At 38.2% G+C, this 284,851-nt stretch overlaps 7 protein-coding genes and 1 pseudogene across 14 annotated transcripts; 6 read left to right on the forward strand and 2 right to left on the reverse strand.

Annotated features, from left to right (window-relative positions):
* Positions 1-792: 792 nt before the first annotated feature.
* Positions 793-26,466, reverse strand: LOC115422579 (glutathione synthetase-like). 2 transcript variants are annotated; one of them, XM_030138957.1, is made up of 13 exons: positions 26,447-26,466; positions 23,244-23,385; positions 17,402-17,547; positions 17,232-17,307; positions 13,593-13,732; positions 12,461-12,577; positions 10,650-10,727; positions 10,490-10,567; positions 10,156-10,225; positions 6,793-6,987; positions 6,597-6,678; positions 2,002-2,191; positions 793-1,745 (listed from the first exon to the last, which is right to left on the reverse strand). In XM_030138957.1, exons 2-13 carry the CDS (start codon positions 23,373-23,375, stop codon positions 1,622-1,624), a joined length of 1,428 nt encoding a protein of 475 aa, XP_029994817.1. In that variant the 5' UTR covers positions 23,376-23,385; positions 26,447-26,466; the 3' UTR covers positions 793-1,621. The 2 variants fall into 2 exon arrangements, with proteins under 2 accessions (XP_029994817.1, XP_029994816.1); XM_030138956.1 differs by lacking the exon at positions 26,447-26,466 and having other exon boundaries at positions 23,244-24,938.
* Positions 26,467-54,099: 27,633 nt separating this feature from the next.
* On the forward strand, positions 54,100-71,098 carry LOC115422482 (angiopoietin-related protein 1-like; annotated as a pseudogene).
* Positions 71,099-73,574: 2,476 nt separating this feature from the next.
* On the forward strand, positions 73,575-75,967 carry LOC115422581 (microfibril-associated glycoprotein 4-like). Its single transcript, XM_030138961.1, has 6 exons — positions 73,575-73,623; positions 74,145-74,300; positions 74,647-74,685; positions 74,759-74,855; positions 75,007-75,174; positions 75,329-75,967. The coding sequence occupies exons 1-6, from the start codon at positions 73,618-73,620 to the stop codon at positions 75,577-75,579; spliced, it is 717 nt and encodes a 238-aa protein (XP_029994821.1). The 5' UTR covers positions 73,575-73,617; the 3' UTR covers positions 75,580-75,967.
* Positions 75,968-91,734: 15,767 nt separating this feature from the next.
* On the reverse strand, positions 91,735-119,511 carry LOC115422580 (glutathione synthetase-like). 2 transcript variants are annotated; one of them, XM_030138958.1, is made up of 13 exons: positions 119,292-119,511; positions 110,421-110,562; positions 106,121-106,266; positions 105,951-106,026; positions 101,928-102,067; positions 100,969-101,085; positions 98,014-98,094; positions 97,854-97,931; positions 97,520-97,589; positions 95,880-96,074; positions 95,684-95,765; positions 92,614-92,803; positions 91,735-92,357 (listed from the first exon to the last, which is right to left on the reverse strand). In XM_030138958.1, the coding sequence occupies exons 2-13, from the start codon at positions 110,550-110,552 to the stop codon at positions 92,234-92,236; spliced, it is 1,431 nt and encodes a 476-aa protein (XP_029994818.1). In that variant the 5' UTR covers positions 110,553-110,562; positions 119,292-119,511; the 3' UTR covers positions 91,735-92,233. The 2 variants fall into 2 exon arrangements, with proteins under 2 accessions (XP_029994818.1, XP_029994819.1); XM_030138959.1 differs by having other exon boundaries at positions 110,421-110,579.
* Positions 119,512-119,639: 128 nt separating this feature from the next.
* LOC115422582 (U8 snoRNA-decapping enzyme) lies at positions 119,640-150,747 on the forward strand. 2 transcript variants are annotated; one of them, XM_030138962.1, is made up of 5 exons: positions 119,640-119,739; positions 137,622-137,753; positions 137,978-138,018; positions 146,607-146,844; positions 150,277-150,747. In XM_030138962.1, the coding sequence occupies exons 2-5, from the start codon at positions 137,622-137,624 to the stop codon at positions 150,520-150,522; spliced, it is 657 nt and encodes a 218-aa protein (XP_029994822.1). In that variant the 5' UTR covers positions 119,640-119,739; the 3' UTR covers positions 150,523-150,747. The 2 variants fall into 2 exon arrangements, with proteins under 2 accessions (XP_029994822.1, XP_029994823.1); XM_030138963.1 differs by lacking the exon at positions 119,640-119,739 and adding an exon at positions 121,132-121,162.
* Positions 150,748-152,339: 1,592 nt separating this feature from the next.
* arhgap4b (Rho GTPase activating protein 4b) lies at positions 152,340-217,946 on the forward strand. 3 transcript variants are annotated; one of them, XM_030139338.1, is made up of 24 exons: positions 152,341-152,487; positions 165,899-166,247; positions 168,774-168,945; positions 169,082-169,244; positions 176,252-176,314; positions 176,432-176,605; positions 176,806-176,934; positions 179,769-179,990; positions 183,234-183,335; positions 183,553-183,738; positions 184,444-184,528; positions 185,798-185,825; positions 186,079-186,175; positions 189,610-189,670; positions 189,836-189,913; positions 194,982-195,110; positions 195,704-195,809; positions 195,925-196,152; positions 201,015-201,070; positions 202,488-202,659; positions 204,233-204,328; positions 204,526-204,633; positions 209,225-209,327; positions 217,607-217,946. In XM_030139338.1, exons 2-24 carry the CDS (start codon positions 166,178-166,180, stop codon positions 217,811-217,813), a joined length of 2,835 nt encoding a protein of 944 aa, XP_029995198.1. In that variant the 5' UTR covers positions 152,341-152,487; positions 165,899-166,177; the 3' UTR covers positions 217,814-217,946. The 3 variants fall into 3 exon arrangements, with proteins under 3 accessions (XP_029995200.1, XP_029995198.1, XP_029995199.1); XM_030139339.1 differs by lacking the exon at positions 186,079-186,175 and adding an exon at positions 186,708-186,735; XM_030139340.1 differs by lacking the exon at positions 204,526-204,633 and having other exon boundaries at positions 152,340-152,487.
* Positions 217,947-228,365: 10,419 nt separating this feature from the next.
* On the forward strand, positions 228,366-243,041 carry LOC115423000 (protein NLRC3-like). 2 transcript variants are annotated; one of them, XM_030139672.1, is made up of 8 exons: positions 228,366-228,874; positions 229,075-229,179; positions 235,660-235,779; positions 237,518-237,741; positions 238,220-240,020; positions 240,170-240,340; positions 242,433-242,526; positions 242,987-243,029. In XM_030139672.1, exons 1-6 carry the CDS (start codon positions 228,756-228,758, stop codon positions 240,276-240,278), a joined length of 2,478 nt encoding a protein of 825 aa, XP_029995532.1. In that variant the 5' UTR covers positions 228,366-228,755; the 3' UTR covers positions 240,279-240,340; positions 242,433-242,526; positions 242,987-243,029. The 2 variants fall into 2 exon arrangements, with proteins under 2 accessions (XP_029995532.1, XP_029995531.1); XM_030139671.1 differs by having other exon boundaries at positions 228,367-228,874; positions 242,353-242,526; positions 242,987-243,041.
* Positions 243,042-252,903: 9,862 nt separating this feature from the next.
* LOC115422999 (NLR family CARD domain-containing protein 3-like) lies at positions 252,904-270,918 on the forward strand. Of its 2 annotated transcripts, none has more exons than XM_030139669.1 (12): positions 252,904-252,932; positions 253,160-253,297; positions 253,501-253,620; positions 254,246-254,365; positions 257,583-257,702; positions 259,443-259,666; positions 260,073-261,873; positions 262,023-262,187; positions 265,731-265,904; positions 267,324-267,497; positions 270,237-270,410; positions 270,567-270,918. In XM_030139669.1, exons 1-12 carry the CDS (start codon positions 252,904-252,906, stop codon positions 270,574-270,576), a joined length of 3,249 nt encoding a protein of 1,082 aa, XP_029995529.1. In that variant the 3' UTR covers positions 270,577-270,918. The 2 variants fall into 2 exon arrangements, with proteins under 2 accessions (XP_029995529.1, XP_029995530.1); XM_030139670.1 differs by having other exon boundaries at positions 253,516-253,620.
* Positions 270,919-284,851: the final 13,933 nt, after the last annotated feature.

Below are 284,851 nucleotides of genomic sequence, written 5' to 3' on the forward strand. Positions count from 1 at the left end.
AATTTGGATGTAATTTCATAAAATGTTTTCTAATGTTCATAAGTGCACATACATAAAGTATTATAGAGTCTCTTGCTGAACTGAATTTCTAAGGCTGCGATCACACGTGCTCTGTTCAGATGATTTATTTGACATGTTTGTGCTATTCACACTGAGCCTGTTTACATGCACACCAATACTGCGATTATTATCCATTTTCTGGAGTAATCAGATTAGTCAACTGACCATGAAACCAGGATAATCTGAAATGTTTTATCAGAAAACGGCAGTAATCTGATTATGAGAAATCCGATGTTTTCCTGCATGTGTACAGGTTAATCTGATTTATTTTGTTCTTTTACGTCTGAGCATGTGTAAACACTTTTAAAACTGTAGAGAACAGAAGTTATGAAGTCAAATGAGAGTGGAAGACAATAACAGGAAGTTTGGGTCTACCATCGTTACATACGTACGTACGTACTTCAAAAGAAATCCAATTATGGACTGGAGTGTCTAAACAAGGGTTTTTCAATTATCGCATTTCTTAAAGGAGTGATATTTAGCTTTTTTTAAATGGAATTATTCATTTTAAAACATTTCCCTGTGGTCTACATAAACTGTAAATGCTCTGCTTGGGTCTGAATTCTTCATTAATTCAACTCCACAGGTCCATCTTCAACCCTATTTCTGAGTAATGACACCAGAAAGGTTGTTTTGAGCGCTGGCCCTTTAAATGCACATGACCCCGCCCCCTCCAGGTTGTTGACTGTGCTTTCTGTTCCATTCAACCACTTGTGTTCGTTAATACAACCAGCAACCGAACATTTTAGGTAATCAGCTCAAAGTTTGGACATATTTTCAGTATGGACTACAACCGCTGCTGCTGACAAACAGTTATGTCGTACAGGAGAAATGTTCATCAGAAGTCTTAACCTCTAATGTGTGAATGGCGAGACGTAACAAATTAAGCAGGAATTAAAACAGGTTGTAGAAACCCACTGAATTTTTGCCAAAATGAATATAAAGATCGCTTTGCAGCACATGGAGGGTTCAAATTCAGACTTTATGAACTATTCGGGTCCAAATACACAAATAAATGAACCAAAGACTAATTAAAGTGGGTTTAGCAAAATATGACCCTTTTAAGTGCATGTAAACGCGTTAGATTTGATTCTTACAACTATCTGATTATTCCCAGTTATTGGATTTTTATTGGTCATGTGAACAGACCCACTGTCACGACACATGAGCAAAAGGATCAGATTTGGTCTCCTTTTGCTCAGTGTGAAAGAAACCTCAGAGAACTGCAGCCTTTCTGAACAGACATGAAGTCAACAGCTGATGACAGACGTGACCCTCAAAGACAATAACAGGAAGTCGACCGTTACTACTCACTTAGTACTCTGAAAGAAACCTGATAATAAACACGTCAGATCCCATTATTACATTTATCCGACTGCTCCCAGTTAATGGAGTTTGATGGTCAGTAAGCAGACTCACTAACAGCTTCAGTCTTGACATGTGAGACCCACATTCTGTTAGTGTGGATTTGTCTGCAGCATCAGATGTTACATGGAATAAAATGCAGATTTCATTTCACATTTCTTCGCAGTTGAACAGTATGGAGTGGGAGTTAAAGTTCTCAGATGAGGAGAGGATTGTCCAGCACGGCCACTCCTGCCGCTACGCCTCCGTCTGAGTGTTCTGAACTTTTGGTCCTCAGCAGGTGACCCACACATTCATTCATCACCATGTCTTCACCCCGTCTACAAGGAAACAAAGAACAAGGTCACTTAAGGCTTAATCCCAGTCTAATCCCAAAGAGGAGCCTTCATAGTAAAAAAAAGCATCTGGAATTAAATGAACAGATCAGTCAAGCAAAACATCAGCTTTATCTGAACTTTACAGTCAGCCTCTCTGTGTGTTTCATTTATCATGTCTTACAGGATTAGTGAAACCAAAAACCCTCTAAGTATTTGGTGGCAGTAGAAAGTCTAGATAAGACTCCAGAATCCTGCGTACCTGACATATGCTCCGAACACTCCCAGCTCACTGAGGCAGGTGCTCATTTTGAGGGGAGCGTCTCGTCTCAGCAGGTAGTTGTGAACGGGGGCAGGGTGGATTTTATCCATCAGAATGTAGGCTGTCCTCTCTGTGCTGTCCTTCACTGCCTCCAGAACCTGGCAGATCTCTGACCCGTAGATGTTGTTACCTGAAAATATGTCAGTGTAAGGAATGAAATATGAGATTAGGAGAAAAACTTTATTTATTCTTAGTTTACTGCTGTCTGACTTTTCTTATACTAACATGTCTACCAGTAGATGTAAAAGAGACATCAAGAATCTTCACTATGTGTACGAAAGGGAAACGGTTAACTGGTTACAATTAATTCACTGATACATGGTTTAATTCAGCAAGTTATAACTTGGCAAATATGTTAAATATGTTCTCTGATTTAAATAGTTTTTTCATTATTCTTTTACTCTTTATACCCGTCTGCTTTTAATTAGGGGTGGGCAATATTGCAGGATTTGGTTTCAATTCGATACCAAGTAAATACAGGGCCAGTATCGCCAATACGATACAATACTGACACTTCTATATTATAAAAGCTAAGTGGCCTCTGTGTGTGCGTGCATGTATGTGTGTCTGCTTTATAACTGATAAACCAGACAGATCTAACCTTTGCATTTTGCAGTACTTCTGTATTTTAGGTCAAGGATCAGACAGGCCAAAATTTTATTCATATGACCAATACTTTTTGAGTTATTAGTTGTTTTTAGCTTACCAGCCGACAGGCCGTAAGCTATTGTCGTCATGCAGCGTCCGGCATCTTCGTCGTCTGTCGTCGTCGTCTGTCGTCCGTTACAAAAATTTCAATCGTCTTCTTCTCCGAAACCACAATTCCGATTGACTTCAAACTTGGTATACAGCTTCTGTATGATGATGTCAACACAAGGTATTGAAATTATTTCGATCTGGATCTGATTCTGGATTTGGTGCGACTTCGAAAAATTTCCCCATTATAACAGATAGGAAGTGGATTGATCCAATAAATCAGTAAATATAAATGATATCAAGTTGGAATTTGAACTTTTTACAAATCTCATTGGAATATGACCAAAACATGGGCTATTTCTGTAATATAATAAATACACATAACTTGGTGATAAAAAATGGCATCCGGATACATTTCCCAAAGCTTTTAATTTGGCCGGTAAGCTACAGGGCCATTGGTCCTATTTTTAATCTTACTGGCCAACAGGCCATAAGCTATTGTCGTCATGCGGCATCCGGCGGCGGCGTCTGTCGTCTGTTACAAAAATTTCAATTGTCTTCTTCTCCGAAACTACAATTTCCGATTGACTTCAAACTTGGTATACAGCTTCTTCATGATGATGTCAACAAACGTTAGTGAAATTATTTGGATCCGGATCTGATTCTGGATTTGGTGCGACTTTGAAAAATGTCCCCATTATAAGAGGTAGGAAGTGGATCGATGCAATAACTCAGTAAATATAAATGATATCCAGTGTAAATTTCTACACTCCAGCCCCGATGGGGAGATGACCAAAACATAATGTCCACATGCTGATGAGGATCTTCTTCTGGATCTGGAACTGACGCAAAATTTAACATGGGCTGTTATGGGGAAAAATTTTCAATCGTCTTTTTCTCCCAAACTCCAGTTCTGATTGACTTCAAACTTGGTATACAGCTTCTGTATGATGATGCCAACACAAGGTATTGAAATTATTTCAGTCCAGATCTGATTCTGGATTTGGTGCGACTTTGAAACATTTTCCCATTATAACAGATAGGAAGTGGATTGATCCAATAAATCAGTAAGTATCAATGATATCAAGTTGGAATTTGAATTTTTTTACAGATCTGATTGGAATATGACCAAAACATGGGCTATTTCTGTAATATAATAAATATACAGAACTGGGTGATAATAAATGGCATCCGGATACATTTCCCAAAGCTTTTAATTTGGCTGGTAAGCTACAGGGCCATTGGTCCTATTTTTAAAATTGCAGTGGGTTTACAGGCAGCCTGCAGACAAGTCCATTGCCAGCCACAAATGAGGGTCAGGGGGACCGCGTCAGATTGTGATCACACACTAACAAGGTCAGTGTGGTTCTTACTGTGGCCCGGTTCCACTCCGCCAGTCCCCAGTCAGACCTGGCCTGTCAACGCCCTCCTCTGGACGCCCCCCCCCCTCCCATGCCCCGTGACAGACTGTTAAAAGTCTCTGGTCCACGTCCATGTCAGTGCAAAACTAAATGAAGACCATTCTATTTCTTCCTAATCTGTGTGTTACACCACTAAGTTTAGTCAAGTCACGTGAATGTGATTAAGTCGAACAGTAATGATGTAAAGCCCTTTAAACACATATATAAGGGAACTATGAATGCATTCTGTCCTGTTACTTTTGATTTCAATACAAAACAAAATAAAGGCCATTCTATTTATTCCTAATCTGTGAATTACACCAGTAAGTTTAGCTCATCTCCCCATTTCATCAACTCCATTGCTTCTACAACCCATTCCCACAGGTCATTGCACTGGTTTTAATTAAGATGGATGCATTGTGACATTGCTACAACTATTATAACAAATAAAACATTTAAAACTATTTTTTTCAAGTAAAATGTGTGTAAAAGAAAACACAATACAGAAACTAAATATAATTTTCTCTCTAGTGCAAGAGTAATTATAGTCAATTAAATCTGAGACATTTTTGATTCAGTTTTGTTTGAATTAGTTTCAATTCCAGTAAATGTATTCATTGAAATAACTAAGAAGGAGATAAATATTATTTTGAGGTCTTGCCAGAATTTATACCTTTTGAGTTGGTTAAAGTAACAAATGACCAGTTGCACTTTGTAACTAATGCTGAATATGACTAGAATATGACTTTGGCCTCGTTCTATCTGGATACTGTGTGCCAGTGTCAGACTGGAAGGGTTCAACCACAGACCTCTGCCTCTGGGTGGGTCTACAGGTACCGGGGGGGGGGGGCACTTCTCGCCTCTCTCCATCTCTAAAGTGCCCCCTTTTATTTGCTATGGCCCCTCATGTGTTTCCAAAGATTTGTGGTGTAGCTGCTGTATTTAATAACCTTATTATAAATAGTGCAGGTTGCACTGTTGTCATTTTCTGACTGAAAATACAACCAAACGACACTTCTCTTTCTGCCATTTCTGTATCTCTGTGTAAATAATACTGGCTGAGTCGCCGTGGGCTCGTGGCCGGACCTTAGTGGTTACACATCGTTTGTTTGCCTTCCTGGGACCGCTGAGTCACCAGGCAGTACAATATTAAGTCTAAAAGAGAGGGAGGAGCCAGGTGCACCTGCCTGACTGGAACAGAAACTATTAAACAGGTTAGACCCAGCACTTACACAGACACAGACAGCGGAGAAACTAAAACTGAACTATTGATCTCATTACACTGGTATCGATCAATATTAAAACCAACATTGATATTGGCTAAAATTTGCTCAGAGGTCTTATTTATGTCTTTGCACATAAGAAATCAATATAAGTGAATCCCCAAAGGAACTTTGTGTTGGTAAATGCAAGTTATGCAAATTTACAGGATTTCAGTTATGTGGCAACATGTTGATGGTCACATGAACTATGTTTTCAGCTCAAAAATGTCCAATTTCATCACAATTAATGCTATATTTTCATGTCACAAATGGCCAAGTTATATTTTAACTCAATTTACCTGAAAAACAAATATTCTATTCTTTTAGATTCCCCAATTTTTCTTACAAGATTCTATCCTACATATCACATGTTTTATTTTTACAGGTTCAATATGGAGTATGGTGCTGATCCATCCTGCTTATGTTACACCAATACATGCGTTAAGAATGTCACACGTCACTTTTTAAGTCAACAGTTTTCTAATAATTAGAATTTTTATAAAGAAATAACAATTCTATATTGTTATTTACTCTTTAGTCTGATGATAAACTATACAGTAAATAATTATGATACTAGTTTTTGCACAGGGATCATTTGTGGAAACGGTGACATGGCTGCAGAGCATCAGTATGATGGGATCCGTAACCGTGTCACATCCGTCCACTGCCATATTTTGTGTTTTTGTGTCAGCTGTTTTTGTTTTAGATCCACAATACTAACATTTATGAATAAGAGGAGAATTAGCAATAGTAAGTCTATAAGTTTATTCCTAATAAAGTACTGGTACTGACCAGATTATCATGGGTAATGTCACGTCCGTCCACCAGCAAAAGTTTTCACATACACGTGCTATTCAAAATCCAATATTTCTGAAAATATAGCTTCCAGTGTCAAATAATATCAGTAGTCTGTGCACAAATGTGTTAGCATTATTTCAACACAGTTCTATGCATTTCTTACAACTTTTTTTTTGACAAGAATGGCCACTCATTTGACCCCCAAAGTAAATTTTAGCCGATATCAATATTTGGACCGACCCGCCCACCACTACTTTTGAAACATAACTGTGTATTTAATTGTTTTGTTTTTAAGCACACTGTAACACTGTTGATCAGTGCTATGAAAAATGTACATAATTATTGTAAGAACTATTCATCCTCATCATCATCATCATACCTCCTCCTTCTCGTTGAGGCTTCAGGACAAATCGGTCTGGTTCTGCTAATGCCATTGCCACCGTCTTGTCTCCTTCTGGACCCTGGACAGAGAGCAGAAGCAACTGAAACACAACTTTGTTCACTAAAATATGTGTACCTTCCAGTGCCTCCACAGTGACACTGACCCACTGGTGCAGAGTGTGGGCTGAACTCACCATGTCTAAAGTGTAGAGGCCTGCGAATGTTGCTCGGATCAGCTCCACTGCCTGAGGCTGGTCAGGGAAGAACTTCTCCAGAACACCAGGCCTGGCCAGGACCTGCTGGACTTTCTTGGTTCCTGCCAGATGAGTGCTGATATCTGGACATTTCACAGCCCGAGAGCACTCCATCATCAGGCGAACGTCCCAGCTCTACAGGTTAAAATGTAAAAACATGAAACACTGAACTGATACACCCCAGACAGGTTATATTTAGAATGAGCTGAAACAAAAGGACTCAGATTTGACAAAGTATACAGGTTATTCTTGTTATTTACTTTATGTACCTCTCATTAATTCAGTATCAGTTCTGTTTTACTTTTATTGGCCACTATCTGGAAACTCATACACATTAAGACAGAAGTCATTGTTGGTCATTCACCAAATTCACTGGAACCACTTATACATAGATGGTTTGAGGTTTGTATGTTTGTTCTGATGTTGTGAGGACTGTCATCAGGTTGTGATGTCAGCTTGGAGGTGTGTCTCTAACTGGTGGCTGTGAGTTGCAGCTCATCAGAGTGATGCTGCACACCTGGGCCTGGTGTGCACAGATTACATAAGATCCTCCAGTGAGTCCCACTTTCTCTCTGACTCTCCCTGACCTAACCTTCTCTCCTCAGGTATCCACGGTTGTTGTTTCATTAGGTTAATTCATTTCTGCTTCAAACTTCCAACACTTTCACACACACTATTTCCACTCATGCATATCCTACGCCACTGACTTAACGGACTCCCACATTTCATATAATTAAATCTTTAATTTGGTCCAATTTTACTTATTTAATTAACATGCTATTGTCTCCCTTTTTGTTGTGACCTTTTGAGCTGGGTCATGTTGGAACATGTGACCTGGTGTAACAGGCTAAAGTACACCTCCGACTGCAATATACCCAGAGTTAAAGCAGCCTAAGACAGATTATACCCCCATGATATCAGCAGTGTTGAATGATATAAACAAGAATTACTGGACCTGCTCATCCTTTTATGCACTGCTGCACAAGTTTTAGGTTTTAGGAGTTTAAGGCTCATAAAAGCTTTGATTTACAGGTGTGGGTGATCGTTCAGGTTAAACATTGGTCCAAAAATCTATGGGTGAGGTCACAGAAAAAGTGAATAAGACCAGGGCCCATATTCCTAAATATTCTGAGAATCCTCTCAGAGAGCTCCTAACTTAACCTAAAAATTCCTAGCAAGGAGTCTTGGCTTAGGAGTGATTCCAGAACCCTCTCAGAGAACTCTGAGCAAGGAATGGACAGAAATTCCTATCTTAGTGAGGAGGTGTGGTTGACCCCGTTGTTAGGTATGAGTCATCATTTCAAAAGCTGTGATTGGTTGATCCTAAAAGCTAGAAAAATATATACTTTTGGTGATAATGGGCAAGGGATAGACCCTCAAATTGATAGACTTAATCATAGAATCTAATCTTATGAAGACTGTGTAATTGTAAATAATATTTCACATAAAAGAAAATATCTGTTAAATGAATAGTAAGCTATACTTTAAAATTATCCTACAAAATGTGTCAAAAAACTCAGGCCCACTTGCACAGTATTCACATAGTGATTGTTATATTTATTTGTTCATATTAAGTGGCATGCTGTTTTTTTTTTTTTTTTTTGCACTTTCAACTTTCTATTTGGATGTATCTCAATATTGCCCAATATTATTTTTTTTTTATTTTTTCTTTTGTTTTGGCAAATCTGTTCTTGTATTTTGGTTAATAAGGACTGTGCACACATGCTGTGGTGTTTGTCACCACATTCAGATGGACAGTATAACTACATGGACATGTAGAAATTTGATTAATATCTGTTTACAAATATGAGTGCAAAGCAGTTTGATCACTAAAAATTATGTATATTTGTAGACATTTGGAACACTTTATGATTTATGATTGACTGTACGTATGATAAGGTTTAATAAGTTATTTTCTGCTCTTCTAAGATGACGTATATTGCATGTCACGTGCTATTGTGGTCGGATACTGCATATGAACACCTGTGTATTTTGTATTTGTGGATACTTGGAAATGTTTGACTCTTGATCATTTATAATTGATCATATGTTTGAAAAGTTTTAATAGACTGTTATTCCAAAATGACGAACAACGCGGGTCACGTGTTGTGATTAGACGCTACATATAAAACACCTGTGTAAGTTTCTGTCCTCAGTCTGATGAAGGGCCTCGGCCCAAAACGTCACTAAATAAATGGTTTGGGAGCTCACAGGTTGTGCGGACCTTCCTTTATTTTTTCATGCACTTTCAACTTTCAACATTTCAACTCAGTTTGGTATTAACGAGGGTAAAATGGCTCAGCTTTCATCAATGCCTGTGATTGCTGACTAGCCTCAGGAGGTTGTGATAATGCTGTCAGTGTTTGACTGATGACCCTGCTGATGGAGGGTTGTGACAGACCCAAGTCATCACAGCTGCATTGTTGCATTTTCCCTGTTGCCAAATACCTCAGTGTTGTACTGGCTTTCATTTGGGGTGGTATTGCATTATGGCGTTGGGTTGGAGAAGTAAGTGCATCTCTAATGAGATCAACCATAAACATGATTCCTGCACAATCCAATCTGTAGCGTTTAATTAATTCACTGTCATCCAGTGTTTGAAGAATATCCCTCCTGCCTCTTCTGTCGGCCATTTTGTCCTCTGCTTAGGGAACTCCTAAGCCGCTTAAAAGTCCTCTTCCCTGCTCTTAACAGATCTCACCTTAGGAGCTCTCTTAAGGGCTAGGATTCTTTAGGAATAGCTTTTATCTTTACTAGGATCTACTCTTCATTTTTAGGGGAACTTCTAAGAAAGCATCATGATTCTAAGAATTTTCTTAGAATTTGGCCACTGGGAGCAACTCTTTGAACTAAGAATCTTTAGGAATACGGGCCCAGGAGTTGTTTATTAAAAGCAACTGAGTCTACTAAGAGAATTAAATATTCTGCATATTTGAGCCCATAGTAGGAGAACAGGTGCAAATAAACTGTGCCAGTGTCTAGAAAGACAATTAAATGTGTAACAGGTTGATCAACTGACTACAAAATAATTTAATGACTAAACTTATAATCATTAAAATCCATTGTATGCAGAATGGCCTTATTTCAGTAGATTCTCAAAAAATGAGAACTTATGTATTTACCTTGTAGTATATAATATTTATGCTTTTTTTTTTAATTAAGTGAATATATAAGGACAAGTTGAATGAATCATGTAGTTTTTGGTAATAAAATACATGTTTGTTCACAAAGTATAAAAATCTATTTAATACAGCATGTCTTTACAGAGTCAACATATTACGGAATAAAGCAGTACGTAATGACCTGTTCAGTCGTGTAGTTCTGAGGCATGAACCCAGTCCGGAAGTAAACCACTGCAACCTCCAGGCCATCACTGAAAAACACAGCCACAAATGCACTTTCAACAGAAATTGGAAACCATTGATGATTAATCTCTTACAACTCTGTCAAATAATCAAATATCAGTCCATAAGTCATAGATGACCAAGTTTTGATTCGATCTTTCTCCACCCAAGAACTTAGATCATCTGAAGGACTAAAGTAAAAAGTTTAGTCAGGGTCAGTCCTAGAGTCAAAACATGGACAACACATTATTTTTTACAATAAGTGACATTAAACTCAAAGAAAACTGGCTTACATAAAGAGCCTCTTGTCCTGATCGAGTGACCCAGTTCTAGAAACGTCATCAAAGCGTCTTCGTATTGAGCGGATATTCCTGAAACACATTGATAAAGATATCAACCTCCCCTGTTACATTTTATAAAACCTAATGTTATTAATGCAAAAGGAGCTCTTACCTCTTCCACAGTTCTTTCTCGACGTATCTGTGATCAAAGATCTCTGGGTTCTCTTCCACCAAGAATACGATCACTGCTCTGTACAGAGACAAAACTGTCCAATTAATCAGAATACTTTATTAATCCAAGAGGGAAATTATTGGGTGTTACAGTTACTCCATTCAAGTATAATAACTATACAAACACATGTACAGCTCTGAATATATATATATATATATATATATATATATATATATATATATACACACTATAAGAACATTATACAACTGTTTCAGCTAAATAACATAACGTGCTGTGCACTTTTTATCCCCCTCGGCCAAATACAGTGTAAGATTCTGTTGAAAGTTACTGCCCTATTATTTAGATCAGACTGTCTTTGTGTAAAACTTATTACATACATATTTATATTTGAAAGTACTCAGATATTATAACTGCACAAGGCCATTTAATCTTGAAAAAGTAGGTCATGGTCACCTATTTTCAATAGGTTTCTGCTCCATACCAAGATGCATCCACAGTATACATGTGATGCAGATATGTCAGTGCATTCTTCAGATAATGCAGTTATGTTGTTGAATGAACACATGGACGGACGGACAGATGACAAAACAATTACAATACCCCTCTGATAAGGGGTAACAACAGGTACATATATTTAAAATTAAACTAAAAGTCTGACCATCAGGCAAAAGCTTTCAAGTTTTTAAAAAAGAACACAAACAAAACAGACCATCTTCATGAAACAGTGCCAGGGTATATATGTGGGGGTGTGTTCCTACGCCATAACAGGCGTAAACCACAAATGAAACTTAACATGTCTTGAACCACTCCCAGCTTCTATGCCACACCCTACTTTTCAGTAACCCGGTCACCTGACTTCTCCGTCACGTTTTCTCCCAAGGGAACACTCATCACCTCCCGCTGCAGTTCAAACATTAGCATGTGTGCTGCGGCTGCTGTGTGCGTCAACCTAACTTGCCGTGGCTCTAGGGTGATTGGTTCGGTGCGGCGCTACTTAATTATGATTGACTGTTCTTATGTTTGTGAAAACATGGACAAATGAATTCTATCGCAATTGTATCACGCATGTCTCATATTTCTATCAAGGAGAAGTTATATTGTGATATATATCATTAGCGTTATCGCCCAGCCCTAGTACTCTGGTGGATGTTAAGTGACTTGACTATTTTTTGTATCCTTCCCCTGCTTTATTGATTTTTGTTCCCTTTTCTCTGAGCTGCTGGAGTGTTCTTTTTGCTACAGTGTGTAACAGAACAGGAGACAGATTAATGACTGGACCTTAGCTGAACCACTGTTGAGGGCTGTCACTTCCAACCATTTATGCAATAATTTATTTTATTTTACATTGAATATTTTGAATGAGTTGTCATTACTTTGCAGAAATTTGTTTCACTTTGATATTAAAAAATATATTTTTACAGTTTTTTGGTAAAACAGCCAAATTATATTGACCATGATTCCATTTATAAAAGCAATAAAAGTGAAAAACATCCAAGGGGATGAAAACTGTTTATATGCACTGTAAATGACATCTACGCTCTAACAGTGTGAACCTGATGAACTTCAGTGTGTTTGGTTCATCAGGAAAATTAACTGAGTTAAACCAGTTTTTCTTGAAGCTGAGTTTGTGCCAAGCAAATGATTACAGGTAAATAAACATTTCTGTCATCTGTTGACTTTCTGTGAACTGTAGCCAGCATTTGGTATAAAACTAAGCCTATTTTTTGGTAGTGTATGTGTGATATGTATTTTACATATAGATTCCTTTGATGAATGTAATGAAATCTAACCTCTCTGATCCATAAAGCTCCCAGGCTTTGGCGATACCCTGGGCCAGACCAGCTGCAGGGTTGTTGTCTAGAATGTGCTGGCTCTCCTCCAATCGACCAGCCACCTTTAGAACGTGTCTGTCAAGCAAGACAAAGAAGACATCACAGCAGAAACTGTCAGTCCCAACTGTCACATTAAAATCCATACGTCTTCTACATCAATCTATATCTACAGTGTCAACGATTCTGTGCCAGTTGGGAATAAAAACACTGAAAGAAGCTGTGATGGTAAATGTTACAGTAAAATTATACAAATGAAACCTTATAATGAAACCATAAATGCACGCCTCAGTGATCTCCACGTTCACTTCTATTATGATGTGTGACATTGGTTATTGGTCTAAAAAATCCTTTTCCAGCAGTGACACAACAGCCCCTTTTCCACCAACATTTCCAGGAAGGTATTTACCTGGGTAAAATATTTCCTTGTAATCAGCATGTTTTAAATTTCCTGAAGTTCTAAAACATTTATTAAAATCAGGTTTGGTCCTTTTGAATCACTGATTCAAAGTCCTGCTTAATCCTCTGAGTTTCCTCTGCGAATAGGTTCATATGAGCCTGGACCTTGTCCACCAGCTTCTCTTCTTTTTACTCCATTTTCAAATGATCAAAACACAAAGTAAAGCTAGTAGAAATTATATAAACATGTTTGCAGCTGCACACTGGCTTAAACATGAGTGAACACAAGTGTGGAACGATGCAAGTGTGCTCCTCCAATCAGCACGCAGCCCCGCCCCTTCAGAATTCTGGGGAATCTGAAAAGTTCTATCCCCCCTACTAGGAACTTTTTTCACGGAAAGTTTAGGGTTGAGGGAAAGTTTTTTTTTTCCTGGTAATTCTGGTGGAAACGAGCTGAGGTTTTTCAGAATCTCAAGTAAATGATAAAAGTTTTGGAAATTAAAAAAAATATTACATCAAGTAATGACACAACTACCACTGACTGATTTGCATCAAATTCCTCTCTGGACTTCATGTTCTCCTGGAAAATCTAAATATTGAAACTAAATGTCACTGGATTTGTTTATTTTCATCTCAATTTTAAACCCAAACTAAGTACCACAGCCTGTGGGTGGTACAGTGTTTTTGGACTTACCGGTGTACATCAGGCGTACGTGAGGATAGACCCCCAAAACAAGCAGCGATGGTGTTGATCTCAATCTGTTTCAGTGAGGATGTCCCATCATCTCTCTGATCCAGCATGTAATCAGACCGATTAAGACCCAACACAATGGACTGCAGAAAAAGTGAAGATTCACAGTTAGTTTTATGGTAAATTCTATCACTGGCGTATGGACTTGGTGTGGTTCTCCAGCTGCACCAAAGCTGAACAGCAGGTGCTCCAGAGAGTGGTGATATCAGTCAGATCAGCCTCCCAGAGATCACGTCTGTGTTCATCCAACTCTGTGAACAACATTCTGCCAGACCCAGCACACCCTACATACCACCCCTTTCATCTGCTGCCTTCGGGTAAAAGATACAGATCCATCCAGACCAGAACTAGTAGAATGAGTCACAGCCTGTACCCCCAGGCAGTGAGGCTGCTGAATGAACACTGTACCCCAGCCAGCCCCCCCACACTACATCTCCTGCATAACTACAATAACAGTGAAAAGGACCTGCTTCCATTAGAACTGTTGCACTGTTACATTTACTGTCCTTATATATACTGCACTTTAATTTTGCTTTTCTTTCATGCCTGCTTGAAAGTGCTGCTTGAAAATGGTTGTACCACTATTTTGTAGTTTGTGTTTATACAGTGACAAGGACTGAATTGAATTCCACTCCACACCTTTATTTTAAAAGCCGTAACTGCAATAAGTGAACAGAAGGCCAATGCAAAACTGTAGCTGCTTAATGTTCAGTTTGCACAAATGTTCTCTCCTGCCTCCATCGTCATTATTCATTTATCCATATAGTTGTGATAGTGTTTATTATATACAGTCGCGGAAAAAATTATCGACCACCCTTGTTTTCTTCAATTTCTTGTTCATTTCAATGCCAGGTACAACTAAAGGAATATTTGTTTGGACAAATATAATGATAACAACAAAAAAAGCTCATAAGAGTTTAATTTCAGAGCTGATATCTATCCATTGTCTAAAGTTTTCTTGATAATAACCAAAATCACTTCAGTTCTTACATCAATAGCTATGACATTGTACTGACAAAAACAGTGCTTTTCGGCATTCCATATTTTCTTTTCTGTCTTTTTTAATCACATGATACACACAGGAGTTAGTACTTGATTGCATAACCACTGTTTTTGATGACTTTTGATGGTCTAATAATTTTTTCCGCAACTGTAGTTTCATAGATGCTAGAAGTTTCTGGTACTGGTACTAACAGCTGCAGTAGGGTCCGATCAAGCTGTAACACATGGACACATTTGGGGTTCAACAGTGTCTGTCATGTAAGCAGAGTAACTTATATGCATATATTATACATATTTGAGTACGTATTTATAAGCACTTTAACATTATGTATAACACAATTTGAAGAGATAAAGTTTTTGGGTGAAAAATGTCAAATTATTCCTCAGTGACACGTGGACTTGAAACCAAATCAAAACATTTGGTTCTCGACAGAAATTGATATCAAGTAGTACAAAACTTTTTACATATTATGTTCAACTATGCTGAAAATACATTTTGGAGTAAAATATTGAAAAGTCTCTGCTTTATTGACATGAGAAAGTGGTAACACGTGGACAGGTTGCCATAGTAACACGTGGACAACTCTTTACCATTGCATCACCCAAAATGTTGAGTTATTTTTTAAAACAACAAGCCGGATCTAATCACAATGTTTTATCTAATGTATTTAATACTAACACAGTGTTATTTACAACTTGTGGTGGTCCATACTGATATAGGAAAATTACAAATAAAGAATCATTTCTTGATAACAGTTCACAGATAGTCTTTTTAAATGTGACCAGTGTATGAATTCCAAACTTTATCATTCAGAATTTGAATTCCTCACAGTAATAGACAGTCTTTTGCATGTCTTTCTGTTAATTTAATGCAGCCTAGCAGAAGGATAAGGATAACAGTTCCATAAAATAGAGATCTATAGCTAAAAAATGAGCCCACTTGATAAATGATGTGTGCAAATTTACTTTTTCATGTTGATGTTCTCTTTCGTTTGATCAGACCCAGTAGTAGTAGTACATCCACTGTTAGTACTTGTATTTGGAAGAGTAGTATTAACATTTATGGATATTTGTACTAGTTATTGGTAGTTATAATAGAAACAGCAGTTGTAGGTTTCAACAGGTATAGTTCAGTTAGCTATGTATCCATGCATCCCCCCCTCAATCTCTCTCTTTCTCCCCCTCCACCCTTCTCTCTTTAACCCCAACTGGTGGAGGCCGACATCCATCCTCCAGAGCCAGGGTCTGCTCCAGGTTTCTTCCTGTTAAAGGTAGTTTTTTCTCATCACTAGTCACTTTTCCATTGACCCTCAAATTGCACAAATACAGGGTGACACAAAAAAACGGGAACTTTTTAACAATCCAATAAAACCAAGAGTGATGGAAGAAAAATACTTTATTACCATTTACTTTATTACTAAAATGGGGGTGTGTTTACTTGCTCAAGGTCACTGTCTCGGAGTGCTGCCACTTGCTCATGTCTGCCAATACGCACTTCAAAAATTCCCGTTTTTTTTCTGAAAGAGGCTCACCCTGTACAAGTACAGGGTGACCATAGTAACCATTGGCGGCTGTGCGAGAATTGTTTGGTAACCGTATGATCTCAAGATTCGGTAACGTTCCCTGGCCCCCTAGATTGCCAGATTTGTGCGTTTGTGATTTTTTTCTTGTGGGGCTATCTCAAGAGTAAAGTGTACACGACTCGACCAAGAACTCTGGATGAGTTAAAACAGAGAATTCAGGATGAAATTCACAGTATCCCAGCTGAGATGTTGCAGCGGTCAATGAGGAATCTCAACAGCAGATTTCAAGAATGCATTCGTACAGGAGGACGCCATCTACAGGAAGTAATTTAAAAAAAATGAAAATTCCATCATTGTTTCTTAAATGGCATGGTTTAAGGTTTCAATTACTATGAATAAAATATTTTTCTTCCATCACTCTTGGTTTTACTGGATTGTTAAAAAGTTCCCGTTTTTTTGTGTTACCCTGTATAACTTACACATACAAATTTACCAAATGGAAAAATGACAATTTCGCCAAAAGTCTCATTTTTCGATTAAAAGTTTTTGCACTGGCAAGAGGTGGTTTTTCAGGCATAGCGCAAATGGTATATCATGCAAAAACTGCAATGGATATACTTTTTTTCACAACTAGTCAGGTGAATTAAAAAAACGGATGTTGACATACGTTACAACAAGCGAAGAAGAAACATGTCGCGGTATGTGTGGACACACCAGGAAATGAATCACTTTTTAATTTAGTACGAGATAGAAGGGTAATACAGAATAATAATGAATATATCTGTAAATCAACATCATATTTACGTTTGTCCCCACGTTTATGAAATGACTTCTTGTGTCATCTCGCAATAATAAAACATATCATCACATTTGTGATTTAATGGAAAAACCGACATTACACACTTCTGTTTGTTCGACATTTAATAAATATCGGTAAAGTTTTGCGCAGATGTCCATTGGAAAAGCGACTACTATCACCAAGTGTTTGCACCTGGAGGATTCTGTTGGCGTCTGTGAAATGGCTTAAAATTTGACTGACTGAAATGAGCTGACATACCTGAGACCGTCCTTCTTTCAGGATCTGTTGGTAGATCCTGAACAACCTTGCAGTGAAGTCATCCACTTCGATAGTGCTACAAACCATAAAATACCACTCTGTTAAAATCCTGCTTCTTTCATGAATGTAGTTACAATTCAGGTCAGTGTTACAGTTAGCTCATATGGTACCTCGCAAGAGCCTCTTTCAGAAAGTCTGAATCCTGGCTGATTCTATCCACCAGTGTATTATAGTGGGTCTGCACTGCCAGAGCCTGGAGGAACACAGCTTTAGGAACCGATGTGGGGAACAGTGTGAGTGGAGTGTAGGTCACCAGCTGGAAAACAAGCAGAAAAGAAAAGAATGCTGATGTCACATACCTATTCATCATCCAAAAACCACTGGACATGGCATGTGAGGAATGAAAACATGCATTTGGGAATAAAATCCCTCTAACTACAGCCTCAGGAAAGATTTGTCACAAATCCTATGCAATAAAAGCAGAACAGATTCCTAGCATGACTTCATATTAAACACGCTTGTTTTAGCAGCAACAGCTCCATGACCACGGAGGAGGACAACCGCTGTTCTGTAACACCGGCTGTGACTCACAAAACATATACCGATATATTTGTTTGGAAATGTTACACAAAAATAAATGCATTTTGGAATCTGCAGAGATAAAAAAAAAAGAGAGTGAATACTCAGTGTACTAATTCTTCTTGACAAACTGTACCCACCTTTCTGCCGGAGTGAAGCCCACCACTCAGGTTTCAAAGTGTGTGGTACAACAGGTTTAAAGGTGTTAGCAGGCAATTCAGGTCACTGCCACGGTTTCACAATTTGTGCAGGGGGAACAACTGGATTGGGCTTCAAGGTTTTTCCAGGGTTCCTACAGGTTTCTACAAGTTAAATTTAAGACTTTTTAAGACTATTTAGTGCCCAATTTAATGCCCATTTCATGGTCATACTGGCAAAAATTTGTGACTCCTACAATTTAGGAAAATGTATTTATTTACTCCAATTCTTTTGATTCCCACTGTTCCAAGTCATTTCTCATCAGGGGCTGCAGTTAGCGATAACTGGATCCTCATTTCAATTTAAATTGTCGAGTGGAACTGAGTAGTTACTTTCTTGGCAGCTTGGACTTTTCCCAGATATATTTAAACACAACACAGCAAACAAGTTTATGGCACCATAACTTAAGATTTAACCCATACAGACCCAAACATCCACCAGTGTTCTAAACCATTTACTGATCTAAACTGTTTAATACCTGTTGATCCACTAATCCTAATAATACATGTAAATATTTGATGTAAAATACAGTTTGTCATCTTTTCATGGTCATCAGATATGACCCAGTTGGATGTTCAGAGGCTCCGTAGTTACTGTGGAAACACTGTCATCATCTACAACATTGATTCACCAGTAAAACCCATGGAGTTTAATCAAGAATCAAATGGATGGACACACTGGGTTCATGTTCAGTTAATGATAGATTTGACTAAAAAGTCACTTCTTCAGTTTTCTCTGTTTTTGATATAATAACCCTCAACTTTAACCTGAGCTTTTATAAACATCTACATGAGGACTGAATTAAATATAGGAAAATACATGATTTACACTGAAAAAAAACACAAAATACAGAAGATGATAATATAATAAATGGTGATAAATCACTTAAGAAAAGTCAAATACAGAGAAAAAAACTATTTTGGAAGTGCTACAAAAGTAGCACTGGGTCTTTATGGGTTAATACCTTTTAAAGACTTTTTAAGGTATTTCGTGCAGATTTGTAATTCAAGACTTTTAAGACCCTGCAGGAACCCTGTTTGTCAGACCCGGGACAGCAGGGTTAACCCACCGTTAGCAGAGAAGCTGTTAACAACCGGTTGAGCTTCTGGGATTCTTTGAGTCCCCAGGGGTGCAAGTAGTAAATTGCACTCATGACGAGGAAGATAACCCAAGGGGCAGTGGTTTCTGCCAGAGTCGAGTATCTTTTCTGCACTTTCCTTTTGTTTAATGTTTTATTCTGCTGTTGTCCTCTGTAAGTTTAAGTGTTCCTATGCCTTTTTAAAGCACTTTGAATTGCCTTGTGTATGAATGGGGCCATACAAATTAATCTGCCTTGCCTTACAGCAGGGGTCAGCAACCCTGGTCCTCGAGATCTACTATCCTGCATGTTTTAGATGTTTCCCTCTTCCAGCACACCTGACGGTTGTTATCAGGCTTCTGCAGAGCTTGATGATAGGCTTATTATATGAATCAGGTGTACTGGAAGACGGATACATCTAAAACATGCAGGATAGTGGCTCTCGAGGACCAGGGTTGCTGACCCCTGCCTTACAGGTTCAAATGGTGAATTTTTTTTAATTCTTTTCTGTAATATGTGTGAAAAAAAAAATTAATTCTTTTAATTCTCAATCAAGGTTCCCACCGGTAAAATTTAATACTTTTTAAGAACTTTTTAAGACTACTTAGAAGAGAATTTAATGTCCATTTTGCAGCCTATTTCACAGCCATTCTAGCAAAAATTTGTGACTCATAGAATTTAGAAAAATGTATTGATTTACTCCAACACTTTGACTCAGTCATTTCAGTGGGGGCTGCAAAGTTAGTGATAACTGGTTCCTAATTTCAACATAAATTGTCGGGTTGGAACGGGTGGAACTGAATAGAGTAAACGTTACTGTCTTTGCAGACTGGACATTTAACAGATACATTTAAATACAACACAGCCAGCACGTGTATGGCAACATAACTGACGATCTACCATTTCAAACTGAATAACTTTTAAAGACTTTTTTAAATGCAGATTTGTAAATTCAAGTCTTTTAAGACTTTTTAAGACCCTGCAGGAACCCTGTTCAGTGTTTATATTTGAGGTCATCCATTTTTAAAGCATGATATGATAGTGACAGTCAAAAGCTGACACCAAGGTTATAATAGTTTTGGATTTTTAGTTATAGTTTAATTTTAATTAGTTTTGACTTTTTTTTTCTCTAATTCAGTTAGTTTTAATTAGTTTTTAGAGCAGGTTTGTTAGTTTTATGAGTTATTGTTTTTTTCTGAATGCTTAGTTTTAGTTTAGTTTAGTTTAGTTTCGTTTTAGTATTAGTTTTAGTTATTTCATGTATTTTATCTTCCTCACCATCCTATTCAAAGAAATTAGTGAGATGTGAATCAGAGGGTTACTCTGGACACTTTATTTGGGGGTCGGGTTAGGGCGGCTCATTGACTGAGCACAGACACAAACACATGTACAGTACAATGTATAAATTCCCTATAGCAGGTTGTTGGGGGGGGGGGGGGGGGGGGGGGGGGGGGGGTGTTCCATACACAACGTCACTTATGTGAAAACAATGATGAACAATGAAGATGTGCAAAGCGTGAGAGGAGATGCACAGAGCAGCCAGCAGTAAACCAGATAGAAACATATATAAACCAACTAATCAGCAGTGAACCGCACAGAAACATATATAAACCATATAGAAACATATATAAACCACTTATAAACATATATAACCCAGTCCATCATCGGTAAACCACACCTTAGCAGATATCTCATCTCTTAATCATCTCCAGTTCCATTATTCGCCAGCTTTGCTTCAGTTCAGTTCAGCTAGCTGTAGCTAGTAACATCAAACGTTTTTTAACATTCTAACAGGTTCCATACCTCTGTAACTGGACTAGTTTTCCTCCTCTTTTCTCCTCTTCTAAACTGTGCAGTTCAGGCCTTGGAAGGCCTTTTCATGGTGATAAACTCTCCAGTCTTTACCTGGATGCTAGTTCAACACTGACGCTGTCCTTTAGCTCCACTCTGTCTCTGTCACTCGGGCACACACGGGGTGCACAAAAAAAAACACCCCACTCATCACTAAAGTCAATCCCAGACAGGACTGTGCTGCTTTGTCCCAGCTTTAGTCTGTATGTTCCAGGTAGAGTGGGGACCAGAAGATGACTGGAAACCACCAGTGACTACACATGACAGACTGTGTAGTGTCGTATGGTGCTGCTAGCTAAAACTGCTGGAGTGAAATAAATCAGTTTGATATCAATTGACATTGACAAAGACGAAAACGAAGGGAATTTTATCCATAAGTTATCAAGTTACCAAGTTATCATTTTTTTCTTTTAATTATAGTTTTTGTTTATTTCAGTTTACAAAAATGTTTTTACAATTTTAGTTTTCATCATTTTGTTCGTTGTCGTTAATGATTATAACCTTGGCTGACACTACCCTTTAACAGAAATTAACCTTTATTCTTTAACATGAGAAGCTGAATAACTGTAGAATTAACTATCTATGTACTAGAGCTGGGCCAAAAAATTAAATCTTTTTTTTTTTTTTTTTTTAACTGTTATGGATGATTTATAATTGTTTTCTGGCTCTAGTAACTGAACACTGAATATGACTAAAGAATTTTGTTTCTTGAGTAATAATTCACTGGACCACTTTTAGCACTCATTTGCTGTGGTATTGTTTTGATAAAATTATGCAATGTCACAGCATTTATTTCTGTCATATTTTGACACATAACGTTGCTGAACCTTGACTACCATCGACTACTATCGACGACCACACCTGACTCACTGCTCAGCCTGATGGCACAGGGAACAAATGGGTTTGAATATCTGTTTGTTTTCTTCTGAGGTGCATAATACTATTGTCCTTACGGCATTAATGTAAATCTATCACTGAGGACACAGTCTGCTTGGCTTAGGATTCTCCTGGATTTTTGCACCGCCTGTTTCTTCCACAGAGAATTCAGGTCATCTAGTTGAACTCTTAGAATTTTGGAGCCAATCCTAATGATGCTAGTGAGACTGTTTTTGTCTTTCACAGACAGCCCATTAGAAAAGAAAAGAAAAGAAAATGTTAAAAGACTCAATAAAAGAACAATAAAGACTACATGAAACAGGTTTAGAAATGTTAAAAGAGTTCAGCTTCCAGAGCAGGTGTTCTCTGTTATTTTTGTCAAACCTGTGTGCTAGGCATGATGGGTAATCACTTCATTCTCGGAAAAAGGTAAACGACACACACATCCAAAATAGGAGGTGTGCAGGATCCCAAAAAATTTAACCATGAAAAAATAAAGGAAGGTCCACACAACCTGTGAGCTCCCAAACCATTTATTCAGTGATGTTTCGGGCCAAGGCCCTTCATCAGACTGAGGACAGACAAACTTACACAGGTGTTTTATATGCAGTATCTAATCACAACACATGACCTGCGATATACATCATTTTGGAGTAACAGAAAAAAAAAAAAAATCTTTTAAAACTTAAACATATGATCAATTATAAATGATCAAGAGTCAAACATTTCAAGTGTCCACAAATAATGACGTATATTGCAGGTCACATGTTGTGATTAGATGCTGCATATAAAACACCTGTGTAACTTTGTCTGTCCTCAGTCTGATGAGGGGCCTTGGCCCGAAACGTCACTGAATAAATGGTTTGGGAGCTCACAGGTTGTGCGGACCTTCCTTTATTTTTTCATAATCACTTCATTCTCCCCTTTTCTAACCTTGATGTATCTTTCTCTCCGGAACAGGGTCAACCTGGACTCATATAATGTTTTTTCACTGAAACACAGTCTAATCTTCATGCTCTCTATCAAACTGATCATTGTTTATGAAATGGTTCAGAATAATAAATTACAAGAAGCAAACAGGTTTCATTCTGAAATGTTGTCCTCCCAGTATTTTACCAAATTAGCTAAAATACTAAATGTCCCAGAAGCAGCTACTTGTACATTGGTGGACAGAACATACAAATGCCAACAGTCTTTACACTTTCTAGTTGACATGCCACCATCAGACCAATCTTCCACTCTTAATTTGTAAAAACTCCTTACCATGTAAAATTTTATTGCTTCAATCACAAATAAAAATTATAATTGTTTCTTTCAAAACTTTACTTGTGGTATTCTATGCATGTCAAAACTCTTCAAAAGAGAAACAGCTGCACATTTGAATCAACCGCAGAGTTTCTCATCTACATCTGTTTGTGTTCATTACTCACCTCTGATGAGTTAGGGGTCTCTCGAGTTCTCATTACGACACCCTGCAAAAGTGCTTCATCTTTTGCAACCTCTGCCAAGTCCTCTACCAGTGCGGTGTTCATCAGAACCTCTTCAAGAATCCCCTGAGCCATTTTGGTTAACCTGTAATGCAAAAAAGCCTGAAAAATGTGGACAAACAATTCAGTGAATGGTGGAGACACAGCTGAGGAGTAATTCATCAGGGTTTACAAGTTCTAAATTTTCATATAGGGAGTATGTTCTGTGTATTGTTTCTTGTTCCTACTAGTTTAACTTAGCCTGGCTGATTTTTTGGCATCATCAGGCATCCTTATACTGGTGTTTAATGCAGAATTTTAACATGAGTTTCATACTTGTAACACACTTAAAGAGCATAAATTCTCATGTCACAGAGAGTGAATGCACACTAAAAGGTTTTCTTCACTTTTATCAATGATATTAACAAACAACTTTAAATTGTGGACATGTTTTAAACCGTAAATCTGGTTTGTCTGGTTTGAGGCTGTAGCGTTAAAGACTGAAACCAGTCAACTTCAGCATAAACCACACTATGGACAATAGGTTCATGTTAAGAATTTGCTTTGAGTGTATAAAAATTCTACAAAAAATAGCAGATTTGTAAAAGCAGATAAAATAATAATAGTTCAGACTATATCTTTAATACAAATGTTGATAACCTGAAAATTAGAGCTTAACCTTTGTATTGTACTCTGTAACGTTGTTGATGAATGATGAAAACGACACATTAGGAGGAGCTAGCTTTCCTTTTTCTATTCAGTCTTTAAGATGATAGAAGATGCCTGATCATCTCTATTGTTACTTCTGATTTCTAAACACACAGAACTGGAACCTGAGTTTACTAATGGGCCTGGTCAAGCAAAAGTGAACATCAGGGTCAACTAATTTTTTCTCTAAAACAATATGTTTGATTTCTCAGCATGCAAGACATATGGCTCATTTCAGAATTGTGGGTACATTTCACATGGAGACAGAAAATAAAAATTTGGATTTTTTTTTTTTTTTTTTTTTCATGAAACTTTTGTATTTCATAGAACACACTTTAAATTTACCTTTTCTAGTATTTGCTGAGCTTAAACCTGTAACATTTAAAATTTTCAATATGAAAAACAATGTAGTTGCAGAAAAATCTGTCAAAGCTGTTGCAGACAGATTGGGTAGAATACATAAAATTAACAAATGTCACACAATTTAAAACACTGTTTTTCCTTAGAGATACTGTGTCTCTAAATCCATTAAGTAAATTTTTGGTCTGATAAAAACTTTGTTTTGGAGTAAAAATATCAACACATTTAACTGACATGTTGCCGTGAGGGTGTGCATTTTCTGTAAACATACCTGTAAAAATGAATTAAATACTTTGAAATTTCATTTAGGAAGAATGGTAGTTAGGACACAGCTTCTAATAAGTTCGTTAATAATAAAACATATTTGATAATCATTTTTCAAAGCAAAACCTTAAACAAACAGAGTTGACATTGATGTTAACAGAGTTGACATGAATAACAGAGTTGACCACCCATAGTTAAAACCAACAACAATAGGCCCTTTCCCACCAAAAGGCCCAGGAACTTTATTACCAGGAACTTTTTGGGGTAAAAAAGTTCCTGGTAACTGCGTTTCCACCGCAACCCAAAGTTCAGGGTAATTTACTCAAATCAGGTTGATGATGTATGAGGAGCAGTAACAGAAACTGAAGTCCAGTTCATGTCCATTCACAAACTAACCTCTAGCACAATAAAATTACACAGTACTGTAAGTGGACAATTTGGGTTTAACATTTTACTGGTTGTTGAATCACTTAATCCATCTGGAATACATTTTAAATTAAGTTAATCATCATACCTTAATTTGTATTTAAAAATGGTACATGTATTTTCAACTTCTCATTCCTTAAACTAAATCACATCTAACTTTAAGTGTGATGGATGGTTCTGTTTCATTTCTATTGTTTTACAGATATAGTCCAGGCTCAGTCCTAAAGTCAGACAGATTTACTCAAATGCCTGCATGTAATTCAACTGCATATTACTTATAAAAGTACTAATGCTCTACTCATATTTTGATGCCTTGTAAATGAACAGACAGTATTAGGTTAGATTTTTTTTTTTTTTATTAAAAATTTAAACAAGCAGATCACATACTTGCTCAGACTTCAGAAAACCATATTTACTAAAAGATGGGAACCTATGGTACCTTTACTGCTGGAGTATTTATTGATGATGCAATAATACTCCATGTTACCAAGGTGCTGTCATTCTGCCTCTGACGAAGATTTACATCTACAGCCTTTTTTTTTTTTTTTTTTTTTGGAGTGAACATTGATTGTTTGCTATAATTGTTACTGTTTTCTCAAATTTCATCATATGTGCTTGTGGAGGTGTGTGGGAATACATTTGCAGCTGTGTAGGGGGAAAAGAAACTAGTTGAACTGTACTTGAATGCATGATTGTACTGTATTGAAAAAGAGAAAATCTAATAAAAATTAAGTTAAAAATTTTTTTTTAAATAAAACAAAGGTGTCTTGAGATTAAAAGGGAAATAAACACGTGTGAAAGGTTCACGGTTTTGAACCAGTGTGTGGTCCAGGACAGCCGGTCTGGAACTCCATGGTCCCGGTCCCTTTTTCGCTTTCCTACAGGAGAAGTAATAAAAATGCATAAATGAATAACAGAACACATGATGACAGATTCCTACCAGTGTGATGTGACATGTCAGATGTCTGACCTGGGCCGTTGTAAACAGCAGGAGATGATGGACTTGCGCACAAATGAGCAGTGATGGGACTTTTGACTCTTTGAAGGGAGCCGTTCAATCAGGAGTCGTTCACTGAAAAGAGCCGTTCGAAAGACTGGCTCTTTTATGGTTTTTACATTACTTTGAAACACGGATGTTTTAATGACTAAATAGGCTACATGTGATGATTGACATTACATTTTAAAGGTGTTTAATTGGCGCGGCAGTAAATATTATCTTACCGTAAAAAAGAATAGTTAGTTCAAATGTGTGGGCTAAATACATGACATGAGAGGGGACATTAGGCAAATGCTGGAATTTGACCACAAACATCACGGTACATTATGTGGACTAGTCTGTAGCCTAAAATAGAAGAAGAAAATACAACATTTTCTTATGAAATAACATTTTTCTTTGGTTCATTACTCACAGGTGGTCACTCTCTCATTCTCAAACTTTTCTCTGGTTTCCTCCAGTCTTCCGCCTCCTCCAGTATGCTCACCTCACACTTCAAACTGTTGTTTTTTGCTAACTTCTTGCCATGAGACATGCGCAGTGCACAAGCACTATTTTTTTTCTGCTCGAACATTCTCCTCCTGCCCAATGCCTTCCCAGTGACGCTAAATTGACAGACAATTGGACACTCCCTCCTTAAAAATAAATAAATAAATAAATACAAATAAATGAAAGGCTCTTTACAAAGACTCGGCTCCCATCGTTCATTTCAAAGAGCCGTTCAAAAGATTTGATTTGTTCGTGAACGTCACATCACTACTAATGAGCCGCAGGTTCAGAAAAAGAGGCGAGTCCGTCCGGTCCGTTTCAGGTGGAAATCACAAAACATACAGAAAAAATCAGGACAGTCAGATCCACTGCGACCGTTGTGGTCCTTTAGTTTCTTTTAATCCTGCAGAAGTTTCTTCTTCTTTCTCGTATTTCTTTAGGCTTGTGTCTTATATTTGGCTCCGACAGCTTTTACTCGCTTGTTTCGTGTCGGCGATTCAAAGTCTGTCTGAATTTCCTCGTCGTCCGTCCACTTGTCGTAGCTTCTTTTTTGGTCCATTTTCCGGATTATCAAAATACAAAGCTTGTGGAAATTAAATGAGTTCAGTATTGGCGGTGAACAGAATGCGGAAATGCTGGGAGTCTAGTCCACCAATCAGCCTTCTCCAGCACATAGCCCCGCCCCTTAAAGTTCCAGGTCATCTGAACAGTTCGACCTCCTACCAGGAACTTCTTGGGGGTAAATTTGGGGTCTACTCGTGGCTTCTCTATCAGTGTACTGGGATCGTGCACGTTGGCGTATCGATACATATCGGATAACCTTTCCATCCCTAGTGTCCACGCATACTGACACGTTTGTCTTAAACCAGGGGTGTCAAACATGTGGCCCGGGGGCCAAATGTGGCTCGCCCGGCCCTTGGGATCAGGCCCATGCACACATAGGGCCCAAAGGGGGCTTGAGCTCCTGCCTTCTTTGCCTCGTAGAAAAAGTGCCTTTTTTAACTTTTAAAAAATAAATAAATTCCTGTTCTGCATAGGAAGGTAAAAGAAAACGGCTGTATAAAAACGCCACGGTTATCTACCGTGCGCATTTCCTTGTAATAGCGCGTCATGGTATTGTATGTGTGTGGAGTCTGATGTCGCTTCTCTGTCCGCTGTCTGTCACTGAGGGGCGGGGCTTCCCCATGCTGCACGCTCACACGCTTGTCCAGAGAGAGAGAGAGAGAGAGAGAGAGAGAGAGAGAGAGAGCAGGAGTAGTACAAGCCATGGTCACATCTCCACTGTGTAGTTCCTGCACAGATGAGACGTCACAGTGGATTGACTCCAACCTTCGTGGCTTATTAAGCCAACCCCCCCCCCAACATTACTTCTTGAATGTATTGAATCACAGCAGAAACAGGAGGAATCATTCACTCCACTTTTACTGACAATTTACATTTGTTTCCAGATTTTGAGTTTGTTGTGCTTTTGCTGCTGTGAATGTTTCTCCAGTAGGAACAGGAAACTCAAACAGCAGACACAGTAGGACTGGTTTATGTGTAGCCTGGACTATTTTTTTTTTTTTTTAATGAAAGCTGTGTTAATGTTCACCTCGGGAAAAATATCATATTAGCCTTAGCTTACCAGTTTGGAAGTTATGGCTTGGTTTTGGGAGTCGGGAAATTGTTCTAGTTTATTGTGTAGCTAATCTCAGGTCTCAGACTGTGTTAGCCATGCTATAGCAACAACAAATTATTGAGATCAACATGTTGACTGCAGTCCTGTGGGCATGCAGGCTGAACTACAGACTAAACAGGACTGTTTTTCTAGAATTTATTTCTATATTTTTATCAATGTTCAATGTTTCATAGTCGAATGTTCATGTGTTACAATCTTTATCTTCAATAATATATAGCCTGATAATAAGCCAGTGTTTTATTGCTTTTTAGAATTGCAGCTGAATTGTGTGTCCTCCAAACCTCAGTATTATGATACATTTTGACAATAATTTGATGACACAAGAGAAGCAGCAATTGCATCCCTCACAGCTACACAATACACACAGCTATGTTGTTGTTGTTATCTGTGGCTACTTTATTAATTTTACATTAAGGCACATATTGTGTTATTAGGGCCTGAAAAAAATTTGGTGCACACATACTGCCTTTTTGTGACTTTGAGCCCCTGCCCCTCTATAATCCTGTGCACGTCCCTACTTGGGATGCTTTTGCAAAGTCAAAAATTCCAGTCTTGAATTGAATAAAGCAAAAAAAAAAAATTAGCTTGAATTTTGGAAAAAATGTTGAATTAAGCAAAAAAAAAAATTAAGTAAAAAAACAAAATCTTAAATTTAGCAAAAAATCTTGAATTAACAACTTCAAATTTGTTTCTTTGTTTTAGTGCAAAAACTAACTTTAAATTATGAAAATATTTACATTTACAAAGTATCCTGTATCAATAAAATGTGAATAACCAGAACAAATATGAACAACCTGAAATGTCTAAAGAAAATTAATCGCAATTTTAACTATTTTCTGCCTGTTACTCAGTGTTTAGTGTCTTTGTAGATCTGATCCATAATGCACATGTAGAAATAAGTTGAGGCAGAATATTGTTAAAATTGCACTTATTTTTCTCAAGAAATTTCATTTTTTTCAGGTTATTCACATCTTTTTTGTTTGGATAGTTTATAAAAGTAAGTATTTTCATAATTTAATGTTTTTTTTCTTTACCCTAAAACAAAGACAAAAAATTTGGAGTTGTCATTATTTATATATTATTATGTTATTTTTTTTACTGGTCCGGCCCACTGCAAATCAAATTTAGCTGAATGTGGCCCCTGAACTAAAATGAGTTTGACACCCCTGGTTTAAACTCTTCTTCTTCTCTTTTTGTAACATCCATCAACATCTGTTGTTTTTTTTTTTTTTTTTTTTTTTGTTCCTGTGACTCTAGCTGTGTAAAAAGGTCTTTCCATTACAGTTTTGAGTGATATAACAATTTTGCTACACCCGAAAAACCACCACTGACAATCAGAATTTTGTTGTTTGTCCATTAGACAAATTTTTATTTGCAAGTTACATTTATGTAATTTGAGGGTCAATGGAAAAGCAACTACCGATAGGTTTTAGAAGTTTAGTTGAGTTTGTAAAAAGCATCGACTGATTAAAACCAAACAGACGGTAAAAGATCACAGATGTGATCATGTGATGTTTCCTGTGTGGAGACGTACCTGTCTGGACTCACCTGGACTCCACCTGAAGACGCTTCACAACCTCAAAACATCACCACTTATATCTGCAGAACCACTGGTGATGCAACACTGGTCCAACCAATCAGAATCCAGTACATTCACGTGGACATTTCCAAGAAGCAGGTGCAGCTTTATTGGAACAAACACTGAAACTCAGTAACAACAGATCATTGATCCCATCTGATATGATCTAATCTGACATCGTACCAATATAAAACTGATCTGATGTGACTTTACTGATCAATATCACCAACAAATGGATCAAAGAGCACGTTGTTCTTTCTTTAAACTGGGATATTCATCCTACTAGGGTTTACATTTGGACTGGTACTGTGGACATCTGATGCCGTCTCAGCTGTCTGTCCCCTCACAGTAAGACAGGAGGGACCTGCAGAGGACAGGAAGGACCTGCAGAGGACAGGAAGGACCAGCAGAGGACAGGAAGGACCTGCAGAGGACAGGAAGGACCAGCAGAGGACAGGAAGGACCAGCAGAGGACAGGAAGGATCTGCAGAGGACAGGAAGGACCAACAGAGGACAGGAAGGACCTGCAGAGGACAGGAAGGATCTGCAGAGGACAGGAGGGACCTGCAGAGGACAGGAGGGATCTGCAGAGGACAGGAAGGACCTGCAGAGGACAGGAGGGACCTGCAGAGGACAGGAGGGATCTGCAGAGGACAGGAAGGACCTGCAGAGGACAGGAGGGACCTGTAGAGGACAGGAAGGACCTGTAGAGGACAGGAAGGACCTGCAGAGGACAGGAGGGACCTGCAGAGGACAGGAAAGACCTGCAGAGGACAGGAAAGACCTGCAGAGGACAGGAAGGACCTGTAGAGGACAGGAAAGACCTGCAGAGGACAGGAGGGACCTGTAGAGGACCATAGCGCACATGATTCCATTGAAGTTAAAGCATGAGTAAAAAGGTGATGTTTAGCAAATACTCACCATTTCATATGTGTTCATGTGACCTACTGATTGACCACATGGCCTACAAATTCTATTTGAAAAGAAACCATAACAGCTGAGTCGTCTTAAATACAACAAGGTTTTAGACAGACAGACAGACAGAGGGCCTCACCTTCACATGGATGAGGGTAAGAGCAGGAAATTAAAAACAAAAAGCACATTGATAAAATCAAAACATTATCTTTTTTTCCTCCATCAGAGTTCAATAAAAAAAGTGCCATCAGAAGTAGGGATGGGAAGATTATCCGATACATATCAATACGCCGACACGCAGGTGCACAATCCGCATGCACCGGTAGAGAAGCTGCAAGTGAATGAAAAGTTTGGAATGATAATGTGATGCATTGGTTATTGAATGTTTGCATTGCTAAAATTTGATCTGTTTAATAGAATGTATTTTTTACTTGCATTAAAAGTGTTACTCTTTATTTCGGTAAAGTTTTTCTTTTCTTCAGACCCACGTTAACGTGCACCGTGGATTCGTGGATGTGTACACTGTACATGACAGTAAGAGCTCTGTGGATGCGCTGTGGCACGAGCACCACCGATGAATACTGTAACGTCTGTATGTGAATGTGACAGACTTAGAAGGAGGTGACCACATGTGGTTTCTGAATGTGTACTTTTTACTAGAACAACTGTATTGAATACTGCCATATATACCGGAGATACTTCCTTGACATACATATCTAACAGAACATCCCAGAATACCTTGCACAGGTGTCTCTTAAAGTGACAGAACCTTTTTCTGTTTTACCTACGTACATTACAAATACATTTCATTACAAATGGATTCAGCAAGGGAGCAAGAAGTTGAGTTAGAAACAGAGAAAATACTTTGGAAACAAAGTCCTAACTTTTTCACTGACTGAATGTGAGGTACGGGTTCTGAAATTGAACAAAAGCCACTTTGTAAAAAATCATGGTCTTATTTGATAAATAAATAATCAAGCTCATTGAATTGCACTGCATATTTTCTTTTTACCAGAATGAATGTGTTGAATCAGAATGTGCTTAATCGCTCTGTATTGTGATTTGGGTGTGAATCATATCGCATCACAAGGTGGTAGACACATATCTTTAAAATATCGGATCGGAGATGCTGTATCGAGATGTGTATCGTACCGGCCTTACAACTAAGATTCCCAACCCTATAACAACAACAACAACAACAATAATAATAATAATATTAATAATAATAACTTTATTTATATAGCACCTTTAAAAACTGAGTTTACAAAGTGCTTTGACAGACAAAACAAAAGTGCACAACAGCAGAATAAAAACATAGAAAACAGCACAGCGCAATAAAAGAGATAAGTACAGCACGCACAAAAACATGACTAACTTTGAATGTATCGTAGTGGAGAGGGCAGAAATAACATAACCTGATGCTTTCAGATCAATGCAAAATGAAGGAATGGAATAAAACAACATGTATGTCAATATAAATGAATAACCAAAACAGGTTAAAATTAAATATTCAAAATTAAAAACATTAAAAAGAGACAACATCACATTAAGACAAGTCTATAAAAATGCGTTATAAGAAGATGACACTGATTCTGCAAGCCTTATCTCCTTGGGTAGGCCGTTCCCTATAGTCAGGGAGCCAAAGTATCAAAAGCTCAGTAAAATGGTTTGAACCTCACATGGTCTGTCATACTTTTTATTTGTGTTTTCTTTGTTAATTTTGATCCTAAGGACCAATAATTGGGGGGTCTGCTCTGCTGGAAATATCGCAAAAAAAAAAAAATCGTGGCCTTGTTACGTATGTACCCCTCATTTTTTTATATAAAATTTTGAAAAATGAAAATTTTCCTTCGATCCTCAGTGGGCTGGGTAAGCTGTCAATGAATGCATTCCAAATGCAAAAACACATGTGGTGACAACCTTCAATGAAAAAATAATCCTTAAAACACATTTCTGTATGATTTTGCCTTAATTTAATGAAAAAAATTTAGCCGTTTTCTCACTTTTTTCCAATATTTTCAACTTTACTTCATTGTCAATCAACTATTCCCCCAAGTTATGACATCAGCCAATATGCCATTCTTCTCACCAAACAATATACTCATTCCACAGAAAAAAATTATAAAAATCCAACTAAAATCAGTGGATCTGTGATGATTTCTCTACTAGTTGGCAATACAGGCCCAGAACCTCAATAGAATTTTAAGCTACTCTCAAAATTCCGAAAGACATACTGGATATTTAACATGGTTGTTAATGTCCACATTATTAAAAATCATGGCCTAGGCATCTTTGTATTTTCAAAATAACTCTGAGAAATCACTTGAGGTCTATGTACCCTGAGATGTCAATCACTGATAAAAAAAAACAAAAAAAAAACACCCACAGCTCAAATTTACAAAAGCAGCGGCCGTTTAGGAAATAAAAGTCAGCTGATATAATGACAGGTGGAGGCAGAAATTAAAGAACCGGTGAAACTGGAGAAACAGAACAGAACATATAGAACACCAATAGTAATAGTAATACACACTAATGCTGTGAATGTACAATTATTTCTGAAGTCTTTGAGTCCCTTATGAACCAGCTAAAGCCAGTGTCATGGTTAAGGCCTGAGGTCGGAGTATCCATATCAAGCCGCTCAGATTTGAGCAGATAACAGTCTGAACCCTGATCCTTTTGGTCTGCAGATATTTACCAACTGCAGGGTCATGAAAAACCATCATCCTAGTGAATTAGAACTCAGGTTGACTGATGAGGTTTGTGATCTGTGCTTTGACCACCAGGTTGATACTATCTGTAAGAAAGCACATCAGCACATGTATATTTACCAGAAACACCAGAGTTTTAACCCCCAAGTGCCTAAATGTGTTTATAATTACAGAAAAAAATGTATTTGTGTTGTTGCTGTGACACAGATCCTACACATGTGAATTATGTGCAATAAGTATAACCGTGCAATAATCTTCTGTCCTGTGATAAAAACGTATTTATTCAATATTTATTAAAAATAAATGCACTCTTTTTATATAGACATTGGTATACATACAGTTTTACATAGATATACATACTGTTTTTTATAGGAAATACATATTGTTGATACTGTTAATAGAGATGCATACTGTTTCATATATATATATATATATATATATATATATATATATATATATATACACACACACAGTGTTAATGTTGTTCATAGATATACATACTGTCACATACTGTTAATACTGTAAATTGTGTCTATTCATATTTTATCCAGTTTTATTTTTTATTCTACTAATCTCTATTCTGATGTTACTTTGTTAAATTGTACATTTTTTGTACATTTTTATTAACTTTTCTTATCTTATTTTTAGTTTTTGAAATTTTATATTTGCCCTATTCTTTTTTCTGTAGCACTGGTGTTTGTTAATATTACTATTCTATTCTATTCTATTCTATTCTATTCTATTCTATTCTATTCTATTCTATTCTATTCTATTCTATTCTGTTCTGTTCTATTCTATTAAATGTAGATAATTTGAATTTGAATTAATTTGAATATAGTGTCTACATTAGGTATAATTGCCATAATTGTCATAATAGTAACTAAACAAATGTTCCAATCTCAGGTACAGTACAGGCCAAAAGTTTGGACACACTTTCTCATTCTTTGCATTTTCTTTATTTTCATGACTATTTACATTGTAGATTCTCACTGAAGGCATCAAAACTATGAATGAACACATGTGGAATTATGTACTTAACAAAAAAGTGTGAAATAACTGAAAACATCTCTTATATTCTAGTTTCTTCAAAGTAGCCACCCTTAGCTCTGATGACTGCCTTGCACACCCTTGGCATTCTCTTGATGAGCATCAAGAGGTAGTCACCTGAAATGGTTTTCACTTCATAGCTGTGCCTTGTCAGGGTTACTTAGTGGAATTTCTTGCCTTATTGATGGGGTTGGGACCATCAGTTGTGTTGTGCAGAAGTCAGGTTGATGCACAGCTGACAGCCCTACTGGACAACTGTTAGAATGCATATTATGGCGAGAACCAATCAGCTAAATAAAGACAAACGAGTGGCCATCATTACTTTAAGAAATGAAGGTCAGACAGTCTAGAAAATTTCAAAAACTTTGAATATGTCCCCAAGTGCAGTCGCAAAAACCATCAAGTGCTCCAACGAAACTGGCTCACATGAGGACCGCCCCAGGAAAGGAAGACCAAGAGTCACCTCTGATGCTGAAGATAAGTTCATCTGAGTCATCAGCCTCAGAAATCGCAAATTAACAGCAGCTCAGATTAGAGACCAGATGAATACCACACAGAGCTCTAGCAGCAGACACATCTGTACAACAACTGTTAAGAGGAGACTGCGTGAATCAGGCCTTCATGGTCAAATAGCTGCTAGGAAACCACTGCTCAGGAGAGGCAACAAACACAAGAGATTTATTTGGGCCAAGAAACCCAAGGAATGGACATTAGACCAGTGGAAATCTGTGCTTTGGTCTGATGAGTCCAAATTTGAGATCTTTGGATCCAACCGCCGTGTCTTTGTGCGACGCAGAAAAGGTGAACGGATGGATGCTACATGCCTGGTTCCCACCGTGAAGCATGGAGGGGGAGGTGTGATGGTGTGGGGGTGCTTTGCTGGTGACACTGTTGGGGATTTATTCAAGATTGAAGGCAACCTGAATCAGCATGGCTACCACAGCATCCTGAAGTGACATGCCATTCCATCCGGTTTGCGTTTAGTTGGACCATCATTTATGTTTCAACAGGACAATGACCCCAAACACACCTCCAGGCTGTGTGAGGGATATTTGACCAAGAAGGAGAGTGATGGAGTGCTGCGCCAGATGACCTGGCCTCCACAGTCACCGGACCTGAACCCAATCGAGATGGTTTGGGGTGAGCTGGACCGCAGAGTGAAGGCAAAAGGGCCAACAAGTGCTAAGCATCTCTGGGAACTTCTTCAAGACTGTTAGGAAACCATTTCAGGTGACTACCTCTTGAAGCTCATCAAGAGAATGCCAAGGGTGTGCAAAGCAGTCATCAGAGCTAAGGGTGGCTACTTTGAAGAAACTAGAATATAAGAGATGTTTTCAGTTATTTCACACTTTTTTGTTAAGTACATAATTCCACATGTGTTCATTCATAGTTTTGATGCCTTCAGTGAGAATCTACAATGTAAATAGTCATGAAAATAAAGAAAATGCAAAGAATGAGAAGGTGTGTCCAAACTTTTGGCCTGTACTGTATGTCAGTTATTTTACTGATGCTGCTGTTAATCAGTTCTTCCAGTCAACATTCCAGAGAAAACAGAAATGATTAAACAAAAACAAAACACCAGAATGTCATGAAATTCATCACACTGTTATAGTCTTGGCAAATATGTAACTGTGGATGTTCTTTTATAGAAGTTGAAGATATCTTGTACCTTTGATCACCTCCTGAAAATGTCATGCATCTATCATTACTTTTCAACTATCAGAGTAGTTGAAAAGTAATGATTTATTAACTTAGCGTCTTTTTTTCATCCATCATTTATATAGCGCAATAACAAAATATCAAGAACTAATAAGTTATCAGTTACGTGACTAAAGTTTATATGGTGTTTACTAGGACTGATAACATTTTATGAAAGTATGAAGCAAATCAGAGATGGAGGCCTCCAAAGATTTCACCTGGACTGACCCTGAACAGGGCACGAACATTCAATCAGACAGATCAATCACATGAACCATTATTGTAAAGTGACTCCATTGTTTTATGGTCAGTTACAACACCTGTGTCTATTTTTTGCCCTTCATCCTCAATAAAATCTTAACTAAAACTAAAAAAAACAACAAAATTCCCCACTGTTATAGAAGGAGATTGTTGAAATTGATCGGTGAACATCAGGGATCACAGATAACCAGCTCATAAATACAAGTGTTGAACAGCAGCTCATAAACATTTACTGAAGCCACACAACAATAGTCTACAAGGAGTTAATGCTGACACTGTATTTATGGAAATGTATTCTTATTTTCACCGAATTTGTTCTTCTCTTTTCTTTTGCCTTCTGGCACTGGTCACTTTCTGTTTAATAGTACAATGTGTTTTTCAACCTTGGGGTTGCGACCCCATGTGGGGTTGCCTGAAATTCAAATGAGGTCGCCTGAAATTTCTAGTAGTTGATTAAAAAAAAATTACTAATAAAAATATTATTAAATGATTCAATATATATTTCATTATAATTAAATTACACTGGGTTACAAAAAAATGTTTTTTTGCAAGTTGTCTAGGTTTTTTCAACTGAATTAGGACCATTTTGCACCGCTAAATCCAAAAATGACATCTGTTTTTCTCAGTCAGATCAGGTTTTTTTGCCAATTTGATTTTGAAAAATTTGATCTTCTCACAAAATTGATAACATTTTTGTGACTTTATCAGTTGATTTTTTATATAGTTCTCACCCTAAATAGGTTATAAGAGAAAAAAAAAAAATTTGATCACTTGATTCCTGTTAGGTACAATGGTGTATTCACCGCAGATGTAGCAGAATACGTCAGGCTTATTTTTGCAAGATCTTCTAGTCGAAGCCATTTCATTCACCTGTAATATTAAAAAAAACATTAATCATAAATTGGCTAAAGTAAAATCTTCAGAACTTGTTTATTGCAAGAAATATGAAAGAATTTTGTATCATATGATGTGAAAATGCCCATAAATGTAAGCAAAAATGTTAAAAAGCCAATATGTAGCATAGTTCAGAAAGTTGACCTGATTGAGCAAAATTAATGTGATTTTTGGATTCAGCACACCAAAATTATCCTAAATCAGCTCAAAAAACTTAAACAATAAATTTGTTGTTGACCAGTGTTATCACACATTTTTCCCGGTAAAAATTAAGTTCAAATAAAATGCAGGATTTAATATCTGAGAGGGCATATATTGATTGACCCAATCATGTGACCATGTGCGTCACCGCCGCTTCAACACAGTTGCAGTCACAAGTCGCAGCTAAGATATCTCCAAGAGAAACTGGGAAGCAGTTACCAAAAAGGCGCATTATACATATTATATAGCCTAAATATCATCTAAAATTAACATTTATTTGCAACATAGTATAGCAAACTATTACATGATCAAAAACAAATCAATTTTGGCAAAAAAAAAAAAAAAAGTCTCTGGGGTCGCCAGAAATTTGTGCTGTTAAAATGAGGTCACGAGCCTAAAAAGGTTGAAAACCACTGCATTATGGTATGATTTTTTGTTATCATTAGGGCACAAAAAAAGTCTACCATGAAGCGGAACAAACAGGATCCGAGAGTCACTTATTCCTTTTGCGATGAGCCTTGTTAATGACGCAGTGGAATTCACTCAGAATTGTGTCTGTATTTGCTGCTGTTGAATGACTGATGTTGGTTACTGTCAATACTGGATTATTTTTTGAATTTACTGACAAATACTGGGACTATTTACTGGGACGATTTATGAGTAAAGATACCTTGACGCTTAGAAGAATGGAAATAGTTGATATAAATCCACTGAAACTCTACTAAACACTGATGCAACATCCTTTTGTCACTGCTATACACACTTTTCTAAAGAAAGAGGCTAATATTGTAGAACTGCGCTGAATAAAGAGAGAAAAGACAGAAACCAGCGGTGAGGGCAGATGCACACACATAGAACTATAAATCTTTTTAATTAATCCGTCTCTTTTTACTGAACTACTACTTGGGTTTCAGTGGCAGTCTATGGAAATCTTCATCAATGCAAAACCAGTATTATATGTGTGTGAAAGTCAAACATCTCCAAAGGTTTATCGAGAAAACAGTAAAGTTAAAGTCAAAGTCCAGCTCTATAAAAGTTGTATTTGGGTTTATATTTATTATGCACCAACAATAGAACTCCGTGTGCTGGCATGTTTTTTTATTATTATTATTTTATTATCTTATTTAGATATCTGATTTTACATCTTCTTCAAGCGCGGTCAAAAATGTGCTTCTTTATTTTAGTTTGAAGCATGAAATCTTAGTGTTTCTTGGACTGCATATTGTGTTTACAGATTTAAACCTTTTCACAGTAAGGTTTTGTCTGGTTTGTACGTTAGTGGATCAAACAGCTTGTTGTTATTTGCTCAGTGTGTATTTCTCACATTAGTGTGGCGTGAGGATCTCTTTTGTTGGACATGGATAAACTACACTGACAATCCGATCTCAGTGAAATTCATTTTTCAGTGCCGTTGAGCTGAAACTTACCCCCACCCCAACAGGTGCAGCAAAACTAACAGGAGATTCGACTGGATGTCAGTGAAGCACAACTATTCATGCCCACACAGTAAAACTTCAGATAAATAGGACACGACAGCAGGTTACATGTCAATGCAAAACAAAATACAGGGTGACACAAAAAAACGGGAACTTTTTAACAATCCAATAAAACCAAGAGTGATGGAAGAAAAATATTTTATTCATAGTAATTGAAACCTTAAAACATGCCATTTAAGAAACAATGATGGAATTTTCATTTTTTTAAAATTAAAACGGGAATTTTTGAACGCCGTGGGCTCCATAAGACAGACTCGTGTACAACATCAATGTTTTGTGGAGTACGAGCACTTCTTGGTCGTCCTGTTGGTTTCTTCTTCAGGGCAGATCCAGTCTCTTCAAAGTTATTAATCCAACATTTTATCGCGTGTTTTGATGGAACAGCACCATGACGTCCTAAGCTGTAAAAACATCGGAACTCCCTCTGCGCAGCTGTCAAACTATCACCGTTTTTACAAAACATTTTTATGGCTAACGCACGCTGTTGCCTGTTCCACTGATCCATGGTTACTAAAATGGGGGTGTGTTTACTTGCTCGAGGTCACTGTCTCGCGGTGCTGCCACTTGCTCATGTCTGCCAATACGCACTTCAAAAATTCTCGTTTTTTTGGGTCACCCTGTATAAAACAAAGACATGCCATAGTATTGCTAAATTGTGATAGGATAAAGTAATAAAGTAATAAAAATAAAGTAAAAAAAAAAAAAAAGGCAACTAGACCATACCAAAGAAATCCATAACTCATCTATAGTAAATCAGCAACAGATTTCATTCATAATAGCTTGTTATCCTTAAATCTTAAAAGCTTTTGAAAGAAGGAGGAGTTTCAAATGTCATGTTGTTTTGCAGCTCATTTAATACACATGGTGCATGGAAAGAAAAAGCAGATTTACCAAGTCTGCCCTTAGGCTAGTCTGTAAATGTAAACATTTGTGTAATTTTACTGTTTTTAACAAAGGGAAAAAATGGTTTTCTTTATTTATAGTTTATTATGATAGTATTTTACTGGTCTGACCCACTTTAGATTGAATTGACCTAAAATTAATTTAACATGAATGAATGAATGAACATCCTTGATTGTTAATATTTTCAGTGTAATTTTTGCATTTCACAAATTCATTCCATGGGCCGGACTGGAGCCTTTGGCGGGCTGGATTTGACCCCGGGCTGCATGTTTGACACCTGTGATGTAGCCTATATCAATTATTTTATAGTATTTTGTCATGCAAGATACATTCATACAGACATATTAAACACACTAAGACCATGAAAGCACTTACAAAAAGTTGGTAAAATAAAGTAAAAAAAAAAAAAAAAAAAAAAGGCAAGTAGACCATACCAAAGAAATCCATAACTCATCTATAGTAAATCAGCAACAGATTTCATTCATAATAGCTTGTTATCCTTACATCTTAAAAGCTTTTGAAAGAAGGAGGAGTTTCAGATGTCATGTTGCTTTGCAGCTCATTTAATACACATGGTGCATGGAAGGAAAAAGCAGATTTACCAAGTCTGCCCTTAAGACATTCAGTAGAATTTGGACAGTTGATTAAGTGCTGTTGCTACTAGTACAATAGGATAAGAGACTGGAAATGTACGTAGGGATTTTAAATAATAATGTCTTTGAAGTAAAAAGCAACATATGAAATGTTTTCCTCTTAATTGAAGAGGACCATTATAGAAATTAGTATAAAATACAGGGTTGAGTTCATGAACCAACATTAGGGCCTGGCCAAGTGAGTAACGGAGAGACAAAGCACTGTACAGTAATACTAATCATTCCATAACTGTTTTTACAAATTAATTTAGCAGCAACCATAATAGCTCAAATTGTAGGTCTAAGCAACTACTTTAACATGCCATTAAGGAACAACAACCAAATATTTAATAAAAACATGAATTTATCAGCAAATTTGACAAAGTAACGAATTAAGAAAAAATATACAGCAGTTATTCAAGGTTTGAAAAAACTACCAAAAAGTGCTATTCCTCAAGGGAAGTGCAAATATTTAGCATACAACATTTTTCTTAATACATGAGAGTACTTTATATCCAAAAATGAAACTGTTATCATTTTTATTTTAGTTTTAAAAGACATTATTTCATGGTAACGGAGTGAGAATCCAAAAAAGTAATGGAGTGAGGTGTTTGTTCAGTGTGATGGACCAGAATAATAATCAAAGATTTTATTAAGATACTGATAAAATGATCAGTCTTTAGCAACATATGTTTCATTACTATATTTAATACACATCTTTCTAATCTTTTTAATAATAAATAACATTCAAAATCGTTATAGTTTTTGATTATTATGAAATATAAGATTAGACACAGGCATATATTTTGAACACATTTATTTACACATTGCTATTTACATTCTGAATTTGTGCTGTATACATTAATTTACAACCTTTACTGTTCTTAATTTACACTTTATTCTCATATATTTTCTTATATATCAGTTGTAATTCAGGTACAAATTAACTAAAGACAGTTTTAGAAACTACAGATATATGGGTCATTTCAGAATTGGGGTACAATTCGTGTCTCCCAGATACACCCTTTGTTTTTTCTCCCCAGACAAATCTTTATTGAATCAGTTTTTAATAATACTACTGATTGAATTGAACTTTAACAAATAATAATGCTTTTTGTTTATTTTTGACAAAATGTATACAGAAAATATTAGCCTAAGAAGTCCCACCCCATCCAAAACTGACTGTCTTCGGCTTAGGATTCATACATTGAACTTGAATTAAAATTAAATAATTTAATATAATTTTCATTTTTTTGTGTTCACTCTAATAGCATCAATAAAATCAATTGCACAGAATATCTATTTTCTGTATTATATGAAATATCAGTATTAAATAAATATGTTTTTTGTTTGTCTATACGTTCTGGTCAACTCTGTTATCTCTGTTATAAAACTCCATAAAAATTTCCAAGGCATTCATATAAAAACATGAGACGTGCGTATTGTGATGTCACTTCCTCTGGCAGAAAACATGTTGCGGGCAGTAAGATATATCATTTTTCTTCTCCCATTATTTTGTACAAAATGTTTAGGATACACCACTTGTTAACTCTGTTATTGTTAAATCATAGGGAATCAATCATGTGAAACTTTTAAAAACCAATAATATGATAAAATCTATAAAAATTCTATTTTTAGACATGCCATGTGATATCTCACTTTCATCTAGCACATGGAGTTAAGGTAAAAAATGGAAGAAAATGTCAACTCTGTTAATGGTTTAATGATAACAGAGTTGACAGTGACTTACAGATTCAAATACTCCTAATCTTATTTGAGTATTTTGAGGTATTTTACTTTTTTAATATACACACATATATACACTTTTATTATGGATGCTGAATCATATTACTGTACACTGTAAGCCCGGAATTTGTATTTTCTAAAATGCTTTAATTACAATGCACTTAAATTGTTTAAGTTTTATGAAGTTACTATAAAATGTTAAGTATATTCTACTAATTTGTAGACATAGTTGAAAGTACGAAAAAGTTTAAGTTGAATGGAATTAAATCACTAAGTTTTAGTCATGACCACACCTTTTTATCTTCGCATTGCATTGTGGGTATTGGGCATGTTGTTGAAAATGTGTTATTTTTCTGTGCAGGGGTTCAGCGGGGTTGTAGTGTTAGTGTTAATTTGGATTTAATGTGTGTATGGCAGTGTTTATTGGCCTTTTTTTGGTTGTTTTTGTATTTTTGTAGAGCTGTACCATGAGTCAGAGCCATAGGAAGAACAGTGGCTTTCCTGTTCATCTAAGTCTTAGATGCTTAGATTATTGTTGTACAATAGGTTTCTCAATGTCTTATCAAATTGGGAGCACTTCTAGTACTTGTAAATTATATTGAGGTAACTTCCATTCATGCTGCAATATATTAAGTTGAATAATTTCATAAGTATTTTGGTCAGGAATAGGATTTTGAGTTTGATTATCTTGAAAAAAACTTGTTTGATCAATGATAAATTAATCTGGCTGCAATTGAGAAAATTAGTCAGTGTAACCCAAAATGCTGAGTTGAATGGTTGGTTAGTGGGGTTGATTTTACAACAGATTTGAAGTACAAATAACTTGTCTTTCAGTGTCTTCTACTTAATAGTTTAAGTTCAATACTTTTAGCATTAAAGTTGAACCTACTTAAACCAACTGATTAGTTGATTACTCAAATCATTTAAGTGCAATCACTTGCCTCAGATTTTTTGAGTAAACTCTACTTATCTGGGCTTACAGTGTAAAGGGAACATCAGTGCTTTAACTTTCCAGTTTAAGGAAACTGAATATGTTGTAGGTAGATTTTATTTATTATTTATTTGGTTTATTTGATAGGGTCAGATACAAAAGACATAGACCAACTGTAACACAGCAATCCCATGCATGCATCATAGCGCTTATAGCAAAAGCTAATTTGCAGCACCGGTCCCTAGATGGGCTTTTATGAAAAGTTAAAATACAGAAAGGAATGGAGAGACAATGACCTTTTACATACAAAACTGAGGTATAGGAAAGAAAATAATCAGGTTAAAGCAAAGAAACAGATAAACATTATACAAGCATTAAACATGAGTACACTGCTGTTTCTGGTGCATCCATTTTTTTGTAAGTTTTTTGAATGAACTTAAGCTTGTCAAAGATTTCATTTCAATGGAAAGTAGGTTCCACAGATCAGCTCCTTTCACAGAGAATGCAAACCGAGCAAAGGCAGTTTTTCTGTAGGGCACCTTGCAGTCTCCATTTGAGGCTGCTGTGGTGACCCTGCCACAGTTCTGCAGCCGACGCACACAGGCACGCAGAGGCTTCGGGGCCAGTCCATTAAGGCATCTAAAAAGCAGTTTCACTATGTTAAAATTAATAAAACTGGTAAATGATAAAAAAAAAAAAAAAAAGAATTTAGATAAAAGGCTACAGTGATGAAATCTAATCGGCTTTTGTAGAGGTGTTCGACTGGTTCAAGTATTTCCTGACCACACAGTGGCTCCGTAGAGCAGGTGAGAGAATCATTGAGTTGAGGAAGATTTGTGCAAACTCAAGAGTTAAACATTTCCTTATGAGCTTAAAGCAGTTTATGTTTGATCTGACAGTTTTACACATTCTCTTGACATGGCTTTTAAAATTTTATTGCGAATCTAAATTAATTCCTAAATATTTCTCCTCTGACACCTGTGATGAAGACAAAGCTGTCAGAGGCAGAAAGGCAACGGCAGTACAGGAAAAGCGAGATGCCGACCCTGTAAGGAGAGCAGAAAATGCACAAAAAGACAGAGGTAGATGAAACAACAGAAGAAATGCATGGCAGACGAACAGAGTGGCTGATTTGAGTCAAAGGGAGTAAAGACAAAAACACAGGTATTGGAGAGAGGTTCAGCAGAGGTGCAGAGCAGGAAGGCAGAGAATTTCAGAGATGACACCACCACCAAGTCCAGAACCAGACCCTGAACCACAGCTATGCAGGTTAGATTAGTACATGATTAGATGGCCACATAGGTCCATGAGTTTATAATTATATTCTATAACGTAACTGCACAGTAAGTCACAGATTGAGACAAGTGTTTCTTATAAGGGTTGTCAGTGTGATAGAATGTAACTGAACTGTCCAGTGTGTTGTGTCTTAAAGGTCCCGTATTATGCTATTTTTCAGTCACGTCATATAGGTCTCAGAAGCCCAAAAACATAGTATTTAAGTTTGTTCGCCCCAGAATCATCCTTTTTTCGGAGTTTCAGCGGTCGAAAAAGTCTCTCTCACCAGCCCTCCTAAGAACAGGCCGTTTCTGGGCCTGCTTCCGGGTACGCAAATGAACGCATCTGTCCACGCCCACTCCCCCCCCCATCTCTGGGAGAGGACGCGGCTTCCGCTAGCGGTACTACGCGCTAATGTTGACTGTGAAGCCATGGCTCTCTCGTCTACAATACACATGTCTCAGACAGAACGTCTTTCCAAACACTGGCTTTCTTTGCCTTGAGGCGTGATTGAGCCCCGACGGAAAACGGCGGTGTTGTGTCGGGTTCGTGGACCTGACACGGAAAGACGCCTGCCACCACTAATGCAGGCAGCTGCTAACAAGCTTGATGCTAACTATACTGATGCCAACCACAAAAGGCCTGTGTTCACAGTAGTTCTGTTGAATGTCTCTGGATATTATCAGCTCTTGCATGTTAACGGGGACGCAAACGTTAGCAGCAGTAACCGAGCTATGTTAGCTGCCATGCTAACGTTAGACGTACACATCAACAACCACCAGCTTATCCGTAATGTAGGGTTATGCAGTAAAGATACAAAAAAATGATAAGAACTTACATCTCCCACGCTTGTACTTGGGTCACGAAGCGTTGGTACTGCGTCCTTCTGGATTCGGAGTCTTTGTGCTAAGCCGGAGCTGTATGGGCCCATGTTAAAAAACACTCGTCCGTGAAATGCCGGGGACACACATACAAGCGTTTGGGAATGTTGTTTGGTACATGACCATCACAGATAGAATCCAGACACTTTTTACGGAGAGGCTCGGAAGTGGGGAGCAAAAATAAACTATGGTGTTGGTGTGTGCAGCCAACAACACCACAACTTGCGTGTCTCGCCTTCGCCATGTTTGTTGTCCAAGAGGTACTTTGCCAGGGCGGGGCTCGCTTTGCGAGGGTGGGGGCACAGTCAGGGGGAGGAGTTAAATCCGCTTATGTCGTCATAAACGGAGCCAACTCAAACTCGGCCGTTTGAGCAGGCATTTTCACGAACTGTGGTGTAGCAAGGCAGGGAGGAAACCGACAGTTTTCAAATTCTAACCTCATAATGTGGCTACTGCAACACACACTACTATAAGAAAACTGTCACAAAGTCAGATTTGCATAATACGGGACCTTTAAAGGCACATTCTTTCATTTATGCATGGCTTTAAATAAAGGTGCACTTTTTAGCAACAGATTTTGTTAAAAATTTTGGGCTTCTACATGGGCAATGTTATCTTTTTGTTCTCACCATAATTGATATGATGCCCACCATAACTCTAAAGACAAGCCTGTTTTGCTATTTCTTCTATCAAAACCTCTATCTTCTTTGTTTGATGATATGATTTCAAAGTAGCTGTATAGTGCACCTTTAATAATAAATAGGCCTGTAACGGTACACAAAATTTTTGGTTCAGTACATTTTCGGTTTTGAAAGCCACGGTTCGTTTTTTTTTTTTCGGTTCGGTACAGGAAGAAAGAAAACCCCTCAAAATGTCTTTAATACATTTATGAATTTTTGAACATTTTTCCCCCAATTTTTGGACACAATAGAATATAGAAAAACAGGAGTAATATAATTCTGCTGCTATTAAATCAAATAGAAAATAAAATAAATTATTAATATTACTAAATGTATTTTGAACATTAGTATTGCACTTTTCCCTGAAAGGCAGTTTCGAACAAACAAAAAAAATCTAATCACAGTTCTGTCAGTTCACATTCTGCAGAAAAATAACAAAAAAATTCCACATGAAGTGCAACATTAACAAGAGGGTAAACTGGTATTCTGTTGAAACAAACTGAAGAGAAACACTGACAACAAACTTAACCAAATTATTTATTTTAGGACAGAGAACAAACTGTTCAGGACACTTTGTGTACTTGTGTGTGTGTGTGTGTGTGTGTGTGTGTGTGTGTGTGTGTGTGTGTGTGTGTGTGTGTGTGTGTGTGTGTGTGTGTGTGTGCGTGCGTGCAAGGTGCGATTTGTCTGGGGGATGGTTTGTTTGTTGTTTTTTGTTTTGTTTTTTTTGGTTGGTTTGTTTGGTTGTTTTTTGGTGGTGCGGTCCAGTCCATAACTAACGTAACTAACACTGGCCTGAAACAAAAGTGAAACTTTATTTTTATACACGTTCAACGTCCAACTCCGAGTTCTGTTCCTCTGTTATACAGTGTGCGTGAGAGAGACAGACAGAGCTAGTGTGTTTTAGAACTACCGTAGTTCATAGGCGGTAAACAACGTCCGTCTTATTGTTGCGCTCTCCGCCCGGACGTTCAAGGGAGATGACTGCGTTGAATGTGGTGTGAAATAACAACGATCACGCTGCGTTTTTCTCACTCGTACGCTGTTTATTTAACAGCCGCCATTACAACACTCACCTTCACTGTGCACATGCGCACAACAACTTCCTTCCAGACAGTATAAATCAAACAGATATGAAACATCAAACAAACTGTATTTTACTTGTTTTAAATAAAACCTTTTCTAAATGCATTTAATTTTTAAACAAAATATGTAACGATTTTAATTACTATTTTTTAAATGTAAAATTAAATTATATAAACCTATATTTTCCCTTATTAATTAAATATAAATGTAATTATACACTACCTGTGCAGTTCAGTAACAACACATATAAATCTATAATAATAACTGAAAACAAATAAATGTATTAATGACCTATGAAGAACATTTCAAAAAAATAATGCGCCAAGGCATTTTAACCTGTCACATACTCCCCCTCAAAATAGATGTTGTCCCCAACATCTGTACTGTTTACACATAAAAAATGCTGGGCAACATGACCAAAACCATTATACAGTACTATAAACTGGAATAAAGTATTAATTATAATAATCAACAGTTTACAGACTGGAACTCTTTTCATACATTCGGTTTGAGTAACACTCATCAGGAGTCATTTTGTGCACATTTCACTGTACCATCTTATCAAACCTGTGTATCTTGTATTAAACACCAACACATTCTATTGTCTTATATGTGTAACTGTTGTTGCATTGTCAATAACAGTGACATAAAACTCAATATCACAATCTTTCAAAGCATGAATCTCTTAACTCAAGCTCAGTTATGTAAAGTGTCTATTAACCCTGTGCATAAGACTCTGGAGCATAATAAAGGTGTGCATTTTACATCCAACACATGCTCTGTCCAACATAATATGGCAACATCCTTACACTGTAACAAGATGGTGAACCAAGTCTGTCATAAGTGAATACCTTAGGTCTCCTGTGTTCTCGTTGTGGTCGCTGATTCTCTCCATCACCAAGATGACTATAGGCAGGAGAAAGAGGTGGAGGAAGTGAAGGGAGACGTACCTCCACAGGTAAGTCCTGTTCCTGACTAATGTCGCCCTCTGGAGGATGGTCAGTCTCTGTGGTGTCAGGCTCTGTCTCGGGCAGTTCATCCTCAGGTTGGTCATGATGGGGTGTTTCTGTGAAGCTCACATCCTGCGGTTCCGGTGAATCTGGTCGGGCGCTCTGGTGATGCAGCACTGGATAATACCCATCCTCATCATCGTCCTCTTCTGAATCCATTTCTGGTGTCTTGTCTGAATGTTGTGTCGTGATCTTTTTCCTTGAGCGGGGCTGTAGAGAAGCCTCTAATGGCAAGTGGTCACATGGCAGTAAGAGATTACGGTGTAATATTCTAGATCTGCCCTTACCCCTCTCAGGCTTCAGTTCATAAACAGGAATGTCTTTGCTCACTTGACGGACCACTGTATGAACAACATCCTCCCAGTAGTTTCTCAGTTTGCCTGGACCTCCACGTGGAGTCAAGTTCCTCACTAAAACACGATCACCAGGCAACAGAGCTGAGTACTTTAGTCTACTGTCATACAGTCTCTTACTCCGGACAGCAGCTTTACTTGCATTTTCCCGCGTAATCACATACGCTTCCTCCATACCTTGTTTCCACTTCTTCACATAGTCTTTCTGGTTAGTGTCACTCTGGTGAGAGTTTGGAGCCAAACTAAACAACATGTCAACTGGTAAACGTGGTGAGCGTCCATAAAGTAAGTAAAAAGGAGAAAACCCTGTCACCTCACTTTTAGTACAGTTGTATGCATAAATCAGTTTGTTTAGTGAGTCCTTCCAGTTACTCTTTTGTTTCTCTGTCAATGTCTTTAACATCTGGATCAGTGTTCGATTGAATCGCTCAACTTGCCCATTTCCCTGTGGGTGGTAAGGAGTTGTTCTTGAGCCTGCGACCCCACAGTATTCCTTTAGTTGAGCAAACAACTGATTTTCAAATTCACCACCCTGGTCGTGGTGAAGCCTTTGTGGGAACCCAAACTTTAAAGCATAGTCATTAAAGATTTTGTCTGCAGCTGTTTTGCCAGATTTGGATGTTGTGGCGTAAGCCTGGGCGAAACGTGTAAAATGGTCAACTAACACAAGCACATATTCATAACCACCCTTGCATTTGTCTAGATGTAAAAAGTCAACAGAGACAAGTTCAAAAGGCTGAGTGGTCACAATATTAGTGAGGGGCGCTCTGGTCTCATGGTTTGGCCTCTTGTGTTTCAGACACACACACTCTCTCAGTATATAGTCCTCTATTTGTTTTTGCATAAAGGGCCAGTAAAAACGGTCCCTTATAAGAGAAAGAGTCCTTTCTACACCATGATGACCCATTTCATCATGCAGTTCTTTTAACACTGTAACCCTGTGCTTTTCAGGAAGCAGTAGTTGAATCCTGTTTGTTGTTTTCCTATATAAAACACCTCTGTCATTAAAGTGTAGCTTGTCCCATTCCCTCACAAGACAAACAACTTGTGGACAAAGTTTTTTTAGTTCAACACCTGATGGTTTTGTCTCTGCCAGTTTGTATCTGATAATCTGTCCAATAATGGGATCAGTCTCTTGGTCTAACTTGATCTGTCCTACAGTTAAAGGAGCTATTGGGGTGCTCAATGACACTGTGGCACACTTAGCTGAGATACCCATAGACCAAGCTACACTGGACTCATTCTGTTGTTCAACTGCTTGTGCTGCTGCACTCACTGCATCATATGACATCTCCTTTGAACATTCTTCCATATAGGTTTCCATATCTAGGGGCATCCTAGACAAACTGTCTGCATCCACATTTTCTTTACCAGGGCGATACTTTACAGTAAAATGAAAATCTGCAAGTTCTGCAACCCATCTGCACCCTGTTGCATTTAACTTAGCAGTAGACAGTACATAAGTAAGTGGATTATTGTCGCTAAACACAGTGAAGAATGGTGCATAGTACAAATAATCGCGAAACTTCTCTGTAATTGCCCACTTAAGCGCTAAGAATTCTAACTTGCCCGAGTGTAAGTTATAATTTTTCTCAGCTGCAGTTAAAGTCCGAGAACCATAGGCTATCACACAGAGTTTGCCATTTTGTCTCTGATATAACACGGCACCTAAACCCTGGTTAGAAGCATCTGTGTGTAAAATAAAAGGCTGTGCAAAGTCAGGGAAACCTAGAACAGGAGGTTGAACTAAACAGTCTATTAACTGCTCTAATACTGACTGATGCTCATCACTCCACTGAATAGGTGTATTGGAAGGCACACTGTTATTTTGTTTCACTGTCCATTTTTTTCCTTGGTGCTGCCAGGTGTCAACATTTAAAGGGGCTTTAAGTAAGTCATACAAGGGGCTAGCAATACGAGAGAAATCTTTGATGTACTGTCTATAATAGCTCAGTAGTCCCAGTATGGCTCTAAGCTCACCAACTGTACCTGGCTGCTTGTTCTTCAGGGCACGCACTGCCACTGTGTCTGCCGGATCCATCCTACTCCCCTCAGCAGAAACAATCCTGCCGAGGTATCTCACTTCCGGTTTGAAGAGGTCACATTTTCGGGGTTTGAGTTTTACTCCATTTTCTCTGAGGCGTCGCAGCACTCTCCTGACGTCCTCAACATGGCTGTCAAATGTTCTGCTGAAAACAAGAATGTCATCAAGATAGGGGACACATACCTCATCCCGTAGTCCCTCCAGACATTGTTCCATACACCGCTGGAACGCTGCTGGTGCATTCATGAGCCCAAAAGGGATTCTGATCCACTCATAAAGGCCCCAGGGGGTCACAAAGGCGGTCAGGTGTCGGCTCTCCTTGGACATGAACCCCTGGTGGTACGCTTTACCTTGGTCCAGAAGCGAGAAGATGGTGTTACCCCCCAGGCTGTCCATCACGTCCTGTACCCGGGGGATGGGGTGTCGGTCAGGGTGTGTCTTCCGATTCAGCTCTCTGTAGTCAATACATAAGCGTAGTGTACCATCTTTTTTTCTGACACAGACTACAGGGGAGGAATAGGAGGAAGTCGACTTTTCCACCCACCCCTGCGCTATCAGGTCCTGTAAATAGTCTTTCATCTCTCTGTACAGTGGCTTCGATACAGAGAGGTATGTCTTTGAAACTGGCTCTGTGTCTTTTAACAAAATGTCCATCTGCAGATTTGTCACACATCCTATGTCATCATCTGTCTTTGAAAATGATGCTGATTCCTCTTTTAACATCTGCTGAACAGTCTTTCTTTTGTCTTCATCCAGATGAGACAGGTCAACGGGAGGGTCCCATTGCTCGCTGGTGGGGGTGCAGCCTGTCGCATCCTGGACGCGAACCTCATTGATAACGGCAGAAGGAAGGTCTCTTTTGAAGATGTTAGCTGGATAGATAGACCCTACAGACTGCACTGTACCAATAAGAGTCTTTGCTGATAGTGTGATGTCATGGTTGGTGGGGTTCTGGACACTAACAACTATCTTTGGGCTAGAACCTGCCTTAACTGAGACCAATGTGTCACAAAACTCTAAGCCGTCCGGCCACTGTGGATTTTCACTCGGTTCAAAAATCAATGAGACATCTTCTCTAAAGGGCTTAGCCTGCACCTTACAATCAATAAAAAGTGAGCTATGGCTAGGTATAGTGACTCTCTCATTTGTTGTTTTTACACTGTATTCATGCACTTGTCCCGCACTAACTGCTTTTATGAAGGTGGCTGCTTTGTTATTCTGAAGGTGGGGGAATGCTACTTTAACCGATTTTAAAAGCTTCTCTGTTTCCCCTATGTCAGTCTTATCTGAGAGGCTGTCTAACACAAGACGCTCAATCACATTGAATCCTATAATAGGACACTGCTGCTGGTTACCTTTTAGTACTAAAACTGGTATAAGTAGCTCAGAGTCATTGGCAGTAAGTTTAAATGGTACCTCAAGCCATCCTACATAAGGCATATCTGTCCCATTAGCTGCCACAATATTAAGAGTATCATTGGGGTCAATAAGCTCATTCACACTCTTCAGTGGTACCTCAGGTAACTTAGTTCTTTTCCATAACTCATCTACAGCACACACCTGTGACCCTGAGTCCCAAAGTGCCTCAACCCTTTTGTTACCCAAAAAGCATCGAATAAGACATTTCTTCCCAACTAACTCCCTGACTGAAGGTAGATTGCCTTTATTACACTGTCTCTTATTTGTGTGTTTAACAGATGACTGTTTATATCTCTTATGAGAACTACCATATTTGTGGAGCTTACATTCAGTTTTGTGTATGGGCCAGTGCTGTGCTTGGCATTCTTTGGAGCAGTAAAGGGCACTTTTACATACTGAACAACACTTTAAACTCAGAGTCTCACTTTTCATAGCACAACCGTAACACTGGGACCTATCTGTGTCTGTGGTCACACCACGTCCCGCTGAGGTGACCCCTTTTAGTTTAAAGAACTACCCCTCGCTGGTCTTACTGGGTTCTGTGCTCTACAGCCTGCTCTAAAATGCTCACTACTCCCACATTTAAAACAATGCTGACAATACTCTTCACCTGCCTGAATACAAGAATAACACCTGGGCTGTGGGCGGGGCATGTAGTACCGCTGAGGAGCAAACCGCTGTTGGAACTGAGCTGTCCCCCTCCTTGGTCCAGGGCCTGGTGCTGGATGGTACTGCTGAAGAGCTGCTGGGGAGCGCTGAGTATAGTAGTGTCTGGCTGGTGGATCCATCTGGTACGATGGACGTGGAGTGAAAACCTGTCCAGAATAGTGGTCGGGTAGATGTTCAGGTTCTCCGCTGGTGGGTTGTGAAGCGGCCATGGGTTTCTGCATAGTCTCTCTGATTTGGGACATTTCAGCCCGCAGGTCCTTTAAAAGCACCATTTCTGACCGCATCTCTTTAATCTCTGACAGGAGCTCAGGGGGCAGAGTAACAGTGCTTTGTTTCGAGACGGTCTTCTTCTCTGTAGTAGTTGGTGTGTCACCTGACTGGACAGTGTTAACTGTGGTCACTCGTGGAGCAGCATTTTTCTTTTTGTCCTGTCGTTCTTTTTCATTTGCACATGCTGTATTTAATTTTTCTAACAATACTTCATCTGATGTGGTAGTCTGAAGGAGGAAAGGCTGCATGTCACTCTTTACATTGTCACTCTGTAACCCTGTTAGAACTGTATGCAGGAATAAACTTTGGACCAAAGCAGGATCATATTTCAAACCTGACTCCGCTTCCTGAGATGCAAAGAGAATCTTTTGGCGAAGGTCCATAGCTCTCAGAAGAAAGTTATGTGGAGTCTCTTTACTATTTTGTACTTCAGATGAGAGCTGCTTGTACAATTCAGTAGCTCCTCTCTCCTGGTAGTGGGACCTGAGGATTCTCCGCAGAGCAGGTAGAGTGAGGTCTCCTTTCCCTTCGAGGTAGCTCCTCAACTGCAGACCTGGTGTGATGGCGCGAATCACAGCATCGATGATCTCATCCTCATGGTAGCCTTTACTGAGTCCACATTCAATTTGTCTGGCCAAACTAGAAAATGTGAGCTTATCTTTTTGTCCAGGCTCACCTATTTGTCCAGATATCTTAAAGTCTTTACGCCATGCAGCACTGTCTGGGAGCGCTGTGATTTTTTCCTGTATCGGTGCGTTAGGTAGACTTAGCTTTCTACTCAGTAGCTGTTGCATAGCATCTTCTTTTTCTTGGAGTGTTGTTCGTAATGCATTTACCTCTTTTTGAAGCTCTTCTCTGTGTTTATCTTCACCTTTGTCACTTGGTTCAGCTAATTCTAGCTCGGCCACTTTTATATTTTCAATCAGGTCCTTAATATTCAACAAATCAGACATTCCTTCATCTTCTAGCTCAGCTAATTCATCTCTTTCGATGTAGCTTGTGACCATGCTAATTAGCTGGCTTCGAGTCTTGCCTTTAAGCTGTTCTATTCCCAGTCCAGGTATTTGTATTTCAGTACATAACTTCAATAACTGTCCAACATTCAGTTCAAACAGCGCACCTTTGACTTCCAACTGTAAAGTCTCCAGCTCCGACTCCATTACGATGTAGGCATTAACAGTTCAACGTGAGCTCATTAATTTCATGGACTTACGGCGCTCTCTAGTGGTGGTTGTGCGCACCGAGATACAACCGGAGCACATGAAGAAAAAGCCACGAGGACCGACGACGCCACTCTGTCTGACGCTGGGTTTGTTGGGGGATATTCGGCGCTAGCTTCCACTTACTGCTGGCGGATAATACTCAGGCCAAACATCCCAGCGGTGCCTCCAAAATGTTGCGCTCTCCGCCCGGACGTTCGAGGGAGATGACTGCGTTGAATGTGGTGTTGAAATAACAACGATCACGCTGCGTTTTTCTCACTCGTACGCTGTTTATTTAACAGCCGCCATTACAACACTCACCTTCACTGTGCACATGCGCACAACAACTTCCTTCCAGACAGTATAAATCAAACAGATATGAAACATCAAACAAACTGTATTTTACTTGTTTTAAATAAAACCTTTTCTAAATGCATTTAATTTTTAAACAAAATATGTAACGATTTTAATTACTATTTTTTAAATGTAAAATTAAATTATATAAACCTATATTTTCCCTTATTAATTAAATATAAATGTAATTATACACTACCTGTGCAGTTCAGTAACAACACATATAAATCTATAATAATAACTGAAAACAAATAAATGTATTAATGACCTATGAAGAACATTTCAAAAAAATAATGCGCCAAGGCATTTTAACCTGTCACATTATCACCATCTCTTTCCTCGTTGTTGTCTTTCACCTGAACCTGAACTGATCCAAACTAGACTGTACTGATGGTGGAGGGTCTTCAGTCTCTTCCTTCCAGGTTCACATCATATTTTTTGTTTTTTTTTAACCTTATATCAGCTGCTATTTCATATTTTGGGTCAATGTGTGCGTCCTTCAATATGTCTGTGTGAAACTTGCGCGGATTTAAAGTTCCGCATCGAACAATGTCTTTCGTTCCTTTTTCTTTTTCTCATCATACTGTGTCGTTTTGGTACAGCTGTGTACCAAACCGAACAGGTGTGTACCGAAACGGTTCGGTACGTGTACCGTTACAGGACTAATAATAAATACTCATTTCTTGAAAAATATAACTCATTGATGAAGAAGTGTGACTAAGCTTTTTAGACCATGTTCTGATAAGGTGAAAAATAGTCATAGGTTACTTTAAATGTAATTAGAATGTCATTTGTTATTATCGTTTCAGACAAATGTTTCAGGACAAAGAAAACTAAAATGGGAGAACTCCAAATTAAATCGAGAAATTCAAAAATTAAAGATTTTGCTGACAAAGAAAACAACCACTGTCAGAAAATACCAAAAACGCCTCCAGAGACTGTCACGTGTGTCTGATTCCCCTTGATCAAAAATGCAGAAGCAAATAGGAAGACATGAACTTCCTGCAGAGGTTCAAAGAATTGTCTTTTTTCAAAATGTGCTGATAAAGAATATTACAAAAATACCAAGAAACTAAAGAAGAGTGAATGTGTCATATGACATCATGAATTGTGTCAGGAAAGATACTAAAAATCATTTCTACATTTTTAAATGTTTTTAAAAGTTTCAGAGTCAGACAGAAATGTTATGTTAACCTGAATGAAAAGTTTGGAACGATGTCGCGATACTCAGAGGTTTTATGAACATCTACACGATCAGTGAATTAAACCTAGAAAAAAAGATGATTTTCAAATGCAAAATTCAGAGGATAATATTAGAATAAATGGTGATACCTGTTGTTGTACGATACTTGTTATTGATTTGTTGAATCCTTCTTTATAAATCTCTTAGATTTCAGTCGTCCAGACTCAGTGGTACGTTTGTGTCAATTCCAAAATGAATTTGTCTCTCTATTTAACCTTTCTTAAGTGACTTATCACCATTTACCTTAATCTTATTGTCTCCATTTTGCATTTTTTCAGTGAAAATGAGGTCTTTTCCTCTTTTTATTGGACTGTTTGTGTACTTCACTCAACCTGCTCAGATTCCATTTGAGGGTTCTTCCACCAAAAACAGAAGGTTTGAACCAGTCTGTGTTCCATTGTGTTACTGCAGCACAATGGAAGGAAAGAGTACGAAGGAACTGACAACAGGCCAACCAGGTGTGTTTTTTATTTATTTCCAGCATGTTTGGTTTAGGGCGACACGGTGGTGCAGTGGTTAGCACTCATTCCTCACAGCAAGAAGGTCCTGGGTTCAATTCCAACACCAGTCGACGGGGGGTGGGACCTTTCTGTGTGGAGTTTGCATGTTCTCCCCGTGTCTGCGTGGGTTCTCTCTGGGTACTCTGGCTCCTCCCACCATCCAAAGACATGCACTGATAGGTTAATGGGTTAATCTAAATTGCCCATAGGTGTGAATGTGAGAGCGATTGTTTGTCTCTATATGTTGAACTGGTGAAATGTCCAGGGTGTACCCCACCTTCACCCATAAGTAGCTGGGATAGGCTCCAAGTGACCCCCATGACCCTAGTGAGGATAAAGCGGGTTCAGAAAATGAATGAATAAATATTTGGTTTATATTCACACATTCATGCTTTCAGCTGTTCCGTGTATATTATTAATTTAAGCATATGTATATATATGTTTGTGCTCTGTAGAAGAATAAATGCCAGTTTTAAAGGAAGCGTGTCTGTTGTGACCAGAGCTACACACAGGATGTGGAACAGAATCCCAGAGCAGCTTCTGTTCACCTTCATTTATGGTAAATACAGTTGTTTCTGTGTTGGCGGTGAGTCTTGACAGTGCAGACTAACTGGTGTGGTGAACATTCTGACCTCATTAAAGGACGGTTTCCTGCACAAACATTCACATGTAATCTGTGTCTGAGACAAAACTATGTTTGGAAAATACAAACTGAGCATGTATTTCATTGACAGTTTGAACCAAGGTTATTATCGTTAATGAAAACTAACGAAATGACAAAAACTAGAATTGAAAAAACTTTTTCCTTAACTGAAATAAATAAAAACTATAATTGAAAGAAAAAAATGATAACTAACTGAAACTGTATTGTGTGTTTACAAACTTAACTAAAACAGATAAAAACTATGAATAAAATTCCCTTAATTTTTTTCTTTTTTAATGTTGGATTGATACAAAATTGATATATTTTGCTCTAGCAATTTTAGCTAGTGGCACCGTACAACACTTCTCATCACTTGTCGTTTACAGTCATCTTCTGGTCCAAACTCCACCTGGAAACATGGAAAGTAAAGCAGCAGAGTCCTGTATGAGATTTATGTGAATACGACAGCGAGGAAAACAAAAGATATGACAAAGTAAAATTATTACTAAAACTAAACTAAAACTAAGCATTTAGAAAAAAATGAAAACTAATATAAACTATCAAACCTGCGCTAAAAATGAATTAAAACTAACTGAATTAGAGAAAAAAAAGTCAAATCTAAATAAAACTAAACTATAATGAAAAATCCAAAACTATTTGAACACTGGTTTGAACACAAACAGCTTCATTTCATCTGTACAGATACGTCCAATGATAACAGAGAAAAAGTTGTGCAGTTGGACCCGTTTGTGATGTGGTTTGTGTTCCCAGCACTGAGCCCACGTTCACGGACTGAAACATGAAGTGATCCAGTGTTTCAGGTCCAGTTTGTCACGTGGTCTGAAGGTGTTCCACACTGCAGGGCCTTCGTTCCTGATGCTTCCCAGTCTGTGGATCCCTGTGGACCACATCAGACCAGTCCACATCAGGCCAGTCCACATCAGGCCAGTCCAGGACCAGCTTCCTCCTCCTCCTCACCAGGCCTTTGGAATGTGAGTACGGTTTGACCTGGTCCTGAATCTGCATGGACGCTGTCCTGTTTTTTTTTTTTTTTTTTTTTTTTTTTTTTTTTAAGATTAGAAAAAGTATTTTATTGTCACTGTCACACGAAAAATGAAAACCAGTTCAACAGCTGTTTAAAAAAAACTATCAGACAAAAATTGTACCGAAAATACGCACTGAAAAATATTGATAACATGCAAAATTACAAAGAAACACTAGAATATTGAACAGGAAAACTGTAGCAGAGATGGAAGAAACATCTACAGCATCTGCAGGATCTAGAATAAAGGAAATATACAGATGGGAATATGAGAAACAAGGAGCAGGAGTTCAGAGGGTTTGACTGATGGAGGGTGTGGTGGACTGTCCACTGGGGGGGCATTTAACTGAGGGGTCCTTCCTGTCCTTTACAGGTCCCTCCTGTCCTCTATAGGTCCTTCCTGTCCTCTATAGGTCCCTCCTGTCCTCTACAGGTCCCTCCTGTCCTCTACAGGTCCCTCCTGTCCTCTACAGGTCCCTCCTGTCCTCTATCGGTCCTTCCTGTCCTCTACAGGTCCCTCCTGTCCTCTATAGGTCCTTCCTGTCCTCTATAGGTCCTTCCTGTCCTCTACAGGTCCCTCCTGTCCTCTACAGGTCCTTCCTATCCTCTACAGGTCCCTCCTGTCCTCTACAGGTCCCTCCTGTCCTCTACAGGTCCCTCCTGTCCTCTACAGGTCCCTCCTGTCCTCTACAGGTCCCTCCTATCCTCTGCAGGTCCTTCCTGTCCTCTACAGGTCCCTCCTGTCCTCTACAGGTCCCTCCTGTCCTCTACAGGTCCCTCCTATCCTCTGCAGGTCCTTCCTGTCCTCTACAGGTCCCTCCTGTCCTCTACAGGTCCCTCCTGTCCTCTGCAGGTCCTTCCTGTCCTCTACAGGTCCCTCCTGTCCTCTACAGGTCCCTCCTGTCTTACTGTGAGGGGACAGACAGCTGAGACGGCATCAGATGACCTCAGTACCAGTCCAAATGTAAACCCTATGAATATGCCATATCAAGGAAAGAACAACATGCTCTCTGTTGGTGATATTGATCAGTAAAGTCACATCCGATTAGTTTCATATTAGTATGATGTCAGATTAGATCATATCAGATGGGATCAGTTTTTCATATCATTTCATTTCATTTTATTTATTTATTTAGACAGGGACAATGCACAATATACATTAACCTTAAAAAGGACAGATGTAGTGTAGGGATGTAACGATATGAAAATTTCATATCACGGTTATTGTGACCAAAATGATCACGGTTATCATTATTATCATGGTATTGTTGAAATGTGTTCAAAATGTTCAAAAAGTACTGATACACACACTGAAATAATTTAACCAAGTTGTATTTTGAAAAAAAAAACAAAAACAATAAAGGAACGTGCACAATGTACTTTCTGTTGCAGAAACATTCAAGTAATAACATGTAAACAACAAACATACAAATGTGATTTATGATGACACCTTATGGACACGAGAGACATCTGCACCTGGGGTGGAACTGATAGTGATAGGATTTGATCAATATCAATGCCATTATCAGTTCTGCTTATCAATCCAATTCCTTATCAGTTCTCCTTTTGATTCCTGAGGTGTTTTTGAGTGTGGAAAAAAAGTAGTTGGACAGGTCAGAGTGGAGTTTGTTTGAACATTTTCCAGATCAAATCATTCCCAGTGTCACACATATCCACTATTGTACACACAAACAGAAAGTGAAACACAGTCTGAACTATTTAATGAACAAATGTAAATATTCTGAAAGAATGAGGATTTTAAAACATGTAAGGCTGATCTGATCCAGACTGGAGTGGTTCACTCCTGGTTCGTGTCCTGTGGTCCAGTTCCTCTGAATCATTGGGGGCCGGGGAGGGGTTAACACCAGCGCGGACCGGGTCTGTGTGCTCACTTGCTAGGACGAACCGGGTCCGTGCACGTGCTTGTACGGACCGACCCGCAGTCGGACTGACTGTGACCGGGTCTGTGTGCGCACTCCGATGGACCGGGTCCGTGCGGGAGCCCCTATCCCCGAATCTCTGGAGCTCTGTCCGTGCAGGTTCCTTCTGCCATGTTTTCAGAGGCCAAACATTACAAACTGCACACACACACCTGGAGTGCCGCTGCTTCTTCAGAAAATGAACAGTACCGTGAGTTTTCTAGATGCGGTAATCGAACATGGTTATCGAAATAATTAGAATTCAAACGGTAATACTAACTGTCGGAAATTTTACCGTGGTTTATCATTATACCAGTTATCGTTACATCCCTAATGTAGTGTTCCAGGTTCTAGCACTAGTGCTAATTTCCACCTGTAGTCCCTGTTCAGGCTGATGTTAGCATTCAAAAAACAGACATTAATTAAAACTAAAACATAAAAAAACAGTAACACAAGGGAAATTTTATGTTCTTATCCTTGTTTTTATCCCAGACTGTTTTTATCTTCTTGAGGTTTTTTTGTTGTGTTTTATCGCATCTTGTTTTTATTTATTTGATCTTCTTTATTTATTTTAGTCTTTTACTTATCCATGCTGCTATCCTGATGAGTGATGGAACACTGAGCACTTTTTGTCTTGACACTCGATCCAGTACCTGCTGAACAGGTTTAATGTGTGTTTTGTTGTTGTAATGCCAAAAGCAATCACTCTGTCTGCAAAACAAATTTACCCACGGGTAGAAATAAAGGAACCTTGAACCTTATCCTGAGGGTGATATTTGAAAATAGAAAGGCTGTAAACCCCAGAATATTACTCTGATAGTTTCCCCTTTGTGTCAGGATACACCCTGCAAAATTTCAGACTTATCTGACCATTTATGCAGTTGCAATTCCCTAATATATGTAACTGTAACATAGTCGTTATAGTAGTTTTAAATTCTGATAAACTGGGAAGTAGTGGCCCCTTGTGGTGCAAGATATTTACAAACTATACATTCATTAATTCGAATAATAATACTGTTTTTGTAATTATTCTTGATTATTCTTTTAAACTAGTTGTTACCTGGTATTGTTTTAGTCGTAGTCCTGTGTTTTCTTTGGTCCTCCACCCTCTTCTTCGTTGGTTTATGTCTGGTCTTCTTCGTGTATCTCCAGGGGTACCCCAATTTAAATTCGGGTTCCTCCCCTTCCCCATGATTTTATTTTCCTTTTTGGCATCTAATTTTATCTATTGATGCTTTGCACGTCACGCTCTGTTCACGCCGCAAACGAGCGCCATGACAGACGGTGGAAGTGTCGGACTGCACACTGGACGGCAAACCGGCTAATATAGAATTTGATCTGAACGTTCTCGTTTTTGTTTGTTTTTAACCCTGCTTGGCCTGATCACAATCAAGGTGAACAAGTGTATTTGCAGAAGTTATTAATCAGTATTGCAAAAAGATCCCCCAACACCATTCCCAAAATGTTTCTTTGTCCATCTTATTACTAGATCTTGCAGTCCTCCAAATTTGAAGAAAATCAGATAAAAACTGATAAAATGGCGACCCAATGAGCGTGAAAACGTGCACAATTTTATTGTTGTAAGAGAGCAAAGTTATTGTACATAATGTTTTATAACACAATAAATAATTACTACTCAACTCCTGTGTCTTTTTTATTCCAAAATACACACATCACATTGCTTTTCATTTATTGATCATTTTTGTTGAACAGCTGTTTGATTATCAATTCTTATTTTCAGTATTAAGACAATCAACCATTTTGTTCTGAAAACCCTTCTTTTACAGCCCTTTAATTGTAATAACAGAATGGGAACCTGTTATTTCAGTATTATTAGGACTAAATATGCACAACTAGACAGATTTTGGTCTGCTCCCTGGCTGCAGAAAATTTGGTAACAATGTGTCAAACGGATGTTTATGTTGAACCGAATGTTTTCAATGGTGCGTTGTTCACCAAAATTCATGTAGTGTCCGTACACCAATATACTTCCATCAATAATATCGCATATATGCCTTATAGATATATTGTTATAACTTGTTCACAAATGTTTATTTCCTCCTGTACCAGGAAGACTTAGTTACAGATCTAACAGAGATGTGACCATGTGGTCAGACAGATTTCCATTCCAATCTTGTAGAGTCCCTACACCAAGTAGTGTCCGTACACCATATTCAAAATATGTGGGTCTAATTTTATTGTTTCTGTCAATATATGGAATTTTTCAGCACGCATGCTTTGGACACGACATTTATGCAAGAAACAATGCATGATTATCCTGAGTGCTGAAACATTTGTATATCTTTGTAGACATTAAATATGGAGGCTATTAGGCTGGAGTGTCTGTACACCCAATAATTTCTGATTTGACAGGGGCACAAGCCTGCCAAATTTTTAGTACACACCATAATACAAAAATATTTTGGACTTTAAAAGAGAAATATCAGACAAATAAAATGGCCTGTCTGATTTTTTGATTGAGCATTATTATTTTTTATTTATATGTGCACCCTTTCTGGTACCCTGGATTGTGATCAGGCCATGCTTTACACGTCCAGTGGTTGCACACAACAGTTCCATCCATGGTTTCAGCTGGACTCCAGACAGAGCCTGGATCTGATGGACCTGATATTACAGATAGAACAGGCTCTGTTTTTGTCCATAGCATATTAGCTACACTGAATGCTAGCTAGGTGGTAGACTGGGTTAACTACTATGAGCCACTCTGTTCCAGTGGCTGTCATCGGTACCTTCAACATTAGCTCTGCTGTTGTAGTGTCTGCCTTTGGACCAGCTCCACTATGTTCTATGTCCTACTGTTATTGCCCTGATGTTGTTCCATATGTTCTAGTGGTGGAACTGTACATATGACTGTGTGTAGATAGTAGAAAGGCAGACACTTCAACAACAGAGCTAATACTGTAGGCTACTGATGACACACACTAACATTATTACACAGTGTTAGTTCAGTAGAGCTGCTTTTGGTTCCAGTCTATTTGAGTTTAGATGGCATGCTGGGGGAAACACGTTAAAAACATACACAGCTAGCTAGCTAACGTTAGCTGTATCTCTCCTTTACCATTATGAGATACATTCCTCTGCTGTGAGCGCAGTACAGCAACTGGGTAATCTAACCTGAGACTAAGAACTGGTAACATCCAGACTTTTGTATGCTTTTAGATCAGCACCTGTGTATGGGGACACTCCATTTAAAACAGAATGGTACATATCGTGTGCTTTAAACTCCGGTAGACTGGAGGATTTTGCCAGATTCGTAAACACATCAGGAGGGAGACGGGTTGGTAGCTAGCCCTGCTATCGCTAGCTGCTCCAAATAGCGTTATTTCTGCCGTCCAGTAAGGTGAGTCACTTCGCAGGACAACTCCAAAACTTTATTTTCAGCGCTGGTAGCCATAATCCGTCACTCATTCATTTGTTTGTTGTGTTGCTTTTGCCGTCCACCATGGGCTGAACCCCTAGTCACATGATAACTGTGACATCAGTGCAAAGGGTCAATATTGTTGTCTACACAGTAATCGAGTAGATTGAGTATCAGCACTAATTGACTGTATATATGTCAGGGTAGAGACTGCGATCTGGTAGGATCGGCGATTCTACCAGTAGAGACTCCGATCGGAGTCTCTACCGGTAGAAACTCCGATCCTGCCAGATCGCAGTCTCTACCCTTACATATACATTTGACTGGTAAACTAAGTGTGTGTGTGAGAGCATGCTAACCGCTGTCTGTTTCATTATAGTTTGGGGCTGGACCACAGTCAGGACTAATTGTGTTTTAATTTGCATATTGCCAGAATAAACTGAGTGTGAGTACTATTTCCTCCTCCAATCACAACATTGTGTCCTGTGGGCCCATTCTACATCACACCAGTAAGAAACACAATGCAGAGACGATACCACCGGTCACACAATTATATCATTTCACAAGAAGCTTTTCCCAAAAAGGTTTTTTTTGGCCCCTGAGGCCAAATGGCCCCTAGTTGGAAGTGGAGGTTATCAACTTGTGACAGCTCAATGTATGAGATGAATGGAAAGAATAGTGAAAAACAGGCAGCAAAAAACATCCTGAGTTTACCCAGCAGCTTCTTACTGGAAGAACAGATTCCTTTCATGTAAATAACTTTGTAACAGTGCAGACCAACTGGTCTGATCTACATTCTGATGTCAATAAAACAGGAGGAAGATTTCCAACACAAACACTGCAACCTAATGTGTGTCTTCCGTAAACCGACGGATTCGACTGTTCCAGGTCAGTGATGAATGTTTACAGAATTAGAAAAGACGACTGTGCACACTGCAGCTCATGACAGTAACTGAATGTGGTCCACAGAGAGCTGATAAAGACCCAAAAACCATCCAGTCCACCTCTGATGTATGCATCCGAAATCCAGACATTTGAAGATTCAATAGGAAGGGAATGAAGAGAACGGAAAAGGGACTAAAGCCACCAGTCCTGATCCCAGTTTGGGGACAGTTCAGTTGTCAAGACAAGATTTTGGCGACTTCTAAATTGTTAAGGTGGTGAATGATGAAACAAACGGAAGCAACATCCAGTGTGGATGAATTTTGTCTGGCGACCTCAGGGGATGCCATGAGGCCATAAATGGTATTTACTGTGAGGGGACAGACAGCTGAGACGGCATCAGATGACCAAAGTACAAGTACAAATGTAAACTGTAGTAGGATGAATATCCCAGTTTAAAGAAAAAACAACATTCGCTTTTTTGTCCGTTTGTTGGTGATATTGATCAGTAAAGTCACATCAGATCAGTTTTATATTGGTACGATGTCAGATTAGATCATATCAGATGGGATCAATGATCTGTTGTTACTGAGTTTCAGTGTTTGTTCCAATAAAGCTGCACCTGCTTCTTGGAAATGTCCACGTGAATGTACTGGATTCTTTCTTTTTCCTAAACCCACCACCACCCCTCTTTGGAGGACAACTTTATTTTTAATTACAGCTCATGTTTAAGTAATAATCTCCAACTTTACATTCACATGTTCATTGATTCCTTGCTTGTATACATATACACTGAGGGAGGGGTCATATAGCCCCAAGTGTACAGAGACAGGACTTGATTGTGATTGGTTGGACCAGTGTTACATCACCAGTGGTTCTGCAGATACACTCTAAAAAATGATTCAGGAGGGAAGCACAGAAAAAAAGGGAGAAACATGATTTTGCACAGAACTTTACCAAACTTTAAGGCTTTATAGAATTTAGCTTTGTTTCTGCAACAGTAGTTTTAATTATTCAAGGACTGAATAATACACATTTTACGCCTTTCTAATTTAAAATTGTAGTATATATTGTCGTGTATTTGCTGCATTGCATTGTGGGTATTGTGTATATTGTTGAAAACGTGTTCTTTTATGTGCAGGGGTTCAGCAGGGTTGTGATGTTGGTGTTAATTTTGAGTTAATGTGTGCAGTCTAATGTTTATTGGCCTTTTTGTGTTTTTTTTTTTTTATTTTTATAGAACTGCACCATGAGTCAGAGCCATAGGCCAAACAGTGCCTGTCCTGTTTATTGTTAATTGCAGTCATATTGCTTAATGTAACTTCCCACTGCTTAAGAAATATAAATTAATATCTGCAAGAACATGAGAATAATAGTACTGTGTACATTTGAGATATTAACATATAGACAAATTTAGTAAGTTAGTTGCACAGAGAATTAAACGGGTCAGTCATATAAGTGGAATTTCCATGTGGAATTTCTTCTGATGTACAGAAATAAGTTAGACCAACTCAAAAAATTAAAGAAACTACTTGTATGAACATTTTTGAGTAGAATAAAAGTAAAACAATAAGTCAATATTACTAAATGGAGTAGTTTTTACACAATTAAAATTAAGTTGGTTCAACTTTATTAAGCTCGTAGAGTAAAAGGCAAATCATGTTGTTTGTACTAAAGTAATAGAGTTTACTTAACTAGAGAAGTCTTGTCGCATTTAAGCAATTTGCCAAGTTGAAATAACTTAAAAAGATTAATGGAAATTGTTACCTCAATTTTTTTATGTTGAGCCTATTAATCATTTTTTAGAGTGTATAAGTGGTGACGTTTTGAGGTTGTGAAGCGTCTTCAGGTGGAGTCCAGGTGAGTCCAGACAGGTACGTCTCCACACAGGAAACATCACATGATCACATCTGTGATCTTTTACTTCCTGTTTGGTTTTAATCGGTTGATGCTTTTTACAAACTCAACTAAACTTCTAAAACCGATTAGTAGTCTCTTTTCCATTGACCTTCAAATTACACAAATGTAACTTGTAAATAAAAATTTTCCTAATGGACAAACAACAATTTTGCCAAAACTCGTTTTTCGATGAAAAGATTTCCGATAGCAAGAAATGTTTTTTCGGGTGTAGCGAAATTAGTATATCACACAAAACTGTAATGGAAAGACCTTTTTACGCAACTAGAGTCACATGAAGAAGAAAAAAACGGATGTTGACAGATGTTACAACAAGAGAAGAAGAAGAGTTTAAACCAAACGTGTCAGTATGTGTGGACACTAGGGATGGAAAGATTATCCAATACGTATTGATATGCCAACACACACGTGCTTGATCCCAGTGCACTAGTAGAGAAGCTGCGAGTGAATGAAAAGTTTGGAATGATATTACGATGTATTGGTTACTGAATGTTTGTATCGATAAAATTCAATCCGTTCAATAGAATATATTTTTACTTGCATTTAAGAGTTACTCTTTATTTGGGTGAAGTTTTTCTTTGCTTCAGACCCACATTAACGTGCACCGCAGATTTGTGGATGTGTACACTGTACACTAACAGTCTGAGCTCCGCCAATGCACTGGGCACATGCTCCGCCCCTGAATACTGTATGTGTATGTGACAGACATAGAAGGAGGTGACCACATGTGCTTTCTGAATGTGTACTTTTTACTATATCAGCTGTACTGAATACTGCAGTACATACCACAGATACTTCCCTAAACAGTCACATACATATCTAACAGTACATCCCAGAATACCTTGTGCAGGTGTCTCTTAAAGTGACAGAACCTTTTTCTGTTTTACCTTCATTACAAATACATTACATTACAAATGGATTCATCGAGGGAGTAAGAAGTTGAGTGTTAGAAACAGAGAAACAACTTTGGAAACAAAGTCCGAACTTTTTCACTGACTGTATGTGAGGCACGTGTTCTGAAACTGAACTAAAGACGCTTACGGAAAAGTAATGGTTTTATTAGATAAATAATTAGTTCATTGAATTCCACTGCATATTTTTTACCAGAATGAATGTGTTCAATCAGAATGTGCTTAATCACTCTGTATCGTGATTTGGGTGTGAATCATATCGTATCGTGAGATGCCACACATGTATCTTTAATATATCGGATCGGAGACGCTGTATTGAGATGTGTATCATATCGGCCTTACAAATAAGATTCCCAAACCTAGGGGACACATGAGGAAACCCAATCATTTTAGAATTTCGTACGAGATAGAGGGGTAATGAGCATTCTAGATTCTAAACAACACAGATTTCTGTTCATGTTTAAGGAAGGACTTCTACTGACATCTACCAGAAGAAAGACACTAATCAGCACATTTGGGATTGAATGGAAAAACCAACATTACGCACTTCTGTTTTTTTTTTTTTGACATTTAGTAAATATCAGTAAAGTTCTGTGCAGATGTCCAATGGAAAAGTGACTGCTGATGTTTGTGAACATTTAGTTTGTCCTAATGTCCAGACTGTGTTAGTGCTGGACTGTGTCGGATTCTATAACTCACTAATGTCATATTTACAGGTTCAGCTCTGATTCAAAGTCTGGACATTATATGTTCTGAACATTTAGTTCCACTAGTCGACCAACTGAACCATGTCTGTGTTGACAAGAGTTCCATCTATAGGCAACATCTAGAAACTATAGTGAATTATTGTTAAAGACATAATGAACCTGGACTGAACCATTAATGACTAATGATGAACATGAATTCAGGACTCTGAACCTCAGCGCTGAATGTCATTCACATCATCAGCTGGTTCCTGTTGGTTCTCCACATGAGTTGACTGGATTTCTAAATGTGTTTTTGTGTTTTCAGAGCTTCGCACACGTCGGGATTTGCATCAGAAATCTGAGAAATGAAGGTGGGTTTCAGAGTCCCAGTTTCACAGATCCTAAAGTTCTTTGACTCTTTATCAGTGAGTGACATGATGACTAATTGGACTTTGGACTGGCCTTTGAAACATCCAAATGGGTTTCCAAACAGCGCTGAGGTGGCTGCTGGTTTAGGATTCATCCAGGTCTGAACTGAACTGTTATGATCATCCGCACACCAAGTCTGAGTTTGAGTTTTGAAGCATTCATGATCCATATGGAAGAAAACAACAGATCAGGAACCTGTATGTCTTAAGGCAAAGACACACCAACCCGATTTCGGCGGTCGGATATTGTCGGTCAGTCTAGTGAGGTCTGTGACATGAGTCTGTTTGGTGTGTTCTCTACGATTGGCCGTCGTTAATGTTGTCTCCAGTCTTTTTGGCCAATTCAACATGTGTAACCGTCCACTACCAGTCGACCAGTTTGATTGGTGGAGGGATAGCCCTGGACTAGTGAATGAGTGAAGGAGAAGTTTCCATGTGAATCTAGCTCTGCCAAGGTACTGCACACCATTATTGTCTTCTAGAATAGTCCATTCACTGCTCAGATCGGATCTGAATGAATGACAGTCAGTGCTGAATATGGACTTCATTCATTCATTCCATAAGTGAACACTGTTAGCATTGTTAGCATAGTGCGATTTCTCCTCAGTATTCACCTGCAACATCTTTCTTCTTCAACTAGTTGAAGCCCTAGAGCTGACAACACCAGGATCTTCTAATTACTAACCATCTGTTCAAAGAGTACAACAACTCTAACCCTTCTGGACTACTGAACACTGACAGCAATGACTGACGACAGTGAGCTCTCTTTTGGTTGAGAGAGATGTTCTGTCATTCCCGGTTTTACGTCTCGCGCAAACGCAGAATGTACGCTCATGTCAGTAGTCGATTTGGTGTGTTCTTCACACTTTTTTGACCGGGTCGGGTAGATGAGAGCCGACTGATAAGTCGGGCTACCTCTCTGGCGACAATCGGCAGTCGGGTTGGTGTGTCTTTGCCTTTATACGTATGTGTGTTTTTGTGCTGTCTGTCCTGGTAGGACCACACATCTCCAAAAACAAATGTTTGATGTAGAAAATATGCAGCTCCTCTGTTCACTTGTGTTTGTTCCTGGTTCGGTCCAACAGAACAGTAGAAGAAAGTTCTAGTCAGTGGATGTGAGTCCAGTTCTAGGACTCTGTGTAGACTCTGGTCTCATTGGTCACTGTGGAAAACCATAGGTTCTCCTCCACTTTAATGTAAGAACATGTCTGTTCCAGCTGGTTCCAGTGGTCTTCATCGTCCTGGCCCCAGTGTTGACCTGCTGCAAAGACCTGGTCCCACCAGTGGACTGCAGTGCCATTCATCACCACGACAAAAGTCTGAACAGTGGAGTGTACACCATCTACCCCCTGGGGGAAAGATCTGCTGTCCAGGTGGTTGAGAACATTAAATAAATACAGGTTGACAGTCAGGTCTTCATCCAATTACACAGCATCTTAAAGAACATGTGGAACTTGTGCTGGTTATCTGTGTTCCTATTGGTCCATAACCACATCACAGAGGTTTTTACACTTTGTCATGTTGTTTTCTATGACTTCCAGTAAGATGGAGGACTCAGCTCAAAGATGGTCCCTCATGTGAAGGTGCTTCTGCCTAAACCAGTACAAGTAGAGCAGTAGTTGTATGAGCAGTAGCAGTAGTCATCATCCAGGTTGGAGAACGTGTGGATGGAGTTGGAACTGAAGGAGGACATCTGTTAATGAGTGTGTTTGTGTGCAGGTTTACTGTGACATGGACACAGATGGAGGAGGGTGGACGGTGAGTATTTGACCTGCAGTTGGACACCAGCTGACATGTTATCAGTTGAGTGAAGTCCATGTGGTTCCTTCAGGTGTTCCAGAGGAGGATGGATGGAACTGTGAACTTCTACAGGCCCTGGGATCAGTACAAGATAGGATTTGGTGACACTGCTGGAGAGCACTGGCTCGGTGAGATGAAACTAAACTGTCATGTGACTTCATCAAACTCACTGATGTCAAACTGTTCAAACTTGTTCTGATTCACAACCAGGACTGACACCAGAGTTTCAGACTCCTCAAAATGCTGAATTCAATGACTGTAAATGTCAAATTGTGTTTTCAGGTCTTGATGTCCTCCACTACCTGACATGACGTCAAAAACACCAGCTGCTGGTTGAAATGGAAGAATTTACGGGACAAAGAGTTTCGTCAGGTTACTCCCAGTTCTCTGTTGGTACTGAATGTCAAGGATATAAACTCAGCGTGTCTGGATTCACTAATGGAGGAGCAGGTGAGGTAGTCAACATTAGGTCCTTGATGATGGCTGAAGTAATCTGGACCACAGTTGGTCCCATCAGTCCAGCTGAAAATACACAGCAGATCGATCAAACTTCAGATGATATTTACAGTAAATGTAAACACACTTTATACTTGTGTTTCTACAGGAGATGCTCTGAGTCGCCACAATGGAAGGAAGTTCTCCACTTTTGACAAAGACCAGGATCTTTACACTAAAAACTGTGCCAAAAGGTACCTCGGAGCATTTTGGTATGAGAAGTGTCACAATGCGAACCCCAATGGGGTTTATCGCTGGGGGGCTGATGGTACTATCTATGCTGTTGGAGTGGAGTGGCAGCCTTGGAAGGGTTATGACTACTCCCTGAAGGCCATCAGTATGAAGATCCGTCCTGTGTAGACGACCAGGATGATTTCACAGCAGATATCAGCAGTTCTTTAATCTGTCAAAACAAATAGATGCATAGAGTCTGATTAAATGTTCAAATGATCCTATTTCCTTGTTGATTCTGTCTGAGTGTGAGTGTGTGTTAATGAGCAGCTGCTGGTGTAAAGTCTGGATCAAACAGCTGTTGTTGTAGAGGAATGATTAGACAGGAGGAGTTCCCATCAAATGACATGTGGTTGACTGTAACTCTGCTGCAATGACAACGTTCCACCACTAGATGTCTGTGCTGTGTCAGATCCATCAGACTGACTGATTCAAAGTATACATGAAACCTCAGACTGTAACTTGATCTTTGAATCTTTATCTTTTGTGCAATGACAATAAATTCTGAACTTGAGGATGATGTGTTCTGATGTGTTTCTGTCTTGAAGAACAGATAAAGGACAGACCTGAGATCAGTCATTTTTATGTCAGTTGGACGTTGTGTAATGCTATCCACTGCCCCACCGTTTCGACCAGAACACATTCATTAATGCCGCGTTTCCATTACATGTTACCAGCTTGACTTGACTCAGGTACTAGGTACTATTCCTGGAGACTGTTTCCATTACAGGATACTACCAACTTTAGAGGACCTGGACGTCATAGCGACCCTGCACGTAACTTCTTTGATGTCTGCTCAGAGTTGCTGATAAAGTCGTTTGTTGCCTGTTGTCCCGTCAAGCTCACGCTCACGCTGAATCTTTTCATCGGCCACCAGGGATAGGAATGTCTGGACCTCCTTGACTGACCATGGTGTAGTTTTGCGGGCTGTCATCATGGATTAGCCTACCGGTATATTTCCTGTAATCATCCAAATCTGTTTTTTTTTTTAATGGTGTGTCACACATTGATGATACAATGACACAGAGACAACTCTCTGACCAATCAGAGGTCTGCCGTGTTTATGTGTCACATTTTAGTATCTCTTCACCTTTTTGGAACCAGGGTCATGCGAGTACTAAAAACTAGTATCGGGTACCAGATTCTAGGTTCTTTTCTTTAATGGAAACACAAAAAGACCGAGTTGAGTCGAGTTTAGCCGTGCTGGTTCCACGTAGTGGAAATGTGGCCTTAGTGTAAATAAGTTTGGTGTTGGCGGTGAGTGTTAACAATACAGACCAACTGGTGTGGTGTACATTCTGACCTCATTAAAACATAAGGAAGATTTCCACCAGAATTTCCAAAAAAATCACAACCTAATCGGTGTCTTGCATAAACCGGTGGATTTGGCTGTTCCAGGTCAGTGATGAATGTTTACAGAATTAGAAAAGACGACTGTGCACCACTGCAGCACATGACAGTAACTGAATGTGGTCCACAGAGAGCTGGTAAAGACCCAAAAACCATCCAGTCCACCTCTAATATAGGCATCCGAAATTCAGACATTTGAAGATTCAGTAGGAAGAGGATGAAGAGAACGGAAAGGGGACTAAAGCTGCCAGTCCTGGTCCCAGTTTGGGGACAGTTTGATCATCAAGACAAGATTTTGATGACTTCTAAATTGTTGACACGGTGAACAATGAAACAAACAGAAGCGACATCCAGAGTGGATGAATTTTGTCCAGCGACCTCAGGGGACACCACAAGGCCATAAATGGTTTTTACTGTGAGGGGACAGGCAGCTGAGACGGCATCAGATGTCCAAAGTACAAGTACAAATATAAACCCTGAAAAAACCTGGTGCTGATCCAGCCAACTTTAATAACTTCTGTCCTAACTCAAATTTATCCTTCATTTTCAAAATTCTCGAGAAAACAATAGCTATTCAACTTCATTCCCATTTATCTCACAGTAACCTGTACGGACAGTTCCAGTTTGGTTTCTGCCCCTTCATACAATAGAAACAGCACTCATAAAAATCACCAATAACTTCCTTTTGGCAGCAGATTCTGGTTTACTCAACATTCTCATCTTCCTTGACCTGAGTGCGACCTTTGATACCATCTGTCACAACACTGTTCTCAGTAGATTATTTTCCATTGGTGTCACCCACACTTCGTTAGACTGGTTTAAATCCTACCTCTCAGGCCGTACTCAGTTTACTCAGATGAAATCTTTCACATCCCACCATTTCCCCATTACTTCAGGTGGCCCAAGGGTTCTGTACTGGGGCCCCTCCTTTTTATCATCTACCTCCTTCCTCTCAGCAACATATTCCAGAAATACAATATCAACTTTCATTGCTACGCAGATGACACCTAGCTCTACCTCACAATCAGTGTTTGTTTCAATAAATCAGCACCTGCTTCTTGGAAATGTCCATGTGAATGTACTGGATTCTGATTGGTCGGACCGGTGTTACATCACCAGTGGTTCTGCAGATATAAGTGGTGATGTTTTGAGGTTGTGAAGCATCTTCAGGTGGAGTCCAGGTGAGTCCAGACAGGTACGTCTCCACACAGGAAACATCACATGATCACATCTGTGATCTTTTACCGTCTGTTTGGTTTTAATTGGTCGATGCTTTTTACAAACTCAGCTAAACTTCTAAAACCTATCGGTGATGTTTGTGAACATTTAGTTTGTCCTAATGTCCTGACTGTGTTAGTGTTGGACTGTGTCATATTCTATAACTCACTAATGTCATATTTACAGGTTCAGCTCTGATTCAAAGTCTAGACATTATATTATCTGAACATTTAGTTCCACTAGTCAACCAACTGAACCATGTCTGTGTTGACAAGAGTTTCATCTATAGGCAACATCTAGAAACTATAGTGAATTATTGTTAAAGACATAATGAACCTGGACTGAACCATTAATGACTAATGATGAACATGAATTCAGGACTCTGAACCTCAGAGCTGAATTTCATTCACATCATCAGCTGGTTCGTGTTGGTTCTCCACATGAGTTGACTGGATTTCTAAATGTGTTTTTGTGTTTTCAGAGCTTCACACACGTCAGGATTTGCATCAGAAATCTGAGAAATGAAGGTAGGTTTCAGAGTCCCAGTTTCACAGATCCTAAAGTTCTTTGACTCTTTATCAGTGAGTGACATGATGAATAGTTGGACTTTGAACTGGCCTTTGAAGCATCTAAATGGGTTTCCAAACAGCACTGAGGTGGCTGCTGGTTTAGGATTCATCCAGGTCTGAACTGAACTGTTATGATCATCCGCACACCAAGTCTGAGTTTGAGTTTTGAAGCATTCATGATCCATATGGAAGAAAACAACAGATCAGGAACCTGTACGTCTTTTACGTATGTGTGTTTATGTGCTGTCTGTCCTGGTAGGACCACACATCTCCAAAAACAAATATTTTATGTAGAAAATATGCAGCTCCTCTTTTCACTTGTGTTTGTTCCTGGTTCCGTCCAACAGAACAGTAGAAGAAAGTTCTAGTCAGTGGATGTGAGTCCAGTTCTATGACTCTGTGTAGACTCTGGTCTTATTGGTCACTGTGGAAAACCACAGGTTCTCCTCCACTTTATTGTAAGAATATGTCTGTTCCAGCTGGTTCCAGTGGTCTTCATCCTCCTGGCCCCAGTGTTGACCTGCGGCAAAGACCTGGTCCCACCAGTGGACTGCAGTGCCATTCGTCACCGGGACAAAAGTCTGCACAGTGGAGTGTACACCATCTACCCCAAAGGGGAAAGATCTGCTGTCCAGGTGATTTAGAACGTTGAATAAACACAGGTTGACAGTCAGGTCTGCATCAAATTACACAGCATCTTAAAGAACATGTGGAACTTGTGCTGGTTATCTGTGTTCCTATTGGTCCATAACCACATCACAGAGGTTTTTACACTTTGTCATGTTGTTTTCTATGACTTCCAGTAAGATGGAGGACTCAGCTCAAAGATGGTCCCTCATGTGAAGGTGCTTCTGCCTAAACCAGTACAAGTAGAGCAGTAGTTGTATGAGCAGTAGCAGTAGTCATCATCCAGGTTGGAGAACGTGTGGATGGAGTTGGAACTGAAGGAGGACATCTGTTAATGAGTGTGTTTGTGTGCAGGTTTACTGTGACATGGACACAGATGGAGGAGGGTGGACGGTGAGTATTTGACCTGCAGTTGGACACCAGCTGACATGTTATCAGTTGAGTGAAGTCCATGTGGTTCCTTCAGGTGTTCCAGAGGAGGATGGATGGAACTGTGAACTTCTACAGGCCCTGGGATCAGTACAAGATAGGATTTGGTGACACTGCTGGAGAGCACTGGCTCGGTGAGATGAAACTAAACTGTCATGTGACTTCATCAAACTCACTGATGTCAAACTGTTCAAACTTGTTCTGATTCACAACCAGGACTGACACCAGAGTTTCAGACTCCTCAAAATGCTGATTTCATTGACTGTAAACAAATTGTGTTTTCAGGTCTTGATGTCCTCCACTATCTGACACGACGTCAAAAACATCAGCTGCTGGTTGAAATGGAAGACTTTAAGGGACAAAAAGTGTCGGCTGGTTACTCCCAGTTCTCTCTTGGTAGTGAATGTCAAGGATATAAACTCAGCGTGTCTGGATTCACTAATGGAGGAGCAGGTGAGGTAGTTGACATCAGGTCCTTGATGATGGCTGAAGTAATCTGGACCACAACTGGTTCCATCAGTCCAGCTGAAAATACACAGCAGATCGATCAAACTTCAGATGATATTTACAGTAAATGTAAACACACTTTATACTTGTGTTTCTACAGGAGATGCTCTGAGTCGCCACAATGGAAGGAAGTTCTCCACTTTCGACAATGACCAGGATGGTTGGACCGGAAACTGTGCCAAAAAGTACCTCGGGGCATTTTGGTATGAGAAGTGTCACAGTGCGAACCCCAATGGGGTTTATCGCTGGGGGGCTGATGGTACTATCTATGCTGTTGGAGTGGAGTGGCAGCCTTGGAAGGGTTATGACTACTCCCTGAAGGCCCTCAGTATGAAGATCCGTCCTGTGTAGACGACCAGGATGATTTCACAGCAGATATCAGCAGTTCTTTAATCTGCCAAAACAAATAGATGCATAGAGTCTGATTAAATGTTCAAATGATCCTATTTCCTTGTTGATTCTGTCTGAGTGTGAGTGTGTGTTAATGAGCAGCTGCTGGTGTAAAGTCTGGATCAAACAGCTGTTGTTGTAGAGGAATGATTAGACAGGAGGAGTTCCCATCGAATGACGTGTGGTTGACTGTAACTCTGCTGCAATGACTACGTTCCACCACTAGATGTCTGTGCTGTCTGAGATCCATCAGACTGACTGATCCAAAGCATACATGAAACCTCAGACTGTAACTTGATCTTTGAATCTTTATCTTTTGTTTGATGACAATAAACTCTGAACATGAGGATGATGTGTTCTGATGTGTTTCTGTCTCGAAGAACAGATAAAGGAAAGACCTGAGATCAGTCATTTTTATGTCATTTGTACCTTAAGCAAAAAGTTAAAAGTTCACTCTGTAAGTGTAACTCCGTACTTTTACCACAGTTCTAAAAACACACAAGATTTGCGCATCAGTGATGATACATGCCGACAAAATTAAAGGTTAAAAAGTAGATCGCCCTCTCCTCAAGTACTTGTGTAGTCAGCAACTTATTTTGATAATTTTACAGAATTAATGCCTTTTCCATCGTATCATGTAATAATGTCAGACAGTAACGTTTGCCAAGAAGTGCTCAGATGCTAACGTTAGCCGTTATTGCTGTTTTACTTTGATGTAATGTATAATGCGATATAATAATCATAATAAGAAGAAGAAGAAGACGAAGACGAAGAAATTGCATTTATAAAGCACTTTTTATTCAGCAGAATCTCAAAGTGCTACAGAGAAAAAACAGTCCAATACAAAAATAAAACAAGAAATAAAATCCCAATAAAAATACTTTATCAGGAATAAAAGATGAGGCGAATAAAACAGAGCATCATGGTGGCCCATACAAAGCCTGTCTAAACAGGAATGTTTTTAGCCCCTTTTTGAAGGGGTCCAGTGACTGAGGAGCTCTGAGGTGGTCAGGGAGGGAGGTCCAGACATGGGGGTGGGGCAGAGGAGAAGGCCTGGTCAGCTATGGTCTGAAGTTTTGTTCTGGGGGGAGGAGGAGGTTGGTGCTATGGGGCCAGAGACTACAAGTGGAGGTGTGAGGGTTGAACAGGTCCTTGAGGTAATCGGGGGTGTTATTAAGGAGGCACTTGAAGGTGATGAGGGCGGTCTTATAAGTAATTCTGAAGGGGATTGGTAGCCAGTGGAGGTTATGAAAAATGGGACTGATATGTTCTTGTTTAGGGGTCCGTTTGAGGATTCTGGCAGCGCTGTTTTGAATGGACTGAAGTTTTTGCAGCTGTTTTTTTGGGATCCCATAAAGAAGGGCATTACAGTAGTCGAGCCTTGGGGAGACAAAGGCGTGGACGAGCTTCTCTGCATCTGTAACACTGAGAGAGGGGCGGAGTTTGGAGATTTTCTGGAGGTGGAAAAAGCAGGTTTTAAACTGGTGTTTGATGTGATTTTCAAATGTGAGGTGTGGGTCCAGTTTCACACCAAGCTTTGTTCCAGAGGTTGAGAGTGGTATGGTCTGGTTAGAGAAGGAGATGGAGGGTATGGAGGAGGACTGGACCTGATGTGGGGTGCCAATCAAGATGGCTTTGGTTTTGTCACTGTTAAGGAGGAGGAAGTTGTGATTCATCCACGCCTTTATCTCCTCAAGGCAGGTGGTGAGGGTGGAGAGTGAGGGAAGGGATGTGGAGGACGATGGTGCAGATGATAAGGGGGAAGAGGGGTTGGGGTGGGTCTTGAGGTAGAGTTGCGTGTCATCAACGTAACAGTGAAAAGAAACACCGTGACACCTGATGGCATGCCCCAGTGGAAGGATGTATGTGATGAAGAGGAGCGGGCCGAGGACAGAACCCTGGGGGACCCCACAGGTGACCAGGGCTGTTTGGGACTTGGTGTTTCCTAGGCTGACATGCTCCATCCTACCTGTGAGAAATGATGTAAACCAGTTGATGGTGGTTTGGCAGAGACCGGTTTCATTATGAAGGCAGTTGAGGAGGATGTGGCGGCCGACAGTATCGAATGCTGCTGTGAGGTTGAGAAGAATGAGCAGGGAGGGGGAACCAGCATCATTTATGACCCTGACTATGGGAGATGGACCTGTTGTTTGAGAGGAGACCAGGATTCAGATTGGGTTTTTTAGGAGAGGTTTGATAATGGCAGTTTTAAGTGAGGATGGGACATGGCCAGTCTGTAGTGACTGATTAATGGTCTGTGTAATGGCTGGTAGGTTAGACTAGATTAGAGCTGTAGGGAACGGGTCCAGGGAGCAGATGGATGGTTTCATATTTTTGATGAGAATTTCAATTTCAGTTGGTGTGACCTCCGCAAAGACATTGAAAGTGGCAGGTGGTAGGTGAGAAGACGGCAGAGGAGGGGGAAGGAATTTGAAAACTGAGTCCGGGTGGTGCTGATCTTATCTTCGAAGAATAAAAGAAATTTTTTACATTGTTCAGCTGTGGGATTGATGTGGCTTTGGCTTCTGGGGTTGAGGAGATGGTTTATTACTGGAAAAAGCTGTTTGGAGTTTCTTGGATTGTGATTTATGATGTTTGAGTAGAATTTGAATTTAGCATCCTTGAAAGACTTAGCCTTACCATTTGAAAACCAGGAGGCTCCAATGAATGTTTGAAAAAAAGGCTCAAAACACCTTCAAAGGCCTCTGGAAACATGTAGATGTGTGTCCAAAATGATCTAGAGCAGTTTTTCAGGAGATTTGAACATGGTCAAAATTTACCCTTTTTGGAGCACAAACTATAGCCTTACCATTTGAAACAACACAGTCTCACCCCTTGTGCGTTGAAAACCAACACTTGGTCAGGATCTCTGTACGTTCTATACTGACGCAAAAGGTGTCTTTCGGCGTCCTATTCTGGCGCAGGGGGCTCTCCATTAAAACTGATACAAACCCACTGGCGGCGATATTTGACACTCAGAGCAAGCGATCCAGCTGTCCATTCACTTTAGTATCAATGCATTATTTTTTTGTTTTTATTTTTTATGGTGATATAGGCAATGTTATTCCACCAGAAATACACCACTGCACTAATGTTTACATTTTATGATCTTCAATATTATCAAGGGGCTCTTATTTAAAACCAATACAAATCCACTCGTGGCGGTATTTGACGTTCAGTGCGGCGTTCCTGCCGTCCATTCATTTCAGTGTTAATTTAGACATTTTAAAATGATGACAAAAGCATCATTGTTCACCACAGAGAGACCACCTCATTAATGGGTTGATTTTGGGATCATCAGTATTTGTGTTGTCCCGTTTGATTCTGGCAAGACAGAGTTTTCGGTCAGTGTTTGATCTCTGCAGGCACTCCACTACCCACAATTCTCAGATTACGACTACTGGAAGGAGATATACCATTACACGCAACCTGGAAAGCGTCATTAAAAATGCACTCCGACAGTTTAAAATGACAACAAAATCAGCATTGTTCACCACAGAGAGACCACCACATTAGTGGGCTGATTTTAGGATCATCAATATTTGTGTTCTCCTGTTTGATTCTGGCAAAAACTGAGTTTTTGCTCAGTGAGGGATCTCTGGAGGCACTACACTACCCACAATTCTTAACGAGACGAGGGACGTCATTACATGTAACCTGGAAAGCGGTATTATACAGTTTATTGCAGAATTATACAAAATGGGAATGGGAGCTCTTTGAAAGTTTTTTGACAACCAAACTAAAGCTTAAAAGCGTCAACATGTACGCTAGTTCCCAGAATTTTTATGATGCTGGCCAGCCTAATTTTGGGAATTCTATTTGTAGAAGGTGGCAAATGCTACACGTATGTATATTTTTTGTTATTATTGAAACAGACCCCCCCCCCCCCCAATCTTTTTTTTGTTAACTACTGAAGATAATCTAAGTTGAATTACAGTTTTGACATTGGTCAATACTGTAATACGTCAATAGATGGCGCTGTGATCCCACTGTGGATTTGTGAGGGTGACTTCAGATAATGTTCCGCTCATGCGCAGCTCAATTTGAAATGAGCGGTGACTGGAACAACATGTTAACTGCTGGTCCTCTCTCTTATTAATCCACAGGTATGTGCAAACTTGGTTTTTCATGGTCAGCTTCACTGAATATATAATGTTAGTGTTTCGTAGCAGGTTCGGTAGAGTTTTAATGAGGTATTGAGATGTATTTCGAGTACAGAGAGGTTATTTTTGTCAGTCTGTGTCCCGGTCGTGACCGCCATCTTAAACAATTACCCCTGTGAGTTTCTGTTAGTCGCAGTGTTTTTGTAAGAGTAATTTACAGATATTACCTTGATGTAACATAAGTAAACGTTTTGTTAACATTTTTATGAGTTAAAGCCAGTTAGCCGTGAGTAAATGATTTGCCGTATGCAAGTTAGTTTCACTTTCAGCCGCTCGTTAACCGGCCGTTGTCGGCCATCTTATCAGACAGTTAAATATGAGTCTAACATTCAGTCGCTCGTCATCTGGTTGTTGTCACGCCATTTTGTCAGACAGTTAAGTGCAAGTTTAAGACAGTGTGGTGTAAATGTGGCAGAAAGGTTTTGCAACTATCATGTCCACGTAGTATGAGCGTTATTGTATTGTATGTGTTTAAGTGTGAGCGATTGTAAGTATTTGAGTTCAGGAAATGTGCGTTTTGGGTAGTATTATTTCTGTACAGTTTCATATTATAATTAAATCAATTCTTATTAATGTGGAATATGATTTAAATTATTTTGAGTTCGTGTGCACTTAATTTACTGTAGGTTTGATATGGTTTATTGCCAATTAGATTTTTACATTGATTTTGTTTGTGTAATATATCTTTGTATAAATGTGAATGATGAACCTTAAAGCAAAAAGCTTTTAGATAGCTGACTTGACAGAGATGTAACTGAGTTTTATGCGGTTTATTCAAATATTAAAGCTATACCGTATGATGTGGCATTTTTACACTTTTCTTTTGTCATCTTAAAATGCTCCTAATAAGCGTGTGTTAAACAAAAATGTAAAAGAAATCCACCAGGTATTGAAACTCAAAAATGTTTAATTCTCGTATATTTCTGATAAAAGTCTGACCAATCATTTTATTCGGTCCGAATAAAATAATTGGCTGAGCCTGGCTGAGCCTCCTGTCAATCATCCATTACAGCCGTCCAGCATCTGATCCATTATCGCTGTCTCCACATCCTATACGGGTACCTCTGAATCTGACGCATCACTCGCGCTGCTTCTCTTGTCACTGACCACAGTCTTTCTAGGATGTGTTTGGATAGAACTCAAATGCACATGTGGAAGGGAATAAACGGATTTATGAACAGAAACAACAACTAAGGAGAACAAACAGGAGTCTGATGAATGAAGGATGGAGATAAAAGTCCGGAAGTCAGCTGTACTGGACTGAACAGGTCTGCATAAAGCTCAGCTTTTATGACGGTGGGACTCATACAGGTACACGTACTTGGTGTCACACAGTGTAGGATTATGTAGGATGATAATTGTATGGACTATGAAACTTCAAATGTCCATGGAAAAATTTGTGGAGGCCACGCATTCACAGTGCGCGCGCCCATCGCCTGGGCATCTTATCTCCGTGGTGCAGTGAAGACACTGACCCAGTACTGCACAGACCACACCCTTAAATACAGGGTCTACTGATGGAACAGGGGCCGCGGGCCCGCGGCAGGTGGATGATACATCTGATTACTGAGGGAGGGGTCTGCGGACACACCGAAGTGGACCGGACCTGCCCCTCCACTTCCTCTGCGCGCATCAGGTGAGAGGAGGCGAGCATCAGAGCTCAGGCAAGGGGAAGTGGGCGGGGCTTTGGAGGGAGGCGGGTTGTTCATGTTCAAACTTTTACTAAGTGCTGTGAGAAATGCCACATCGGTAGGTATAGTTTTAAATGAGCGGTGACTGGAACAACACGCTAACTTTTGGTCCTCTCTCTTATTAATCCACAGTCCACACGCTCTCATTTTATTGGCTACGCAGTGCACCCTTGCCTGTGTAACCTTTGCTGCCAGTCCAGATTACCCCTAGGTCTGGTGCCGGTAACATATTCATAATCCTGAACAAAATTATTCATCATGGAGGTAAAATGTGTTGTTGGGTTGATCTTAAAGGATAAATGTCACAGAAAGACATTGTCAAGACAAACAGGCTTTATGAAAATTGGTAATTCTGGGAAATCTTAGCTACATTTATGTCATTGACCCTGGTGAAACTGGGTCAACTGAACAGCTCCATCCAATTTCTGAGAAGTCTCTACTACAGGCATCAACCTGAGCCAGTTCTGGGAAATCTATAATTAGTCTATCTGAACCATCATGCAGTTCCACACCCTAGTTCAAATATCTCAAGTATAATCATAACTTGTGCAATACTCAATGCCATTATACTGTTAAAAATGTCATTTACACCTATGTTTGTATACAATTTGAAGAAAATATAGTCATGCAGTAAAAAAAATATTAAAAATAGAACCAGTTCTATCTCAAAGCTAAAATTTTGTCCACAACATCTTGAAACATATATGAAGACATGGTAAAAATGTCAAAATTTTCATTAACTGTCCACATGGTAATTTGGGTGCTCAAATAAAGAGTATTTTTGTGAAAAATTGAAATCGACCCATTTTATTCATTGCCTCCTAAACTATTACAGATATGACATTAAAATTTTGGATGTGTTTGTTTATCTGGAAGGTGAACAAGTGAATTTTTTCAGAATTTTCTGAGGGGGTCATAAGGGGACCATTGGTTGAATTGCCATGGAATGACCCAGCAGTATACTACAGTAAATGTGTATGTTGAAGAAAAAATGGTCAAAAATGCATAACGTTTTCAATACAAAATTTGCACGTGGTAAATAATGTCATAACACCACTCTAGATGAAGAAACAAATCTTAATTTATTTATAGTTATCATTAATTATAAACCCAAATGTTTCACTCTTTGAATACTAACCCAGAGGCCAAATAAGGATGTGCAGGGGTTCAACAGTCTCACTGAACCATCTGCAAATGGATATACTGATGCTGGGTTAAAATATTTTGTAGGTATTTCCAGTACTGCACATGCCTACATTTTTCTGTATTTTGTAATATTTTCTCTTTTATTTTTTTGCTAGGGTTTCAGCTTCTAAACAGAACAGAGCTGTTAAACAGATTTTCACTGTTCCTGTGACACTGACAATAAAGATCTATTCTATTCTACCGTTGGATTTAACTCTTTCATGCACAGTGGTCACTACAGTGGACAAAACTGTTCCCCATTGTTTATTCATGGATGTTATTCTTTTAGTTCCATATCAGCCAACACAGTGGACACATGCATCATCCCATACACTGCAATTCATCCCATTACTGCAACTTTGCTGTTCTTGATAAACCTGATCTGCACTAACATGTCTGAGTGTAAATCAATTGCTTGTTATTGTTATTAGACTGTAATTAACAGGTTTAAACAAAAAGTTGTTTTGTTTTTTTTGTTACATATTATCTCCATGAAGTGAGTAATTCATTCATTCATTCATTTTCTGAACCCACTTTATCCTCACTAGGGTCACGGGGGTCGCTTGGAGCCTATCCCAGCTACATAGGGGCGAAGGCGGGGTACACCCTGGACAAGTGAAGTGAGTAATGATAAGTATTAGAGTGTGTTAAAATGTGAGAAAACATCAGATTAGCTGCATTAAAAATGTTTTTATGTCATAGTTTTCACACAGTATATCAGTAAATACATGTTTCCTTGCTTCAAAAATTAAACGCATGGTGTCCAGCTGAGTGGACATTTTTGCAACTCCATTATAAATAGGTTCATGAGAAACTTTTCAATCGCATTGTTTTTTTTCATGCCTAAAGAAGAATGAAAACACTCAGGAAAAAAAACCTTGAATAAAGTTCTCATAATTCATGCATGAAAGGGTTAAAACACTGAACAGTGAGTGTCTTTAGGTCTCCGCATGTTGTAGTAACAGCAAATTGCCACATGGGGGCACTCTGCTGTAGTGCATGAGTTGCTACACATTCAGTACATCTAATGAAAAACTACAGGGTGTCCCATAAGTCTCCATACATAGGAGACATAATACATTCCATACATGTATGGTTCTAACATGTATTTCTTTATATTTCAGATAACCCAAAGAATCCATTTGAATAAAGAGTAACGAATTGAAATCATCCTGATGGCCGGTTCAGCAAGCAGTTGTATGGTTGCAAGCGCATTTAACAGAAAACATGGGACGAGTATCACACATGACACTGTGGCAAAACTTATTGTCAAGTTAAAAAAAAACATGAAGTGTTTTGGATCAATTTGTTCCCGACAAAATGGCAGTCATATAAAGCATATTATATAAATAAAAATGGTTTATGTCAAGAAACGTTTATTTTTCCTATGTATGGAGACTTATGGGACACCCTGTACTTTATGCCTTAAAAGTGAACAGGCCCTGGATGAGGCTTTTAATTTTAACACAGTTTTACTGCCCTTGCATCCTGACTCCAGTGATGACAAGATGATCCTTTATCTTGTTTACTGAATTCCAACATCACTTTTAGAATGTGTAAAAAGACAAATAATGTCCAAGGCAACAATTGCTGAGACAAAAGTACCAAGTTCTGCACAAATATACAAAAACTAATAAATGCATCAGAGAAGTGATTCAAAGGGATACAATTCGTAAGCCAGCTTCCATCTGTTTTTGGAATAATTTATATTCTGATGCGGAATGGGAAAAAGTATGGTTATTACTAAGGAAGTTTTTTATTTCGAATAAGGTGAGAAAGGTATCTTTAAAACTGTTACACAGGTGTTATCCAGTTAATTCAGCTTTAGTTCAGTATAAGATCAATGTCGACCCTCTTTGCTCATTTTGTCACAATTCGGATGAAACATGAACTCATTTGTTTTGGGAATGTGTCTTTGGTCAAATTTTTTGGTGTGATATCAATCTTTTTTTAAATAGAAAGCTGGATATTTCTTTTAACTTCAAAACTGAAGATATTTTATTTGGTTTCTTTATTACTGATCTGCCTACTCGGAAACTGTTTATTCTTAATCTCATTTTCTTATTAGCCAAATTTCATGGACATGCCAGCAAATTTGCCAATCAGAAACCCAGCTTTGTGGTCTTTAAATCTTACTTAAAATCCTACTTAGACACACTTAACTTTTGCACTAACCCTAAAGCTGTGAAGACTAAAGCCTTATGTGAAGAATTTAAGTTGTAAATTTTGTTTATTATTATTATTATCTGTTCTTGTTTATTCCTTTACTTTTATTTATTTAATTTATTTACCTATATATGTATTTATATTTAATTTCTTCCTGCCTCACCTTGAGCATTATGTTTTCTCCATGCCATGTTCTGTTCTATGTGTATATCATATTATGTAAATAAAGTATGAAAAAAAAAAAGTTCTGCACAAACCCACTTCTTTGTCACATTCCTGTCACACAGTATTCCCAGCACATACATGCGCCGCACACTGTGTAAAAAGTCCAAAACTATATTTTACCACAAGAGGGCACCAAACAACTACAAATGATATAAAACTTCAGTTAACGCAAATGTCCAGGCAGAATAACAGTTGTACAGTATTTTAGAGACAGACTTGTTGAACTGAAGGCTCAACAACTGTAGGCTATATAAATCAACTTTACTGTTTATTGTATAGTCTGTTTCACTGTATTGGCTTTTAGAAATGTTCTTGAATAGATCATATAGTTGTTTAGTGACCCTGAATTTTATTGCAGAGTTTATGTGACTGCATGGTTTTCAATTGTTTTATTACACTTACAGCTGCTCTGATTTTGCTCCTGTTAAAACGTTTGTTTTTTTTTTCCTTTTTTATTTACTCTTTATTTAACCAGGTAAGACAGATTAAGAACACATTCTTATTTACAGTCTGGCAAAAGGCAGGTCCTTTAGAGCAGGGGTCTCAAACATGTGGCCCAGGGGCCAAATGTGGCTTGCCAAAGGTTCCAGTGTGGCCCATGGGATGAATGTGCAAAGTGCAAAAATTCCACATTTAAGGCTGTGGAACTCATTTTAGTTCAGGTTCCACGTCCAGACCAATATGATCTACAGTCAAATAATAACAGAAGAATAACCTACAAAAAATGATGACAACATATTTTCTTCTGGGTTTGATCTAAAAATAATATTACATTATGCCCTGGGGCGGTTTGCAGCCGAGTATGAAGTGAGTGGGATGAGGATCAGCACCTCCAAATCCGAGGCCATGGTTCTTGACTGGAAAAAGGTGGTCTGCCCTCTCCAGGTCGGTGGGGAGTCTTTGCCCCAAGTGGAGGAGTTCAAGTATCTCGGGGTCTTGTTCACGAGTGAGGGAAGGATGGAGCGTGAGATTGACAGATGGATCGGTGCAGCATCTGCAGTGATGCAGTTTCTGTACCGGTCTGTTGTAGTGAAGAAGGAGCTGAGGCGAAGCTCTCGATTTACCGGTCAGTCTACGTTCCTACCCTCACCTATGGTCATGAGCTTTGGGTCATGACCGAAAGAACAAGATCCCGGATACAAGCGGTCCAAATGAGTTTCCTTCGCAGGGTGGCTGGGCGCACCCTTAGGGATAGGGTGAGGAGCTCAGCCACCAGGGAGGAGCTCGGAGTAGAACCGCTGCTCCTCCACATCCAGAGGGGCCAGCTGAGGTGGCTCGGGCATCTGTTTCAGATGCCTCCTGGACACCTCCCTGGGGAGGTGTTCCGGGCATGTCCTGCCGGGAGGAGACCTCGGGGAAGACCCAGGACACGTTGGAGAGGCTATGTCTCTCGGCTGGTCTGGGAACGCCTCGGGGTCCCCCTGGAAGAGCTGGAGGAGGAGTCTGGGGAGAGGGAAGTCTGGACATCCCTGCTTAGACTGTTACCCCCGCAACCCGGCCCCGGAAGAAGTGGAAGATAATGGATGGATGGATGGATGGATGGATGGATGATGACTATAAATAATGACACCTTCAAATTTTTGTCTTTGTTTTAGTGCAAAAAATAACATTAAATTATGAAAATATTTACATTTACAAACTATCCTGAAACAATAAAATGTGAATAACCTGAACAAATATGAACAACCTGAAAAGTCTAAAGAAAATTAAACACAATTTGAACTATTTTCTGCGTGTTCCTCAGTGTTTAGTGTCTCTGTAGATCTGATCCATAATGCACATGTAGAAATGAAAAGATGAGGCAGAATATTGTTAAAATTGCACTTATTTTTCTTTTCAGTTTCAATTTCAGTTTTTTCAGGCTATTCACATCTTTTTTGTTTGAATAGTTTATAAAAGTAAGTATTTTCATAATTTAATGAGGTTTTTTTGCACTAAAACAAAGACAAAAATTGGGAGTTGTCATTATTTATAGATTATTATGTTATTATTTGACTGGTCCGGCCCACTAGAGATCAAATCAGGCTGAATGTGGCTCCTGAAAGAAAATGAGTTTGAGACCCCTGTTTTAGAGGGAGAGGGAAAAGGGGGATAAAGGCAGAAAGAAAGAAACCTTGTAATAATGTTTATTTTATTGTAATAATGTAATAAATATTAACATTGAAATAAACATTGTACTTTGTACATTGTCTTGCTGATGTGTTCTACTCAGTTGTCATTGGCTGTTACACTAGTTGCTGGTAGAAACAAAGTGAAATCAGACAATGACATTAGTTTAACCCTTTCATGCATAGTGGTCACTACAGTGAACAGTTTTTCTACAGCTGTTTTCTTGTATATTCATGGATTTTTTTATTTTAGTTTCATATCAGCCAACACAATACACTGCAATTAATAACATCACTGTAACTTTGCTGTTCTTGATAAACCAAATCTAACATGTTTGAGTGTAAATCAATTCCTTGTTATTGTTATTAGACTGTAATTAATAAAAGTTTTTTTTTGTTTTTTTTGTCATAGTATTTCCATGAAGTGACTAGTATTGGAGTTCACTACAAACAAAAAGTTAAGGATATTTTGTTTTTTTTGTTTTTTGTTTTTTTTTTGTGCTATTTTTGCCATTTGTAAATAAAACTATGTCTGGTCATTTAAAAAAAAAAGTGTTTCAATTCAGTTGACACACAAAAAAGTAAAAAGCGTTGTGCAAGAATCTCAACTGAAAAAAATAGCCCCAAAAATTTTAAATATCCATAACTTTTTGTTTGCAGTGTATGTTAAAATGTGAGAAAACATCAAATTAGCAGCATTAAATGTTTTTATTTCATAGTTTTCACACAGTATATCAGTAAATACGTTTCATTGCTTTAAAAATTAAACGCACATTTTTGCAACTCCATGAAAAATAGCTTCATAAAAAAAAAAAAAAAAATCTCATTGTTTTTTAAATGCCTAAAGAGGAATAAAGAAAAAAGTCTTGATTAACATTTTCATAATTCATGCATGAAAGGGTTAATGTGTCACTAACAAAGCAGGAGGGTCACTATGGAGGAACTGATGCATTATGATGAACATCAGGTGAACCTGTCACTCAGACATTTCAGTCTAAATTGTATCTAACAAATGACATGTGGAACACATTCTGTTCACGTCATGGATTTGTCTGCAGGAGCATTAAACACAAACGTTACACCATGAAAGAATCTCAGCTGTGATTGAACTGTTTTTGTTGCAATTTAGCAGCGAGTAGCAGTTACATTTTTTAAATAAGGAGATCCAAACAGGAAAATTACATGAGCAAATGTGAATAATCTGAACAACCATGTACAACCTGAAATTTCTTAAGAAAAATAAGTGCAATTTTAACAATTATGTCTCACTGATTATGCACAAAACTTATACAGGGGTTGGACAAAATAATGGAAACACCTTCACCTCAAGATGATAATGCCCCAATCCATACAGCTAGAATTGTTAAACAATGGCATGAGGAACATTCTAATGAAGTTGAGCATCTCGTATGCCCAGCACAGTCCCCAGACCTCAACATTATTGAGCATTTATGGTCAGTTTTAGAGATTCAAGTAAGACGTCGATTTCCACTGCCATCGTCTCTAAAAGAGTTGGAGGGTATTCTAACGGAAGAATGGCTTAAAATTCCTTTGGAAACAATTCACAAGTTGTATGAATCAATACCTCGGAGAATTGAGGCTGTAATTGCCGCAAAAGGCGGACCTACACCATATTAAATTATATTTTGTTGATTTTTTTAAGGTGTTTCCATTATTTTGTCCAACCCGTGTAGATCCCAGTGGATCTACACATGCATCAGATATTTAGCCACAAAGATTGTATCGTTAAAATTGTACTTGTTTTTAAGACATTTCAGGTTGTTCAGGTTATTAACATTTTAGTGTTAAAGGATAGTTTATAAATGTAACTATTTTCATTATGTAATTTTTCTTTTTTTCACTTTAAACCAAGAAGAAAACTTCACGTATTTTAGCATTTCATTTAAACAATATTTCTACTTTCAGCCATTTCAGTGAGTCATTATTTGATGGTGAACCTTAAACTGGCATTTTTGTGCTTTTTGATAATAAAATGCATCAATTACTAATAAAACTGATGAAAGTCATTAGATGATAGTGAAGAGCAAAAAAAAAAACAAATAAAAACCAGAACACACTTTAAGGACACTTGTTTTATAAAACTGAGCAGGTATGACAGTGTTCTAGAACATCCTATAAAACCTTGACTTCACTCATCATAGACATTTGTCTTTTGCAAAAGCTTTAGTCATGACTGTTGTTAGTGCCTCAAACAGACATTAAAAATACACAATACAAGGTTATTTTCCATTCACAGAAAAAACTGACATTAGATTGGATTTTATGTTATGTTATCAGTACATCAAGTAATGAAATCCAGAACAGCAGCAGTGTGGCTATAAAAAAAACAACAAAACAAAAAAAATGTTAAAAATGGATCTGTGACATTTTCAATCTTAAATTTGCACATGGTGAATAACATTACAGTCACTGGAGACTCAAAACTCTGGATTTAAAGCCACATAAGAAAAAGAAATCTCAGTTTAATATGTTTTTATGACTAGAATATGCATATATGGCATCGGTCAATCATTGCATTCTGTTGTTTTTTTTTGGATTTGGGTTTGCATTCAGTCAGCAGGTGGAGCTTTTCAGACGGAGAGAAAAGTCATAAAATCATTGGTTTAGAACACAGGTGTCAAACATGAGGCCCGGGGGCCAAATCTGGCCCACCAAAGGGTCCAATCCAGCCCATAGGATGAATTAGTGAAAAGCAAAAATTACACTGAAGATATTAATCAATAGTGTCAAAATCATTTTAATTCAGGTTCTACATACAGAGCTCAATTGGGTCAGATCAGTAAAATAGTATCACAATAACGTATAAATAATGATAACTGCAGATTTTTATCTTTGTTTTAGTGAAAAAAGTAAAATTACATGAAAAAATTTACATTAACAAACTATCCTTTTACAAAAAATGTGAATAACCTGAACAACCTGAAATGTCTTAAGAGAAATAAATGCAATTTTATCAATATTATACCTGGTACTATATGTTTGGTGTATTTGTAATTGTAATGTAAGTTGTAATGCACATGAGTAAATGATAAACTGATAAACTGAGGCAGAATATTGTTAAAATTGCACTTATTTTTCTTAAGACATTTCCAGTTCATGCTATTCAGATTTTTAATGAAACGTTGTAGATGTAAACATTATCATAATGTAATTTCACTTTTTTCATTGTTATTATTTTACTGGTCCAGCCCACTGCAGATCAAATTGGGGTGAATGTGGAACTGAACTAAAATGAGTTTGACACCCCTGGTTTAGAGGTTTGTGATGGTGATGCTGTGCAATACGCTGCAAGTCTTTCCAGTACTGTTGTGTTAAAACACTCAGCATGTAGTAACATGAAGGCGCCACATGAGGGCAGTCTACTGTTGCACATGTTCTATCTACTGTAATGAAAAACTATTTGGTGCCATAAAAGTAAACTTGCCCCTGAAGAGGCATTTAATTTGGATGTAATTTGATAAGATATTTTCTAATGTTCATAAATGCACACACATATAGTATTATAGTCTCTTGCTGAACTGAATTTCTAAGGCTGCGATCACATGTGGTGCTCTGTTCAGATGATTTGACATGTTTGTGCTATTCACACTGAGCCTGTTTACATGCACACCAATACTGCGATTATTATCCATTTTCTGGAGTAATCAGATTAGTCAACTGACAATGAAACCAGGATAATCTGAAATGTTTTATCAGAAAACGGCAGTAATCTGATTATGAGAAATCCGATGTTTTCCTGCATGTGTACAGGTTAATCTGATTTATTTTGTTCTTTTACGTCTGAGCATGTGTAAACACTTTTAAAACTGTAGAGAACAGAAGTTATGAAGTCAAATGAGAGTGGAAGACAATAACAGGAAGTTTGGGTCTACCATCGTTACATACGTACGTACGTACTTCAAAAGAAATCCAATTATGGACTGGAGTGTCTAAACAAGGGTTTTTCAATTATCGCATTTCTTAAAGGAGTGATATTTAGCTTTTTTTAAATGGAATTATTCATTTTAAAACATTTCCCTGTGGTCTACATAAACTGTAAATGCTATGCTTGGGTCTGAATTCTTCATTAATTCAACTCCACAGGTCCATCTTCAACCCTATTTCTGAGTAATGACACCAGAAAGGTTGTTTTGAGCGCTGGCCCTTTAAATGCACATGACCCCGCCCCCCTCCAGGTTGTTGACTGTGCTTTCTGTCCCATTCAACCACTTGTGTTCGTTAATACAACCAACAACCGAACATTTTAGGTAATCGGCTCAAAGTTTGGACATATTTTCAGTATGGACTACAACCGCTGCTGCTGACAAACAGTTATGTCGTACAGGAGAAATGTTCATCAGAAGTCTTAACCTCTAATGTGTGAATGGCGAGACGTAACAAATTAAGCAGGAATTAAAACAGGTTGTAGAAATCCACTCAATTTTTGCCAAAATGAATATAAAGATCGCTTTGCAGCACATGTTCAAATTCAGACTTTATGAACTATTCGGGTCCAAATACACAAATAAATGAACCAAAGACTAATTAAAGTGGGTTTGGCTAAATATGACCCTTTAAAGTGCACGTAAACGCGTTAGATTTGATTCTTACAACTATCTGATTATTCCCAGTTATTGGACTTTTATTGGTCATGTAAACAGGCCCATTGTCACGACACATGAGCAAAAGGATCAGATTTGGTCTCCTTTTGCTCGCAGTGTGAAGGAAACCTCAGAGAACTGCAGCCTTTCTGAACAGACATGAAGTCAACAGCTGATGACAGACGTGACCCTCAAAGACAATAACAGGAAGTCGACCGTTACTACTCACTTAGTACTCTGAAAGAAACCTGATAATAAACACGTCAGATCCCATTATTACATTTATCCGACTGCTCCCAGTTAATGGAGTTTGATGGTCAGTAAGCAGACTCACTAACAGCTTCAGTCTTGACATGTGAGACCCACATTCTGTTAGTGTGGATTTGTCTGCAGCATCAAATGTTACATGGAATAAAATGCAGATTTCATTTCACATTTCTTCGCAGTTGAACAGTATGGAGTGGGAGTTAAAGTTCTCAGATGAGGAGAGGATTGTCCAGCACGGCCACTCCTGCCGCTACGCCTCCGTCTGAGTGTTCTGAACTTTTGGTCCTCAGCAGGTGACCCACACATTCATTCATCACCATGTCTTCACCCCGTCTACAAGGAAACAAAGAACAAGGTCACTTAAGGCTTAATCCCAGTCTAATCCCAAAGAGGAGCCTTCATAGTAAAAAAAAGCATCTGGAATTAAATGAACAGATCAGTCAAGCAAAACATCAGCTTTATCTGAACTTTACAGTCAGCCTCTCTGTGTGTTTCATTTATCATGTCTTACAGGATTAGTGAAACCAAAAACCCTCTAAGTATTTGGTGGCAGTAGAAAGTCTAGATAAGACTCCAGAATCCTGCGTACCTGACATATGCTCCGAACACTCCCAGCTCACTGAGGCAGGTGCTCATTTTGAGGGGAGCGTCTCGTCTCAGCAGGTAGTTGTGAACGGGGGCAGGGTGGATTTTATCCATCAGAATGTAGGCTGTCCTCTCTGTGCTGTCCTTCACTGCCTCCAGAACCTGGCAGATCTCTGACCCGTAGATGTTGTTACCTGAAAATATGTCAGTGTAAGGAATGAAATATGAGATTAGGAGAAAAACTTTATTTATTCTTAGTTTACTGCTGTCTGACTTTTCTTATACTAACATGTCTACCAGTAGATGTAAAAGAGACATCAATAATCTTCACTATGTGTACGAAAGGGAAACGGTTAACTGGTTACAATTAATTCACTGATACATGGTTTAATTCAGCAAGTTATAATTTGGCAAATATGTTTTCTGATTTAAATAGTTTTTTCATTATTCTTTTACTCTTTATACCCGCCTGCTTTTAATTAGGGGTGGGCAATATTGCAGGATTTGGTTTCAATTCGATACCAAGTAAATACAGGGCCAGTATCGCCAATACGATACAATACTGACACTTCTATATTATAAAAGCTAAGTGGCCTCTGTGTGTGCGTGCATGTATGTGTGTCTGCTTTATAACTGATAAACCAGACAGATCTAACCTTTGCATTTTGCAGTACTTACGTATTTTGGGTCAAGGATCAGACAAGCCAAAATTTTATTCATATGACCAATACTTTTTGAGTTATTAGTTGTTTCTAAAATTGCAGTGGGTTTACAGGCGGCCCGCAGACAAGTCCATTGCCAGCCACAAATGAGGGTCAGGGGGACCGCGTCAGATTGTGATCACACACTAACAAGGTCAGTGTGGTTCTTACTGTGGCCCGGTTCCACTCCGCCAGTACCCAGTCAGACCTGGCCTGTCAACGCCCTCCTCTGGACGCCCCCCCCCCCCCCCCCCCCCCCCCATGCCCCGTGACAGACTGTTAAAAGTCTCTGGTCCACGTCCATGTCAGTACAAAACTAAATGAAGACCATTCTATTTCTTCCTAATCTGTGTGTTACACCACTAAGTTTAGTCAAGTCACGTGAATGTGATGAAGTCAAACAGTCATGATGTAAAGCCCTTTAAACACATATATAAGGGAACTATGAATCCATTCTGTCCTGTTACTTTTGATTTCAATACAAAACAAAATAAAGGCCATTCTATTTTTTCCTAATCTGTGAATTACACCAGTAAGTTTAGCTCATCTCCCCATTTCATCAACTCCATTGCTTCTAGAACCCATTCCCACAGGTCAACGCGCTAGTTTTAATTAAGATAGATGCATTGTCACATTTCTACAAATATTATAACAAATAAAACATTTAAAACCATTTTTTTCAAGTAAAATGTGTGTAAAAGAAAACACAATACAAATACTAAATATAATTTTCTCTCTAGTGCAAGAGTAATTATACTCAATCAAATCTAAGACATATTTTATTCAGTTTTGTTTGAATTAGTTTCAATTCCAGTAAATGTATTCATTTAAATAACTAAGAAGGAGATAAACATTATTTTGAGGTCTTACCAGAATTTATACCTTTTGAGTTGGTTAAAGTAACAAATGACCAGTTGCACTTTGTAACTAATGCTGAATATGACTAGAATATGACTTTGGCCTCGTTCTATCTGGATACTGTGTGCCAGTGTCAGACTGGAAGGGTTCAACCACAGACCTCTGCCTCTGGGTGGGTCTAAGAGGTACCAGGGGGCGGGGCACTTCTCGCCTCTCTCTGTCTCTAAAGTGCTCCCTTTTATTTGCTATGGCCCCTCATGTGTTTCCATAGATTTGTGGTGTAGCTGCTGTATTTAATAACCTTATTATAAATAGTGCAGGTTGCACTGTTGTCATTTTCTGACTGAAAATACAACCAAACGACACTTCCCTTTCTGCCATTTCTGTATCTCTGTGTAAATAATACTGGCTGAGTCGCCGTGGGCTCGTGGCCGGACCTTACTGGTTACACATTGTTTGTTTGCCTTCCTGGGACCGCTGAGTCACCAGGCAGTACAACATTAAATCTCAAAGAGGGGGAGGAGCCAGGTGCACCTGCCTGACTGGAACAGAAACTATTAAACAGGTTAGACCCAGCACTTAGACAGACACAGACAGCGGAGAAACTAAAACTAAACTAATGATCTCATTACACTGGTATCGATCAATATTAATACCAACATTGATATCAATATTTGGACGGACCCGCCCACCACTACTTTTGAAACATAACTGTGTATTTAAAGATGGGGTCTGAGATGTTTTCCTGAAGCATTTTTTATTATATTGCTTAAAATCCCCTTCACACCCCGATTACAACTAATTAATTAAATGCTCTAACACAAAAATTAAAAAAAAAAAATTAGTCACCTGTGGAACAGACAGGACTGAAAAAACACCATCCAATCACTTTGAGCACCCACTCGAAATGATTGAACAGTGATATGTCTATCAAACTCAACTGCTATTTGCCCCCCAGAGGCTGGAAGTGCTTGTACAGGAAGCGAAGCCAGAGCCAGAGCTTGGATATATTAGTTATATTAGGATGGAAAGTTCACCGGCAAACTGTTTTGTCACTAACATAAATCAGTAGTAAATGTAACATTAGTCACATTGGTATGAACTGGGGCTGTTCTGTAAGAGCGGGGGTGTTGGAGGAGACTGAAAGAGGTATGCATGGATCCGCGAGCCGGAGCCTCAGCCGGCGTCAGAGCCCAAGTTGGGGCCGTACGGGGACAGATCCAGAGCCTCAGCTGGCAAATTGTTGCTGTGCAGCACTTGTGAACCCTCGGGAACAAGCACTGCGCATGCCAGTACTCTGGAGGCGTGGCTTCCAGGGGATGTTTGAAGAAAGGGGTTTGGACTTTTGAACTGAGTATTTTCAAATTGTAGCTTACTCAAACCATTTTTCTAAGATCTTGGACACCACCTTTAATTGTTTGTATTGTTTTTAAGCACACTGTGACACTGTTGATCAGTGCTATGAAAAATGTACATAATTATTGGAAGTACCATTCATCATCATCATCATCATACCTCCTCCTTCTCGTTGAGGCTTCAGGACAAATCGGTCTGGTTCTGCTAATGCCATTGCCACCGTCTTGTCTCCTTCTGGACCCTGGACAGAGAGCAGAAGCAACTGAAACATGACTTTGTTCACTAAAATACGTGTACCTTCCAGTGCCTCCACAGTGACACTGACCCACTGGTGCAGAGTGTGGGCTGAACTCACCATGTCTAAAGTGTAGAGGCCTGCGAATGTTGCTCGGATCAGCTCCACCGCCTGAGGCTGGTCAGGGAAGAACTTCTCCAGAACACCAGGCCTGGCCAGGACCTGCTGGACTTTCTTGGTTCCTGCCAGATGAGTGCTGATATCTGGACATTTCACAGCCTGAGAGCGCTCCATCATCAGGCGAACGTCCCAGCTCTACAGGTTAAAATGTAAAAACTTGAAACACTGAACTGATACGCCCCAGACAGGTTATATTTAGAATGAGCTGAAACAAAAGGACTCAGATTTGACAAAGTATACAGGTTATTCTTGTTATTTACTTTATGTACCTCTCATTAATTCAGTATCAGTTCTGTTTTACTTTTATTGGCCACTATCTGGAAACTCATACACATTAAGACAGAAGTCATTGTTGGTCATTCACCAAATTCACTGGAACCACTTATACATAGATGGTTTGAGGTTTGTATATTTGTTCTGATGTTGTGAGGACTGTCATCAGGTTGTGATGTCAGCTTGGAGGTGTGTCTCTAACTGGTGGCTGTGAGTTGCAGCTCATCAGAGTGATGCTGCACACCTGGGCCTGGTGTGCACAGATTACATAAGATCCTCCAGTGAGTCCCACTTTCTCTCTGACTCTCCCTGACCTAACCTTCTCTCCTCAGGTATCCACGGTTGTTGTTTCGTTAGGTTAATTCATTTCTGCTTCCAACTTACAACACTTTCACACACACTATTTCCACTCATGCATATCCTACGCCACTGACTTAACGGACTCCCACATTTCATATAATTAATCTTTAATTTGGTCCAATTTTACTTATTTAAGATTCATTTGATTATTTAATTTGGTTAAATATGTTCAATAAAGATAGTTTGGGAAAGCTTAACATGGTATTGTCTCCCTTTTTGTTGTGACCTTTTGAGCTGGGTCATGTTGGAACATGTGACCTGGTGTAACAGGCCAAAGTACACCTCCGACTGCAATATACCCAGAGTTAAAGCAGCTTAAGCCAGTTTCTACCCCCATGATATTAGCAGTGTTGAATGATATAAACAAGAATTACTGGACCTGCTCATCCTTTTGTGCACTGCTGCTCCATTAACAGAGTTTAAGGCTCATAAATGCTTTGATTTAAAGGTGTGGGTGATAGTTCAGGTTAAACATTGGTCCAAAAATCTATGGTTGAGGTCACAGAAAAAGTGAATAAGACCAGGAGTTGTTTATTAAAAGCAACTGAGTCTACTAAGAGAATTAAATATTCTGCATATTTGAGCCCAAAGTAGAAGAACAGGTGCAAATAAACTGTGCCGGTGTCTAGAAAGACACAATTAAATGTGTAACAGGCTGATCAGTTGATTACAAAATAATTTAATGACTAATCTTATAATCATTAAAATCCATTGTATGCAGAATGGCCTAATTCCAGTAGATTCTCAAAAAGTGAGAACTTACGTATTTACCTTATAGTATATAATATTTATGCTTTTTTTAAAATTAAGTGAATACATAAGGACAAGTTGAATGAATCATGTAGTTTTTGGTAATAAAATACCTGTTTGTTTACAAAGTATAAAAATCTATTTAATACAGCATGTCTTGAGTCAACACATTACGGAATAAAGCAGTAAGTAATGACCTTTTCAGTCGTGTAGTTCTGAGGCATGTACCCATTCCGGAAGTAAACCACTGCAACCTCTAGGCCATCACTGAAAAACACAGCCACAAATGCACTTTCAACAGAAATTGGAAACCATTGATGATTAATCTCTTACAACTCTGTCAAATAATCAAATATCAGTCCATAAGTCATAGATGACCAAGTTTTGATTCGATCTTTCTCCACCCAAGAACTTAGATCATCTGAAGGACTAAAGTAAAAAGTTTAGTCAGGGTCAGTCCTAGAGTCAAAACATGGACAACACATTATTTTTTACAATAAGTGACATTAAACTCAAAGAAAACTGGCTTACATAAAGAGCCTCTTGTCCTGATCGAGTGACCCAGTTCTAGAAACATCATCAAAGCGTCTTCGTATTGAGCGGATATTCCTGAAACACATTGATAAAGATATCAACCTCCCCTGTTACATTTTATAAAACCTAATGTTATTAATGCAAAAGGAGCTCTTACCTCTTCCACAGTTCTTTCTCGACGTATCTGTGATCAAAGATGTTCTGTTGGTTCTCTTCCACCAAGAATACAACCACTGCTCTGTACAGAGACAAAACTGTCCAATTAATCAGAATCAGAATACGTTATTAATCCAAGGGGGAAATTATTGGGTGTTACAGTCACTCCATTCAAGTATAATAAAAAGTATCAATGCAACATAAAAAGCAAATATACAAACACACACGCATATATATATATATATATATTTTGTGATGACTGTCAGGTGGTGAGGTCAGCCTGTCCAGCTGGTGACTGAGTTTGAGGTCATTGGTAATGCTGCACACCTGGGCCCGGTGTGCAGATACTATTTAAGTTCCTCTAGTCACATACATTTGCTTGCTGACTCTCCCTGACCTGATCCCCTCCCAGGTAGTTACAGTTTTGTTGGGTTATGTTTGATTGAGTTAATTCATTTCTTTCTCTGCAATTTACAACACTTTCACACACACTATTCCACTCATGCACATCCTACACCACTGATTGAACTGACTTCCACACTTCATCTAATTAGATCTTTGATTTGGCTTAATTGATTTAAGATTTGTTTGATTACTCAATTTGGTTCAATATTTTTTTCAATAAAGACAATTTTGTAAAGTTAACATGGTGTTGCCTCCCCCTTTCTTTGTTGTGACCTCTTGAGCCAGGTCATGACAATATATATACATACACACACACAGGGTGGGGAAGTAAAATTTACAATGAACATTTAGTTGTTTTTTCTCAGTAGGCACTACGTCAATTGTTTTGAAACCAAACATATTGATGTCATAATCATACCTAACACTATTATCCATACCTTTTCAGAAACTTTTGCCCATATGAGTAATCAGGAAAGCAAACATCAAAGAGTGTGTGATTTGCTGAATGCACTCGTCACACCAAAGGAGATTTCAAAAATAGTTGGAGTGTCCATATAGACTGTTTATAATGGAAAGAAGAGAATGACTGAGCAAAACTATTACGAGAAAGTCTGGAAGATACTATTAAAGAAGAATGGGAGAAGTTGTCACCCTAATATTTGAGCAACACTTGCGCAAGTTTCAGGAAGCGTGTGAAGGCAGTTATTGAGAAAGAAGGAGGACGCATAGAATAAAAACATTTTCTATTATGTAAATTTTCTTGTGGCAAATAAATTCTCATGACTTTCAATAAACTAATTGGTCATACACTGTCTTTCAATCCCTGCCTCAAACTATTGTAAATTTTGCTTCCCCACCCTGTGTGTGTGTGTGTGTGTGTGTGTATATATATATATATATATATATATATATATATATATATATATATATATATATATATATATACACACACACACACACACACACACACACACACACACACACACACACTATAAGAACATTATACAACTGTTTCAGCTAAATAACATAACGTGCTGTGCACTTTTTATCCCCCTCGGCCAAATACAGTGTAAGATTCTGTTGAAAGTTACTGCCCTATTATTTAGATCAGACTGTCTTTGTGTAAAACTTATTACATACATATTTATATTTGAAAGTACTCAGATATTATAACTGCACAAGGCCATTTGACCTTGAAAAAGTAGGTCATGGTCACCTATTTTCAATAGGCTTCTGCTCCATGCCAAGATGCATCCACAGTATACATGTGAAGCAGATATGTCAGTGCATTCCTCAGATAATGCAGTTATGTTGTTGAATGAACGAATGGACGGACGGACAGATGACAAAACAATTTCAATACCCCTCTGATAAGGGGTAACAACAGGTACATATATTTAAAATTAAACTCAAAGTCTGACCCATCAGGCAAAAGCTTTCAAGTTTTAAAAAAGAACACAAACAAAACAGACCATCTTCATGAAACAGTGCCAGGGTATAAATGTGGGGGGGTGTTCCTACGCCATAACAGGCATAAACCACAAATGAAACTTAACATGTCTTGAACCACTCCCAGCTTCTATGCCACACCCTACTTTTCAGTAACCCGGTCGCCTGACTTCTCCATCACGTTTTCTCCCAAGGGAACACTCATCACCTCCCGCTGCAGTTCAAACATTAGCATGTGTGCTGCGGCTGCTGTGTGCGTCAACCTAACTTGCCGTGGCTCTAGGGTGATTGGTTCGGAGCAGCGCTACTTAATTATGATTGACTGTTCTTATGTTTGTGAAAACATGGACAAATGAATTCTATCGCAGTTGTATCATGCATGTCTCATATTTCTATCAAGGAGAAGTTATATCAGGATATATATCACTAGCGTTTTATCGCCCAGCCCTAGTACTCTGGTGGATGTGAAGTGACTTGACTATTTTTTGTATCCTTCCCCTGCTTTATTGATTTTTGTTCCCTTTTCTCTGAGTTGCTGGGGGTGTTCTTTTTGCTACAGTGTGTAACAGAACAGGAGACAGATTAATGACTGGACCTTAGCTGAACCACTGTTGAGGGCTGTCACTTTCAACCATTTATGCAATAATTTATTTTATTTTACATTGTATATTTTGAATGAGTTGTCATTACTTTGCAGAAATTTGTTTCACTTTGATATTAAAAAGTATATTTTTACAGTTTTTTGGTAAAACAGCCAAATTATATTGACCATGATTCCATTTATAAAAGCAATAAAAGTGAAAAACATCCAAGAGGATGAAAACTGTTTATATGCACTGTAAATGACATCTACGCTCTAACAGTGTGAACCTGATGAACTTCAGTGTGTTTGGTTCATCAGGAAAATTAACTGAGTTAAACCAGTTTTTCTTGAAGCTGAATTTGTGCCGAGCAAATGATTACAGGTAATTAAACATTTCTGTCATCTGTTGACTTTCTGTGAACTGTAGCCAGCATTTGGTATAAAACTAAGCCTATTTTTTGGTAGTGTATGTGTGATATGTATTTTACATATAGATTCCTTTGATTAATGAAATCTAACCTCTCTGATCCATAAAGCTCCCAGGCTTTGGCGATACCCTGGGCCAGACCAGCTGCAGGGTTGTTGTCTAGAATGCGCTGGCTCTCCTCAAATCGACCAGCCACCTTTAGAACATGTCTGTCAAGCAAGACAAAGAAGACATCACAGCAGAAACTCAGTCCCAACTTTCACATTAAAATCCATACGTCTTCTACATCAATCTATATCTACAGCGTCAACGATTCTGTGCCAGTTGGGAATAAAAACACTGAAAGAAGCTGTGATGGTAAATGTAATAGTAAAATTATACAAATGAAACCTTATAATGAAACCATAAATGCACGCCTCAGTGATCTCCACGTTCACTTCTATTATGATGTGTGACATTTGTTATTGGTCTAAAAAATCCTTTCCAAGCAGTGACACAACAGCCCCTTTTCCACCAACATTTCCAGGAAGGTATTTACCTGGGTAAAATAATTCCTGCTAATCAGCATGTTTTAAATTTCCTGAAGTTCTAGAACATTTATTAAAATCAGGTTTGGTCCTTTCGAATCAGTGTTTCAAAGACCTGGTTAATCCTCTCAGTTTCCTCTGTGAATAGGTTCAAATGAGCAAAAAACAGGTTCAAAACAAAAGTAAAGCTAGTAGAAATTATATAAACATGTTTGCAGCTGCACACTGGCTTAAACATGGGTGAACGCAAGTGTGGAACGATGCAAGTGTGCTCCTCCAATCAGCACACAGCCCCGCCCCTTCAGAATTCTGGGGAATCTGAAAAGTTCTATCCCCCCTACTAGGAACTTTTTTCAGGGAAAGTTTAGGGTTGAGGGAAAGTTTTTTTTTCCTGGTAATTCTGGTGGAAACGAGCTGAGCTAAATATTGATACTAAATGTCACTGGATTTGTTTATTTTCATCTCAATTTTAAACCCAAACTAAGTACCACAGCCTGTGGGTGGTACAGTGTTTTTGGACTTACCGGTGTACATCAGGCGTACGTGAGGATAGACCCCCAAAACTAGCAGCGATGGTGTTGATCTCAATCTGTTTCAGTGAGGATGTCCCATCATCTCTCTGGTCCAGCATGTAATCAGACCGATTAAGACCCAACACAATGGACTGCAGAAAAAGTGAAGATTCACAGTTAGTTTTATGGTAAATTCTATCACTGGCGTATGGACTTGGTGTGGTTCTCCAGCTGCACCAAAGCTGAACAGCAGGTGCTCCAGAGAGTGGTGATATCAGTCAGATCAGCCTCCCAGAGATCACGTCTGTGTTCATCCAACTCTGTGAACAACATTCTGCCAGACCCAGCACACCCTACATACCACCCCTTTCATCTGCTGCCTTCGGGTAAAAGATACAGATCCATCCAGACCAGAACTAGTAGAATGAGTCACAGCCTGTACCCCCAGGCAGTGAGGCTGCTGAATGAACACTGTACCCCAGCCAGCCCCCCCACACTACATCTCCTGCATAACTACAATAACAGTGAAAAGGACCTGCTTCCATTAGAACTGTTGCACTGTTACATTTACTGTCCTTGTATATATTGCACTTTAATTTTGCTTTTCTTTATGCCTGCTTGAAAGCTGGTTGTACCACTATTTTGTAGTTTGTGTTTATACAATGACAAGGACTGAATTGAATTCCACTCCACACCTTTATTTTAAAAGCCGTAACTGCAATAAGTGAACAGAAGGCCAATGCAAAACTGTAGCTGCTTAATGTTCAGTTTGCACAAATGTTCTCTCCTGCCTCCATCGTCATTATTCATTTATCCATATAGTTGTGATAGTGTTTATTATATACAGTCGCGGAAAAAATTATCGACCACCCTTGTTTTCTTCAATTTCTTGTTCATTTTAAAGCCAGGTACAACTAAAGGAATATTTGTTTGGACAAATACAATGATAACAACAAAAAATGCTCATAAGAGTTTAATTTCAGAGCTGATATCTATCCATTGTCTAAAGTTTTCTTGATTATAACCAAAATCACTTCAGTTCTTACATCAATAGCTATGGCATTGTACTGACAAAAACAGTGCTTTTAGGCATTCCATGTTTTCTTTTCTGTCTGTTTTAATCACATGATACACACAGGAGTTAGTACTTGATTGCATAACCACTGTTTTTGATGACTTTTGATGGTCTAATAATTTTTTCCGCGACTGTAGTTTCATAGATGCTAGAAGTTTCTGTTACTGGTACTAACAGCTGCAGTAGGGTCCAATCAAGCTGTAACACATGGACACATTTGGGGTTCAACAGTGTCTGTTATGTAAGCAGAGTAACTTATATGCATATATTATACATATTTGAGTACGTATTTATAAGCACATTAACATTATGTATAACACAATTTGAAGAGATAAAGTTTTTGGGTGAAAAATGTCAAATTACTGCTCGGTAACATGCAGACTTGAAACCGACATCAGTTTTTTTAAACTTTACACAAACATTCAAAACATTTGGTTCTTGACAGAAATTGATATCAAGTAAGACAAAACCTTTTAGATATTATGTTCAACTATGCTGAAAACACATTTGGAGTAAAATATTGAAAAGTCTCTGCTTTATTGACATGAGAATGTAGCAACATGTGGACATGTTGCCAGAGTAACACGTAGACAACTCTTTACCACTGCATCACCCAAAATGTTGACTTATTTTTTAAAACAAGCCGGATCTAGTCACAGTGTTTTATCTAATGTATTTAATACTAACACAGTGTTATTTACAACTTGTGGTGATATAGGATATAGGAAAATTACTACTGATAATAATTAATTAATTAATTACTAATTAATACTGATATAGGAAAATTACAAATAAAGAATGATTTCTTGATAACAGTTCACAGATAGTCTTTTTAAATGTGACCAGTGTATGAATTCACAAACTTCATCATTCAGAATTTGAGTTTCTCACAGTAATAGACAGTCTTTTGCATGTCTTTCTGATAATTTAATGCAGCCTAGCAGAAGGATAAGGATAACAGTTCCATAAAATAGAGATCTATAGCTAAAAAATGAGCCCACTTGATAAATGATGTGTGCAAATTTACTTTTTCATGTTGATGTTCTCTTTCGCTTGATCAGACCCAGTAGTAGTACATCCACTGTTAGTACTTGTATTTGGAGGAGTAGTATTAACATTTATGGATATTTGTACTACTTATTGGTAGTTATAATAGTAACAGCACTTTTCCATTGACCCTCAAATTGCACAAATATAACTTGCACATAAAAATTTACCAAATGGAAAAATGACAATTTCGCCAAAAGTCTCATTTTTCGATTAAAAGTTTTTGCACTGGCAAGAGGTGGTTTTTGGGGCGTAGCGCAAATGGTATATCACGCAAAAACTGCGATGGAAATACTTTTTTTCGCAACTAGTCAGGTGAATTAAAAAAATAGGACCAGTGGCCCTGTAGCTTACCAGCCAAATTAAAAGCTTTGGGAAATGTATCCAGATGCCATTTATTATCACCCAGTTCTGTGTATTTATTATATTACAGGAATAGCCCATGTTTTGGTCATATTCCAATCAGATCTGTAAAAAATTCAAATTCCAACTTGATATCATTGATACTTACTGATTTATTGGATCAATCCACTTCTTATCTGTTATAATGGGAACCAGTGGTGGCACCAAGGGGGAGTAAATGCCCCCCTAGTCACAACCTTTGCCCCCCCCCCCAGTTGCCCCCCCACCCAGATTTGGGCAAATCTTTGGGAAAATTCGGGCAATGAAGAAATATGAAAAATCTGTCAATGAAAGCATACATAACACATTTTGATCCACTTCTAAAACAAGTTAGTGTACCTAAGCCTGCAGATGTTGTCAGTGATATAATATACATGTGCATGTAGTGGAAGCCACTGTATACATACGTTTTGTTTGATTAGTTGGTTAGGCTATTAATTTTATTTTGTTTTCAACATTTATTAACTTGCATACAATGGCATTGCTGTTTGTTTGCTGCATGTTTTTCTGATGTGTTTAGAGAAATATGTGAAAGTAGATTGTACCTATTAAATAATCATAACAGAAAGTCTGAGTTGTTCATGCTGTAGTTTTCAACAAATACCTTGAATATATTAAGTATTACCTGATTTTACCTAAAATTGCCCTCTATATAAAGTGTAACGGATAGGCAGTATATATATATATATATATATATATATATATATATATATATATATATATTGTAGCCGCTAAAGCGCAAAGTGCTAATTTAAGCACGAAATTTTTTTGTCCGCCCCCCCCCCCAACATTTTCTTTGCCCTCCAGTTGCCCCCCCCACTTTTAAAATCCTGGTGCCGCCACTGATGGGAACATTTTTCAAAGTCACACCAAATCCAGAATCAGATCCGGATCCAAATAATTTCACTAACTTTTGTTGACATCATTATAAAGAAGCTGTATACCAAGTTTGAAGTCAATCAGAATTGTAGTTTCGGAGAAGAAGACGATTGAAATTTTTGTAACGGTCGACAGATGATGACAGACAACAACAGACGACGCCAACGGACGCCGCATGATGACAATAGCTTACGGCCTGTTGGCCAGTAAGCTAAAAACAGATGTTGACGCACGTTACAACATGCGAAGAAGAAGAAGAAACATGTTGCGGTATGTGTGGACACACCAGGAAATGAATCACTTTTTAATTTAGTACGAGATAGAAGAGTAATACAGAATAATAATGAATATATCTGTAAATCAACATCATATTTACGTTTGTCGCCAAGTTTATGAAATTACTTCTTGTGTCATCTCGCGATAATAAATAAACAAATCATCACATTTGTGATTTAATGGAAAAACCGACATTACACACTTCTGTTTGTTCGACATTTAATAAATATCGGTAAAGTTTTGCGCAGATGTCCATTGGAAAAGCGACTACTATCACCAAGTGTTTGCACCTGGAGGATTCTGTTGGCGTCTGTGAAATGGCTTAAAATTTGACTGACTGAAATGAGCTGACATACCTGAGACCGTCCTTCTTTCAGGATCTGTTGGTAGATCCTGAACAACCTTGCAGTGAAGTCATCCACTTCGATAGTGCTACAAACCATAAAATACCACTCTGTTAAAATCCTGCTTCTTTCATGAATGTAGTTACAATTCAGGTCAGTGTTACAGTTAGCTCATATGGTACCTCGCAAGAGCCTCTTTCAGAAAGTCTGAATCCTGGCTGATTCTATCCACCAGTGTATTATAGTGGGTCTGCACTGCCAGAGCCTGGAGGAACACAGCTTTAGGAACCGATGTGGGGAACAGTGTGAGTGGAGCGTAGGTCACCAGCTGGAAAACAAGCAGAAAAGAAAAGAATGCTGATGTCACATACCTATTCATCATCCAAAAACCACTGGACATGGCATGTGAGGAATGAAAACATGCATTTGGGAATAAAATCCCTCTAACTACAGCCTCAGGAAAGATTTGTCACAAATCCTATGCAATAAAAGCAGAACAGATTCCTAGCATGACTTCATATTAAACACGCTTGTTTTAGCAGCAACAGCTCCATGACCACGGAGGAGGACAACCGCTGTTCTGTAACACCGGCTGTGACTCACAAAACATATACCGATATATTTGTTTGGAAATGTTACACAAAAATAAATGCATTTTGGAATCTGCAGAGATAAAAAAAAGAGAGTAAATACTCAGTGTACTAATTCTTCTTGACAAACTGTACCCACCTTTCTGCCGGAGTGAAGCCCACCACTCAGGTTTCAAAGTGTGTGGTACAACAGGTTTAAAGGTGTTAGCAGGCAATTCAGGTCACTGCCACGGTTTCACAATTTGTGCAGGGGGAACAACTGGATTGGGCTTCAAGGTTTTTCCAGTGTTCCTACAGGTTTCTACAAGTTAAATTTAAGACTTTTTAAGACTATTTAGTGCCCAATTTAATGCCCATTTCATGGTCATACTGGCAAAAATTTGTGACTCCAACAATTTAGGAAAATGTATTTATTTACTCCAATTCTTTTGATTCCCACTGTTCCAAGTCATTTCTCATCAGGGGCTGCAGTTAGCGATAATTGGATCCTCATTTTAATTTAAATTGTCGAGTGGAACTGAGTAGTTACTTTCTTTGCAGCTTGGACTTTTCCCAGATATATTTAAACACAACACAGCAAACAAGTTTATGGCACCATAACTTAAGATTTAACCCATACAGACCCAAACATCCACCAGTGTCCTAAACCATTTACTGATCTAAACTGTTTAATACCTGTTGAGCCACTAATCCTAATAATACATGTAAATATTTGATGTAAAATACAGTTTGTCATCTTTTCATGGTCATCAGATATGACCCAGATGGACGTTCAGAGGCTCCGTAGTTACTGTGGAAACACTGTCATCATCTACAACATTGATTCACCAGTAAAACCCATGGAGTTTAATCAATGATCAAATGGATGGACACACTGGGTTTATGTTCAGTTAATGATAGATTTGACTAAAAAGTCACTTTTTCTTCAGTTTTCTCTGTTTTTGATATAATAACCCTCAACTTTAACCTGAGCTTTTATAAACATCTACATGAGGACTGAATTAAATATAGGAAAATACATGATTTACACTGAAAAACCCCCCCACAAAATACAGAAGATGATAATATAATAAATGGTGATAAATCACTTAAGAAAAGTCAAATATAGAGAAAAAAAAAACTATTTTGGAAGTGCTACAAAAGTAGCACTGGGTCTTTATGGGTTAATACCTTTTAAAGACTTTTTAAGGTATTACGTGCAGATCTGTAATTCAAGACTTTTAAGACCCCGCAGGAACCCTGTTTGTCAGACCCGGGACAGCAGGGTTAACCCACCGTTAGCAGAGAAGCTGTTAACAACCGGTTGAGCTTCTGGGATTCTTTGAGTCCCCGGGGATGCAAGTAGTAAATTGCACTCATGACAAGGAAGATAACCCCAGGGGCAGTGGTTTCTGCCAGAGTCGAGTATCTTTTCTGCACTTTCCTTTTGTTTAACATTTTATTCTGCTGTTGTTCTATGTAATTCCCTCCGCCAAGGAGGTTATGTTTTTGTCGGTGTTGGTTTGTCTGTCTGTCTGTCTGTCTGTGTGCAAGATAACTCAAAAAGTTATGGATGGATTTGGATGAAAATTTCAGGAAATGTTGATACTGGCACAAGAAACAAATGATTAAAATTTGGTAGTGACCGGGGGTGGGAGGGCCACGGGGGGCCACTGATCTGCCTTGGCGGAGGTCTGCGCTCTACGAGTGCTTCTACTTTTGTGTTCCTATGCACTAAAGCACTTTGAATTGCCTTGTATGAATATGCCTTGTATGTATATGTAATATGTAATATTGTAATATGCCTTGAATGGGCTAATACAAATTAATCTGCTTTGCCTTATAGGTTCAAATGGTGAAATTGTTTTTTTATTCCTTTCTGTAATATGTGAAAAAATGTTAATTCTTTTAATTCTTCAATCAGGGTTCCTACAGATTAAACTTAAGACTTTTTAAGACCTTTTCAAGACTACTTAGAACAGAATTTAATGTCCATCATGCAGCCTATTTCACAGCCATTATAGCAAAAAATTTGTGACTCCTAGAATTTAGGAAAATGTTTTGATTTACTCCAACACTTTGATTGAGTCATTTCAATGGGGGCTGCAAAGTTAGTGATAACTGGTTCCTAATTTCAATATAAATTGTCGGGTTGGAATGGGTGGAACCGAATAGAGTAAACGTTACTGTCTTTGCAGCTTGGATATTTAACAGATACATTTAAATACAACACAGCCAACAAGTTTACAGCAACATAACTGAAGACCTACCATATCAAACTGAATAACTTTTAAAGACTTTTTTAAATGCAGATTTGAAAATTCAAGTCTTTTAAGACTTTTTAAGACCCTGCAGGAACCCTGTTCAGTGTTTATATTTGAGGTCATCCATTTTTAAAGGATGATATGATAGTGACAGTCAAAAGCTGACACTACCCTTTAACAGAAAAGAATTAACTATTTACGTACTAGAGCTGGGCCAAAAAAGTATTATTATTATTATTTTTTTAACTTGTTATGGATGATTTATAATTGTTTTCTGGCTCTAGTAACTGAACACTGAATATGACTGAAGAATATTGTTTCTTGAGTAATAATTCACTGGACCACCTTTAACTGACTACAGCACTCATTTGCTGTGGTATTGTTTTGATAAAATTATGCAATGTCACAGCATTTATTTCTGTCATATTTTGACACATTACGTTCCTGAACCTTGACCTGATCAACTGAATCAACCCCTGATCACATCATTACCCCAACAGACTTGTACTGTAGACAGATAACTTTGTTTATCCCATAATGGGCAATTCACTTTAGCACTCTCCCATTTGGTTCAGGGGGGAATCATACATAGAATACACAATATAAACACAAGACATCATGCAGTGAGAGCAGCTTATGAAACACAGGTAAGCAAATCAATACACAAAACAGACTACCACACCTGACTCACTGCTCAGCCTGATGGCACAGGGAACAAATGGGTTTGAATATCTGTTTGTTTTCTTCTGAGGTGCATAATACTATTGTCCTTACGGCATTAATATAAATCTATCACTGAGGACACAGTCTGCTTGGCTTAGGATTCTCCTGGATTTTTGCACCGCCTGTTTCTTCCACAGAGAATTCAGGTCATTTAGTTGAACTCTTAGAATTTTGGAGCCAATCCTAATGATGCTAGTGAGACTGTTTTTGTCTTTCACAGACAGCCCATTAGAATAGAAAAGAAAAGAAAAGAAAAGAAAAGAAAAGAAAATGTTAAAAGACTCAATAAAAGAACGACAAAGACTACATGAAACAGGTTTAGAAACATTAAAAGAGTTCAGCTTCTGGAGCAGGTGTTCTTTGTTGTTTTTGCCAAACCTGTGCGCTAGGCATGATGGGTAATCACTTCATTCTCCCCTTTTCTAACCTTGATGTATCTTTCTCTCCGGAACCGGGTCACCCTGGACTCATGATGTTTTTTCACTGAAACACAGTCTAATCTCCATGCTCCCTATCAAACTGATCATTGTTTATGAAATGGTTCAGAATAATAAATTACAAGAAGCAAACAGGTTTCATTCTGAAATGTTGTCCTCCCAGTATTTTACCAAATTAGCTAAAATACTAAATGTCCCAGAAGCAGCTACTTGTACATTGGTGGACAGAACATACAAATGCCAACAGTCTTTACACTAACTTTCTAGTTGACATGCCACCATCAGACCAATCTTCAACTCTTAATTTGTAAAAACTCCTTACCATGTAAAATTTTATTGCTTCTATCACAAATAAAAATTATAATTGTTTCTTTCAAAACTTTACTTGTGGTATTCTATGCATGTCAAAACTCTTCAAAAGAGAAACAGCTGCACATTTGAATCAACCGCAGAGTTTCTCATCTGCATCTGTTTTTGTTCATTACTCACCTCTGATGAGTTAGGGGTCTCTCGAGTTCTCATTACGACACCCTGCAAAAGTGCTTCATCTTTTGCAACCTCTGCCAAGTCCTCTACCAGTGCAGTATTCATCAGAACCTCTTCAAGAATCCCCTGAGCCATTTTGGTTAACCTGTAATGCAAAAAAGCCTGAAAAATGTGGACAAACAATTCAGTGAATGGTGGAGACACAGCTGAGGAGTAATTCATCAGGGTTCACAGTTGTCTCCATTTTCATATAGGGAGTATACTTTGTGTATTGTTTCTTGTTCCTACTAGTTCAACTTAGCCTGGCTGATTTTTTGGCATCATCAGGCATCATTATACTGGTGTTTAATGCAGAATTTTAACATGAGTTTCATACTTGTAACACTCTTAAAGAGCATAAATTCTCATGTCACAGAGAGTGAATGCACACTAAAAGGTTTTCTTCACTTTTATCAATGATATTAACAAACAACTTTAAATTCTGGGCATTTTTTATGTCATAAATCTGGTTTGTCTGGTTTGAGGCTGTAGCGTTAAAGACTGAAACTGGTCAACTTCAGCATAAACCACACTGTGGACAATAGGTTCGTTCAGGTTAAGAATTTGCTTTGAGTGTATAAAAATTCTACAAAAAATAGCAGATTTGTAAAAGCAGATAAAATAATAATAGTTCAGACTATATCTTTAATACAAATGTTGATAACCTGAAAATTAGAGCTTAAACTTTGTACTGTACTCTGTAACGTTGATGAATGATGAAAACGACACATTAGGAGGAGCTAGCTTTCCTTTTTCTATTCAGTCTTTAAGATGATAGAAGATGCCTGATCATCTCTATTGTTACTTCTGATTTCTAAACACACAGAACTGGAACCTGAGTTTACTAATGGGCCTGGTCAAGCAAAAGTGAACATCAGGGTCAATTAATTTTTTCTCTAAAACAATATGTTTGATTTCTCAGCATGAACAACATATGGCTCATTTCAGAATTGTGGGTACATTTCACATGGAGACAGAAAATAAAAATTTGGAATTTTTTTTTTTTTTCATGAAACTTTTGTACTTCATAGAACACACTTTAAATTTACCTATTCTAGTATTTGCTGAGCTTAAACCTGTAACATTTAAAATTTTCAATATGAAAAACAATGTAGTTGCAGAAAAATCTGTCAACTCTGTTGCAGACAGGTTGGGTAGAATACATAAAATTAACAAATGTCACACAATTTAAAACACTGTTTTTCCTTGGAGATATTGTGTCTCTAAATCCATTAAGTAAATTTTTGGTCTGATAAAAACTTTTTGTTTTGGGGTAAAAATATCAACACATTTAACTGACATGTTGCCGTGAGGGTGTGCATTTTCTGTAAACATACCTGTAAAAATGAATTAAATACTTTGAAATTTCAGTTAGGAAGAATGGTAGTTAGGACACAGCTTCTAATAAATTTGTTAATAATAAAACATATTTGATAATCATTTTTCAAAGCAAAACCTTAAACAGAGTTGACATTGATGTTAACAGAGTTGACATGAAAAAGAGTTGACCACCCGTAGTTAAAACCAACAATAATAACATTTCTGTCTCTGAAATTTTAAAAACATTTAAAAATGTAGAAAGGATTTTTAGTATCTTTCCTGACACAATTTGTGATGTCATATGGCGCATTAACTCTTCTTTAGTTTCTTGGTATTTTTGTAATATTCTCTATCAGCACATTATGAAAAAAGACAGTTCTTTGAACCTCTGCAGGAAGTTCATGTCTTCCTATTTGTTTCTCCGTTTTTGATCAAGGGGAATCAGACACACGTGACAGTCTCTGGAGGCGTTTTTGGTATTTTCTGACATCGGTTGTTTTCTTTGTCAGCAAAATCTTTAATTTTTGAATTTCTCTATTTAATTTGGAGTTCTCCCATTTTAGTTTTCTTTGTCCTGACCTCTTTTGTCAGAAACAATAAAAACAAATGATATTCTAATTACATTTAAAGTAACCTATGACTATTTTTCACCTTATCAGAACATGGTCTAAAAAGCTTAGTCACACTTCTTCATCAATGAGTTATATTTTTCAAGAAATGAGTATTTATTATTAAAGGTGCACTATACAACTACTTTGAAATCATATCATCAAACAAAGAAGATAGAGGTTTTGATAGAAGGAATAGCAAAACAGGCTTGTCTCTAGAGTTATGGTGGGCATCATATCAATTATGGTGAGAACAAAAAGATAACATTGCCCATCTAGAAGCTCAAAATTTTTACCAAAATCTGTTGCTAAAAAGTGCACCTTTATTTAAAGCTATACCGTATGATGTGGCATTTTTACACTTTTCTTTTGTCATCTTAAAATGCTCCTAATAAGTGTGTGTCAAACTAAAATGTAAAAGAAATCCACCAGGTATTGAGACTAAAAAATGTTTAATTCTCATATATTTCTGATAACAGTGTGACCAATCATTTTAGTCGGTCCGAATAAAATAATTGGCCGAACCTGACTGAGCCTCCTGTCAATCATCCATTACGGCCGTCCAGCATCCGATCCATTATCGCCGTCTCACATCCAATATGTGTCCCTCTGAATCTGACGCTTCACTGGCGCTGCTTCTCCTGTCACTGACCACAGTCTACTGTCTAGGATGTGTTTGGATAAAACTGACATGCACATGTGGAAGGGATTAAACGGATTTATGAACAGAAACGACAACTGAGGGGCACAAACGGGAGTCTGATGAATGAAGGATGGAGATAAAAGTCCGGAAGTCAGCTGTACTGGACTGAACAGGTCTGCATAAAGCTCAGCTTTTATGACGGTGGGACTCATACAGGTACATGTACATGGTGTCACACATGTAAGATGATGTAGGATGATAATTGTATGGACTATGAAACCTCAAACGTCCACGGAAAATTTGCTGAGGCCGCGCGTTCACAGTGCGCGCGCCCATCCCCTGGGCACTGCAGTGAAGACACTGACCCAGTACTGCACAGACCAGGTCTACTGATGGAACAGGAGCCGCGGGCCCACGGCAGGTGGATGATCCATCTGATTACTGAGGGAGGGGTCCGCGGACACGCCAAAACGGACTGGACCTCCACCTCTGCTTCCTCCTCTGTTTCCATCGCGCATCAGGTGAGAGGAGGAGAGAGGAGGAGGAGCCTCAGAGCTCAGGCAGAGGGAAGGGGGCGGGGCTTTGGAGGGAGGCGGGTTGTTCATGTTCAAACTTTTACTAAGTGCTGTGAGACATGCCACATCGGTAGGTATAGCTTTAAAGCCATGCATAAATGACAGAATGTGCCTTTAAGACACAACACACTGGACGGTTCAGTTACATTCTATCACACTGACAACCCTTATAAGAAACACTTGTCTCTATCTGTGACTTACTGTGCAGTTACTTTATAGAATATAATCATAAACTCATGGACCTATGTGGCCATCAAATCATGTACTAATCTAACCTGCATAGCTGTGGTTCAGGGTCTGGTTCTGGATTTGGTGGTGGTGTCATCTCTGAAATTCTCTGTCTTCCTGCTCTGCACCTCTGCTGAGCCTCTCTCCAATACCTGTGTTTTTGTCTTTACTCCCTTTGACTCAAATCAGCCACTCTGTTCATCTGCCATGCATTTCTTCTGTTGTTTCATCTACCTCTGTCTTTTTGTGCATTTTCTGCTCTCCTTACAGGGTCGGCATCTCGCCTTTCCTGTATTGCCGTTGCCTTTCTGCCTCTGACAGCTTCATCTTCATCTACCTACAACATATTCAATTTCCTTAAACTGCAAAGTTATAGCACTGATGTTCCCTTTACAGTAACAGGATTCAGCATCCATAATAAAAGTGAATATATGTGTGTATATTAAAAAAAGTAAAATACCTCAAAATACTCAAATAAGATTAGGAGTATTTGAATCTGTAAGTCACTGTCAACTCTGTTATCATTAAACCATTAACAGAGTTGACATTTTCTTCCATTTTTTTTACCTTAACTCCATGTGCTAGATGAAAGTGAGATATCACATGGCATGTCTAAAAATAGAATTTTTATAGATTTTATCATATTATTGGTTTTTAAAAGTTTCACATGATTGATTCACTATGATTTAACAATAACAGAGTTGACAAGTGGTGTATCCTAAACATTTTGTTCAAAATAATGGGAGAAGAAAAATGATATACCTTACTGCCTGCAACATGTTTTCTGCCAGAGGAAGTGACATCACAATACGCACGTCTCATGTTTTTATATGAATGCTTTGGAAATTTTTATGGAGTTTTATAACAGAGTTGACCAGAACATATAGACAGACAAAAAACATATTTATTTAATACTGATATTTCATATAATACAGAAAATAGATATTCTGTGCAATTGGTTTTATTGATGCTATTAGAGTGAGCACAAAAAAATGAAAATTATATTAAATTATTTCATTTTAGTTCAAGTTCAATGTATGAATCCTGAGCCGAAGACAGTCAGTTTTGGATGGGGTGGGACTTCTTAGGCTAATATTTTCTATATATATTTTTTCAAAAATATACAAAAAGCATTATTATTTGTTAAAGTTCAATTCAATCAGTAGTATTATTAAAAACTGATTCAATAAAGATTTGTCTGGGGAGAGAAAACAAAGGGTGTATCTGGGAGACACGAATTGTACCCCAATTCTGAAATGACCCATATATCTGTAGTTTCTAAAACTGTCTTTAGTTAATTTGTACCTGAATTACAACTGATATATAAGAAAATATATGAGAATAAAGTGTAAATTAAGAACAGTAAAGGCTGTAAATTAATGTATACAGAAAAAATTCAGAATGTAAATAGCAATGTGTAAATAAATGTGTTCAAAATATATGCCTGTGTCTAATCTTATATTTCATAATAATCAAATATTATAACGATTTTGAATGTTATTTATCATTAAAAAGATTAGAAAGATGTGTATTAAATATAGTAATGAAACATATGTTGCTAAAGACTGATCATTTTATCAGTATCTTAATAAAATCTTTGATTATTATTCTGGTCCATCACCCTGAACAAACACCTCACTCCATTACTTTTTTGGATTCTCACTCCGTTACCATGAAATAATGTCTTTTAAAACTAAAATAAAAATGATAACAGTTTCATTTTTGGATATAAAGTACTCTCATGTATTAAGAAAAATGTGGTATGCTAAATATTTGCACTTCCTTTGAGGAATAGCACTTTTTGGTAGTTTTTTCAAACCTTGAATAACTGTTGTATATTTTTCCTCACTTTGTTACTTTGTCAATGCTGATAAATTCATGTTTTTATTAAATATTTGGTTGTTGTTCCTTAATGGCATGTTAAAGTAGTTGCTTAGACCTACAATTTGAGCTATTATGGTTGCTGCTAAATTAATTTGTAAAAACAGTTATGGAATGATTAGTATTACTGTACAGTGCTTTGTCTCTCTGTTACTCACTTGGCCAGGCCCTAATGTTGGTTCATGAACTCAACCCTGTATTTTATACTAATTTCTATAATGGTCCTCTTCAATTAAGAGGAAAACATTTCATATGTTGCTTTTTACTTCAGAGACATTATTATTTAAAATCCCTACGTACATTTCCAGTCTCTTATCCTATTGTACTAGTAGCAACAGCACTTAATCAACTGTCCAAATTCTACTGAATGTCTTAAGGGCAGACTTGGTAAATCTGCTTTTTCCTTCCATGCACCATGTGTATTAAATGAGCTGCAAAACAACATGACATCTGAAACTCCTCCTTCTTTCAAAAGCTTTTAAGATTTAAGGATTACAAGTTATTATGAATGAAATCTGTTGCTGATTTACTATAGATGAGTTATGGATTTCTTTGGTATGGTCTAGTTGCCTTTTTTTTTTTTTTTTACTTTATTTTACCAACTTTTTATAAGTGCTTTCATGGTCTTAGTGTGTTTAATATGTCTGTATGAATGTATCTTACACAGCAAAATACTATAAATAATTGATATAGGTTACATCACAGGTGTCAAACATGCAGCATGGGGTCAAATCCAGCCCGCCAAAGACTCCAGTCCGGCCCATGGAATGAATTTGTGAAATGCAAAAATTACACTGAAAATATTAACAATCAAGGATGTTAAATTTATTTTAGGTCAATTCAATCTAAAGCGGGTCAGACCAGTAAAATACTATCATAATAAACTACAAATAATGAAAACCATTTTTTCCCTTTGTTAAAAACAGTAAAATTACACAAATGTTTACATTTACAGACTAGCCTTTTACAAAAAATGTGAATAACCTCAACAAAAAGGTCTTAAGTATGTGGAATCTTACCAACATTTTGCCTGTTACTAAATATTTTGTGTATTTGTAGATCCACTGTGATCTGTAAGTTGTAATGCACATGTATAAATGATAAAAACAAAACAAAAAACAAAAATATGGTCTGGTCCCAGTATAAAGATGGAGGGACTTAAAACTGATATTCCATAAATACTCTGTCTTAAATGTTAATGTGTGCTTGTTGTTCCTCATCTAGTTGGTCTGTGTTGTCAATTACTATCTGGTATTGTTCTTACCATCGCTAGTATGTGCTGCCCTTTACCATTAGTGGTATTGTAGTTTTTTGTTTGTTTTTTTTTCTTACCATTGTTGGTATGTAATTATTGCTGTTCTGTATGTACCACTTGTGGTATTGCAGTTTTTTGTTTTTACCATTGTTGGTATGTAATTATTATCATGTAAGTTGGCGGTTAACTGTTACCTGTGGTAACACCACCAGGAATGTACTTTGTTTCTATTTTTTTTTTCACACATTTTGGTTATGCAATGTAAATACTGTCGAATAAGTTTAATCTAATTTGGTATAGGCCTGTTTTGTTCTATTTTGTTCATTGTTCTGGCTTGAAGTCAAAGGACAGGAGTGAGTATTTAAAATGTTATTATGTTAAGTTATTTGATGATGAGAATGGGGGTGGGATTAAATAAGTTTTTCTTCTTCCCACTCCTTTTCAAGTACAGATGAAGGATTTTTTTTTTTTTTTTTTTTTTTTTTGAATTTGCATGTATTCTGTAAATGCTCGAAATAAACAAACACATGGATGAATGAATGAATGAATAAACTAAGGCGTAATATTGTTAAAATTGCCATTATTTTTCTTAACAACTTCCAGGTTGTTCATATTTGTTCATGTTATGTTCAAGTGCAGTTTGTACATGTAAACATTTTCATTAAGGAATTTTGCTTTTTTCACTCAAAAACATAGAGAAAACATTGGAGTTGACATTATTTATCAGTTCTTATCCTATTATTTAGATTATGTTACTGGTTCGGCCCACTTCAGATCATATTAGGCTGCATGTGGCCCCTGAACTAAAATGAGTTTGACACCCCTGGGCTACATGCATGTGAATAAAAGTGCCAGTGCTCATGTAACAGAGTTAATGTATATAGTCTAGGATTCCACTTGCCATCTCACACTGTTTTATTGTGTTAATTACAATTTTATTTTATGGACATTGAACACCACACCCGTGCGAACTAGGCTCGTGCACCCCAGGGAGATAGTGGCAGTTTTGCTGTGCTGTTTGTCTAGTTAGTACACGCATGTTGGTACTGTCATTATTGTACTTTTTTTTTTTTTTTTTTTGTCATATTTGAATGATTGTTTTGTACCGTTGTGTTCGTATAATGATTGGCTCCCTGTTGGTTGAGCATGTTTTTGAATGGCAATATTCTTTATTGTATGTTCATGGTCTGATTGGCGTGTGGTGTTCGCTAACTTTGTTTTTTTTTTTTTTTTTTTTTTTTTACTTATACCTTGACAGTGTGAGACTGATATTGTGTGTTCTTTTTTTTGTGATTTAGTGATTTATTCTGAACATGCAATGAAACCCAACATATATGCACCTGCACAATGAACATGTCAGTATCATCACAGTCAGTTGATTTTTTTTTGTTCTTACATTTTAAAACCGTTTCAACCACCTCTCTCTCCTCTACTGCTGTGAGGAACATGGAGCTAAGATTTCTCTATAAGACCACATCTCAGTTCCTCTGATGTTCCTGAGTCAGGGATACTTTTAGCCACCTCAGGCCCAACATTAACAAATAATTTATTAAAGCAATTAACCACCTCATTCATGTCCTGTTTCTAAGAATTATCTATCATAAAATATTTTGGGTAACTTTCTTGTCTTGAACCATTTTTTATAATACTATTTAGAATTTTCCACATACCTTTAACCTTGTCTTTATTATCATCTAGTAATTTATGATAATATTCTTTTTTTAGATGTTCTTATAATAGTTGTTAGCTTGTTTTTATATGTTTTTCAGCCTCTTTGGTTCTTTGTTTTTATAAATTCTCTATAAGTGTGTTTTTCTTTTTGCAAGCATTTTTTAATCTTTTTGTGATTCAAGGGTGATCTTGTTTTGTTTTGTTTTTTGTTACACAATTGTATAGGACAGGGTGTTATTGTGTGTTCTGCCAGGTATGCATTTTTATTTACTTTCTTACTAGAGAAAAAGGGCAGTTTTGCTGTGCTGTCTGCCTGTGTGAGACTGATCTTGTGTTTTCTGCCAGAGTAAACGGCAAGGAAAGAGAGGATTGTGTTATTGACAACGCACAAGTACAGCCACTACACTCACAGCCAAATGTAAATGTGGAATAAACATGGAACACACACATAAAAATGCACATGTAATTGAATTGTACAGACGGAACTGTGCGGTTTACTGGTATCAACTATACCCAAGAGTTTCGTGTTTTGTTTAAACTATAAAACGAAGTAAATCTTTTGGTGTTTTTAAGTGTTAGCATTTTTTTTATTCGGCTAATAAATAAATGTACCTACCATAGTGTCTCGTGCTCGACTATCCCGTGCTATCTTACCTCGCGCACCGACCTCCGTAGAACCGGTATAGCAAGTAGCTGTTCCGTTAGGCCAGTGTTAGTCTTCCTCACGTGGTTTATCCTGCTGTAAAGGTTTTACAATATAATATCAAGCTCTGCATTCGCTCTTTAGGTCCAACTCCTGCTATTCGCCGCTGCCTTTACAGATTTTTACAGAAAGTCCTCAGACTGTTACCTAACGCATCCTGCCGTCTGTGTGGACTGACTGCCCATCCGCTCAGTTCGTTCGTAGTCGCACGTCATTGGCTGGTCCAACCCACTTTCTTTTTTCAGCCAATCAGTGATCAAAACGTCATCAAGAAACGTAAAGTACACGTAGTTGTAAACAAATGATTGCACCTGTGGGCACAAAATGCTGACGGAAGGATGAGATAGAGGTTTATTATGCGTCTTACTTTTAAGCAGCACTAAAACATTTACTTGACAGGTAAATTACATGTATAACACTGGTCAACAACAATTTTATTGTTTAAGTTTTTTGAGCTGATTTAGGATAATTTTGGTGTGCTGAATCCAAAATCACATTAATTTTGCTCAATCAGGTCAACTTTCTGAACTATGCTACATATTGGCTTTTTAACACTTTTGCTTACATTTATGGGCATTTTCACATCATATGATACAAACTTCTTTCATATTTCTTGCAATAAACGAGTTCTGAAGATTTTACTTTTGCCAATTTATGATTAATGTTTTTTTTAATATTACAGGTGAATGAAATGGCTTCGACTAGAAGATCTTGCAAAAATAAGCCTGACGTATTCTGCTACATCTGCGGTGAATACACCATTGTACCTAACAGGAATCAAGTCACAAGTTTCATAGTGTGCTTACCAATCTTATTTTGGTATTAATGTAATTAAATGTAATCAATTTTGTGAGAAGATCAAATTTTTCAAAATCAAATTAGCAAAAGAACCGGACCTGATTGAGAAAAACAGATGTCATTTTTGGATTTAGCGGTGCCAAATGGTCCTAATTCAGTTGAAAAAACCTACAACTTGCAAAAAACATTTTTTTGTAACCCAGTGTAATTTATTCATGTTCACTCATTAACCCTTTCATGCATGAATTATGACAACATTAATTACGATTTTTTTTCTTCTTTATTCCTCTTTAGGCATTTAAAAAACAATAAGATTTTTTTTTATGAAGCTATTTTTCATGGAGTTGTGAAAAGGTGCGTTTAATTTTTAAAGCAAAGAAACGTGTATTTACTGATATACTATGTGAAAACTATGAAATAAAAACATTAAATGCTGCTAATTTGATGTTTTCTCACATTTTAATATACACTCCAAACAAAAAGTTAAGGATATTTTAAAATTTGGGCTTATTTTTTTCAGTTGGGATTCTTACACAACGCTTTTTACTTTTTTTGTGTGAATTCATTTGAAACACATTTTTTTAATGACCGGACAGTTTTATTTACAAATGGCAAAAATGACAAAAAATGACAAAAAAAAAAAAAAAAAGAAGAAATATCCTTAACTTTTTGTTTGTACTGTACTCTAATACTAGTCATTACTCACTTCATGGAGATAACATGCCAAAAAAAAAACTTTATTACAGTCTAATAACAATAACAAGAACTTGATTTACAGTCAAACATATTAGATCAGGTTTATCTAAAGCAGCAAAGTTACAGTAATGTTTTCAGTGTCAGTGTATGGGATGATGTATAAACGTTCACTGTGTTGGCTGATATAGAACTGAAACAACAAAACCCATGAATATACAAGAGAACAGCTGTAGAAGAACTGTCCACTGGAGTGACCACTGTGCATGAAAGGGTTAATGTTATTTCGAAGTATTTCGATATAGATCCAGTGGAATTCCAGTGACTACAGGTAGATATTATCTGTCACTTATATATTAACCTCTGTAGGAAAGACTGATTGTTGTAGCCAGTTTAGATTTGTGCTGCGTGTGTGTGTGTGTGTTTGTGTGAAAGTGTGCGTGTATTTGTGGTGAGGCACTTGGTTGCTAGGGTCACCTGCACACCTGTTGCCAACCCCCACAATCCAGCATGTTTTAGATGTATCCCTCTTCCAACATACCTGATTCCAATGATAAGCCTGTCATTAAGCTCTGCAGAAGACTGATAACGACCATCAGGTGTGCCGGAAGAGGGAACATCTAAAACAAGCTGGACTGTAGCTCTCCAGAACTAGGGTTGGCCACCCCTGCCTGTGGGCATAGGTAGTAATCAGCCAGGCAGAGGTTATATAAGGGAGACACAAGTGATCAAGGGAGGGGATTTGAGCCATGGGAAGCCACAGAGTTTTTCAACCGTGCCTGTGTGTGTGACCGTCTGAATGGGTGTTGTTAGCATTTTTTTTGTCTTTTTGTGTATGAGCTCATTTTAAGTCATTCAGCCCTTTTGTAGGTGTTTTTTTAAGATCTGCAAGTAGATGAAATATTAAACGCACATCCATTATTATCCATCCTTATTTTTACACACCATCATGAGTTGGAAATGCCTTCAAAATCCCCCAAGTGGTGTTTTTTGTAGCTAGATCGCCACTATACTGGTGATGGATATCATTATTTGTTTGATTTTTTTTTTTTTTTTTTTTTTAAAGTTGCAAATACAAATCTCTGCCTGTGTATGTCTAGCTGAGATGCGGTGGTTTTGTAAAGAAACTGCATCAGCTCTTTTTTTGTTTGTTCTCTTTTACCCTAGGAGTAGTAGTAGTACAAGTCTTAGACTAAATATGGGAATCAGTGATTATTAAAAATAAATTCAGGATACATAAAAAAAATCTAACAAATGGTATTAAAAAGTCACACGCTACATAGGTAAAGATTGGTGAAAAAACAAAAACAGCTGAAATAATGCAACAACGGGCAAGAACCAAATGACAAAAGGTTAATAAATAATCATATTATGGTATGAAAAAGTTTGACAATTTCTATTATTTTCATTTATAAATCATTAGGTGTTTGGATCAGCAATTTCATTTTGATCTATCAAATTACTGATGGACGGTTATATTTCAGCAGTAAAATTAGGTTTATTGGATGAACAGAAAATGTGCAATATGCATCAAAACAAATTTGCTGCATATTGAAAAATAACAGAAGAATCACATCAATATTTAGTAGAGCCTCCTTTCACAAAAATAATAGCTTCTAGGCCAGGGGTATTCAAATCCAGTCTTCGAGGGCCAGTATCCTGCATGTATTAGATATTTCCCTCTTCCATCACACCTGGAAGCCATTACATCATTATCAGACTTCTGCAGAGCTTGATGATAGGCTTATGATTTGAATCAGGTGTGCTGGAAGAGAGAAATATCTAAAACATGCAGGGTACCGGCCCTCGAGGACCGGATTTGAATACCCCTGTTCTGGGCGCTTCCTATAGCCTCTAATGCAGGGGTCACCAACCCTGGTCCTCGAGATCTACTATTCTGCATGTTTTAGATGTATCCCTCTTCCAACACACCTGATTCATATGATAAGCCGATCATCAAGCTCTGCAGAAGGCTGATAACAACTGTCAGGTGTGCTGGAAGAGGGAAACATCTAAAACATGCTGGATAGTCAGGGCCAGATTGACACTTCATTGTACCCTGGGCAACAATATTCAAGGGCCCCATCATCACAACCCCAGGATCCCTATAATCTGGCAAAATACAGAATAAGTTCCAGGAATATATGTAAATATACCCCATACTTCAATATCTAACTATCATCAAATGCATTTTGATGTACAAATGTGTAAATGCTCATAGAACTACAAGTGCACCACTATAGCCTCTTGTCAAGGCCACTCACTTGCATATGATGATATGAAAACAAAACACATTAGCATCAGTATAATCTAAAATTGATCCACTACATTAGAAAGAGAGGGAAGTGTCCTCCATTTTCATAAACAAGAAACCATTTCCGAAGTATCCAGTATTTATTTAAGAACACTTTTTGCGGACAGTTTCATTTATAAGCAAAAGATAACCAGATATTTTCGTTATGCCCGAGCTACCCAGGGCCCTTCAGAGGTTGCGGGCCCCTGGGCAATTGCCCAGTTGCCCATATGGTTGAGCCGGGCTTGTGGATAGTAGATGTCGAGGATCAGGTTTGGTGACCCCTGCTCAAATTGTCATGTCTGCTTCCAGACTTTGTCTGGATTTGTCTGTCTTTTATGTTGTCTGTCATTTTTTGTCACTTCCTGTTTTATTTTGTTAAGTTTCCCTCATGTGTCTTGTCTGGTGTCTTTACTTCCCTTTCCTGATTGTTTCACCTGCGTTGATTACCTGACTCCACCCTGATTGTTGCCACCTGTGTCCAATTGTCTTCCCTCCCTCTTGTGTATTTAAACCCTGTGTCTTCCCCTGTTTGTGTTCTACACTCGTGCTCACTAACCAGCGTTTTGGATCCTGTCAGTCTGTCTGCCTGTTTTGACCCGTTTCGTCTCTCGACCACCGATTCTGCCCGTTCCTGTTTTTGCCTGCACGTCTTCGACCTGGTTCGTACCCGACTCTGATTCTGCCTACTCCCCTTGTTACCTCAGCCTCCACCGATTACCTGTGTTTCGACCCTACGCCTGGATTACGGACTGTGAGTTTTGCCTGTTCCCTCATGTACCGTTGCCCTGTGTTCTGCTTTCCTGTGTTTGACCTGGCTTGTTTTCTGACCTCCCTCTGTTTGTCCCTAGTCGGGGTTTTGTTGGGTTATTCCTGGTTCAGCCACGCTGGTCGCCAGTGGCTCCCACTCTCGGCCCAGACACCAAGCCTCGGACCCTGCAGCTTCAGTCTCTTTAATTGTTCTGTGTTGTGCATTTCCCTCTGTAAAAGTGTTTAATAAACACACTAAACTTTACTTTGGTCTCTTGGTTCTGCTTTTGGGTTCAGCCTCAGTACTAGTGGCATTACACTAATGAGTGTCTGGAGTCTGGATGAAGGCGTTTTGGACCCTTCCTCCTAACACAACATCTTCAGTTAGGTTTGATGGTTGCTGAGTGTGGACCGCCTGCTTCAAATCATCCCACAGATTTTCAATAATATTCAGGTGTGGGGACTGGGATGACCATTCCAGAACATTGTACTTGTTCCCCTGCATGAGTACCTGAGTGGATTTTGAGCATCGTTTTCAACTTTGACTGAATCTTGAACATTATTCTCAAGAATCTGCTGATATTGGGTGGAATTCATGTGACCCTTAACTTTAACCCATAAAGACCCAGTGCGACATTTGTGGCAGTTCCCAAATGAGTTTTTCCGTATTTAACCTTTAAGTGATTTATCACCATGTATTGCAATATCTTCCTCTTTATTTTGCTTTTTTTTTTTTTTTTTTTTCAGTGAAAATCTGGTATTTTTCTATATTTAAGTCACTGGTCATGTAGATGTTCATAAAATCTCAGAGTAAATTCAAAGGCCATTAAATCAAAAACAGAACACTGAGGAAAAAAGCGACTTTTTCAGCAACATATAGCATTAGCTGATCATAAACGCAGTGTCTCCATCGTCGTTGATCCAACTCCATGGGTTTTACTGGTCAATCAATGTTGTAGAAGATGATTGTGTTTCCACGGTAACTATGGAGCCTGTCAATGTCCAAATGGGTCATATCTGATGACCATGAAGAGAAGACAAACTGTATTTTACACTAATTATTTACACATGTTGATAGGATTAGTGGAAAAACAGGTATTGCAGATTTTAGATGAGCAGATGGTTTTGGTCCACAGTGGATGTTTTGGGTCTTTATGGGTTGACAAGATGCCCAGTACTGGCACTGGCCCCACAGCTGATGGAACCTCCACCACATTTTGCTGTGGTTCTCGGAATGCTATGTTCTTTCACCTCCATACATATCGTCCTTTGTTATGACCAAATAACTCTTAACATTTTTTTATCAGTCCACAGCAACCTATTCCAAAACAAAGCTGGCTTGTCCAAATGTGCTTTTGCATACCTCAAGCAACTCCGTTTGTGGCATGTGTGCAGAAAAGGCGACTTCTGCATCACTCTCCTGTACACCTTCTCCTTGTTAAAAGTATGCTGAATTGTTGAACAATGCACAGTGACACCATCTGCAGTAAAATGATGCTGTAGGTTTTTGGAGGTTGTCTGTGGGTTGTCTTTGACCGTTCTCACCATCCTTCACCTTTGCCTCTCTGGTATTTTTCTTGGCCTGCCACTTATAGCCTTAACAAGATCTGTGCCTGTGGTTTCTTGTTTTCTCACCATGTTCCTCACAGTGGAAACTGATAGCTTAACCCTTTCATGCACAAATTATGAGAACCTTAATCAAGATTTTTTTTCTGAGTGTTTTTATTTCTCTTTAGGCATGAAAAAAACAATGCGATTGAAAATTTTCTTATGAAACTTATGAAATTTTCTTATGAGACACAATTTTTCAGAGGTACAGGGATGAGGGAGGGCTTGGGGATCACTGGGTGTTCTAAAGATGTACAAGTATGTGGTAAGTGTGTGTAAATGTATGTATTGGTGTGTGTGTGTGTATATACAGTATGTAGGTGTATATGTGTGTATAGATCTGTGTATGAATATGTATTTACATATGTGTGTTATTGTATTATGTGTTTATGTAAATCATATTATATTTGTTCATAATAATATAAAGCCAGAAACCTAATTATTTACCAGTAAGTATCAGTCATATTATGGCATAGTGAATAGATATGATTAGACGAGGAAGGTTATTATTACTATTAACTATATAAGGAGAAGGGGTGGGAGTTTATAAGTTGTACTTCTTCTCACTCCTTTTCGAATATGTATTATATGTCTTATGTTTAAGTGTTTTGTTTATTTTCTTCTGTTTGACATTCGTGTTCGAAATAAATACATCAATCAATCAAAAAAAAAGTTTAAAAAAAAAACATATATATATATATATGTATATATATATATATGTATATATATATATATATATATATATATATATATATATATATATGTGTGTGTATATATATATTTAAAAAATAGTAATTATAATTTAAAAAATTCTTATGAACCTATTTTTCATGAAGTTGCAAAAATATCCACTCAGCTGGACACTATGCGTTTAAGTTTTTGAAGCAAAGAAACATGTATTTACTGATAAATTGTGTGAAAACTGTAACTATTATGCTCAGGAGAGGGGGAGATCTACACAATGTTACCAATTCATGCCAGAAAACAAATGTAATGTGTTAAAACTTTAATAAAGATATGTGCAAAAAAACAAAAACAAAATCCATGAATATACAAGAGAAGAGCTGTAGAATAGCTGTCCACTGTAGTGATCAGTGTGCATGAAAGGGTTAAATCTCTGACATAGCTTGTTGTAGCCTTACCCTAAACCAGTGGTTCTTAACCTGGGTTCGATCAAACCCCAGGGGTTCGGTGAGTCAGTCTCAGGGGTTCGGCGGAGGTCAAGACACACACTCGACTCATTAGTCGGGTGTGTGTGTCGGGGTAGGTCCATGTATGTAAACAAACGGCTTCGGAGACTCTTTCTCTGATTGACATCCAATATACGCGGTGTATTGTTGTTGCTTATAGCACTACAACACATCCGGAAGTGTTTATAATCTCTTCCACTCGTCTGACGATGAATTATTTGAGTATTTTCCACATCGTTGTTATGACTTTTGCTACTTCCTGTTAACCACAGAGGCAGCCATGTGTAGCGTTTGTTTACATTTCTCGGTCACCGCACTGGTCAGTTACAATCATGTGACAACCGACGCACCGTCGCGGATGGAGAAATCGTATTACACTAAAGCCGAGCTAGTGCCGTAATAAGGATGCTGGACATAAAAACGAAGAAAAGGAACAGACTTTGCTGTGAAAATGGCAAGAGAGTGGCACTTACCAAGGTGAAGCCACGCATTTCTGAACTGGTCTCTCAAAGGCAACAGCAGAAGTCACACTGATTTGCAGTAAATATTCATTATTATTGTAGCCTGATGGAAATTAGGTGATGGGTGTGTGTTAAAATGTTAAAAATGATAAATAGCATAAATACAGTAAGTTCATTATTGGAATACAAAAATTAAAACCATTTCAGTGTGGTAGTATTAAAAAAGGTCATGTCTTTGTGAAAAGGTATGTAATTTGTTGTGAGTTCATGCACTGTATTGGTTTTGTTCTTTGAGCACAGTGATGTTAATACACGATTCATTTTGTGCACCAGTAAAACATATACCTGTGTCTTGAATTTGGAAAAAAATCATATTGTATTTTTTAATGAAGAAGGGTTCGGTGAATGCGCATATGAAACTGGTGGGGTTCAGTACCTCCAACAAGGTTAAGAACCACTGCCCTAAACGATAATGTTGAATAATCTTAGTTTTCAGGTCATTTGAGAGTTGTTTTAATGCTCCCATGTTGCCACTCTTCAGAACAGAGCCAAAGAGAAGAATAACTTGTCATTGGCTACATTAAATACCTTTTCTCATAATTGGATGCACTTGTCTACGAAGTTCAAGGCCTAACAAGGTCACCAAAGCAGTTTGTGTTCCAATTAACCAGTGCTAAGTAGTTACAGGTATTCAAATCAACAAAATAACAAGGGTGCCCAAATTTTTGCAAAGCCTATTTTTCACATCTGATTTAATTTCACACAATTTAACCCATAAGGACACAGTGTGACATTTGTGGCAATTCCCAAATGATTTTTTTCTCCATATTTAACCATCCTTAAGTACGGAAGCGTATTGCATTCACAAAAAAAAATAATTTAGGCTCTGTTTTTCTGAATTAATGAGATAATTATCTCATAATTACGAGAAAAAATAAGTTAAAAAAAAAAATCGGCGCTGTTTTTCTGAGTTTATGAAATACTGTTTCCTGAAAAAAAAAAAGCTCTGTTTTTCTGAGTTTATGAGATACTGTTTCCTGAAAAAAAAAAAAAAAAAGCTCTGTTTTTCTGAGTTTACGAGATACTGTTTTCCGGAAAAAAAAAAAAAGCTCTGTTTTTCTGAGTTTATGAGATACTGTTTTCCGAAGAAAAAAAAAAAAAGCTCTGTTTTTCTGAGTTTATGAGATACTGTTTTCCGAAAAAAAAAAAAAAAAAAAAAAGCTCTGTTTTTCTGAGTTTACGAGATACTGTTTCCTGAAAAAAAAAAAAAAAAAAAAAGCTCTGTTTTTCTGAGTTTACAAGATACTGTTTCCTGAAAAAAAAAAAAAAAAAAAAAAAGCTCTGTTTTTCTGAGTTTACGAGATACTGTTTCCTGAAAAAAAAAAAAAAAAAAGCTCTGTTTTTCTGAGTTTACGAGATACTGTTTTCCGAAAAAAAAAAAAAAAAAGCTCTGTTTTTCTGAGTTTACGAGATACTGTTTTCCGGAAAAAAAAAAAAAAAGCTCTGTTTTTCTGAGTTTACGAGATACTGTTTTCCGGAAAAAAAAAAAAAAAGCTCTGTTTTTCTGAGTTTATGAGATACTGTTTTCCGAAGAAAAAAAAAAAAAAGCTCTGTTTTTCTGAGTTTATGAGATACTGTTTTCCGAAAAAAAAAAAAAAAAAAGCTCTGTTTTTCTGAGTTTACGAGATACTGTTTCCTGAAAAAAAAAAAAAAAAAAAAAAGCTCTGTTTTTCTGAGTTTACGAGATACTGTTTTCCGGAAAAAAAAAAAAAAAAAAAAAAACCTCTGTTTTTCTGAGTTTACGAGATACTGTTTTCCGAAAAAAAAAAAAAAAAGCTCTGTTTTTCTGAGTTTACGAGATACTGTTTTCCGGAAAAAAAAAAAAAAAAAGCTCTGTTTTTCTGAGTTTACGAGATACTGTTTTCCGGAAAAAAAAAAAAAAAAAAAGCTCTGTTTTTCTGAGTTTATGAGATACTGTTTTCCGAAGAAAAAAAAAAAAAAAAAAAGCTCTGTTTTTCTGAGTTTACGAGATACTGTTTCCTGAAAAAAAAAAAAAAAAAAAAAAAAGCTCTGTTTTTCTGAGTTTATGAGATACTGTTTTCCGGAAAAAAAAAAAGCTCTGTTTTTCTGAGTTTACGAGATACTGTTTCCTGAAAAAAAAAAAAAAAAAAAAAAAGCTCTGTTTTTCTGAGTTTACGAGATACTGTTTTCCAGAAAAAAAAAAAAAAAAAAAAGCTCTGTTTTTCTGAGTTTACGAGATACTGTTTCCGAAAAAAAAAAAAAAAAAAGCTCTGTTTTTCTGAGTTTACGAGATACTGTTTTCCGAAAAAAAAAAAAAAAAAGCTCTGTTTTTCTGAGTTTACGAGATACTGTTTTCCGGAAAAAAAAAAAAAAAAGCTCTGTTTTTCTGAGTTTATGAGATACTGTTTTCCGAAGAAAAAAAAAAAAAGCTCTGTTTTTCTGAGTTTATGAGATACTGTTTTCCGAAAAAAAAAAAAAAAAAAAAAAAAAAAGCTCTGTTTTTCTGAGTTTACGAGATACTGTTTCCTGAAAAAAAAAAAAAAAAAAAAAAGCTCTGTTTTTCTGAGTTTACGAGATACTGTTTTCCGAAAAAAAAAAAAAAAAGCTCTGTTTTTCTGAGTTTACGAGATACTGTTTTCCGAAAAAAAAAAAAAAAAAGGCTCTGTTTTTCTGAGTTTACGAGATACTGTTTTCCGGAAAAAAAAAAAAAGCTCTGTTTTTCTGAGTTTATGAGATACTGTTTTCCGAAAAAAAAAAAAAAAAAAAAAAAAAGCTCTGTTTTTCTGAGTTTACGAGATACTGTTTCCTGAAAAAAAAAAAAAAAAAAAAAAGCTCTGTTTTTCTGAGTTTACGAGATACTGTTTTCCGAAAAAAAAAAAAAAAAAAGCTCTGTTTTTCTGAGTTTACGAGATACTGTTTTCCGGAAAAAAAAAAAAAAAAGCTCTGTTTTTCTGAGTTTACGAGATACTGTTTTCTGAAAAAAAATAAAATGTGGCTGTGTTTCTGTGTCAGTGGGACAGTGGTCCCTGGTCCAGGCAGGAGCTCCTTCTATCTGTGCTGCTGAAAGCCTCTCTGGGGAGCGTGAAGTTGTTTCCGTTCTCGTAACCGGTTCCGATTACGGCTCATGGAACTAGTTTCATTCACAGAAATCAGAACCAAGCCCCGCTTTGTGCACGGATCAAGCCCTTCAACCACACCGGCGCTCAGAGCCTGTAGCCCTGCTTCCTGACAGGGCACGACCGCGGTGATGGGAGTTGGCATTAATGAAGTCAAATAAAATGACATTCACCAGCATTAAAGAAAATATACACAGCAGAAGAGTGCAAATGTGGATTCATTTATTTGTCGGACCTGATAGAAAGCATTAGTCAGAACTAGATCCATGGAGGAGCGGCTTGGTGAACCGGTTCGTCCCCCCCCAATAACTTTCCATCAGGTCCAGGCGGACAACTATCTGCTCCCCGGTGTGTAAGCCGGACTGGAGCGGGTGGACGGAGCAGCTCAACTGTCAGAACAGCGGCGCTCGGAGCCTGTAGCCTGGCACCAAGACGCGGTGATGGGAGTTGGCATTAATGAAGTCAAATAAAATGACATTCACCATGATTAAAGAAAATATGCGTCTTGGTGTCCCGGTTCACCCCCCACCCCCGGACAGCTTTCCATCAGGTCCAAGTGGAAAGCTATGGGGGTGGGGGGTGAACCGGGACACCAAGACGCTCCTCCACAGATCTAGTTCTGACTATTGCGTTCCATCAGGTCCGACAAATAAATGAATACACATGTGCACTCTTCTGTTGTTTCTATTTTCTTTAATGCTGGTGAATGTCATTTTATTTGACTTCATTAATGCCAGGACCTGGAGTACGCTGCTGACACCATCCTGCTCAGCACATCCTACAGTCAGCTGACAGATGCTCTGGGCAGTTACAGTGAAGAGGCACAGAAGCTTGGCCTCCAAGTGAACTGGACAAAAACCAAGCTCACGCATGTCGGTGATGGGCCAGATCCACCTCCCTTGCAGCTTGGTAATGACATTGTAGAACCTGTCAAGAGCTTTGTGTATCTGGGGTGGTGACAGACAATGGGGACCTAAAACCAGAGATTACCCGCAGAAGGGCCCTGGCAGCATCAGCTCTGCAGTCTCTCTGGAAACCACTGTGGCGGAACCAGACCATCTCACGCAGGACGAAGCTCCGGATCTACAACTCTGCCGTCCTCTCCATCCTGCTCTATGGCTCGGAAACACGGCCCTTAAACCAGACTCTGGCTGCCAGAATAGATGGCTTTGATAGCAGGGCTCTCAGAACCATCGAAAACATCAGGTGGAGCCGGCGGGTTTCCAATCAGGTGCTTGGAGCCCGCACACGCCAGCCCAAAGCATCCAGCCTGGCTGCGCAACGTCGCCCCCACTGGTTCGGTCATGTCCTCCGCCTCCCTCCTGACCATCCAACAAGAGCCATTCTTCAGTTTGACCCAAAGGCCGCAGACCGGAAACGACTACAAGGCAAGTCCCGCACCCGATGGCTCGACGTCATCGCAGGCGACCTCCAACAACATGGAGTTACCATGGAGGACACAGAGCAGCTGGAGCAAGACCACCAGCGATGGACAACACTGGTTCACCTGGTCGGCCCAATGCACCGGGACAGGACACCTGCCCCATGGCAGGAGTCCTAGTAGTGGTAGTAGTCATTAATGCCAACTCCCATCACCGCGTCTTGGTGCCGGGCTACAGGCTCCGAGCGCCGCTGTTCTGACAGTTGAGCTGCTCCGTCCACCCGCTCCAGTCCGGCTTACACACCGAGGAGCGGATAGCTGTCCACCTGGACCTGATGGAAAGTTATTGGGGGGGGACGAACCGGTTCACCAAGCCGCTCCTCCATGGATCTAGTTCTGACTAATGCTTTCCATCAGGTCCGACAAATAAATGAATCCACATTTGCACTCTTCTGCTGTGTATATTTTCTTTAATGCTGGTGAATGTCATTTTATTTGACTTCATTAATGCCAACTCCCATCACCGCGGTCGTGCCCTGTCAGGAAGCAGGGTTACAGGCTCTGAGCGCCGGTGTGGTTGAAGGGCTTGATCCGTGCACAAAGCGGGGCTTGGTTCTGATTTCTGTGAATGAAACTAGTTCCATGATCCGTAATCGGAACCAGTTACGAGAACGGAAACAACTTCACGCTCCCCCGAGAGGCTTTCAGCAGCACAGATAGAAGGAGCTCCTGCCTGGACCAGGGACCACTGTCCCACTGACAGAGAAACACAGCCACATTTTATTTTTTTCAGAAAACAGTATCTCGTAAACTCAGAAAAACAGAGCTTTTTTTTTTTTTTTTCCGGAAAACAGTATCTCGTAAACTCAGAAAAACAGAGCTTTTTTTTTTTTTTTTTCCGGAAAACAGTATCTCGTAAACTCAGAAGAACAGAGCTTTTTTTTTTTTTTTTTTTTCGGAAAACAGTATCTCGTAAACTCAGAAAAACAGAGCTTTTTTTTTTTTTTTGTCAGGAAACAGTATCTCATAAACTCAGAAAAACAGTGCCGATTTTTTTTTTTTACTTATTTTTTCTCGTAATTATGAGATAATTATCTCATTAATTCCGAAAAACAGAGCCGAAATTTTTTTTTTTTTTTGTGAATGCAATACGCTTCCGTACTTAAGTGATTTATCACCATTTATGTAATATCATCTTCTATATTTTGTGGGTTTTTTTGCGGTGAAAATCAGGTATTTTCCTACATTTAATTTACTGATCATGTACATGTTCATAAGTAAAGAGTAAAATTGAAGATTATTGTATAAAAAAATAGAGAAAACTGAAGAAAAAGCATCTTTTTCAGTCCAGTCTCTCATTAACTGAACATAAACCCAGTGTCTCTATCCATTTGATTATTGATCCAACTCCATGGATTTTACGGGTGAATCAATGTTGTAGAAGATGACGGCGTTTCCATGGTAACTACGGAGCCTCTGAACGTCCAAATGGGTCATATCTGATGACCATGAAAAGATGACAAACTGTATTTTACACCAATTATTTACATGGATCAGTGGATCAACAGTTTATATCAATAGATGGTAGATGTTTGGGTCTTTATGGGTTAATACTGCTACACTAAAAGTCTTTGTCTGGATAATACCCCAGTAGTCAGCTTTTGTTAGAACATGAATGGCATACCACTGTGATCTTTTTTTTTCTTTTTTTGTTTTTTGAAGACAGAGTAAATTAACCCTTTCATGCATAGTGGTCACTACAGTGGACACTTATTCTATAGCTGTTCTCTTGTATATTTATGGGTTTTGTTGTTTTATTTGTATATCAGCCAGCACAGTGGACACTTATGCACCATCTTATACATTGCAATTCATACTTTTATTGTAACTCTGCTGTTCTTTATAAACCTGATCTGCAGTAACATGTTTGAGTGTAAATTAATTGCTAGTCATCATTAGACTGTAATTAGCAGTTTTCTTAAACAAAAAGTTTTTTTTTGGCATATAATCTCCACGGAGTGAGTAATAGCTTGTATTAGAGTATGCTATAATGTGAGAAAATGTCAGATTAGCAGCATTACAAAAGTTTTTAATTTCATAGTTTTCAAACAGTTTATCACTTTCTGTTATTGCCTTTTTAACACGTTTCTTTAACCTTCCGCTTGTGTTAGCTTTCTGTTACCATCTCTTATGTTAACGGGTCAGTTTTGACCCATGTCTTAAATCAGCTGTAAAATACACTAAAAACAATTATCTACCATCCAATTTGTTTCTCATCTCTTGGTTACCTTGTTTGGCTTCCTTAGCCATGAAAATATTGGTTTACATATTTTTGGTCTGGGCCTCTGGGCCTCTTTTTTTGTCAGAATACCCCTCGATGTGCACTCTGCAAGTCACCAACTCTACACTGAATTGACCTCACATGTGTGGACATGCCCATCTTTGCTTGTTTTGTTTTTGTGCAGGTATACTGGATAACAAGGCAAAATGAGAATCCCCAAAAGCTCATATGATTAGGAGAGGAGCTGTCTGTCAGTTTGTTGGCTGACAGTGCACTTAGGATTTCAGTTTGGCTCCATTTTATTTCTTTATAATCTTATTTCATAACTAGGTTGAAACTGACCCTAACAACACAAAGGTCATAATTTCAACCAGAACATTTCATAATTTAATGGAAAACATTTTTTGTATTTTTTTGTTGAAATAGAGGTTCCTAACAAAGTCACAAAGCCTTGATGCAATAAACAAATTTGATGTGGTTCATTTATGCATTTAAAACCTAAAATGGGTCAGTACCGACCCTAACACAAGAGGAAGGTTAGGGACTTCATTAGGAGGAATGCCTCAGACTTGATTCTTCAGGATATTTCAGACACAGAGAGTGAAATTTTCTTAAACAAATCAGTCAGCTCTATTAGAATATTGTACAACATCCTTAAAGTGTGCTCTACAGTAAATACTTCACACTTGAAGGAAATGTGGGAGAAGGATCTGGACTGTGTTATTACTGAGGATGACTGGGAAAATGTTTGGGGTAATGTAAAAACGTTATGTGTTTGTAATAGAGTAAAAGCAACTCAGCTAATGATTCTTCACAGGGCGCACATTTCTCCTCATTTACGCAACAATTTTAAGCCGGATTCCTCCCCATTGTGCTTGAAGTGTAAAGTTGAGACTGGTACCCTCACACACTGCTTTTGGTCTTGTTTAAAAGTGCAATATTTTTGGCAGATGATTGGTCAGGAAATGGAAAAAATATTTTATGCGAAACTGAACTGCAATCCTCTGTTTCTTTTGCTTGGGTTAACTGTAGCGTCATGACGGTGCAGTCAGTGAACAAAGGACAGACTAAAAACTCTTAATCAGATCACCTCTCTCTGGGTCAAACCAAATTCCTGAACAACCATGCTGATTGGTTGGTATCAGGTCAATGCAGGGACATCCTCTGCAAATGACATTTATGAAGACGAATGATTTTAAGGAATGAACCTAGCCTAACTTTAATGGACTTAAAGCAACAAAACTTAGGCCCATTTTCATCTGTTCTTCATCAGAGACGTCTTCCCTGCCATAGTAAATTAAGGACTCATAAACTGAGTGTTTACACTTAGCCGACTTCGTACTCTCAACATCTGTGTCCCATCTCTGTTGTCTACCCAGAGGTGGAGGTAAACCTAAGGACAAAGACTGAATCACAAAATTCGTATCTGGTGCCATGTTAATAATGTAGTACATTATGTGTTAATGTTGATTAACTCAGCACGTTAACTCTTTTATGTAGACGTAATACTTAAGCCATTTGCCTGACCTGTGGTTTCACATATGTGTGTCCTGCTCATGTTTACCTTGAATTATGTTGAAAGTAAGAATATTACTGCTAATAAGATGTCTGAATAATGGTGCTTAGTTTATTAAGGCCAAGTGAGGTTACAGGTGATGTATAAAGTTTGAGTGATCTTATTTAAGGATCTTATTTAAGAAAGCAAAGTTTTCTTACAAGTCTGCACACTGTCCTCTCCTCCTCTGTCTTCCTAAAAAGGAAGAGAAACGTGAGACTCGTTAGTATGCACGAGGTGGGTTGGATTACCACCAAAACAGACAAAGAAGGCAACGCCCCGAGGCATCAATGACTCATCAATATGCACGAGGAAGGCGTGCCGGGTTGGTTTTCGGACAGAACTATAAAAGTAAATGAAACCAACTTTTCATCAGAGCTGTTCCATCTCCGTCGCTCTCAAAACTTCACAGAGAGCTGTTTCCATCTTTATCCGCTCTCTCACAGAGAGCTTTACTATCTCCTGGGCTCTCACAGAGCTTTCTCCACCTTATCTGCTCTCAACCACGCAAAGAGTCTTTACCATCTTCTGAGCTCTCAAAGAGCTGTTCCATCTTCGCTGTTCTCCACTTCTCCTGGCGAGCTTTCCAGAACCAGCCGCCAGAGCCAGCTGTGCACCTCCTCCAGCCAGCAGAACTTCAGACCTCCAGCGTGAGCACGTCGCTTCACAGCCTGTTACTGCTTCGAACTCCGTCAGAAAAGTCAAGACCCACGTCCTTCAGAAGACATCATTCCAACTTCATCCATCCGCCGTCAAGGCCGTGCCGGTTGCTACATCCACACCGCGACAACTTGTAAGAAAACTTGCTCCTGATTTATCTGAGTTGGTGTTATTCCAATTGAAGTAGGCTTACCTCACCTTAACCTCACTAAAGTTATATCTTTAATATAGCCACCTACCAATTTAGTTTACTTATCTCCTGTTCACAATCTCCTGCTCCCTTTTATCATATTTGTCTCTTGTCTTTATGTTATTTGTGTATCTTAGTTTAGTTAATAAATTATTTATATGTGTATAAATCTCCTGCCTCAATTATTCTCGTGTACTGCCTTTTCACGCTCGGGTTCCCTGTCCCGTCAAAAAGTTCCACCACTTTTGCAAGATTTCCAAATTATTGTTTTGGGTTGATTTAAGTTTAAGCTTAGTTATAAATCTATAATTAAATTAATCAATAAATCAACGCTCAATTAATTAATAAATTGGTACCCTATTCTTGCTACATAACTGACCCTGTTGTTGCCAACAAATATCACAAAAAACTATATCGAATGCTTACTTTTTGTGCCAGAAAATGTTTGCTTGTAAACTGGATCTCAGATCAGATTCCCACCCGGACACAACGGCATAAGACAGTTTTTAGTTATGTTTCCCTTGACTATCTCACTTGTTGAGTACACCATAAGGATGATGTCTTTCTAAAGACTTGGGAACTTTTTCTTACATATATGGGAATGGAAGCTTCGACAATTGTTAAAAGGGCATTTGTATTTTGAAATGAAAACATAATTTTTATGGGCCAATTTTTGTTTTTGTTTGGTTGTTCTGTTGATAGGTTCTTTGTTTTGTTGTCATTTTGTGAGTGTTTGAGTGCATAAAGCAAAAATGACAATAAATATAATTTTGAAAAAAAAAAAAACATGTTTCTTTGCTTCAAAAATTAAACACATGGTGTTCAGCTGAGTGGACATTTTTGTAACTCCATAAAAAACAGGTTTTATTTAAAAAAATTTCATAAAAAATCACTGGTTTTTTCATGCATAAAGAGGAATAAAACCAGGAAAAAAAAATCTTGAAAGAGGTTCTCATAATTCATGCATCAAAGGGTTAATGTGCAGCCTCAGAGGGATGCCTAAACTTTTTCATACCACTGTATACTGTGGCCTACACCAACAGTTATACTTACTCCACACCACCAGGGGGAGCTAAAGCTTTTATTTCCCATCAGCAGCTCTTCCTGCTTCTCTACACTGCATGTGGTTCATACTGTCAAAGGACTCTTCATGTAAACAAACCCCTGGCATTCGAGCAGAAACAGAGGCAAAAACAGAAGCAGACAGATCAGACAGGAACCACTCAGCTGTGACTGTTTTGATTAGTTTTTTTTTTTCTTCTGTGTTTGTGTGTGCTCTTGTAGATGGCCAGTGGACAGCTGTCGAGGGCAGAGGCATTGGCATGCAAAGGCTGCAGGCATGCCTGTCATGTGATGCTCTACTGTGACACCAAAACTCAGCTGTTTGGGAAAATTCCCCTCAGACATATCATATTGGTAAGAACAAGCATGGATGAGTTCAAGTGTTTCTATGTGAGCTTTGTAGCAGAAGTGTTTCAGCTGATTCCTCTGAAGTCTGTGGATGCACTTCTGTGTGCCTTTCCTTTCATGTTCCTTGTGAGCCTGTTTGTATCTAAGCATCCCTCTGTGTATGTACATGTCTGCTGGTGTTTCTGTGTGGGTGCATTAGTGTGTATAAGTACCTCTGTCACTTTCCACAGATGCAGATGCGCTTTGACGGTCTGCTGGGTTTCCCTGGAGGGTGAGTCTTTCCTGCTGCTGCTTTTGTTTTATCCTTTTATGCACACAGGTACATGGAGCTAGGAGCTGTGTGTTTATCTTTTGTCTCTAAGTCATCAAAATTATTCAACTGAACAACAACAAATAACCCACAGCAGGACCCTTTGATCAAATGGCGTCCTCCTGGTGTAGATCTGTGATGTCCTGCTGGTTTCCCATCTGCCCTCAGGTCTAAGTTCAGGTCTTTGATGATGGACCCTGCCCTTCATATTCAAACCTTTTACAGACCTGTGGGTCCTGACACCCCTCACCCACCTTTGTAACCTTCCTTTTTTTATTTTATTTTTTTTATTAGTGATAGTTAACAAGACAATGTGGACAGAAAAACAACAACAACAACAACAACAACAACACATAAAGGGGAAATCAAACAAATAAGCAAACAAACCAAAAACAACAACAATGACAGAATATTGACAAACAACAACAACATCATATTACAATGAAAAGGATCATAAATGTAAATAGCAACTAAACAGTATAGCTTGGTTAGGGGCGATAGGGAAAGGGGAAGGGGGGGTGTGAATGAAAGTGAGAAAGAGAGAGGGGGCAGTGAAGGGGAAAAAAATAATTGTAATAACACAAAAATACATAATAATAATACCAGTAGTCTGATTTGCTAGTATTATTGTGGTGGGGGTAGTGGCGAATGCAGTCACAATACAATAACGAGTTAAATAATTTAATATTTGTAATAATGTATTTGTATCGGTTATGATCAGTTTTGAGTTTATATGAATTAATTTAAATTAATATATCTATGGGGGGGCAGCACGCAGAGCCCGTGGAGGGGAGGACACCATCAACCCCCCACACAACCCCCAGCAGCACAGCCACAGCCCAAGGACCAGAGCAGCCATGGCCAGTCAAAGGGTAACCTTCCTGTATACCTTTTTATTTTAAGATTTTATTTTATTGGTTTTTATTGGTTTATTTATTGGCTAAAATTTGCTTAGAGGTCTTATTTATGTCTTTGCGCGTTAGAAATAAATATAAGTGAATCCCCAAAGGAACTTTGTGTTGGTAAATGCAAGTTATGCAAATTTACAGGATTTCAGTTCTGTTATCTGTTATGTTTTCAGCTCAAAAATGTCCAGTTTCATCACATTCATTCATTCATTCATTTTCTGAACCCGCTTTATCCTCACTAGGGTCACAGGGGTCGCTTGGAGCCTATCCCAGCTACATAGGGGCGAAGGCAGGGTACACTCTGGACAAGTCGCCAGTTCATCACAATTCATCACAATTCACACAATTAATGCTATATTTTCATGTCACAGATGGCCAAGTTATATTTTAACTGAATTTACCTGAAAAACAAATATTCTATTCTTTTAGATTCCCCAATTTTTCTTACAAGATTATATACTACATATCACATGTTTTATTTCTACAGATTCAATATGGAGTATGGTGCTGATCCATCCTGCTTATGTTACGCCAATACATACATTAAGAATGTCACATGTCACTTTTTAAATCAACAGTTTTTAAATAATAAGCATTTTTATAAAGAAATAACAATTCTATATTGTTATTTACTCTTTAGTATGATGATAAACTATACAATAAATAATTCTGATCCTAGTTTTTGCACAGGGATCATTTGTGGAAACGGTGACATGGCTGCCGAGCATCAGTATGATGGGATCTGTAACAACCATGTCACATCTGCCCACTGCCACATTTTGTGTTTTTGTGTCAGCTGTTATTGTTTTAGATCCACAATATTAACATTTATGAATAAGAGGAGAATTAGCAATAGTAAGTATATAAGTTTATTCCTAATAAAGTACTGGTACTGACCAGAGCATCATGGGTAATGTCACGTCCGTCCACCAGCAAAAGTTTTCACATACACGTGCTATTCAAAATCCAATATTTCTGAAAATATAGCTTCCACTGTCAAATAATATCAGTAGTCTGTGCACAAATGGATTAGCATTATTTCAACACAGTTCTATGCATTTCTTACAACTTTTTTTTTTTTTTTTTTTTGACAAAAATGGCCACTCATTTGACCCCCTAAGTAAATTTTAGCCATTATCAGAATATATTTTACACGTGGACATGCAAACACACACTGAAATTGACCCCCTGCAATTAACCCATCATTACCTGAACATGCAGGAGCACACCACACACTGTATTTCTGTATTTGCTGCTGTCAACTGCGCAATTTCCCCATGGTGGGATCAATAAAATCTTATCTTATCTTAGGAGCAGTGGACTGGCATGTCAGGCACCCGGGGAGAAAATAGGGGGTAAAAAGCCTTGCTCAAGGGCACATCAGCCAACAATTTTTCTGCTGGGCTGTGGAATCGAACCGGTGACCCTTCAGTCATGAGCTGATCTCACATTCCATGCTGTGTTCCCCCACCTTTTGGTCATCTTTATAAATACAAATACCAATACTTTTAACCCATAAAGACCCAAACATCCATGTCGACCTAAACCATCTACTGATGTAACTGTTTAATACCTGTTGATCCACTAATCCTATCAAGACATGTAAATAATTGGTGTAAAATACAGTTTGTCATCTTTTCATGGTCATCAGATATGACCCATTTGGACGTTCAGATGTTCTGTAGTTACCGTGGAAACACTGTCATCTTCTACAACATTGATTCACCAAGAAAACCCATGGAGTTGGATCAATGACAGTGGATGGAGACACTTGGTTTTTGTTCAGTTAATGATGGATTTGCTGAAAAAGTAACTTTTTCTTCAGTTTTCTCTGTTTCTGATTTAATAACCTTCAACATTAATTTGAGCTTTTACAAATATTTACATGATCAGTGAATTAAATGTAAGAAAATGCCTGATTTTCACTGAAAAAACACAAAATATAGAAGATAATATTACAATAACTGGTGATAAATCACTTAATGAAGGTTAAATATCGAGAAAAAATTATTTGGGAATTGCCAATTAAGTAACACTGGGGCTTTATGGGTTAAGGTCAGGGTCGACACACACTCTCTAAGCCCACCACAGACCAGTATTCAGTAAGTCACTCCACTGCAGCATACTTTGAGACACAGTCTTACAGATTTTACCACCTTTTTTACACCTCTTTCTGAGTATGTCTACTTTTTCGCCCCAACGCCTCCAGGCTTTTTCATCAAAAAGAGGTGTAGCAGGTCTGATTCATCATGACACTGACCCCTGGGTTCAAATGTGTCACATGTGTTATGTGATGGTCATGCTTAATTTGCTTTTTTTCCCCTTAATTCCATCATCCTATTAAGCCATTTTGATAGAGCACATTTTAATTAGTTTATATATATTTTGAAAAATGAGTTGAACTTGACTTGAACCACCTTCTGCCTTTTCAATTCATGTCCTTATACAAAGTTGGCAAAGAAAAAGGAAAAAAAGTCACTCCACATTTGACTGTTGGGTGGATTTTTTTTTTTTTTTAAGATGGGCTTTTTTTGACATCTTATATATCTGGAGGTCTTACTGAATACATTATTTGGTGTTTTATAAAAACCCTTTTCTCTACTGGGAGGTAACTGAGATCGTTACAGAGGGAGTGTAAGCTACTCTATGTCCTAAGTCACTATTGCAGTTTCATGCTAATCTAACAGCAACTGCATTTTGCTGTATATAATTAGGAATAGGTGAAAATAAGTGTGTTTTGCTTGGTTACATGTGCATACATTATGCATTAACTGGACTTAAATAAAAAATTCTGCCTAACAAAACCAGCTGTGCAGCTTAGGCAGGCCCTAAATGTGCATGGGCTCCTGCGCAAGTACCCAGAATCCCCAAATTTTATTATTTTATTTATAACCTTTATTTAACCAGGAAAAAAAAAACTCATTGAGATTAAAAATCTCTTTTTCAAGAGTGCCCCGGCCAATACACCAGCAGCAGAAGTTACACGAAATGGAAATCGCAGCAATACATCAACACTAATATACATAAACACAATTAAAGTCAGTACTAAAAACAAACTTAAAACTGATAAGAACATAGATATAAAACATCATCATTATTTTAAAAGATACTAAAAGTATAACAACAGTTTTCCTTAAAAACAACTCAAAGCTGAACCCAATTCAGTCAATTAGAAAAACATCTACATCCACATTTGTCCTTTTCCCATTGATTTAAAATGACTTTGAATGTATATAAAGTGACCAGTTCCTTCAATTTAATGAATAACCCAGCCCAGAGGTGGAGGTCGTAACATCCTGATCGTGTACTTCACCCCTTATAGCATTTTATAGATGGTCTGTTTTTAGGTGTTGAAATCATTTTTTGAGATTGAAGAAAATGACAATCATGTTAAAACATTATAACTGCTGTGTTGTTTATCAAACAAATGGAGAAGCAAAATCAGAGATAAATGTCAAAGTGACTGTAATTGTGCAGTTACTAATCATGTCATTATCTTCATACCTACTGTCTAAAGGCCTGGCCAAGTTAACAGAGTGAGAAAGCACTGTGCAGCAATACTAATCATTCCCTATCTGTTTTTAAAAATTAATTTAGCAGCAACCATAACAGTTCACATTGTAGGTTTAAGCAAGTACTTTAACATGCCATTAAGGAATAATAACCAAATATTTATTAAAAACATGAATTTATCAACATTGGCAAAGTAACAGAGTGAGGAAAAATATACAGCAGTTATACAAGGTTTGGAAAAACTACCAAAAAGTGTAACTATTTAGTATACCACACTTTTCTTAATATATGACAGTACATTATATCCAAAAAAGAAACTGATATCATTTTTATTTTAGTTTTAAAAGACATTATTTCATGGTAATGGAGTGAGGTGTTTGTTCAGTGTGATGGACCAGAATAATAATCAAAGATTTGATTAAGATGCTGATAAAATTATCAGTCTTTGGCCACATATGTTTCATTACTATATTTAATCCACATCTTTCTGCTGTTTTTATAATGAATAACATTCAAAATCCTTATAGTGTTTGATTATTGTGAAATATAAGATTAGACACAGGCATATATTTTGGACATATTTATTTACACATTGCTGTTTACATTCTGAATTTGTGCTGTATACATTAATTTACAACCTTTACTGTTCTTAATCTACACTGTATTCTCATATATTTTCTTATATATCCAGTTGTAATTCAGATACAAATTAATTAAACACAGTTTTAGAAACTACAGAAATATGTTTTTCATGCTATCAAAATAAGTAATCAAAAATATTTTTTTAGAAAAAAAAAAAAAAATTACCCTGACGTTCACTTTCGTTTGGCCAGGCCCATAAACAGGTGCATTTGTGGAAGGTCTTGAAGGAAGCTTGGGTTGAAAGTGTTTTTTATGTAGACCCTATCTGCTTGATCCATCTGGAAAAGACGTCACTAAGGAAATAAGGAGAATGTTGGGACAGACATTGATTGATTTTTTGTCACATTACACCTGGGCAAAGTGGGCTCAGGATGAATGTCTTTATGTTCTTGTTTTAGCCGCAGGCAACAAAGTCACCACTATAGAAGACTACTGACAGTTCCTCTGGGAAGAAGGATTAGACTGCAATTGACAACAAAATACACAGCATAGATACAGAACACTGGCAGAAATGTACTTATGAGATGTAACCTACAGTGTTGAGTTGCTCATTTGTTATCAAAAAAGAATACTATCAACTTTACGTTACAAAAAAAAACTCACATCAATGTATTGTCAAGAGCTGGAGGAGCACAAAACAGTAAATTGTTTTGTTAATGACTTGTCGTGCCCCTACTCCTCAGGGCGCACCCTTAGGTCTTCAGGCCAGAGCCTCCTGAAGGTCCCAGAGGGTCATTTTAAAACCTGGGGAGACCTGTCCTTTCAGGCTGTAGCCCCCAGACTCTGGAATGACCTGCCCCTGTCCCTCCGTGGACTCTTTTAAAAAGCAGCTCTAGACGTTTTTATTTAGGAAAGCTTTTGGTTGATGGATTTATCCTTTTTATTTATTTTATGACATTATTCTTATGTTGTTTTACTGCACCTATTTTATGTACAGCACTTTGTGATTTTTGAAAAGCGCTTTTTAAATAAACTTCACTTACTTACACAAAACTTAATGAAGGTGACTGCCAGGTAATTTATACCGAGCACTTTGGCTAATCTTTGGTGCAAAATGTACTTAAACCACCAAAATATTGGTGACTCATACTGCTTTAAGTTCAACATATCCTCTTTAACACAGCTTTACCACTTGATATACAACAAAACACAAACAACTTTAGACATTGTAACAAGTACAATGTGTTTTCATATCCTCTATACTTTGGAGTTTAGGTGCATAATTGTAGCTGCTCCTAAACTTTTTTTCTTCCGGCTAGAGAAGAGAACCACGCTCCAACTGATGGTTGATGAATGGTTGGTTTATTTTCTCTCGGCTCAAACACCAAACCACCGTGAAAAACTGAAATAACAGAAACCATAACGTATAATATCAAAATGTTGGCATCAAGCATAATTGAAACCATATTTAACATATACGTGACATGCAAATCAATATAAATAACATTTAGAAGTACTCCATACCGTGTGCACCCTCCAACCAAAAGTAAGTAGTAGTTGTTTAAAAAGGTGTGTTTTCCATACGTTCAAAACAGAACTAAACTCTTTGTCCTTGCTAAATCACATCACATGACTGATTGAAGGATCACATGACCACCTTGACATGTACCCTTTCTCCAACAGCAGGGGTCATTAATTATCAACCAAAAAAATACATACAGATCAAATATCTAAACAAAGACACATATCTCAGTGACAGCTACAATAATAAAAAAATAAATAAAAAGTCTGACAGCTCTTACAATAGCCTACATATTGTACTGCCAAATAAATGCAACAAATCTGAAATGCTGCTTTACTGTTCTGTGCTCAATACTTTTTTGTATGCTGTAGTTGTGCACACACTTTTTATTTCTTACACACTAAGCAAAACAATAATACACAAGCCTGCCGGTAATACACTACTGTAGCCCTACAGCCGATCTGTGTTGTTCACTGGATTTCATTTAATAAACTAGAAAAGCACTCAGAGAGCGTAGACTAGGGCTGAAAGATATATCGTTATTGTTTCGATATCTAGATATGAACATTAAAGATATTAATATCGAAAAAGCAACGATATAAACGATATAGATTTCCCCCTTGCTTGCCCTGCATGTACAGCTCTGGAAGTCACAACAAATTTAATTTATTCGCACTTTATGTTAATGTTGATGACTGGCAGTGAGTTCTTATAAATAAAACGGCACTTTCCACATTCTTTTGTATTATGATGTTTGTATTTTTCTGAAAAATGCCTGGGTTTCACCAAACCCGCAGTCATATCATATCGTATCGATATCGAGATATCTGGCATGAATATCGAGATATGAAATTTTGTACATATCGTTCAGCCCTAGCGTAGACCTCCGCCAGGGCAGATCAGTCCCCCCACCCCCCACCCCCCCGATCACCACCAAAATTTAATCATTTGTTCCTTGTGCCAGTATCAACATTTCCTGAAATTTTCATCCAAATCCGTCCATAATGTGTTGAGTTATCTTGCACACAGACAGACAAACAGACAAACAAATGCCGACAAAAACATTACCTCCTTGGGGGAGGCAACTAGAAAAGCACTCAGAGAGCGCAGACCTCCATCAAGGTAGATCAATACACCCCCCCAATCATCACCAAAATTTAATCATTTGTTCCTTGTGCCAGTATCAACATTTCCTGAAATTTTCATCCAAATCCGTCCATAACTTTTTGAGTTATCTTGCACACAGACAGACAGACAGATAGGCAAACAAACCAATCCCAGCAAAAGCATAACCTCCTTGGCGGAGGTAAAAAAACAAATTAATTCACATTAATGACGTATAAATTGGTGTAACATGCTCTCTTCTTCTGCAGCAGAGTTTTGAGGCAGTTGTAACAGAAAGACAGTAGAGCACTGAAGCTGAAATAAAAACATCCATCAGTTTGTCAGTGTTGTAGAGAGAGAGAGAAATGTCCACACTTAAGAAATATTTATGAAATCAACGTGCAGATTTGGAGACAAAACCCACACGAGACATAAACAATGCAAAAGTAGACACAGTTGAGGAAATATGATGAAGTGTTTTGCAAAAGTTGACATGGCTGTGAGACGAGTGTCAATAAATAGTGTAAATGAAACTGTCACAGCGCAGAAAAGCAGTCCCTGGTAAAGATTAAAAACAAAGCATTGCATCTATCATTTTAAGACAAGTCTAGCCTTTATCTGCATCTATCCTGCCATCACTGCCCATAACCTAAAAACACAGAGTTGTCTCAAAACATCACCCTTTAGTTTTTTCTGGTCTTGAGACTCACATCCAGTGACTTGTGACTTTCTTGTGACTTGAGGCAAGAATGGCTCTAGTCCTGGGCTTAGAATCCAATGGGCTTCGCAGTTTCTTTGATTTATTTAATCCTGTTTGTTGGGAGGGAGTCTCAGGAGAGCATTTCAACTGACAGTGTTTATTTTCATATCTGATTCTGACCTTTGACCCCCCCCTCTGCTTCCAAACACACACTCCTCAGGCTTGTTAACCCATCAAAGGAGACCCTAGAGGAGGGACTTGGCAGGGAGTTGCTGGAGGAGCTGGGTGTGGCCGTCCCCATTTCGGTGGAGGATCATGTGGACTCCCGCTACGCCCCGACTCCCTTACCATCCTCTGCTCCTCTCATCGCTCACTTCTATGTGAAGAAGATGGAGGAGGAACAGATTATAGAGGTGGAGAGAGCGGCAGTAACCACGGCTACAGATTACGGACAGGAGGTAATATAGGTGTGTGTGTGTGTGTGTGTGTGTGTGTGTGTGTGTGTCAAAATCAGCTTTATTGTCAGTTTTGCCAAATGTCTCAGACTCACTTTTATTGTCATTTGATCAATGGTACATGATAGAATGAAATATAATTACGCAGGTCTTGGTTTTTGTAGCATGAGAAGATAAAATATAAAATAAAATATATAACATGTAAGAACTACCATAAAATAACTTCTAATATGTACAAAAAAAACCCACACATGTAAATTGCATACAGAAAACTGAAATTACAAAAACTCTAAGGCCCCATGGTACAAAATGAACATACAAAAAAAGAAATAGAATATTTCCATAAACAGAATACAACTACTTTTCTGCCCCTGCATGTGTGTGTGTGTGTGTGTGTAGGTGTGTGTGCGTGTGTGTGTGTGTGTGTGTGTCAAAGTCAGCTTTATTGTCAGTTTTGCCAAATGTCTCAGACTCACCTTTATTGTCATTTGATCAATGGTACATGATAGAATGAAATATATTTACCCAGGTCTTGGTTTTTGTAGCATGAGAAGATAAAATATAAAATATAAAATAAAATTCAAAAACTACCATAAAATAACTTATAATATGTACAAATTTACACATATGTAAATCGCATACAGAAAACTGAAATTACAAAAAAATCTAAGGCCCCATGGTGCAAAAATGAACATAGTAGAAAAAAAGAATATTAATAGAATATTACCATAAACAGAGTATAACTACTATTCTGCCCCTGCTTGTGTGTGTGTGTGTGTATGTGTGTGTAGCGACTAGCTCGGCAGACAGATAACAGGTATCCCAAGAAAAACTGGATGTCAAACTTCTCTTCAAAGCTTTACTTGAGACTCACCGTAAAACTGCGAAACATACATACAAAATATGTCTCAGTTATGTCCGTTGCTTTTATTACATTTACATGGCATTATAAATTAAGTGGAAAGAAATAAAATCTAGCTCGAGGCTAACTTGAATGGCAAATTCCATAGACATGCTAACGATTAGCATTTACAAATTAACTGTCCTGTAAATTAACGCCCCTTTCGTCAACAACAAAGGTTTACATCAGAGTTATTTTTAGCATACATTCATACAATAACTGAACGGAAAAATACTCACAGGCAAATGTTTTCCTGGCCATATAAACAGTGTGAGAAAAACGTGTCTGTTTAGTTCCTTCTTAGGTCTGAGCTGACTATGGGAACACTGAAAATGCAAAATACACATTACTGCAACTTATTCTGACTGTTAGAGGACCCCCCATGCTTGATATTCATAACAAAGCATAACATAACATAACATAACATAACATAACATAACATAACATAACATAACATAACATCTATATTATAAGAGCCAAGTGGCCTCTGTGTGCGTGTGTGTGTCTGGGGATTCACACAAAATCTGGAAAGAGCTGATTGCTGCAGTTTGGTATACTTATATATTTTTGGTCAAGGAACAGACTAGCGAAAACAGCAAGTTGATAGGACCCATATTTTCGGAGATATTAGTAATTTTGGAATACAGTGGCCTTGCAATCACATTGCTATACCCAGAACACTTTGGCGGTGACTGCTGGACAAATGTGGAACAGCATGCACAAATACGCAACACCATAAAAACTATCACATCTAGAACCCGTGAATCCCCATGGGTTAGTGCGCTAGTAGAATATAACTATAAACACGCCTCTGAACTAGGGATGTAACGATGACTGGTATAACGATAAACCGTGGTTAAATTCCTGACGCTTAGTATTACCGTTTAAATTCTAATTATCATGATAACTGTGTTTGATTACCGCACTGTGAAAACTAATGGTACTGCTCATTTCCTGGAGAAGCAGCAGCACTCCAGGCGCTATCTATCTATCTATCTATCTATCTATCTATCTATCTATCTATCTATCTATCTATCTATGCAAAAGAAACTCAAACAACTCAAATTTGATATGGAAAATGGTCGAACAATGGCCATAAGGTTCCATCTTTAACCCTTTCATGCATACTAGTCACTACAGTGGACAGCTATTCTACAGCTGTTCTCTTATATATTCATGGATTTTGTTGTTCTTTTTGTTGTTTTTTTGTTTATGTTTTTTTTTTTTATACATCCATCCATCCATCCATTCTCTTCCGCTTATCCGGGGCCGGGTCGCGGGGGTAACAGTCTAAGCAGGGATGCCCAGACTTCCCTCTCCCCAGACTCCTCCTCCAGCTCTTCCGGGGGGATCCCGAGGCGTTCCCAGGCCAGCCGAGAGACATAGTCTCTCCAACGTGTCCTGGGTCTTCCCCGAGGTCTCCCCCCGGTGGGACATGCCCGGAACACCTCCCCAGGGAGGCGTCCAGGAGGCATCCGAAACAGCTGAGGTGGCTCGGGCATCTGTTTTTTTTATACATATCTTTATTAAAGTTTTAAGACACTACATATCTTTTCTGACATGAATTGGTAACATGTAGATCTCTCCTGAGGATAAACCCCCAGAATCACAAGCCTTCCCCACAGTTTTCACACAATTTACCAGTAAATACATGTTTCTGTGTGTCAAAAATTAAATGTGTGGTGTCCAGCTGAGTGGATATTTTTGCAACTTCATGACAAATAGGTTCATAAGAATTTTTTTTTTTCATTATTACTTTTTTAATGTATTCTAAAAGGTATTTTTAATTATTTTTATTTTATTTTATTTTTTTATTTTTTATTTATTTTTCAGAAGAAAATTTTCTATCCCATTGTTTTTTTCATGCCTAAAGAGGAATAAAAACACTCAGGAAAAATTTTGATTAAGGTTCTCATAATTCGTGCATGAAAGGGTTAATGCACAATTGTATATTTGATTGTTAACATGTTAATATTTTAATGTTTCTGCCAACAGAAAGTACATTGTGGCTATTATTTAATTTTATTTATTTTTCAAAATACAACTTGGTTAAACTATTTCAGTGTTTGTATAAGTACTTTTTCAGCATTTTGAGCACTATTTCAACAATATCGCGATAATAAGGATAACCGTGATCATTTTGGTCATAATAACCGTGATATGAAATTTTCATATCGTTACATCCCTTTTCTGAACAAAAGAAAAAAAGAAAAGTAGAATGACATTAACAGGAGACAAAATGAACGTCATTAGCCATAAACTGCAGGGGGTTGAGGAGACGGTAAATAGACAGTAAAGGTGTAACAGTTAAACGGATGAGTTATTGAGTTCAAGTGACATATGCAATTTGTGCAAAATGCAATAAAATGACTAAAGTAAATAAATAAAGTAATATAAGGTGGCTGGAGCAGTCAGAGCTCAGTGTGTGTGTATGGGGCAGGTGGTGGGGTGTTGTTCTCTCTAGAATGATTTATTGCGGCCATTTTCCTGATCTCATGCTTCGTTCCTCATCACCTGACTTCCTCTCTCTCCAGGTTCTGGGAATGGTCCGAGTCCCGCTCTACTCCATCAGAGGCAGCGCAGGCCTGGCGTGTTTCCTGTCGCACTCGTTCATTGGCCATGCCCGCTCTCAGCTGGTGGACTCTCTCCTGCGCTTCGGCCTGGTTACCCCGGACCTTTTACACAAAGCGCTCAGACATTCTCTAGAGACGCACAAAGACAATGCGAAGGACCTGCGGGCAGCCCTTGAACTCACTAAAGCAAAAGGGAAACAGCCTTGAAGCACCTGCACACGTATAAGAACGTCCTGTTGAGCCTACGTAACGCTTGGCTATCACTAACACAATTCTTCCATAACACACTTAATCCCCCAGATACACACACTCGCATGCTGACTCTGAGCCTGTGACTCATAATTGCCTACTGTGCATCAAACAGTTGAGAGAAAACCTCATCAGCTGCGTTACCATTAATGGCAATAATAAAATAAAATCATTTTCTCTGTAGATTCATTTTCCTCCTTTGAATCATGTGTTCAGTGAAAGATTATACAGTCACCGATTGCATCCTGTTTCCTTTGCATTTTAATGGTTCTCATAGCTACTTATGCACATCTGCCAGTCTACTTGTAAAGAATCACACAAGTGGGGCACAACAACCACAACACTGCCTTATATGGAGAATGTATAGGTGCCCTGTGGTACTCTGTATCAAAGGGATATAATCAGTAGAAATTTACCTTGTTTTCAGTCAGGTCTTACTCTTCATCTGTCTTGCAGCAGCTCAGATTTTTCTTGGTTTCATTTATGAAGCAGCCCCAGTGCAATCCGAGGATTAATTACGTCCGTGACATAGTATATAGCCTGCAGCCGAAGATTTGATTCTGTTTAAGTGTACCCCCGGTGCACATAACGCGCCTGCACCAGATGTTAGTAACCTCATTCCCTGACGATATTGTCGGGAGTGAGCAAGAACAGATAGGCAGGACGCTGCCTAATGTTCATATCTCCTACTTTAATGTTACTGAGTCTAACCATTGTTTTCTGCAGGTGAATCCACATGTTGGATGCTTTACTGTACATGTAGTTCAGAAATCAACTTTGCCTTTGATTCACGCAGCAGGTTTATTACCCTGCATTCAGTGCAATCAATCAACTATGCATGTTTGGATGCAGAAAATAAAAAGACAGAGCACCAGGAGTGAATCTAATCATTTCTTCTGCTTTGTATTTAGCAAGATTTGATGTAAACTAATGGCTTTGACAAAGACAGGTGCAGCTATTAATCCTAACTTCATATAGATGGATTTATCTCCAAACAGGTGTTAATAGAATTAGTGTTGATCGTTGTATTAATATAAAATGACGAGTGAAGTAGAATGTGATTTTCTGTCGATATGTAGATCAGAATGTGTTTTTCTCAGCTGTCAAGAGGAAACAGGCACCGCATCCGGCGTAACAGACAGGAAGCACAGGAGACGAAATGCTGTTGTTTGTGGTTGTATTCAAGTCTGTAGGCTTTCATGTTTGTGCGTGTGTGTGTGTGTGTGTGTGTGTGTAGATGCTTGGGGGACATGCCTCCGTGAAGCATGCATGTGCGGTTGCATCTTGCACCAGAGTGTGAGAAGATGAAGAGAAAGGATGCTGTCATGCGATGGTTTTGGTAGGGCAAATAATACAAGGTCATCAGAAAAACATTTCAAGAGGGAGATGGAGATGGAGATGGAGGGAGGGAGGGCAGTGCAGGCGAGGGATGGATGGATGGATGGATAGAGGGGAGAGAGAGTGGGAGCGAGGGATGCTGAGGAGAGAAAGACGGTATATTCATAGCAGCAGCGGTATTTATAGCCGCCCAGAGGAGAGGAGAGAGCGGGGGGCGTGGCTTGGGCCGTGGCTTTCGCACTGCTCCACTAGAGGAGGAGAGGGAGGGAAAGGGGGAGGAGAGAGGGAGATCTGGTGAGAGAGAGCAAGAGAGAGAGAGAGAGGAGGCTATTTGGCATATTTGGTAGGAGAGGGAAGAAAGAAAGAAGGGAGGGCTGTTTTTTTGAGTGTGTGTATGTGTGTGTGTGTGTGCGCCTGAGAAATGAGGGAGGGAGGGAGGAGGAGGAGGAGGGTACTGAGCTGAGAGAAATCTGTCAGACTCAAACACACTGCTCTCTCTGTGTGTGATAGAGAGAACGGAGGGATGAGAGGAGAGGAGGAGAGCTGAGGAACAGATAGAAACAGAGCAGAGGAGCACAAAGTGAGGTATGTACGCCTGTCACGCTGCAGTTTTGTCACTGTGTACATTTCTATTTGTGTGTAAGTGATGTGTGAGTGCACGCGTGCTCCTTGTGTACATGCGTGACTAAAGTGAATATGCCTCTGTGTTTATGTAGAGTTTAATGTTTTAAAAGGACACTGCATCCACTTGGGTTTTTTTTTTTAAGTGGACAAATGGCTGCTGACTGTTAGAGGTATCAATTATGTAATATGTGTGCACCATTTCCAGTGTTGATGCTTTGTGTGTGTGTGTGTGTGTGTGTGTGTGTGTGTGTGTGTGTTTACATGCTTGTGTAATTGTGCCTCAGATGCTTAGGTGTTTATGTGGCCATTGTGTGGAGCACCTCCAGAGTGTCTTCACCATATAGAGTGATTTATGGCCATTGTAAATATAACTCAACACTCTTGTCCGTCAGAGCATCACTACCCTTAATAGCCTCTCTGTTTTTCATCTACGTTTTATTGGCAGCTTATTTTACATGAAGAAATCTAAATGGAATCCCCATGCATCTACTAAGTAGCATTCCCTGTGTGCTGTTGGTTGAGAGTGTAATAACAAAGACTGTGATCAGGTAAAAAAAAACAAAAAAAAAACAGTCTGGTGTTGAAACCTTGCTCCTGTTGACAAGAGATTACATTTTCATTGATGAAGTGAAGGAAGTTAACGTTAAATCACGGCTGTGGATGTATAGTTCATGTACATGTTGCAGGCTACAGGATAATAAATAATGTTTAAACTTCCTCTAGAACAGTCTTTCTCAAATGGGGGTATTTGAAATGTTTGGGGAAAAATAAATTATAAATTATATATAAATTATATAAGTCATCATGTACTGAAAGAAAATAAATAATGAGAATTAATGCTGAAATATAAAACATCAAATACATTCATATAGTAAAACTGACACTCCTGACCTTATTTCATTTCAATATTTTTCCCCCCTAAGCACTGGTAATATTTTAAAAACATTTCTATTTTATATTATTCACGACAAATGAATTTGAGTAATTATTTTTTGTTGATGACAGGTTCATTTATTCATTAATGACACTTCATCAGTGAAAGATGGCACTTCTCTGTTTATATTTTGCACACAAAATTTACTTACAAAGATTTGTTATTTTTAATATATTATATATAAATATATGTTGTTTGACACCTTTAGCACAGGAACTAATGTTTTCAATCAAAAATGATGACGTGAGATTTGGCGCTGCTTGGCTAAAAATATATATATCCACTCCACTGTAAAAAGTTTAAGAATCACTGCTGTAGAAAACCCAAGTCCTGTCTTGTCTGAGAAGCAAAAGCTAGACCTCAAGCAGCTTCCATCTTGCCTTTACTACACAGTCTAAAAAATGTGCAGAATATCTGCCACTACTCGCACCAGTCACTGATGATGACAAACACTGTGTTTCTGACTGGTGCTTTTCCTGCACTTGCACATGCATTCAGTACGTAAAAAGATGCTGATTCTGATTTATTCTCCGATGCTCCGGGGCCACCTGTGAGAAGACAGGAAACTCCCGTCATCACTTAAAGAATGAACGTTTTTAACACATAAGTAAAACCTGTAAAAACTGGGTCTGTGTTTTCAAAAGCAGCACTGCAAGAGAAAAACTCAGTAATGGATTTAACGGCACAGCAGAACCAGAGCTAAAAAGCCCTCTGTCACACAAACTTAAAGAGAACATGCTGGTGGAGCAGTGGAGGTTTTGGTGGGTCCTGATGTGTGGATGTGGTTTGTTCGACAGCCTTTCGTCCTCACACTGCCCAACTGTCAGACGTGGTTTTCACTTCACTTTTTAACCCTGTCTTTATTTTCCAAGTTTGCCCTTCGCCAAGACTTACAGGTATGCACTCCACAAACATTACCTGTAAATGATCCTCCACATAACATTCAACCATGGCAGGACTCTTGGACAGCAGTGGAAATTTTTATGTGCCCCCTGGCTTCAATTTTACAGAGCCGCCTGATGCCAAATTTTCCTCTTCGCTATTACTCCACCAGAATCTGAAAGGCACCTTAAATATATTTAAGAGCTACGCTGCCAAAAGCTGTTAATTTCCACCCTTTTTTAATGCACCTTAGTCACTGCTGGCCACAGTTTCTTGTACATTACCAGTAATCAGTTCTCTGCAGCCACCTTGAAACTCGTCGTCCTGTGGTGTGTGTGTGTGTTTTTGGCAGTGATGACAACCAGGATTAATCTGGTGCTGAAAACTTTCTATGAGATTTGCAGGTACAGAGTAATTCTCCACAGATGGTGTGGTGAAATGTTACGATAGAGTTTCCTGTTTCCTACAGCAGCTGTGGCACCAGCAGCACTTTGGAAGAATGTACAAGATTTGAGAAAGACTCTGGCAAGAAGCAAACTTTGTCTGTGAGGTGATGAATTTGGATTTTGCTCCTTTGCATAGCTAATCTGGTGTCGGCCTAAATCTCATGACTCTTGTGTTCCAAATACATCCGTCAGTATGAGAGCGCTCTACCTGTAGTAGCGCTCCAGTGTTCAGTCAGGTGGGTGGTATCAGCTGCTTTCACATTAGCTTTGAAATCTTTCAGCCAATGAATGAACATGTCAGTTACTTCCAGTGGTTGAAAGTGCATCTGCGTCAGTGTTCCGCATGAGTATAGGCGACAAGGTGCAAACCACAGAGTTCTGTTCTAATTACAACATGGGCTCCCCTGAAAACAGGATTTACTAGAGCATTGATATATTAACCCAGTGCTATTTTTGGGTCAGTTCTCAAATTAAGATTTCACTCTATTTAACCTTTCTTAATTGATTTATCATTGTTACCTCCGCCAAGGAGGTTATGTTTTTGAAGGCATTGGTTTGTCTGTCTGTCTAGAAAAGACAGCGCAGACCTCCACCAAGGCAGATCAGTGGGCCCCCGTTGCCCCCCCACCCCTGATCACCACCAAAATTTAATCATTTCTTCTTGTGCCAGTATCAACATTTCCTGAAATTTTCATCCAAATCCGGGGCACTGATCTGCCTTGGCGGAGGTCTGTGCTCTCCGAGTGCTTCTAGTTTACCATATTATCCTCTGAATTTTGCATTTTTCACTGTAAATTATGTAATTTCCTATATTTGATTTATTGCTCATGTAGATGTTCATTAAAACGCCGAGTAAATTCAAAAGTTATTATGTCAAATCACAAATAAAAACAGGAAAAAGTGACTTTCAGTAAACTACATCATTAACACTAGAAAACCACTCGGAGAGCGCAGACCTCCACCAAGGCAGATCAGTCCCCCACCCCCAATCGCCACCAAAATGTAATCATTCATTCCTTGTGCCAGTATCAACATTTCCTGAAAATTTCATCCAAATCCTTGCATAACTTTTTGAGTTATCTTGCTAACAGACAAACAAACAAAAAATCCTTGCCGCCCCCCCCCCACCCCCACCACCACCACCAAAATTTAATAATTTGTTCATTGTGCCAGTATCAACATTTACTGAAAATTTCATCCAAATCCATCCTTAATTTTTTTAGTTATCTTGCTAACAAACAAACAAACAAACAAACAAACAAACAAACAAACAAACAAACAAACAAACAAACCCTGATGAAAACATAACCTCTGCCATTCCTTGGTGGAGGTAATAAACCAAGTGTCTCCATCTACATTTATTTATTATTATGTATCATCATTACTACTACTTTATTATTACTACACTGTTATTATTATTTTTTTAATGTTACTTTCGAATGCGCATCTGCCTGTTTTTCCATTACTAGTTTTTTTGGGTTCTAGATGTGGTAGTTTTTATGCTGGGGACTTTTGGAAAAAGATGTGAGTCTATATTTCATAAGTACTGACATAAAAATTGTTTGTTAAATCATTCTTTAAAATGTCAGCGACAATTAATATATTAATACTAATATGAGTGACGTTAGTAAATGTTCCTGTTTTTAACTTCATTTCCCATCATGCAGCATGGTACTGCACTTTCTGTCAACCATCATGGGCATAGCAACGTGATTGTAAGGCTGCTGTATTCCAAAATTATTAATATCTCCCAAAATATTAATACTATCAACTTATCGTTTTTGCTCCTGTGTTTGACCACCAGAGGACAACACTGATCACGCCCATTGTCTCCTGACATGCAAGGGTACTTCCTGTCCCTCCCCCGGCAACTGCTTAGCAACATGAATTAAATCAGTCCCTCCTGACTTTAAAAAAAGGGAATTTGAAGGAAAAAATATATTTAATGTTGAGATGGGAGTATTCCTCAACTGTAGGTACCAAATTGGCCAGTTAAAAAAGTCTTAATTTCTCAGAACTGTGCAGATACACAGACAGACAGACAGACAGACAGACAGACAGACAGACAGACAGACAGATATCCAAGACCTTCCAGGATTATGGTAAAGATGACATTTTTCTGGGGGGGGTCTATATTGATATTAGGCTTCTATTGCAACATATTTCCATTGTTTCTGTTTCTGTTAACACTGATACTGTGTAAAATAAGGTTTGAATTAATAGATAATCCTCTCTGTGATTCATTACTATTCATTTATATTAACCCTTTATAGTTCTCTCTGAAATACTCTGAAATTCAAAATTTCAACCTTAGCGTGTTATTGGAGGACATAACAAGACTTTATTACTTTTGAGAAATTAAAAAAAATTGTATTGTTATGGAGAAAATCAAGGTTAATTAAGTTACCATAGTTGGTTCCTTACCCATAAGTGGGGGTCCAAAAAGTCAATATCAAAAATACGAGAAAAACACGTGTTAAGTGAAAGGAACATGTATTTTAGAACATGACTTTTAGAACATTAGACCAATATAAGTGCTGATCCAGACCCCTGTCCACATCCACATGATCCCTTTGAACACCATTCCTTACATTAGTACCATTACTGCATGGTACCTAACAAAGCAGGTCCACTCACTGTTCATGCAGAGGTGGACCTTACAGACCCTGGAGACCACATTGGACCTGAGATTGTTAACTCACTGTCCTCACTCTAACTGTTGCTTTCACTGTCTTCTAATATATGTGGAAATTACCAAACATAGTCACTTGCCTGATAAAGGGTTAGCAAAGATACTTGTTTACATGATGTTCTTACCATCACCATAATTGCACCCACTTTAAAGGTTAAATCATATACTGCAGTGTTAAGTGTACAGAGCCTTTGATATGTCTCTCAGTGGGTTGAGAATTACTGTTGTGAAGACAAGCGTTTGCATCTTGGCTGTTACCATATTGTCTCTTTGGAGCCAGAGGTGACCATATTTGGACAAAAGAGCAGAGAAGCAGGAGAGGAAAGGCAATGGGTGTGCTAACGCTACATGCTAACTTACTGAGATAGATAGATAGATAGATAGATAGATAGATAGATAGATAGATAGATAGATAGATAGATAGATAGATAGATAGATAGATAGATAGATAGATAGATAGATAGATAGATAGATAGATAGACAGATATGCTGCGTTTCCACTACATGGAACCAGCTCGACTCGGTATTCCTGCAGACTGTTTCCATTACTGGATACTTCTGACTTTACAGTACCTGGACATCATAGCGATGCGGCACGTTATTTCCGTGTTGTCTGCTCAGAGAGTTGCTGAAAACTTGCTCGTTGCGTGTTGTCTTGTCTGAATTTTTACGTCGGCCACCAAAGACTGAACCTCCTCGACCAACCATGGTATAGTTTTGGGCTGTTATCATGTGGATTATTGTATCGCTATATTTACTGTCCACTTCTGCATCCGTTTTATGTGAAACAGCGGGTCGCAGAGACAATTGTCTGACCAACCAGCAGTCTGCAGAGTTATACGTCACGGTTTAGTATCGCTTGGAACCTCGGCGGAGGTGATACTAAAAAAGTAGTATCGGGTACCAGATTCCAGGTCCTTTTTCGTAACGGAAACACAAAAAGGCTGAGCAGAGCCGAGTCGAGCTGGTACCATGCAGTGGAAATGCAGCATTAGATAGATAGATAGATAGATAGATAGATAGATAGATAGATAGATAGATAGATAGATAGATAGATAGATAGATAGATAGATAGATAGATAGATAGATAGATAGATAGATAGATAGATAGATAGATAGATAGATAGATAGATAGATAGATAGATAGATAGATATTTGTTTACTGTTGCGTCTGTACACAAAGTCTGACTCCCCAGTGAACAAGGAACGTAAGATTGGCTTTTTCTGGTGTGTCTGCATCAAATTTGTGTCTGTATTGTGTGCAATACAACTCCATTTTGCAACCTGGTTGTCTACATTCATGATGACAGCTAACAGTTAGCATCTGTTAACATAAACAAATGAAAGATTCCTGGTACCAAACTGATTCTGACACAAACTTCACAAAAATACAGAATCATATTTATCTGTTAAAGGTGGGGTGTGAGATGTTTTCCTGGAGCATTTTTTACTATATTGCTTAAAATCCCCTTCACACCCCAATTACAACCAATTAATTAAATGCTCTAACATAAAAATTAAAAAAATGTAGTCACCTGTGGAACGGACAGGACTGAAAAAACACCATCCAATCATTTTGAGCACCCAATCGAAATGATTGAACAGTGATATGTCTATCAAACTCAAATGCCATTTGTCCCTCCCCCCTCTGCATGTACCCCTCTTCGTGCATGAATCGTGCGTTCTCAGAGGCTTGGAGCACTTGTACAGGAAACGAAGCCAGAGCCAGAGCTTGGCTATATTAGCTATATTAGGATGGAAAGTTCACCGGCAAACTGTTTAGTCACTAACATAAATCAGTAGTAAATGTAACGATAGTCAGATAGGTTTGAACTGGGGCTGTTCTGTAAGAGCGGAGGTGTTGGAGGAGACTGAATGAGGTATGCATGGATCGGGGTTGGAGCCGGAGCTGGCGAATTGTTGCTGTGCAGCGCTCGTGAACCCTCGGGAACAAGCATTGCATGTGCCAGTACTCTGGAGGCGTGGCTTCGGAGAGATTTGGACTTTTGAGTTGAATATTTTCAAAATGTAGCTTGCTCGAACCGTTTTTGTAAGATCTTGTACCCCACCTTTAATTAAGGATCCTTATAAACAATTCCTTTGTGCCAGACACCATAAAACAACACAGAATAATAATAAACTTTCCCACACAGACTGTACACCAGATCACTATGATTCATGTCTGTGTTGTGTAGTCGGCTTACGTTAAAATCTTGAATTTATCAGGAAATTCTGTGGTGCTGACAGACACGCAGCAGCAACTATTGTGCATCTGTTTCCTTACTCTTATGATTCATATTCTTATCAATAGCCCCTTTTATACAGCACTTCTGTTGTGGGAATATTTTGCTTTTATTTCAGAAGTCTGTGTAAATTAAATGGTGGATCATCTGGTTCCACCTCTGTCACAGCTCTGTAACTCCTCTGGAGGTAGCAATCATGATTCTGGAACGCTATGTAAAAGCAGACCAAGGTGTGACGTTTTGATGACGTATAACGTGTGAATTGCGTGAGAATTTAAAAATAAGTGCGGGCCAAGTACAGTAAACAAACATATCAATGCAACCAGAAAGATGTCGAACTGGGGAGACGCCAAGATCCGTGAGCTGTTGTCACTTCGGGTGGAGGACTCTATCCATGCTAACATTTGTGGAACGGTGAAAGATGGTCCAACTCTGGAGAGGTTAGCAACACTGTCCTCGCTATGCGCAGGTATTTCCGATGCACAAGCGATACATCACACTATACGCTGCATCACCGCCCCTTTGATTCTGGAACGCTGGTCCACTGTGTAAAAGTCCAGCCTGTCTCACCTCTGTTACTCCTATGGCTTGGATGTGGAAATCGAACAAAGGTGGAAAAAAGGTGGGATCACCATCTCACCTTTTTTCCAGGATCTCTGTGTAAAAGTGGCTAATGTGGAAAAAAAAGCTAAATCTCGAGTTTCAAACTACTCTTTAATTTCTAACCACAAGAAAATGATATTTATTTTGAATAGATACAGAAAAGTATAGATTTATTCATCAATTTATGTTTTACAGCAATTTAACTGTACAGAACTCGCAAAATATGTTCACAGACAGTCTCTTCCGAAAAGAAAATACATGACAGGACAGCAGCTGTTGCTCCACATTAAATCAAACACATTTTAATCACCTGCTGAAAAAGCTTCTGTAAGCTGTAAGTTGACACCACTGAAGCTGTCTGTTTTTGATTTAATGTGCTAATTCCATTACATTTCATGTCAGTGCTACACCTACTGTACAACCTGCTCAATAAGCCAATACCGTATACATAAAGATGAATCGTTCTCTGATGCTTTTACTCCCTTGAAGTCTTTTTTTCCTGTTACTTATATTCAAACTTTTTTTTTTTTTGGACTTTCTCCTCCTGCAGCATAAATCACAAGGAGTTCCATCTTTCTCCCAATCATGACTGTGTCTATAAGAGCCTCTCCACTCAGTCTGTCACACAGATGAGTGTCACACCTGACTCTACCTGACATTACCTCGCAGCGGTGAACATACAGCACTACCTCATGTGACAGCTCAGATTACCATGAGATCGTGTTCGACGCTTTCCTCTATCCTTAACTTTGACTTTGCTAAGAAATATACACATCACAGCTTCAGCAAGCAGTTACTCTTCTGCAGAAATGTAATAGTTCCCCCAAAAAATGTTCAGGAAGTGATATCATCAGGCTGAATTTCTTTCAACACCCTTTTTTTGGGCCATTTTCCAATGTGTGGGTAATCAGTTGGCTTCATACCAAGTTTGTGATAATCTGGGATATCTGTTACGCATAGGAAGCAGCTGCAACTGCAAAGAGATAATGCAGATGTGTAAGAGCTGGGAATACATTTCGAGAAAAATACCCCAAGATACTGTTCTTTACAGTAATAGGGTTAATGTAGGGCGGTGCGGTTGAGTTTGGCTCTGAGCAGTGTCAGGAAATCCCCATTCATTAAAAAAACACAATAACCCAGTTATATTCTCTAATAAGTCTGCTTAGTCGTTCATTTTTGTATCAAAAGACAATCAAAAAAAATCCCCTCAGTAGAATTGAGGATGTTATTACACTGCTCTATACCTCTTTTTCTTGTCTTCACTGTGCTTTAAATTCACTACACGCACCCATATGACCTGCATTTTTCAAGTGACCTTGACTTTAAGTACAAGACCCTGTTCTCCCATAACCTCCATTGCTGTTTTTTTTTTTTTTTTTTTTTACTTCTCTCCCCTCTCTCAGTCGGTTGTGTTATGTTCTTCCCTTCCATCTCTTTCGCTGAATTCATTGCCACCCCTCCCTCACCCTCTCCTCTTTCTCAGATCATTTACATTCGCTTTGTTCTGTGCAGATTAAGGTCGCACGCTGATGAAGGCCTCCAGAGCCTCCAAGGTCTTGGGGCACTCACTGTCTCAGTAGCAGAAATCTCTCTCTCCGTTTGCTTTGCATACTTCTCCATTTGTTGGATAGTTCTCTTTGCATCTGTTCTGTAAGTCTGGTTTATCCACTACACGGTTTTAAAACAGGAAATGAAAGTCTATGTCTTTTTTTACCCTGCCCCCTGATGGGGAGGCAAGGGGTATCGTTTTTGGTTCAGTTAGTTTGTTTGTTTGTTAACACTCTAGCAGCAAAACTATTGGTTGAATTCATACCAAATTGGGTTTATAGATTGCCAGTGACCCAGAAAAGACGTGATTACATTTTGGGATAAGTAGGTCAAAGTTCAAATTTTTTTATGAATTTTTAAAATCTTTTTTTTTTTTTTTCCTATTTACTTATAATGGGCAAAATTTCAAATGTCTGTAGCAGCAAAACTAATGGTTGAATTCATACTAAATCAGATTTATAGATTGCCAGTGACCCAGAATAGATGTCATTACATTTTGGGAAAAATAGGTCAAAGTTTCAATTTTTTATGAATTTTTTAAAATCTTTTTTCCTCCATTTTTACCTCTGCCAGGAGGTATTGTGATCGCTTTGCTTTGTGTGTTTGTTAGCAGGATAACTCAAAATTATGGATGGATTTTCATGAAATTTTCAGGAAATGTTGATACTGGCACAAGGAAGAAATGATTACATTTTGGTGGTGATCCGGGAGGGGACAGATCTGTCTTGGCAGAGGTCTGCGCTCTCCAGGTGCTTTTTCTTGTCTTATAATGTGCAAAATTTCACATGTCTATAAAAACATCAATTTTGTTTCAGTTTACTTCACACTTGGCACATATATAGAGGTATTGATTTGCTGACATCAGCATATGCATAGACATGATGACATCAGCTGGATCGATGCCAAAATAAGCTACAATACATGCGAGGGGCGGGGTTTGTTGTGCCTGGCACCACTTGTGTTGTTGTTGTCGTTGTTATTGTTGTTGCTCTGTGTCAGTTACGATGATGAAAATTCAACTCTCTGGCTTTTATTTTACACTTTCTGCTGTTAGCACACAATATCAGTGTTATACAGCATTGTAGGTTATGGGAAGTCATTATAAATCATGTCAGGGTAAGGTCACATCAGTGAGGTTAGTGATAGTGTGTGCGTCCAGTTACTGCCTGGGGTTTAAAGTAAATCATAGTGAATGAGGAACAACATTAAACAAACTAAAACCAGCACACGTTGTCAGTCATAGCAGAAAGTTGTTGAGAAATTAACACAGGATGTGGGAAGTTGCCTCAGTCTGTGTGTGTATGTGCTTGCTTTTACGGGTGGAAGCCAATGCAAGATAAAATGTGTGTGTGACCTCGTCTCCTCTGTACGGTTTGAACTGACTAAAACATCCGTGTGTGTGTATGCGAAGGTTTGTGGTAATGTGTGTCTTTTTTTCATCTCCTCAGTCCTGGCATTACTCAAATCATCCTTATCAGTTGACCTAACAGATTTAGCTCTGTATAGAAACCTTTTAACTGCAAAAGGGCCCTTCCAAAAAGCCCTCTCACAGTGTTTAGGCTTGCACTTTTCTTTCTGATCAACAAGTCACCACTAACACATACTAAGGCACAAAAATTAAAAAGCCTCTAATAGTCTAAAAGCCTGTGTGTTTCAGCTTTTCAGTCATCGGGGCTTCACATCCTGAATTTACCCTCTTGTTTGGTTTCAAAGGTGCTTTATCATGCACATATTTTGATTAGTTTTATTAGTACACTCCTCTTAGAACACAATATACTTGCTTAGACAGTACATTTATTCTGATGATGTATTAGAACCTCAAAACAAATATTGCCACTCTATAAAAAATAATAGTGATCACATCAGTCCTTGCTTCAATGCGTCACAGCATAATTGTCATCCTGGATGGATCAATGTATTTAAAAATGCTAGAAAGCTCATTAAGATACACTTGTGGAGAAATAAAACTTCTTTAACCTTCTGCTTGTGTTGGCTTTCTGTTACCATCTCTTATGTTAATGGGTCGGTTTTGACCCATGTCTTAAATCAGCTGTAAAATACACTAAAAACCAATTATCTACCATCGAATTTGTTTCTCATCTCTTGGTTACCTTGTTAGGCTTCCTTAGCCATGAAAATATTGGTTTACATATATTTGGTGTGGGCCTCTGAGCCTCTTTTTTTGTCAGTATACCCTTCGATGTGCACTCTGCAAGTCACCAACTCTACACTGAATTGACCTCACATGTGTGGACATGCCCATCTTTGCTTGTTTTGTTTTTGTGCAGGTATACTGGATAACAAGGCAAAATGAGAATCCCCAAAAGCTCATCTAATTAGGAGAGGAGCTGTCTGTCAGTGTGTTGGCTGACAGTGCACTTAGGATTTCAGTTTGGCTCCATTTTATTTCTTTATAATCTTATTTTCATAACTAGGTCAAAACCGACCCTAACAACACAAAGGTCATAATTTCAACCAGAACATTTCATAATTTAGTGGAAGACATTTTTTGTATTTTTTTGTTGAAATAGAGGTTCCTGACACAGTCAAAAAGCCTTGATGCAATAAACAAATTTTATGGTTCATTTATGCATTTAAAACCTAAAATGGGTCAGTACCGACCCTAAGACAAGAGGAAGGTTAAAATGGCCCACTCCTGTTTGCAATGTCTGCTATTTGTTAAAGGCTCTATATTTATATTTTGTTTGTGGTTATGTGCTTCCAGGTTGGACTCTGTTTTGTGGTGAGAACAGATCATCTGTTAACAGCTGAATGCATTTAAAAGTTTACTGTTTCTAGTGCGCTGCAAAAGAGCATTAGAGTGATATTATACAACTTGAGATAGCTGTAGTATTTTCAAGGAAAAGCTGAAAAAAAAGTACATTGTGGCTGTTGTCATGGATGTAACAGTCGTGACCAACTTACTTTTGGAGTTAGTCAATGGCAATCAATAGCACTAAGCAAACACTAATATAAACATATAAATCTCCCATAATGCACCTTTACAGGTTTAATATGTAAGTTTTGCACAAGCTTGTGAAACTAACTCCATTTCAAAGCTGACAGTTATCTTAATCCCCTTCATCCATGATAACACCTTTACACTGGTTTCAGTGCAGCAGATTCAGGTTGTTTTTCTGTTGAAATCATCACTCACTCCCAACTTCAGTGATGCATCTCTTCTGCTCTTCTGCTGCAGCAACAGTGGGCTAGCTACTAGTTTAGCAATGTTGTTGGCAAATGTCAACAAATGACCAATTCCCAGCACAAAACAAACTCCAGTGAAAAACTTCACTTAAGCACACAAGCATGTGTTAACCTAATGTATTGTACCTTTATAAATGTGGAAAAAAGAGCTAAAACTGTAATATTGTTATTTTATTGCATTTGACAAATAGGACTGGATTGAGCATCATTCCTCATGATGAGTCAACAAATTTCGATGTGTCATATCAGTGTAGTTTCCCTTTCACTTGTTCTATGTAGTAAAGCAGCCCACAGTGTAGGCATGAGATACAAATACAGTTACTGCCTGAGAACCAGAATACTAAGAAGACCACGGGTCACTTAAAGCAGAGTGCATGATATGATTTACAAATATGACCCAACAAACACAGAAAATGTATGGAATGTGAAATGTTTGAGCATTACCTTTCCTGGTATTGCCATCCTTGACCTTAAAGCGTTGAATGTCCTTCATTACTGCTGTTACTCATCACCTCTCATCTTCCCCTCCCCCATCCTTCATCCTGCCTTCCTCCCATCCCCATCACCCTGCCCTCTTACTGTCCATTCCACGCTCCCGCTGTCCCTCCTATTAAATCTTCCTTCTCTGGTGTCACTGTCCCTCTGCCTTGGCCTCATTTGTCCTTCTATTCCGCCTCTCTTATTTTCTCATACTGTTCCCAATAAATCTCCTTCTCCCTCGCCCCGTTTGTCCTCTTGTAATCTATATCCCTCCCTTCTCTTACTGTCCACTACCATCACCCCTCCCCACCCCTCTCTCTCTCTGTCTGCTGCTCAGGTCACTTCACCTATGGATCGGGACTCCTACCAGAAACCCGGGGGATTCCATGGACGCACGGAGCAGAGTGACATTCCCTCTGAGTAGTGTATCTGATTGACACTGACGCCAATGCAGCTGTAGAGCAGCCAGGCCCAAGGGTCAGGGGTGAAAGGTCACAGTCTACAAGGGACCACAGCACGGGCTGAAGTTGAGAGGTGCCAGACAGGAGGCTAAGAGACGAATCAGTGTTCTGGGAAGGAGGGTTTTCGGTGACAGGCGAGGGTCCAGGGGTCAAAGATGATGACATCACATGGAAAGTTGAGGAGGGAGAAGGGGAGTCTGGCCGAGTACGAATCACAAATGAAAGGTGAGTTATTGTGGCCGAGCGTGTCTGTGGTCATGTGTTTATCTCTGCGTCCACCAGTGCACTTTATCTCACTTCTGTTTGTGTGCAGTTACCTGCATGCTTGAATGCATGGGAGATAGCACATTCATCCATGCATGAGTGCAGATGCTTTCTGCTGCATTCATCACAAAACATACAGGTTATGAGTGTGTTTGTACAGATGTGTAAGTAAAGGTATTGCCTGTGCAGTCACACTTTTTTGGAGCTCACTGATGTGAAAATAGTTCTGTGAAGCCAGTAGATAAAAAAATAACCTATAGGGAGAAAAGAAAGTAAAATATGTGACCATGGCTAATATTAGCATGACAACAGTGTGTGTGCTTTGTGGTGTGTTTAAGAGAGTGGATGCCGTGTCTGGCTCTCTGTACTGTACTACAAGGATGTATTTATAGCTAGTATTAGTGATGCTGTCTCCTCACATCCAGTCAGCCCCGGGCTGTGTACTCACAGAGAGACAGAGAAAAAGAGTAAAGAGGGGAAAGAAGGAGTGGGGCGGACGGGGGAGGGTGAGCGGGAAGGAAAAAATGGGTAAGAAAAGAGGATAGAGGTGAGAGAGCAAAGCGTAGGCGGCGTTATTTGAGAGAATGATGTTTGTATTAGCCTTTTCAAAGCAAAGTGCAGCGCCCGGCGATGTCACTTCGGGCTTTGTTGTGTTTGCATACAAGTGTGTGTGTCTGTACAGGAATGATATGAGGTTATATTAGCCTATTAAAAAGTGAGCTGTGTGTAATAATCAGTATATTTGTGTCAGATTACACTACAAAGCAAACTTCTGACACAAGTAAACACAGAAATCACATTAGTTTTTTCTCCATATTATTCTCTGTGTGTGTATGTGCGTGTCTGTCTACGCACATCTACAAGGATGAGCACATGTGACCAGCTGTGTGTGTATCCTCATCTGCATCTACGCTACTGATAATGAAATGCCAGTGTGTGCAAAGCCTGTGGTCCTGGTCACATGATGATCATGTGTTCACCCATGGGGGTACGCTTGTACCAGTGAGTAGTAGTGAAAAAAAGTATTCAGATCATTTAGGTCACTGTAAGTGCTACTACGACACTGTGACGATAATCCTCAACAGGTAAAAGTTCTGCATTCAAACCCTTATTTAAAGGGGTCATATTTTGCTAAACCCACTTTTATTAGTCTTTGGTTCCTTTATCTGTGTATTTGGACCTTAATGGTTCAAAAAGTTTGAATTTGAACCCTCCAGGTGCTGCAAAGCTATCTTTATATTCATTTTGGCAAAAATCGAGTGGATTTCTACAACCCATTTTAATTCCTGCTTAATTTGTTTTGTCTATAACTAGTGACGTCGCAACATTTGCACATATAAGGTCAAGACTTCCAACAAACATTTGTCAGCAGCAGTTGTAGTCCATACTGACAATATGTCCAAACTTCGAGCCGATTACCCAAAATGTTCAGTTGTTGGTTGAATGGGACAGAACAGCACAGCCAACAACCTGGAGGGGGTGGGGCCTGAAGTGGCTCATGTGCATTTAAAGGGCCAGCACTCAAAACAACCTTTCTGGTGTCATTACTCAGAAAAAGGGTTGAAGATGGACCTGTGGAGCTGAATTAATGAAGAATTCAGACCCAAGCAGAGCATTTACAGTTTATGTAGACCACAGGGAAATGTTTTAAAATGCATAATTCCATTTAAAAAAGCAAAATATCACTCCTTTAAGTAAGATAAGTACATCAAGTATGAAAACTAGCCAAATAAGAGAAATGGTCCCTGTCAGTTTTTACTATTGTATACAATGTTTGGTTTCAAATTGCTCAAATTGGTTATTAAGGTTTAGTTCAGTACAGCTACTTTTTATGCTTTTTCATATAGTGAATACAGTGATGCCCAGATTTTGCCTAATCACAGGTATTTTCAGACAGTTAGTGAGGTTAAATTCATTGACAGCTGCAATTACAGACTGCTGATTTGAGTGTGTCGAATGCAACCTGGACGCAATTCTACTGCTGTATTCCATTTCTCAACACAGGGGCTCGGAAAAGAAACCTCACTTTTCCATAAATGCATGACATGGCATCAAATCGTGTCTATTTTTATTTAGTCTTTTGATTTGGACGGAGAGGATAGAGCTGCAGAGAGAACATGTGTATTTTCAGATTCCGGTGTTATTCTACCCCTGACTTAAGCTCCTGCAGCTTTAAGAAGGAGAAACACAATTCACAAGGGATCACATCACCCTGAAGTGTTTATCAATAGTAAATTCAACACGGGGTTTTCACCTGACAGGAAGGAAATTAAAAATATTAAAAGCAAGGAAAGAGGTCAAACTCATATAATGGAGAAGTAATGACGTATAAGTCTAATGATACGTCAAATATAGTAAATCACAACTTTATGGTAGTCTGAATCAGAGTTTATCACTGTGTTTGTGTGTTTTTGTGTAGTGTGGCTTATTATTTGTATTTGTGACCCTCTGTTCCTTTTCCAATCTGTTGCTGTCTGTGTGTGTCAGACCTCCGGGCCCAGCTGACAGACCAGATAAAGATTTTAGACTCTCAGGTGGAGGTGAAACAGCAACAGCTCTCAGACCTCTCGGAGTTTCTTCGACGCCGTGGGGACATCGAAGCTGAATATGCTCGTGCCCTCGACAAACTCACTGAGAGGTTTACCCACAAGACCAAGAAGTAAGCATCCCTACACTGTATACAGTATATATGTGTGTGTGTGTGTGTGTGTGTGTGTGTGTGTGTGTGTGTGTGTGTCTTTTCCCTCTGGGTGTTTCCAAATTGGTTCTTCATGTCATGTCTTGTTTTTCTTCAGGAAGGAGCAGTGGGGTCAGTCAGTGTGTCAGGTCTGGTCTGTTTTGCTGACTCAGACTCGTCTGGAGAGCCGGGAACATGCAGCACTGGGTGACACCTGCTGTAACACACTTACACAGTGGCTGGCGCACAACACCGAGGATACACACCGTCTACACAAACGGGTGACGCATGCATGCAAAAACATCATCGGGAAAACCCATTTAAAATGAATAACTTTTTACTTAATCGTCTCTGTCAGCTCTTATATTAGTCTTGCATATCCAGACATCACCGTACTGTAGGCCTGTGTCACTGCTGGGGACAGCTATGGTCCCTTCGATTGTCAGAATAGAACAGAAGGAAAACTCATGTTTGTTTGTTGTTTGTCTTGTCTGTGTTTCTTTAACCCATGAAGACCCAGAGCTACTTTTGTGGCAGTTTCCAAATGAATTTTTCTCTGTATTTAACCTTTCTTGAATTATTTATCACCACTTATTATATTATAAGTTAAGTTAAGTTAAGTTAAGTTAAGTTAAGTTAAGTTAAGTTAAGTTAAGTTAAGTTAAGTTAAGTTAAGATAAGATAAGATAAGATAAGATAGTCCTTCCACATGGGGAAATTCCAGATTTACAGCAGCAATAGTGGAATACAAACCAAGCACACAAGAGCAAAAAAGAGCAAAATCAAAAATAAAAACAAATCAAAAAAGCTATAAATACTATTTACAGTTGTGCACATGCTGATCATGCCACAGGCTGGAAAGGGGAGATACTCATATGCAAGGTTATAATAGTTTTAGATTTTTCATTATAGTTTAGTTTTATTTAGTTTTGACTTTTTTTTCTCTAATTCAGTTCGTTTAAATTAGTTTTTAGAGCAGGTTTGCTAGTTTTTATTAGTTTTCGTTATTTTCTAAATGCTTCGTTTTAGTTTAGTTTTAGTTTCTTTATATCTTTTATCTTCTTCATCGTCAAATTCAAATAAATCCCAGACAGGACTCTGCTGCTTTCTCCCACCTTTAGTCTCCATGTTTCCAGGTAGAGTGGATATGAGAAGACGACTCAAAACCATAAGTGAACACAAGTGACGGACCGTTAAATATTGTGTGGTGCCAGCAGCTAAAATCGCTTGAGGGAAATAAATCGATTTTATATCAATCTGACATTAACAAAGACAAAAACGAAGGGAATTTTAACCAGAATTTTTAAACGTTTTAGTTAGTTTTGTAAACGCACAATACAGTTTCAATTAGTTATCATTTTTTTCTTTTAATTATAGTTTTTATTTATTTCAGTTAACGAAAATGTTTTTACAATTCTAGTTTTCGTCATTTCGTTAGTTTTCGTTAACGATAATAACCTTGCTCATATGCACACCTATACACACATATCTACACATATAATTATATATATAGACATGTATACATAGACGTACATATATAGACATGTATACAGATTATACATATACGTACGGTTCATTGCTCTGTATTTTTCATTTTGCACTGTAAAACATGTATTTTCCTATATGGGTCAAAACACAGTATTCGAAATTTCTCTGACGGGACATTTTAGAGACAATTTTTGCTTTAGTTGGACCATAAGGAATTATCCAAAATGAGGAGTTACTTTATATTGAAATTAATGTTGGAATGGTTATCAATTAAAGTTCGCTCGCTGACGGGACATTACTGTGTTTTAACCCATATTTAATTTTCTAGATTTAATTTAGACGTTCATGAAAACTTGGAGTAAATTCAAAGGTTATTCTTTCAAAACAGAATGAAGTGAGGAAAAAGTGACTTTTTCAGCAAAGATCATGAACTGAACATAAACCCAGCGTCTCCATCCACTGTCATTGATCCAACTCCATGGGTTTTACTGGTGAATCAATGTTGTACAACAGGGGTGTCAAACTCATTTTAGTTCAGGGGCCACATTCAGCCCAATTTGATCTCAAGTGGGCCAGACCAGTAAAATAATAACTGTGACAAAAGTAAAATTATGTTATGATCAGGTTCACATCTACAAAGTTTTCTTAAAAATTCAAAATAACATCAACAACTTGAATTGTCTTAAGAAAAACAAACGCAATTTTAACAATATTCTGCCTCGGTTTATCAGTTTATCATTTACACATGTGCATTAGGATCACAAAAAAAGATTTAGTAACAGGCAGAATATTGGTAAAATTACATTTAGTTTTATTAAGACATTTCCATTTGTTCATATTTGTTCAGGTTATTCACATTTTTTGTAAAAGTATAGTTTGGTAATGTAAACATTTTCATGTAATTTTTCTTTTTTACACCAAAAAAATAAAGAGAAAATTTGGGGTTGTCATTGATAGGTTATTATGATAATATTTTACTGGTTGTGACCCACTTGAAATCTAATTGGACTGTATGTGTCTGTACGTAGAACCTGAATTAAAATGATTTTGACACCATTGATTGTTAATATCTTCAGTGTAATTTTTGCATTTCACAAATTCATCCCGCGGGCCGGATTGGACCCTTTGGCGGGCCAGATATGGTCCCCGGGCCGCATGTTTGACACCTGTGTTGTAGAAGATGAAAGTGTTTCCACGTTCACTACGGAGCCTCTGAACGTCCAAATGGGTCATATCTGATGACCATGAAAAGATGACAAACTGTATTTTACACCAATTATTTACATGTATTGATAGAATTAGTGGATCAGAAGTTATTGAACATGTACATCAGTCACTAGTCACTATACATTCAGTCACTAGTCGATGTTTGGGTCTTTATGGGTTAAAAAGGTACCTGTGGGAATTTTCATTGCTAGCTATCTCAAAAGATGACGTATCATGCTAGTGGTTCCATCCAGGAACTTCCATTATAACCTGTTGTCAAGTACTCTGTCACTGACCGCTCAGCAGACACAGTCTAAGACGACACGTTACACTGGTCTACAAGGAAAATGCTTCCAGAATAAAAGTAATGACATTTTACCACATGAGAGTCACTGATAAAGAAAAATCAAGTCAAAAATGCTGGTTGGCTGAACTTTCCAAGATGCAGCCTTGGGTCAAAATGTGAAATTCAAGAATTAACGAGAGAATGGGTTTGACTCAAAAGGAATATTTGTCTCAGAGCTACAAGATCTACTTCAAAACACTGTCTGCACATTAGAATACATTCACTTTACAGGTTCTATTTAGTGGAAGATTTCTAAAACTATTATATAAATGTACATAAACCAATATACATGTGTAATAATACTTAATCATATACCTTGAAAACATCAGCAAACCGGCACTTTTGTCATTTATTTTCCAATTAATCTTATTAAAATACATAACATTTAGCACATTTAATCTCTGAAACAAATCATTTCTAAAAAATTGTTGACCAGTGTTATCGGCCAGTGCTGGGTCGTGTCTTTAGGACAATGTCGGAGTGTAAAGCTTACAGCTGCACAAACAACCTTGCTCACTGACGGCTGCTTGTTTACTTGTACTCAGTCAACACTGGTTCGTCACTTCTGGCCATTAATGGCTGCTCCCATAGGTTCTACCCTCACCTGTTATTCACATAATAAAAAGGTCCAATATGGTGCATTTTTACTGAATTTGTACCTCTCTTGCTTATAAGTAATACACAAAGCACAATTAATGTCGTAAGCATGACCAGTACGGGAACAATTTAAACGAATCACACACAGTACAAAAATTGTGTCAGAAGAGATGTTAAATTGGTGGAACAGTTGCACATGGGGAAGTCCACTGTGTTTAGTCAAATGACCAGATTCTTGTAAAAGCCAAAACTATAAAACTATAAAAAAAAATCTCTGTCTCTGTCAAAACTAAAAAAAACCTTGTCAGCTTTCAGCATGTAGCTGCGCTTTAAATGTTTCTGTTTTTTCATGTAGTGAGGGAGGACTGACATGGTAACAAGTACATAGTGGAAAGGAAGACAATGGTGTAATAGAGAATATAATAGAGAGGCCCTCCCTTCCATACGTCAGAGAAAATATGAATGGCAGCCAAATAATAATAATAATAATAATAATAATAATAATAATAATAATAATAATAATAATAGTATTTGTCATTTTACAAGATAAATTCATAGTCATAATTGGTGAGTAAGATTTGGAAGTACCCTTTAGTTTGTGTGAAATGGTTCAGTAATCTGCATTTTTAATCTCATGCGATATACGTCACCAACACCAAACGGGCCGTTACCTCCAATATGTCCCCTCACTCTTTAAGAACATGTGAAAAGGTTATTCAGAAACATCAGAACCACTACCAGTGTGGGTTTGTCGAGTGCCGCAGCCACACTTTCTACTCGTGGAAAGACAAAGACAGGAGGATTTACTTTAAAGACATATGGATTAGGGAACAATTAATTGACTATCAATTCATTGTCGATAAGAAACTGCTCGATTAGATTATTCATTGTCGGTTAATCACCCTTTTCCGCGGCGGGATTTGTGGCGTCAACAATATCTCCAATGAAATCTCAGACCATCATGTCAGTGATGCAAAGTCAGAAATGCTCATTTCTTCTAAACTGCCCCTCTTTAGATCCATTTATTTCATGTAATTTCTCTGCAGGATTTATTTAGTTCTACTCCATAAATGTCATTGCCTGTGGTACAATAATGGTACAATAAATCAGTCATTAAGGAATATGACATGCTTTTTTCATGAAATATATAAACAATATTTAGCTTTTATTCTTATGGACCCCATCGAAAGAGAAATTCAGGTTCTCAGGAAAATCAACTCTTATTAATTAATCATTAATCAATTGATAAGGTCAACCAACTAATGATTAATGGATTAATCGATAATTTGCATCTCTAGTATGGACGTGCAAATATTTTTTGTCTCCGTGGGCATATTTTTCCCACAGTAAGGTCCTGTAGGGCATTACTAGGAGTATGTTGTTACCCACTGGTGGGGTTCTTCTATGAGTACATGCTATAAGCCAGACTAACGTTTTATTGGCAATGCCACATGGTGAATATCAAGAAGGCATTAGTCTGTCTGATACAGCTGTCCAGCAGTAAAAGGGCTGTAAGAGCTGAAACTATTGTGTTTTACAAATGAATAGATGATGAATCTAGTTGAAAAATGTCAATTACAATATTAGAAAAACACAAGGTTATACATGCTTAATGCAGAAGATCTTAGTCATTTACATGGTGAATGAAATGTTTAAAAGCAATAGACATGGTTTTACAGGCGCTCCAGATAAACTCTACCAGTTGAACCTAATAACTTTGTATAAATTCTCCTTCACATATCCGTCGGGTTCTGTCTTGTGCCATTGATGCATCTGCAGTCTCTTCATTTTTTTAAGTACAAACATTCACTTGCTCAAATTACTGGTTGTCAGACACGGCCTGTACCTTCTCATAGTTGAAGAGTGAGCAGAATTTTAATTAGGCCACTACAGTAATTTCATATGAGCTAAGAGGTGTTGTTAGGCCCGATGCCAAGTGGAGCAAAACCTCTTTAGCTTTTGTAAGAACCAATGTTCAGCGGTGGCTGATTGTGTTATTACCACCATTAAGGTAGAGCCATGAAATGGAGCTACATCTAAAAAAAAAAGTATAATTGAAAATGACTAAATCTGAAACTTTTTTCTTTCCGTGGAATATATTTCTATTAAAGTAGTTAAATAAAAGATGAGAAGCTGCATCACACAATAATAACAATGTATTCAATTACTTGCTTTAATTTTAAAGTACATTTTGTAATGCTGGGCATTATTTATTTATTAAATGTGCAGCTTGTGTCGTCAGATAAGATAGTAGTGGTTTGGTACAAAACATCTCAGTGGCAAAACAAGGCTTTTTCACTGTGATTTGTCATTGTTAGAAAAGAGGACTACAGGTCTAATGCATTTAACCCTTTAGCCCAGTATTTTTCAACCTTGGGGTCGGGACCCCATGTAGGGTCGCCTGGAATTCAAATGGGGTCACCTGAAATTTTTAGTAATTGATAAAAAAAGAAGAAAAAAAAACTTACAAATAAAAAATATATTGTGAGTTGAGAGAGACAATCACCGATAAAAAAAGACAGAAAGAAAAAAAAAAAAGAGAGAGACAATCACAATATATAAAAGACAAACTGTGAAGCTGAAACTGAAGCACTGTGGTTCTGTTTATCTGTCAAATGGTCATTGTGGTCGGTTTCAGATGCTGCAACTCTTTCATAATTCATAGTTTGAGTTCTTGTTCAGTATTAATTGTCAGCCTTGTAAATCCAAGCTGGACTGACTGTACATATCCTGACCAAGGAAAATAAAATTCTCACTTTGTGCAGTAATCTACTCCCGGCTTTCCTGCCTCCGTCCATAATAATATACATTATATAGACTAAATGTTGTCTAAAATTAACATTTATTTGCAACATAATATAGCAAACTATTCCATGATTAAAAACAAATTAATTTTATTAACAAAAAAAAGTCTCTGTTTTGAACGTCTGGGGTTGCCAGAAATTCGTGATGTTAAAATGGGGTCACGAGACAAAAAAGATTGGGAACCACTGCTTTAACCCATGATGAGTCTGAATGTATGATTTATTTTGAAGATTCATAAAAATTCCACCGTTTTCTCATTAGAAGAAAATTTCAAAACATGCTGAGAGAATGGACCCTGTGCTTTCCAGAGATATCTGAGCATGCTCAGTGCCCTCCCCCCATTGCCTGTGTATTGGGGTGCAAAACACAGAGCAGTGAGTGAGACCAACTCACTATTAAAATCAATGGTTTGGGCTTTTTTTTTTTTATATCGTTTTCCATGACGCTTCTTGTTTTTAATGTCTTTTGCAGTGTTGTTGTGATTTTGCTTTATTTATTTATTTTTTTTTAACTGTGTTTTTACCGAGTTTTGACCTTGTTTTTGGAGTTCAAACAGGTGCCAAAAAGCAGTCAGATCGATTTTGAAAAAAAGAGCCCAAGAACAAAAACTACTGTTATTTCACCCTGTTTTGACCCTAAAACACACAGTAAAGCAAAACCACTGAAGAAAAGGAACACAAGCACATACACACCGCAGCTTTTATGAACCTGAAACTGATGCAAATTTACAGCAGCACGTTTCATTGAAATAGTGTGTCAGAGGTTAAAGGGTTTTTAGTTATTACCACTGACAAAAAACAAAATTGTTTTCTTTTTTTTCTGACAATAATACTCTCTACATTTTAGAGCAAAGAAGTCGGCATCCAGATGCAGGATGAGTTGCTAAAGGTCACCACTGAGCTGCAAACGGTGAGTGCTGCATGTAAAGCAGTACAGTACTGTCCAACCAAGAGGCGATCAGCTGTGACTGCTGATGAAAGCGACGACACCAACAGTAATAATGTGGTTATGTGGTGTGTGTTTAAGGCTCTAAAGACGTATAACCAGTACCACACAGACTGTCTGATCGCTGAGGGGAAACTGAAGGAAGCCGAGCGGTTGGAGGAGAGACACACCGGCAAGTCAGCTGAGCTCGGGCCCGGCCAATCAGGAGGGCAGAGGCGGAGTTCTGTCAAAAAGATGGAGAGATTAATGGAGAAGGTGAAGGCACAGGAAGTCCCCGGTTGTCTTTTCACAGAATGAGCCATTTCCTGTTTCTATTATGTTTTTTCTTGGCAACACATCACCTCTGTGCACATTTTTGTCATTATTATTTTGAGTGACAGGAACACACCATGCATGCATACAGTACACAATATGTGGGCGGTGTGTTAAATAAATTCTTTTGTGTGTTTTCACAGAGGCATGGAAGAGTGCAGGAGACGCAGCTAAAGTGTACCAAGGCTCGGAATGACTACCTGCTGAATCTAGCAGCAGCCAACGCAGCCATGAACAAGTACTACCTGCAGGATGTCAGCACGCTCATTGATGTAAGAAACACACAACTAACAATATTTGACAGTCACTATGGCTTTGAGTCCGAATAGAATAGAATAGAATAGAATAGAATAGAATAGAATAGAACAAAAAGAATAGTATAGAATAGAATAGAATAGAATAGAATAGAATAGAAGAGAAAATAGAATAGAATAGAACAAAAAGAATAGTACAGAATAGAATAGAAAAAAAAGAATAGAATAGAACAGAATAAAATAGAAACAAATGCAATAGAATAGAATAGAATAGAAAAGAAACAAATGCAATAGATAGAATAGAATAGCATACAAACAAATGCAATAGAATAGAATAGAATAGAATAGAATAGAATAGAATAGAAAAAAAAGAATAGAAAAGAAAAGAAAAGAAAAAAGAATAGAATAGAATAGAATAGAATAGGACAAAAAGAATAGTACAGAACAGAATAGAATAGAAAAGAAAAAAAGAATAGAATAGAATAAAATAGAAACAAATGCAGTAGAATAGAATAGAATAGAATAGAATAGAATAGAAACAAATGCAATAAAATAGAACAGAATAGAAGAGAAACAAATGCAATAGAAGAGAAAAGAATAGAAAAGAAACAAATGCAATAGATAGAATAGAATAGAATAGAAAAAAGAATAGAATAGAATAGAACAAAAAGAATAGTATAGAATAGAATAGAAAACAAAAAAGAATAGAATAGAATAGAATAGAATAGAATAGAACAAAAAGAATAGTACAGAATAGAACAGAAAAGAAAAAAAGAATGGAATAGAATAGAATAAAATAGAAACAAATGCAGTAGAATAGAATAGAAACAAATACAATAAAATAGAATAGAATAGAAACAAATGCAATAGAATAGAAAAGAACAGAAAAGAAACAAATGCAATAGATAGAATAGAATAGAATAGAATAGAATAGAATAGAATAGAATAGAATAGAATAGAATAGAATAGAATAGAATAGAATGCCTTTATTGTCATTATACATATGTACAACGAAATTAAAAGAGACAACTCTCTAGTGGTGCGTAGTGCAAAACAGTTTAAAAGAAAAGTGTAAATATATATATATACAGAATAAAAACAAGCATGTCACCAACCAAGAAACAGTAGAGATAAATATTAGGGCTGGGCAAGTTAATGTGTTATTACCGTGTTAACACATTCATTAAATAATGCCGACAATTTTTTTATCTCACGTTAATGCCGTTTTATTTTAACTCATATTCTTCTGCCCCTGCTTGTGTGCGTGTAGTAATTAGCTCGACAGATAGACAACAGGTTTCCCGAGAAAAGCCGGACACCGAAAACTTCTCTCCAAATCTTTTACTTGAGACTCAGTGTAAAACTGCAACATACATACAAAATATGTCCCAGTTCTGTTCATTGCCTTAGTACATTTACATGGCATTATACATTTAAATGAATGGGGAAAAGACCACTAGCTCGACGCTAACTTGAATGGGAAACTCCATAGACACGCTAACGATTAGCGCTTACAGATTAACTTAAGATTTACGTCTTTTTATCCAGCAACAAAGGTTCACATCAGAGATATTTTACGCTAGTCATTCTTACAACAACTGAACATAAAATAGTCACAGGAAAATGTTTTTCGGGCCATACAAGCAGAGTGAAAGAAACGTGTCTTCTTATGTCCGAACTGGCTTCGGTAACATCACAAGTACAAAACATACATTAGTGCAACTTATTCCGACCACTAGAGGGCCCCCTTTGCTTGCTTTTAACAACTGAACATCACATATTATTTTGAAAGTCCGTTGCTCTCGCTCTGTGAATACACGTAGGTAAACCATGGGTCACAGGAAGAGGGGGATGTTGATCAGGGTTGGTTTGCCATCATGCGTTTCAACCAATGACAGCATTTCGGGTGGGTGTAAGACTCCTGTCAATCACTCACAATCGGAAATAAACTGGCGGGGACATAAACATGGAGAAAAGTACTGGTCTTTTACATGAACATTTTCATTTTAAATGTCTTCAGATGGTGGGGTTGAGAAGGACAAAGTTGTTTGGAAGCACTGCAATGTGGAATTATTTTTATCACTGGAGTACTTCGAGTCTGAAATATCACTTAAAGGCAATACACGCTGTTGATGCTGGCAACCCTCCCCCCATATAACTATGCAATTAATCATGATTAATCACAGAAATCCACGCAATTAATAGCGATTAAGAATTTCAATTGTTGCCCAGCACTAATAAATATATATTGAACTTTGACCCTGGCTAGACACTGAGAATTTATGTTAAATATATATCCTTTTTTGAAGTATTGTCATTGCAATGTGTTCAGTACCCATATTGCACTTGGATAAATAGAATAGAATAGAATAGAATAGAATAGAATAGAATAGAATAGAATAGAATAGAATAGAATAGAATAGAATAGAATAGAATAGATCTTTATAGTCACTGTCACAGGAACAATGGAAATCAGTTTTGCAGCTCTGTTCTGTTTAGCAGCAAAAACACTAGACTATATAAAAATATCACACAAAATACAGAAAAACGCAGGCATGTGCAAAAAGCTACAGGATAAAAAATTAAATATACATATGCTACTAAAGTACTACTAAAACTACTGAAATATACAAAAGCTGTACTACAAATTAATAACCCCGTTAATGGCTTGCAAGGTACATTTTGTGCCACTTTTTCCATTCATATATTATACATTTTTGTTGAAATAAGTAAAAAAAAAAAAAACTCTTTTTTTTCCTTCTTCTTCTCCTCTTCTCTGTATTTTCCCTGTTTCCTTGTCCCACTCTTTTCTCTTCTATCTCTCCCTCTTTATTCTTCCTCTTAACTGCCAGTGCTGCGACCTTGGTTTTCATTTGTCCATGGAGAGAGTGATCAAGTGCTACCTGGCCAGTAGGTGTCGCATTCAGAAGACAGAGGACGCAGGACTGAAGCAGCTGGAGGCCGCTGTGACGTCCCTGGACCAGAGCGGAGACAGGGATGCGTTACTACAACAGCATGATTCAGCCTTCTGTCTTCCATTCCGATTCAACTACCACCCACATGAAGGAGACCAGGTGAAATGACTGTACTCTGACAAGGTTTAAGGGAGACCTGACGCCACTGGTTCACAGTGATACATGGGACTAAAGCTGAAGCGAATTAGGTCCATTACGTTGTCATCCATAATGAAAGGGCCAATACAGAAATATTTCACCTTTAGTTACCTTTGATAACACTACACTGTTGTTACCTTCTGAAAATACAGCCACACAGCTAACAACACAACTGAAACACAATTAATTTGAGTTATTTATTAAATGCTAATATAGTTATATTTGATAACAGTAATGTCAATGTCACCGTATACACCCTATACACAATACACAAAGTAACACATTAACTGATTATATTATATTATATTATATTATATTATATTAGATTAGATTAGATTAGATAATTAGATTAGATTAGATTAGATTAGGTTCGATTTGATGATTAGATTAGATTAGATTTGATTCGATTCAATTATTAGATTAGATTAGATTAGATTAGATTAGATTAGATTAGATTAGATTAAGTTTGATTTGATGATTAGATTAGGTTTGATGATTAGATTAGATTAGATTAGATTAGATTAGATTAGGTTCGATTTGATGATTAGAATAGATTAGATTAGATTAGATTAGATTAGATTCAGTTCGATTTGATGATTAGATTAGATTAGATTAGGTTTGATGATTAGATTAGATTAGATTAGATTAGAGTTGATGATTAGATTAGATTAGATTAGATTAGATTAGATTAGATTAGATTAGATTAGATTAGATTAGATTCGGTTCAATTCGATTCAATTATTAGATTAGATTAGATTAGATTAGATTAGATTAGATTAGATTAGATTTGAGTAGATTAGATTAGACTAGAATTTACTGATACTGGGGAAATTCAATGGTCAAGGCAGCAACAGATTAAAATGCAAGAAAAAAATGTCCATGCATAAACATTGTGGTTTAGTGCTGACATTATGGCTATAATGCTAATTTATGCTAACAGCGCTGTAATTAAGTACAATCAACTTAAAGGTGGGGTGTGAGATGTTTTCCTGGGGCATTTTTACTATTGCTTAAAATCCCCTTCGCACCCCGATTACAAACTGTCAGATGGGTGGAAATGAGAGGACTCACATGCACGGTGCTGAAGGGAAGAAAGAATTTATTAACATAAATGACAAAGAAACATGGATTAAACAAAAACCTTGGTCGGAGTCCTGAGTCAGCACAATGTCCGGGTTATGGAAAGGGTGGAGGAGATGCAATGGACCAGCATCGCACGGCTGCAACACCAAGCCTTAAATAGGCTACATAATGATGTGCTGCAGCCGTGCGACGCTCAGCAGGTGGTTCTGATCTGGAATAACTGAGGAGAGGGAGGAGCCGGCGGTCAACGCGAATCATAACACAAACAATTAATTAAATGTAGTTACCTGTGGAATGGACAGGACTGAAAAAGACACCATCCAATCATTTTAAGCGCCCAGTCCAAATGACTGAACAGTGATATGTTTATCAAACTCAACTGCCATTGGTCCCTCCCCCCTCCCCCCCTCTGCTTGTACCCCTCTTCGTGCATGAATCGTGCATTCTCAGAGGCTTGAGGGGGGTGTCTGAAGAAAGGGGTGTGGACTTTTGAATTGAGTATTTTCAAAATGTAGCTCGCTCGAACCGTTTTTCCAAGATTTCATACCCCACCTTTCATGAAAAATTTGTTGAAAAAAATAATCCAACAGCCTTGTTAAGTTTTTTGCAGTCAACTCCTTAAAATTCAATAATCAGGAGCTGCGAAAGTCAAAAGCTAATAATCTGTTTTGTGTTGGGTGTTTTTTCGTAATGTTTGCGACTTACTCTCTAAGTTCATGACTGTCTCTGTTGCCCACATCCATGTTAACAACTTGTTTAATAATTTATGTGTAGAAGACTTGGAGGAGCTGGCAGTGAGAGTGCCTCTCCTCTGCTACCATTAGCTTAGAAACACAGCAAGCTAACATCAGCAAATGATCCCAGTACTGATTCCAAGGCAAACTTCATGCTAGCATACAGGTCCATGGGACTCCTTTATACTGAGCTTTTAACAGAGGAATATATTTACACACTACTGTTATAATTATCAGAGGATGCAAATAAAGCAAATGAGATGATAATGAAAACAAGTAGTGTCCATTTTTAGCTTACTGGCTGACAGGCTGTAAGCTATTGTCGTCATGTGGCGTCTGTCGGCGTCTGTCGTCCATCGTCCGTTACAAAAATTTCAATCGTCTTCTTCTCCAAAATTACAATTCCGGTTGACTTCAAACTTAGTAAACAGTGTCTTTATGATGATGTCAACAAACGTTAGTGAAATTATTTGGATCCGGATCTGATTCTGGATTTGGTGCGACTTTGAAAAATGTCCCCATTATAAGAGATAGGAAGTGGATCGATGCAATAACTCAGTAAATATAAATGATATCCACTGTAAATTTCTACGGTCCAGTCCTGATGGGGAGATGACCAAAACATAATGTCCACCTGCTGATCAGGATCTTCCTCTGGATCTGGGAACTTACGGAAAATTTAACATGGGCTCTCATGGGGAAAACATTTCAATTGTCTTTTTCTCCGAAACTACAGTTCTGATTGACTTCAGACTTGGTATACAGCTTCTGTATGATGATGTCAACACAAGGTATTGAAATTATTTCAATCCGGATCTGATTCTGGATTTGGTGCCACTTTGAAAAATTTTCCCATTATAACAGATAGGAAGTGGATTGATCCAATAAATCAGTATCAATGATATCAAGTTGGAATTTGAATTTTTGACAGATCTGATTGGAATATGACCAAAACATGGGCTATTTCTATAATATAATAAATAAACATAACTGGGTGATAATAAATGGCATCTGCATACATTTCCCAAAGCTTTTAATTTGGCCGGTAAGCTACAGGGCCATTGGTCCTATTTTTATCTATTAGGAGTCAATTAGAGCCAAGTTTTTTTCAAGCCAGCCTCTAGTGGCTATCAGTGGTATCACACTTTAAGATCCTTCTGCACTGGCCTCAGGTCATGGTTGTTGTCTTTTGGGTCAAACTTATTAACATGTTTGTCAAAGACTCAGACTCCTTTGACACCCCAGTGCTTATCCCATGTTCACATCAGACTGTGTTTAATCGTTGGTTGTGACTTTTTTTTTACTTTTATGCAGCATTAATTATAGTTTGTAACTGTGATAACCAAATACACTATGTAGATATGAGTGTGTTCTGTGTGTATTTCAGGTGTGTGAGGTTAGCGCAGAGAGCCAGGTCAGGTACGAGCTGGAGACCAGGTTCCAGCAGCTTCAATCTCGACTTGCTGCCGTTACCTTGGAAACAGAGGAGGTCAGCTAAATGTGTTTATCAACCTATCACTGATTCTGTCTTTGTGTCTGTATTCCAGTCTCTTCTCTCCATGAGTCATTCATCAAAGTGAACTTTTAACCTATTAAGCTTTCTCCTGTTAAACCTTCCTCCTAGTGTCACATCATACAAACATTCTATTTGTCAGTGAACTGCATGAGGTCTAATTTCTATCAAAACATTTCTTGGCCTCTCTTAGGTCAGTAAAACACTTAAAGCCACACTTACTGCCTTGCTGGACAGTATGTGTGACAGCGACTGCAACCCCTCCCCTGACATGTCAAGCAGCCAATTACATGAGCCCCCTGGGGGAAGCACCGCCCCTAAACTTGCCCTTGCCAAGCGTCGAGCCAATCAGCAGGAGACAGAGACCTACTATTTCACAGTAAGTTGGAAACTTCATTACATGATTTAAATGTGCAGATTTTGACTGATATTGACATTTAAATACAGTCATATGTTATTGTTGCCACTTGAGGTATTTGTATTTTAATATTACTATTCAACACTTTTCATTTTTTTAAGACCAAAAGAATGGTGACGACACATGACTATTTGCATACATATGATAGTATAAGTCTCTGGAATCTACAGGGGTTGGACAAAATAATGGAAACGCCTTAAAAAATCAACAAAATATAATTTAATATGGTGTAGGTCCGCCTTTTGCAGCAATTACAGCCTCAATTCTCCGAGGTATTGATTCATACAACTTGTGAATTGTTTCCAAAGGAATTTTAAGCCATTCTTCAGTTAGAATACCCTCCAACTCTTTTAGAGACGATGGCGGTGGAAATCAACGTCTTACTTGAATCTCTAAAACTGACCATAAATGCTCAATAATGTTGAGGTCTGGGGACTGTGCCGGCCATACGAGATGCTCAACTTCATTAGAATGTTCCTCATGCCATTCTTTAACAATTCTAGCTGTATGGATTGGGGCATTGTCATCTTGAGGTGAGGGTGTTTCCATTATTTTGTCTAACCCCTGTATAAGATGCTTCTAATTGTTCTTCAGTTTACCTCAGAAACATTACTCGGTAATTGGTTTATTGGTTTTCATTCCTTGGTTTTATTTGTGTGTGTTTAGAAAGTGAAGGAGTTCCTCACCAGCAGTTCTCTGACCTCCAAGCTTCAAGCCAAACATGACCTTCTACATGATGCCATACAAAAAGGTACAGTAATACTGCAATAAATGATTATTATCAACCTTTTCGCTGAAATGGTAAATAATATATCATCGCTGTCTGGTAAAAAGTCAATTTTTTGGTCTTTTTCTTTTTTGTTGTCAGAAAACATTTCTATTGGTCAGTCTTCACGTTGGTACGATGGCATATTAGGGCCACATAAGAAAAAAAAAACACTTGTCACTATGAGAATAAAGTCGTAATATATCGAGAATAAAGTCATTTTCTAATGAGAATAGAGTCATAGTTGTAAAAAACTCATTATTAAACAAGAATAAAGTCGTAATATTTCGAAAATAAAGTCATAATATAATGAGAATAAAGTCGCACACAGTCATGGAATAATGGAGAACTTGGAACATTTTGTGAAGTTATACTTTCATTTGGGGTTTACGCACAAAGGCCAAATACTGAGCCTATCCCCCCATCAACACATTATCATTAGTCTAAGGACATTAAAGCGAGTTTGCACAAGTTTGGGTTTGTTGGAAGAACCAAACTGATTTGAAGTAAATTGCGTCTTTTGTGGAGGAGAAACTGACGAAGTGGTCGGCTGCAGGGCTATTGGTGGTTCCACCAGAGAACTATAGGTTTTGTTGTTTCTCAAGAAACTGTGAGGATTCTACTCCAAGTTTTTGAGTCCAACAGAAGTGAAAGTTGCTGCTTCACTTGTTGCGTTCCCTGTAAAACAAAAAACTGTTGAATTTTCAAAATATTACGACTTTAATCTCATAAAAGTACGACTTTATTCTCGTTAAATAATGATTTTTTTAAAACTATGACTTTACTCTCATTATATTATGACTTTATTCTTCAAATATTACAACTTTATTTTCATATAATGACTTTATTCTCGAAATATTATGACTTTATTCTCGTTCAATAATGACTTTTTAAAACTACAACTTTATTCTCATTATATAATAACTTCATTCTCGAAATATTATGACTTTATTTTCATAGTGACAAGCATTTTTTTTTCTTTTTTCACAGTTTTACCAAATATTCAACCAATGAAAAGTGTTGAAAACAGCTTGTGGCAACATCTCTTAACTTCATTTATTTTGAATAGACATCATTTTTCTAATTTCCTGAAGAGTAACTATTTTGGACATAAGAGGTTTCCACCTGACCGCAATGATATGAAATGACTCTACAGCAGCGTTTGACACATTCTGTTCTAGTTCTGTACATTTTTCATGCTGTGATGTCTGTGAAACCTCACTCTTCGGCGTGTCTTCTGTCTCCTCTTCGTAGCTGAGGCCGTGGACAGCGACCCTTCGAGGTAACGCCGCTGATTCCCTCAGTCTTAGATACAGATAGCATGATTAAGAAAGTCACGGAGAGAGGAGGGCAGAGAGGACAAGTGGCATGGGAAGTAGTTCTTTTGTGATGTAGATCTGACAGTGAATTTCTTTTTGTGGGGACATAATGAAAGCCTGATGTATAAAATCAGTCTGCATACATTAAACAGCTGCTCAGGATGAATTAAACACGTCTAAAACAGCATCACACATTTTATTTATTATATTTCCCAGAATGCAATGTGCTCGGTCAGTGCGTGTTCGGAAGTCCAGACCTGTTTCCCAATTCTGCCACACACTCTTCACCACAGACATACTCTCCTACATACAGGTAACACGCAAACACACACACACACACACACACGCACACACACACGCACAGATGCTTTTGTAGTGCATTCATTGTATTTTCTTGCTGTGCTGCCATTCAACCCCCACAAAATGAAATAATTTGGGAAATCCTGTCACACTGATGCAGTTGAATAGACGGTGGAGTCTTACAGTAAATGCACACACTGATGCTTCATCCCCCAGTGTACATTACTTACTGCTCCCTTCTTGTGTTTGGTCATGCTTATAGCTTACTGCTGGCTTTCACCCCTTTCAATCCACCCCCCCCCCCCTCCCTTTTTTTCTTTTTTTTTTATCTTCCCCCTCTCTCATGTGAAAGGGATTAAAAATGCACTGGCCTCTTTGCTGCCTCCTCTCTCCTCTACTGAGTGTGTGTGTGTGTGTTGTGATGCGCGCCTCTCCTCTTCGCTGCTAAATCTTTGTGCCACTTATTTCTTACTGTCCTTTTTCTTTTTTCTTTTTTATCTCTGCTTTTTCTCTGTCTCGGCCGTGCTGTGCTTGGCTTGGTGCAGAAGAAGAAGGAGAATGTCTCGAACACAGGTATCTAACCCTGTAGATCAGTGATTCTCAACTGGTCTGGCTTCAGGACCCACTACCACCCTTCAATGACTTGCCGTGACCCAAATTTATAAAAAAAAAAAAAAAAAAAAAAAAAATTAACTTCTCAAATTTATTTATTTATTTATTTTTTTATGGATGTTAGTTAACAAGACATTGTGGACACGAAAACAGCAACACATAAACAAAGGGAAAATCAAACAAATAAACAAATCAAAAACAACAACAACAGAGTAATGACAAACAACAACAATGACCACATCATATTACAATGAAAATTAGAAAAGCATTCGGTGAGGGCAGAACCTCCGTCAAGGCAGATCCCCCGCCCCCCTGATCACTATCAAATTTTAATCATTTGCTGCTTGTGCCAGTACCAATATTTCCTGAAAATTTCATCAAATCCCCCCCCCCCCCGATCACCACGAAAATGTAATAATTATTTCACTGTGCCAGTATCAACATTTCCTGAAAATTTCATCCAAATCCATCCATAACTTTTTGAGGTATCTTGCTAACAGACAAACAAACAGATAGACAGACAAACAAACCCCGTTGAAAACATAATGGTGGAGGTAAAGATAACAAATGTAAAGAGCAACTAAACAATATAGCTTAGAGAGGGGTGATAGGGAAAAGGGGAAGAGGGGAGTGTGAATGAAAGTGAAAAGCATTCGGTGAGCGCAGACCTCCATCAAGGCAGACCCCCCCCCCCCCCCCCCCCCCGATCACCGCCAAAATTTAATCATTTCTTCCTTGTGCCAGTATCAACATATCCTGAAAATTTCATGAAAATCTGTCCATAACTTTTTGAGTTATCTTGGTAACAAACAAACACGCAAACAAATAAACACACAAAGCAAAGCGATCACAATACCTCCTGGCAGAGGTAATAATACCAGTAGTCTAATTTGCTAGTATTATTGTGGCGACAGTAGGGATGGAGGCAGCCACAATACAACGAGTTACATAATTTAATATTTGTAATAATGTATTTGTATCAATTACTATCAGTTTGAGTTTATATGAATTAATTTAAATTAATATGGCTACGGGGGCTATTCTCAAAATGATTTAATGAAAAGAAGGTGTGTTTTCAACCTGACATCATATAGAATATCACAGTATGAAAACACAGAAGACAAGGTGGCAGGTGGTGATGATGAATATGGAAATATTCCCTTTGAAAATAAATTAGGTACATTTGAACCAAAACTAAAAAATGCACCTCCTCAATGGGTATAGTTACATGATGTTTTTTAAATCTGATTTATTTTTCCAGAAGAAATTAATTCGGAACTAAAGTACTTTCCTTCTGTTTACATGGAAATGTTAAACCCGAATAAAGGTTTACATGAGAAACGTTTATTCAGTTCTCGCAGCCTTTCTGTTAGCTTAGCTTAGCATAGTCACTGCATTTCCATGGTCACATGTAGCCAGTTTTTTAAAGGTGATTTGTTGTATTTGTAAGTGATTTTGTGAAATCCGATTCTCCCTAATTATTTCTTTAGATCTGCGACTTACTGCACTCATACAAACTTGGGACTGTTGTGTTGACGGAAGTTGAAAATCTTTTTGTTGGAAAGGATGCATGCACTAAATAGCTTTGCTTTACCGTTTTAGCTTTGCATTAGTTTTTATTTCCCAAGATTTTTTTAGCGCAGTAAGTCACATGGCCATGATTTGAGCCTCAATTTGTGATCATATTGACCCCAGCGGACTAAAGTAATGATTAGGGAGAACTGAATGTCACAAAATCACTCATAAAATGCTATAAATCACATATAAAAGCCTGGCTACGTCTGACCATAGGAATGAAGCGATTATGCTAAGCTAGGCTAGGCTAAGCTAACAGAACAAGTCAATCGGTGCACTGCCGTGCAAACTGTTTTGACCTCTTATCAAACTCATTAGTGCATGACAAATGAATGAATGAAAAACAGGTGATGAACTCTTCCTTCTGGGTTTTCCAGGCTGGTCGATCCTACCAGAATAGCCCACTGGAACGGTTTGGGTTGACTAGACTGCATTGCATATTCTTCCACCAGCACAGAATGTGTGCGTCATCGCAACAGGACAAGACAACGAGCATGCGCAGAATGGCAGGAATAAAGACCAAACAGAATAAAGGGTTTACATGTCCGAGGAATAATTTAGACTGGATTCAAAAGTGGATTAAACCAGTGACTTTAATCGGGTTTACATTTTATCCAGACTTTTCTTTTTCAACTGGAATAAGGTGTTTACATGAGCATCTGAAATAGGATCTAACCTTTAATCAGATTAAACCAGGAATAAAAGCTGTCATGTAAACACACGGAATGTAGGTAAAACCATAACTGATGTAGTTGGTATCATAGGTGCATTTCGCCATGATTTGAGTAAAGACTTTAAGGTCTTCTTTTATGCTGTGAAATGTCTGGTGTTAATTAGCATTACAGCGCATTACTACCACCTACTGTTGGGGAGTGTGATTGGACGACACTCAGCTCCATAAAAAAATAAAGCACAGATTTATTTGTTACTATTTATTGCCCATATAAAGGTCCGCAGCCCACTGAAAATGGGTTTGCGACCCACTTTTGGGTCACGACCCACCAGTTGAGAATCACTGCTTTAGAGCATCTGTATTTATATACTGTTACCCCCCCAGGGTAAACGCACTGATAAATCTGCATCTCAAACCAAAAAATATTAAGTGCACAGAATCATAATACCTTGTTGTTCATATACACTTTCATACAGATTTTCCACTGATTTCCAACCCTGTTTGTTCTTTTTGTGTGTCTTTATCCGTCCTCTCTGGGTCCGTAACGCTCTCCTCTCTCTCCTTCCTTTATCATCGTTCTTCCCCAGAGCTCTGGGCAGCAGATTCCTGTGGTGGTTGAAAGCTGCATCCGTTTCATAAACCTTCACGGTGAGTCAGTTTTTATGATACAACGAGAAGCGAGGGTTTTAGAGAATGAGAGTGAGTAGGTGGACACCAATTGTTTGTGTACGTATACCTGTGTACTTGTGTATGACTGCAGTCCACGAACAAGTAAATATCATGTGGAAAATGTGTTCATGTGCTCGCTCTCAGGCCTCCACCATGAAGGGATATTCAGAGTTCCCGGATCGCAGAGGGAAGTTAATCTCATCAGAGATGCATTCGAGAGAGGTACAGTCAGATCCAAAAACAGTCTCTGTTTAACACATCCTCTAATATTGATCTTTTTACAGTGCACAGCTCTAACAGGCAAATGTGAATTAAACAGGGTTTGTTTTTTTCTGCTGCATAAATCCACTCTAAATCACTGGATATCAGAAAATGTTCCAGCCTGACTATCTGATTAGCTTCATATTTTCAGAAAATAATGTTATTAGTCTAAGTCAATGTCATTCAAACTTTCAGCCTTATGTGTTTGTTAGTTTTTGAGATACCAGGGTTTTGGAAGTGGGGTGAAACGCTGATTTTACTTTAAAATCAAATGGTTCAGAAAAAGATGTTGAGTTAGACATTATTTTTTAACTGTGATGATAAATGCATGGAACTTCCAGGAGCAAACAAACTTTTTTATGATTTTATCATGCATTAAAAATGAATCAAACTCCTTTAACACCTATATTTCAATGCATATTGCTCATGTATGACAAGGTCTACAATTATATCACAGGGAAGAACCTGTGTACATTAATATAAACACAAAAATGTCGAGTTGGTGTCCAAACCAAATGTTTATTAGAGTATCAATTAAAGATAATTAAATGTTTCCCTCTTGCACATAATCTGAAGATTATGGATGTCTGTCTTACATCGACTGGCAGGTAGTATCAACTTCCATCCAACTTCCACCAAAAGGTGATTTTTTTCAGATAATTCATTTGAAATGTTCTTAGAAAACTGTAAAAGTACCACTGTATTCCAATAAATCTAAATGTTTAAAATAACTTGTGGAATGCTGACTCTCAGTAAAGGTTTCAACTTTAAAATAATGAATATCCTAGTTCAAATCAGTGAAAGAATGCTCTGGAAATCATCCCAGAAGATCTCATAATAATTAATAAAATTAATTGAAATACTGATAGAAACGGTCTTCTGTTTTGTCTTTTATTGTAGTTGCTTTATGGTCAGATGTTGCATTAACTTAAATAGTTTCATAGCATCATTTACGAGCACCTGAAGACACATGATGCATTTTCTTCTGTATCCTGTTTCAATAAAACCAAACTCAGTAAAACATAATATGTAATCAGTTTAGCTAGTTTGTACTTAAAGCTGCACATGACGTTTGTCACCAACTTTTCATCAGATCTGTAAAACTCGACTCATAGCCTAAGTATCAGGAATCACTTCCCTCATGGTGAACAACTTCAAAGTGTACTCCATCACAACTAGTCCATTTGTTTACATACCAAACCAATATGTGACTCAGGTCTTTTCGGAAATTTTGTTGCAAAGTGCATTATGGGATTGGGAATTCCACGCAGCTGCAGTATGGCTGCAGCAGCAGCAAACATGGAAACAGCTTTATTGCTTCTTGCTGCTGCGGCTGCGTGGAATTCCGAACAGGCCCACGTGACGGTTTGGTTTCAGTCTGGTATGTAAACAAACAGACGGCTTGTAATAGAGTACACTTCGAAGTTGTTCACCGTAAGGGAAGAGATTCAAGTGCGTAATCATGGAAAGACTAATGGATTCCTGATACTTAGGCTATCACTCGGGTTCTACAGATATGATGAAAAATTGGTGATGAACGTCATACGCAGCTTTAATGTCACTTAAAGATAAAGTTGACTCAAATTTTTCTCTTTGTAAACTAAGCAGCTATTTAATTCTATTGGTCCAAAGCTGATGTGGGTGGGAGTAATGGAAATAGTTCTCCTTGATTTTAATGAGGCATATTTTAATTTTTTATATATATATATATATATATATATATATATATATATATATAAAGCAAATAATTTCAGGGACCTCCTTTCTTGGCAATGAAATGAGAAATCCCATAGTAAGTATTGATTATTTTTATGTTTAAAAAAAAATACGTTTCACATCGTCTGGTATACAGAGCGAATTTACGCAGCAAACATGATTAGTGCATGTAAAAAGGTCACACACCCCATTAAGTATTGTACTTAGTACTCTGGGTGTTTTTTTCAAATACTATTTACAGGTCTAGTTGAAAATAAAGTCTGGTAATTGTAACAAGTTCAAGAATTCCAGTGTTAAAGCTGTGTATTTGTCAGCATCCTGTAAACAGTGCAGTTCCTTTAGTTTGGTCTGATGCTCCACTGAACACAGTGAAGATCATGTCCTTACTGCTGTATTACAGACAAACTCAGTGGGAGCATACACTAAACCCAGACCTACCTGGGGCATCGTCATAGTGTGTTAGTCCTTTTATAATCCTGTGTACATACCTCCAGGTCAGCCGGGAAAAAAAAGACTCCAGAACAAATTAGTTTACTCCTGTTTAGAAAAGAGGGGAAGTGATTGAACAGTAACTTAAAAACTGTAGACAGTTAGCAGTGCAGGACATGTTTGTTTGTCATGTGGCTTCAGTTTGTAGCTTGTGGCTTTGTGTTTATTGACCCAATAAACACTGTAACTAAAAACGTACAGTGGGTAATAAGGCAGTCACGTGTAAACCCACTGAGACCTTTTTATCCACAGTAATGATGATGATGACGGTATTATCAACAGCTAATATAGTTTAGCTGATGATCTTTCTGAACAGTTCAACTGAAATGTTGATTTAAAAAAAAATATATTATTATAGAGCCTCGCTCATGTAATGCATCTGAATTTCATTATATACGCAGGTACAACGACAATAAAAAATAATCTGTTTTCCATTTTATATTAATACCCTCTTTATGTTTCTGCAGTCCTGCTTTTGTCATGTTTGTGTAGAATCACAATCAGAATAATTTATTAATCCCAGGTGGAAATTATAAGGTGTTACAGTCGCTCCATTCAAGTATAATAAAAAGTAGCAGGAATGAAGGTGTGCTTTTTAGGCACACTTTGCACTTCGTGTTAAAAAACTTCATATTATTTTTCACAATTTAAATAAGGTTAGAATTCAAAAGTTGTTCATTTTTGCATGATCTTTAAAATTCTGGCCACCAACTAAAATTTGCACATTGTAAACAAAAGAAAATTACAAGACTAGCATCTGTCTCCCAAGTGTGCCTAAAACGCACTATTTCTTCCATTATAACCTCTGTTTTGGGCTTCATTTGAGAGGTGAGGGTCTAAATGAATTTATTAACGTTGTTAATGTTGCTGTTAATCATTGACATATCTCAGGCTGCAAAACTCAAATAATATTTAATCCAATTTTTATGTAGTATTTTGAAAAAAAACAAAACAACATATTTTGTGTTTTTTGCATCAAAAAATGTAGTAACATCATGATGAAAAGAGATTGTTTAAATGGTAAAAAAAAAAATCTAAAGTGAATTATTATTTGATATGTATGATTAGGGCTGACCTTGATTTACAAAAATAAAATCAAATTAGAGCAGAAAAATAAATCAGTATATAATATTTAGTGGTTTGATTTGTATGTGTGCATTTTACGCACACTTGGTGACAGATGCTAGTATTTTTGAACATTTGACCTAGCCCCAAAAATAATAATGCAAATTAACCAATTTTGGAGTTAATCATTGACATATTACCAGGCTGCAAAAATCAAATAATATGTGATCCACTTTTTATGTAGTATATTGAAAAAAAAAAAATTGGGGGGTTTTTTGCATCCAAAAAATGGTTTGTTTTCATTACAAGCACAGCATTTAAGGGGTTAAAAAATGTGACAGTTATTGAGTATTTGGTATTTTTATTTATGGCTCAAGTTGATGAAATAGAAAAAAGTGTAAAAGAATTAAAAACAAATTGTATGAAAAATTTTTTGACATTATTCCACATGTGTGCCAAAATGGCACACTTGGTGCTTAGTGAGTTTAATATAAAAAAAAACATTCAACTAGAGACAAGGACAACAGTGGGTTGAGAATAGTTAAGATAAATATGAATAACTGTAAATTTGTACAGAGAACCAGTCTATTAAAATATATGTATATGTATATATTATTTACAGTGGATTTATATTGTCAATATGTAAAGAATATGTATATATACCACATATACATATTAAAACATTCTATTAAGGCACAAAATTACAACAGCAATTTGTCCAATATGTACTAGACCAGTGGTTCTTAACTGGGGTTCGATCGAACCCAAGGGGTTCGGTGAGTCAGTCTCAGGGGTTCGGCGGAGGTCAAGACACACACTCGACTCATTAGTCGGGTGTGTGTGTCGGGCTAGGTCCGTGTATGTAAACAAATGGCTTCGGAGACTCTTTCTCTGATTGACATCCAATATACGCGGTGTACTGTTGTTGCTTATAGCACTACAACACATCCGGAAGTGTTTATAATCTCTTCCACTCGTCTGACATTGAATTATTTGAGTATTTTCCACATCGTTGTTATGACTTTTGCTACTTCCTGTTAACCACGGAGGCAGCCATGTGTAGCGTTTGTTTACATTTTTCGGTCACCGCACTGGTCAGTTACAATCATGTGACGACCGACGCACCGTTGCGGATGGAGAAATCGTATTACACTAAAGCCGTCAGTCACACTGATTTGCAGTAAATATTCACTATTATTGTAGCCTGATGGAAATTAGGTGATGGGTGTGTGTTAAAATGTTAAAAATGATAAATAGCATAAATACAATAAGTTCATTATTGGAATACATAAGGTTAAAAATGAAAACCATTTCAGTGTGGTAGTATTAAAAAAGGTCATGTCTTTGTGAAAAGGTATGTAATTTGTTGTGAGTTCATGCACTGTGTTGGTTTTGTTCTTTGAACACAGTGATGTTAATGCACGGTTCATTGTGTGCACCAGTAAAACATATACCTGTGTCTTGAATTTGAAAAAAATCATATTCTATTTTTTAATAAAGAAGGGTTCGGTGAATGCGCATATGAAACTGGTGGGGTTCAGTACCTCCAACAAGGTTAAGAACCACTGTACTAGACAATGTATTATCAACATGATAATTAAAGAAATAGAAATAATAGGTGCACAAAAATATAGTGTGTAGTAATAATTCTGAGGGTTAAACAGTGTGATGGCCACAGGCAGGATGGTTTGGTGTGTATGGGGCTGTTTCTGCATCGGTGCGTTCATCCCACATACATTTCTGTTTCACTTCTTCACAGGAGAGGATCCTCTGTCAGACAGCGAGTGTGACCTGGACTCTGTGGCCGGTGTATTGAAGCTTTACTTCAGGGGCCTCGAGCCTCCTCTCTTCCCGTATGACAGCTACAATCAGCTGCTGGAGTGTGTCCGTAAGACCCACTTATATGACCTCTGTGTGTGTTTGTGTTGTCAGATGTTGCTTAAGCATCAGCTCTTACCTCCATCTCCTTTCAATGACATGACTTCTAGATGCTCATTCTAACACTTATGTACAAAAATTAAAACAAAACTGATGTCACAGCTTCACACATATCTGCTTATATAGGTGTGTGTGTGTGTGTGTGTGTGTGTGTGTGTGTGTGTGTGTGTGTGTGTGTGTGTGTGGGTGTGTGTGGGTGTGTGTGTGGGTGTGTGTGGGTGTGTAGGAGTTTTTTCTCACAAATGTATGCACAGTTAATGTAACATGGTGCAGTTTCTACCCTGCATGGTGCTGTATGTTACTGCCTTGTTAACTCTCTATCATTCTCTTTATCACTGCTCCCTGGAGACATGTAGTGGTCACTATTTGTGCAGATAACACAGCCTGTGAACTTGCCTCCAGGTTGTTTACTTGCAGTGTAACTTCAGACTTTTTGCTTTAATGGTCTGTTGAATGAAACCAGTCACCTCAGCTTCGCAGTAGTTGAAGTAGGTGTGGATTTGTGAAGCTGAGATTTGATCTGTCTTTCTTTTCTGCCATCAGAAATCGAGGCAGTGACTGAGAAAGCAGCTCAGATTAAAGCGATTGTTTCCACCTTCCCACGGCCCCTCCTCATTGTGATGCGCTACCTTTTCGCTTTTCTAAATCAGTAAGTCATGACACAAGCCCCCGTCAGGCAGTTTTAACACTTGTAACACGAGTCACACTGATGAAGTTTTACACATGAGCCAAAAATACCAAGTACACTGTGTGTGTGTTTTCAGTGTGTCTCAGTACAGTGATGAGAACATGATGCAGCCCTACAACCTGGCTGTGTGCTTTGGTCCCAGTCTGCTGAGGGGGTTGGATTCTGATGATGCTGTTGCTAGGCAACCACAGGTCAATGACCTTGTCAAAACCATGATCCTACAACACGATATCATCTTCCCCGGCCAATCAGAGCTGCCGGGCCCCGTCTACGAGAAGCACATGACTCTGGAGCAGGAATATTGGTGAGAGATTGAGTATTCATTTATGCAAATGTTGGGTTTTGTGTATTCTGTTATTTACTGACTTGTAGTGAAAGAATGAAAAGCCAGAGCCCTCACATTGCTCCAGAGATGCAGTGCATTGGTCATGTTAGAGCTTAATACTTGGCCTGAGATGAGTCCAAGTATGTAGAGCTTCCTCCCAGCCCCTTTTTGTCATGGCTCATCCTCTTGAAACAGAATTTCATGCCATGCCAAAGGCACTTCTGTGCAGCTTGCAATGCTTTGTGTAAAAACTGCTTAATACTATTAAGCTGATTGCTTACTAAAATTGAACACTACCCTCCAGCCCATCGACAGCGTGTATGGAAAAGTCACCACAAAATCAGCTTTTATGAAGTTCAATAAAAAATGGTTGTTTCTTTATTCTCTTTTTTACAAAATTTATATAAAACACTTTTCAGTCCCTCCTATAAGCAAATGCAGTAGAGACTGACCCTTTGTTCCTTGTGCCTTATGAATGTTGGATGTTTCTTATTTTTGCATTTTGACTATATTAACCTAGAAAGACCCAGAGCCTTTGTAGCATTTCCCAGATGATTTTTTCTCTATGTTTAACCTTTCACAAGTGTTTTATCACCATTTACTATAACGTTATCCTCTGTATTTTGGGCCGGATCTACTAAGATCCCAATTTCTGTGTAGTAATTTGCTTGTGCAATCTAGAATTTTGCGTGTGGGGTGTGAGTGCAGTTTGCGAGTGATTTACAAAGATTGCTTGCACAAATTACAACAAGTGCAAAGTCTTGAGACCGCCCTATTTAAATAAGAGTTTTGCGTGCGCTACTGGAGACAATACGCTGGAAAAACTGCTGTGGGATAAACCAGCACTAATGGGAAAAGTGAATGATCCAGACGCAAGGAAATGTAACGTTGGAGGAGTTTTGTCATAGAAGGTATTGCATGACTCATTCATTCTTTCATTCATTTTTCATTTTAAAGGTGTGTGTGTGTGTGTGTGTGTGTGTGTGTGTGTGTGTGTGTGTGTGTGTGTGTGTGTGTGTGTGTGCGCGCGTGCGTGGGGGGGGGGAGTAGTTGGATTGAATGACTGTCACATGCACATAATTTTGTCACACTGTAGCCAAATGTCGGTGTGTATTATGTCATAATTATTTTTTCTTCTGTCACTCCAAAAATGTTCTCACGAGGGTGAAAAATGTGCTCTCTGCATCTCGTTTCATTATTTTGATGTCTCCTAACCACTTCTATGTGTGCACAATTATGCATCCAAACCGTTTGCACCTCCTTTTGAGACGTGTTAAATATAGATGCAGTTTCTTTGAGCAAAATTGCTTTCAGGTTTGATAAATCACTTTGCGTGTACTAAATTAGTATGCTTACATTTTCTCCTCCAAGCACACGCTGAACTGCATGTAAACGCCCCATATTTCATATTCATTGTGTCAAATGTACTAACTGGATGCAGACGTGCTATTTTGCACCTTTGAAAGACACAACCCTTATTGTGCACTGTTAGTAAATCAGTTTGGACATTTTTTTGTGTGTGCAATGAGTTTGCACATGTTTTAATACATGCAAACCTTTGATAGATCCAGCCCTTTGTGTTTTTAAGTGAAAATCAAGTATTTTCCTGTATTTAGTTTACTGATCATACAGATGTTCATAAAAGCTCAGGTTAAAGTTGAGGTTAGTAAATCAAAAACAGAGAAAACTGAAGAAAAATAACTTTTTCAGCAAAGATATCAATAACTGAACATAAAACCAAATGTGTCCATCCACTGTCATTGATCCAACTCCATGGGTTTTACTGGTGAATCAATGTTGTAGAAGATGACGGTGTTTCCACGGTAACTATGAATCCCCTGAACGTCCAACTGTGTCATATCTGATGACCATGAAAAGATGACAAACTATATTTTATACCAATTATTTACATGCATCAGTAGAATTAATGGATCAACAGGTATTAAACATTTTAGATCAGTAGATGGTTTTGGTCGGTGTTTGATATTTGGGTCTTTATGGGTTAATGTATTTAGCGTTCTTAAGTCTTCTTGAAGTTTAACCTCAGCTCCTACAGTAAGTGTATAATAAGCCACGTAGTTAAAATAATAACTCTGCTTTTTATAGACAGAAAATGTCTGAATTTAATCCAGTTTTTCTTCAGACTGAGACATTTCCTCATATTTTCCCTTTGGGGTAAATACATGCTATTGTCTTGGTTTTCACTAGGAGCACTATTCCTCTACAGGTAAATGAATGCGACTAAAATAATGTGAGCTTTAATATTGATGTTGAAAATTGGTCAGTGAGGAGAAATTTGCATGTGCACTGTATGCGTATGTGCAGTTAAACCACATACACAGGGTAAGAAAATGATATTTTGTGGGTTAAATGTCTCAAAATCTATCTAGGTAAAAGGTTCAAGCACATTCATATGCGCTTGTGTATTATGAAGCAACGACGTTGACTCCAAAATGAAGCCAGTGTGGAGGTATCTTAAAGTTATAATAGCACTGATGACAGATTGACTGATTTACTTACTTCATCCCAAACTGGGAAATTGTAGTGCAGCAGCATGACAGACAGTAAAAAATACAATACAGGATTAACAATAGAATTCAAGAGCAAACACACTATACATAATAAATTAGAAGTATAAAAAGAATACTGAAATGGTAGAAAATTTGTGCAATAAAGCAGTAAGGTGCAACAATAAACTGTAATGTGCAAAGTAAAATGGAATTTTTCTGTAAAATGGACAGTAAAGTGCACAGTAGAAATATGTTTATGACAGTGTTTAAACATCAGGCAGAGGTGAGTTTATTGTACAGTGAAATGACCAAGGTTATTATCGTTAACGAAAACTAACAAAATGATGAAAACTAGAATTGAAAAAACATTTTTGTTAACTGAAATAAATAAAAACTATAATTAAAAGAAAAAAACAATAACTAACTGAAATTGTATTGTGTGTTTGCAAAACTAACTAAAACGGATAAAAAATTATGGATAAAATTCCCTTCGTTTTCGTCTTTGTCAATGTCGGATTGATACGAAATCGATTTTTATTTTGCTCTAGCAATTTTAGCTGGCGGCACCATACGACACTTCACGGTCCGTCACTTCTTGTCACTTGTGGTTTCCAGTCGTCTTCTGGTCTCCACTCTACCTGGAAACATGGAGACTAAAGTTGGGAGAAAGCAGCAGAGTCCTGTCTGGGATTTATTTGAATGCGATGGAGAAGAAGAGAAAAGATATGACAAAACTAAAACTAAACTAAAACTAAGCATTTAGAAAATAATGAAAACTAATAAAAACTAGCAAACCTGCTCTAAAAATGAATTAAAACTAACTGAATTAGAGGGAAAAAAAGTCAAAACTAAATAAAACTGAACTATAATAAAAAATCCAAAACTATTTTAACCTTGGAAATGACATGAGGCAGGAAAGATGTCCTGTATCTGTCTGTTGGACAGTGGATCTGCTGTAATGCTGTCTGTTGTTGGCTCTCATACGCTGACATTGAACTTATCTCTAAGGCTACGTTCAGACTGCAGGCACATGTGGCCCAAATCCGATGTTTTTACCCATGTGACCTGTATCCGATCTGTTAAAGACAGTTTGAACAGCACAAACCTGTTTTTTCCAAATTCGACCCAGGCCACTTTCATATGTGGTCCTAAATCTGATACGCACCTGATATTTTGCAATGCGACTTCAGTTTGAACGGCCAGGTCGCATTTATCCGACCTTTATGAGATTGAAATGCGACAAATGTCACAATTCTGCATCCCAGGAGGAGGAGCAGCAGGAAAAACATTCCAACTCCTGTAAACACTGCCTGTTCCTGCATGGTCACGTATTACGTCAGGACCTCTTTTGGGCATGTGGATAGTGCATTTCGTTGCTTATGCGTTGAATTATGCGATCACATAATTGCGTTTTTCTGGAGGGACTGATAAGTGTTTTTAAATGAGCCACACAGGTTAAAAGTACATGCTATAAGGTCGCTGGCTGATCAGGCTATGAGCAAGTGTGAAGGATTTTTGAATTTTTTATGAATTTTTGAAATATTAAAATGTTGCCTTTACTCATAATGACCCATATTTTAATGATTTATAACATGGAAATGGTTACAGATAGATAATATAGTTACGACTGAGCACTGATAGGAAGTCATATATGGACTTCAATTTGGGTCCATGACCTTAAAGAGTCAAACTCAAGGTCACCAATGCCTACATTTCAACAGTCTTATCCTCTGAAACTACTGGTAAGATTCATTTAAAATGTTTTATGTAGCTTCCTTGGGACAATGTCTACAAAGTCTGTTCACAGTTTTGAGATATTTTGATTGTTACATTTTTGATGAATTTTTGAAATATTAAAAATTTGCCTCTACTTATAATGGGCCATATTTTAATGGCTTATAACATAGAAATAGTTACAGATATCAATACAGTTACTATGGAGCACTGATAGAAGTCATATCTGGACTTTAATTTAATTAGTTGAGTTCTCCTCCAGTGAAAGTTCCACCCACTTATGTTGGAAGGTTGATCTCCTGCATCCAGACCACAGGACTCTACCATAGAACAGAACCTGACAGCCTCACACGTTTAACTTGTCATTGATTATTGATAGAACATGCCGGTGAGATACAGGGACATTGGTCCTATTTTTTTTATACACCACTGAAGTAGTATTAGATCACTATTATGACATCTTATTCCACATTACAAACAAATGGAGGAACTTAATGAAGGGAAACCTGGGTTTCACTGTCAGTTCAAGTATCAAACAGGAAAGGAACTGTTTCTGACCACAAACTTTTCTTTCCTTTTTTTTTGGTGTGTTTACAGTGAACCAATCACGGAGGAGGGAGATGGGGAGACGGAGCATCTGCCCAGTGAGGACGGTGAGTGAACACACTACCTGCAGCACAGCCCCAGCAACAACACACTTCTGCATGATCATAAAAACTGAGCTTTTAGCCCTTTAACACACAGGTGTCAAACATGTGGCCCAGGGGCCAAATCTGCCCCGCCAAAAGGTCCAATCTGGCCCCTGGGATGAATCTGTGAAGTGCAAAAATTACACTGAAGATATTAGTCATTTTAGTTCAGGTTCCACATACAGACCAATTTAATGTCCAGTGGGTCGGATCAGTAAAATAATATCATAATAACTTATAAATACTCACAACTCCACATTTTTGTATTTGTATTTGATGTCATTTTACTGTATTACACTAAAACAAACTAAATTTTCACAAAAACACAAACAACCTCAACAAATGTGAACATTTTTAAATGTCAGAAGTGTAATTTTAACAATATTCTGCCTGTTATTAAATATTTTGTGTATTTGTAGATCCACTGTGATCTGTAAGTTGTAATTTACATGTGTAAATGATAAACTGAGACATAATATTGTTAAAATTGCACTTAGTTTTCTTAAGAAATTTTCATTTGTTCATGTTATTCACATTGTTTTAAAGGATAGTTGGTAAATGTAAACATTTTCATTGCATAATTTTGCTTCTTTTGCTCTAAAACATAGAGGAGATTTTGGAGTTGACATTATTTATATGTTATGTTATTATTTCACTGGTCCGGCCCACTTCAGATCAAATTTGGCTGAATGTGGCCCCTGAACTAAAATGAGTCTGACACCCCTGCTTTAACGTGTCTGTGGTGAGCGCTCTGAATGTATGATTTATTTTAAATATTCATAAAAATTCAACTGTTTGCTCATTATGAAAACATTTCAAAACATGCTGATAGAATAGATCTGGTCCTTTCCACAGACATCTGAGCATGCTCAGTGCCCCCACTGCCTGTGTAATGGGGGGCAAAACACAGAGCGGTGAATGAGACCGACTCTCTATAAAAATAGATGGTTTAGGCTTCTTTTTTTTTTTATGCTATTTTCCTTGTCGTTTTTTGTTTTTACTGCTGTTTGCAGTGTTGTTGTGATTTTCCTTTTTTTCTGTATTTTTTCTGAGTTTTGACCATGTAGCTGCTTTTTGGAGTCAGGTGTCAAAAAGCAGCTGGACTGATTCAGAAAAACACAACCCCAAAACAAAAACTATTGAGCCAAAATTCAAATACTTGCTGTTCAGTGTGTTCCAGTTCACAGTTCATGTTCAACATCCTAAATCTCTTTGTAAAAACCTGTGAAAAGGAACACAAGCACATGCTCACAGCAGCTTTTATGACACTTTTACGGCCTGTTTCATTAAAATAATATCTCAGGGGTTAAAGGGTTAAAACAGGATTAATTCTAAAGATAGAGTTTGTATAATATAATGTTGTAATCATGTGTGTGTGCAGAGTGGGAGGCGGTGGCCATGTTTGACTACGTGGCCAGATCTCCTGCAGAGCTATCGTTCAAGCAGGGAGAGCTCCTCATCCTCCACAGCAAGGCCTCCTGTGATTGGTGGAGAGGGGAGGTGGGAGGAGTTAAGGGTCTCATCCCTCATAAATACATCAGTGTGTTGGAAGGGTAAGTGGGCCAGTGAGGAGCATGACTGAGTCATTTTTTTCTCTGATAAACTTGAACTGAACCTAGGAGAACTGCCCTGTTTAATGTTTCACTGTCTTTGTCACAATTTAAGGTGTTATTTTAGGTTTAGGTTTGGGCTGAAAGGGCAGAAATGCACCCCATGTTGAAGAAAAATAGTTGCTAGATTGTTTTAAGTTGTGACACTGCACCCTGGTTTGTAAGAAGTGGTGTAAAGTGTTTCCAACACATTTACAGAACTTCTTTGCTTTTTTTCAAATCCCTTGTTCCATGTTGGTTTTGTGGAAGTAGCATTAGTGGGATGATGGGTAACATTTGCTGCTTTGTGTATTGAGTAATGCAAAACGCTTCCACATATGCGTCCAGATCCACAGCCGTTAGAAATAGCAACATAATGGGACAAACAGTGGAAAGATTTGTCACTAAGCAGACCTGAAGCAAACACTTCTTTTCAGTCTTTAACACATTCTGAGTGTGAAAGAGAGCCAGTACCCAAAATAGTTGTGTATATGCCCTGCAAAACTTCAGATTAAAACAATTTTATTTGCAAGTTTTAGCTAATTTTATTGCTTATTGATCTTGTTATTATTAAGATTGTTTACAGTTGCTTTTAGGGATCGAGCCTCCAGGGAGAGGCCAGCCAAGAATAGTATTGTATTTGGTTTATTTTGTGTTATTCTTACTCTGCCACTTTAAACTGGAATTTAACCCCCTCACCATGCTCAAAAATTCACCAAATTTGGCACGCGTATCACGTCTGGTGAAAACTTCGATGCAATAAAAAAATTTTAAAAAAAGTTAAATGCCTTCTGGTTGAAGTAAAAAAATCATGTTTGTGTGTACATCTTCACACGTGTGTGAATGTATTTCATATGCATGTGTGTGCAACTGCATTTCACATACGTGTGCATTTTCACGTGTGTGAATGGTAATTGTGAATAATGTCCCATACGGCCCCTCATAAAACATTGTGTAGAAAAATCATTTTGTGGCCAAACTGCCAAGTCCTACATCTGGAATGGGTAACAAACAAACATTTTTCATACCAGGATCAATACAGCTGCAGTAGCTTTGACACCAGTAGCTGAAAATAATAAAATAAAGGCAAACAGTACCAACAAATCTTTAATTTCATGATTGACCTAGCATTTTTTCTTTTTACAGGAGTTTTACAACATAAAAAAGCTATCTATCTATCTATCTATCTATCTATCTATCTATCTATCTATCTATCTATCTATCTATCTATCTATCTATCTATCTATCTATCTATCTATCTATCTATCTATCTATCTATCTATCTATCTATCTATCTATCTACTTTACTTTACTTATTTTTATTTATTTTATTTTATTTTATTTACACCTTCTCCTGTTCAGGGTTGTGAGATCACAAGAAATGTCTTTAAAAGACTTCAATCTGCAGCAGTTTTTTTCCACCTCCTACAACTGTTTTGTTGCCTTAACGTCCACGTCATGTTTCAGCTTGTACTGGTTGTGCTTTCTGTAGTGGAATATATGCTTAATATATCTCCATGGTCTTCTCTTCTGTCAGGTCAGAGCGAGGGAAAAGAGAAGAAGGAGGAGGAGGAGGAGGAGGCAGCACTGGAAACCTGACAGTAGAAGATCCACAGACGGAGAACACAACTCGGTGTGCCCACTCGCACAAATGCACACATCTGAATGCATGCCGGAATATTCTGAATGCATTCACACCCACACAGCTACACAAACACGCACACAGTAATACTCGCCACGTGAGCTTGAAATCTGGCAGCCGCTTATTTGCGAAACAACTCAGTCGGATGAACGCGCACACAGTCAAAGTTTACGTGTATGTCCTAACAGGATGCGTGTGAACAGTGACAGCGCTTCGTTGCCAGGGAGACAGAGAGGAAGTGAGGGGAGCCCCAATCGAAAGCCGCCAACCTCTCCTGCTGCGCGACACTTGCCCATGTAAGAAAATACAGATACAGTGAATAAGTATACAGTGGAACATTGTTGTTACTCACACATGGTCAATATCACTATAAGGTGCCTTTCAGACTTCAAAACGTGAAAAAAAACTTTACATTTTTTACTTAACCTGTTTAACCCTGACCATATTTTCAGGGGAAAAACGCCTAAAAAGACATACCCAAAGTAAATGAAGAATTACTTCACAATAATAAGGTTCATATGGATGTTCTTGGTGTCTATGGACATTTAGAGACCTCACAGAATCTATTCCCATTGTCTAAAATATTGTATCTATTACTCTGCCTGAGTAAACTGTAACAAACTAAAAGAGAAATTAGAATTTTTTATCCTCGCCTGTTTTTTTTCGGCTGGATTGACGATGATATGCATAAATTAATTGTTCGTGTCGGAGATTTTTAATAGCGTATATTTCACCCCACAAAGATTAAAAATCATGTTTGAACATTAAAGTTTGCACTAAAATACACTTTTGATGTACTTTTATTAACATTAGGGTCTAAACTTTGAGCAGAAGTTGAAAAAAACATCCATTGTCCTGATTTATTATATTTTTATAGTAGATGAATATTAATATAATTTTTTCGGCCCATGGGCGGGCTGATAAGGCTAAAGGGGTTTTAACTTTAAGTTCACTATGTTAAGTCGATGCATGTTGGTCAAGTTCACACATTTTTAATACATTTTTTGCAAGCAGACAATACAAGCAGAACACAAAACATGAAACAAATACTAAATGTCCACCCTGTCACTGACAAATACATGTAAAAACTAGAAAAGCACTCGGAGAGCACAGATCCCCACCAAGGCAGATCAACCCCCCCACACGATCACCACCAAAATTTAATCATTTGTAGTATCAACATTTCCTGGAAATTTCATCAAAATCCTTCTATAACTTTTTGAATTATCTTGCTAACAGACAAACAAACAAACAAACAAACAGACAGACAAACCCAGATGAAAACGTAACCTCCTTGGCGGAGGTAATAAGTGACAGGGTGGACAGTTTTGGCTAAAGTTAGCATTTAATGACCACATGTTGGACCTCGAGTTGGTCAATAGTTCATCTTTGAACAGGACTGTGTAATGTTCAACAAATATATTCAACCCTTTCATGCACTGTCCACTCCAGTGGACAGTTCTTCTCCAGCTGTTCTCTTGTATATTAATGGGTTTTGTTGTTTTAGTTCCATATCAGCCAACACAGTGGACGCTTATGCACCATCCCATACACTGTAATTCAGATCATTACTGTAACTTTACTGTTCTTGATAAACCTGATCTGCAGCAACATGTTTGAGTGTAAATCAATTGTTATTTGTTAGACAAGAAGGTTTTTTTTTGCATATTATCTCCATGAAGTGAGTAATTACTAGCATTAGAATATGTTAAAATGTGAGAAGACATCAGATTAGCAGCATTAAAAATGTTTTTATTTCATTGTTTTCATATCACTTTCTGATATTGGGTTTTAAACACGTTTCTTTACTTCAAAAATTAAATGCATGGATATTTTTGTAACTCCATAGAAAAAAAAAAACTCAATTGCATTGTTTTTTTCATGGCTAAACACTGAAGAAAAAAATCTTGACTTAGGTTCTCATAATTCGTGCATAAAAGGGTTAAAATTTCTGGAAAGTTTTATGTTAAAGGATATTTTGTGGTGACAGGATGGACATGCCAGAGTTCCTCATGGGGTATTAAAACATCTTAAGTCTTGAATTTACAAATCTTCATTTAATACCATAAAAGGTCTTTAAAACGTATTGAATTTGATATGGTTGGTCTTAAGTTATGTTGCCATAAACCTGTTTGCTATGTTGTGTTTAAATGTGTCTGTTAAATGTCCAAGCTGCAAAGAAAGTAACATTAGTCTACTCAGTTCCACCCGTTCCAAACTGACAGTTTTTAAAGGAACCAGTTATCACTAACTTTGCAGCCACCGGTGAGAAATGACTCAGAACATTCAGCCCAACACAGAGAGTCACAAATTTTTACCAGTATGGCTGTGAAATAGGGTATGAAATGGGCATTAAATTCTGCTCTAAGTAGTTTTAAAAAGGTCTTAAAAAGCCTTAAATTTAACCTGTAGAAACTTGCAGGAACCCTGACATGCTAAGTGTGACCACATTTAAGTACAAACACAAAATGCTGAAAATTTTTAAATGTAAATGTAAATATTAAATGCTCTCATAGACTATGGCCCAAACCCAGTTCACCCCTTGGCTCTGGTATGGAAGTAAATCTGTGTCATCAGATTTTGAATTATAAAAGACATTGAATTTCTTGTGCTGAATTTTTTTGCACTGAAATTAAGTATCTGAATTTCTTGTCTCTGAATTCAACTATATTCATAAATTTATAATTCAAAAAATTCAGATGCAAAAAATTCAGACACAAAAAAATCAGATCACACATCCGGGACACCAAGGATAAGCAATCGATTCTATCTCAAGTCGAACCGACAGCCAGCCAATCGAGTTATGTTAGGTTGGTCATGTGACACCGATGCAGGAAGACGGTCAGCAGGGATGTGTGATCGGAGTTTTTTACATCTGAATTTTTTGCTTTTGAATTTTTTGCATCTGATTTTTTTGCATCTGAATTTTTTGCTTTTGAATTTTTTTGCGTCTGAATTTTTGTATCTGAACTTTTTTAATTCTAAATTTATGAACATAGTTGAATTCAGAGACAAAAAATTCTGACACTTAAGTTCAGTGCAAAAAAAAAAAAAAATCAGATACTTAATTTCAGTGCAAAAAAAAATTCAGATACTTAATGTCAGTGCAAAAAAATTCAGTGCTAGAAATTCGATAGCTTTTATAATTCAAAATCTGATGAGACAGATATACTTCCATACTCTTACACTTGGCACTAGCCCTTGAAACAGAGTTGTAAGGGGTAGTGGTTGAAACATTCCACTATGAAATGGGACAACCCTTCGAGAACTGTTACGTCAGCTGTTACGCCACTATAAACAGATGCAACAACTTTGTTTCTGTAAGAATTCCCCATGCTGTCAGTCATTTTAACCATCTCTGTTGCATGGGCTTTGCTCATCTTTTTATGGCTATCAGCCACAAAGCCAGAAATGTGATCTATAACACATTAAAACAGCATTAAACGGTCGATCAAAGGATTAAGTTGTTTATGAAGAAAATATGTACGTTTGTGTTTCTTTCATCACACTGCTGTACTTTTTTGCTGTGTTTTACCTCCGTCTTTCCAATGATATGAACAGAATTATGGGAGATTTCTCCCACCCCACTGTTCGTAGTGTGGTCCTGAAATATCTCCGTTTCGAGGGTCAAACAGCCCTCCCCCTTAACCCTTCCCCTATGACTCATTGAGAATCAGGACACCCAGTGGTGCAGCTTGCCATTAGGCAAGGCAGGCAGCTGCTTGGGGCCCCTAAGCCAGCAGGGGCCCCCAAAGGACCAACGGACTTGACACAAACAGTCTAAAAAAATAAGTTTACTACACAGCGGCAGTGAGAAGTTGCAGTAACAACTAGCTGTCTCAAATTCTCTGAAGGGGCCCCCTGAGTCCAAATTGCCCCTCCCCCACCTGTCTGTCTCTGTCAGAGTGAGAGAGAGTGTGCAGGTTTAGTGATTTTATATATATATATATATATATATATATATATATATATATATATATATATATATATATATATATATATATATATACATACACACACACATACACACACACACACACACACACACACACACACATATATATATATATATATATATATATATATATATATATATATATATATATATATATATATATATATATATATATATATATATATATATATATATATATATATATATATAGCTTGGGACCCCAGGGAACCCTTTCTGTGCCACTGAGGACACCCCTACTCCTTCAGGTGAACACACAACACAAAAGGGAGGGGTAAGGGTAGGGGGGAGGGCCAAATGGTGAATTCGGATTAGGACAAAGTTTTCACTCAAAATGATGATGATGTCATCAGTGATGTCATCAACCTGATTATTAAAGGGGCGGTTCCCCCAAAGTGACAGGGTGGACAGTACACGTGTAGAATGTTGAATATTATCATGAAAATGAAATATAAATGATCAAAATATAGTTGTTTTATCGACAAACTTGTTGAGTATAATGACGACATCTAAAAAGCATTATTTTTTTTTTCATTTAAATACTTATCAAACTCAGTAAAGTTAAAAGAGCAGTGTGAAGGACATGCACAAATCATGGACATTCCCTCAAACAAAACTGTATAAAATACTACAATTGCATTTCAAGAGGTTTAAAATTGTACTGATACATGTGAAAGTAATAAAGCCCCAGACTTTCATTATTTTGTGGTGTGTTCATGGTGACAGTTAGACTCACCAAAGGCACCTTATAGTCATATTGACGCAGCCTTAACTTTACCTTTCCCTTAATTTAAATGAAAAAAAAAAAATAAATAAAAAAGAATCGAGGGGTTGAAGTTAGTACCATTTTAGAGTCAAACTAATGATAGATAATATACTAAATAAAATATTTGATTTTTCACATACTTTTCCAGGTCCCAGGAACGAAGACACACTTTGGACACTTTGAGACAGGGTGGTTTCAGAGCCACAGACCGGCCCCCCTTTGGTCAGCCAGAGAGAGTACCAGTAGACAAGGTTAGTATTAATCTGGAACTTCATTATCATCAGAAATGCTACAGACCGCAGCAAAAAAAAAAAAAACGTCAGTTCCATTCAGATATTTTCATACATGGAGTCTAATCACACCTGTGGCGTCCTCTACTCTAACCTTATCAGGTACATTAAAGGTCCAGTGTGTATTATTGATGAGGATTCAGGACGATGTAATTGCAGAGAAAGAATATAAATTCAATCAATCCACTTTATTTATATAGCACATATAAACAACAAGAATGTTTTCAAAGTGCTGCACATCATCAAAACAATTTAAAGAAATACAGTTAAATCGATAAATAAGTAAAGAGTTGATAATATTGTTTATCTTGTTGTTTTTTTGTTGTTGTTGTGTTTTTTTTCTCTCTTTTTTTGTGTTTAGTGGGTTTGTAGGTTTGTTGTATAATTTTTTTTTTGTATTGGCGCTTCTGTCAGTCTGCCCCAGGAAAGGATACAAATGTAGTTTGCCACCACCAGAGTGTGAATATGAGAGTGAATGAATAATGGATCCTCTGTACGCACTTTGAGTATGCCTTCATGGAAAAGCACTATATAAATCTAATCCATTATTATTATTATTATTATTATTACAACCTGAGATGTCTTAAGAAACATTAGTGTAATTTTACCTGTTGTTAAATGTTTTGTGCCTTTGTAGATCTGATCCGTAATGCACATGTATAAATATAAATATAAGTTGAGGAATATTATACTGCGAAATTAACAGTCAAGGATGTCAAAATCGTTTTAGATCAGGTTCCACATACAGAACAATTCAATCTCAGGTGGGTCAGACCACTAAAATACGATCATAATAACTTAGAAATAATGACAATGACAATTTTTTTTCTTTGTTTTAGTGTAAAAAAGTAAAATGACATGAAAATGTTAACATCAACAACAACACAAACTATCCTTTCATAAAAAATATGGATAACCTGAACAAATATGAACAACCTGAGATGTCTTAAGAAACATTAGTATAATTTTACCAATATTCTGCTTGTTGTTAAATGTTTTGTGCCTTTGTAGATCTGATCTGTAATGCACATGTATAAATATAAATATAAGTTGAGGAATATTATACTGCGATGTTAACAATCAAGGATGTCAAAATCGTTTTAGATCAGGTTCCACATACAGAATAATTCAATCTCAGGTGGGTCAGACCAGTAAAATACGATCATAATAACTTAGAAATAATGACAATGACAAATTTTCTCTTTGTTTTCATGTAAAAAAGTAAAATAACATGAAAATGTTAACATTTACAAACTATCCTTTCATAAAAAATATGGATAACCTGAGCAAATATGAACGACCTGAGATGTCTAAAGAAACATCTGTGTAATTTTACCAATATTCTGCCTGTTACTAAATGTTTTGTGTGTTTGTAGATCCACTGTACGTTGTAATGTGTAAATGATAAACTGAGCCAAAATATTGTTAAAATTGCACTTATTTTTCTTAAGAAATTTCAGGTTTTTTAGGTTATTCACATTTTTTGCGCTAAATCGAAGAGAAAAAATTGGAGTTATCATTATTTATAGGCTATTATGCTATTATTAGACTGGTTCGGCCCACTTGAGATCAAATTGGGCTGAATGTGGCCCCTGAAAGAAAATGAGTTGGACATCTCTGTAGTAGAGGCGCAAGGCATGATGGGTAATCCCTTCATCTTCCTCTCTTCTCACCCTAATGCGTCCGTCACTCTGGAACAGGGTCAGTCTGGACTCATCAGGACTTTTTCCACTGAAACATCATCCAGTCTTTATGCTCTTTGTCAAACTGATGGTTGTTTAATAAATGAAGCTCCTCATTGATTCAGTTATAGTTAAAGAACTTATTGCAGCTGAAACATATTGATCACCGCAGTAATTATCCAATGGAAGGAGCCGCACTATTTGCTGAGTTAAACTCGGATGGACGTTTTTTTGGCTGGGCTGCGTATTTTCCTTTACTGTAGTTTTCAACATAATCTAATCATCTCTTGGCTTACGGTTCATACGTGACATCAAACAGACCAGACAAAGACGTCCATATCGATCTACTCAGTGGACTCTGAACAGACAGCACTAAGTGTAGTTTTTAAAAGCTGAACTCCAGCCCTCACCCTGACACTCACCTCAGTCTAAACAGTAAATCTTAACTCTCCATTATTTCTTAGACACGTGTTTCCTCTTGTGTTGTTGGCAAGTATCCAGTTATTTTTACAAACTTGCAAATTGGGCGCCATGTGTGAAAAGTGTACCTCCTACACAGCTCCTTCTATTTTGATGTTAACTTGCACAGAGTCAAGTTAAGACTTAGTACTTTAACTGAGTATTATTATGGTAATTCAAATGGAATGTGCTCTGTGTACTGTTGGAGAATCACATTTTATCTTCATTTCCTTCTATGCGGTGGTCAAACATGCGGCCCGGGGGCCAAATCTGGCCCGCCAAAGGTTCCATTCTGGCCTGCGGGATGAAAGTACAAAAATGAACCTGAACAGTCAAGGTTGTCAAAAATCCTTTTGGTTCAGGTTCCACATACAGACCAATGTGAGAAAAAATAACAACACAATAACCCATAAATAATGACAACTACACATTTTCTTTGGGAAAAAATTATGTGGAAAAAATTTGTGTGAAAAAAATAACATTACACTGTGAAAATATTTACTTTTACAAAACTATTTTTTCACAATAAAATGCAAATAAATACATAAATAAAAACGAAGATGAACAACCTGAAATGTGCAATTTGAACAATATTCTGCCTGGTACTTAATGTTTTGTGCATTTATGGATCCACTGTGATCTGGAGTTGTGTTAATAATAAGAGATGTAATATTGTAGAAATTGTTCAAATTTTAGTTCCAAGCTCCAAACTTTTGAATGAATAAATGAATGAATAATGAATAAATTTATTTTTGGTTTTACATCAATCATTGTACTCAGTAATTGTAATAAACACAAAAACCAAAAAAGGAATAGACTAGAAGCAAAAGCTTATTTTTTTGCCTATCCTTTTCAACTAATACACTGCTTACATCAACTTAAATGTGTACAGCATCGAGCATTTACACCATAATAATAACAAATAAAAAAATTTAAAAAGTCAACAACAATATTCTGCCTGTTACCAAATGTATATGTAACATTGTGTGTAAATGTACATGTATAAATAATAAGTCGAGGCATAATATTGTTAAAATTGCACAATTTTTCAAATGAAATTTCTGTTTTTTCAGGTTATTCACATCTTTTTTGTAAAATGTAAATATTTTCATAATTTAATTGGGTTTTTTTTTTTGGACTAAATCAAAAAGAAAAACTTGGATTTGTCATTATTTATAGGTTATTAAGTCATTATTTCACTGGTCTGGGCCACTTGAGATCAAATTGGGCTAATATGGCCCCTGAACCAAAATGAGTTTGACAGCCCTGGTTTAAGCGGTCTCAGTTAACTATTTATTTACAAAGTAGAAACTGATAAGTTATACAGAGCTCTGTATAAACAGAGCCAACAGAGGATCAGGAGAGATACACTACAAACAAAAAGTTAAGGATATTTTTAATTTTTGGGCTATTTTTTTCAGTTGTGACAAGGGATGTAACGATTACCGGTATAACGATAAAGCGTGGTAAAATTGCAGACGGTTAGTATTACGGTTTGAATTCTAATTATCATGATAACCGTGTTTGATTAAAAAACCCTATGTAAAGATCTGCTTTTATGTCAAATATTTGAGTATAGTTTTAATTTATTACAATTTTAATTGTATATACCTAATATTTGGAACCAATATTCACTTTTAAAGTCTTTGAAAAGGTTCGCTAAGCATCTGTGTGTTATTTATACAATAAATTATAAACATTTTTCAAATTGGATTTTATTTTATTTTATGGTGTTTTCTGGCCTTTTATGTTTTTATAGTCGGTTAAAGTGAAAAAAATAAAAGGCAGATGATATAGATGAAGTTGTGCTGAAAAAAACAAGATACTAAACATGGGTATAGTAAACATTTGTTTATATAGTATATAAAGGCAAAATCAAAAGGACGGAAAAACAGACAAAATAGGCTCAGAACACTAAGGGTTAATATTTGAATGTGTCTGCAACAGAAAGTACATTGTGGCGATTATTTTATTTTATTTTATTTTATTTTATTTTTAAATACAACTTGGTTAAATTGTTTCAGTGTGTGTATCAGTACTTTTTGAGCATTTTGAGCACAATTTCAACAATACCGCGATGATAATGATAACCGTGATAATTTTGGTCACAATAACCGTGATATGAAATTTTCATATCGTTACATCCCGAGTTGGGATTCTTGCACAGCGCTTTTTACTTTTTTGTGTGTAAATTGAATTGAAACACATTTTTTTTAATGATCAGACATAGTTTTATTTACAAATGGCAAAAATGACCCAAAAAAAAGAGCAAAAAAAACAAGAAATATCCTTAACTTTTTGTTTGTAGTGTAGTAGTGGTATATGCTGTGTTGAGAGTTTTGAATATTTCAGACCAAAATGTGGTAAACCTGGGACAGAAGCAGAACATGTGGGAGTGGTCGGATGGAGGTTGTTTGCACCTATTACACAAGTCAGACACACTGATTATTACCTCCGTGTAATGGCGGAGGTTATGTTTGTCTGTTTGTCTGTTAGCAAAATAACTCATAAAGTTATGGACAGATTTTCAGGAAATGTTGATACTGGCACAAGGATGAAATGATTAAATTTTGGTGGTGATGGGGGACTGATCTGCCTTGGTGGAGTTCTGCGCTCTGAGTGCTTTTCTAGTTTTTGTTTTGTTTTGTTTTGTTTTGTTTTGTTTTGTTTTGTTTTGTTTTGTTTTGTTTTGTTTTGTTTTGTTTTGTTTTGTTAACACTCCAGTATCTGGGTGTGCCTTTTAGGCACACTTTGCACTTCGTGTTCAAAACTTCATATTATTTTTCACAATTTAAATAAGGTTAGAATTCAATTTTTGCATGATCTTTTAAATTCTGGCCACCAACTAAAATTTGCACATTGTAAACAAAAGAAAATTACAAGACCAGCATCTGTCTCCCAAGTGTGCCTAAAACGCACTGTTTCTTCCATTATAACCACTGTTTTGGATCCAAAAGCCATTAAGGCATAAATCCTGCTTTTACTGATATCTGGGCTTCATTTGAGAGGTGAGGGTCCAAATGAATTCATTTATATTGTTAATGTTGCTGTTAATCACTGACATATGCCAGGCTGCAAAAAACAAATAATATTTAATCCAATTTTTATGTAGTATTTTGAAAAAAAAACAACAACAACATATTTTGTGTTTTTTGCATCAAAAAATGTAGTGACATCATGATGATAAGAGATTGTTTAAAAGGTAAAAAAAAAAAAAAATCTAAAATGAATGATTATTTGATATGTATGATTAGGGCTGACCTTGATTTACAAAAATAAAATCATATTAGAGCAGAAAAATAAATCAATATATAATATTTAATAGTTTGATTTATAGGTGTGCCTTTTTGGCACACTTGGTGACAGATGCTAGTATTTTTGAACATTTGACCCAGCTCCAAAAATAATCATGCAAATTAACCAATGTTGGAGTTAGTCACTGACATATGCCAGGCTGCAAAAATCAAATAATATGTGATCCACTTTTCAGGTAGTATATTGAAAAAAATAATTTTTTTGTGTTTTTTGCATCCAAAAAATGGTTTATTGACATTACAAACATGGTATTTAAGGGATTAAAAAATGTGACAATTATTGAGTATTTGGTATTTTTATTTACGGCTCAAGTTGATGAAATAGAAAAAAAAGTGTAAAAGAATTAAAAACAAACTGTATGAAAGTTTTTTTGACATTATTCCACATGTGTGCCAAAAAGGCACACTTGGTGCTTAGTAAGAGCCTTGCTGGACAGGATACCGGAGGGTTAATTAGACAGTTGTTGCATCTATTCTGTACTGATTCCTTGTCAATATTGGATTTACATTAAGGATTGTCTTCTTTTGGATAGGGTGGGATTGTGGGAGGGATAAAAAGAAAAATTAAAGAACAGAAGTCCTTTTTATCACATTGCACTGTCATCCCTGTGAAATTACTTCCAATAAAAAAAGTTAATAATTAGAAAAAAAAAAGATCCAAAAAACACATCTAATCTCCAAAATTTTCACAAGCTTTAGTTCAGCGGTCCCCAACCTTTTTTGTACCAGGGACCAGTTTCATGCAGGAAAATATTCCCTCGGACCAGGTAGAGGTGTAATCTGAAAGCAACAGTTGCACTTGAAATGAGGCACTTACAAAAAGTATCCTATATTATAAAAGGGAAGTGGACTCTGTGTGTGTGTGTCTCGGGCCTCACACAAAATCCGTACAGAGCTGACTGCTGCAGTTTGGTATACTTATGTATTTTTGGTCAAGGAAGAGACCAGTGGAAACAGGAAGTTGATATTAGTCATTTTGGAATAAATTAGCCTCCCAATAGCCAGTCACGTTGCTATGCCCAGAATGATAGAATCATCACTGAAGTGGGTTACCTAGCAACAGATAAACAATACGGCCACGTTGCCATGGTGTCAAATTTCACGTGCAGAAACAGGAAGGAATGAACTGGATCAGAAGATTTAGAACCCGTAGTTCCCCACAGGTCAACTATAATATTAACTCATCATAATGCAGAATCCTGGGGGGGGGGGGGGGTAGTCCATTACAAATGCTGCTGTAAGGCTCAGAAGTTAAAATAATTAATGTTGACAAAATATTAGATTTAACAGTGGAATAAATTACAGGGAATAAGTTAATTCATCTATTTCTAAAAATAAACAATATATTGACAGTGTTTACCTAAATAACTATTTACATTTATGTTTGCAGAATTATTATTTACACATTTAATTATTTTCATTTGTTGTATACTTAGCAGCTAAAATAATCAGTTGAATGTGCTTTTCTAAATCACTTATATTTGCCGATCTAAGTACCGTTAGCTCCTGATTGGTTTGTTCGGTCATGTGAGCTGATGTTTCAGGAAGTGTGGTGGTAGCAGTCACAGTATGTGAAAAGTAAAGCAGTGTTTAAGAAGAAACCCCTCTGCATCCTGCTGTCTCATTTTATAAAGAATGAACCATTAACCACCAACGAACCTTCGCCTTACACTGGCTTCAGGTGCGATCAGGAGGATGAGCCTGTTCACCTGTGAATTTAAAATGACCAGTGTGTTTACCTGAGCCACGCCCACAGACAGGTGGAGCAGGAAGGACTAAAGCATCTGATCTGTTACCTGCAAGGAGAGAGAGAGAGAGAGAGAGAGAGAGAGAGAGAGAGAGAGAGGACAGATGGACAGGACAGACAGACACAAACACAAGACAGACAGGACAGACAAATGGACTGGACAGACGGACAGACAGACGGACATATGGATGAGGCAGACAGGACAGACAGACAGACACAAAGACAGGACAGACGGACGGATGGGACAGACAGACAGACAGATAGACAGGCATATGGACAGACAGACAGACACAAAGACAAAAGACAGGACAGACAGTTAGACAGACAGACAGGACAGACAGACACAAAGACAGGATGGAGGGACAGACAGACAGGATAGACAGACAGAACAGACAGACAGACACAAAGACAGGACAGACGGACGGATGGGACAGACAGACAGGACAGACAGGCACAAAGACAGGACAGATGGACAGACAGACAGACACAAAGACAAGAGACAGGATGGACAGACAGACAGGACAGACAGGCACAAAGAGAGGATGGAGGGACAAACAGACAGGGTAGACATGCAGAACAGACAAGACAGACAGGCAGAAGAGACAGACAGACAGGATAGACAGACGGGACAGACAGAGAGACAGGATAGACAGACGGGACAGACAGGACAGACATACAGACAGGACAGACAGACAGGATAGACAGACAGGACAGACAGAAAGAACAGACAGACAGGACAGACAGAAAGAAAGAACAGACAGACAGGATAGACAGACAGACAGGACAGACACAAAGCCAGGACGGACAGACAGACAGACAGACAGGCAGGCAGGACAGACAGACAGACAGGCAGGCAGGCAGGACAGACAGACAGACAGGAAACCAGAAGCTGGTGGACCAAAGCCCTGCTCTGGGTTCGTCACATAAACAAACCAATAAATGTCATGTTATTTTTTAATAACTTGCCTTTATTTTAATTTCTGTTCATCGTGTGCCCCTTTTCTTTCCCATAATTCCCCTCTCCTCTGTCTTCCTCAGGAGATGATCAGTCGCCAGATGAACTCTGTGTTCAAGGAGCTCCTGTCTCGTCAGCCTCCTGTGCAGTCGTCCACCCTCGCCGCCGCCTCTGCCGCCGCCGTCGCCGCCCCCTCCTCTTCCTCCTCCTCCTCCTCCTCCTCTGTCCCTGTTGCCAAAAAAGGAGGGTTTGGCCTGAGGGGACGGGCCCTTTTCAGACCAGTGGACTAAACCAGAGGAGCAGAGAGGACGGGCTGACTGGAGTTACTTACTGTTATTTACTGACATTTGGTGAAGATTTTATTTTTCTGACACGTGTAGAATATTTGTGCCATCTCATGGTGCCACTAGTCTCGTTCTCTTGTCCCGTATTAACAGTATGTCCAGTGTGTCCGTTTTCCAGTTGGTTTTTAGTCTTTTTGTTCAAGTTTGTTTTGTTCTCCAGCCTTTTTTTTTTTTTTTTTTTTTTTTGGAGAATCAGGGACGTGACGTCACCAGACTAACTTCTAAAGTGGTTTTGCCATGATACTTGAGATATATCAACATTGGTCACTAAAGACTTAAGCTGCCCCCTAGTGGCAGGTCTGAGATCAGTTCACCTTATATTTGCTTTATTTTAAAAGAAAAACAAAAAAAAAAAAACAGAGCGACTGATCTGGGACCTGTGTCTAGGAGTGCCTTCACATCTTTTACTCTTCACATTTATCACTTGACAAAAAAAACTGATATATTAAAACTCTGCATATGTTTCTCAAAAAATATAATGGGATTTGGAAAGAAGTTCAAAGTTTAAGTATAAACAGTGAAGTTGATATTTTATATTGAGCATGCAAGTGTTAGGAAACACACACAGAAACACATTCCCCTTCATATGTGACTCGTGGCCTGGTGAACCGGCCGAAACTCAGGGCTTTTGCAGAGTTAGAGACGAGCTGACTCAGGTTTGGCTTCTGAAGGACAAAGTAAGAGTTTTTGTTTTTCTCTCAGGGCTTTGGTTGACTTACTTTTCAACTGGAAACTGTGCCCTAGCCTCAAGAGCCAAAATGCCCCCCCCCCTTCCCCTTGTGTCAGAGAGGCTTCAGTGACCTCCTCTGGTTTTAAACTGTGAATGCAGCAGCGTCATTTCGGAGCTGTGAATTAGCAAAGTCATCTTCATCTGCACATTTTTTGACCCCCCCAACCCCCACCCGACAATATATGACACCATCCATAGGTCCCATTAAAATGTGTGTTGGGATTTTCCCAGTGAAGTGTACAATATTACTTTAGCTTCAAAAGCATTTGAAATGTTTTTTCAAATCTCCCCTCTGTTGCGTTTCAGTATGGAACCAGGACTGTTTTTTGTTTTTTTTTCTTATGGATTCTGTCTATGATTAAAACGCCCTGTTATACTGGATCACTGTTTGATGATGTCACTTAATTTACTGTGTCAAACTGTATATGTGGTACAAAAAAAAAAATCGATCAATAAAGATGCTTAAGTGATGAATAATGAATGCATCGTCATCTTATTTCATTTCAAACTTGGATTTAACTGCACACAATATAAGATAATAATATTCAACATGACCCACAGTGGTAGGAAAGCTGTTCAATATTAAAACTATATATTATGACTTGCAATAAAAGTAGCACCAATGTCCCTGTATCACACCAGCAGATTCTATCAATAATCAATAACAATTTGAATGTGTGAGGCTGTCATTTTCTGCTGCTATGTTAGAGTCCTGTGGTCCTGATGCAGGAGATCAATCTCCCAATAGAAGTGAGTGGTACTTTCACTGGAACGCAACTAACACAATCAAAGTAAGTAAATACATTTTATTTATAGAGCAGTTTTCACAGACAGGGAGTAACAAAGTGCTTTACAGTGCAAGACAATTAAAATACAGTTTAAAATTTGTATTTGTATTAGTATTTATTTATTTAGCGCAATAAAAAAACAGTGCAGGGAGGGAACGAAGCCCAAAGGGCTTGTACAGAGTTCCACTCCCATCATCTATTATAAAATTAAAAAAAAAAATAGAATGTACAAACACAAGAAAACAATAATTAAACAACAATTAACAATATAGAAAACACTGAAAAGTCAGGACAGGAGACGTTTTTTCAGTGAGTTTTTGAAAGATGTAAATGACAAAATAGACTTTAAAGACATGTCTAGATTGTTCCACAATTTAGGACCTCTAAATAAAATATTAAATTGATGACCAGATGTTCGACAGAAGGGTAAATGAAGATTGTCGCTATGTCTAGTTGAGTATAAATGTAAATCGGATGAAAAACTAAAAAAATTAGGAAAAGTGTCCGGAAGATCTTGCTTATTATTGAGAAACTTGTGCACAAATAAACATGAGTGATAAACACTGAGTTCATGAATGGCTAGTATTGAATATTTCCTAAAAATTGGTGCAGATGGTTCGTATCTACTAGACAGTGAGATACAGTATACAATTAAAATACAGTTAAAATGCAATAAATACATTAGTCTGTATTAGTCCATACAGAGTCCATATATGACTTCCTATCAGTGCTCAATACTAACTATACTGATATATGTAACCATTACCATGTTATAAGCCATGAAAGTATGGACCATTATAAGTAAAGGCAAATTTTGAATATTTCAAAAATTCACTAAAAATTCAAAAATTTCTCAAAACTGTGAACAATCTTTGTAGCCATTGTTCCAAAGAAGCTACATATAAAATTTAAGATGAATCCAACCAGTAGTTTTGGAGAAGATTGTTGAGATATAAATATTGGTGTCCTTGAGTTTGACCCTTCAAGGTCAGTCAGGGTCAAAGGTCATGGACCCAAATGAAAGTCTATATATGACTTCCTATCAGTGCTCAGTAGTATCTATATTGATATCTGTAACAGTTTCCATGCTATAAACCACAGGTGTCAAACAGGTGGGCCCGGGCGTAAAATCCAACCCGCTAAAGGGTCCAGTCCGGCCTGTGGGATGAATTTGTGAAATGCAAAAATTATACTGAAGGTATTAATCAGTGGTGTCAAAATTATTTTATTTCAGGTTTCACATACAGACACATACAGTCCAATTAGATTTTAAATGGGTCAGAACCAGTAAAATATTATCAAGATAACCTTTAAATAATGACAACCCCAAATCTTCTCTTTGTTTTTTAGTTTAAAAAAGTAAAATTACATGAAAATGTTTACATTACCAAACTACACGTTTACAAAAAATGGGAATAACCTGAACAAATATGAACAAATGGAAATGTCTTAAGAAAAGTAAATGTAATTTTGCCAATATTTTGCCTGTTACTAAATGTTTTGTGTGATTGTAATGCACATGTGTAAACCATAAACTGATAAACTGAGGCATAATATTGTTAAAATTGCACTGATTTTTCTTAAGACAGTTCAAGTTGTTCATGTTATTCAGATTTTATAAGGAATCTTTGTAGATGTAAACCTGATCGTAATATAATTTTACTTTTTTCACTTTTATTATTTTACTGGTCCAGCCCACTGGAGATCAGATTGGGATGAATGTGGCCCCTGAACTAAAATGAGTTTGACACCCCTGTTATAAGCCATTAAAATATGGACCATTATAAGTAAAGGCACATTTTTAATATTTTTAAAATTCATCAAAAATGTAAATATCTACATTTCTCAAAACTGCGAATAAACTTTGTAGACATTGTCCCAAGGAAGCTACATATACAATTTGAAATGACTCCGACCAGTAGTTTCATCAGAGAAGATGTTTGATGACATTGCTAATGAAGACGACGACAAAGACGACAAAGTGCCGTCACAATAACTCATGGTCTACGACCGGTGAGATCAGAAAGGTTCTGAAGTAGAATAGCTGCACAGCTAATATGGACTAAAAAGAAAAGAAATTAAATAATTGATGTTGAACAAGATTTTATTCAACAAAATGAACATGAACTTTCATACATTTATAAAAGAACATTTAAATTCCACCCAAAACATGAAACTGAACAGTATGGAAAATATAAAGGAAAAAATAATGCAATTTATTTTTTTGTTTGTATTAACACAAATGTCGGTTCATCCTTTATTGCACCATGAAGATGTTTTATGTGAATGATGCCCAGAAGCATCAGGGATTCTCTTGGTTTTCTAGGTGTCAGTGGTACTCAGACCAGTCAGTAGTCCAGGTCCAGGTCTGGGATCTGTGGCTGTAACCAACTACTGAACATTTTAGGTAATGGGCTCCAAGTTTGGACATATTTTCAGTATTTTCAGTGGGCTACAACCGCTGCTGCTTACAAACAATTATGGAGAAATACTGGAGAAATGTTGGTCTGAAGTCTGGACCTTATATGTGCAAATGTGGAGACGGAACTAGTTATAGACGTAACAAATTAAGCAGGAATTCAAACAGGTTGTAGAAATCCACTGGATTTTTGCCCAAATGAATATAAAGATAGTTTTGCAGCAGCTGGAGGGTTCAAATTCAAACTATATGAACTATTAGGGTCCAAATACACAAATAAATGAACCACAGACTAATAAAAGAGGGTTTAGATAAATATGAGCCCTTTAAAGACTTTAACTTGAGTAGCATTTCAGCTGGTGACATGAACTTCTACCTCAGTCCTTTTTTGGTAGGGTCCCAGATAGCAAAGAGACACCGGGACGGATTTGGAACAGAATCGCTGACTGATTCAGCCTGAAACCGTTTTCCGGATCTGGCCCAGTGTCCAAACGCACATTGGGCCAAAACAGATACGGCTCCATGAAACGGATCTTCTACAGAAACCGTCCAGGTCTGGCCCAGTTCTGTACTTCTCCTCCAGTGTGACTTTCCAGTACTCTATACAACTCTGACCTTTGACCTTTCTCTCCTTGTTTCTGTCATGGCAACTGCAAAGAAATACAGAGCCCGGGAAGGGACATGCAAAATATTGAAATTATTGCATTATAACGCAAAACTATTGTGTTATAAAGCAAAAAAAATTGCATTATAATGCAACCATATATGGACTTTCTTGCTTAAGGTTCGTACATAATCCGTTGGGGTCCAGTTCGGGTCCAACCATGCCAGGTCTGACATGCCCACCTGTCCTGTGTAGTATGACCCTGCAGCCACCAGGGGGCGCCAAACTTATGTATCATGCCATTTGATTTGTTGATGATCTGGCAACACCAAACAGTGAAAAGGGTGATTGTAATGAAAACCTGGCAACCCAGGATGTAGTGATCAGTCAGTTTGTTGAAGTGGTTTCTCTGTGTCTAAACAACTACACCTGTTGGGCACCAATAAATGTAAGAAGAAAAAACTTGAAGAAGAAACGAAACAACTCTCTCAAGGTAATGTGAAATATATTTTTCCCTGAACACATAGTGACAATAAATGCTTCATGGTAACTCAGTGGAGTGTTTGAGTGCTGTCTTTTTAGTGTTTGGATACAAACTAATGCAGTGACACCATGACGTCCTGAGTTACTGTCAAAACTGCTTTCGACTATTTATATGCAACAAACGCTATACTGGCAAATGCATTCTTGTCAGTCCAGTAAATACGTTATGTTAGAACACGAGTGTTAGTTGTCCATGATTTGTTGAGTTGGGGAGGGGGGGGGGGCGGGGGGCGACTAAAGCAAGGTTATAATCGTTAACGAAAACGAACGAAATGACGAAAACTAAAACTGAAAAAAATAAAATAAAATTTTCGTTAACTGAAATAAATAAAAACTCTAATTAAAAGAACAAAATGATAACTAACTGAAACTGTATTGTGAGCTAACAAAACTAACTAAAACGTATAAAAATTATGGATAAAATTCCCTTCGTTTTCGTCTGTCAATGTCGCATTGATATCAAGTTGATTTATTTGGCTCCAGCAGTTTTAGCTAGCAGCACCATACAACACTACACAGTCTGTCATGTCTGTCACTGGTGGTTTCCAGTCGTCTTCTGGTCCCCACTCTACCTGGAACATACAGACTAAAGCTGGGACACAGCAGCACAGTCCTGTCTGGGATTGACTTTAGTGATGAGTGGGGTGGTTTTTTTTTTTTTTTTTTGCGCACCGTGTGTGTGAGTGACAGAAACAGAGCAGAGCTAAGTGACACCGTCACTGTTGAGCTAGCATCCAGGTAAAGACTGGAGAGTTTATCACCATGAAAAGGCCTTCCAAGGCCTGAAGTGCACAGTTTAGAAGAGGAGAAAAGAGGAGGAGGAAAACTATCCAATTACAGAGGTATGGAACCTGTTAGAATGTTAAAAAAAAAAAAGTTTGATGTTACTAGCTACAGCTAGCTGAACTGAACTGAAACAAAGTTGGCTAATAATGGAACTGGAGATGATTAAGAGATGAGAGATCTGCTAAGGTGTCTGTTTACTGATGATGCACTGGGTTATACATGTATATATATGTTTCTATGTGGTTTAACTGCTGGTTAGCTGGTTTATATATGTTTCTTTCTGGTTTAACTGCTGGTTAGCTGGGTTATATATGTTTTTTTCTGGTTTAACTGCTGGTTAGCTGGTTTATATGTTTCTATCTGGTTTAACTGCTGGTTAGCTGGGTTATGTGTGTTTCTATCTGGTTAAACTGCTGGCTGCTTTGTGCATCTCCTCTCACGCTTTTCACATCTTTACATTGTTTTCACGTAAGTTACGTTGTGTATGGATCACACACACACACCCCCAACCTGCTATAGGGAATTTAGACATCATAATGAACATGTGTTTGTGTCTCTGCTCAGTCCATGAGCTGCCCTAACCTGACCCCCAAATAAAGTGTCCAGAGTAACCCGCTGATTCGCACCTCACTAATTTCTTTGAATAGGATGGTGAGGAAGATAAAATATATGAAATAACTAAAACTAATACTAAAACTAAACTAAACTAAACTAAACTAAACTAAAACTAAGCATTCAGAAAAAAACAATAACTAATAAAAACTAGCAAACATGCTCTAAAAACGAATTAAAACTAACTGAATTAGAGAAAAAAAAGTCAAAACTAAATAAAACTAAACTATAATTAAAAATCCAAAACTATTATAACCTTGGACTGAAGATGCTTCACTATTCCTCCCAGGCCCAATCCACTGCTGTATGGGCCCCTGGGAATGCTGGGCCCCATGAATTTGTCATGTCGTCGCCCCCCCCCTTTAAAGGCGCCCCAGAGTAAGACAACTAGTAGGATTTTAAGATGAGTCGTGTTAGATATTCCTACCTCCTGCCATTTCACCAGCTGCAGTGCATCAGCCCCTTATGGCCATTCTGACAGGTGGTGAGTGCATCAGAAACTAGGAACACCCTGACCAGGATAAAAACCCCAGCCTCCTGCACCGAAGTCAGTCAATATTTATTACAGTCTTTATTGTTTTACTGTCACTGTGTTCAAATATAACACATTGGTATGTATACCTGGAGAGCTTTTGACATGAATTAGTGTCATAATTCAGAGGGAAATTATTTAGTGTTTATGGATGTATGGTATGGTGGTGGGGGGCCCAACTTGTCTTGATTAGGGCCCCCACATGAACAGGACCAGGTCTGGTTGGAAGGTTAATCTACAGTGATGCGTTGTATTCCACAAGATCATCATATGTTTGTGGTGTCACTGTTCTGTCAAAACCATGTGGATCTAAAATATCAACTTATTGTGAGGTCAGAAAAACAGGCCTGGAGATAAAAAAAAAAAAAAAAAAACTGTAAAAGGAGCTGAAGTGGTAAGATAAATGTAGTGGAGTAAAAAATACAGGATTGGCTTCTGAGAAGTATTGCAGTAGGACATGGAAGTACTCAGACATGCCTCAGGTTTGTACTCAGTGCAGTATTTGAAGTTCCCCCAGCACTGGCTTCAGTAGTCGTGTCCTGAGTGCAGGTTTGTGTGTTCAGCTTTTACCGTTGTTGTTTTAGTGTCTACACCCACACAGATGTGGTTTGACTGGTTTGACTACTTTAAATCTGAACCTCATTCCATTTAATTCCTTGTCTCTGTTCTAATTTCCAGTTGTGTATCTGGGAACTGAAGCTGTCAGACGAGTGGAAACGTGAAGGTAAGAGTACAATATTTACCTCTGGGATGTGGTGGAGTTGAAGGACAAAGGTGGAGAAAATCTGGGAAATACTCAGATTTGTCCTTAAGTAGACATACTGGACTGCAGTAAAAGTACTGCGTTCTATTCTCCTGCTGCAGACGATCGTCTCTATGACTTCAGACTCTTTACACTGGAATGTCTTTAGCTTTGGATTAACCTGTGTACTCTGAAATTCATCTGTTCTTTTACATTTCTACTCCACTTTTCAGTCCATTTATGATTTTTGTGATTTGTGTGAACCTCTTTGAATGTCACTAATGTGGATGAGAGGTGATATTTAATGTCTGATTAATAATCTACTGTATCTGTGGTTAATAAGTGACACTAACACCATCAAATGACTGTTACATAAATAACACAGATGAAGTTTACACTCAAACATGTTTTAATGTGAGGAACAAATCAGAGAAGAGAGGTACACAAATAAACCTCACAAACTCTGAACTAAAAGGTGGTAAATGTTTTAATGTTTGTATCAAACCCAAACCTCTGAGTTCCAGTAAATGCAGAGGGGGAGGGGCAGCCGTCACCTCAGGTGAACCAGGTACATACCTGACATAGTTCAGTCAGTTGTTGTGTTTGTGACTGATTGTCATGGCATGACAAAAGGACAACTAAGTATGCAATGAAGAATGAAGTGATTTATTTACAATAAAATAAAGAAAAATGTGCAACAATATAACTCATGTGGGATGTGGCATCTGTAGCATCAGTAATGGGGTGAATATTGAGGTGAGTGAATGTGATAAGTGTGAGTGTTGTATGGCGTAAAACAAAAGACAATGGTAACAAAAGATACGGTGGTCTGGTGAAGAGCCACCGGGATGATGTAGGCAAGGTAGGCAGCTGCCTAGGGCCCCCTGGCTGAAGAGGGCTCCCGATGGCCGCATGGTCATTTTTCTGTACAACTTATTAAAAACCATCCATTGTAAACAAACCTCCACGGAGAGGCAGCGCTAACCCTCTCCTGTACTGTTTTGTGCCTGAGGCCCCCCCAAACAAGAGGGATTCCCCCTATGCAATGACAAACGCTATGAGGGTCATGTAGAAGTGACATCCGCCCTCACGCACCCCCCATCACATCCCCCACTTGCTGTCAGTGGAACAAACGGTCTGTCCACACTGAGCACGGCGGCAGCCATTTTAAAAGAACATCAATGATGAAGCGCTCCTACCCTTCAGGGTTTGCAAAAAGACAAAAAAGAAAGAAGAGGAAAAACGGCAACGACACAGTGGTAAGTATTAAGTAAACCATTGTTTTCTCCAAATAGACTACAACTGTGTGATATGTTTGAAAGTGTGCGAACAAAAGCCCTCACATCAGTGACCAAACACAGAGATAGATGTTAGCATGAGAGGGAGAGGATTCAGTTCAAGAACTAATCATATACACACAACTCAACTCTGTTCTGTTTGAACACACACCTTTTCTACTGTTGTACAGCGTTCCAAAACTTCTTTTGAGCTAAATAATTTTGATGTGGAGGACCGAAGTACGACAGCATTAAAAGTATTTAGTCATGAAAAGCCAAAGCTAAGCCTACTGAAGTGTTTTCACTTACTCTGGACGGTTGTCTGCCTCCTGCTGCGGTCACCCACACAACTTTATTCCAAACAAAATCGTCTGGTCCTATGAATCCCATCCAGTTTGGACAAATAATCCATCCAGTTCAATGGACATTTTCAGTTAGCTAGCAATTTCCGTTGGTGATCTGTCCATCCCATTAAGAGAAAAATGTCCCTTTTCCATTGCGTTTGTCCATCTCATCCATACGTCTGTTCCTTGTGTGTCAGCTGGTTTAGGCACAGAAGAGGACTAGAGTAGGACTGCAGCACAAGTTTGTATTTTCAAACCAACATTTTTTGGAGTCCCTCACATCAGCTCTGTGCCCTCACTGCGGAACTGAGTTCTCCTCACGCTCAAGGCAGCACACGTAAACAATACATGAGGCGTTCAGAACAATTAGAATAATTAGAAAATTACAACACTTTTCAAAATCGTCAAATATTCAGAATATTCAAATATAACATAAAAAAACAAAACAAAAAAAAAAAAGAATGGTGGTGTCTGTGAACCATGTCTGTGAACCATGTAATCACAGTCCTACATTTTAAACTCTGTAATTATCTATATTTCCCACACTGGGGAGAGGGGCTTTTCAGCTTTGAAACAAATAAAGTCTTACCTGAGATCGTCCATGGGCCAAGAAAGACTGAGAGGACTGGCACTTAAATCAATAGAGCGCAACATCAGGAAGTCGTTGAACATGGAAGATTTGGTCACTGCTTTTGTACGAGCTAAAGTCCGCAAATGTTTCTAAAACTCTTAATTTTTGATGGTTATTCTTTAACAGCAATCCTTGTTGTAGCATGTTGTTAAAGATAGTGTGTGTTATTTCACTGTTTTAATACATCTCTTAACACATATATTGTGTAGTTCAAGAGAAAAGCACTTTGTTCCAAAAAGTCTTGGCATGTATAGTTCTTTTTAAGAATGGTGATAATAATAATAATAATAATAATAATAATAATAATAATAATGTTTTACTATGTTTTTGACTTGTTAACAAAAATAAATGTTAATCTAACCAAATTGTGTCATTCCCATCAACAATGCCTAATTGAAGACACTGTGTCCTTCACTACACTCTAGTGGATACTGTGTAGCATAATACAGAGTAATTCATGACTCATTAAATGCACCAGAAAACACGAAATCGCATGTGGATTTTATTTTTCTTCTTCGGTGATGTGACCACCACATCTTTGCATATTAGGGGCCTCACTTTACTTTCTTGCCAAGGGCCCCCAGATATCTTGAAACGGCCCTGGTCTGGCACTTGTGTCGGCCTGAGTGGTGAAGGAGAGAGAGCCAGTGTGCGGTGCTTTCCCGCCGGTATAAATAGGTGTGGCGCGTCGGGCCCAGATGTGCCACGCATGTCCGCTGGTCTACCCCTAACTCCGCCTGCAGACAAATGTTAGGAGAGAGACCAGCAGCCCACATGACAATAAGGGAGGGGTCATGGCACTGATGAACACAGTGTTTTAGTGACATGAGCTCACAGTAGTTTTACTGCTTGTCCTTCCAGACTGACTGAAGTTCACAGTATGAGTCTGAGTGTGGATGAGGAGGAGGACGGAGCAGAGTTATCCCATTATACAAACAGGGGTTTGTCCATAAAGGAACCTCCAGGGGGCAGTAATGAACCAGGACCCTCTGATCCACAGTGAGTCGACTGTCACACACCTCTAATATTTTACTACAGACATAACAGGACATGATGTGTCCACTTTAAAGTCCAAATGTCTCCTTCAGACAGAATAAAAACACACATCAATAATAACCAAAGGTGATAGAAAATGAAGTGTTCACATCTTAATAACACTAACATACTGTCCAATCCAACTGTTGTATTTGTGTTTCCAGACCCAGAGCAGAGTCTCCAGTGTCCACATGTCTGTCCATGAACAGTGACCGGTCCATGGGACATCCTCTAGTGTTTAGTCCTGAACCTGGACCTTCAGACACAGAGTAAGAGACTGTTTATTCTTTCAGATGATCTGCAGGACATGTTTTAGCAGTGATTTCATGTCACATCCAGAGTCTGTTGTGACATTTAACTCATATAAAAGCTGTTTGACAGAGGCTTCGATGCAGACGGGTCAATATATAATTGAGGGACTTTTGAAGTCCTTGGGATATATCTGACATACATCTTTATGAAAAGTAAAAATAATAATAATAATAATAATAATTAAAAAAAAAAAAAAAAAAAAAAAAAAAAAAAAAATATATATATATATATATATATATATAAAATGTTCATTATGATCATGTCTTTAAAAATTCCATAATTATTTAATAATGGAAACAATCACTTATCAATAAATGATTAAGAAATAATTAATAAATGACTGGATATACTAAAATGTCAGCTAAATAACCATCTGAATTTAATGCCAACCACCTTCTAATTAGCTAAACAACAATAAAATGAGCTTAGTCAAAATTGTTTTGATTGTGTTCTTTTTATTCAGTTGAGATAATCATGACAGATATTTGTGTTTATGCAATATATCAAATTTTATATGGAAAATAACAAATTGTATCTGTGTCCGAGAAATTACTTTCAACTCAGTTACCCATTACAAAAACACCTCTGAAGGAAGTGTGTTAATTCCAAATCACATGACCTGCTCCATATGATGTCATTTCCTGCTGAAGAAAACACTGACTCCAAGTTCTTTCTCCTCTTTCTTAGTTATTTAATATAAAGTAGTGTGGGAGTCAGGTGTGTATTCATGGCACTTTTCTGTCAACAGTGTTACGACAACATCTTTACAAATAACTTTCAATTCCAGTTTGACCCAGTTGTATACATGTGTAGGAGCTATTTGTCTGTTTAGTTTTGGTTCAAAGTTAATTTACCTTTTTTGTTTAGTAATTTAGTATTTTTTGCTAATTGTTTATTTTTGGTTTGTTTGCTTTTTGTTTGTTTAATATTTAGGATATATTTTTTGATTTTCATGGTTATTACTTTCATTCTTTAGTATTTAGCACCTTTTTGTTTTGTGTTTTCTTATTGGTTTAGACCGTGGGCACCTGGGTTTAAATAGGCAGCACCAACTTAGACCATCATGCACCTGGGTGGGCCTATGGTTTTTTACCAGTCAGTCAGTCAGTCAGTCAGTCACAGTCGTCAAGTCAGCCAGGATGAACAGGAGAGACAGCAGAAAGGCCTTGGTTGTTGTTTGCCACAAAAAGCCTGAAAATAAACCACTTGGAGTACATCTATGGTATGGACATAGTGTTTTTGACTGTGTGAACCACAAACCCATGGTGCATCTAGTGGTTATTTGAGTTCTATTAAAGTCTGAACTTCAGTGACTTTCAAGTTGTTTAAATTTGATGACAAATAGCCACTACAAAATTATATTTAGAAGAATCTTTGTGTAAAAATGCCATGTGGTGTTATGGTTATGTTGATTTTAGGGCTGAAAACAGCACAAATGTCAACTATAGCTGTCAGCTATGTTACCCTGTAAAGGGAACTCAAAAAGTCTCTCAGTTATATATTGACCCAGACCCAGAAGGTAGGACGAGTGCAACTGGAAGCATAAGAGGGAGGGGCTGTGGACCACAATGTCTCACAGAAGAAGAACTGACATGCCTTTAGCTGTTACAACCAGTGTTGTGCAAGTTACTTCCAAACTGTGATCCATTACAGATTACTGTTATTTACAAGTCATTCCTTACATTACAATTAGGGATGCAAATTATTGATTAATTCATTAATTATTAGTTGGTTGCGCTTATCGATCGATTAACAATTAATTGATAAGTGGCGATTTTCCTGAGAACCTGAATTTGTCTTTCAGTACAGTCTATTTGAATAAAAGCCAAATATTGTTTACACTTCATGATGAAAACATGTCATATTCCTTAATGATTAATTTATTGAACCATTGGATACAGTCAATGTTTCCTGTGGAATTCATCTGTTGATGTGGCGCTGTGTAATGGGGGGGCACGTGCGTGCGTTTCGCCAGTGGGTGGTTGGGGGCATGTCGGGTGGACGGTGGGTACTAGCACGCGCGCAGTACGGCCGGAGGATTTGTGCATGTTGGTTGGTAACCGCGCACGTGCGATCGTCACTTTCCATCCTACTTCTAATATTATGGGGGTAAGGTGCAGTCAGTGCCCCTGCAGAGGTGAAAGTGAAACTTTTCGCTCATTTAGTTTTTCCTCCTGAAGCCTCACAAATGCATTCCATACCTGTGGCCTGAATCAGGAGCCTGGAGGATGTTTTCAACTTCTGTCTCACTGACTGTAGACTAGACCAACCTTCAGGAAAAACACTCCGATACCGATCTCACATTTGTGCTTGTATTTATTCTGGGGTGCACCGCTCTCACAAACAGACGGCTGGTCTGTGTTTGGCTCCACCATATCTATACAGTAGGGTTGGGAATCTTAGTTTTCAGGCCGATATGATACGTATCTCGATACAGCATCTCCGATCCAATATATTAAAGATATGTGTATGGCATCTCACGATGCGATGCGATTCACACCCAAATCACGATACAGAGCAATTAAGCACATTCTAATTGAACACATTTAATCTAGTAAAAAAAATGCAGTGCAATTCAATGAGCTTGATTATTTATTTATTAAATAAGACCATGACTTTTTACAAAGTGGCTTTAGTTCAGTTTCAGAACACGTGCCTCACATTCAGTCAGGTGAAAAAGTTGGGACTTTGTTTCCAAAGTCGTTTATCTGTATGTTTCTAACATTCAACTTCTTTCTCCCTCACTGAATCAGTTTGTAATGTAATGTATTTGTAATGAAGGTAAAACAGAAAAAGGTTCTGTCACTTTAAGAGACACCTGCACAAGGTATCCTGGGATGCGCTGTTGGATATGTATGACACTGTTTAAGGAAATATCTCTGGTATGTACGGCAGTATTAAATGCAGTTCATAGAGTAAAAAGTGCACATTAAAGGTCCCATATTATGCAAATCTCACTTTGTGAAAGTTTTCTTATAGTAGTGTGTGTTGCAGTAGCCTCATTATGAGGTTCGAATTTGAAAACTGTCTGTTTCCTCCCTGCCTTGCTACACCACATTTTGTGAAAATGCCTGCTCAAACGGCCGAGTTTGAGTTGGGTCCGCTTATGACGACATAAGCGGATTTAACTCCTCCCCCTGACTGTGCCCCCACCCTGGCAAAGCACCTCTTGGACAACAAACATGGCGAAGGCGAGACACGCAAGTTGTGGTGTTGTTGGCTGCACACAGCAACACGAAAGTTTATTTTTGCTCTCCACTTCCGAGCCTCTCTGTAAAAAGTGGCTGGATTCTATCTGTGATGGTCATATACCAAACAACATTCCCAAACGCTTGTATGTGTGTGCCTGGCATTTCACAGACGAGTGTTTTTCGAACATGGGCCCATACAGCTCCGGCTTAGCACAAAGACTCCGAAACAAGAAGGACGCAGTACCAACGCTTCGTGACCCAAGTCCAAGTGTGGGAGATGTAAGTTCTTATCATTTTTTTGTATCTTTACTGCATAACCCTACATTACGGATAAGCTGGTGGTTGTTGATGTGTACGTCTAACGTTAGCATGGCAGCTAACATAGCTCGGTTACTGCTGCTAACATTTGCGTCCCCGTTAACATGCAAGAGCTGATAATATCAAGAAAAATTCAACAGAACTACTTTGAACACGGGCCTTTTGTGGTTGGCATCAGTATAGTTAGCATCAAGCTTGTTAGCAGCTGCCTGCATTAGTGGCGGCAGGCGTCTTTCCGTGTCAGGTCCACGAACCCGACACAACACCGCCGTTTTCCGTCGGGGCTCAATCACGCCTCAAGGCAAAGAAAGCCAGTGTTTGGAAAGACGTTCTGGCTGAGACGTGTATGATGGCTTCACCGTCAACATTAGCGCGTAGTACCGCTAGCGTAAGCCGCGTCCTCTCCCAGAGAGGGGAGGGGGAGTGGGCGTGGACAGATGCGTTCATTTGCATACCCGGAAGCAGGCCCAGAAACAGCCTGTTCTGAGGAGGGCTGGTGAGAGTGACTTTTTTCGACCGCTGAAACGCCGAACAAAGGATGATTTTGGGGCGAACAAACTTAAATACTATGTTTTTGGGCTTCTGAGACCTATATGACGTGACTGAAAAATAGCATAATACGGGACCTTTAAGAAACCACAAGTCGTCTCCTCCCATTCTAAGACTGTCAGACTGACGTACAGACATTACGGTATTCATCCGCGGCGCTAATGCCACAGTCCATCCACTGAGCTCAGACTGTTAGTGTACAGTGTACACATCCGCGAATCCGCGGCGCACATTAACATTGGTCTGGAAAGAAAAATTTTACTCAAATAAATAGTAACACTTTTAAATGCAACTAAAAATATATTCCATTAAACGGATCGAATTTTATCTTTACAAACATACAATAACCGATGCATCGCGATATCATTCCAAACTTTTCATTCACTCGCAGCTTCTCTACCGGTGTGGGATAAAATATGGACCTTGTAAAATTTGGACCTATTTGGAATTTGCGCACGCGCGAGTGCAGCCTTACCGGATGTCAGGTTCAGCGACCCCTAACCCAACCCAAAAGCGCACAATTCTACTGGCAAGGTACTTATTTCATAAGCCTCGCTGAACCTGACATCCGGTAAGGCTGCGCTCGCGCGTGCGCAAATTCCAAATAGGTCCAAATTTTACAAGGTCCGTATTTTATGCCACACCGGTGCACTCAGATCGTGCACGCGCGTGTAGGCGCGTCGATGCGTATCGGATCATCTTCCCATCCCTACTATACAGATATTCTAACTCATCAATGCCATGATCCGGTTCAATGACCGGCTATCCCAGCCGCAGCGACGCAGCGCGGACAAACCGACAGCCTTCGGACAGGTGTGGACAAGGGCAATTAACCGACAATTAATTATTTAATCGAGCAAATTCTTATCGACAATTAATCGTTAGTTGATTAATTGTTTACATCCCTATTTACAATATTACTGTCTCAGACTAGGAGATATTATCACATTTATTAATGATTGTATTTGTAGTAAATATTTGAAGTACATATAAACATTATAGTTTATATTTAAAACATTTGATTATGAGAGTCTGATTGTGTGCGAGGTGACTAAAAAAAGTGTATGTGAATGGTTTGTATGGATGTTTTGTGTTTTTTAACAAATATATAGAAGAAAAAGTGTGTTAAAGCAATGGAAGCAGAATTAATTTAATCATTAGGGAGTGGGAGTCCATAAATTATACTTCTTCCCACTCCTTTTCGAGTGCTGAAAAATTTAGTTTGACCATGTTGTATGGTTCTTTGTTTTCTGATGATTCTATGTGCTCGAAATAAAACTAAACTAAGAATTGTAATGCATTACTTGACCCTTAAAGCAGAGTTAGGTTTAGTAATGAGCATGCGTCCATGTGGACAATGGACTGTCTTGTGCTGTTTTCACCCATTGGCTGAACACCAACAGGAAATAGAACTTTGCAGGCACATTTTTGATTCCTTAAGATCTCACGGTCTTCCTGTTTTTGTTTTGTTTTGTTCTGTGTTTTTCATTTGAGTAATTAAATTATGGATGAAAAGTGTGTTGTAACACAAGTGCTACTGAACATGTACCGAGTAAAATATTACGGAATATTGATTAGTAATGCCTTACACCACTGCGTTACAGCAAAAAGTAATCTGCTACTGTAATGCATTACTTTTGTAATGCGTTACTCCCAACACTAGTTACAACACACTTTAAATTCACAGTCAATGCCATTAAATTAGTAAAAGACAGAGGTAAGGACAAAAGGACACATGGACAAGAAGTTGTTCTAAAGTGGAAGATGTCTTTAATGTTTGTGAAAGAAAATCCACAGCAGCATCTTTACCAAGTTACAACTTGATGAAAACTCACACAAATGTGTCGTTTGAGCCTCGGAGCTTTTATTTATTTATGTATTTGGATCCAGGAGCAGTTTTGTCCTGGTGTATTTCCACATCTGAGCAAATCATATCTGTCAAATGTTTATATTTATTTTACATGTTGTGGTTCTATTGTGGCTGATTATTTTTCAATAAATAATGCAAATATCAGGCTCAGTTTTTCTGATGTTTACTAGGATTAATAACAGTTTTCATAAAATATGAAGCAAATCAGAAATGGTCAGTCTGGAGGTATGTGTTTATTTAACATGTTCTGACATGGACGTAAACTACCAGTTGACAGGTTGTCAGAGTGAAACAAACATGAGACACTGATTCTAGTTGGACTTTATTGGTTAAACAACAGTAGAGACAGAACAGGACATGATGTGTCCACTTTAAAGTCCAAATGTCTCCTTCAGACAGAATAGAAACATACATGAATAATAACCATAGGTGATAGAAAATGAAGTGTTCAGATGTGAATAACACTAACATACTGTCCAATCCAACTGTTGTACTTGTGTTGTTTTCAGAGGTCAGTATAACAGACCCAGAGCAGAGTCTCCAGAGTCCACATGTCTGTCCATGAACAGTGACCGGTCCATGGGACATCCTCTAGTGTTTAATCCTGAACCTGGACCTTCAGACACAGAGTAAGAGACTGTTTATTCTTTCAGATGATCTGCAGGACACGTTTTAGCAGTGATTTCATTTCACATCCAGAGTCTGTTGTGACATTTAACTCATATAAAAGCTGTTTGACAGAGGCCTCGATGCAGACGGGTCAATATATAATTGAGGGACTTTTGAAGTCCTTAGGATATCTTGTGTATATCTTTGTGAAAAGTAAAAATAATAATAATATAGAGGTACATCTAAAAAAAAATGAATATCATGAAAAAGTTCAATATTTTTTGTCACTCATTTCAGAAAGTGAAACCCATATATTATATAGACTCATTAGACATAGATTGAAATATTTCAAGCCTTATGTCTTGAAATTCTGATGATTATGGCTTACAGATAATGAAAACCCAAAATTCTGTGTCTACGAAAATTAGAATATTCCGGCATGGGCGCAACCAAAGGGAACACAGAGAATTAATCTGTTCTGATCACATCAACATTTATGGAATGACAGAAGAAAAAAATAATAATAATTTGAGACATATGACCCCTCATTTTATGGGCCTGCCCCCCACGCCCAATTCCACCAGGAGCACATCACCATTAGACCAGGACGTGACTCCTTAGAGATGTCTCTCCTTCTTTTTCTTTCTGTCTTTCACTCTCATGCACGCAGGGGAGACCGAACAGGACGGGTTCTAGCGCTGCACAACACACACAAACACACACACACACACACACACACACACACACACACACACACACACACACACACACACACACAAGTAGTGCTGTCCACAGAGTTGTGACTGGGCTCCTGAACCAGCTATATAAGCGGATGTTTTTTTTTTGTTTTTTTTTTTTTTTTTATCATGCCCATGGACTTAAAGGTTTTCATTCACCATACAGAGTGACATAAAGAGAGAAGGTATTTATTTCACTAACAGCACACTTCACCACTGATAAACCACAACAGAGAAATACCTATTCACTCCTCTGAGTGGAAAAAGAGCAACTTTATATGAATGAGTGCTGGGATATCCCAGAGCAGTTTTTACAGCGTACTGTCTCCATGACGACAACCAATAGCGCACGCAAAATCCTCATTTAATTTGGTCGGTCTCCAAGACTTTGTGCCTGTTCTCATTTGCAAAGGCAATCATAGTTGATCACCCCTGACACGCAAATCAATAACACACGCATTTTTTAGTGCGAGAAAGCACATTTGCGCCCGTTATTTGCGATCTTAGTAAATCAGGCCCTAAGTGTTTTCGTCATTTTAATGAACATTAAACACATGTTTGTGTGAGAATCGGCTCCAAAACAGACCAGTAAGACCAGAGCAGTTTTAGATGGGAAGTCCTCTGTGTGGTGTGGACACACTTAGAAATGCTGGGTTGTTTTCAGAACCCCACTGCTGGGTTAAGGCTGTTGGGTCACAGGTCGGGTGGGTTTGACTGAACATGGGGTTCAAAAGAATCACCCAGTGCATTGGGTTGGACATGTGACCTGAAATGGAGGCTCATCATTCCTTCCAGCTGCCATTTTCATACAGACTGTGAGTTGAGGCGGCTCAGTGGTTTACACTGGCACCGCTCAGCAACAAGATCCTGGGTCTGATCCCCAACCAGACCAGGTCCTTGACCCAGCACAGAGTTAAAGAAATGAGCCGACAGAGTTCAGAGTGGAGATCTGATCCTTTGAACAGCTGATCTGAAAGAACATTTAAGAAGCTGCTTCTAAACAATGTGTTGATGTCCACAGAGAGACAGAGAGGACTCATGTTCCTGAGGTGGACCCACCGTCCTGTTCTTTGTGTCAGAAGGTCCTGAGTGATCCAGTCCGGACCAGCTGTGGACACTGGTTCTGCAGACAGTGCATCACTTCATACTGGGACCAGTCTGGTTCATCAGGAGACTCCTCCTGTCCCCAGTGTGAAGAAACATCCAGAACAAGAGCTGGCCTGCAGATCCACAGCACTGTACAAAGTAAGACTGGACATCTGTCTGAACATGTCTGCAGGTCACTAAACACAACATGTGTTTAACTGTCACTTATTGAGCATCATAACAAAAGACATTTGAACTGCATTAGACTGAACTACATTTTCTATCATATGTTGAAATTGTCAACTAAAACACTGATTTTATTTCACATTGATCAAATAATTTTTTCAGTGGATGATGGTTTAAGAAAGTAACTCACTGATTCTCTGTAAATTCAGTTGCATTATGAAGTATCTGGTCTGTGACAAACATCTTGTCCATGTTGTAAGAAGTGCTTTTGAATTATTCCTGTTTTTATAAATCAGATCCATGTCTGATCAGTGATTCCGTAGTAACAGGTCTAGGGTTTGTCATTTGGAAACTGTTGTCAGTATGAAATAGTATTAGCATTCACTGACAGAAGATAACAGATATTTTTACCCAACTGTGTTTATTTAAAGTGTTTCTTGTCTGGTTGTAGTTGAACATAAACTCAGTCTGAGGAGCAGATGTGAATGTGTGACTGAAGGAACTGATGAAACAGGAAGTAGAACCCGTCTAAACCGGATCTACACTGAGCTCTACATCACAGAGGGACAGAGTGAAGACGTTAATACCCAACATGAGGTGAGGACACTGGAGACAGTTTCCAAGAAGATCATCCAAGAAAGACCAATCAGGTGTCAGGACATCTTCAAAGCCTTACCCGACCAGCAGAAACCCATCAGAGTGGTTCTGACCAACGGCGTCGCTGGAGTTGGAAAAACCTTCTCGGTGCTGAAGTTCACTCTGGACTGGGCAGAAGGTTTAGAAAACCAGGACGTCAGTCTGGTGGTTCTGCTTTCCTTCAGAGAGCTGAACCTGGTCAGAGATGAGCAGTACAGTCTGCTGACGCTGCTCCATGTTTTCCATCCAACATTACAGAAGGTCACAGCAGAGCAGATCAACGTCTGCAAACTTCTGTTCATCTTGGACGGCCTGGATGAAAGCAGACTGTCGCTGGATTTCCACAACTGTGAGGTTGTTTCAGATGTCACTCAGAAGTCATCAGTCAACGTACTGTTGACCAACCTCATCAAGGGGAACCTGCTTCCATCAGCTCTCATCTGGATGACATCTAGACCTGCAGCAGCCAATCAGATCCCTCCTTCATGTGTGGACAGGGTAACAGAGGTCCGAGGCTTCACCACTGATGACCAGAAGGAGGAGTACTTCAAGAAGAGATCCACTGATGAAGATCTGTCCAACAAAATGATCTCACACATCAAGACGTCCAGGAGCCTCCACATCATGTGTCAAATCCCAGTCTTCTGCTGGATCAGTTCTACAGTTCTGGAGCACATGTTGACTTCAGACCAGAGAGAAGAGCTGCCCAAGACCCTGACAGACCTGTACTCACACTTCATCATGGTCCAGACAAAGAGGAAGAAGAACAAGTACAAAAAAAGACATGAAACCAGATCAAGAGAGATGACAAAGGCAGACAGGAAAGTTCTTCTGAAGTTGGGGAGGGTGGCGTTTGAACAACTGGAGAAAAGAAACATGATGTTCTACCAAGAAGACCTGGATCAGTGTGGTCTGGACATCACAGAGGTCTTGGTGTACTCAGGAGTTTGTACAGAGATCTTCAAAAGAGAGACTGTGATCTTCCAGAAAACAATCTACTGCTTTGTTCATCTGAGTGTTCAGGAGTTTCTGGCTGCAGTCTACATCTACCACTGTTACACCAATAACAAGACAGAGGTTCTGAAGAGGTTTTTGGGAGACCAGGACAAGGACTCAGAATCACCTTTCATGAAAATGTTCACAGTCAGTGACAGCCTGGATGATTTCCTCAGAAAAACCATGAAAAAATCCCTTAAGAGTGAGAACGGACACCTGGATCTGTTTGTTCGTTTCCTTCATGGCCTCTGTCTGGAGTCCAACCACAGACTTTTAGGAGGTCTGCTGGGTCAAAAAGAGAATAGTCCAGAGCCTATCCATAAAGTCATCAAGAACCTGAAGGAGATGAACACTGAGGATATCTGTCCTGACAGAAGCATCAACATCTTCCACTGTCTGACAGAGATGAAGGACCAAACAGTCCATCAGGAGATCCAAGAGTTCCTGAAGTCAGAGAACAGATCACAGAAGAAACTGTCTGAGATCCAGTGTTCAGCTCTGGCCCACATGTTGCAGATGTCAGAGGAGGTTCTGGATGAACTGGACCTGAAGAAGTACAACACATCAGATGAAGGAAGACGGAGACTGATCCCAGCTGTGAGGAACTGCAGAAAGGCTGAGTAAGTACTGATGAGAATATGAACAGTATTAACCATAGACTGAATATAAAGATGGATCACATGACCCTGACCATATCCTGACCTTGGTAAGACTTAGATGTTCAATAAATGTGTTAATAATTAATTTCATGTAAATTCTGTATTTATAGACTTTCTGACTGTGGACACTCAGAGACTCACTGTGAAGTTGTGGCCTCAGCTCTGAAGTCTAATCCTTCACATCTGAGATTGTTGGATATGAGTCACAACAACCTATAGGATTCAGGAGTGAAACTGGCGTCTGGACTGGAGAGTCCAAACTGCAGACTGGAAACTCTGTGGTTAGTTCACTGACTGTCTGCTGTTCACTGCAAACTGATCCATCTGTTTTTCCTTATGAGGGTCATGGGGGTGCCAGAGGTGATCCTGCTTATGTATAGATGAAGGTGGGTCCACCCTGTTCACTGCAGTACTGTCACAGATGAACAACCATTCATTCTCACATTCACACCTATGAGTGATTTAGATTTCCCATTGAAACTATTAAGAAGGAGGATGTTAGGAAACTGGAGAACCCAGAGAGAACCCATGCAGACAGGGGGAGAACATGCACAGCTCACACACAAAGGTACACACAGTTGGTGCTGGAATCAACCTTCTTGCTGAGAGGCCATAGTGCTAATTACTGAGCCACCATGTGGTCCAGTGAAACAACAGCTGTTCCTGATCTGATCTCATACAATGAAAACTTCAACTTAAAGCCGACATTGACATATGACTTTGTTGTACAAACCCATCATCCCCCTTTATTTTACATCATATGTTGAGTTGACAATGTTCTTTTTAATACAGTAAAGTAAAAGCACCACCATGAAATACCAAATAGTCATAAAAATGAGATGACGCAAAGTAAAATAATAATATAACACTAAGAAAAGCTGTCATCAAATGTCTGTTCTTGAGTTTATAATTTTCCATTTGAAACCTTTTCAGCTCTGATCAGAGGATTGAACATTAAACAAGAACATCATCTTCTAATATTTAATACATGTACATATTACATACAGTGAAACCCACAAATCACCAGATGGGTTGATTTTAAATATTTGTAATAAACTGAAACATGTAGGGCAACACGGTGGTGCAGTGGTTAGCACTCGTGCCTCACAGCAAGAAGGTCCTGGGTTTGATTCCAACACCAGTGACGGGGGAAGGGACCTTTCTGTGTGGAGTTTGCATGTTCTCCCCGTGTTTGCGTGGGTTCTCTCTGGGTTCTCCGGCTTCCTCCCACCATCCAAAGACATGCACTGATAGGTTAAATGGTTAATCTAAATTGCCCATAGGTGTGAATGTGAGAGTGAGTGATTGTCTCTATATTTTCAGCCCTGTGATGAACTGGTGAAATGTCCAGGGTGTACCCCGCCTTCGCCCTTATGTAGCTGGGACAGGCTCCAAGTGACCTAGTGAGGATAAAGGGGGTTCAGATAATGAATGAAACTGAAACATGAATTGTTTCATTTATGGACAAAGTTATAAATCAAAGAACACTGGCAGCGACCATTTTCCTGCATATTAGGTAGTATGAGTTCTTACCATTTAATTACATTTTACTTGTAATGGGAACGACTTTAGGAATCTAGTGTTTTTACTTTACATATTGCATTGATCTTAAAATGAATAGTGCTGTCAAATGATGAAAAGTTTTAATCAGATTAATCACAGGGTTGCTGTGGATTAGTTTCAATTAATCATGATTAAATATCATTAATTTTTAATCTGTATTAATCGCGTTTCATTTTGCTTGAGCAAATACACTCATAAAAGAAGGGAATATATTTGCACTAAACATGTTTGTCACAACTTGGGATTCTGTAAGCCGAAGTGTTAGCAGAATCCCCGACTAATGTCTGCTTGGCGTTAATGTGGTATTTGAATCTGGAAGTGCTTCAGTGAATAGAAAACTCCTTCCTGCAGAGTGTGTCGAATATTTCTGTGGGTCGACTGTTCCGTCTTGGTTTTTTGTCCTCATATTTCCATCCAGAGGGACAACGTGCTGTTTAGTGTCTTCCATCTTTACGGGTTGGTTCTGCTGTCGGTCACTACGGGATCAACTGACCATTTGTTCATGTGCGTTAACGCTAACTCTACTGGACAAACTGACCCAAATGGTTTGGAGGAGAGGTTCAGAGTCATTCTGCTGCAGATGGGTTAATGACGTTAAAATGTATAATCAGATTAATCATGGTGATAGATTAATCTGCGTTAATGAGTTAATTTTGACAGCCCTAAAAATATATAAGTAAAATGTGTGTCATTAATGGATTTTAATTTACATGATTTATTCTTTATTCAGGTTGAGTAAATGCAGTTTGTCAGAGATCAGCTGTTCTTCTCTAGCCTCAGCTCTAAAGTCCAATCCATTCCATTTGATAGAACTGAGTCTGAGTGGAAACAACCTCCAGGATTCATCAGTGAAGGAGCTGTGTGGTTTCCTGCAGAGTCCACATTGTAAACTTAAATATCTGAGGTCAGTTCACTGTTACTGTTATAGAGTTTATATGTTTCATTTTCTGTACATATACTCAAAGGTTTTGTCTTTTATTCTGCAATGTAACATTGAACAAGGAAAAAATAGAGGAAACACACAGTATGTGTTCTACAGTGATTGAAGTCATTTGTATTTTTTCATTGTACTTTGAGGGACAGTCGTCTAATCACAAACCGCATCTGTTATAGTAAAAGCAGGAGTCACTGAGTGAAGTTTAAAGGGTTTAGGTGGTTGAAGGTTATTTTACATCAAATGTTAACTGATGTGTTCAGGCATGTGTTTGTAGAAGACAGTGACTATAGACATGGAACTGAAACAAATGTGAAAGTGACTGGACAAAAATGTCAAGTTCAGTCGAGTTAAGTCACAAATTAAAACCTGAACACATCTGACTGGATCATTAATACATTTTAATCTAGGTGATTTATTCTTTATTCAGGTTGTATAAATGCAGTTTGTCAGAGATCAGCAGTTCTTCTCTGGCCTCAGCTCTGAAGTCCAATCCATTCCATCTGATAAAACTGAGTCTGAGTGGAAACAACCTCCAGGATTCATCAGTGAAGGAGCTGTGTGGTTTCCTGCAGAGTCCACATTGTAAACTTAAATATCTGAGGTCAGTTCACTGTTACTGTTATAGAGTTTATATGTTTTACTAACGGCAGAGCCTCATCAGAGATGAGAGCAAATATATGAAGGATCTTTTTAAAATAAAAATTTAAAAAAAAACTTTTTATAGGACGTATCAAAATGAAATCCAAAATACCTGTTTTGTATTTTAAAAAAAAGAACAACAAAGAATATAAATTTCTATGTTGAAATGACTGAAAACATCAACAATAATGTGTGTGTTTATGGACACACTGACACTGACAGACATTGAAAATGGAATTATCTGAAATATAATGATCATTTCATCAGAATACACTCCATCAGTACAATAGAGTCATGACAGATTCATCAGTATCTAAACACAAAGAATTTAAAGAAACTGAAGAACACCAAGAACAGGAAGACACTGTTGATAAAATGTTCACCAACTTTGTGTTCACAACAAATAAAGAATAAACACATGATAAAATACTGCATCTTCTAAAATAGACAAGATTATCATAAAGTTGATATTGTAGAATATGAACTGAATCTAAAGCTGTAAAACTGCTTTTTTAGACACATGATTGACAAAAGATAAAATAAGACCGAAAATCTCAAGAGTGTAAAACAGCATGAGCCAAAATGACGGAGGTCAAAGTTACAAACTATGCCAAACTACAAGTAAGTCTGGAGTGTTAACCTTTATGTCTGTAGAACGTCTGAAGGTTCTATGATGAAAATCACACAAGTCAAGTCATTGTTCAGGTCAAGAAAGTGACGAGTCCAGTCATATGAGTCTAATGATCTGTCCGACATGAAAAGATGAGCCATTAATTCCAAACCTCCCAAATGAACAACTACAGATATTAGAGTTCTGAACTGAAACTATACATGTATAGGTCTAAAGACTCAAGTCATATTTTCAGTGTTTGTTCACTCAACCAAATATTACATCAGAGATTAAGCTCAAACATTTCCATCAGTGACAGCGGTGGAATAATGATCTTCATTTACTGCAGGACAGTACTTCAGCTCCAATGTCAAAGCTTTAGACTTTTGTGGATGTAATAGAGAACATCATCCACTTGTGTTTTCATTTCTATTACATCAAACCATGAAAACATAGTCCAACTATTCCAGCAGTTTTACAGTCACTAAATACTGAGATTAATGTTAATAATAAGGAAACATTTCCTCTGTTTTATGCAGATTTATACACATGTATAAATAATGTGTAAATATTGCACTCTTTACTGTTTACATTTGTCTGACAGTTTTGACATTTGAGTTTACACATATAAATCTGAAAAACAAAAAACAGTCTAAAACATGTGATTAAACCTTAAACATATGTAAATGGATCCTTAATGGATTTAATCTCCATCATTTACTTTTTCTTCAGGATGTGGAAATCCAGTTTATCAGAGATCAGCTGTTCTTCTCTGGCCTCAGCGCTGAAGTCCAATCCTTCACATCTGATAAAACTGAGTCTGGGTGAAAACAAGCTGAAAGATTCAGGAGTGAAGGAGCTGTGTGATGTCCTGCAGAGTCCACATTGTAGACTGAAGAATCTATGGTCAGTTCAGTGTTAGTTTTATCGAGTTCTGTTTTAGGAGCAGCTGAACCTCATTTATAAACAAACATAACTGACATCCATACTGTTGTTTTACAGTGGCAAGAAAAGTTGTGTGAACCCTTTGAAATGTTTTAGTTTTCTGCATGAATTGGTCATAAAATATGATCTAATCTACATGTAAGTCACAAGTACAGACAAATACAAGGTGTTTAACCTAACACCACAGAAACACTCATAATATTTAATATTGAGCACAACTATTAAACAGTCACAGTGAATGTAATGACTGAACCTCCTTTTGCACCAATAACCTTAAACAAGTGTTTTTGGGAGCTGCTGATCTGACCTGCACAATGTCCAGGGACATTTCTGATCATTCTTTCTGACAGAACTGCATCAGCTCAGCTATATTCTTAGGATGTCTGGTGTGAATGGCTCTGGTGAGTTCAGTCCACAGTGTCTCTGTTGGATTCAGGTCTGGGCTCTGACTGGCTCTTTCCAAAAGGTGATTTTCTGTTTCTGAAGCCACTCTAGTCACTTTACTTCTATGTTTATATGTTGATAAACTCAGGATTTTTTCATTTTGTCCTCCATGATTGGAGCTGCCGTGGCCTAGATCGGCTGGAGAGTCGGGTTGTGACCGAAGGGTCGTAGGTTCGATTCCCTTGAGTGGCAGAGAGTTGTTGGCTGATTTTCCCTTGAGCAAGGCACTTAACCCCCCCATTTACTCAGTGGGTGCCTGATATTGTGAGCCCACTGCTCCTAGCATGCAGTGTGTGTGATGCATGATCTAGTGATGAGTTAAAGGCAGAAGACAAATTTTGGTGTGTGGTGCATGGTTACATGTGTGACAAACTACTACTGACAAAATACAGATTCTATTCTATTCTATTCTATTCTATTCTATTCTATGATGTCATGTGGTCCAGACCGTTATGCAGAACAGCCCCAGATCATAATGGTCGTCCACCATCACTTCGCCGTGTGCTGCTGCCATGGAATTATGTGTTGATCACCAAATCAACCTTAGACACAACGCATGCAGTGGGCGAGGGAGGGTTTGATCCGTCAGACGGAGCGAAATCAGAAGAGAATCCTATGTGGAGATGTGAGGCCACAGCTATGCTGAGTCATAGCAGTGTCCTTAGCAACTGTCTAGCATTGCAGTTTCACATTATTCTGGTGAGATCTGAAAAATCTTGGCAACAACGAGCAAGCGAGTGATTATGTACATTCACTGAGTGAATATTTTGAAAATAAAATGTATATTTCTCGCTAGAAATGTAACCAAAATGCATTTTTATGCAGAAACTAACTCAAAATATTGATATGTTTTCACTAAATATGAAAGAAATGTCCACCATGTTTTTTTGTTCTCACAGTCTGAATCTTGAAAGTTATATCACTCAAATGCAGGCCAATGGAAAACAATAGGATAAAAAAACACAAGTCTTTTACAATTTTTAGGCCTGATATGTTTTGTACTGTGGACAAACGTAGCTGTTTCACATTTTGATATGAGACTGGGATGGTGTGGATGATGTTCTAGGTTTCTGTCAAACCTAGTGCTGTGTTCTTCCCAAACAGTTCCAGTTCCATCAGTCTAAACATGTTTCCATTAATGTTGTAAAGTGTTAAAATGCTCTTTGGTCAGTTTTACACATGCACTAATGCTTGTTGTAAAACAGCATCTTCCTCTGTGGTGTCGTGCACTGGACATGTGTCTGTTCTATCTCTGATGTGTAATAAACTCATGAACACAAATGGTAACATCTTCCAATGAGTCCTTCAGGCCTTCAGCTGTTACTCTATGGTTCTTTTTTTCTGTTTCCACTCATCGTTGTGTCCTTGCAGTCAGCTTGGCTGGGCGTTCACTTTTAGGGAGAGTAGCCACAGAATGAAATCCTCTCCATTTGTGGACAGTTTGTCTAACTTAGACAGGTGAATCCTTAAAGTCTTTGGGGTTATTCTCAATCAAGAAATGATTGAACAGCAGCATCTGGAAACATCTGCACTGCTTCTCCCAGGTTTCTGGTTTGTCCTTTTTGGAATCTTGTATTTCTGCATAAAAGGCAGGAAGTGGAAGAGGAAACCAGGCAGAAGAGGGAGCCCCTTTCACTCACATGCAAATCAGCAACTCTTGATTGAAGGTCTTCTGAGATCTTTGTTGTGAAATATGGTTGACATGAGCAGATGCTTCTTGTGAACATTCAACTCCAGAGGGTTGAGTGTTTTTATGAGTCAAAATGGCTCCATGCACAGCTCAGATCTGCTTTCACTGATGACAATTCATGTTTAGGAATTCTTGACTCTAATCATAAATCATCCTCTGACAGCGTAAGCCTCGTTAGCTCTTTTTAGAGTCATTAGTTTAAGGGTTCTCTTCCTTTTTCCAGAACCACTGTGAGGGTTTAAGAGCTGTGCACAATTAAGATATGAAATATAATTGTTTGTGTGGTTTTGGGTTCAACACATTCTGTTTGTCTATACTGGTGACTCAGATGCAGATCACATTTTATGACCAATTCATGCAGAAAACTTTGAGGGTTCACATAGTTTTTCTTACCACTGTGTAGTTTATACAATTTAATGTTTTATTTATCTCTCAGGTACAAAAATTCCAGTCAGTAAAAACTGTTTGGTTGAAATGAATGTTGAATATTTCCCATTCATATTGAAAACCTAAATATATTTGACTGAAATGTTAATTAATTTTAATCTCCATCATGTATTCTTTATTCAGGTTGTATAAATGCAGTTTGTCAAAAATCAGCTGCTCTTATCTGGCTGCAGCTCTGAAGTCCAATCCCTCACATCTGATTGAACTTGACTTAAGTCTGAACAACCTGAAGGATTCCGATGTTAGAGAACTGGAGGACCTTGTTCAGAGTCCACACTGTAAACTGGAGAAACTGGAGTAAGTAATGTCAGTTTCTGCTGGTTTGGTGAACACCTCCATGATTAGACATCTGTTTGATTATTTTTATTGATTCCTCATTCATTTGAATAAATTAAGAAATGTCTCAGTAAACATTTATTTCTGATCCCTGTTTGTATTTTCTTCTTTCTTCAGATGGAAGTGATCTCTGTATCAGTCAGTGATCAGGACTGTGAGGATCAGCTGAGTCCAGATGATCTACAGATGTTAAAACAGCAGCAGATCCTCATTTCATTCTCCTCCTCTCAGTTCTTAAATTGTAGCTCCTCAGGTCTTCTCCTCCACTCCTCAGATCTTCTCCTCCACTCCTCAGGTCCTCTCCTCCACTCCTCAGGTCTTCTCCTCCACTCCTCACCCCTCCCTCCCTGATGTCATAGAAGGTGAGGCAGACTTCCTGTAGCTCCGCCTCCTTGGTCCTCCATGTGATTTTAAAGGAAGTGATACATCCTTCCAGATAATTCACTGACATGGATTAATGAGTAACCATGAAGCAGGGAGGAGTTGAGGAGCTGAAAAATAAGGAACTGAGAAGAAGTTTTTCATTTGATGTACAGTCGGTGAACCAGTGTGTTCTGTGGATGTCACTGAGTTATTTTGTGCTGCCACCCTGTGGACTAATGGGGAAATACACTTTTTACCTGAAAACTTTGCCTTTTATCAGGCAAGTGACTAGTTTTGATCATTTCCACATATATTACAAGACAGTGACAGCAACGGTTCCAGTGAGGACATTGAGTCAATTATCTGAGGTCCAATGTGGTCTCCAAGGTCTGTAAGGTCCACCTCTGCATGAACAGTGAGTGGACCTGCTTTGTTCAGTACCATGAAGTAATGGTACTAATGTAAGGAAATGATGTTCAAAGGGATCATGTGGATGTGGACAGGGGTCTGGATCAGCACACATGCAGTGGCGATTTCTCATAGCCTGCAAGGGAAGCCTGGCTTCCCCTAAAATTACGAAAATTAAATGGTTAAATATGTTCGGTTGTGTTGACATTTTATTGACTACAACTGTGTTAGAACACGTTCATCTCACAGATGAGTTCTTCAGAATCAGCTTTATCACAAATCAACAAACGCGATGTTGTTCACTTCTCATACATTGCACTGTTTTCTCATTCCATCTCTGCTCAGTGCATTTGTCCGTAGACTGCGGGCGTCTCTGGGCTTCAATGGGACTGAGTGGAACAGTTTTTTTCATTGCCTCAAAATTGGAAGGTAATTGGATAAATGCCACGATGTTGTCCCGCCCCTGGACGCCGGGCGTCTCTGGGGGTGAATGGAGCTGTGGGCGGAGCTCGGCCGGGCTGGACGCCAGAATCCCACGTGCTGATTGGAGGATCAGTCGAAAGGCTGAATCCCGTTTGATTGACAGCTATTTTGAGATCTACTCCTTCACTGACACAGTTCAGTTTAATACCGTCGCGCATTCTGCTGTGAAATCAAGAGAGAAACCACTACGAAATTACTCGTTCATTTCTTGCACTGTAAATAAAACAAACTCATTGGACTTCCTTGTTTCAATTTAACATAATTTCAGCATTTTCTTGTTTCAGTTACGTAATTTAATCATTTCTTGTTCGAGTTTAATATTGTTTTGTAGATAGTTAAATCAATCAAACTGTCGGCTAGGTCGGAGTGAAAGGAGCATCTGTAGTTTAAAAAGGCTGAAGTCTTACACCCACAACACAATGGGCCAAGGCAATCTAAGCAGAGAGGACACTGGTCCAGTCCCTGGAAAAGATGCCTACTTGGTACGATAAGGTCACTGACCATTTTCTTAAAAAGAAACGGAGGGCTGAATTTATGTTTAAATAACTTGACAGTTTTTTTTTTTTGATGTAAGCCGACAATGAGCTTCCCCTGTCTGAAAGACGAGCAGCCGCCACTGCACGCATGTTGTTGTAATGTTCTAAAAGTGATGTTCTACTGTCTGAAAATACATGTTCCTTTTACTTTAAATGTAAGTAAGTAAGTAAAACTTTATTTATATAGTACTTTTTAAAACAACATGTTACAAACTGCTTCACATAAAGGAGAGATAGATCAAATCAAATGAAATTTTAAGCCAATTTACAGAAACCCAACAGAATCCTCCAGGAGCAAACACTTGTGAGTGGTGACAGTGGAAGGAAAAACTTCCCATTAACAGCAGAAACCTGGAGCAGACCCAGACTCCTGAAGGATGGCCGTCTGCCTTGACCAGTTGTGGTTAAAGAGAGAAAGTAAAGGAGGAGAAGAGAGAGAGTGATAGAGATGGAGAGAGACTGGGGGGGAGGGGGGAGGTGTGTTTTTCTTTCCCATGTACTTTTTTTTCAACTGACAAGTAAGGAACCAAATATGGTAAATTCATTAACCTTGATTTTCTACATAGTAAAAAATTTTGAAAAAATTCACAAAAGTAATAAAGTCTTGTTAAGTTCTCCAATAACACACTAAGGTTGAAATTTTGAATTTCAGAGTATTTCTATGAGTGTTCTATAAAGAGTTAAGAGGTGACATCAGCAGTTATTACTTTATTTTACGTCTGTTTCTTTTCATTATTTTCCATTTAAATCTTTGTTTTTATGTTCTGATGCATCCATTCATCTTTGTCATTACATTCAGTTCAGACAAATCTTTATGAAACTGACTCATTCAGAAAACATTCTCATGTATGTCATGTCTTAAGTACAAGGACAGGTTCTTGGTCACTGTAAAAACTATGACAGATGAGATCCTGGGCTGGTTGAGAGTGAAAAAGTCAGAACCACAGAGCGAGAGAGTTGTGACCTGTTTTGACGTGGCCGCTACGTTGATCACGTGGTTCATGAAAGCCTCAACTGTTCCAAACAAACTGCGGTGTCATGTTCTTCTATGGGACAGACAGCAGTGAGTGTGTTACTGCAGGTAAATATCCAAATAAACCACACACATGTCTATTTCCAACCACTGTGTCACTACTGTATGTTTGTGTCAGTTGTACTTTTGGGTAGTGGGGTTGACCACTGACAGGACTGACTTTATTACTTTGAAAAGTTTTACATTTAGTAGTAGGTCTACAGAATGAGCAAAGGACAAATAAAATGACTTACAGGCATCACATGCCATTATGAAACGTTAATAAATTAGAAATAGAATAAAATAAGTGTCAAAGTGGACCCGTATTTGTACCCACAGTAAATGACACTAATGATCACATGACCTCAGCTGACAAACTGAACCCAACACCACCAGGTTCAGCAAAACAAATAAAATAAAACCCACTGAGAACCACATGTGGACTAACGTTACCTTATATTAGAAACTCCATCATTTGTGGTTATAGCGGTTAAATCTCAACAGCTGGACGAGTCAAGCTAGCTAACTATCGGCTACAGCTAAAAATCCAACATAACGGTTAAGATATAAATTTATACAAACACCCACACATACCAAAGAAAACAGAATTTACAACAGAAATGGCACTAATACACAAACACTGGATAATTTGAAAGATGACGATATCTTATTAACTTTCCGCTGGAGTTCTTAGATCAGCAGAAATAGAAACGAACATGTTCCGACGCAGCCATATTCAACCCGGAAGTAGATCCATATTTCGTCCGCCATTTTGTGCACTGGGAGTCTATGGAAGTTGACTGTGTTTTCTCCACCGCTCTGGAACAGGTGACAGTTTCAGCTTCAGGTATGAAAGTGGTCAGGGATTCAACTTTCACCCACAAACCAGTGTTTACGATCTGTAAGTTCAATGATCAACCATCGGTTTGATAATAACGCCATGACGAACAGTATTTCATGTTACACTAAAATCCCACCGTCTGACAGGGACAATTCTACAATCTGCAAAGAAAAAACAGGAAAGAGGAGGAAAAAAGGCGGAAAAAAAAAATTCTGATCTTCATTTGAACAAAAGGACTTTCATATGAGATGTCCTTTCACTAGATGTCCACTAGGGGGAGCTATAACTCATAACAGGTAAACACTGTCTGGGGTCAGTTCTGTTTTGTGTGTACTGTTGTGAAGTTAAATGAGGTTGTGAATGGTTAAACAGTGGCAGAACGGCTGAAGAGGAACCACGAAGATAAAAATTGCTGATGTTTCAAGAAATATTTACATTCTGCTCTTTTAGTTTGTTAATGTGACACAAATGAATCTGATGTAGATCAGTAACAAATCAAACCATGATGTCTGATGCAAATGTGTTTGCGTTTGCTCCATTTATTATATATTTTATATTTTCCAATATTATTCTATAGAACCTACATTATTTTCACGCAGCTGTGCTTATTAATTCCAACTCATAGTGACTGGGAAAAGCTGGACATTGAACACCTTTTAATTCAGTGTAAAATGCAACACAGACGTGTTCGTCTGCTTTGTGAATTATCTTGTCTAAAGTGAAGTGAAGGGATATTTCTACCAATACCAGTATGGAAACTGGGTTTAAACCTTAGAAACAACAGAATCTAAACTGCACAACCTGTGAACTTTTTTTAATCCAAACTAAATGAAATTGTAAAAGGTGACTAAAATATTGTATCACAGATGTATTTGGGTGATGTTCTGTCAGGTCTATGATACTGTGAGTCTGTTCTGTTCTGTTCTTTATTCTTTTCTATTCTCTGACTGAACATTCAGCCGTCTGTTCAACAAACACAGTGATGGAGTCTATGTCACATGACCTGGCCTCCACCTCAACCCACATGACATGGTTTGGAGGAGTCGGACCACAGAGTGAAGGTAAAACATCCAACAGGTTCTCAGAACCTCTGGAACTGGTTCAGAACTGGTGGAAAACCATTCCAGCTGACCTCCTGAATCTGACAGAATGAGCAGAAGGTGGTCTACTTAGAAGAATCTGAAATCTCAAACACTTTCTGGGCTTTTTTGTGTCTATTATATAATTCCAGATTTGTTACTTCATAGTTTTGAGTATTAATCCACATTGTGGGCCCTGTTATGAACTGGCGATATGTCCAGGGTGTACCCCACCTTCGCCCCTATGTAGCTGGGTTAGGCTCCAAGCGACCCCCGTGACCCTAGTGAGGATAAAACGGTTCAGAAAATGAATGAATGAATGAATCTACAATGTGGAAAATAAGGACACCAAACACATCCTGTGGTGGTTGTATGTGCCTCACACTGACACTGCGTCAGCAAAGAGGGAACACATGACTTCCAGTAAATGCAGAGAGGGAAGGGGAGGGGTCCAGAACTGAAATCAGTTCCATGTGGAAGTGAAAGTAATCAGAGTTCAGAGTCCATTCTGATGGATAAACAGAGGACGTCTGGTTCAGGGTGAGTCTGACATTTGGATCATTTTCCTGTTCTAGTCTCTCAGTGGGTTTTCTTGCTGTCGACTGTAACAGTAAACATGGATGTAGTCACTTCCAGGCTGAGTGTCCACTAGGTTTACTGGACTCTATGTTCACTGGGTTATTTCCTGTTGTGTCAGTGTTTGTGACTGATGAACACAGTGTTTTAGTGACATGAGCTCACAGTAGTTTTACTTCTTGTCCTTCCAGACTGACTGAAGTTCACAGTATGAGTCTGAGTGTGGATGAAGAGGAGGACGGAGCAGAGTTATCCCATTATATAAACAGGGGTTTGTCCATAAAGGAACCTCCAGGGGGCAGTAATGAACCAGGACCCTCTGATCCACAGTGAGTCGACTGTCACACACCTCTAATATTTTACTACAGACATAACAGGACATGATGTGTCCACTTTAAAGTCCAAATGTCTCCTTTAGACAGAATAAAAACACACATGAATAATAACCAAAGGTGATAGAAAATGAAGTGTTCACATCTTAATAACACTAACATACTGTCCAATCCAACTGTTGTACTTGTGTTGTTTCCAGAGGTCAGTATAACAGACCCAGAGCAGAGTCTCCAGTGTCCACATGTCTGTCCATGAACAGTGACCGGTCCATGGGACATCCTCTAGTGTTTAATCCTGAACCTGGACCTTCAGGCACAGAGTAAGAGACTGTTTATTCTTTCAGATGATCTGCAGGACATGTTTTAGCAGTGATTTCATGTCACATCCAAAGTCTGTTGTGACACATGGGCAGTGGTGGTGCAGTGGTTAGCACTCGTGCCTCACAGCAAGAAGGTCCTGGGTTCGATTCCAACACCAGTTGACGGGGGGTGGGACCTTTCTGTGTGGAGTTTGCATGTTCTCCCCGTGTCTGCGTGGGTTCTCTCCGGGTACTCCGGCTTCCTCCCACCATCCAAAGACATGCACCAGTAGGTTAATTGGTTAATCTAAATTGCCCATAGTTGTGAATGTGAGAGTGATTGTTTGTCTCTGTATGTTCAGCCCTGTGATGAACTGGCGACTTGTCCAGGGTGTACCCCGCCTTCGCCCCTGTGTAGCTGGGATAGGCTCCAAGCGACCCCCATGACCCTAGTGAGGATAAAGCGGGTTCAGAAAATGAATGAATAACAGGACATGATGTGTCCACTTTAAAGTCCAAATGTCTCCTTTAGACAGAATAAAAACATACATGAATAATAACCAAAGGTGATAGAAAATGAAGTGTTCACATCTTAATAACACTAACATACTGTCCAATCCAACTGTTGTATTTGTGTTGTTTCCAGAGGTCAGTATAACAGACCCAGAGCAGAGTCTCCAGTGTCCACATGTCTGTCCATGAACAGTGACCGGTCCATGGGACATCCTCTAGTGTTTAATCCTGAACCTGGACCTTCAGACACAGAGTAAGAGACTGTTTATTCTTTCAGATGATCTGCAGGACATATTTTAGCAGTGATTTCATTTCACATCCAAAGTCTGTTGTGACATTTAACTCATATAAAAGCTGTTTGACAGAGGCCTCGATGCAGACGGGTCAATATATAATTGAGGGACTTTTGAAGTCCTTGGGATATATCTTGCATACATCTTTATGAAAAGTAGAAAAAAAAAAAAAAAAATATATATATATATATATATATATATATATATATATATATATATATATATATATATATATATATATATATATATATATATATGTAGTGTTCATTATGATCATGTCTATAAAAATGTCATTATTATTTAATAATGGAAACAATCACTTATTAATAAATGATTAATAAATAATTAATAAATGACTGGATATACTAAAATGTCAACTAAATAACCATCTGAATTTAATAACAACCACCTTCTAATTAGCTAAACAATAATAAAATGAGCTTAGTCAAAAATTGTTTTGATTGTTCTTTTTATTCAGTTGAGATAATCATGACAGATATTTCTTTGGCAGTATATCAAATTTTATATGGAAAATAACAAATTGTATCTGTGTCCGAGAAATTACTTTCAACTCAGTTACCCATTACAAAAACACCTCTGAAGGAAGTGTGTTAATTCCACATCACATGACCTGCTCCATATGATGTCATTTCCTGCTGAAGAAAACACTGACTCCAAGTTCTTTCTCCTCTTTCTTAGTTATTTAATATAAAGTAGTGTGGGAGTCAGGTGTGTATTCATGGCACTTTTATGTCAACAGTGTTACAACAATATCTTTATAAATAACTTTCAGTTTCACTTTCACCCAGTTGTATATATGTGTAGGAGCTATTTGTCTGTTTAGTTTTGGTTCAACGTTAATTTACCTTTTTTGTTTAGTAATTTAGTATTTTTTGCTAATTGTTTATTTTTGGTTTGTTTGCTTTTTGTTTGTTTAACATTTCGAAAATATTTTTTGATTTTCACAGTTGTTTTCTTTAGTATTTAGCACCTTTTTGTTTTGTGTTTTCTTATTGGTTTAGACCGTGGGCACCTGGGTTTAAATAGGCAGCACCAACTTAGACCATCATGCACCTGGGTGGGCCTATGGTTTTTTACCAGTCAGTCAGTCAGTCAGTCAGTCACAGTTGTCAAATCAGCCAGGATGAACAGGAGAGACAGCAGAAAGGCCTTGGTTGTTGTTTGCCACAAAAAGCCTGAAAATAAACCACTTGGAGTACATCTATGGTATGGACATAGTGTTTTTGACTGTGTGAACCACAAACCCATGGTGCATCTAGTGGTTATTTGAGTTCTATTAAAGTCTGAAGTTCAGTGACTTTTAAGTTGTTTAAATTTGATGACAAATAGCCACTACAATATGATATTTAGAAGAATCTTTGTGTAAAAATGCCATGTGGTGTTATGGTTATGTTGATTTTAGGGCTGAAAACAGCACAAATGTCAACTATAGCTGTCAGCTATGTTACCCTGTAAAGGGAACTCAAAAAGTCTCTCAATTATATATTGACTCAGACCCAGAAAACAGGATGAGTGCAAATGGAAGTTGAAGAGGGAGGGGCTGTGGACCACAATGTCTCACAGAAGAAGAACTGACATGCATTTAGCTGTTACAACCAGTGTTGTGCAAGTTACTTCCAAACTGTGATCCTTTACAGATTACTGTTATTTACAAGTCATTCCTTACATTACAATATTACTGTCTCAGACAAGGAGATATTATCACATTTATTAATGATTGTATTTGTAGTAAATATTTAGAGGGCATATAAATATTATAGTTTATATTAAAAATGGTTAATTATGCAAATCTGATTGTGTGCGAGGTGACTAAAAAAAGTGTATGTGAATGGTTTGTTTGGATGTTTTGTGTTTTTTAACAAATATATAGAAGAAAAAGTGTGTTAACAAAGCAATGGAAGCAGAATTAATTTAATCATTAGGGAGTGGGAGTCCATAAATTATACTTCTTCCCACTCCTTTTCGAGTGCTGAAAACTTTAGTTTGACCATGTTGTATGGTTCTTTGTTTTCTGATGATTCTATGGACTCAAAATAAAACTAAACTAACTAAGAATTGTAATTATTGCATTACTTGACCCTTAAAGCAGGGTTAGGTTTAGTAATGAGCATACGTCCATGTGGACAATGGACTGTCTTGTGCTGTCTTCACCCATTGGCTGAACACCAACAGGAAATAGAACTTTGCAGGCACATTTTTGATTCCTTAAGATCTCACCGTCTTCCTGTTATTTTTTTGTTTTGTTTTGTTTTGTTCTGTTTTTTTCATTTGAGTAATTAAATTATGGATGAAAAGTGTGTTGTAACACAAGTGCTACTGAACATGTACTGAGTAAAATATTACTGAATATTGATTAGTAATGCCTGACACCACTGTGTTACAGCAAAAAGTAACGTTACTGTAATGCATTACTTTTGTAATGCGTTACTCCCAACACTGGTTATAACACACTTTAAATTTACAGTCAATGCCATTAAATTAGTAAAAGACAGAGGTAAGGACAAAAGGACACATGGACAAGAAGTTGTTCTAAAGTGGAAGATGTCTTTAACGTGTGTAAAAGAAAATCCACAGCAGCATCTTTACCAAGTTACAACTTGATGAAAACTCACACAAATGTGTCGTTTGAGCCTCGGAGCTTTTATTTATTTATGTATTTGGATCCAGGAGCAGTTTTGTCCTGGTGTATTTCCACATCTGAGCAAATCATATCTGTCAAATTTTTATATTTATTTTACATGTTGTGGTTCTATTGTGGCTGATTATTTTTCAATAAATAATGCAAATATCAGGCTCAGTTTTTCTGATGTTTACTAGGATTAATAACAGTTTTCATAAAATATGAAGCAAATCAGAGATGGTCAGTCTGGAGGTATGTGTTTATTTAACATGTTCTGACATGGACGTAAACTACCAGTTGACAGGTTGTCAGAGTGAAACAAACATGAGACACTGATTCTAGTTGGACTTTATTGGTTAAACAACAGTAGAGACAGAACAGGACATGATGTGTCCACTTTAAAGTCCAAATGTCTCCTTCAGACAGAATAGAAACATACATGAATAATAACCATAGGTGATAGAAAATGAAGCGTTCAGATGTGAATAACACTAACAAACTGTCCAATCCAACTGTTGTACTTGTGTTGTTTCCAGAGGTCAGTATAACAGACCCAGAGCAGAGTCTCCAGTGTCCACATGTCTGTCCATGAACAGTGACCGGTCCATGGGACATCCTCTAGTGTTTAATCCTGAACCTGGACCTTCAGACACAGAGTAAGAGACTGTTTATTCTTTCAGATGATCTGCAGGACACGTTTTAGCAGTGATTTCATTTCACATCCAGAGTCTGTTGTGACATTTAACTCATATAAAAGCTGTTTGACAGAGGCCTCGATGCAGACGGGTCAATATATAATTGAAGGACTTTTGAAGTCCTTGGGATATCTTGTGTATATCTTTGTGAAAAGTAAAAATAATAATAATATAGAGGTACATCTTAAAAAAATTGAATAACATGAAAAAGTTCAATATTTTTTGTCACTCATTTCAGAAAGTGAAACCCATATATTATATAAACTCATTAGACATAGAGTGAAATATTTCAAGCCTTATGTCTTGAAATTCTGATGATTATGGCTTACAGATAATGAAAACCCAAAATTCTGTGTCTACGAAAATTAGAATATTCCGGCATGGGCGCGACCAAAGGGAACACAGAGAATTAATCTGTTCTGATCACATCAACATTTATGGAATGACAGAAGAAAAAAATAATAATAATTTGAGACATATGACCCCTCATTTTATGGGCCTGCCCCCCACGCCCAATTCCACCAGGAGCACATCACCATTAGACCAGGACGTGACTCCTTAGAGATGTCTCTCCTTCTTTTTCTTTCTGTCTCTCTCTCTCACACACGCAGGGGAGACCGAACAGGACGGGTTCTAGCGCTGCACAACACACACACACACACACACACACACACACACACACACACACACACACAGCACTGTCCACAGTGTTGTGACTGGGCTCCTGAACCAGCTATATAAGCGGATGTTTTTTTTTTTTTTTTTGTTTTTTTTTATCATGCCCATGGACTTAAAGGTTTTCATTCACCATACAGAGTGACATAAAGAGAGAAGGTATTTATTTCACTAATAGCACACCTCACCACTGATAAACAACAACAGAGAAATACCTATTCACCCCTCTGAATGGAAAAAGAGCAACTTTATATGAATGAGTGCTGGGATATCCCAGAGCAGTTTTTACAGCGTACTGTCTCCATGACGACAACCAATAGCGCACGCAAAATCCTCATTTAATTTGGGCGGTCTCCAAGACTTTGTGCCTGTTCTCATTTGCAAAGGCAATCATAGTTGATCACCCCTGATCAATAACACACATCAATAACACACCCCTGACACGCAAATCAATAACACATGCATTTTTTAGTGCAAGAAAGCACATTTGTGCCCATTATTTGCGATCTTAGTAAATCAGGCCCTAAGTGTTTTCGTCATTTTAATGAACATTAAACACATGTTTGTGTGAGAATCGGCTCCAAAACAGACCAGTAAGACCAGAGCAGTTTTAGATGGGAAGTCCTCTGTGTGGTGTGGACACACTTAGAAATGCTGGGTTGTTTTCAGAACCCGACCGCTGGGTTAAGGCTGTTGGGTCACAGGTCGGGTGGGTTTGACTGAACCTGGGGTTCAAAAGAATCACCCAGTGCATTGGGTTGGACATGTGACCTGAAATGGAGGCTCATCATTCCTTCCAGCTGCCATTTTCATACAGACTGTGAGTTGAGGCGGCTCAGTGGTTTACACTGGCACCGCTCAGCAACAAGGTCCTGTGTCTGATCCCCAACCAGACCAGGTCCTTGACCCAGCACAGAGTTACAGAAATGAGCCGAAAGAGTTCAGAGTGTAGATCTGATCCTTTGAACAGCTGATCTGAAAGAACATTTAAGAAGCTGCTTCTAAACAATGTGCTGATGTCCACAGAGAGACGGAGAGGACTCATGTTCCTGAGGTGGACCCACCGTCCTGTTCTTTGTGTCAGAAGGTCCTGAGTGATCCAGTCCGGACCAGCTGTGGACACTGGTTCTGCAGACAGTGCATCACTTCATACTGGGACCAGTCTGGTTCATCAGGAGACTCCTCCTGTCCCCAGTGTGAAGAAACATCCAGAACAAGAGCTGGCCTGCAGATCCACAGCACTGTACAAAGTAAGACTGGACATCTGTCTGAACATGTCTGCAGGTCACTAAACACAACATGTGTTTAACTGTCACTTATTGAGCATCATAACAAAAAACATTTGAACTGCATTAGACTGAACTACATTTTCTATCATATATTGAAATTATCAACAATTCTCTGTAAATTCAGTTGCATTATGAAGTATCTGGTCAGTGAAAATCATCTTGTCTGTGTTGTAAGAACTGCTTTGGAATCATTCCTGTTTTTATAAATCAGATCCATGTCTGATCAGTGGTTTCCATAGTAACAGGTCTAGAGTTTGTCATTTGGAAACTGTTGTCAGTATGAAATAGTATTAGCATTCACTGACAGATGATAACAGATATTTTTACCCAACTGTGTTTATTTAAAGTGTTTCTCGTCTGGTTGTAGTTGAACATAAACTCAGTCTGAGGAGCAGATGTGAATGTGTGACTGAAGGAACTGATGAAACAGGAAGTAGAACCCGTCTAAACCAGATCTACACTGAGCTCTACATCACAGAGGGACAGAGTGAAGAGGTTTATACCCAACATGAGGTGAGGACACTGGAGACAGTTTCCAAGAAGATCATCCAAGAAAGTCCAATCAGGTGTCAGGACATCTTCAAAGCCTTACCCGACCAGCAGAAACCCGTCAGAGTGGTTCTGACCAACGGCGTCGCTGGAGTTGGAAAAACCTTCTCGGTGCTGAAGTTCTCTCTGGACTGGGCAGAAGGTTTAGAAAACCAGGACGTCAGTCTGGTGGTTCTGCTTTCCTTCAGAGAGCTGAACCTGGTCAGAGATGAGCAGTACAGTCTGCTGACGCTGCTCCATGTTTTCCATCCAACATTACAGAAGGTCACAGCAGAGCAGATCAACGTCTGCAAACTTCTGTTCATCTTGGACGGCCTGGATGAAACCAGACTGTCACTGGATTTCCACAACTGTGAGGTTGTTTCAGACGTCACTCAGAAGTCATCAGTCAACGTACTGTTGACCAACCTCATCAAGGGGAACCTGCTTCCATCAGCTCTCATCTGGATGACATCTAGACCTGCAGCAGCCAATCAGATCCCTCCTTCATGTGTCGACAGGGTAACAGAGGTCAGAGGCTTCACCACTGATGACCAGAAGGAGAAGTACTTCAAGAAGAGATCCACTGATGAAGATCTGTCCAACAAAATGATCTCACACATCAAGACGTCCAGGAGCCTCCACATCATGTGTCAAATCCCAGTCTTCTGCTGGATCAGTTCTACAGTTCTGGAGCACATGTTGACTTCAGATCAGAGAGAAGAGCTGCCCAAGACCCTGACAGACCTGTACTCACACTTCATCATGGTCCAGACAAAGAGGAAGAAGAACAAGTACAAAAAAGGACATGAAACAAGTCTAGAAGAGATGACAAAGGCAGACATGGAAGTTCTTCTGAAGTTGGGGAGGCTGGCGTTTGAACAACTGGAGAAAAGAAACATGATGTTCTACCAAGAAGACCTGGATCAGTGTGGTCTGGACATCACAGAGGTCTTGGTGTACTCAGGAGTTTGTACAGAGATCTTCAAAAGAGAAACTGTGATCTTCCAGAAAACAATCTACTGCTTTGTTCATCTGAGTGTTCAGGAGTTTCTGGCTGCAGTCTACATCTACCACTGTTACACCAACAACAAGACAGAGGTTCTGAAGAGGTTTTTGGGAGACCAGGACAAGGACTCAGAATCATCTTTCATGAAAATGTTCACAGTCAGTGACAGCCTGGTTGATTTCCTCAGAAAAACCATGAAAAAATCCCTTAAGAGTGAGAACGGACACCTGGATCTGTTTGTTCGTTTCCTTCATGGCCTCTGTCTGGAGTCCAACCACAGACTTTTAGGAGGTCTGCTGGGTCAAAAAGAGAACAGTCCAGAGCCTATCCATAAAGTCATCAAGAACCTGAAGGAGATGAACACTGAGGATATCTGTCCTGACAGAAGCATCAACATCTTCCACTGTCTGACAGAGATGAAGGACCAAACAGTCCATCAGGAGATCCAAGAGTTCCTGAAGTCAGAGAACAGATCACAGAAGAAACTGTCTGAGATCCAGTGTTCAGCTCTGGCCCACATGTTGCAGATGTCAGAGGAGGTTCTGGATGAACTGGACCTGAAGAAGTACAACACATCAGATGAAGGAAGACGGAGACTGATCCCAGCTGTGAGGAACTGCAGAAAGGCTGAGTAAGTACTGATGAGAATATGAACAATATTAACCATAAACTGAATATAAAGATGGATCACATGACCCTGACCATATCCTGACCTTGGTAAGACTCAGATGTTCAATAAATGTGTTAATAATTAATTTCATGAAAATTCTGTATTTATAGACTTTCTAACTGTGGAGTCTCACACTGTGCAGTTGTGGCCTCAGCTCTGAAGTCTAATCCTTCACATCTGAGATTGTTGGATCTGAGTCACAACAACCTTCAGGATTCAGGAGTGAAACTGGCGTCTGGACTGGAGAGTCCAAACTGCAGACTGGAAACTCTGTGGTTAGTTCACTGACTGTCTACTGTTCACTGCAAACTGATCCATCTGTTTTTCCTCATGAGGGTCATGGGGGTGCCAGAGGTGATCCGGCTCATGTATAGATGAAGGTGGGTCCACCCTGTTCACTGCAGTACTGTCACAGATGAACAACCATTCATTCTCACATTCACACCTATGAGTGGTTTAGATTTCCTATTGAAACTATGAAGAAGGAGGATGTTAGGAAACTGGAGAACCCAGAGAGAACCCATGCAGACAGGGGGAGAACATGCACAGCTCACACACAAAGGTACACACAGTTGGTGCTGGAATCAACCTTCTTGCTGAGAGGCCATAGTGCTAATTACTGAGCCACCATGTGGTCCAGTGAAACAACAGCTGTTCCTGATCTGATCTCATACAATGAAAACTTCAACTTAAAGCCGACATTGACATATGACTTTGTTGTACAAACCCATCATCCCCTTTTATTTTACATCATATGTTGAGTTGACGATGTTCTTTTTAATACAGTAAAGTAAAAGCACCACCATGAAATACCAAATAGTCATAAAAATAAGATGACGCAAAGTAAAATAATAATATAACACTAAGAAAAGCTGTCATCAAATGTCTGTTCTTGAGTTTATAATTTTCCATTTGAAACCATCTCAGCTCTGATTTGAGGATTGAACATTAAACAAGAACATCATCTTCTAATATTTAATACATGTACATATTACATACAGTGAAACCCACAAATCACCAGATGGGTTGATTTTAAATATTTGTAATAAACTGAAACATGTAGGGCAACATAGTGGTGCAGTGGATAGCACTTGTGCCTCACAGCAAGAAGGTCCTGGGTTTGATTCCAACACCAGTGACGGGGGAAGGGACCTTTCTGTGTGGAGTTTGCATGTTCTCCCCGTGTTTGCGTGGGTTCTCCGGCTTCCTCCCACCATCCAAAGACATGCACTGATAGGTTAAATGGTTAATCTAAATTGCCCATAGGTGTGAATGTTAGAGTGATTGTTTGTCTCTATATTTTCAGCCCTGTGATGAACTGGTGAAATGTCCAGGGTGTACCCCGCCTTCGCCCCTATGTAGCTGGGACAGGCTCCAAGTGACCTAGTGAGGATAAAGTGGGTTCAGATAATGAATGAAACTGAAACATGAATTGTTTCATTTATGGACAAAGTTATAAATCAAAGAACACTGGCAGCGACCATTTTCCTGCATATTAGGTAGTATGAGTTCTTACCATTTAATTACATTTTACTTGTAATGGGAACGACTTTAGGAATCTAGTATTTTTACTTACATGTTGCATTGATCTTAAAATAAATAGTGCTGTCAAATGATGAAAAGTTTTAATCAGATTAATCACAGGGTTGCTGTGGATTAGTTTCGATTAATCATGATTAAATATCATTAATTTTTAATCTGTATTAATTGCGTTTCATTTTGCTTGAGCAAATAGACTCATGAAAGAAGGGAATATATTTGCACTAAACATGTTTGTCGCAACTTGGGATTCTGTTAGCCGAAGTGTTAGCAGAATCCCCGACTAATGTCTGCTTGGCGTTACTGTGGTATTTGAATCTGGAAGTGCTTCAGTGAATAGAAAACTCCTTCCTGCAGAGTGTGTCGAATATTTCTGTGGGTCGACTGTTCCGTCTTGGTTTTTTGTCCTCATATTTCCATCCAGAGGGACAACGTGCTGTTTAGTGTCTTCCATCTTTACGGGTTGGTTCTGCTGCCTGTCACTACTGGATCAACTGACCATTTGTTCATGTGTGTTAACGCTAACTCTACTGGACAAACTGACCCAAATGGTTTGGAGGAGATGTTCAGAGTCATTCTGCTGCAGATGGGTTAATGACGTTAAAATGTATAATCAGATTAATCATGGTGATAGATTAATCTGCGTTAATGCGTTAATTTTGAAAGGCCTAAAAATAAATAAGTAAAATGTGTGTCATTAATGGATTTTAATTTACATGATTTATTCTTTATTCAGGTTGAGTAAATGCAGTTTGTCAGAGATCAGCTGTTCTTCTCTGGCCTCAGCTCTGAAGTCCAATCCATTCCATTTGATAGAACTGAGTCTGAGTGGAAACAACCTCCAGGATTCATCAATGAAGGAGCTGTGTGGTTTCCTGCAGAGTCCACATTGTAAACTTAACACTTTCAGTGCCACGGGCCGATCAGATCGGCTTTGGAGAACACGCCATATTTGTGTACAAACAAACCATCCACCCCCATTTCTTTCTCACATTTCGATGACGTTCTTTCTGTGTCCCCCTTTTGAGACCAAGCAGACGGGAATTTGAGGTCACGCGACCGAATAATATTTTTATATCTTTTTAATGTTTCTTATTCTCCGGTGTTTCATCAGAGGGAGCCCTCCATGCCGGGGGGCGGCTGTGGACTCCGGGGGCTGTGGCGCCTTCTCTCACTGGGGTCCGCTCCTTTCTGGTGGGTGGGGGTCCCAGTTGGCCCTCTCCCACTAGTTGGGATGCGGGGCTGTGTTGCTGGTGCCTGGTCGCCGGGGTCGGCGGCTGCCTCCTGGTGCGGATGGCTCTCTGAGACAGCGCCTCCTAAATTGATGTTTTACTTTTACTTGTACATTTTTGTTCTGGTCTACCCGTGCTCAGTCAGTCTTCTTAAGTATGTGTGAGCTTGTGGGTTTGCATGTATATGTGTGTGTGTGTGTCCGGGTGAGTGTGTGTGTGTGTGCGCGCGCGGGTGAGTGGGTGGGTGTGGGTGGGGGGCGGTACTGATTTTTAAACTGATATGTAAAGCACTTTGTGCTACAGTTTTTAATGTATGAAAAGTGCTATATAAATAAAGATTATTATTATTATTATTATTATTATTATTATTATGAATTATGCAAATTACGATCAATAATGAATCGGCTGCGTCCGGTGCGTTTTGAATCTAATTAGCAATCGGTCGGATGTTACCGAGCGGTTTCCTGCAGGATTCTTCAAATATTATAAAAACGACGCGAAATACTGAAAAACGGCCAAAATCTGTGGCACTTTTAAGGCTTATTAGCCCCTTAACTGTCTGGCACTTAAAGAGTTAAATATCTGAGGTCAGTTCACTGTTACTGTTATAGAGTTTATATGTTTCATTTTCTGTACATATACTGAAAGGTTTTGTCTTTTATTCTGCAATGTAACATTGAACAAGGAAAAAATAGAGGAAACACACAGTATGTGTTCTACAGTGATTGAAGTCATTTGTATTTTTTCATTGTACTTTGAGGGACAGTCGTCTAATCACAAACTGCATCTGTTATAGTAAAAGCAGGAGTCACTGAGTGAAGTTGAAAGGGTTTAGGTGGTTGAAGGTTATTTTACATCAAATGTTAACTGATGTGTTCGGGTATGTGTTTGTAGAAGACAGTGACTGTAGACATGGAACTGAAACAAATGTGAAAGTGACTGGACAAAAGTGTAAAGTTCAGTCGAGTTAAGTCACAAATTAAAACCTGAACACATCTGACTGGATCATTAATACATTTTAATCTATGTGATTTATTCTTTATTCAGGCTGAGTAAATGCAGTTTGTCAGAGATCAGCTGTTCTTCTCTGGCCTCAGCTCTGAAGTCCAATCCATTCCATCTGGTAGAACTGAGTCTGAGTGGAAACAACCTCCAGGATTCATCAGTGAAGGAGCTGTGTGGTTTCCTGCAGAGTCCACATTGTAAACTTAAATATCTGAGGTCAGTTCACTGTTACTGTTATAGAGTTTATATGTTTTACTAACGGCAGAGCCTCATCAGAGATGAGAGCAAATATATGAAGGATCTTTTTAAAATAAAAAGGAAAAAAAAACTTTTTATAAGACGTGTCAAAATGAAATCCAAAATACCTGTTTTGTATTTAACAAAAAAAAAAAAAGAATATAAATTTCTATGTTGAAATGACCGAAAACATAAACAATAATGTGTGTGTTTATGGATGCACTGACAGACACTGAAAATGGAATTATCTGAAATATAATGATCACTTCATCAGAATACACTCCATCAGTACAATAGAGTCATGACAGATTCGTCAGTATCTAAACACAAAGAATTTAAAGAAACTGAAGAACACCAAGAACAGGAAGACACTTACTAAAATGTTCACCAACTTTATTCAGACAACAGTTAAACATGGAGGAAGAGTTTACTTTGTGTTCACAACAAATAAAGAATAAACACATGATAAAATACTGCATCTTTTAAAATAGACAAGATTATCATAAAGTTGATATTGTAGAATATGAACTGAATCTAAAGCTGTAAAACTGCTTTTTTAGACACATGATTGACAAAAGATAAAATAAGACCGAAAATATCAAGAGTGTAAAACAGCATGAGCCAAAATGACGGAGGTGAAAGTTACAAACTATGTCCAAACTACAACTAAGTCTAGAGTGTTAACCTTTATGTCTGTAGAACGTCTGAAGGTTCTATGATGAAAATCACACAAGTCAAGTCATTGTTCAGGTCAAGAAAGTGACGAGTCCAGTCATATGAGTCTGATGATCTGTCCGACATGAAAAGATGAGCCATTAATTCCAAACCTCCCAAATGAACAACTACAGATATGAGAGTTCTGAACTGAAACTATACATGTATAGGTCTAAAGACTCGAAAGAAAACAAGTCATAGTTTCAGTGTTTGTTCATTCAACCAAATGTTACATCAGAGATAAAGTGAATATTCAGCTCAAACATTTCCATCAGTGACAGTGGTGGAATAATGATCTTCATTTACTGCAGGACAGTACTTCAGCTCCAATGTCAAAGCTTTAGACTTTTGTGGATGTAATAGAGAACATCATCCACTTGTGTTTTCATTTCTATTGCATCAAACCATGAAAACATAGTCCAACTATTCCAGCAGTTTTACAGTCACTAAATACTGAGATTAATGTTAATAATAAGGAAACATTTCCTCTGTTTTATGCAGATTTATACACATGTATAAATAATGTGTAAATATTGCACTCTTTACTGTTTACATTTGTCTGACAGTTTTGACATTTACACATATAAATCTGAAAAAAGCCAGTCTAAAACATGTGATCAAACCTTAAACATATGTAACTGGATCCTAAATGGATTTAATCTCCATCATTTACTTTTTCTTCAGGATGTCGGAATGCAGTTTATCAGAGATCAGCTGTTCTTCTCTGGCCTCAGCGCTGAAGTCCAATCCCTCAAATCTGATAAAACTGAATCTGAGTGGAAACGAGCTGAAAGATTCAGGAGTGAAGGAGCTGTGTGATGTCCTGCAGAGTCCACATTGTAGACTGAAGAATCTATGGTCAGTTCAGTGTTAGTTTTATAGAGTTCTGTTTTAGGAGCAGCTGAACCTCATTTATGAACAAACATAACTGACATCCATACTGTTGTTTTACAGTGGCAAGAAAAGTTGTGTGAACCCTTTGAAATGTTTTAGTTTTCTGCATGAATTGGTCATAAAATATGATCTAATCTACATGTAAGTCACAAGTACAGAAAAATACAAGGTGTTTAACCTAACACACAGAAACACTCAGAATATTTCATGTCTTTATTGAGCACAACTATTAAACAGTCACAGTGAATGTAATGACTGAACCTCCTTTTGCACCAATAACCTTAAACAAGTGTTTTTGGGAGCTGCTGATCTGACCTGCACAATGTCCAGGGACATTTCTGATCATTCTTTCTGACAGAACTGCATCAGCTCAGCTATATTCTTAGGATGTCTGGTGTGAATGGCTCTGGTGAGTTCAGTCCACAGCGTCTCTATTGGATTCAGGTCTGGGCTCTGACTGGCTCTTTCCAAAAGGGGATTTTCTGTTTCTGAAGCCACTCTAGTCACTTTACTTCTATGTTTATATGTTGATAAACTCAGGATTCCATTTTGTCCTCCATGATTGGAGCTGCCGTGGCCTAGATCGGCTGGAGAGTCGGGTTGTGATCGAAGGGTCACATGTTCGATTCCCTTGTGTGGCAGAGAGTTGTTGGCTGATTTTCCCTCGAGCAAGGCACTTAACCCCCCCCATTTGCTCAGTGGGTGCCTGATATTGTGAGCCCACTGCTCCTAGCATGCAGTGTGTGTGATGCATGATCTAGTGATGAGTTAAAGGCAGAAGACAAATTTTGGTGTGTGGTGCATGGTTACATGTGTGACAAACTACTACTGACAAAATACAGATTCTATTCTATTCTATTCTATTCTATGATGTCATGTGGTCCAGACCGTTATGCAGAACAGCCCCAGATCATAATGGTCGTCCACCATCACTTCGCCGTGTGCTGCTGCCATGGAATTATGTGTTGATCACCAAATCAACCTTAGACACAACGCATGCAGTGGGCGAGGGAGGGTTTGATCCGTCAGACGGAGCGAAATCAGAAGAGAATCCTATGTGGAGATGTGAGGCCACAGCTATGCTGAGTCATAACAGTGTCCTTAGCAACTGTCTAGCATTGCAGTTTCACATTATTCTGGTGAGATCTGAAAAATCTTGGCAACAACGAGCAAGCGAGTGATTATGTACATTCACTGAGTGAATATTTTGAAAATAAAATGTATATTTCTCGCTAGAAATGTAACCAAAATGCATTTTTATGCAGAAACTAACTCAAAATATTGATATTTTTTTCACTAAATATGAAAGAAATGTCCACCATGTTTTTTTGTTCTCACAGTCTGAATCTTGAAAGTTACGTCACTCAAATGCAGGCCAATGGAAAACAATAGGATAAAAAAAAAAAAAAGCAAATCTTTTACAATTTTCAGGCCTGATATGTTTTGTACTGTGGACAGACGTAGCTGTTTCACATTTTGATATGAGACTGGGATGGTGTGGATGATGTTCTAGGTTTCTGTCAAACCTAGTGCTGTGTTCTTCCCAAACAGTTCCAGTTCCATCAGTCTAAACATGTTTCCATTAATGTTGTAAAGTGTTAAAATGCTCTTTGGTCAGTTTTACACATGCACTAATGCTTGTTGTAAAACAGCATCTTCCTCTGTGGTGTCGTGCACTGGACATGTGTCTGTTCTATCTCTGATGTGTAATAAACTCATGAACACAGATGTTAACATCTTCCAATGAGTCCTTCAGGCCTTCAGCTGTTACTCTATGGTTCTTTTTTTCTGTTTCCACTCATCGTTGTGTCCTTGCAGTCAGCTTGGCTGAGCGTTCACTTTTAGGGAGAGTAGCCACAGAATGAAATCCTCTCCATTTGTGGACAGTTTGTCTAACTTAGACAGGTGAATCCTTAAAGTCTTTGGGGTTATTCTCAATCAAGAAATGATTGAACAGCAGCATCTGGAAACATCTGCACTGCTTCTCCCAGGTTTCTGGTTTGTCCTTTTTGGAATCTTGTATTTCTGCATAAAAGGCAGGAAGTGGAAGAGGAAACCAGGCAGAAGAGGGAGCCCCCTTCACTCACATGCAAATCAGCAACTCTTGATTGAAGGTCTTCTGAGATCTTTGTTGTGAAATATGGTTGACATGAGCAGATGCTTCTTGTGAACATTCAACTCCAGAAGTTTGAGTGTTTTAATGAGTCAAAATGGCTCCATGCACAGCTCAGATCTGCTTTCACTGATGACAATTCATGTTTAGGAATTCTTGACTCTAATCATTAATCATCCTCTGACAGCGTAAGCCTCGTTAGCTCTTTTTAGAGTCATTAGTTTAAGGGTTCACTTCCTTTTTCCAGAACCACTGTGAGGGTTTAAGAGCTGTGCACAATTAAGATATGAAATATAACTGTTTGTGTGGTTTTGGGTTCAACACATTCTGTTTGTCTATACTGGTGACTCAGATGCAGATCACATTTTATGACCAATTCATGCAGAAAACTTTGAGGGTTCACATAGTTTTTCTTACCACTGTGTAGTTTATACAATTTAATGTTTTATTTTTCACTCAGGTACAAAAATTCCAGTCAGTAAAAACTGTTTGGTTGAAATGAATGTTGAATATTTCACATTCATATTGAAAACCTAAATATATTTGACTGAAATGTTAATTTTAATCTCCATCATGTATTCTTTATTCAGGTTGTATAAATGCAGTTTGTCAAAAATCAGCTGCTCTTATCTGGCTGCAGCTCTGAAGTCCAATCCCTCACATCTGATTGAACTTGACTTAAGTCTGAACAACCTGAAGGATTCCGATGTTAGAGAACTGGAGGACCTTGTTCAGAGTCCACACTGTAAACTGGAGAAACTGGAGTAAGTAATGTCAGTTTCTGCTGGTTTGGTGAACACCTCCATGATTAGACATCTGTTTGATTATTTTTATTGATTCCTCATTCATTTGAATAAATTAAGAAATGTCTCAGTAAACATTTATTTCTGATCCCTGTTTGTATTTTCTTCTTTCTTCAGATGGAAGTGATCTCTGTATCAGTCAGTGATCAGGACTGTGAGGATCAGCTGAGTCCAGATGATCTACAGATGTTAAAACAGCAGCAGATCCTCATTTCATTCTCCTCCTCTCAGTTCTTAAATTGTAGCTCCTCAGATCCTCTTCTCCACTCCTCAGATCCTCTTCTCCACTCCTCAGGTCCTCTCCTCCACTCCTCACCCCTCCCTCCCTGATATCAAAGAAGGTGAGGCAGACTTCCTGTAGCTCCGCCTCCTGGGTCCTCCATGTGATTTTAAAGGAAGTGAAACATCCTTCCAGATAATTCACTGACATGGATTAATGAGTAACCATGAAGCACAGAGGAGCTGAAAAATAAGGAACTGAGAAGAAGTTTTTCGCTTGATGTACAGTCGGTGAACCAGTGTGTTCTGTGGATGTCACTGAGTTATTTTGTGCTGCCACCCTGTGGACTAATGGAGAAATACACTTTCTACCTGAAAACTTTGCCTTCTATCAGGAAAGTGACTATTTTTGGTCATTTCCACATATATTACAAGACAGTGACAGCCGCAGTTCCAGTGAGGACATTGAGTCCACAATCTGAGGTCCAATGTGGTCTCCAGGGTCTGTAAGGTCCACCTCTGCATGAACAGTGAGTGGACCTGCTTTGTTCAGTACCATGAAGTAATGGTACTAATCAGTAGTCTACGTGATACGCAGGTATATGTCGTATACCCACTAGAATAGGTCCTAAATTTCTGTATAACCACTGAAAATTATGCAAAGATACGTACCAGCATGGTTGTATGACATACTTTCACTTTCCTGTTCATAAATTTGCCTACTCTGTTACGAAGCGGACACTTTTGGACCACAAGGGCTTCTGTCAGGTATGACATGGACCCGACGTTAACTGATAAGGAATCAGTGAATGTGTATGGAGGGCAAGAGTCAACTACTTGAATTGGACCAATAGCGTTTGGCCCGTTTGTTTCCTGTATCTGCGCTCTTTTTACTAAAGAATCCAATCTAAGGCCAAACACAGCAGCTGTACCTGATGGTAAGGAAGGGGAACCTGCTGACGAAACTGTTCTACAGTAACCGCTATTGTAACAGCAGGCGATAGGCACATTGAATTATATGCTTCTGTTGTGTGTGTGTGTGTGTGTGTTGTAGATGAGAACTGGACCTGACCAGCCTTGTGGACAGTCAGATGAGGGAATTTAAAAACAGGCATCCTTAGAGTGGAGAAACAGAAAGTTAGCTAAATACTAGACAGCATTTAAAGCTGATAGAAACAACTTAAGGTGGCCAAACACTGTGCGATTTTAGAGACGATTTCTCACTCATGCGACTATTTCTGGGATCGGGCCAGATGTGCCCTAATCGTGTGTGGTGCTTGGTGCAGTGTGCATGGGCTAAGGAGAAGCGATTAACACCTCACGACCACCTCACGACCAGCAATCGTGTGTTCGCAAGGAAAACGGAGCTGTTTGAAATCCTGCTGGCTCCTCGTGAGGGTATCGCACTGTCAAAGCAGTGCCACGAGCCGATGTGCCTCTAATTCTCACAGTGTGCATGTGCGAATACAATAATAGCCAGCTGGCTATTGGCCTAGTGCAGTTTAGCTTTTGCAGCTTACCTCTAGTTCCCTTTGCTGTAGGACTGACAGCCCATACTGTCCACGTCTGGACAACCAATTCCTGCACCAAACACGTCGTCGTCTTTTCTTCTTTGTTGATTCCCCACAGATAATGGCACATATTACCAAAGCAGGTCGTTGGTTTTTGTTTAGCACTACCATTTCGTGACTCACGCCAATACACAATCGTCTATGCACTTTCGGATTCCTTGGTATTTTAACGTTGTATTTCCAGATACAACACTGGAACGTGTGGCGCATCCTCTGGTGTATGGTCCTACAGTGTGAGAACATGAATCGTGAGCCTGACTTTACGATTGATTCGCACAGTTTGAGATGGAGCTGCGTGCAACAATCGAAATAATCGCACAGTGTATGGCCGCCTTTAAATGTACAAAGTTAATGTTATATTCAAATGTTAGTACAGTTCATTCAGAAAATTGGTAATCAAAATGAAATTAATTCATTGTCATCTTAAAGGGCCATTAATTAAGACACCATGTACACCATTAAATGACTGATAGGTTAGATATAGTCACATAATTCGAGCTATTGAAAGAGTGGAATTTTTGCCCCCGCTTGTATATTTTTCTTAGCTATGGCTGAATATTGTAAAAAGTTCATTAACCCATAAACACCCAAACATCCATCACCGACCAAACCATCTACTGATCTAAACTGTTTAATAACCGTTGATCCACTAATCCTATCAATACATGTAAATAATTGGTGTCAAATACAGTTCTTCATCTTTTCACAGTCATCAGAGATGACCCATTTGGACATTCAGAGGCTCTGTAGTTACTGTGGAAACACTGTCATCTTCTACAACATTGACTCACTAGTAAAACCATGACACTGGATGGAGACACTTGTTTTATGTTCAGTTAATGTCTTTGACTGAAAAAGTAACTTTTTCTTCAGTTTTCTCCGTTTTTGATATAATAACCATCAACTTTGATCTGAGCTTTTATGAACATCTACATGAGCAGTTGGGAAATACCTGATTTACACTGATAAAATACAAAATACACAAGATAATATTATAAATTAATGGTCATAAATCACTTAGGAAAGGTTAGATATAGACAAAATGTCATTTGAGAACTGACATAAAAGTAACACTGGGTCTTTATGGGCTAACAGGTTTTGGCCCAGTTAAGCAGGTTTTTATTTTTTTTTTTAATTCTTTATTTGGAAAAGCACAATTTACAAAACTTCTGTTACTTCCACATTTAAATTTCTACACATAACATTAAAAAAATGCTTATCTGACATTTTTTGTCATATAAAGAACTTTTAAAGCAAATAAAGAAAAGTGAGCTGGAAGAAAGGGCTTACTCCATTACTTCAATGAAAAGACAAGACTCTATAAGGTGTGAATGTTTACATCACTCTAAACAGAAATGTTTCACATGTAAAAGTATTCACATCACCGATGTATTCATTTCAAATCCATGACAAATTTAACATAGTTTGTCCATTTTGACCAAATAGTGAAAAAAGATTCCTTTTGACCCTTAAAACAAAATGTCAACTTTTCCAGAATGTAAATGTCCTGTATGATGTCGATCCATTCTTCAGTTGTGGGTGCTTCGGGCTTTAACCATTTTCTAGTGATAGTCTTTTTACTCGCTGCCAAAAGCATCAACAACAGTTTTTTATCTTTCTGAGTCCAGTTCTCACATGAAATATCTCCCAAGTATAGGGCTTCACACAAGGAATTTTTTCAGTAAAAATGTGATTTAAATGTTCACACAGCTGTTCCCAAAATGGTTTAATCACTGGACAACTCCAGAAAATATGATAGTGATTGGCGTTCTTTGTCCCACAGAGTCTCCAACAGGTGTCTCCACTGCCCTGATGTTTTTTCTGGGCTGGAGTTACAAAAAATCTAACAATACTTTTCCAACAGAATTCCCTCCAATTATTGGAGCTTGAGGTCATCCATTGTAATTTGAGGATCTTTTCCCATCTGTCCGCTGGTATAACTAGATTTCCTTCCTTCTCCCACTTATTTCTAATGTGGTCTGTATCACCCTTTTTAGACAGCAGAACTGTATAATCTGGAAACAACTTTGGTGCATGAATAAGATTTCAACAAGGATAAAAACATATTAAAGAAATTAAGACCAGCTGATTCCCAGGTATCTCGTAGATTCTTGTGAAAATAAGATCTAACCTGCAGATACCTGTAGAAGTCATCCTTTTCCAACCCATGAGATCTCTGAAGTTCTTCAAAACTCTGAAACCCCCCTCTGTGCATGAATGAGTCATATGTAGTCAGTCCTTTCCTCATCCACCTTTTGAATCTCCCATCAGTTCAGCAGGTTTTAATGCTAATATAGATACAAAAAGGACCACTTGTGTTATGTTAATTACTGATGTTTTTGTTGACCTCCAGGTTGTGCTATCTGCAGTGCAACAAAATCAACTGGCATCCTTACAGAGAAAAGGATGTGTACATCTGAGGAGCAGACTTCTTTATTTGACACTTATTTGTCTTGTCCAGCTGTTAATAACTGTTATACATCTTGTGTTGCTTACAATACATTTAGATGTAGATAATACACAGGGTGGGGAAGCAAAATTTACAATTAACATTTAGTTGTCTTTTCTCAGCAGGCACTACGCCAATTGTTTTGAAACCAAACATATATTGATGTCATAATCATACCTAACACTATTATCCATACCTTTTCAGAAACTTTTGCCCATATGAGTAATCAGGAACGCAAACATCAAAGAGTGTGTGATTTGCTGAATGCACTCGTCACACCAAAGGAGATTTCAAAAATAGTTGGGAGTGTCCATAAAGACTGTTTATAATGTAAAGAAGAGAATGACTATGAGCAAAACTATTATGAGAAAGTCTGGAAGATACTATTAAAGAAGAATGGGAGAAGTTGTCACCCGAATATTTGAGGAACACTTGCGCAAGTTTCAGGAAGCGTGTGAAGGCAGTTATTGAGAAAGAAGGAGGACACATAGAATAAAAACATTTTCTATTATGTCAGTTTTCTTGTGGCAAATAAATTCTCATGACTTTCAGTAAACTAATTGGTCATACACTGTCTTTCAATCCCTGCCTCAAAATATTGTAAATTTTGCTTCCCCACCCTGTATAACCAGTCTTTCATGATCTCAATTGTGTATGGATGCATACTTTATGCGTTAATGAGTGTGGTGGTTCTTGTGTGGAGCCCATTTGGAGTGGCTGCTGCTCTGGGAGGGGTGCTGCGGGGTAGCTGTTGCTCTAGAATGGGGGTGTACAACGCTGGGAGGGGAAAAATCTGAGTATACCCACTAGAATAAACTAGACTACACCACTGGGTGTAACTCAGAACTGTAGTATTAGTCAAAGGTTTACTGCGGTAATCCTGAGTCCATGTGGTTCTGTCAGGTCTAGATGAATGACAGTTTGTGATCCACTGTTGTCTGAGGGATCAGGGATCACGGTGTTCATCTGATGCCTGGGCGTGTTTCACACTGACGTACAAGCAGATTCAAGGTCAACTTTATTTCTATAGCACATTTCCAACAACGCCCAAAGTGCAAGATCCAACTAGTGAAAATATGGAAAAGAAAAAGGGCCTACAGTGTTCAGACATGTTGGACTGCATGGAAGGAACAGCTCATTCTTAGGTAATTACTGCGCTTGAATAAATACTGAAAACCCCACAGGGAAATATCACTTTGTAAACTGAACGAAGAACTGTGTGAAGGAATAGAAATTAAATGTTTTTGGAATGGCTGAGTCAAAGTTCTTGTAGTGGTCTTGTAGAAATGTGGCTAAACCTAAAACCAACATGAACCAGTTACTAAAGATGTGGTTCCACATGCTTTTGTTACACGAATATTTGAGATATCTATAAAAACAATACAAAAAACTGAGCTGACTGTACTCAAAACTGGATATTTTGATTAATATGAGTAGAACATGTTATTAACCCTTTCATGCATGAATTATGAGAACCTTAGTCAAGATTTTTCCTGAGTGTTTTTATTCCTTTTTAGGCATGAAAAAACAATGCAGTCTAATTTTTTTTAATGAACCTATTTTTCATGGAGTTCCAAAAATTGTCCACTCAGCTGGACACCATGTGTTTAATTTTTGAAGCAAAGAACCATGTATTTAAAACACAAGATCAGAAAGTGATATACTGTGTGAAAACTATGAAATAAAAACATTTTTAGATATTTTAAAACCCCATTTATTATTTCTAAGTTTGACAAAACTAAAACAAATTTATGCTGGACACATTGTGGACAAATTGGAGATCACACACACATTTTTTGGGATTGTCCAAAACTTAAGTCTTTCTGGGAGGGAATTAGGGGGGAACTTTCTAAAATACTACACACTTACATTGAATTTGACCCACTGATTTTTATCTTTGGAGTTCTCCCCGCTAATTTTTTAAATAAGGATAAAGAATATCTTTTGAAAATTCTTGTCTTGGTAGCAAAAAAAATGATAACTGTATCCTGGTATACACTTCCTCCAACAATAAATCAGTGGAAGGAAAGAATTGTGAGGGTCTATACAATGGAAAAAATAACAGCAAACCTAAACCTTACCACTGATTTGTTCAAGAAGAGGTGGAATCCTTTGATAACCCATTTGGATTTGATATTGTAGCATTTGAGAGTCTGGCGCTGGGGGGATATTATTTGTATTTTTATGTAATTATTAAAATAATTGTAGGCAGATATATTAGGTATGCAAATAAGACCTTGTAACAGTACACTGATTTGAGGTACCAGTTTGCCGAGAAGTTATGTTTATGATTATTTTGTTTTTTTTATGTTATAAAAGATATGTAGCTTTCTACATTAAGAATATGTAAGGACTGTACATATTGTAAAGCTTGAAATATGAATAAAATTTGTTTAAAAAAAAAAAAAACATTTTTAATGCAGCTAATCTGATGTTTTCTCACATTTTATCGTATTTCCAATTTTTATAGCAATTTATTTACACTCAAACATGTTAGTGTAGATCAGGTTTATCAAGAACAGCAAAGTTACAGTAATGGTATGAATGTCAGTGTATGGGATGAGGCTTAAGTGTCCACTGTGTTGGCTGATATGGAACTAAAACAACAAAACCCATGAATGTACAAGAGAACAGCTGGAGAATAACTGTCCACTGGAGTGACCACTATGCATGAAAATCGAACAACCAATCATTCATTCATTTTCTGAACCCGCTTTATCCTCACTAGGGTCACGGGGGGTCGCTTGGAGCCTATCCCAGCTACACAGGGGCGAAGGCAGGGTACACCCTGGACAAGTCGCCAGTTCATCGCAGGGCTACAACCAATCAATCAAATTTTATTTATATAGTGCCAAATCCTAATATTATTATATTAGGTGAGAAATTTGACAGCTCTACTCAGACAATCCAAATATATGGTAAAATAAATAAGGACGCAGAAAATGAAGTGGTTTTGGACATGGAACCACACTTTCTTCAGTTAATGATCAGTCAATTTTTCATTAAAAAAACATATGTATTAGTGACAAAATCAAATCACCTCTTTGCACACAAAATGCAGAAAAAGGTTGTTTTAGGCTGTATGAACATTGAGTTGACGGTGCTCATAAGATAATATTGTGATAAGTTTGAAAAAACATATTCTTAACTAACACATTTAAAGGCACAACAAACAATACAAATATTTGTTAAAATGAATAAAAATGTAGAAACTGAGGTGTTTTGTAACTTGTAAAGCCAAACTCTGTTCACAATAACATTGGAAACTGAGTTCACTGTCATCAGAAGAGGATATGATGATGAATTATTGTTCATGGAACTACTCAGACAAAACAAATTTTGGTAAGTTGAATAAGAAAACAGGAATTAAAGTGGATTTGACTTATTCATAAAACACCTGTCCCAGTGACAAACCTGTAAAAACTATTATGTTGCACAAAAAATGCATGAAAACTACTTTTTTGGTTTAATCTGGTAAAAAGCATTTGAAAATAAAATGACTAGACTCAGAACAGCCTATTATGATGCATTTGAATAGAACATGTTATTGGTAAATTTGGCAGCTCTATTCAACAGTTGTGTCATTTTAGAAGAACACCTCTGGGCCTAAGTGGGATTTATCAGGTACACTGTCTGATTTGGTGTTTGCTTAAAAGAAATATGACTAATTTTGTTGAGATAAAAAAGAATTTTGCATATTCTTAATAAACAGATGCTTTACCACACCAGTATTCAAGACTTTTTAGTGTCAGCTCTTCCCTAGTTTTGTTTACTTTCATTATTTATATGATACAATAGGTTATAATAAAGTCAAGAATACCAGTTACAATACTGTTTTAAAATAATAATAATCGTCATGGTCTTTGTGTCATTATTAGAACTCCTAAAATATATTACTTGTAAAATGTTACCTCCACACCAGGTAATGATTCAATGATGCTCATTTTGAGGGAATATCCTGAAATTTAATGAGAGATTTGTAGTTCATCCATATGCCCAGTAGGATGCAGCATTTCCCTTCCTAAAATATTAATGTTGGCGAGGAACTAATTAGAGCTAATTCGTTTAGCCTAAACTGGAAACAAGATGGTGCGTCTGCCAGAACGCAGGTGAAGGTGAAGAGCCCAGACTCCAAATGTGTCTTCTAGCAGCTTTTACTTGATTTTCTCTCATACAGATGAAACTGCACATACATGCAACTTACACAATCAATCATCAGTCAGTCTGTAACAAAAAACAAATAAATAAAGGCATTAAATTCAACCTTTCACAGTAATCAATCATTATAAACAAACACACACATACATTAAACAACCTGAGTGTTTCATGGCATACATATTGCAGGTAAACTGAACCCATAACCCATCCAAGATAAATTATCCAATGGCGCCATCTAGTGGCGTTAATAAACAAACGTGGCGATCACAATACACACACGATCCATTACCCCATATCCAACCCCCGCACTGACACAACAACGAATAATACACCCCACAACACAGATAACTTGTTAATATGTAAACGCTCACTAATGAGCTCTAAACTATGCGTCTTGAGGACCGCGACTGGGCCGCGGCCCTAAGCTAACATGCTAACGTGGTTAACGTAATCATACAGAGAAATTACCTACATTAACCTTATGTAAGGAACACAGAACAACATGTACTTACCTTTTGTTCATTAACTAGGAACCTATAACGTTGGCGAAGACAAACATGGAAAGGGAGCTTGTACTTTACGATACAACATGTCCTTCACAGCAGTCGGAACAGGAAATAACGAAACAACGTGAGATCACACACGTAATCTCGCGTGACTTCTAGTGAAGGGCTGAGCCTTTGTTACAATTAAACTCCTCAATTTTTTAACACCACCAAAATTACACTTCAAGACAAAAATAGTCTGAGTGTGATTTATGTACAACATGCACATTATTCATATTTTCAGTTCTCTGAGCAAAGAAAATAGCAAAACATTTCACTTCTGACTGATTCACAATCGCACAGTCCTCTCCCAAGGAGGCAGATGAGTTTGTTTTTCCTGTTTCTCATCAATGCTTTACAAACTATCCTTTAGAAAATAAATCATAAACAACCTGACATTTCTTGAGAAAAATAAGTGCAGTTTTAACAATATTTAGCCTCAGTTTGTCATTTACCCATGTACAGTAAAACAAACAGAACACAGTGGATCTACAAATACACAAAACAGTAACAGGCTGAATATTGGTAAAATTACACTAATGTCTCTTAAGACATTTCAGGTCGTTCATATTTGTTCTAGTTATCCATATTTCTTATGAAAGGATAGTTTGTAAATGTGAACATTTTCATGTCATTTTACTTTTTTACATTAAAACAAAGGAAAATTTGTCATTGTCATTATTTCTGAGTTATTATGATAGTATTTTACTGGTCTGACCCACCTGAGGTGGAATTGGTCTGGATGTGGAACCTGAACTAAAATGATTTTGACATCTGTGACTGTTAATATCAGGATAATTTTTGCATTTCACAGCTTTAGCCCATGGTCCAGAGTGGACCCTTTGGTGGGCTGGTTTTGGTCTGCGGGCTGTATGTTTGACACCAGTGGACTAGTGAATTGATGGCGGCTGCCAGAGCCTGGACCTGGACCTGTACCAGGACCTGGACCTGTACATGTACCTGGGCCTTTGCATGGACCTGGGCCTGGAATTGGACCTGGACCAGGACCAGGACCTGGACCTGGACCTGTACCAGGACCTGGATGGCTGCTTTTAGGAAATTCAGGAAAAACATATAATGTTGTTTGATTACTGTTTTGATGTTACTGTGACAAGTGACCCTTCTGAGGAGGGATACAGGTTGCAGCTGAAACATGTCAAAGTAAAAAAAATCAACTTTTGCAATGTGTCTAACAAAAAAATATAAAAGGAAACCTTTATATTTTCAAAAGACAGTATGAACCTAATGGGACATTTTATTACAGTAGATTTGTTTTTGTCTTCTCCAGACAAATGCAGATTCTACAACACATATTTCAAATTAGAAATGAGTAAAGTTATTAAATGAAGCAGGAAGTTTTGCATCAAACCAAAGCATTTGGTGTTTTATTTGTTTTATTTGTTTACATCAAATAAATCAGACAATACACAGATACTTTAGTGTGCTATCACCAAGTGTCCTCTTTGTCTGACACTGAGTTCAGACGGAATAAAAATACAGCAAATGTATGTTGGAATTTACATCATTTATGATTCACATCATATATTCTAATTACATTAGAATCATATTTCTGTCTAAAAACACACACTTGTGTCAGTTGAATGTATATAAATTATTAAATGAAGTAATATCTGTCTAAACAGTCTGAACACATCTTTTTCTCTTTTCTTTTTTATTTTCTTTTTAACCCACCACCACCCCTCTTCGGGGGAACAACTTTATTTTTTAATTGCAGCTTGTGCTTAACAAGTGACCAGTAACAATTTCAAGTTTACAGTCATATTGTCATCCATTCCTTGCTACTACACATATACATAGAGGGAGGGGTTCATATAAACAAAAGAGCACAGGGACAGGACGTAACAAAGTGACAGACTGACACACAACAGTGGAACAGAACAGACATAAGACTGGACAAATGGACAGAACAGACATAAGACTGGACAAATGGACAGAACAGACATAAGACTGGACAAATGGACAGACAAACTAAGTGGTTGCTCTTAGAGATACTAATGTCGATCAGATGTATTGCATTGATGTAAGTGTGGTGTGTGTGTGTGTGTGTATCAGAGGTGATTTCTCATAGACTGCAAGGGAAGCTCAGCTTCCCCTAAAGTTACGTAAATTAAATGGTTAAATATGTTCAGTTGTGTTAACATTTCATTGACTACAAATGTGTTAGAACACGTTCATCTCACAGACGAGTTCGTTCAGAATCAGCTTTATCACAAATCAACAGACTCCATGTTGTTCACTTCTCCTCCATTCCCGTTGCACTGTTTTCTCATTCGATCTCTGCTCAGTGCATTTGTCTGTAGACGCTCAGCGTCCATGCACTTCAATGGGACTGAGTGCAACAGTTTTTTTCATTGCCTCAAAACTGGACGGTAATTGGATAAATGCCACGATGTAGTCCCGCCCCCGGACGCTCAGCGTCTCTGGGGGTGAATGGAGCTGTGGGTGGAGCTCGGCTGGACACTGGGCTTCCACGTGCTGATTGGAGGATCAATCGAAAGGCTGAATCCCGTTTGATTGACAGCTATTTTCAGATCTACTCCTTCACTGACACAGTTCAGTTTAATACTGTCGCACATTCTGCTGTGAAATCGAGAGAGAAACCACTACGAAATTCATTTCTTGCACTGTAAATAAAACACACTCATTGTACTTCCTTGTTTTAATTTAACATAATTTCAACGTTTTCTTGTTTCAGTTACATAATTTAATAATTTCTTGTTCAACTTTAATATCGTTTTGTAGATAGTTAAATCAATCATACTGTTGGCTAGGTCGGAGTGAACTAGCTATCTAGCAAGGTGCACACGATGGCAGACAATGCTCATGGAATGGAGGGCCGAATTTATGTTTAAATAACTTGACAATTTTTTCGCTATAAGCCGACAATGACGAGCAGCCAGCACTGGTGTACATATTTATGTTAATGATGAGTGGGAGTGAGGGGTGGAAGTTGAATGCTGAGATAGAAAAGTTGGTGTTGGGGGGGGGGGGGGGGGGGGGGGGGGGGCTAGTAAAAGGGGCAAGGGGTTATGTGTTCTGTTCTGATGATATATGCAGTATTTGGCTATGTTTGTTTTAAAAAAGTTCTGAATGGGTTCCAGTTGTTCTCAAAGGTTGCCATATGCTTCTTCTGGAGAGCATTATTCTTTTCCATTGAAATATTTTCAGTAATGAGGTTTGTCCAGTGAGTGATGTGACATGACTTTTTGGATTTCCAGTTTTGGAAGATTACTTTTTTGGCGACAGCTAGAGAAATGAGTAATGGGTTTTTGAATCTGGATGGGAGGTGTACATTGGATATGTGGCCGAGAAGACAGAGTGGTGCTGATGCTGGGATTCTGGAACTCAGGATGGTGGATAGTGTTTCAGTGACCTTTATCCAAAGGGTGTGTACTGGTTGGCATAGCCAGATGGCGTGAAAGTAGTTGTCTGTGCTCCCTGATGTGCAGTGTGAACAGATATCTGAGTTGTACAGTCCCATTTTAAACATTTTGTTTTGAGTGATGTGAGTTCTGTGAATGGTTTTATATTGTTTAAGCTGTAAAATGGTGTTAGTGGTCATGGAGAAAGTGTTTTTTACAGATTTGTTCCCAGAAATCAGGGTTGGGAGAGAAGGCCAGATCATTTTCCCACTTGACTGTTGGGAGTGTTACTGTACTATTTAAGGTGGATATGAGTGAATACAGTTTGGATGTTATTTTCTTAGGACTATTGATTTGGAAGAGTTCTTCAGTTAACTGGGATGGCTGTAGTGTGTTATTGCTTAAAGGTACGGGAGACTTTCGTGACCAATTTTTCATCAAATCTGTCAAACCTCAGTCATGTCCTCAGTATCATGAATCTGTAAGTCTTTCTGTGATTACTCGCCTGAAACTCTTGCATTACGGTGAACAATTTCAAAGTTTCATCCACCATAAACAAACCATGTGTTTACAAACAGAGCCGGGAGGTAACTCGGGCATCTTCAGCATGTTGTCACGACATGCATTGTGGGAAAGGGAGGTTCGCGCAGCCGCCTGACAGCAACAGCGCAACCACATGATATTATATGGATGAAACAAACACGACGCGGAAACGGCTGAAATGCGGAAACGGCTGGAGGGATATGCATAGACGGAAGTGAGCTCCTGCTGTTTCCGTGTCATGTCTGTAGCAGCGGCTGCTACCAGGTGGCGGCACCAACCTCAGTTTCCCATAGCGCACGTCGCGACAAAATTCCGAAGATGCCCGAGTGACCTGCTGGCTCTTGAATGTAAACACATGTTTGTTTATGGTGGATGGCACTTTGAAATTGTTCAGCATAATGCAAGAGATTCCACATCACGTCAGTACTCGCATCCCTACTTTGGCTTCTAATAAAATTCCGCATCCACTTCAAAATACTCCTAATTACTTTTAAAGCCCTGCACAACCTCGCCCCCAGTTACATTTCTGACCTCCTAGTTTCCTACTCACCCTCACGACCACTCCGTTCATCAAACCTTCACCTCTTATCCATCCCCTGATCCAACTCCTCAACAAAAGGTGACCGTGCTTTTGCAATTCTGGCCCCAGCCCTCTGGAATAGTCTTCCCCATCACATCAGATCATCAGATTCTATAGACACCTTCAAGCGACTCTTAAAAACTCACTTTTATAAACAAGCATTTCATTTAATCAGGACAGTGTAGTGTGTGTGTGTGTGTGTGTGTGTGTGTGCGTATGTGTGCGTATGCATATATTTGTGTATGGAGGTTTGTTTACATCTATATTGTGTCTGTGTATTGGTGTATTAGTGCTGGTTATGGGTCTGTCTTAGGGGCTGTTTGTGACATATGTGGCCATGGTGTTCATTCAGTGTGTGTTGCTTGTGCCAGAAAGTCTGTATCTGCATGTTGAAACTGTTTTCTTATTCTTGTCTTTCCTATTTGTTCTTATCTATCTCTCCTTTATGTGAAGCCAAGCCAAGATTAACCATACGGGCAACTGGGCAATTGCCCAGGGGCCCGCAACCTCTGAAGGGCCCTGGGTAGCTCGGGCATAACGAAAATATCTGGTTATCTTTTGCTTATAAATGAAACTGTCAGCTGCCCGGAGCCATTGCACTGCACAGAAACCCTGCTCCTGTTGTCTGAGCTGAGACCCTCTCCTCATTGGTCAGTCCAAAAAGCGAATCAGCGGTGATGCAAATCAACGTGCGTGCACTGAGCAGGATGTGAGACGTCAAGAACTACGCGAAATACATGACGTACGCGAATCAAAACATTGCAAACATGGAGAAGCAGCTAAGTGGGAGCGCCAAACGAAAATTAAAAAAGGAGAGGGACATTAAAAAAGCTGAAAATTTAAAGAACATACCTAAAATAGGTCATTTCTTTACTGTGGCTAACATGAGAGAAAGCAGATTTCAAGATGTTTACATTGCACTTACTTTAACTCTCTTGTTGAATTCTGAGGTGA

Source organism: Sphaeramia orbicularis, chromosome 7 (assembly GCF_902148855.1).
Source record: "Sphaeramia orbicularis chromosome 7, fSphaOr1.1, whole genome shotgun sequence".
NCBI classification, from domain to species: domain Eukaryota; kingdom Metazoa; phylum Chordata; class Actinopteri; order Kurtiformes; family Apogonidae; genus Sphaeramia; species Sphaeramia orbicularis.

Excerpts from the sequence above, each read along its gene's own strand:
- LOC115422579 (XM_030138956.1), bottom strand. The coding sequence starts at position 23,462 with ATGAATTACTCCTCAGCTGTGTCTCCACCATTCACTGAATTGTTTGTC. Across the intron at positions 12,578-13,592 it reads CGTACGCCTGATGTACACCG|ACACGTTCTAAAGGTGGCTG; the intron begins GTAAGTCCAAAA and ends CTTGCTTGACAG. Across the intron at positions 6,679-6,792 it reads GCCTCTACACTTTAGACATG|GGTCCAGAAGGAGACAAGAC; the intron begins GTGAGTTCAGCC and ends CTCTCTGTCCAG.
- LOC115422581 (XM_030138961.1), top strand. Across the intron at positions 74,686-74,758 it reads CAGATGGAGGAGGGTGGACG|GTGTTCCAGAGGAGGATGGA; the intron begins GTGAGTATTTGA and ends TGGTTCCTTCAG. Across the intron at positions 74,856-75,006 it reads TGCTGGAGAGCACTGGCTCG|GTCTTGATGTCCTCCACTAT; the intron begins GTGAGATGAAAC and ends TTGTGTTTTCAG.
- LOC115422580 (XM_030138958.1), bottom strand. The coding sequence starts at position 110,552 with ATGGCTCAGGGGATTCTTGAAGAGGTTCTGATGAATACTGCACTGGTA. Across the intron at positions 96,075-97,519 it reads AGAACTACACGACTGAAAAG|AGCTGGGACGTTCGCCTGAT; the intron begins GTCATTACTTAC and ends TTTAACCTGTAG. Across the intron at positions 95,766-95,879 it reads GCCTCTACACTTTAGACATG|GGTCCAGAAGGAGACAAGAC; the intron begins GTGAGTTCAGCC and ends CTCTCTGTCCAG.
- LOC115422582 (XM_030138962.1), top strand. The coding sequence starts at position 137,622 with ATGGCCAGTGGACAGCTGTCGAGGGCAGAGGCATTGGCATGCAAAGGC. Across the intron at positions 137,754-137,977 it reads CCCTCAGACATATCATATTG|ATGCAGATGCGCTTTGACGG; the intron begins GTAAGAACAAGC and ends CACTTTCCACAG. Across the intron at positions 146,845-150,276 it reads CTACAGATTACGGACAGGAG|GTTCTGGGAATGGTCCGAGT; the intron begins GTAATATAGGTG and ends CTCTCTCTCCAG.
- arhgap4b (XM_030139338.1), top strand. The coding sequence starts at position 166,178 with ATGATGACATCACATGGAAAGTTGAGGAGGGAGAAGGGGAGTCTGGCC. Across the intron at positions 183,336-183,552 it reads TTACCTTGGAAACAGAGGAG|GTCAGTAAAACACTTAAAGC; the intron begins GTCAGCTAAATG and ends GGCCTCTCTTAG. Across the intron at positions 185,826-186,078 it reads GTGGACAGCGACCCTTCGAG|AATGCAATGTGCTCGGTCAG; the intron begins GTAACGCCGCTG and ends TATATTTCCCAG.
- LOC115423000 (XM_030139672.1), top strand. The coding sequence starts at position 228,756 with ATGAGTCTGAGTGTGGATGAGGAGGAGGACGGAGCAGAGTTATCCCAT. Across the intron at positions 235,780-237,517 it reads CCTGGACCTTCAGACACAGA|AGAGACAGAGAGGACTCATG; the intron begins GTAAGAGACTGT and ends TGATGTCCACAG. Across the intron at positions 240,021-240,169 it reads AGGAACTGCAGAAAGGCTGA|ACTTTCTGACTGTGGACACT; the intron begins GTAAGTACTGAT and ends CTGTATTTATAG.
- LOC115422999 (XM_030139669.1), top strand. The coding sequence starts at position 252,904 with ATGGATAAACAGAGGACGTCTGGTTCAGG. Across the intron at positions 261,874-262,022 it reads AGGAACTGCAGAAAGGCTGA|ACTTTCTAACTGTGGAGTCT; the intron begins GTAAGTACTGAT and ends CTGTATTTATAG. Across the intron at positions 267,498-270,236 it reads TGTAGACTGAAGAATCTATG|GTTGTATAAATGCAGTTTGT; the intron begins GTCAGTTCAGTG and ends TTCTTTATTCAG.